This window comes from Caretta caretta, chromosome 3, assembly GCF_965140235.1.
Source record: "Caretta caretta isolate rCarCar2 chromosome 3, rCarCar1.hap1, whole genome shotgun sequence".
Lineage (NCBI taxonomy): Eukaryota > Metazoa > Chordata > Testudines > Cheloniidae > Caretta > Caretta caretta.
The window spans coordinates 210,397,628-210,636,490 of NC_134208.1; the positions used below are offsets into that span (position 1 = coordinate 210,397,628).

Here is a 238,863-nt window from a genome sequence, read left to right on the forward strand (position 1 = left end):
TGGGGAGCCTGGGCCCCTAACTCAGGGCTGACTCCGCTGGGCAGCAGGACACCTGGGAGTTAGGCATTGCACAGCATGCCAGTAGCAGAGCACGGAATGGAAATCAGATCTCCCTCGGCCCAGACCCTGAGCCATCCTCCCTCCTGGGTCTGGCAGCGAGGCTGCGCCGGTCCCTTGGTCAATGGTCGCCTGCTGCAGAAAGCCAGTGCGGATTCTTCTCCCTCAGATGCCACTGACCACGAGACATTGCCAGCCAGCGGGCAGCCCTAGCTTGGAGCTGCTCATGCAACTCTGCTCCTCCCTGCGCTGTCCCCATGCTCCCTACCACGATGCACTCCGAGCACCTCCCAGCTGGGCTGTCCGGGGATGGGACAGGGAGCAGCTTCAATGCCTGGCCAAGGCCCCATGGGACCCGCCTCCAGAGGCTGCTGATGGGCGCAATGCTGACTCCTGCATCCCTGCTGCTCCCCTGGCCAGCCTTCTCCCTGATCTGCAGACCTCCCAGCGAAGAGAAAGCGGAACTGCAGCCTCCGTCACTGCAACCTCCCCCGGGTGGCATTTCTGTTGCCAGGGGCCTCTGCAAAGGTCTGCACTAGACATTGCCAGCTTCAAAGCCAGGCTGCATTTGGCCTAGTGTCTTTTCCCAAATGCTAAATATTTAAATGGTGTTAGCCACTGGTCGTATATTTGTAGGGGGCTTGATCCTGCAGTCCTGACTCAGGCCATGCACAGTCAAAACTCACTCCTGAAGTCAAGGAGAGATTTGCCTAAGTAAGGATTGAGTAAGGAGAGCATGAGTAAGGCCAGAAACAACCTTAACTCTGCCCCTTTATGCATGCAATGATAGGTTAATTGCAGTATTCAGCTCAATGCAGGAGCTCCGCCCTCTTACCCCATTTTACTATAGTACATGTGTTATACTGTGCCTGGGTTTGCGTTACTCTGCACTTGTCCTATCAATGGATTTCCACTCACTCTTTGGTGTTACACACAAACACCTGCATGTGTGTCTCTCAGGTTGTAGGAAGAATTGTATTATATTGCTTGAGAAATGGGATGTGACCACCTACTTAAATACCCATGTACTGCCATGATATATGGAATCATCATCCTTTTTAAACAGGAGGCATCTGTTAAAGAAAACAGCTACCACCACACACAAACAAACATACATGTTTCCACACAGCTCGAGTTCCAGCTTTGTCTCTCTTGTTTACCAGACACAACATTCAGTAATGGAGCCAGATTTTGTGCAGTGGTAGGGCTAGAGGAGCGCGGGGACATGGGTCATAGGTATTGCCACTGTCAATTATCTCTATTGGCTTGAAAAGTCACCACCTCACCTCCAATTCCCCATTATCTCTGCCACTGACAACATCATGTCTGGAGTTCTCCACAGAGGATATTCCTGCCCCTGCACCCTCCCTTATCCACCAGCAGAAGGACAGCTGCCTGGACCTTTGGCCAGGGCTTTAAATCCTGTCTGAATTGTGGCTTGTGCATTTGGCCAATGAGTCAAACTGACCTAATCTTCCACCTATGCCTGTCATCCTGTGGACTTCTTGCCAAACATATTGCAAAGGAGACACTTTAGGCCAGACTCTGGAGCTCTTACTGATGCTGAGTAGCCCCTTACTCCTTGAGTGTTCCCACTGATTTCAATGGGAGCACCTAGGTAGTAATGCACTTCTCCCCAGGAGCATGGATGACCCCTTGCAGAACAAAGTACTGTTCAATGGGTGACACCCTGGCCCTGTGGGAGTCAATGGGAGTTTTGCCATGGACTTCAACAGAGCCAGGATTTCACCCAGTTTAAGGGTATCAGAATCTGGCCCTCTCTATAAAATGACATGTGTCTCCTGTGTGGACTATGGCTGTATTTACCTTCCCAGATCTGCACCAGCAGGCATTTCCCTACCTCCAGCATCATGCCTGCCAGCCAGACTCAAAACAGTTTCGCCGCTGATGGAAGCAATTTTTACTTCCCCAAGCCTCTTACATTCCACCCAGTGCAGTGGCCATGGAGACTCTTCTAGATTAAATCAGTTTCATGACTAGCACTCGCAGAAACACAGCCAGACACTTGGAAGCACCAGCTCGCCTGGGTTTTGACCACCTCCTGGCCTGGATTCCTAGCAAGGTGCAATTAATACAGTGCAGGAACTGGGACAACAAACAGGCACACAGGTGTGCTGTGGCGCAAGGAATGCCTCTCTCCGTTCCCCTCTGGGTTAGTCTCGCCATCATCGCAAACCGCAAAGATTTACAAAATTACACCGTTATTACTGGCATTATTGGGAGACTTTCTATTGGTTTAGCATGCGGAGCCGGTGTTAGCAACCCAGGGACATCATCTCCCAGAGAACGGCCTATTTCTCATTCCCTCACTGTTGGGATCCTGTCCCGTCCCTCCATTTCCCACGCAGGCAAAGGAATAATTCCTCACTTTTTAACCTCACCCTCTGAGAGCAATTTCCATTTGGAACCTGCGCTCACCTTTGGGCCCCAATTCAGCAAGGTGCTTAAGCACGTGCCTAATTGTAAAACACACGAGTAACACGGCAACATTTTCCACCAAAAATAGTTCGTTCACCAAAAAAAAAAATGCAATTTGGGGTCGACTGCAGCAATTTGTGAATTTGGGTCAAATTCTGCAAGTAGTTGTAGCCCCAAAAATGACTTTTTTTAAGTCAAAGCATTTTCAAAATGAAAGACTGAGTTTTGACTTAATTTAAAAAACAAAACAAAAATGGATATAAAACAATGAAAAAAGCCCTCCAAAAATTCCTTCTGGGTCAAATGATATTCTTTGGTTTTTCATTTTGATGAGAAAAAAATCAAAACAAAACATTTCCATTTCCGATTGGCTCAAATTTATTTTATTTTTTTCAGAATTTTTGGTTTGGCCACTGAACCAAAACATCACTTATTGGGTCACGTCTTCAGGGGAGTATCATCAGTGACTTCAAGGGAACTAGTTATGTGCGTAAAGTTAGGCCCATGCTTAAGTACCTTGCTGTACCGAGTCTTATTTCTCCTCAGCCTTACCTCCGTACCAGCCTCACTGGGAAAGCTGAGATGGCAGCAACAGGAAATTTTCAAGCTGTGATGAAGAAAGAGAAACATTAGTCGATATTTTTTAAAGTGTCTATTGTTGATACACAAAGGTACAGAATTGTTTAAACACATTATGCCATCCATAGTTTAGTCTTTATACTAAGACGGTCCTTGCTTCAAAAAAAAAAAAAATCTAGTCATACTGGAAGTCGTTTGTGCTCAGAGACGTCTCTCAATCAATGGAGAGCATTTCCCTAGATTAATTCATTCTTAAGGCCAGAAGGGACCATTGTCATCACCTAGTCTGACCTCCTGGATAACACAGGCCCATTACATTTCAACTCTATTGAGCCCAATAACTCAAGTTTGATTAAAGCAGGTCTTCCAGAAAGGCATCCAGTCATGATTTGAAGATTTCAAGATCTTTGGTAGTTTGTTTCAATGGCTGATCACCCTCACTGTTAAAAACGTGCGCCTAATTTGAATTTGTCTGGCTTTAACTTCCAGCCACTGGTTGTTGTTCCGCCTCTCTCTGCTAGATTAAGGAGCCCTTTAGTAACCAGTATTTTCTCCCAGTGATGATACTTATTCTCTGTAATCACATCGCCTCTTGATCTTCTTTTTGATGAGCTATATAGATGGAGCTCTTTAAGCCTCTGTCTCTCGGTGAGACATGATTTCCAACCCTCCTATCATTTTTGAGCTTCTACTCTGCACCCTCTCCACTTTGTCAACATCCTTTTAAAAATGCGCACACCAGAACTGGACTCCGTATTCCAGTGCCGCTTTCACTGAATAGTGTGCGACCTGCACAGACCTGTATCTGGGGAGGTCTTTGTCAACCATCACCCTTTCAGGGCTGTATGTGATGTCACAGCAACTCTGCCTCAGTTTCCCCCACCAACAAGTATTTGACCCTGTGCCAGAAAGATTCCTCTTAGGATTCCAGTGGGGTCATTTATAGGCTCTCCCCTTCCAAGGCAATAGAATCTAACAAATCAGGAGTCCAATGGCCCTAACCCTATCTGGGATGGGAACATTTCTTGATCTCAAAAATTTCCATGAGACAGGAAAACTACTTCCTGCCCAACTCTAGCTATGATCTATGGATTCCTTTCACCCAGAAAGTCTAGTGAGCCTAGAATGAAAGTTCAGTGAATAAAAACAGGAGACTTCTCTCCACGGTATTACTGCAGTTTTACACTGGTGTAACTCCACGGAGTTAGACCAGCACAAAACTGGACAAGCACAGGGGTGACTCAGGGCCAATATTTCCATTTCGATTGTGCACTACCAGACAAGAAAAAGACAGAGAAAAGTCTTAGCAGCAAATAAATGTCTGCCTTCCCACAGTCCCAAACCGATAGCTAACTGACATTTTAAGCAGCCTTATATAACTAGTGAGTAAAAATTACTTCTTTCAAGGCTATTATCATGAAAAATGTGAAGGTATTTTATTGACTGGTAATTAAAATCTCATCCCTTTTTGTAGCATATGGCAACAGAGGTAAAGCCATTTTGTTAAAGGTACAGCTTCCGAACTGCATGAGCAATCAAGATGTTTGATCTCCCTGGGAATGTACAATAAAAGATTCAGATCTTACATGTGAGCTGAAGATACCAACAATCAAAAGTCAACATGGCATCTTATCAAACATCAATTGTAAAGATGCCAGTATTTAAAGGTCTGGTTTGGTCTTTGTTTTTATTCTGCACTGTTTGCTTCTCTCATCTAAGATCCAACTGTGAGATGAGAATTACCCTGAATCTCTCTTGAAGTTTGCTCCCTGTGACTGTCAAAGGATGTTTTGTTTTGAATGGTTTTGTTGTTTCCCCTCCCCGCAACCAAAGTAGATAAGACGACTAAGAAGATTTCAAGAGGAATGGAAAAAAAAAATATCACTGATGTCCTTGTATACTGAAGGCAGGCAGCTGCAGTCTTGGTGCAATTCATTAAAGGTCTGATCCAAAACCCAGTGGGAAAGATTCCCATTGCTTCAGTTGGCGTTGGAATGGACCCTTAGAACTCACGATTTGTAAGAGCACCTGTTTAGTGACTAGATTGAAATAATTATGTTTGACCTGTCATGACCTAAGCGATCCTGTCCAGATCTGCCTGTGATTTTCAGTTAACTACGACCCTGATATATTATGTTCTCACAAAGGGAATTCAGAAATATGTCTGCTGGGTGTTACCACCTCGTTCCACTTGTCAGCAGATATCCCAGCCTGCTCTACCCTTTGATCCCTATCCTGGCCTTTCTGGAAAGTGAATTCTTTCATGTTTTGCACAGAGACAGGAGCAGTGAGAGAAGTCATCTGCAGCAGGCTTGTCCAGATTTCCATAACACATCTTTTATTAAGCAGACATTCCCAAGAGTATTGCAGATAAAATTTGGTTCTTGCATTTGTAAAGTTAATACATCAAGCCAATAAAGAAAAATAGACTCCAATTACTAGGGAATTACATTCTGTAAGAAAATGACTGAATTTATTACATTTCAAATGTGTGTGGCGTAAAACCATGTAATATACCGGTCAAGAGGGCTGAGGTAGAGAGAGAAACTTTTTAAAGTGATGGATGCAGGAACAAACCAAGAGCAAAAAATAAATGAAGTCTGGTAGCTACTGTGAATAGAGCTCCTAAATTCAATGCATGTATGCCAGTCAGTACAGTATTGTAAAACTGCCTCCAAGTATAGCAGACAATTCAAGCACGGTAGAACCTCAGAGTTACGAACACCTGAGTTATGAACTGACCAGTCAACCACACACTTCGTTTGGAACCGGAGTATGCGATCGGGCAGCAGCAGAGACCAAACACATAAGGCAAATACAGTACAGTGCTGTGTAAAATGTAAACTACTAAACAAATAAAGAGAAAGTTTAAAAAAAAAGAAGAAGAAGATCTGACCAGGTAAGGAAACGATCTCTGTGCTTGTTTCATTTCAATCAAGATGGTGAAAAGCAGCATTTTTCTTCTGCATAGTAAAGTTTCAAAGCTGTGTGAAGTCAATGTTCAGTTGTAAATGTTTGAAAGACCAACCTTAACCTTTTGTTCAGAGTTACAAACATTTCAGCTTGCCGAACAACCTCCATTCCCGAGGTGTTCATAACTCAGAGGTTCCACTGTAGGCTGACCAGAGAGCGAGTGTGAAAAATCGGGACGGGGGTGGGGGGGGTAATAGGAGCCTATATAAGAAAAAAAGACCCAAAAATCGGGACTGTCCCTATAAAATCAGGACATCTGGTCACCCTATTCTGCTGTATACCAAACACTGAAACACTGTATAGCATACACATACACCAGACAGTGAAATGCTGTATTACACACCAGACAATTCAAGTGTACCATCTCTTTACTGTGCACCAGGCAAGCTTCTTGGGGAAGGGCTCACTTCGTTAAGCACAATCGCTTATAAACTCTGATAGGGCTTTATCCAAATTCCATTGAAGTCAATGGGAGTTTTTCCATGAACTTTGGTTAATAAGCCTTGTCTCCATTAGCCAGTTTTGCTGCTTTAATTACATTAGTATATTTAGAGCAATACAACCTCCAGGGTGTGGACACAGTTGTACTGTATAAAGTGGTCTTATACCATTATATCTTATTCCGGTTCTGGAACTGAAAGAAGATATAGTGGTATAAGACACTTTTATACTGCTATAACTGCATCTATATTAGGGTTTTTCCCCAGTCTAACTATGTGGGCAAGAAGTCACACCTGTAAGCTAAAACTTTCACGCCTAGACCGGCCCAGGCTCACACTCGCCTGTCCCCAGGGGAGATAGCATTTGCTGGTAAATTCATACTGATCACTTTAAAACATTAGTACAATATTGTAGTGATAAAAAAAACCAGACGTGCCATGAGATTTTGAGTTAAGGCTCCACAAGCTATTATAGCTTTGAACTTGTGTCCCCGTCCCTAATCCCCATCTAACTAATAGGGAGCCGGGTATTTTACAAGCATTTGGATACGTATTGCAGTAAAATCGGAACTTTTTCAAATCACTGGCTGCATTGCTGACCAGAAATGGACATGCAATTCCTTATAAAAATACATTAAAAGAACATAAAGGTTGGAAACGGATGCACCAAAAGTCAAGAAATGCTAACGTGAAGGTTGCCTGGAGAACACCTTGTGCATATGCACTGATCTTTAATCGCATGCTGTGACTTCCAGGGCACATCTGCCCCATTCAGTGCCCAGGTTAAATGCTGAGGGCCTAGTCCAAAGACCACTGAAGTCAAGGGAAGTCTTTCATCGATTCGTAGAGCTTAAGGCCAGAAGGGACCACTGGATCATCTCGCCTGTAGAGCAGAGGCCATTACATTTCACCCAGTTACCCCTGCACTGAGCCCAACAGCACGTGTCTGGCTGAAGCGGATCTTCCAGCAGGCAGTCTCCATTTGAAGATATGAGGGGACGGACAATCCACCCCTTCCTACACTAGGGTGTTCCACTCCACTCTCACTGTCAAACATTTGTGAATTATTTCCCCTTTGAGTCTGTCTGGTGTCAGCTTCCAGGCAGTGGTTCTTGTCACGGCTCATTCTGCTGGGCTAAAGAGCTCTTCAGCGACCGGTATTTTCTCCCATGAAGGCACTTGCACACTGTAATCAAGTCATTTCGGTCTTCTTTCTGATAGGCTACACTCTCTTCCCATTGACTCCATTGAACTATGGGGTCAGGCCCGTGAATGAGATAGAGGAGCGGTCTGTATTTTTGTCCTTGTTCAATGAGTTACACAGTCTGTCCAGACGGTTTGAGGGCCCAAAGCCACCCCCAGGTAAACAGGTGCAACTTCTCAGTACGGCCACTGGCTTCAGTGGACTAACCTTGTGGGAACAGCAAGAAGAATCTGTCCCAGAATGAAAACAGAGATCCACAGGACTCCAGCTTCATTCACTATGCACCCTGCCTCATTCACCGCCTGCTGTCCATCCTGCACAGGGCGTGAGACGGGTTATAGATCTGAAGGCCAGAAAAGACGATTAGGAGCATCCTGTCTGACCTCCTGCATAACCCAAGCCATCCTGATCGTTAACAATCTGCATCCAGTTTGAACTTTTTTTTTTTTTTTTAAACTTTACCTGCCAGCCAGCGGCTCTTGTTACACCTTTGCCGGCTAGATAAAGAGCGCCTCTTCGCCCGGGCAGGTATCGATCAAGTCCCCTCTTCACCTTCTCTTTCACCCACAAGGGAGATCAAGGGCCCTGTGGCAGCAGTCTAGGGTTGGTCACTCTCGTTGTGGGAGGGCTGCAGGGGCTGTGTGAAGTCTGAATTCTCCACGCACACACTTCGTATGGATTCCAAAGCAAATATGACAACCCAGCAACCAATCAATTCATGGGGGGGGGCGGGGGGCATTGTGTGGTGTGAACTAGGTTCAGTCCAATCTAATGTACAATCCCCACCATTGCCATGGCAACCCCGCTAATGGTTCTTTTCCTCTGTGACATTTCTAAAGGGGTCGGTCCATACTCAAGCTAATGCACTGAGTGCTGCGGCTGGCAACTCTAGCTCCCGCTGCTTTCTTATTATCCCCTGGCAGGACCAGTTGCCATTAACGAAGGTGCGCTGAACTCCTCCAGCGAGCAAATCAGACACAAAAGCAGCAGTAAGGCTGTGACGCTGCAAACAACAGCAGAACTATTAACTGCGTGGCCCACCAGTCCTGTCACAGGAAGTGAATGGAGTGAGGAGGAGAGAGGGTGGACGGGAGCCTTTGCGAGGTATTGAACCGCCGGACATCACCTACAGCACAGAGTAGCATACAGCAAACACTGTGAAGGACAACATAGCCACAAAACTAATGGCTCTTCGTTGCCCGAGCACATGCGGGCTTCCAGATTCAGAGCGGAAAATGAGGCCCCATTGGAAACATGGCAACTCTCATGCCTGGAAGGCCACCTCTTTGACATGCCTTGCCTTGCAATAATCTCTGCATCCATTCACTAGGTACACAGGCCTGGGGGCAGGGAAAAGCAGGAAAGTCACGGGAGGATTGAGTTGGGTTAGTGGGCTGGCAATCCATTAAAAAGGCCTTGGTTCTCCACTGCAGAGGTGGCAACCCACAGGAGTCATATTCAGGTTCTAGGAAATCGTGCGGTCTCCCCGCTCCCGTTCTTCCCATACTGCTAAATGAGAGAGGGGCTCCATGGGAGGAGCCCCGGGGGGCTGCCGGTATGGAAAAGGGGTCCCGGTATGAAAGAAATCGAGAACCATAGTCTTAGTGCAATGGGTTCAAATCCCCACGGGACGGATTCATTCGGCCAAGGTGCACATCTCGAGTACCATGCAGCCGAGGCTGTGGCAAGCTTGGAACGAGCCTGTGGCAGAGTGCGACGTACAAAGGCCCGCGTCAGCACTCTTCACAGCAGCCCCAGTCAGGCAAAGCAGATTGGAGCTGACTATGCCAGGCTGTGCCTAGTTTGTGGGCGGGGCAGGGCAGAAAGGCCAGTTAAGCCATTAGCCAAGAGCCCACAAATAGGCACAGGTTTCAGAGTAACAGCCGTGTTAGTCTGTATTTGCAAAAAGAAAAGGAGGACTTGTGGCACCTTAGAGACTAACCAATTTATTTGAGCATAAGCTTTCGTGAGCTACAGCTCACTTCATCGGATGCATACTGTGGAAAGTGTAGAACATCTTTTTATACACACAAAGCATGAAAAAAAATGGGTGTTTACCACTACAAAAGGTTTTCTCTCCCCCCACCCCACTCTCCTGCTGGTAATAGCTTATCTAAAGTGATCACTCTCCTTACAACGTGTATGATAATCAAGGTGGGCCATTTCCAGCACAAATCCAGGGTTTAACAAGAACGTCTGAGGAAGGGGAGGAGGGGTAGGAAAAAATAAGGGGAAATAGGTTACCTTGCATAATGACTTAGCAACTCCCTAAGCCTAAGTTAATTGTATCCAATTTGCAAATGAATTCCACTTCAGCAGTCTCTGGCTGGAGTCTGGATTTGAAGTTTTTCTGTTGTAATATTGCAACTTTCATGTCTGTAATCACGTGACCAGAGAGACTGAAGTGTTCTCCGACTGGTTTATGAATGTTATAATTCTTGACATCTGATTTGTGTCCATTTATTCTTTTACGTAGAGACTGTCCAGTTTGGCCAATGTACATGGCAGAGGGGCATTGCTGGCACATGATGGCATATATCACATTGGTGGATGTGCAGGTGAACGAGCCTCTGATAATGTGGCTGATGTTATTAGGCCCTTTGATGGTGTCCCCTGAATAGATATGTGGGCACAGTTGGCAATGGGCTTTGTTGCAAGGATAGGTTCCTGGGTTAGCGGTTCTGTTGTGTGGTATGTGGTTGCTGGTGAGTATTTGCTTCAGGTTCAGGGGCTGTCTGTAGGCAAGGACTGGCCTGTCTCCACCATCCTGGCCACTATGGATGTAGAAGCCCTCTACACCAACATTCCACACAAAGATGGACTACAAGCCGTCAAGAATACTATCCCCGATAATATCACGGCTAACCTGGTGGCTGAACTTTGTGACATTGGTCAAACTGGACAGTCTCTACGTAAAAGAATAAATGGACACAAATCAGATGTCAAGAATTATAACATTCATAAACCAGTCGGAGAACACTTCAATCTCTCTGGTCACGTGATTACAGACATGAAAGTTGCGATATTACAACAAAAAAACTTCAAAACCAGACTCCAGCGAGAGACTGTTGAAGTGGAATTCATTTGCAAATTGGATACAATTAACTTAGGCTTGAATAGAGACTGGGAGTGGCTAATTCATTATGCAAGGTAACCTATTTCCCCTTGTTTTTTCCTACCCCCCCCCCCCAGACGTTCTTGTTAAACCCTGGATTTGTGCTGGAAATGGCCCAACTTGATTATCATACACATTGTAAGGAGAGTGATCACTTTAGATAAGCTATTACCAGCAGGAGAGTGGGGTAGGGGGAGAGAAAACCTTTTGTAGTGGTAAACACCCATTTTTTTCATGCTTTGTGTGTATAAAAGGATCTTCTATGCTTTCCACAGTATGCATCCGATGAAGTGAGCTGTAGCTCACGAAAGCTTATGCTCAAATAAATTGGTTAGTCTCTAAGGTGCCACAAGTCCTCCTTTTCTTTTTGCAAATAGGCACAGGAGGGAAGCGCACAGGGGGAAGCAGGCAGTAAGAGGGAGGGAGGGAGAGAGAGAGAGATTGATTGGTTGATTGATTGCTCGCTCTCCTCTGCATGGGAAAGGTCTCGGGGATGCTGTGAGGTGGTGGGATGGAACTGTAGACAAACTGCCCAGGGTGCTGGACCAGCAAAAGGGTCTCCATGCAATGTGTGGATGGAGACCCAGGCAGGACCCAGGCGGCCCTGTTACCGAGCCTTTCCAAGGTGAGCTCCAGGCTGCCCTGCATGGACACTCAGGTCCAGCCTTTCAGAAAGGAGGCACCCACAGGTGAGTGCAACTCAGTGCTCACATCTGCGTGTGCAGTTACTGATTGCAAGCATGAAGCAGGCATCCAGGTAGCCTGCTAGAGCCCCCTGGCTCCGGTGAAGAATCCCCATAATACATTAGTCCCTGGGGGCATATTCTAGATGACTAGAACATCCATTCACCTAGGCTGGATCCAACGTTCACAACCCTTGGTGGGAGGCATGGCCGCTGCTCCTGTCCAAGAGTTACTGCAGCCCCTACAACCTACCCCCAGTCCAAGGGAGGATGGACTTGCCTGCCAGTCTCACACCGAGCCCTTTAACTCAGGCCTTGTGCAGGGAGCCTTGGTTAATTAAACCACCTCCCTGCCCCAACCCTGGAAGAATGAAAAGTGAAGCCCCTGAGAGAGGTGTTAGAGGCTGAGTTCCCCAGGCAGAGAACACCTTAAACACTGAGTGACCACTGAACACCACGTGGGTGAGTCTGAACTACACCCCCCCCCCAAGGGACCCCCTAACAATTGCAAAACGTCAATGCCCTCCAACAATGTAACCTTCCCTGTTGCCTCATCAGAGACATAGCTGAAGCTGGGCACGCACAGAGAGACAAATGGCCAGATCTCCAGCTGGTCTAAATCCACATCGCTCCAGGAGTCAATGGGCCAGACGTTCTGCTGGCATAAATCAACACAAGTCCATTGAAGTCAGTGGGCCAGAACCTCAAACTCTGTAAATCTGCATAGGTGCACGGAGTCAACGAGCCAGATCCACAGCAGGTGGAAATCGCCACAGCTCTGTTGGAGCTTTGCTGATTTACATCAGCTGAAAAATCTAGTCCTAAACATATTCACTCCCTTTTCATCTTCATTAGTCCATCCAAAGGAGACAGAGCAAATCTTTCTTTTTACATAACAACAAAGATTAATAGTAAACAAACAGGGAACGGTCAATAAACACCATAATCTATAAGCACAGCCAGAGTGGAGCCTAGAAATTGGTGAGTGAGACCAAGAGTAAGAAAGATTGCCTGGAAATCCTCCTATTTCATTCTTAATGATGACAGAATTAGCCATGCTCTTGCACAAAGATCATGCCTTTGCGTAGAGCCCCAAAGAGAGGGGACACTGCGGCTTAGTCTGCACCAATGGTTCTCAAACGTTTTTTTCCACGGACCACTTGAAAATTGCTTAGGGTCTCAGCGGACCACTTAACGATCTTTCCAAATGTTGTTTGTGCCGTTAGCTAACTATGGTAGAGAATATATAAAAAATTAAAAAAACCTTAATAATAAACATTTTTTTGTTTTACAAATAAAAGCACACAACTCATATTTTAATATTGGTCGTCCTGCCTTTCTAATGCGATGAATGTGCCCGGTCTCCCCGGGCGTGGCAGACCCTGAGCTGGGGCTGGGAAGGAAGGGGGTCTCTCCCCGGCAGCCACAGCCCTGGAGCAGATGCAGCCCTCCTGACAGCAGAGGACTTTTGTTGGTTTAGCTAAAGTCAGGCGAGGAGGTGCAGCTATGCCAGCAGAACTCCTGTCTCCACTAGGGGGCTCCACCAGCAGAGCTATACCGGCCCAGGTTCCATAGCATAGACAAGGCCTCAAGGAAACCGAAGGTCAGCAAATTTCAAACTGATGAAAGAAAATGTTTTTCCACACAATGGACAATTAGCCTGTGGAACTCACTGCCACAAGATATTATTGAAGCCAAGCGTGTTGTTCTCCTTAAGGCACAGACAGCTTTATCTGGCACTTCCACTACTTTCATTTAAACATTACATGACTCTGACAACAGCCATTAGTGTCTGGTGCTGACTTACAGGTCCCTGCTGCTTACAGGTCCCTGCTGCTTCACCCACATCCTTACACAACAGCAGCTACTCCACATACAGAGCTTAGCAGGGTTCCAAAGAGGCTTGGACATTTATATGGGTAACTAAGAACATCTGGAGTTACAGCAGTAAGGATAAGTATAAAGCAAAGTTTGGAAGGGCAATAAACACACATGCTTCAGGGTTTGGGCCAATCTCTAGTGGGGGTCAGGAAGGAACTTTCCTTGTGGGCAAATTATCCCATCTTTGCATCCTGCAGGCTTTCTGCACCTTCTTCTGAAGCAGCTCATATTCACCACCATCACAGGCAGGATACTGGCCTGCTGCTCTGATCTGATCGGGGGGCGGAGGGGGTGTCTTATTTTTTTCCCCAAAACAAAACATCAGAACTGACACTTCCGTGAAACATCTCACTTTGACAAGCTGGCACTTCCCGATGGAACATTTTTCCAATCGGGAAATTTCTGACCAGCTCCACTCTTTACCGACTCAACGCTGTTTGGGAAGTGCTACAGAAGTGCAGCACTTCGCCATGGTTAGCCAGAGGTGAGATTAGAATTCAAGGTCTCCTCTCCCAAGCCACAAGGCTACATGACAATCAGACTCTTCCTCTTGCATTTTTTCCCCCAATTCTTAAGTGCAAATTTTACAACAAAAATGGCCTTTTATATCTTCCCATGACTTTTAATGCAGAATTCCCTAATCTCCCAAAAATTCAGGGTTATGAAATCCTGCAAAATGGACTAGCAAAATATCTGGCAAAAATTGCCATGAACGATTTTTCACTACTTTCACCCAGCTCTGTCTGTGACCAGTGCTGGCACAAAGCCATCTGTGCTCTGAGCTTCCTACTCTCCAGTTCTTACTCAGCTTAGTGCACTAGGTTGTGTGTGTAACCCACTGGTGAGTGTGCGACGGATCCCCTCTGTGCTGGTCCTCTGAGGACACAAGTTGTTGCAGCCCATCGCTAAAGAGCCTAGGCTCTTTCGTTCAAGCTGTAGCTGCTCGTGTTTTTAGCTCTGGAGGTCCCACAAACAATCCCGAGTGTGTTGGCCAAGAGGACAGCTCTTACCGGTGCTACTGACAGACACCCTGCTCACTTCAACCAGTGCTGGCCGCTTGGCTTTTGAAAGGCGGAGTCTGAAAAGCCCCTGGGATTGTACTGCCCATCTGCTCCCAAGACATCTACATTTCCTGACGGGTGGAAGACTGCCTCTGTTATCTAAGTGATCTGCTAACCCTGTGCAGCCACTGGCTACAACCTAGGAATAGTTACAGAAAGTAAAGTATCTTTCTCAGTCGGTCATCTTGATAGGAACTGACAGACTGGACCGGCCAGGGTCCATCTAGCTGAGTGCCTTGTCTCTGGCCGGCACCAGATACTTCAGAGGAAGGTGTAAGAACCCCGCAGAGATGGAGATGGGGATGGGTAATTTGCCCCCACATTAGGTTTCTTCCCGGTCTCTAATAGCTACAGACTGGCTTAAGCCTTGAAGCACGAGGTTGAACAACCCTTCCAAACCCTGTCATTAATAATATTCTTGATATCCATATAAACAAATATCCAGTCCCTTTTGGAATCTTGTTAAGCTCTTGGCCTAAGTTACACCCGGTTGTCTCCCTTAATGCCAGCATCACGCCTGGGCCCCACCAGCTTTAGGGGGCTGTCTGACAAGGCGTACGCATCTTTGCCAGACAGGCCGCGTGCTGACTAGTTTTCCAGTTCTGCACCAGGATCCAGCACTGGCCCCCGCGCCCCGGCCCATGGGTCTGCTGTTCGATGTATTCCTGCAGCCCCTGACGACGCCCCACGTGTGTCTCACAGCCCTTCTGCGAGCAGAACGCAGCCAACATTTTTGACCGAAATAAGTTTCCCACCGACAAATTGGGCTGAATCGAAAGTGACGTTTTTTGGTGGGACAATGTTGCTTCTGTTCACATTGTTTGATGGGGGATTTCAAATCAAACAGGAGATTCCATTTTGAACTGAACTTATTTCATTTTGGTTTTGACAATTGTTCAAAAGTTTCAGATTTGGGGGTTATTTTTCTTTATTTGCTTTCCTATTTCTCCCTCTTTTTTTGCCACTGACTGCAATCAAATGAGTGATGTTTGAGGGGGCTATTTTTCCTTTCCCCTCCCGCCATGTAACTTTTTCAAACTTCCCCTACTTTGGAGGAGTGACGGGTTGGCGACAGGCTCAATGAAGTTCTGTAACACTGCCATTCTGGTGCTTTTCTGAAGGTAAGGTTTGAAAAGTCAGAGAGTGGAAAAAAAAAGAAACAGGAACAGGGGGGAAAGACCCCAACACCTCTGGATTTTAATCACTTTACTGCACCCAGTGGCCAGGAAAGGGGGAAAATGAAATTTCAAAACCTCAACAATTCAAAATTGTTTGAAAAAAATTCTTTTTTTTTTTAAATTAAAAATTGTTCTTCTTCAAACCCCACAAAATGGAAAGCGTTTCCGTTTGTTTCGATGTAGCTCTTCCTGTGAGGTAGCTGAGTATTTCATCCCTGTTTTCCAGAGGAGGAAGCCAATATGCACCTGGCCCAAGGTCACACAGCAAGACTGTAGTAGACCTGAGAGTTGAACCCAGCTACCCTGAATCCCTGTCTAGTGCTTTAATGACAAGACCAGGAGCTGCTGCCTGGCTGGGGTGTCAGACGAATTACTGACCAGTGAGCCTAACGGAGGCCTGCTGGGTGAGGGGCTCGGTCAGCAAAAGCCCACATCGTTCTTACAAAGCAGTTTTCTGCTCACTGTTCTCCCCGTATCCCCACACCCTGTGTTCGGTGCGTTCTGCATCCCGATCATGCTGCACCAGTGGGGCTGAATGCCAATGAGATCAATGCTTGCCCCACCCTCAGGGACGTGCTCTTTGGAAAACCCTGCTATTGCCATTACCCAGCTGTGCACCGTCCTCTAGGATACCTATCACACAGCCACCTGCACAGGGCTAGACAGTTCAGTACCCCTCCTTCTACCCTCAAACTAACCCGCAGGGTGTTTTACAAGAGCTGGAGCCCTCCCTGGAATATTAAGCGCAGAAAGTACAAGCTACTCTACACTTATTCTTCCCACTGTTCAATCTTCTCTGCTCTAGAGATCTCAGATCTCTTGGCTGCTATAAATCATCGTTCAGGATGCTCAGTCATTATTATCATTTACTCCATCTGGTTCTGCAAGGCTCTTATTTTTTCCCCCCTACTGTGTGGTTTGATTGTGAGCAGTTCAGAGGTATTTAGTGTTCACCACCCGCTTTCCTTGCTGAGAAACCCCTGCCTGGGTGAGCGTAACACTGAGAACCAGGGAGGGCAGGGCTACAGGAAGCCAATGGGGCTTTGAATCACTCAGGGAGGGAGAGGGAATAAGGAAGATCAGAGATGCTACGAAATCGTTCATCCTTGTCTTCCCCTGGTCAAGGCGCTGTACCCAGACACCTGGGGCTCCTGGGAGATCTATTGGCTGGTGCAGAGCTCACATTAAATTTTCTCTTGTCAGATGCAGCACAAAGTCATCGCTTGCCTGGTCCTAGTTGCAAAGGATGCGACTGGATTCTTGCCTGGCTCATTCACCCACATGTGGCTGTCAGATGGGGGGGACCTAGCCTCCCCCTGCTTCACCCAGTAGCAAATACACCATGGCCAAGTTTGACATTCACTCCTCACAACAGCTCATGTGGGCAGTTTAATCTGCCCTTTCTGCCAGCACCTGCGCAGGCAAGTAAGCCAGAGTATGAAGACCCCCTCCACTCTTCATCCCTACACAGTCTGTTTGGGCCATGGGTGCAAGGCAGGGCAGTAAGCAAAGGGCTGCCCTCTCACTTACTACCTCCAGTCCATGAGGGCGGGGAATGGCTCACCCCTCACTCACTCCCAGCACAGCGGAGCTGCAGCATGGGGTGTGGCAATTTCCAGCCGGTGCAGGCCTGGAACAAATTCCTACCCCTCTACAAGGGAGAGGCGGGCAAGCAAGGGAGACAGTGTGACTCAGAGGGGTGTCTCTGGAGCACAATGCTTCCTGGGATGGTGTAACCTCCCTTTGCTGAGGGCTGGGTCTAAGGGCATCATCTCTCCCCAGATGCAAACGGGTACTAGTCAAAATGTTTATGCAACTTGGAACTAGTGAAACTGAGTAAATCCCTCAAGACAGGGCTTCCTGTGGGAAACACCACATTACTTTGATTGCCAGCTCTTAAACTCTGCCTTTCATTCACTGGCTCCCATCAGCATTATCTGAGCCTTCCCCAGAAATGTTCGCCATTCAAAGAACCCTTCACAAACCAGCCCTCCCGCACTCAGACTGCGCTCCATTTAAATTCACCAGAAGATGATAGAACAGAATGAAATCGACGTTGGTTTACATGTGCCAGAGAAAATCCTCCAGGTAACTGACGTCGGCTTCCCTGTGGGTCTCCAGTGTTGCAGTCCCACAGCATCCTTGCCACTCAGACACATGGCACTTCCGATGGGGATTTACGGTCTGGCGCTAATTTGCTATCATGGCAGCTTTGCAATAAAACCTGCAGTTATGTTAATAGGAGAGTCACAATTTGCTCAGAATCAAGTGGCTTAGGGGATAAGGCCATTCTCCTTCACTGCTGGGATTCCAAAGCAAGCTGCCATCCCCAGGAACAGGAGCCAGGGGCCCTCAGGTCAATTAGCGACAGATGGCAGCATGCTTCTATCACCAGACCTACCTCGGCACCATGAAATGGGATCTAGTGTTTCACGAGTATTTACCGTCTTCCAGTTCCGCAGAGAGACCCCCGCTTGTGGATCCATCCAAGCTACAATTTCAACCATTGGCACTAGAGATGGAAGGGCCAAATAGCCTCCCCCCATTTTTAAACAGGGGGGCCAGGCCCCCCTTTTGAGAACCTGAATTCAGAAGGGGCACAATGTATGGGGAAGGTGGGCCTTACAGCGACAGAAGAGGATACAGGGAAAAGAAAATATACTGAGGAGAATGGCAGGCAAAGGGAGGGTAGACAGAGTGCACATGGAAGAAATTAGTGAGGAGATGAATTTGGGACTCTCAGTGATAGATCGGCTGGAGCACACACGTGGACATGTGGTAAGAATGGGAGAAGGTGACTAGCAGAGAAAGCATGGGAGGAAAAGGACAGCAAGAAAGGAGATGGAAGACCAAGGACATAATGGAAAAACCATCAAGAGAAGTTTGAAGAAAACAGAACCGGAACGCCAAGACCTTTGAGCCTGTGCCATGGGCTGGAAGGGGTGGGGAAGAAATGTGGGCACCTCCAACCCCACGTAAATGGGAAAAGGAATTGAGAAGTGAAGTGAAGTTGAAATGAAATGTTCCATTTTGAATGGTTTTTAAACTTTTCACAGAATATAGTCAAAACCGTCACGTTCCTGTGAAACATTCGCTTTCAGTGGCCCCGCTGTTTGTGAGGGAAAGCTGTTACACTGAAAATTTTTGAACCAGCTCTACTGAGAATCAATCGGTGGAGGAAGCAAACCCAGTTCAGGGAAAGCTTTTTAATCTCCAGCAGTTTCTTCATTAACTCAATAGGATTAAGGGCTGCCTATATGGCTTCCCACTGCCTGGCACTTTCCATCTGGCTTGGGGAGGAAATTTTTGGACTCTGCAACATTATTTCACTTTCTTCTGAGCTCCCACAGTGCATCAGGGGAATCTGTGACTGCAATGTATCATGGGAAATGGGGTCCAGCCCATAGTGGGGAATGTCCGCATGAGGTACCTAACTTACAGTTCCCATTAGTCACCGTGGCAGCTCAGGGATGCAGAGATTAGGGTTGAATCTATTCTATCCTATATAGGTTTTTATACCACACTCATCACCACAGTATCTGAGAACAAAAAAGTTTTGTTTATTTTCCCAAAGGAAAACAGAATTTTTTTTTTGCAAAATCGGAGGATTCGGATCTTGCATAAATCACATTTTCCAACAAAAAAATATAAATCCAACAGTAAATTTCCAACTAACTCTAGAACACAGGAGCAGTCAGACTGGCTCAGACTCCTGGTACAGATAATCCAGGATTCTGTCTCAAGCAGTGTTCATCACCAGTTGCTTCAGAGGAAGGTGCAGAAATTCTGCAAGAAGCCATGATGGGGTAAGCTGCCCCGAGAGAAAATTCCTTCCTGACCTCAGTAGCTAGAGGTTAGTTTAGGCCCTGAAGCATGTGAGTTTATATAATAATACTTAGCTCTTATAAAGTGTTTTCTATCAGTACATCTCAAAGCACTCCCCAATCTATAATGTATTTATCCTCCCAACACCCTTTGAAGGCAGGGCATTATTCCCATTTTACTAATAGGAAGCAGAGGCACAGAGAGACTAAGTGACTTGCCCAAGGTCACTCAAGAAGTCTGTGGTTCAGCCGGAAATTGAATTCAAGTGCCCTAGCTCCTGGACCAGCCTTCTAGAACTTCTGAATTATTTTTTAATTCTTATTATTATAACTCTTGAGGATCCTCTTATCAATATAAATACCCAGTCCCTTCTGGAGGATTTTCCTCCTCTTGCTAAAATGTTTTATTTACCAGACAGACATTTTAAAAAGCAGGTTCCTTCTGCAGCTGACCTGATGTGAGGAGCTACATGTTTTGAGGGATGCTGTCTCTTGTTTCTAAAAGCTCTTCTTGAAAGGAACCTCCCTCATCCTCATCGTCGTCTCTTCCTTGGGTAGACACTGGATCTTAAAGGCTGGTTTCAGCAAGGTCGCAGCAGGGTTGTTTTCTGTTGGTTTGTTTTTTCCAGTGAAAAGCTGTTAATATCCCCGGCTAGCTGCAGAACAGAACAGCCCCAAGCACAGGGCTGGCAGCTTTGCTGTACACGTGGAATTGTTTTATTTAATCTCCATGCAGAATTGCCCCTATTATGGCTGTGCAAAGTTCTGAGGCAATATATTTATTCCTTGTTATGCGGCTCAATTGTTGCTGAAGGGAAAAGACCAAATGCAGTTAGAAGATTCATCCACTCCCTGCAAAGGGAGACGAGTATTGACGATCACATGGAAGATAATTAAGTACAAATTGATTCTTTAAACTCTTCTCTATGGAATGCATTTAATGAAATTTCTTCGGTGATGGATTTCAGCAGCTAGCGTTTTGCTTTAGGACTTGGGCTGGGCTGTGGCCACAGCCTGAATTGTTGGCAGTGCAGAGGGACTAGGCAGCCGCTGGTGCCCTGGGTTTGGGGTGCATATACTGGCGGGGCACCAGCAAAACCCTTTAAAGAAGAGCAGCCGGCCATTAGCACACCCACGGCCCCAGCTGCGGTTTTCTGACTGTACGCAACCCGTTTTCTGACTGTACGCAACTGGAAGGCATAAGCACGGGATCGAAAACGGTCGTGTTTAGGGTGTTTGGAGCCCTAATTTCCAGACCCTCTCTGTTTGTTAGATCCCAGTTACACCTAGGCCCTGCTCAGTTGTTTACTGCTCCTGCTCCGGGGAGTCCAAAGAAGGCAAAAGGAAAGGGGACCCGTGAGGTGACTGACTGTTTTATACAGCCTCTATTGCGATAGTATCCAAACAACTCACCATCTCTAATGTACAGCCCCTCACAACACCCTGGGAGGTGGGACATAGCTATGATCCCCATTGTACAGATTGAGAAACTGAGGCACAGAGCGGATAAGTGACTTGCCAACGGTCACATGGGAAATCTGTGGCAGAGCAGGGAGTTGAACCCCACTCTCTAGTGCCATGTTAGCACCCTAACCACTGGACCCTCCTGCCTCTCTCTAATATGAATATAAAACCCAAACATGACCCTGGCCTGGCAGAGCAGCGAGACGTGAGAATCACTGCTCCGATCCCAGGCCATCCGAAAGATGTTCCACCTGGTGCCCCACAACACTAATAAACGCGGGGGGAGGTGTGGCAGGCTGGCTCCTGGAACGCATGCATGCGGCATGAATTCCCTACAACCATCCTAGCTACGCAGTCTCCAGAGCTCCTGATGGGGTGGCCGGGGTACCCTGCCAGTGTAACCTAGCTCTAAGCCAGCCCGGGGAGGACAGCGTGAGGCTGGTCCTACGGGGAATAGAGCTGACGTAGCACTCTCTGCCACTGGCCTAGCAGGGGGACGAGGCAGTGGCCGGGGGAAAGGAGGCATGACAGGACACTGATCTCCACTTGCCCTTTTGGCTCCCTGTGGCGCTTGCAGCCCAATTGAAACTAGAGCAGCCCTTGGGCTACTCTAGCATAGCACAGGGCAATTGACCCCACCCCTCCTCCCCCCAGACAGGACGACAGGGGTGTGCAAAGATGCTGTGCTAAGTTTCCTTTGTGCAGCCCCCCCCCCCCCCCCCCCCGACCCCCATGTTCATCTTCCCCGAGCCCAAAACGGAAGGGTAGATGGAGGCTACTGAGGCGAGTTTTGACACCATGGCTGCCATCCTCCCCATCTCCTGGATCCCCGGACCTTCGCCGTACTAACCCTGAGGGAAGTCCTGACCAGAACGGGCCAAAGAGGAGACCCAGATGATATCGCTGCTCTGCCCAGCTCCTTCTAAATCCCAACCGCCACCTGAAATAAAACAGGATCCGACTTCAGCAGCAGCAGATCCAGCCCAACTCTACTCATGTCTGCTCTTGTCCCCCAGAGGACCGATAGGACCGTCTTTGATACCACCTCAGAGACTGTCAGACAAGGGTTTTTTCCCTCCTAAAAACGCTCTCCAGCTAAAGGGAAAGGGAGCCAGGGACACTGTTCAAACGACGCGCATGTCACATTTCAAAGGCTTGAACTGTTTCTGTTGAAGATGCAGGAAAGGAGGGAAAAGTCCAAAGGCGGCTGAATGGTGTTTGTGCCAAGCACTGAGCAAGCAGAGGTCTCCGGATACCAACATCCCGCCCCGAGCTTTATGCTGTTTAACACTGGACAGTGACTGGGTTATGTTAACCCCTTTGGCCTGCGTATCCTATCTCAATTAACAGGACAGGTCTCGGCTCAACTCTCGACACGGCCAACTCTCCACCAACAACGGGCCTCAGCCAGGCCTCTGGGGTAGATAATGGAGGCGCCGGAGGAGGAAGCTCCTGCAGAAGCTGCCGAGAGGCTTGAGGAGACAGCCCAGGAGAAAGGACCGAAGCCATGTCCTGGGGAGGGAGGCTGGGAGACGGCACTGCAGCAGAGACCTGGGAGCAAGGGCGATGGCAAGGAAGGTTTTGTTCACTTCTTGAAAGACTTGATTGCCAGCCTGAGTGGAACTGCCGGAGGGAAACGGAGGGGACCAGGGAGGGGACCAGTAGCAGCACCAGAGAAGCTAGGAGGGCTGTGGGATCCCTGATCCAAGAGGGAAGAGCCACTGGAATTGGTGCGTAAAGAAAAGACTCAGTACATTAGACCCAGACAGGGAGTCTTATTTTAAATACTTTGCACTGTGGGAAGTTACAGGGAGACCCAGGGAACCGAGGGTGGGATGGCCACGTCTGGAGATGGCATCCCAGTCACACCGACACAGACTGCTTCTGAAAATCCCACCTGCAGACGACCTTTACTTTCAGAGAGATGAAGGGACGGTCTCTGGAACTAGAACAGTTCTCTGACATCTGATCCCTTCCTCTCCAGAGCCACCTGCTTCTCCACACGCCATCTGATGTGTTCGGCTGTGTCTATCTTCTTTAAAGGAGTTGGTGTTTCCCAGCCATGTGCTGTACTGAAGGTACCAGTGCACTGACATCGCAACTCTCCAGACTCATGCTCCCTGCTTTACACTAAACCCTATTTCTGTGTCCCAGCCGGAAGATCCCTCCATCTCCACCCTGTCAACAACAGCTCCAAATAATCCCAACTGCCAGCTGGGCTCGACAGCCGGTCGTTTCAAGCAATACGCCCATCAGACCACAGCCCTGCCCTTCCCACTCACGTGGCTTTATCTTGGCCTCATCTCTCCAGCGCCGAGCGAGGTACGCGCCGTGAATGTGTGGAGCGGAAGGAAGGTGGCTGGGATGAACTCAGCAATATCTCGGTGTCAGCAATGGCAGCTGACAGCTAGGCCAGCCCGCGTGCTGACCACCCAGCTGAAGAGCATGTAACAATGGGGCTGCCCACCTCATCTATCTAAAGGCTGAGAGGTGAGACTTTCCAGGCAGGCTGTTCCCATGGGGGTGGCCATAGGCACGGAGAAGAGAGCACTAAGCAGCTGCCACGGGGTTAGTGCCATCCAGAGATGCCAGGGGACTGGGATGCCTAGAGAATGGTCTGCGGGGACTGGGACTTCATTCACCTAAGGCAATGCTTCCTAAATCACTCCACACCCCCTCCCCATGGAGCAGGTGCTGGTCCAAGCCACATCCGGCCCGACCTGTGGGGCCAGCCAGCCAGCGCAAGGCACAGCATGCTGACAAAGCCACATTGGGCTGATGATCCCCTTTATAACCGAGCAAGCAAATCACAAGACCTAGCATCTAATTCCCATGGACCTATTCAGTTTTCACTTCTGTCATTCCACCCTTTATGTGCTTCTGCCGCCTTGTAGGGACAGGCCTTACACCTTCCTCTGAAGGATGTGTGGCCGGTCTTGGTCAGAGATGGGATACTAGGTGTGGTGGACGTCAGGTCTGATCCAGTCTAACAAATCCTATGCTCTTGTGTCTTGTCCAGAAGCTGAACTGGGGGCCTATGAGATTTCAAAGGCACAAATGGAAGGCAGCTGTGCCTTTGAAAATCTCCCCATAGCTGTAACCATCCATCCATCTGCATCGGACCTGGGCTCACCTTCCAGACTGAGTTCCTCATTCCTCAGGACAAGCAGTGACCCTGGGTTTGGGAGTAGCGCAGAAGCACGGTGCTGCTCAAAAGTGACCCCCTGCTAGATGTCCCCCAGGCTCTAAAGTCAGCAGCACCTTTCAGTCTTCCAGCCAGAGGTCAAGGGGCTGGTGAGCGCGCAGGACCACCTGGGGGGAACAGCTGAAAGGAGCTGAAAACAGAAGGGGGCAAATCTTTGGTTCTGAAACCGTCTCTGTGCTTTCGCCTGTACTCGTCTGGAACTGGAACTTCCAGAGCACTGCTTGGCCACAGACGTGTGGCACTGGATGTCCGGTTATTGGTTAGACTCTTATTTTTACACGGTCACTTCTGAGATTGTAACTAAGGCACTAGGCTGGGACTTGGGAGGTCTGGCTTCTATTGCAGCTCTTCCTCAGAGTCCCGCGTCACCTTGGCCAAGTAATTTAATCCCTCTGTGCCACTATCGTTTCTATGTAGATTGTAACCTCTCTGGGGCAGGTACTGTCTCTTACATTTTCTCTGTGTGTGTGTGTGGCTGGTGCTCATTAGATGGAAACCCAGGGCTGTTGTGTGTCCCCCATGCCATTAAAATGTACAGCTATTAACTACTTGCACTCTATTAATTTGCATTCATGATAAGGGATTTCAATTGACTTGCTCATATTTACATTTTGTCTAATTAAATCCAGCACGGAGTCCTTCAATTGCAGTGCCCATGTTGGACATGTACTGGATTGGCTAATTGGATGGAATGTGAAGTCACTGAAGTGTGGGATGTTTATTCAAATGAACGGGAACTTGAGCTATGCCTCTTAATGGAAACCTCTTTGCAGACTCAGAGAAACCCCTTAAATGATGGAAGCCTGGTAAAAGTAACTAAACCCAGTAGCTAGAATTCACATACACAAGAACTGAACAGATAAGAATATACCTGATGTAGAAACACAGTCCCTCATTAGACCTGGGTGAACTATGGTTTTAAATTGCGTTGGTCTATGAGCATGAGCAACAGGCCCAAAGCACATGTCCAAAAAGAATGAGCTCATAGGAAAGAGGAGCTGTTGTGTTAAACTTGTAGTGATCCTTCAAAATACTGGTGCTTTCTTATCTCCAGTTTGGGCTGAAGTAGTGGAAACAAAACATGGTTAACTGGGCACCAGGCAGGGTAAATAACTGGTTAGGTCAGTTTGTTTTGTGTATTGTAAAAAGTTACTTCATCCGGCTTAGCTAAGGTCTGATAATTGACAGTGACATCACTTGCTTGCTAAAGGGTGTAAGAACTAAACTCTGAAAAGGGTCATTGCAAACATCTGCCTGACTGTGCTGGAGCTGGCCAGTTGGCCTAAGCACTCCTTGGGTTAGCCTGTTCGTAAGTATCTTGATCAAATGCTTATACATGTTTTATCAATATGTGGATGTAGCAAATTCTTTTTTATTTAAGCCCTTTCATCTTGGTTATAGCAATTGTATAAATATCACTGGGCCTTTGGATGTAATAAAAGAATTCATGGTTAAATTAGTGTCATGGCAATACACAAATACTGCTAAATCCAGCAATTGAATTACTTACAACTAAAAGCTGCGTCACACAACTCAGCGGCCGCTGAAGTCAATGGAAAGGCTCCTGCTGATTGCAATGGGAGTTTGACCGGACTGGTTGAGCACGCAGGGTGCCCATATGCTACAGCATTAATAACATACTGTACCGAGTCTTGCAGGAAAGCTAGTTTGGAAATGTAGTCACAGATTCCTAGCAATGTGGGGCTGGAAGGGACCTTGAGACATAGGTGCCGACTCCATGGGTGCTCTGGGGCTGGAGCACCCACAGGGAAAAATTGGTAGGTGCTCTGCACCCACCGGCAGCTCCCCACCCTCCCTGACTCACCCCCGACCCAGCTCACCTCTGCCTCCACTCCACCTCCTTCCCTGAGCACACTGCTGGGTCCTGCTTCTCCCCCCTCCCTGCCAGCGCTTACGCCGTGAAATAGCTGTTTCCCACGGCAAGCCTGGGAGGGAGCGGGGAGGAGGGAGAATGCGGCGCACTTGAGGGAGGAGGCAGGGCTGCGGCGAGGGTTTGGGGAGGGATCCAATAGGGGCAGGGAGGGACAGAGTTGGGGGGGGGGCGTGAGCACCCACCGGCGCCGACAAAAGTTGGCACTTGTGCCTTGATAGGTCACCAAGTCCAACCCCCTGTGCGGAGGCAGGACAAAGTAACCCTAGACCATCCCTGACAGGGGTTTGTCGAGCCGGTTCTTAAAAACTTCCACAGCCGCCCTTGGAAGCCTGTTCCAGCGATTCACTGCCCTGAAAAGTTAGAGAGTTTTTCCTAATAGCTAACTTAAATCTCCTTTGCTGCAATTTAAGCCCATTTCTTCTTGTCCTTCCTTCGGTGGCCATGGAGAACAACTGATCGCTGTTCTCTTTAGAACAGCCCTTCACGTATCTGAAGGCTGGAATCAGGTCCCCCCCTCACGCTTCTTTTCTCAAAACTAAACATGCCCAGTGTTTTTAACCTTCCCTCACGGCTCAGGTTTTCTAAACCTTTGATCATTTTTGTCACTCTCCTCTGGACTCTCTCTCTCTCTCCACTTGGACCTTTCCTGGAGTGTGGTGCCCAGAGCTGCACACAGTGTTCCCGCCAAGTAGAGCGGGACAGTTACCCCCCGGGTCCTACATACGACACCCCTGTTAATACAGCCCAAAATAGTCGCCTTTTTTCCAGCTGAATCGCATTGTCAACTCATTCGTTCACTAGACCCCTCGGATCCTGTTCGTCAGTACGACTGCCCAGCCAGCTGGCCCTCATTTTGAAGCTGTGCATTTGATTTTTTCTTCCCAAGTACTTTGCACTTGTCTTTATTGACTTTCATCTTGTTGATTTCAGACCAATTCTCCAATTTGTCAAAATTGTTTTGAGTTCTAATCCTGTCCTGCAACCCCTCCCAGCTGGGCGCCACCCAGAAATTTTATAAGCATACTCTCCAATCCATCATTCAAGCCATTCATGAAAATGTGGATAGTATTCATAGATATTAAGGTCAGAAGGGAACATTATGATCATCTAGTCTGACCTCCTGCACAACGCAGGCCACAGAATCTCACCCACCCACTCCTGTGATAAACCTCTCACCTATGTCTGCGCTATTGAAGTCCTCAACTCGTGGTTTAAAGACTTCAAGGAGCAGAGAATCCTCCAGCAAGTGACCCAGGCCCCATGCTACAGAGAAAGGTGAAAAACCTCCAGGGCCTCTTCCAATCACCCCTGGAGGAAAATTCCTTCCTGACCCCAAATACGGCGATCAGCTGAACCCTGAGCATATGGGCAAGATTCACCAGCCAGATACCCAGGAAAGAATTTTCTGTAGTAACTCAGATCCCACCCCATCTAACATGCCATCACAGGCCATTGGGCCTATTTACCATGAATATTTAAAGATCAATTAATTACCAAAATCATGTTATCCCGTCATACCATCTCCTCCATAAACTTATCGAGTTTAATCTTGAAGCCAGATAGGTCTCTTGCCCCCACTGCTTCCCTTGGAAGGCTATTCCAAAAGTTCACTCCTCTGATGGGTAGAAACCTTCGTCTATTGTATTGTATTGTTAGACCACGCACAGTATCTACCATTCCTTGGTATTTCACACTAACCCACAGATCCTGCAGACACTTGCCCTCATGTATAAAGTTACTTATGTGAATAAGCATTTGCAGGACCAGGACCTTAACGAATCTCACTCAGAGATCTATTCTGAATTCCCAGTAAAACTCCCAACCTTCACATTCTGAGCAGAGACACTGGGTGTGGCAGCAAACAGAGCACTGGACTAGGAGTCAGGAAACATTCTGTAGTCTGGTTTCTGCCCCACACTCGAGCTGTATCCTTGGGTTAATCACTTCACCTGTCTGTGTCCCCTCTAAAAGAGGTATAATGAAACTTACCCACATTGTGTGGAAATAGCACTGAAAGGCTCCAGGAGAGGTCAGGAATCCATGGTGCTAGGCATCGCACTGATGCATTGTAAAAACGGTCTCTGCCCCCAAAGAGTTTACAATCCAAACAGCCAAGAGAAAGGGTGGGAGTGGAAACAGAGGCTCAGAGAGAGGAAGTGACTTATCCAAGGCCGCCCAGCAAGTCAGTGGCAGAGTTGGGAATAAAAATCCAGGTCTCCTGACTGCACTATTCACTGTTCAGTGACCTCTGATCTAGTCTAATCCCCCTAATTAAAAAGGAATCCACAGATGGAATTCAATACAAATTGCTAATTTACATTTAAAATATCCTTCGGGAGGGAGCAGTTGGCTCTGAGGGTTATTAATGGGCTGAGAAGTTTCCTAAAAGTGGAACGCTTTTCATCTCACCGAGCTGCTAAAAGTGAACATCAGGATGAAATGAATAATAGGTGAATCCAGGTGCTACTGTAAAACCAAAAACAACACCTCAGTAAAATAAATGTTTCCTTTTTAATGCCACCACTGTGGTTGGAGACAAGCGGACGGTCACTGTAGTATCCCTTTAAAATGTCTGGGTGAGGGAGTGGAGGAGATGTGCAGTCATATAAAAAAAGAGAACAGGGGCAGGCCAGGGGTGAACAATCTGCGTATCCTACCGCCCCATAGAGAGGAAACAGCCACACAGTCGCAAACGGTGACGGGGCCATGCTTCCCGCTCTCCCCCACACACAGACACAGGGACTATGACTTCACTGCAGAAAAGTTGTGGGGGGTTACTTGAAGGCAGGTGCGGGGACAAGGCTGAGCTGGATGTAGTTACATCCGTGACCCGTGCCTGGGCTCCAGGAGGATTCACGGGTGCGTCTGCAGAGCCACTCGAGAGCAATTGCACCCACTCCCAGGGGACTCAGGCAGCTAGTCGGGGCTGCAGCTGGTGCCCCACGGCCACCCTGCTATCTCAAGCAGTCCCCACAACAGGACTCGCACTGCCCGGTGCTACGCAGACACACCCCGAGAGCGAGACCTGGAGGGCGAGAGCTCCAGGGCAGGCAGCAAAGACAGAGCCCGCATGTTCGCTCTTGCGGGGCACCATGCTGCTGCTGTGGGAGACCGGGAACAGTCTCCTGTGGGGCTGGCAGGGCTCCACTATAGTCGCTCCGGCTCCAGCTTCCGGGGCTGAGGGATGGAGCGAGGGCAGGAGGAAGCAGCTCTAAGCGGACAGGGCTAGTGGTAGGCGAGAGGGGCGGCTCCTGGCACAGGAAAGTGGGGACATCTCCTGACTCAGTTCCTTCTCCCAGCGGCCCTGGACTTCCTTCCTCCCCAACACAGAGCACGCAGGTGGCCCCACCAAACTGCTGAGTCTTAGCCAGTCCTACGGCGAAAGGCATCCACCAGGGAACACAGCAGCCGAGCTCGTTCTCCTCTAAAGCGGTGTCTACATTCTGCACCTGATGCAGCTGGCTCGCCGGAAGGGCTCCCGTGGAGCCGCGCTAGGCCGGCTGGAGAGAGCTCGCCCGTCAGCACAATTAAACCACCCCCAACAAGCGGCGGTAGCTACGTCAGCGGGAGAGTGTCTCCCGCCAACAGAGCGCTGTCCACACCGGTGCTATGGTCTGTGAAACCTTTGTCAGTCCGAGGTGTGTTTTTTCACACCCCTGCCCGACACAAGTTTTACCAACAAAAGGGCTAGTGTAGACAAAGCCTACGGGCCACAAAAATGCTGAGGGGTGTGGAACAGATTCCCTCTGAGGAGAGATTAACAAGACTGGGACTGTTCATCTTGGAAAAGAGACAGCTAAGGGGGGATAGGATTGAGGTCTATATAATCATGACTGTTGTGGAGAAAGGAGATAAGGAAGTGTTCTTTACTCCTTCTCGTAACACAAGAACTAGAGGTCACCAAATGAAATGAACAGGCAGCAGGTGTAATACAAACAAAAGGAAGTATTTCTTCACACAATGCACAGTCAACCTGTGGAACTCTTTGCCAGAGGATGTTGTGCAGGCCAAGACTATAACAGGGTTCAAAAAAGAACTAGATAAATTCATGGAGGATAGGTCCATCAATGGCTATTAGCCAGGAAGGGCAGGGATGGTGTTCCTAGCCTTTGTTTGCCAGAAGCTGGGAATGGGTGATGGGATGGATCACTTGATGATTACCTGTGCTGTTCATTCCCTCTGGGGTACCTGGCATTGGCCACTGTCGGCAGACAGGATACTGGGCTAGATGGACCTTTGGTCTGACCCAGCGTGGCCGCTCTTATGTTCTAAGGGTGTGTTTACACTGCACAATCAGAGGTGTGATTGCAGCAGGTGTAGACACACCCCAGCTAACTTTGACCTAGTTAGCGGATGTACCCTGAGCCCAGGGCGGGCGGGCCTAGCCCGTGCAACTGCAGCTTCACTGCCATTGTTACTTGAGCTACATGTCTACACCGGCTGCCATCAGCCCTCTGACTGCAGTGTAGACGTACCCTGGGTGCAAAGGGTGAGAACTTATCCCTTCCTAGCACTCTGCTGAAAAAATACATGCTTTTTAAGGAATAAGTCTGCCAAACACTGAAATTCAGTGACTTCTAAATTAAACCCGGTACCCTAATCCTCTGCACTGCCCAGATCCTTCATTAAAACAAACCCATCGAAAGTCGTCACCCTGGGGACCCTGGCGAAGGCTTGGTAACGTGAAAAAGATTAAAAACAAAAAAAAACTATTGACACTGGCAAATGTGTCTTAATTAAAACTTTTCTAAGAGCACAAGGGCATCCACTAGCTCCTTTCACTCTCCAAATGCATGCGAAAGTTAATGCAATGTATTATTCTTGCAGTCCCTATTGTTCCATTAATGCAGTCGGAACATCTAACACTACACATGAAAAATGAGTTAACTGTATATATGGGGCCAAACTCTGGTCTCATTCACACCAGTGTAAATGTGGAGTAACTCCACTGATGTCAACAGGCATCATTCTAGATTTACTTTGGCAGCTGAGAATCGGAGCTGGACTGATTTACATCAGCTGAAAATCTGATTCATTTCTTCAAAGTCAAATCCTACCTGGATGCAAAATGGCATGAAAAAATCAGATTTATGTACTGCACGCTTTGCTTCTTCAACAGAAAAACAAGATGAAGATAAGTGCATCGTTAGCTCAGTCCTGCATAGATAATAAGGAGAGTGGTTGTTTTCCTTAAATTATCAGATGCTACTGTGAATCCTCCTCCCATCTAACAATCCATATCAGTAGAGACAATCGCATAGGGCTTGCAATAAATAACAGTTGCTCAAAGGAAAGTAAACAAGACGATTCTGTAGTGCAAGTAATTCACCTCTATTTAATCTAGCCCAATGCAGAAGACTCACAAGTTAGATTTAGAGTAGGTCAGAGAGAACAGTTTGTTTATACCAGATACAATGTTTGTCTACGGATAATAGGTTCCCCTTTCTTTTTCAGTTAATATGCAGCCCTGAAAGAGCTGTCTCTCTCTCAGAGATGGATGGAAATCTTTTGAAAAACTATTTACTCCACTGAAAAATGCCCATTTGTGGAAACCAAAACTGCCCATAAAAAAAGGTCAGTTTTGACAAATCTCCTGACTTGAAATATTTCTGGGGGGAAAAACATTTTGAAATTGACAGAACATCCTCTTTTGACATTTTCAAAGTAAAAAAGCTTCGTTTTTCAAGTCAAAGTGACTTTTCCTTTTGAAATTTTAGCTAAGCTAGACAACAACAACAAAACCAGTTGTAAAAAGAAAGAAAAAAGGTCAAAATTGAAACAAAACATTTTGATTGACTCAACCCGAAAACTTTTCTGAAGCAACAACCACAACGCAGTTCAATTTTTTGTCCTGATTTGGGACAGGAAAAGTATTTGAACTCTTGAAAATTCTCACAGGGCAGGAAGATGATTTCCCACCCAGCCCCGGTCTCATGCAAGGGGTCCCTGCACCTAAAGAAACTCTTACCAAATGTGATATCATAGAGCAGAAAACACCCCTTGGGGCACCTTCTGCACTTCATAGAAACCACAGAACCATAGAAATATCAGGCTGGAAGGGACCTTGAGAGATTATCTAGTGCCTCCCTCTGCGATGAGACAGGACCAAGTAAACCTAGACCATCCCTGACAGGTGTTCATCCAACCTGTTCTTCAAAACCTCCAGTGATGGGAATCATGTTTATCTGCAGGAGACATTCTGCACTGGTTTCAACAGTTAATATTTCCAGATAAGGTGGGCCAGATCAATGTTAATCGTGCCAGGGGGTTGAAATAAGAAGACTCACTACCTGAAACTGGCCTGATCTGAGCGTACATGTCAGATAAGAACAATACTGTTGCACTTTGCATTGCAAAATGAGAATGCCACGTGGAAGCAGTTGGAGTATTTCCTTAGAATACTACAGGCCAATTCCACCCTTGGATACATGCTTGTTATTCCTGGTGGAACCAGTATGAGCTGCAAAATGCCTCAGAGAGGAAAATATGGGTCCAGTTGTGATCAAATACATGAATTGTTGTTGTTGTTATGCTGTGCATCAGTCAGTCACACTGCCTCATTGCGTCTGTTGAGCATGGTGGCTGTCATCCATTCAGGCTAAATGAAGGAACAATTAAACGTCTCTATGGTTAGTACTAGCGGATACAATGGGAAACCACTGTCCAGGGACCAGACCATATATACAAACCTGGACAGTGGCAGGGCCATGAAGGCCAAGGGATTTCCTGCGGTTCTGATAACAAGCACAGGGGCAGGAGATTCACTGGACTGCACCTGTGTGAGAAAAAGCCGGGGAAGAGAGTTTTGGGCAGAGTGCTAGCTGGAAAGGCTTGGAACTGTGAGCAAAAAAACTAGCTCCTGTTATTTGCTATAACCCTGGTCATTTACAAAGAACGAACAAAGTCCTTTTCCCTTAACACAGTAGGCACCAAGGAAATACCTGAGTCCTCATCCATTTTGCCTACTAACAATAAAAAAAACCCTAAGGCCTTGAATATGGCTAATGCTTAGGCCCAAACACTATGATTATGATGATTACTGTAACTCTTCTACCAGGTATAGTCAGCTGCAAAAACAGCCCCATTCAACTTTCTAGGCGCTCCTTCTCAAAAACCTTAAACAACACTACCTCACACCCCCATCTAGAAACCTGGGACACTACCCAGGCCTGCATGCCCTTGAGGGGCAAAACTTCCCCACTCACAATCACTGAGTTCAGGGGTTTAGGACGAACAATGTTATTTGGAGGAAAGGAAAAGGGGGGACAACAGACTAAATTTGGGAAAACCAGCAGCAATTAATAAATTAACACTATTAGGCAAGACTCTACCCTGCCCCAGGCTGTCTTAACACTAGCCCCAACCTCAGTTGTCTTCTGGCACTTGCGATTGGCTGGTGCATTACAGCCATGTCCCTCCTCCCCAGTCCCCCACTCACAGTATGTACTCTTGGGTTGGTGGAGTCCAAAGACACTGGAAGGTCAGGGCTGCTCTGGGGGCTCTACCCAGCCGGGGTGACTTCAGCTTTCATTGCTACTACTCCACAGCTCACCTGGAAGCTGCCTCGGACCTCCTGTTTGCTAGCAGTCTCAGCTCAGCGAAGACTGCTAGCGATATCTCAGACTCTGACTATAACTCCTACCATGAGGCAGGGACCCCCCAGTCAAAAAAACCCCACCTACTCTTTTCTCTTTCTTCTCCCCCTCCTTTTCTTAGCCTTACCCAGACCTTCCTGATGTTAGTCTCAGTCAGGGTGACCCTGGCACATGTGGTGTGCACCTCTTGTCCCTTCACTTCCCACTGGGGTCAGTAATGGTTTATAAGCCCCAAACTCAAAACTTCCCTGGATTTTTAACGAAAATGCCCCAAACTGTTCCATAACTGAAATGCAAATGTGGCCCGGCCCACTCAGTCACCTCCCCTTGCTCTCCAGCGGAGAGCTCCCCTTTGGAGTCCCAGCCCATCTGCAATTCTCACAGGGCTTTGGGCCACTCTTCTTCCTGTTCACCAGCAATGTCAACAGAGCTCCCTGTTCTCCAGGGCTTCAGGCCTATGGCTTACATGACAGCAGCACCTAGAGGCCCCATTGTGCTAAGCACTGTACCTACATAGCATACGAGACAGTGCCTGCTAGGAAGAGCTTGCAGTCTAAACAGCCAAGACAGACAGAGAGTGGGAGACACAAAGTATTCCCTCCCTTTCACAGGTGAGGAACTGACGCACAGAGAAATGAAGTGACTTGTTCAAGGGACACAGGGAGTGGATGGCAGATCCAGGAAAGGGAGGAACCCAGGAGTTCTGGGTCCAATGCCAGAGTCCCAACCACAGACCCATCCTTCTTGTTTCACTTGAGCAGAAGCTGCCCAATAAAAGAGAAAGAACACATGGCGGGAGTTTGGGGGTGAGATTAACACAATATTACCTGCAAAATTAATGCTAGCACTGGATGATTTGGCTGTTGCTTCCTGGGGGAAAGCACTGGAGAAACTTATTCAGCACAGTAATAAACAGGTCACTTGGATGAGATTATTATCGTCATAAACTGTAAATTAGCAATCTTTATGTAAAAAGAAGAAAAGAGATGTGTCAGGGGGCATAAATCAACTCTTCGTAAGCACACCAACTCTGCTTCTTTATATCCTATGCTAAGAGATTCCTTATAAGGAATGATGGATACCTCACTCCACAGTGTAAGGGTAGAGAGGAATTCCGGTGCCATACCACACCAAGAACGCAGACCAAGAATTTGGTTCATTTCACCAGCCCTTGGGTATGGCCAGCATGGACGGCAGGGTCTTCCATAGACAACCAGCCCAACCTGCCAGTAGAGTGAAACAGTTCAAAATCTCTGCTCCACTCAAAGTTTGCTCTTGATTCTACATGGAAGGTGAACGGAGGCTACGGTGATGGGCATCAGTGTAAAAATTCTAAAGAAAGGGACTCAAAGCCTGGAGCATGGCAGCTTTACCGCATCACAAGGCACCCTCTCTAAACACAAAATTAAATCCAGCTGACTGTAGTAAATTGCCCTCTAGCTCCCTCAAGTGGGTCAGTACTAGAGACAGTTTATTTCCAGCTCTATTACAAAGAGAAATCAAAAGGGAAAAGGTCTGGTTGCTTCAAACTTCCTGCTCCTCCTCCGGCCCCAAACCAGACCTGTTTCGGCTTCACTGTTCTGTAGTTACGTTCACACCCGGCAAAAGCCTGAGAAAAACGATGAGCTATAAACTGTGCCCTAGAAGAAACAGACTCAGGCTCTCCACTGAGAATGCCTGGCCCCCAGCTCCCTAATACTGATTTAAACCAAAGGTCTGTCCGGTCCTGTACAGCAGCTGATCTTAGCTCACGGCGTCTCACAGGGTACAGCTACACTGCAAGAGAATTAAAACCCGGCAGCATGTCTCAGAGCCCAGGTCCACTGTCTCAGGCTCACGAGACTGGTGCTATGGGGCTAAAAGCAGCAGGGTAGATGCCCCCACTTGGGCTGGAGTCTGGGCTCTGACACCCGGCCCGGGGGGTGGCTGTCACAGAGCCCAGGCTCAGACCTGGGCTCTGAGACTCTCTGTGTCAGGGGTCTATTGAAATGGAGACGTACTCAAAGGGGCACAGGCAGGCTGGGGATGGGCCGGGGGGGGGGGGGTCACACAACGGAAAGACAGGCCAAAAACACCTGTGATTTTTTTTTAATTTCATGATTTTGAGGCCAGTCTCCTGATGTTTGTTGTCTCACTCATAATTTTTGAACTTTTGGGGCTGGCGATACCAGTAAATTGGTATTTTTAAGTAATTTATATTGGGAGAGCTTCTATTAAATGTTGACCTGATCTGTTCCTGTCAGGAAACTCCATATGTCTCTTGCAGCTGCTCTTGTGTCACTAACACCCAGCCCAGGGCGCTGGCTTGCATTCAGTACTTTGCCTGAAGCATTGAAGAAGGCATCATTCTGAAAGGAAATGCAAAGCTTTGAACTGAAGCCCTAGCAAGTAAGTTATCATAACAATAATACATAGTTCTTATCTAGATCTCAAAGCACTTTGCCATGGAAGTCAATAATGTTATCCCCCTTTTACAGATGGGGAAACTGAGGCACAAAGCAGCGATATGACATGCCCAAAGCCACGCAGCAGGGCATAGGTGGGAACATGTCTCCTGAGCCCCAGTCCTGTGCATGGGCCACTAGGCTGCACTCCCTCACCTGGCCACTGATTTCCAGCAGCCAGTTTAAAATGAATGTATGCTCAGAAGCAGCGCTGCCAGTTCCAAGCACTCAGAAATAAGGCACCCAGCCCCAAAACATCATGAGATAAGCTTAAAAACCATTGAGTTTTTAAAAAATAATTTTGTGGGGCTTTTCATGTTTTTTCCACAGCCACAAGGACTAGAAACTTTAGATATATATAAACAGAAACTGGGATTCTCACGTCATCCTCAGAATCCAGCAGCTGGAGCTTTAAGGAAAACTGCAAGTATCATGAGATCTGTGCTAAAATTACAAAAGTTAGCAACACTCCATAGCCCCCCTGATCCTACAGCTTACCCTGCGTCAGCAGGCCTTGGCGTGGACTGACGCTCAGGACGGGAGCTATATTACACACTGACTTTGGAGACAACCCCCAGAACCTCTACTGGCTCTCTGCTGAGAAGTGCCCCGTTACCTCATTTCCCATCCCATCTCCCCCCCCCCCAGCTAACATGCTGCCTCCTTCCTTTGGGCCTCACACCCCTTCCAGCTCCCCAGGCACCCCCATGAATGTGGGGAACTCCATATCCCCCATCAGCTGCAAATCTCCTCTTCTGCTGCGGGCTAGGGACACCCTGTCAGTTCCTGCCCCGCCCGCTCTTCACATCCCGTGAGAGGCAGAGAGCTGTTTTCCTTTTTCCATATGCTCACATGGACGTAGGGTTTATACCCTGTGTGCATTTGTACCAGGTGAAGGTTCAAAGTAACTACCCCTCATCCCCTGGGTGCAGCCATGTTGTCCAGGAGTCACTGATACAGTTGCTATTCAAAGTGTCGAATCATCAACAGAAGATAAAGTTAATGATAGACCTGTGGTCAATTTGCGTGTGTGCATGTTCCTCCAGCAGCCAATGGGAGCTCTCAGACAGGCACATCTTCCTCCTTGTGGGGAGCAGCCTGTTCTCTGACTGAAATACTCTTCACTTGCATCTCTGCCGAGCTGGTAGCAATGAGTTTTGGCTGGGGCTTGGCTCTGTTTTGCTATTTAAGTCTATGGGACTTAGCCAGGACCTCTAATGGTAAGATCAGAAAATAACTTCAATCTTCTTTAAGCTTAAGGTTTGCTGACCTTGTGCATATACATATATGTGATGTATGTGTGACTAATATCTGAGAGTCCAGTCTTTCTCTTTCTGAACTCCAGTGTGTCGCAGCTGTTGTCTGAATGCAGGTGGGTTATGTTTCCATACGTAACTTCAACTGCTCCATAGCATTTCCCTACCTATATCAAACAGTGTGATCTGAGGAGACTTGTCTAATAATTCTAAAGTCAACTTGTGATTTTAATTTATATCAGAGTCTAACCTCTCCACAACCTTGATTATTAACTGTAAAGACAGGATGTAACAATTACAGGCTGGCAGTGGAGTGATTAGCAGACTCTAATGAAGCATTCCTTTGGCTCCTTGCGTACTCTGCTGATCCAGGAAACTCTCTTGATTACCGCTAGCCTTAAATCTTTAGAGTGGTAACTTCAAAGGTGCTTTGTTTTTTAGGACTTGTATTTTTATTTTGATACTGATGCAGAGAAAAGGTTAGTGGGGCTCCTATGGTTTCTGGAAACACGTTGCTAGATGAATTGATAGCTCTCTGCTTCAGCTGTGGTTTCCTTCTAGGTTTGAAGAGGGCTGCAGAGGTCTGCTTCTTTTTAAGCGTCTGAATAAAACATGGCCTTGTTCCTCAAAGTAAGAGAGGAACATTGAAAATTGGCCTCTTCTTACAAATCTACCACTGCCCAGATTTTCCCGAGCAAGGAACACATTTAATGTCTATCTGAGTTTGCGCCTCTGTTCTTATCACCAATGTACAAAGCTTAGTAAGGTTAGCTTCATATTCCAGCCTCACTCCTCCACATAAGAAATCACATCTGGGCCTCAGCTGCAGAATTTGGATCTGAATTTTAGAGGCCCAACATTTAGGGTGCAAGCATCTGATGGTCTGAGTCTCAGTCTGTGGAAACCGCCTCTGAGGATTACCTCTGTGCAGAGAGGCGCCCCTGCTGGTCCGAGGGCTGAGTGCTGGCTCTGCTCCTGGGATATGAGGAGTGGGGCTGCAGAGCACTGGACCCCTTTTCTATACTTCTCAGGACCTGTGGGGAGGAGAGCACAAGTCAGGGTAGCCCCAGGGCTGCTCTAACTTACTATGGAGGACAAGACCCACACCATCCCTGAATATGGAGAGTACTTAAGGCCATTTCAGTGCAGCCAGTCAGGCCCTGAGCACTTAGCCCATCTCTATATAAGAATGGACACCTGTGGCTTAGTACGGGGTGGTTGTGTTTAACTCCGGCAAAGGCAAGGTGGCGACCTTACAGCTGGTACCCTCTAGCTTTTGGGCCTCTAGTTGTCTTTGAACAACAGGTCCTTAAGGGGTAGGGACTGAGCAAGTCAAGATACAGTCACTCTCTTCCTGCTCTCCATCTGGGAAGTAAAAGCTGACATGGATAGAAGATGGGGAGATGGAAATACAAGCATTTGATTGCCTGGGTAGGGTGACCACCCGTCTGTTCTAGCCTACAGAGGTTGTTATACCATGCTTATCACTGCAGTATCTGAGTGCTTTCCGGTCGTGCATTAAGCACCCTGATTAACATCTGCCACGTGTCTGTTCTCTGTTCCTCTGCCCAGGGCGAGAAGTGGGACTAGAGCCTAGAACAGTTAACTAGCTCTGTCCAGAGTGTCGTGTGTCTCGCTAACACCTAGGAACAGAGGTGTCATTTGCTTTGGGGGAAGAGGGACAGTTGCCCCGCCCCAGACCTCGGTTTGCGTCCCCTCCCCACAACTCCTCATAGGTCTGTGTGTCTTCCACTTTCCCCCTGCCCCCACCCCAGCTGTGCAGGCTGTAACAGAATCACATCGCATGTTCTATTCGCAAAAAAGAAAAGGAGGACTTGTGGCACCTTAGAGACTAACCAATTTATTTGAGCATAAGCTTTCGTGAGCTACAGCCCACTTCATCCGATGAAAAGTCCTCCTTTTCTTTTTGCGAATACAGACTAACACGGCTGCTACTCTGAAACATGTTCTATACGCTAACTCCACTTAATCCCCCCCGAATCTTTCTGAAATGACGCCCCTGCCCAGGACAGGCTGGACTGGGATTGCCCTTTCCCCCTGCAGCCATCAGTGAGGCTATAACCTTTCCATTAAAACTGCCATGGGGCCTGGCACAGCTAGCCAGCAGCCACAGGGCTACGCAGGAAAGACGTGGTTACGTGTATAGAACCTATCAAGGTGTCTTTAGCCTATTGGCTAAAATCCAACTGGGCTGCAATCAGCTCCAGTACACGGCCCTGTTGTGTGTATGACCCTTGTTAGTATGTCAGCAGCACCTCACGATACTTCTGGGAGCTGGGGGAGCTGCTTATTTCCCTTTCACAGGTGGTAGACTGAGGCTCAGAGAGCCTGATCATGTGGGCTGAGCTCCAGGTCTCCCAGAGAGTCTGTGGTACAGCAGAGACTGGAAGTAGGGTCTCGTGAGCCCCACCCTAGTGCCCTAACCACTGACCCATCCTGCCTCTGACCTGTGGCTTGGTATTTTAGGGAATGCAGCTTCAGTCATGCATCGATGAACAATCCAGGCCATCAGGAGGACCTCCCCAGTCCCGCACACCCCCTCTGCACAAAGGAGAGGCAACTCAGGCCCTGTATGTCAGAGTTGGGACTGACCTTGCCAGGAAGGTTGTGGTGTGGGAGTCATAGCTATGGCTGCATCGCTTGACGTGAATTATGGGCTTTGGGCTGGGCAAACTGGTTCCGATGGAATAACTGGCCTGCTGGGAGACCTTGGGCAAGTCACCATCCTCTGCCTCAGCTTCCACATCTGTAAAGTGGGGATAATGATACTGACCTCCTTCATGACATGCTTTGAAATCTATGGATGAAAATTGCTATATCAGAGCTACGAATGACGACGACGACGATGATTATTAGTGCAATTAACTCTGCAGTTGCCCTGTGCCTGGGGTTGAGATATATGACACACACACCAGCCTGTAATATTTCTGTTGCAGCCTGCTCTAGTGAGACTCCCAAGAGATGAGATCAGACTCAGTCTGCTTGAGGTTTGCTCACCATCACTGGCAAACCATAAACTTTTTGTACAAATCACTTTTGAATCATACGAAGATACAATCTCTCTGTGTCCGTCCCCCCACGCTCCAAGGTTACTTATGTGTTTCTAATGTGCCCACTGCTTGGGGTGTCCGGGCAGCCTTCCTTCATCTGAAAGGAAACTTAATCTGTCCAATATGATCAGTTAGAAGCTGGAGTCATAGTCTAGAGACTTCTTTTGACACTGGCCTCCCCTTTTTTCAAGGCAGGACATTTAAAGCTCTTCAGGTGCCTTTTATGTGATTCCCTAGCCAGGCAGAGAGCTCTTTTACCACTCTTACAAGAGGCTGTGACTCAATAGGTGTCAGTGAGCGTTAAGCCACAATGGGGTCGCTAACTGTGAACAAGAGGAAGAGGTTATCAGGTTCCTCCTACAGACACAGGGCTAATATCTACACCAGCCCTGAACACCATCAGTTTTTCCATGCAGAACTTATCAAATAACTGTATCAACCATCCACGGCCAGTAAAGTTTTGCCAAAACAGATCAGATCTTCGCCCCGGCATCCTGCCTTGGGCAGTGGCCTAGAAATGATGCTGCCAGGGAGAGTTAATTCACATATCCCATTGGTGGCACTAGTTAACTCTGCAATGCTGAGTCAGGGAGGGGCATTGCTGCCTTAATATCCTGAAGGGGAGGAAGAGTGGCCCAGTGGTTAGGGTACAAGCCAAGTCTTGGCAGACCTGGGTTCAAGACCCTGCTCTGCCCTGGATTTCCTGTGTCACTTTGCCTCCCTGTGCCTCAGCTCCTCATCTGTAAAAATGGGGATAATGCACTGTCTGAGCTCACAGGGGTGACATGAGGTACAATCAAAAACGGAGGTGTTCAGATACCATTATAGTGGGGGGCTATTAAGTACCTTGGATAGATCCTTCTACTCCTTGAAGGTGAGATTACCCTTATTTTAACATGTATTATGGAGCTGCAGCAGCTTTATCGTTAAGAGCTTAATGCTGCAAATACTTATTATGTAATAATAAGTTTACTCATACAAATAAAAGTTAGTCACATAAGATGTTTCCAAGACTGGGGCCTCAGATTGTAAATCAGTTTCCATTTGAATCTGGATTTCTTCCCCTTCTACACCCTTTCCTTTTTCAGTTCTTCCCAAATTTGAAATACCTGCCTACAGACCGAGTACTTGTGGCTGGTGGCAAATGAGAAATATCCTCATGAGGGGGCACTGGCAGTTAATTGGACAAACCATCTAGAAGTTATGAGGTGTAGCAAAAAGGTGGAGCTTTTCATCCTTTTTAATAAAAGTTTGATCTGCTCATAACTCAGATGACTGCAAGCTTGTTTCACATCTTGATCCCCAGCAATTGGCATCCCTCTATTCTTTTGTTATGTCCCCATCAGCAGCATAAACTCATGCTTGATTGGAAGAAGGGAAGGTAAATTGTGCAAAGAATCTTAAGAGCTGGGTAGGCAGATAAAGGAGAATTTGGTATCCTCTTTCATATGCATTGTAACGAGTGCATGTTCACTTCACGTGCAGTGTCTCATGCTTCACAGCAATGTGATCTAACTGTGTTCTCAGTGTAAACTGTTTTAATAACACTTATTTTTCTCTGTGGCTTGGTGCTAATGAGAGCCTTAGGTGTGAAAGATAAGTTGGAGGAGACAGACTTAATATTTACAGTAAATCAGCACAAGCTGTGTGTGAGAGCAACTTACAGAGCCAGATCCTCAGCTGGGGTAAATCAGCATAATCAACAGAACTGTGGTGCTTTATACCAATTAAGGATCTGGCCCTTAATTTCTTTCTCTGGCCCTTGCTCATGCTACAAAACTCTCAGGAGCCTTGACAAACAACTGAAAATGTTGCATTTTCCCATATTTTAGAAATAAGTGTTAGTTTTGCAGATACATTATCATAAAGGACTCTTCTGCAGTGAATTGAGTTAGTTTATTTGTACAATAACCTCTCACTCACATGCACCCATCTGTCTGTTTTGAACAGCGGATGCTATCAAGTGGTAAATGCCTCTAAAATTGCTCCAAAAAGAGAACCCTCCCATTGAATCCACAATGAGACAACAGTCCTGGGATCTTAGATAAGTGTTTTGAACATGGAGCTAAGTAGGATATTTCATAAGCTTCTAGAAACCAATTATGATGAAACCGCACCTTTCAGCCAGCAGCTGCAAAATAGCAGCCCTGGTATAAGAAACACGCCCCCTCTGAGAAGGGAGTTTAAGGGGGCAGATGTCACACTGGAGTAGTGGCAGAGTGGTGTTAACCTGGAGACATACTGTGTTCTCTGACCCTGCACAGTGTTTGTAATGGAGCATGTTTCTGGCATTCTAGTTCTCTACCTGGAGAAGCCGAATTCAACCACCAGACCTGGATTTCCCAGACCCATGAACACCCATGACCCCGGAGTTCGCAGAGCCGCTCGCTTTGGGGTTTATCGCTATAACAACAGCTCAAACGACATTTTTCTATTCAAAGAGTCTCATATAACCAAAGCAATGGTGCAGGTAAGCACACAGCTTGGTCGCATAGAAAATGTTTCTGACTCAGCCCAAATAAGTTAAGAGTAGTGAGCTCTTCTTCTGCTCTTGCCAATACAAGCAGGAGCATTCATATTCCTCACTCAGCAGCTGTATCTCGGTGCTGTCCCTGTCACTCTGCTGCCTTCAGTCAGGCGTCTGGCCCCTCAGGCCTAGCAGTGAAATAGCTCATTCTAACATCAACAGTTAGAAGTATTTTGACTCTTTTTAAAAAAGGATTTCCCCCCGCCCCAGGGAAGATAACAAAGCAAGGTTTATTAGCCAGGATTGCTGCACTGAGTTTCCTCGATGGCAATCGGTAAAAGACGCCACAGGATTCAGGTGCTGGTCTGTAACTCAGCCTAGATCCCACAGGAGGATTGACAAATGAAATCTTGTTTTCCGCCTCGTTCCCAGCAGACACTTCCCCAGTTCCATTGCAGTGATCAGGTTGTCCTAAGCACCTGCTTTTCAATGCTGTATTTGGACAGTGTAAGCTCTTTGGGACAGGGCCTTAGACATATGTTTGTACAGCACCTAGCACCATGGGCTCTGATCCCAGGTTCTCCCTCAACCCCGAAGCCTCCGAGTATTAGCTTATTCTCCCAAGGGGCATTGTTTGACACACCTAGAACACACACTGTGTAGTTGGTTTAGACCAAGTACCCAGTTCTTGTTCCATAGCCCAATGCTCTGACTCCTTTTGGATACATCTGATCTCTTCTCCTCGCCCTGCCCCACCCCTTCTCCTCTCTATTAACTAACCTGGAAACTGCGTCCTCTAGGTTGTCAGAGGGCTGAAATACATGCTCAATGTGGAAATTGGCCGGACAGTGTGTGACAAGAGGGGACATTCCAACTTGGACAGCTGCGACTTTCAGAAGAAGAAAAATCTGCAACAAGTAGAACGAGTTTCATTTTCTCTTTCCCTTGGGATTGCTTTGTAGCTACATTTTTAAGTTCATGGGAGTACAGGGCCTAAAGTCAAGGGGAGTCTTTCGACTGGATTCAACAGGCATTGGATCACAGTCAATAAGGCCCCAATCCTGCAAACGTGCCTGTGTGTCACTCTTGATTTGCAGTGGGATGACTCTCACCAGTTCATATATACACACAATAGCAATTTCCATTTCATACCCTTCACAAAACTCAAGTGTACAGGGTTTCGACGCAGAGGGTTTTATCAGTTCTGAGTGGGATTTTTCATTGCCTTCAATGGGAGCAGAGCTGAGCCATTGTGGAGCACTCTGGAAAGTTCCACCCAAAATGTGTAGGGAGGAAGTTTCCTGGAGAACAGATGCAACTTTATTATGCACGCATCCTTCCCCAGCCCTCCTGGAGAGCCATTTATGGTGTAAACTTCACCAGCAGCTTCTGGGGGGGGGCAGGGATAGCTCAGTGGTTTGAGCATTGGCCTGCTAAACCTAGGGCTGTGAGTTCAATCCTTGAGGGCGCCATTTTGGGATCTGGGGCAAAAATTGGGGATTGGTCCTGCTTTGAGCAGGGGGTTGGACTAGATGACCTCCTGAGGTCGCTTCCAACCCTGATATTCTATGAGCAGCAGGGGAAAGAACTGCTACATGCTTAACCTACAAGCAAGGATTCTTTACCCCCTCATATACTCCTGCTAGGATACTGGTTAAATGGCCTGCTGAAAGGCTAATGACCATTTTGTAAGGCCAGGAACCTGGCTTAGCGGATGCTTTAACCATCACTTAGGGCGCAGATCCTCAACATGGGGCCTGGGGGTCATGTCCACCCTCCCTTTCCATCTGGCTAGATGGAAGGAAAGTCTCCAAACTTTTCTGCTGTAACATGGGGCCACAGTCTGGAAAAGGCTGAGAATTAGTGACACCTGGGTTGAATTTGGAAGCCTTACGTGTTCTTTTCTGCTTGCAGACGTTCAGATGCTATTTTGAGGTCTGGACTATCCCCTGGCTACAGCAAGTCCACGTGCTGATTGCTCTCTGTCACTGATCCAACTTCCCTGGCCACAGCTGCACCTGTCCTCAGTGCACTCGCAGCGAGGATTTTGGTACTGTTTTCTGTTCGCAGCAGAGACCCGTGAAGAATTGCTGCAAAGAGATCAGTCCAATGAATGGCTGATTTTCAAGTATGACTTTTTGGGAAGACAGTTGACAAGTCTACACCACAAAACCCACCAAGCGACATGATCTTAACGAATCAGGTTAATGTTCACTGCTGTCCAGCTAAGGCATTTTGACAAATTATCTGACCTGTAGATGGCCGCTTTATCTCTCCAATCGAGACTGGCCCACCAGTCAGATGGAAAGCAAACTAGATTCTTGCTGCATTAGCTGAAACAGTCACATACAGTCTAAATGGACCGCGGTGATCCGCTATCTGTAACTTCAGCTGCTTTGTGGCAGAAGTGACACAAACTAGGCACCACTTACACATTATCAACAATAACCTATCCACGCACATGCTGAGAGATCGTAGGGCAAATGCTGTTTCCAATTCTAAGAGGAATAAAATGTCAATCATTCTGTAGAGAGACAGGCACAGTTCTATTTTACTGAACTCAGTTACTTGATTGATTTTTTTTTTTAATTCCTCTGGGAATTAAGCTACAGTCTGTTCAATGTCCAGTTATTTACCTTTTCCACTTTAAATGTGGGTTGGCAAGAACTCAAGTCTAAGAGGATGAATCAGCTCCTAAGGGCACTTGATAGCCCTTCATCACTCACTCTTCTCACCAGAGCTTCACTATGAATGGCCAAACCCATTGGGCCATCAACCAGGGTCAGACCCCACACCACATACACTGAAACCATAAGTCTCTGATGCCTGAAGTAAGGGACTAAGGCAGAAACGGTCAAAGGTATTTAGGTGCCTAATTCCCCTTGAACTCAATACGAGATAAGTGCCTAAACACCTTTGGAGGAGCTCAGCCCTATGTCCTCTAGCTGTAGCAGCCTCCAATCTTACCTAGACCAGCCACAAGAGGGGGGAAAGACCCACCCTCCCATAGTCTGAAGTTCCTCCTCCTTTCAAACACCTCCCTGCATCCCTAGGGCACTTTCCCCTTTCACGCCGCAGCAGGAGCGCCCGTCTTGGCAAACAGCTTCACTTTGACATGGGCCTCTGCCTCCAGCCACTTCTACAGCCACCACTTAGCCCTGGCAGACCCCACAAAGCCAGTGGAGACTGAGTAGGGGCAGGATGGAACCCACATCATGGCAGCCTGCCCCTGGTGTAGTTCAAAGGCCTCTGTTCCCACTGAGCCCTCGTGAGCCCCGTGGCAGGATGCCCACCCTAAGCTGGTCACAAGCGACCACCAGACGTGTCTCAGTACATGCATGGTGCAGCCCCAGACACTAGCCAGTCAGAGCTGCAGGTCACCAGCTGCCTACATCCCTGGTGTCTTGTAGCTGAAAAGGACCTCATGCTTATTCCCCGTTAGCTGGTACTTTGCATGGAGGTAGGACTCAGGCTATGGTGTTCCATGCCTGGCTGCTATCCTGGGAGGAGGTAGCTAGAGTGGTCGGGCACTCACTCAGATGTCTAGCTTCCTCCTCCAGCTTACTAGCTGGGTGACTTAATAGATGGGTGTTTAAATTAATTGGGTGCAATCAGCACTGTGTGATATTGTTCCTAGAAGGAACATATGGAAACTGGCCATGGCTGTGACACAGATGCAAGTGTGCCGTTAAGCATGTCAATAGAACAAGATTTCGCAGTTGTCAGCTTTCCACAGCCTGTAATCTGAGTTTAAAGGCTTCGGTTCTCAGTCTTGTTAGTATGAGTTAGTACCTCATTTGTTAGAGAAATAGCTGTTTGAGTCTAGATACATGCAATTGCCAGAGACTTCTGATTCAAATCTAATACACGGTTTTGCTCTCTCTACATACAAGGAATACACGGCACAGTCAGGTTCCAAATAATTAGGGTGACTGACAATATACACACACTCCGCTTCTCTGGCAGGGGGCTGGTGGCTTCTGCAGCAGAAGACAGGGCCCACTACTAGAGGGCTCCTAAGCTATTTAAAGGGATATCACCCTATTCTGATACACCACAGCATTCCACCATGCCTGCAACTCCTGTCTGGGGTAGGTGTCAGTACAGACATGGAGACAAGTCTCCCACTCAGACAACAGGGAAATCCTCCCTCTCCTTTACAAAAAACATTAAGATCGGTTAAAAGAACAGGAGGACTTGTGGCACCTTAGAGACTAACAAATTTATTTGAGCATAAGCTTTCGTGAGCTACAAGCTCATGCTCAAATAAATGGGTTAGTCTCTAAGGTGCCACAAGTCCTCCTTTTCTTTGTGCGAATACAGACTAACACTAGCTACTCTGAAACCTGTCATTAAGATCGGTTGTAACCCTGGGGAACCAACTGTTTGCCATTATTCACTTACAGTGATGTAATGTGAAATAGGCAGCATGTGTCTTCTTTGTTCCCAGGAATAAAGCAGAAATGAGCAGCCCCTAAGGTAACTAACACCAAGTGGCACAGCAGAGGTCATCTTTCCAAGCAAGGGGAGGGGTGGGTTAGTGTAATTTAAAGCCTTGCAGGGAGAGGAGATGTACAGATGTTGGCCCTAATAAATGCTAAATGTAGTTTCCTTAACATTTGAGTCCTGAAGTGTCCCTAACACTGCTCCACCCACAGCTCTGCTTCAGGGATGGGTCAGACACCACCCACGGCAGAGGGGAGTATGTCTGCCCAAGAGGTGTTAGCTCAAGCTTAATGCTTGCTAGTTCAGTCTGGCTAGTTACTGTCTTCGTGCAGCTGGTCTGGACACTCCCCAGAAGTCTGTTCCACGCTACAATTGTGTGTAGTTTACCCTAGGGATCGAACAATTAACTTGAGGAAAACCTTTAACGACAAAGCACAGGACCAGAGGCAAATTGGCCTTGCAACAGCTCCAAGACACTAAGGCAGCCACGAAAGATCAAACACTCCACTGCACAGCAAAAGTTTCTGGGTCAATCGGAGCTGCTGTTTCCCTCACCTCACCTCCCCGGGGCCGGGAGCCAGTAGGTGGAGGAAGGTTCAGAGCAGCAGATATTTTTCTTTGCTGATTTTCAATGTCCCCTTTGTTTCCCAACTGGGATGTGTCGGGCACGCAGCCCCTGCGCACAGCCCACTCCCCACTCGGCCAGGGAACTTCTGAACCTGGCAGAGGCTGGGAGAACTGAAGCTGGGAGGTGGTGGAGCGCCTTGTGCTGGAGGTATCTGCAAAGGCAGAGGGGAGAGGCAGCCTCTGCCTGTTTCACAACAATAATGGTGTCCAAATATCCCTCAGCCTGGGCACCTACAAACCCAGCCCCCCACGGTACAAAGAGCAATTAGAAAGCCACACACGTGGTGCCCCTTGTCTCCCAGTACTGCCTCCCCCTGAACCAGCTCAGCTGATGTCCTCTCTAGGGCTTGGGACGCTCCGAAGAGGGCCTGTCCTATGATCTCAGGGATCTCTGGCGTCCTTGTCTCAGCTGGGGCCCGTTTCCCCCTCCAGATGTTCCAGGGCCATGACGCTGAATGCCTCTGTTCTGTTGAGCAGCATCATGGCTTGTACTGAAGTGCAGGGGCTGGGAATTGGGTCTGGTTCACCGCAGAATGGGCAGGTTCTCCTCCCTCTCCTGAGCTGGCTGCGAGCATTGTGGGCCTTGTTACATTACACCTTGAGACCTTTAACCTTTCCCCAGCGCTCACCGGGGGACCAGGTGATGCTCTGCAGACACCTGCCTGGAGCTCCTCAGCAGCCCAGATGCCAGTTCCAGCACATCTGCCCCTGGCCACTCCTAGGAAGCCTTCTTCCGAGATATGCACTCACTCAGCTATGCACCAATCAGCAGCCAGCAGGGAATAGGTAGGCCAGGCTGCAGCAAGGGCAGGAGAGGAGCAGCAGAACCCAGTGCAAGTGACTCAAGCTCTGAACAGGGTGAGACCACACAGTGGTAGAAACATCTGCACCCTGTGTACTTTAGCACTTCTACCACTGCTGGAATGTACCTTCCCTCTGCTGGGAGAGATCCTGGGGATGCTCCATGAGGATAAATGAGCCACACCTCTGCAGGGAGAAGTCAAGTGTGATAAGACTCAACAGCAAAGAGCTGCCCCAGGATCTACACCTGCATCCAAAGGCCATCGAAGATAATGGGATTTCAGTGGGCTTCGGATTATAGGCCCCCTAGCATACCGTGGGAGTGACAGTGTGTTTCAGCACAGAAAAGCCAGGAGGAAAATGAAGCATTTGTATGATACAAACTAGCCTTCAGTCACAGCTGAGAAAGAGACCTAGGAGGTCTGAAAAAAGCATGAATAGCAGCAGTGCAACTAGCAAAGGCTGCGCATACTCTGTGCTGGCCTCAGAAAGATTCATGAGGGAGCCCTCCCCTCATCAGATCAAGCCACCTGTTTTAACAGACATTATGTTTCTGTGCAACGTCCTGCCATGCAATCTCGATCCCAAACCCACCCACGATGAGCAAATGCACTGGGGGACACACAGGTCCTGACTCTCCACTGTGCAGTCATTTAACACAGTGCAAAATGGGTGCAGAAACCCCATCAACCCACTTTGCATGGCAGTAAATGACTGCACAATAAAGACTCAAGCCCACACAGCACCCGGCCAGTCAAGAACTAACAGATGCTTAGAAGCAGTCTTATTTTCTCATGATGATGTGCAAACTCTTACCTGTGTAGCATTAAGATCAGGATGTGTGTTTGCCCCCTGTAATGATTGTTTGTGGTGTGCTGTACATTTCTCGAATAGAAGCAGCTCATACTGTAGTAACTGAACCCCATCCAAAATGAATAATGACATAGTTATGACATCAGATAGCAGAGCTATTTCCTGACTGTGTATGCCCCGTGGTTCCCATTTGCACAGGAGTCAATCTAGATGCAATAAAAACAACTGTGCTCTTTTGCTCTACTTCATGACAGCATCACCACCTAGTGTTTAATGTCCTTACATGGCCATCCCAGCACTTACTTCCTTAACTGCAGTCTCACAAAGCTCCCTGGTGCTCACTGGCAACTTTTGAATAAGTTTTTGCGAAGCAGAATGCACTGTGTTTCCATTTTAAAGAATATCCAAGCTCCTGAGGCATTGACCTAGGCACTTCTCTTGCCAGAGGGGCCAGCTGGGTTAACGCTCTGCTAAGCAAAGAAGGGGACAGTGTCTGTAAGATGAGCACTTATTAAAGGCATTGTGCCTTTAATAAGTATCTTTTAGCTCACACCAATAAGATGCACATGCGGCATAAAATAAAAGATACTTATTAAAGGCACAAGGCCAAGAGTTTGAAATCCATGTAACAAATTGTCTCTTCACGATCCTGCCTACTGTCATTCCACTGGGTAACAAATGATGTAAACAACTGGACACCTTAGTACCCATTGGAGTATTAGGGTATGTCTACACGACAAAATTAGGTTGAATTTATAGAAGTCTGTTTTTTAGAAATCGTTTTTATATATTCAAGTGTGTGTGTCCCCACACAAAATGCTCTAAGTGCATTAAGTGCATTAACTCGGCGGAGTGCTTCCACAGTACCGAGGCAAGCTTCGACTTCCGGAGTGTTGCACTGTGGGTAGCTATCCCACAGTTCCCACAGTCTCTGCTGCCCATTGGAATTCTGGGTTGAGATCCCAACGCCTGATGCGACAAAAACATTGTTGCGGGTGGTTCTGGGTACATGTCATCAGGCCCTCCCTCCCTCCGTGAAAGCAAGGGCAGACAATCGTTTTGTGCCTTTTTTCTTGAGTTACCTGTACAGACGCCATACCACGGCAAGCATGGAGCCCGCTCAGCTCACTGTCACCCTATGTCTCCTGGGTGCTGGCAGACGTGGTACGGCATTGCTACACAGCAGCAGCAACCCATTGCCTTGTGGCAGCAGACGGTACAGTATGCCTGAAAATCATCCTCATCATGTCCGAGGTGCTCCTGGCCGCCTTGGTAAGGTTGGTCAGGAGCACCTGGGCAGACATGGGTGCAGGGACTAAAATAGGAGTGACTCGACCAGGTCACTCTCTTTAGTCCTGCCGGCAGTCCTATTGTACCATCTTCTGCAGGGCAAGCAGGAGATGAGGATGGCTTGCAGTCCTACTGCACCGTCTGCTGCCAGCCAAATATGTAATACATAGATGGAGTGGATCAAAACAAGAAATAGACCAGATTTGTTTTGTATTCATTTGCTTCCCCCCTCCCTCAGTGAAATCAATGGCCAACAATCGTTTTGGTGAGGTCTGTCAGGGGCACCTTGAGAACTTTAATGGAGATTCAGTCCTACCTGAAATACCAGAGGGAGGGGTAGCTCAGTGGGTTGAGCATTGGCCTGCTAAACCCAGGGTTTTGAGTTCAATCCTTGAGGGGGCCATTCTATGTGACAGTTGTTTTTGTTTCTCCTTGATGTAAAGCCAACCCCCTTTGTTGATTTTAATTCCCTATAAGCCATGTCGTCAGTCGCCCCTCCCTCCATCAGAGCAACGGCAGACAATCATTCCGCGCCTTTTTTCTGTGCAGACGCCATACCACAGCAAGCATGGAGCCTGCTCAGATCACTTTGGCAATTAGGAGCACATTAAACACCATGCGCATTATCCAGCAGTATATGCAGCACCAGAACCTGGCAAAGCGAAACCAGGCGACCTCAGCGCAGTGACGAGAGTGATGAAGACATGGACACACACTTCTCTCAAAGCACGGGCCCTGGCAATGCGGGCATCATGGTGCTAATGGGGCAGGTTCATGCCATAGAACGCCGATTCTGGGCCCGGGAAACAAGCACAGACTGGTGGGACCGCATAGTGTTGCGGGTCTGGGACGATTCCCAGTGGCTGCGAAACTTTCGCATGCGTAAGGGCACTTTCATGGAACTTTGTGACTTGCTTTCGCCTGCCCTGAAGCACAAGAATACCAAGATGAGAGCAGCCCTCACAGTTGAGAAGCGAGTGGCAATAGCCCTGTGGAAGCTTGCAACACCAGATAGCTACAGGTCAGTTGGGAATCAATTTGGAGTGGGCAAATCTACTGTGGGGGCTGCTGTGATTCAAGTAGCCAACGCAATCAAAGATCTGCTGATATCAAGGGTAGTGACCCTGGGAAACGTGTACGTCATAGTGGATGGCTTTGCTGCAATGGGATTCCCTAACTGTGGTGGGGCCGTAGACGGAACCCATATCCCTATCTTGGCACCGGAGCACGAAGCCGGCGAGTACATAAACCGCAAGGGGTACTTTTCAATAGTGCTGCAAGCACTGGTGGATCACAAGGGACTTTTCACCAACATCAACGTGGGATGGCCGGGAAAGGTACATGACGCTTGCATCTTCAGGAACTCTGGTCTGTTTCATAAGCTGCAGGAAGGGCTTTATTCCCAGACCAGAAAATAACCGTTGGGGATATTGAAATGCCTATAGATATCCTTGGGGACCCAGCCTACCCCTTAATGCCATGGCTCATGAAGTCGTACACAGGCAGCCTGGACAGTAGTCAGGAGCTGTTCAACTACAGGCTGAGCAAGTGCAGAATGGTGGTAGAATGTGCATTTGGACGTTTAAAGGCGCGCTGGCGCAGTTTACTGACTCAGACCTCAACAAAACCAGTATTCCCACTGTTATTTCTGCTTGCCCTGCGCTCCACAATATCTGTGAGAGTAAGGGGGAGACGTTTATGGCAGGGTGGGAGGTTGAGGCAAATAGCCTGGCCGCTGGTTATGCGCAGCCAGACACCAGGGCAGTTAGAAGAGCACAGGAGGGTGCGGTGTGCATCAGAGAAGCTTTGAAAACCAGTTTCATGACTGGCCAGGCTACGGTGTGAAAGTTCTGTTTGTTTCTCCTTGATGAGACCCCCCACCCCTTGGTTCACTCTACTTCCCTGTAAGCTAAGTACTCTCCCCTCCTCCCTTTGATCACCGATTGCAGAGGCAATAAAGTCACTGTTGCTTCACATTCATGCATTCTTTATTATTTCATCATACAAATAAGGGGATAACTGCCAAGGTAGCCCAGGAGGGGCGGTGGAGGATAGAAGTACTGGGAGGGGTGGTGGAGGAGGGAAGGACAAGGCCACACAGCACTTTAAAAGTTTAAAACTTATTGAATGCCAGCCTTCTGTTGCTTGGGCAATCCTCTGGGGTGGAGTGGCTGTGTGACAGAAGGCCCCCCCACTGCTTTCTTGGGCGTCTGGGTGAGGAGGCTATGGAACTTGGGGAGGAGGGCGGTTGGTTACACAGGGGCTGTAGCGACAGTCTGTGCTCCAGTTGCCTTTCCTGCAGCTCAACCATACGCTGGAGCATATTAGTTTGATCCTCCAGCAGCCTCAGCATTGAATCCTGCCTCCTCTCATCACGCTGCCGCCATCTTTCAGCTTCAGCCCTCTCCTCAGCCCACCACCTCTCCTCCCAGTCATTTTGTGCTTTCCTGCACTCTGAGATTGTCTGCCTCCACACATTTGTCTGTGCTCTGTCAGTGTGGGAGGACAGCATGATCTCAGATAACATTTCATCACGAGTGCATTTTTTTCACCTTCCGATCTTCCCTAGCTTCTGTGAAGGAGAAGATCCTGTGATGCTTGAAACACATACAGCTGGTGGAGAAAAAAAAGGGACAGTGGTATTTAAAAACACACATTTTCTAGAACAATGGCTACACTTTTTCACGGTAAACCTTGCTGTTAACATTACATACATAGCACATGTGCTTTCATTCCAAGGTTGCATTTTGCCTCCCCGCACCACGTGGCTAGCCCCTCAGCCCTCCCAGTGGCTAACAGCGGGGAACGTTTCTGTTCAGCCACAGGCAAACAGCCCAGCAGGAACGGGCACCTCTGAATGTCCCCTTAAGAAAAGCACCCTATTTCAACCAGGTGACCATGAATGATATCACTCTCCTGAGGATAACGCAAAGAGATAAACAACGGATGTTGTTTGAATGCCAGCAAACATACACTGCAATGCTTTGTTCTACAATGATTCCCGAGTACGTGCTACTGGCCTGGTGTGGTAAAGTGTCCTACCATGGTGGATGGAATAAGGCTGCCCTCCCCAGAAACCTTTTGCAAAGGCTTTGGGAGTACATCCAGGAGAGCCGCAAATGCCAGGGCAAATTAATCATTAAACATGCTTGCTTTTAAACCATGTATAGTATTTTAAAAGGTAAACTCACCAGAGGTCCCTTCTCCACCTGGTGGGTCCGGGACGCAGCCTTGGGTGGGTTCGGGAGGTACTGGCTCCAGGTCCAGGGTGAGAAACAGTTCCTGGCTGTCAGGAAAACCGGTTTCTCCGCTTGCTTGCTATGAGCTATCTTCCTCGTCCCCAAAACCTGCTTCCGTGTTGCCTCCATCTCCATTGGAGAAGTCAAACAACACGGCTGGGGTAGTGGTGGCTGAACCCCCTAAAATGGCATGCAGCTCATCATAGAAGCAGCATGTTTGGGGCTCTGACCCGGAGCAGCCGTTTGCCTCTCTGGTTTTCTAATAGGCTTACCTCAGCTCCTTCAGTTTCATGCGGCACTGCTTCGGGTCCCTGTTATGGCTTCTGTCCTTCATGCCCTGGGAGATTGACAAATGTTTTGGTATTTCGAAAACTGGAACATAGTTCTGATAGCACGGATTCCTCGCCCCATACAGCAATCAGATCCTGTACCTCCTGTTCGGTCCATGCTGGAGCTCTTTTGCGATTCTGGGACTCCATCATGGTCACCTCTGCTGATGAGCTCTGCACTCACCTGCAGCTTGCCACGCTGGCCAAACAGGAAACTGAAATTCAAAAGTTTGCAGGCCTTTTCCTGTCTACCTGGCCAGTGCATCTGAGTTGAGAGTGCTGTCCAGAGTGGTCACAATGGAGCACTCTGGGATAGCTCCCGGAGGCCAATACCATCTAATTGCGTCCACAGTACCCCAAATTCAACCCGGCAAGGCTGATTTCAGCGCTAATCCCCTTGTCGGGGGTGGAGTAAGGAAATCGATGTTAAGAGCCCTTTAAGTCGAAAAAAATGGCTTCATCGTTTGGACGGATGCAGGATTAAATCAATTTAACGCTGCTAAATTCGACCTCAACTCCTAGTGTAGACCAGGGCTTAGAGTATCTCCTTTGGTTAGTAGAACTTTAAACATGGCCTCCACAGCTGGTAACAGAAATAAGTTATTCTCTACTTCATTTCCTAAAAAACATGACTGCAGGGTTCTGCTGTAGGTGTCTGCCTTTCAGGGGTGGTCAACAGTAGCAGGAGAAGTGACATTACATAAAGAGAGGAAAGAGGCCTTATTGTTCAGGCCAGGGACAGCGACTCAGGAGATCCAAGTTCTATTCCTAGCTGTCAGACTCCCTGCCTGACCTTGGCCAATCTTCACATGGGGCTAATAACCCTTCCTTTGTCCATCTGGTCTATAGGGATTGTAGGATCTTCACGGCAAGGACTGCCCATTATTAGGTGTATGTATCCAATGGGGCCCTAATCTCCGCTCAATAAAAAACAGAATACTTGCTGAGATAGACTGCGGTCATCTGATGCATTGCTTATTACATTAATACCATACCATAATGTGTGCCATACTTTACACTTCAAATTTTGATGTGTTTGAGCAGTCTTTAAAAAATTAATCTGCATTATTCCTGCTCTCAGAACCTGGACAGGCAGTTTTTACACAATCTAAGTAAATTGTGCAAGATTATGCACTCATGATTTTAGTTTCCCTTGCCAAGCTAAAGCAGAAAGGCTTGATATCTATATCTGAAGAACTCTGTGTAGTTCAAAAACTTGTCCCCTCTGTCAACAGAAGTTGGTCCAATACAAGATATTACTTCACCTACCCTGTTTCTCTCAGTATAAAGAAGGATCTCCGTAGTCCATTAGCTCCATCGCATGAATAGCCATTTCTCTGGGATGGAGCCCAGACACACCACCTCCACAAGTCTGATCTGACATGGCAATTCTGTTTCTAGTCCTGCTATATTTAATCTCTCCTTCCCCTCTACACTTCTCTACATTCCAATCCCTTGCCCAAAAGACAGCAGAGAAGATGGGGTAAGTGTTAACTTTGAAACTACTGTGTTTCATACACAGCTCAGAGAGAACAAAGATGCTGCCAGGAAATGCAAATCACTTCCACTGGAACCAAGAACTCTAGGGAGATTTATGCAGATATCAATTCTGTCCCGTCCCTGCCCCTTCTGAACATATCAGGAGGCCTGGAGAGAACAAAGTAAAGAGTCAGAGCTTATAACTACAGAGCACAGCTCCTAGACCCATTCCCCTGGTACCAATCAGAATATGACCTACTCTTTGAGCTGGAGTGACTTTGTGACTCTGAGCTGAAGGAGACACAGCATGCTAGCTTGATCAGAGCTAGTATGGGTAAAAGTAATGGCAATGTGAGCCACTTGCCACCCCAACTACATATCCATGGTTTTCAATGGGTCTGTCCTTGGAGTGGCTAGCCCCTCCCACTGCTTCTCTATTGTTAGCATGCTAGCTTGACCAGAGCTAGCACAGGTATGTCTGCTTGAGCTGGGAGTTGCACGTCCAGCTCTAGGCGTAGACACACTCGGGTCTGCACCGCATGCTTGAGTGGCTAGGAGTCAAGCTCAGCACACACAACAATCCAGTGTTTTGCTCTATAAAGCCAAACGGAAACTTTCGTTTTTTGATTTTAGGCTTTGATCTTGGTGCCAGACACAACCACCCTGCAGGGATACCCCTGTGATCCACATTTCACATGGATCCTCCCTTCCACCACCAATCCCCCATCTGTACAAGCAATTGTTGAGAATTTTGGAGTTTCAAGAAACAGGTCTTTCTCTGGGGAGATACGTCTCAGGAAACCCTTGAGTAAACGACCTCACGAATTTGCACCAACCTGTACCCTGAGCCATGATCTGGAATACTAGTGTTCAAGCTAATCAGAACATACATGTGAATCTGTAGGATGGACTGAAAATTTGACTTTAAACAAAAACTCTGGGCTTGTCTACACTGTTCCATCATGTGGCCCACATGGTGTAAATTCCAAAGCGCACCAAAATGTTGCAATCCAACTGCCCCATGTGCATCTTATTGGCGTGAGCTAAAAGATACTTATTTTTTGTTAACTCAGCCCTGTCAAACCAGAGTGAAAGGCAAGCACAATGAAATAATTTGCAATATATGCCTGTAATTTTGTACCTGTCAGTATAACAATCAAGTAAATACACTATTTCATCCTCTGTTTGGGAAGTGCAGCAGAGCTAAGAAATGAACAGTAATTTAAATACACTATTTAAAACCTAGTTGAACCAATCTTCTGTTTAATAGTGTATCAAGTGACCAGTCATTGTCAAGTAACTACAATACTATAAGAAAGAGCATTCAGGGACAAATCATCACAGGTAAAATATTTTATGTCACTTAACAGCCAAGTAGAGTTTCATATTCTCATTCTATAGATTGAATTGAAGAAATCTAACTGATTGACTAGATTTCTAGGCATGTTCTGGCGAGTACTGCACCTACCACTGACGTATGGTATGACATGTGAACATGCACATTTTTTTTTAAACCATGCCTACAGAGTAGGATCTAAATTGGACGTAAACACATGCAAGACATCCTCTCTTCAATATGGTTAGTACTTCACTAAAACCATTTACCTATTTCCAGTGTAATATTTTTGAACTCAACACCTATTAAAGTTGACAGATTAAGACAGCTCAAAACGAAGAGAAGCAGCTCAGTAGATTGTAATGAGTGCAACAGGTTATGCTTAATGAAAGCGTTTGGTTGTATTTACTTGTCTCTTTACTCCTTACAGACATTAATTTTATGCATGCCATTTTAAAGACATGAAGTAGTTAAACCAAGAAAGGGGACAAATACAGCAAACCATACACATTTTCCTCTAGCAACACAGTACCATAGAATTTCCCTGCTGCACATAATGGATGCATTTCCATCTCTCTTCCTTGGTCAAACATTGCCACAAGTGTTCTTTTTACAATTCTACAATATTTCAGGATAACAACGGCATTTCATTTTGTATGGACAGTTAAACATGCTCAAGGTTAAGTCTGCAAATAAACGGAGACCGGAAGGAGCCCAGGTAAAGATATCCATTGTGTTCATGTGCCTCACTAATGTAAGTTACCACCATTCCATTGGGATCATGAAAGCTTCTTTTGTAGGATCCAGTTTCGCCAAGTTCTATGACAAGGCTATACTTGGGCACAAACTTCATCACAGTTTCTTGACTTAGCAACTAAAGAAAGAAAAACAGCAAGAGTAAGTTGTCACATACAGTTATTTAACCATGAATTACATAAACTAATCATATATTTAAAAGCAATCGAGGATCATGCCAAACCTTGGCAATAATTAGTGAACAAAATAAGTCTTCAGATTTCAGGTGAAAGTTAACTGCATAGATTTAACATTTTAAGAGCACTGAAAAGTCAACTTTAAAAGCATGATTGATAGAAAATTCACTCATATGTGGAGCTCTGGGATTTACTCAGCATGACACTGATGCACAAGGCAGGAGTGTTCTCACACAGTTTCACGATGTGGTTGATGCCAGTGGCCAAAAATCAAACAGATTTTGTATAGCTCTCAACAGTGCTGCTTATTTGTGACTTGGTCCCCAAGCCTGTCTTCCTCTGTTAATATTCTTTTACCACACCCAGAAAGTAAAAAAAGAAAGTTGTAATGCAGCATGGCAACAGAGAGCTTAACTGAGCTGGCATTTCCATCTTAAATGCCTATTGTTAGTCAAGATTGATTTTTTTTTGAGAGAGAGAAATTTTGGGCTAAAACTTTTTTTTTTTAAATCTGTTAAAATGTCTGAGGATAAAGAATTCAAAAAGTCACACTGACAAAATGTTTTGTTCTTCCTTTTAATTGGGTTTTAATAAAAGGCAATCAAATGCCAACACCTTATGTTGATGCACCAGTGAGGCTGAGAATTTGATAATACGAAAGAAAATACATGTACAGGTAAGAGAGACCGCTGATTGGAAAGACTGCCTTTCCATTTTATAATAGTGTACTCACTATTGGTAATAGCAAGCCTTAAGTTTGCTAACTATAAAATATGCAGATGATGCCTCCAACTAGTATCATGTGGCTTAACTGCAGCTTTAATCAGAGTACCATGATATCTTCTCATGAAAAAGAGCTAAAACAAAGTATTTTCTTCACTTTCAATAAAGTAGTAAACTGGTTTTCCCCTTATCTTAAATACATTTACCTTAAATATTATTCTTTTAATCCATGGTTTTTCAGATATGAAATCCACCATAGAAAATCCAGGATTGGGTCGAACAGCTGACATGGCTACCCAATATCCCCCAGAGCTGCTTAACCGGATATTATCTGGAAAGCCGGGCATGTTTTCTACAAATATATCTGCTCCACCTTTCATTAATCCAGAGACATAGTATCTGTAAAATCACAACAGGATAATCAGGACATCCTCTTAACCTAAACAAAGTTCATACAATAAACATAAGTTCAATGCATTTTCTACTAAACACAGCTTTTTCTTACTGCTAGCAGAGTGAAGTACAGTATGACCACATTCTTCTGTCTGATATGCGTCTAGCAAGGACTACAGCTTGTGCCACCATGCACAAGGATCCAGCTGATGAAAGGAAGAGATTGTAAGCCAGATGTCTCCAGTGAAGGAAAAAACTGGGTAGAACAGGAGTTTTTTGCCTTGTTACTGAAAACCGCAGAGAGGAAGATTTAGTCTCTCTGAAAGATGTTAGCTAACCTGTATGGTGTAGACTGAGATCAAAGTAAAGCCATAAGAGTATTATGAGTCTGGTTTGGGAAGCCAAATATGCAATGATTTAGCTGAAATACCAAGATTTCAGATTCTCACTATAGCACACCTGCAATATCACTGACATTGTAAGAGTTAGTGGGACATATTCTGATGGCTAACATAAAACCAGAGTAACTCCATTGCCTTCTATGGAGTTATTGCTGATCTCTGGTATAGAAACAGAATTTTCCCCACATCATTTATATAAATTGTGGGATTGAGCAATTCAACTCAGTTTACCCATAAAAAACAATATAAAGATATGGTGCTACAGTCTGTCACATCTACCCTATGAACTATGGTAGAGGAAAAGATGTGGTGAGAGCACCAAGTAGAGTGAAGAATTAATTGACTCATGTTTTACAGTCCCCCTTAACTTATATGAGCCTTGCCTCCCCAACTGGGGTCAACTAAATTATAATTTCTAAAGAAATAAAGATAGATCAGAAATAATGCCTATTTGAATTTCAGCTGCTTGTGTAATTAAAGCAGAGATGCTCAGTGGCTAACTGGAAGTCAGGTTAAATATTCTGAAGCCTGAAAAACCTCTACCAAGCACACTTTTTGAAACCTGCAATCCCTTTTTCCACCAGCCTCACAATAGTTTTGACTTTAGCTCACACTTTATTGTGACCAGAAGGCAAGAATATTAATCTTTTCTTCTTAATGCTGAAAAAAAAAAATCACCCAAAACAAGAGACCAGTCCCTGCTGACTGGAGGGCAAAGACACACAATGATATTGTTGTGTGTCCATTTTGCAGAGTGGCAGAGATGTTCTGCTGAATCACACTGTTAACAGATATTCAGACTCTGCAGAGAGCTACTGAAATCCTACCAGTCTCTACCCTATCCACACTAGGGAGATTTTAAAGGTCCCCACCCTTACTGTTTATCCCACCAGTATTAACAGCCTTAATGGAAATGGACCACCAGCTACAGGCACTGTTTTAAGCACCACACTGATTAGATTTGCTCTGAGCAGGCAAATTAATTCATATGGTGCATAATCAGTGTCAGCAGCTGTTGACCCATTTCCACTGACTTCCCTCCAGAACCCCAGTGGACCTGGACCAGAGAAAGCTGCACCAGGGTTAATAATTGCAGGAAATTTTTCAAAAATGTCTCTAATGTAGGCAGGGCCATTGTACCACACGAAGCTTGTTAACTCCAGCTGGATTAAAAGCTAAGTGGGATTGGCTGCCTAAAGAGAAGCAAGGACCAAGAACAGAAGAGGCTCTGGATGGAAACCCTAATGACAGCCAGACACAGGGAGAAGGGCTACGGCTAACATCTGCGTTGAGTTATTAATGCTTTGAGTTACGAATACAGCTAAACTGGGGTGAATATGGATACTAATGCAGTGTTTGTGCACTTTGAGGTCAGGGTAGGGATTCGGTCTACTCCCTTAATGACTGAGAGGCACCCTTATGCCACAGCGATGGGAATCAAATACCCAGATAGATCCATGCACAAGACTAAAATCTGCCTTGATTACACCCTGTGGATCCCTACTTGAAATCAATAGGATTGCATGAGTTATAAATCAGGGAAGTATTTGGCCCAAGATTTTCTTTTATGCTGTGTAGTCACATTGCTTAATGCACTACTGAAAAGGGCTCAGATAGTGATGAGGATGGTATAAAAACCTATATAAAATAGAACAGAAATCAATTTAAAGATAAAGTAATTTGATAAAGTAATGTATCCCCAAAGTAATCTCACTCACCTCCTTATTCTAGCTAAGGTCGTTTCTGCTACCAACACAAAATCTTCAGCAGGAGAGAGCTGGACTCCATTCGGAAACCTCAGTCCCACCATTAAGACTTTCACTTCTTTTGTTACAGTGTCATATTCAAGCAGGCTAAAGACAGAACATTATATGTGTACTTAAAGTGAAGTGGGATAAGACAGTTTGCTCAACTGCATTTTGCTTTGCCAGGCATTTCCCTTCCTCTTATTCCTTCAGGTTTTATATGCAAAGAATATGAGAAGCAGAGCACGTAGGGCATATATAAGTTTATTTATTTATGACCTGGAGAGTGGGGCAGAAATACACCAGCTTTTTAAGGTTGCTAGACAATTTTCCATGAGAGAATTTGGATAAAAAATGTTAATTCCTTTAATTTTAAAAGGCACATTCCACTAGAGAAGATTTACACAAATAGGCTTTCTGAAAGAGGAGGAAATCTCTTACATCTGTTTCATTTCTGCACATGCCAGCTTCTTCCACACATTCTCCCCTTGCCTTTTTCAGAGCAGTGTTATTTACATGGTCTATAAAGACTCAAAGGGTTTTTAAACACAACTGAGTTGTCCTGGCTATTCTGATTGGTTTGATCTGCTGTAGGGTAAATAGAATGCTGTACATAGATACTTGCCTTCCATCATCTGTGCCTTCCATAACCAAGAATGAATAATCCCTCCTATGCCATTTACTGCTGGAATCTGTGAAGAAGATTTTCCTCCCATCCCGAGTCAATGTGAGGTCATTCACAAAGGACATTTTGTGACCATCAACTGGTTCACTGGTTGATAACAGCATTTTCACGTCACCTGATTACAAAAAAATAAATAGATCTGCCCATCTTTTATGCTGCCATTCCAATACTCTAAATCCTAACACATTCGGTAGGTGTTAAATTGGCCCAATATCTTTTCTATCCTTAGAAGAGCAGCTGTCAATGTTATACACCATTTTGAGTGTGTAAAATTTTAAGGTATCAGCATCTGACACTATCAATCCACGTCCACGGCATGCATAGAAATGGTAATGATGAAAAGTGTTAATGATTGTGTTTGCCTTTTTAAAAATTAGCTTATGCATGAGATTTTGTTTCGCTCCAAATATATTTAAAACGAAGCCATTTTTACATTAAAGGGATCAGATACCACTGACCAAGTTTCACAAAGGAGTAGGTTTTCAAATCCATTGAACACCTAATCTACTCAATACATTTACTTGTAAATTTCCAAAATGAATAGGATAAATTTGGCTGTGATCAACATTTCTGGTGGAGTGTAACAAAGGGAATATAAATCTTACCTTGACTAAAAAGCTGAAAACACAACCTTAACTTTGATATCACTGCTGATGCACCTAAAATATGCTCTTATTTTGCAAGAGATCTACATCCACCTCTTCCCTGATGTAATGCTGTCCTCGGGAGCCAAAAAACCTTACCGCGTTATAGGTGAAACCGCCTTATATCGAACTTGCTTTGACCCGCTGGAGGGCTGCTTTACCGTGTTCTATCCGAATTCGTGTTCTATTGGGTTGCGCTATATCAGGGTAGAGGTGTATTTCATATATGTCAATCAACTTACAAAAAGTCTCAACTGAAGGAAGACTGAAATCTGTTTCTTCCAGAAATTCCCTCCCCCTCTCCACCAAAAATGTGGAGATGTGTTACTGCAGATCACATATTGGGTTTTGGAAGCTTTTCCTGTATAACATTCACAGCTCTTACTTTAAAAAAAGGTTTCAGGTTTTGGATAGGGTACATAAGGGAGTTTATTTTAGTACTTGTGCTATTTAGAGACCAGACAGTTTATTCAGAGTGGAATAACTGTACTTAGGCTGAGGCACCCTGTGCAGAATTTCAGCCCAGAACAAAAACTTAGTAACAGTTTTGTATCCCCAAGGGGAGAAGGAGGAGGGTTTTTGTTTTGTGTTTTTTTTTTTGCGGGGTGCAATATTGACTGAAATACAGCATAAAACTAGTATCACTACAAAACTTTTACACAAGAGAAGCTTCATATTGTAGAGAGCCATACACTGTAAAAGCTTTTAAAATGTATTTTCATTTAAAGTATAAACTCAGGCCCTGATCCTGCAATTGGAGCCATGCAAGCAGACCACTGTACCATCCTGCAGTTGGCTCTATGGGGGAGCAGGACTGTCTAATACTTAGGGCACTAGCCTGGGACTTGGGAGACCTAGGTTCAAGACCCTGCTTTGCCACAGACTCCCACTGTGACCTTGGGCAAGTTACTTAACCTCTCTGCTTCAGGCCCCCATCTGTAAAATGTGAATAATAGCACTTCCCTATCTCATGTTGGGGGTAAGGGAGATGCAAGGATAAATGCATTAAGGATTGTGAAATGCTCAGGTAATGGGGAGGTACAGAAGTACCTCAGCTAAATATGCTTTTGTTTAGATAAATCAAGCACCTAGATCTATGGATAAAAAGCACTGGGTAGAAGTTAAGTGCTTTCCAAAAGGTAAGCGTCGGTAGCCCTCTTTATGGTGACGGAAACACAGAGGCACGCAATGCAAAGTGATTGGGCCAAAGCCACAAAAGTCAAGCAGAGCCAGGAACAGAACCCAAGCTACCTAACTCATAACTCAGTGCCCAAAGCCAGGGAGGGAAAAAAAAACATACCTGTGACAGGATCAATTTCATATATTCCGTAATAGGCATCTGCCACAAACAGGGTATTATTTGGCCCAGCTCTGATGCCAAGGGGTCTCCCGCAGGTGAGCTCATCTTCCCTGGTTCCTTGTGAGATAATTTTACAGCTGTTTTATAGGCACAACAGTTTGTATATAAAGGTATTGAAACCGACAAGAAAGCCCAAAAATAACAAGACTATATTGCCAGTCCCCCCACCACCACACTTATAAATATATCATGCTTTCATTTTTCCAACAGGAAATGAATTTTAATGATCAATGAATCAGAGCTGCTCGGTTAGCATTAACACTGCCCTCTACTGACTGGCCTAGCAAAAAACATACCTACCCTAGTTAGGGGTGGTTGAATATTTTCCACATTTTTTCTTTTGACAGAAGTTTGAAATTTTGATTAAACAAATATTGACCAGAAAGTGGCTGTCCTCCTCAAAAAAGTGTGACTTTTTTTTGGTCAGAAAACCCCAAACCAAAAGTATTCTGGTTTTCTGATAAAAAGTCAAAAATTTCTGCTGAAAACAACAAAATACTATTCCTACCTACATGCCTCCAGCTTTCACCCTGACCACACCACACGATCCATCGTCTACAGCCAAGCTCTGCGATACAACCGCATTTACTACAACCCCTCAGACAGAGACAAACACCTACAAGATCTCTATCAAGCATTCTTACAACTACAATACCCACCTGCGGAAGTGAAGAAACAGATTGATAGAGCCAGAAGAGTTCCCAGAAGTCACCTACTACAGGACAGGCCTAACAAAGAAAATAACAGAACGCCACTAGCCGTCACCTTCAGCCCCCAACTAAAACCCCTCCAAAGCATTATTAAGGATCTACAACCTATCCTGAAGGATGACCCAACACTCTCACAAATCTTGGGAGACAGGCCAGTCCTTGCCTACAGACAGCCCCCCAACCTGAAGCAAATACTCACCAACAACCACTTACCACACAACAGAACCACTAACCCAAGAACCTATCCTTGCAACAAAGCCTGCTGCCAACTGTGCCCACATATCTATTCAGGGGATACCATCAAAGGGCCTAATAACATCAGCCACACTATCAGAGGCTCGTTCACCTGCACATCCACCAATGTGATCTATGCCATCATGTGCCAGCAATGCCCCTCTGCCATGTACATTGGTCAAACTGGACAGTCTCTACGTAAAAGAATAAATGGACACAAATCAGATGTCAAGAATTATAACATTCATAAACCAGTCGGAGAACACTTCAACCTCTCTGGTCACGCAATCACAGACATGAAGGTCGCTATCTTACAACAAAAAAACTTCAAATCCAGACTCCAGCGAGAAACTGCTGAATTGGAATTCATTTGCAAATTGGATACTATTAATTTAGGCTTAAATAGAGACTGGGAGTGGCTAAGTCATTATGCAAGGTAGCCTATTTCTCCTTGTTTTTTTCTACCCCCCCCCCCCCCCCGACGTTCTGGTTAAACTTGGATTTATGCTGGAAATGGCCCACCTTGATTATCATGCACATTGTAAGGAGAGTGGTCAGTTTGGATGAGCTATTGCCAGCAGGAGAGTGAGTGTGTGTGTGTGGGGGGGGTGGGGGTGAGAAAACCTAGATTTGTGCTGGAAATGGCCCACCTTGATTTTCATACACATTGTGAGGAGAGTGGTCACTTTGGATGGGCTATTACCAGCAGGAGAGCGAGTTTGTGTGTGTGGTTTTTGGAGGGGGGTGGGGAGGTGAGAAAACCTGGATTTGTGCTGGAAATGGCCCACCTTGATCATCATACACATTTTAAAGAGAGTGGTCACTTTGGATGGGCTATTACCAGCAGGAGAGTGAGTTTGTGTGTGTGGGGGGGGGGGGGGGCGGAGGGTGAGAAAACCTGGATTTGTGCTGGAAATGGCCCAACTTGATGATCACTTTAGATAAGCTATTACCAGCAGGAGAGTGGGGTGGGAGGAGGTATTGTTTCATGGTCTCTGTGTATATAATGTCTTCTGCAGTTTCCACAGTATGCATCCGATGAAGTGAGCTGTAGCTCACGAAAGCTCATGCTCAAATAAATTGGTTAGTCTCTAAGGTGCCACAAGTACTCCTTTTCTTTTTGCGAATACAGACTAACAGGGCTGTTACTCTGAAACAAAATACAAAAGACTTTCCCCCCAACCAGCCCTAACCTCAATACTTCTGACAGCTACCAGAAATTCTCCCTTAGAACAGGCAGTAAAGATCTATGTTTTCAAAGCAGATATTTAGCACTACTGCCTTTAATGTATATACATGGCTTAGCCATTGACCATAGTGATTTCATAGGCATATACAGTTGAAATCACTGCAGTTGCCATTGTAAATTCTACTACCTCGACTACTACACCAGCCGACAAACAACACACACAAGTGTGGTACTAGCACCATGTTAGTAATAACCGGTATTTACTCAGTCACCTTCAAACAACACTCTGTTTGCTAAAACTCCACAGATAACGGCAACTAGACAGCAGAGCAACAGTAGCAGTCCAGGATCTACGCAGAGATTCCATTAGGATTACCAGTGGGTACTGAGTTTTGGGAGAGTTTAAATGCACTTCAAAACATCCCCCAAACTTCCTCGCATAGGCTGGAAAACAGCTGCCTGACTATTCTTTGGGGTGTGTTTTTAGCCCTCAGTTTTATTAAAAAGGAAATTAGGTATTGGGCCAGATCCTTAGGTGGTATAAGCTGACAGCTCTATTGATGTATATCAACATAGCTCCATTGACAGCAATGGAGCGGTGCCATTTACACCAGCTGAGGATCTGGGCTGATGCATGACAAAGTGATGTAGAAAGGCTAAAACAAAGAAAGGCAAGGGTATGCAGCAAAAGGGCTGTATTGTCATCCTTCACCACATTGCGCCCAGGTATTGCGGAGAATTCCCACCTGTCTTTTGTAGGGGTATATCGACACTGCAGTCAGGATAGCACATATAGACATCAAGCAAATCCGTCTTTGATGGAGCTAGCTCACTAAAAGTAACAATGTAACCACGGCAGAACAGGCCAGCTGCCCAAATACAATCCCGCCTGGGATTCCAGCCTGTACCCTTGCTATTTTTTAGCAAGCTAGCTCAATCAAAGCTAGTCTGAAAATACATATGCATGCTGCTTTAAGATTGGGCATTTAACTCAGACTCTCAGAGCCCTGCTTACAAATTAAGCCCTTTAAAGTAGGCACTACAGTACCTTTAGGGAACATGCAACTAACCCAATTACAAAAACTTAATATATAGCAATTTTAATTTATGCAAATCTTTCCACATTCCTCCTTCAAACAATGTGTCTTATCCACCCAGAAGGGAAAATAAAAGATGAAAGCTTGTTTAACTGATGGAGACAAGATACCTTAGCTATACCTAAATATTTTAATGTCTCCAAATCTCAAACTCTTCAGAGATTACAAAAATAAAATTAAAAAATCACATCTATAAAACTCTGAAATAGTTAACATTATAAAGCTCCTTTAATCCTGCAGACTATCTAAGTTCTTCACAAACTGCATGCAGCATTACTGAGATGCAAACACATTTGGGGAGGATGACAGCAAGCAGGTGGATAACCAGCAAAGCATAGCCTTCATAACAGAGTAGAGAAGAAATTTTTGCCAAGGGAGCCAGGGCAAGTTGTTATTTGTTTTTACACAGTCTTTATAAAAGAATTAACCCATGTAATCTTTAATGGTAAAAAACGCTGAGCAGGACCTGTGTCTTTCACATAGCTTCTGAAATAGCCACAAATTAAGCTGTATGGAACTCCCACTTGTCTGCCTTGAATGACAGAAGAACTTAACCTTTTGCCTATAGGTCCAAGATATTTTCTCTCTTCTCAAGTTTCTACAAGTTGAGAGCTAGATCATGCCATTTTGGTATATTCCAGAGTAAGGGGAGGAGCTCCAATGCCCCAAGAGAGCACAGTGAGCCATCTCCCCCAGAAAATCACAGGTATACAGGTGATCATGGTCACTAATACCTTCAAGGGGCATGGCCCACTCTCCCAAATGGGGCAGAGGGTTTAAGAGCATGGCCCAACCTCCTCGCTGCCTCTTTTGCTGAAATACACCCCATAGAGATGGAACAGTGCAATCCTTCCGTTTCCCCAAACCACAAAGAATGCAGTACTGCCTGGGCTATATACAGGCTGCATGAAGTTGAGCAGATGAGCAGGGAAGAGGGATAATACACGCCCCTGGTACTCCCCCAGCCCACACCCCTACGTAAGAGCCACATACAATCTTGTCTTGTATTAAAGAAGGGCAAATCTAATTTGTCATCATCATCAAGGCTCTCTCACCAGGTATTATAGAAGCATTTGAATGCTCTTAAATAAGTCTTACTGTAACTATGCAAGCAGCACCATGTGGACATGAAATCTGACAGCCAAACCCATCAATGCATGTGAAAACAGGAAAGCACAGCCCCAAGCTTGCCTAGGAAAGCTGTGCTCTCTTTGGCTGTCTCTACAGGCAAACACCAGAAGCTAAATATACTACTGATGCCGGGCTACAGCAATACTTTACTAGTGCTTCCACTATGCTGCAGCTGCATTACTGCTGTAAGCAAGTATCCACAGGTGCAAGGGATGTTAGCCAAGACTTTCAGACCTAGAAACCTAAAGTCAGGCTTCCGAACTGACTCACTAACAAAGGTCATAAATATATGCAGCTTCCACCGACTTCGTGAAAGATCATGAGAGAGGCATATTGTCATGCACACATTGTTAATATTCTCATGAACATTAGTTTAACATGTTGGAGTACATGACATTCAATGAGAACTCATCAGCTTTGCATAGGTACAATGTAGCATACGTAATCAAGGAAATATTGAGAATACATGTCAACTAAGCATGGACATGTTACTGTCGTCTAAAATCCAGCTACTGCACACATGCATTATGCTGTGAAATATGTGAAGATGTGCACCTGCAAAAGAGAGCAAGATTGAACACTAACTTATTAATCATTACAAAATTATCCCATAGTCTTTCAACTGAATGATAAAAGTGTGTAATGGTCATTATTTACTTACTGCATGGACCCTGGCCAAGTCTGGCTAACGTTTTTATTTCCCCATCTTCAATTTTTAGAATCTTTCCATCAGCTGTGCCAGTAAACAGCACATCTGTATAAACAAATGGTATGATTAGCTTGGCTACAAAACTGCTGTAATATACAAAATCTCTTTATAATAATGTAGCACAAATGTCAGCATTGAGCCCACATTCCTCCCACACAAAACATATTCACTTCAAACACATTTAGTTAAAGATAAATTCTTCCCTATTTATTCTTGTACTTCAACTGAAGTGAGCGGAGAGTGTGTCCAGGCAACTAAATCACTCAACTAGCTAAATTGGATTCATTCAGATAAAAAGGAGGAGTTGAGTCTCAGAGTAGGTCGCTGGTTTGAATCTGACCATGGACATTAGTGATGGTTCTGTGGCCTCATGTCAGTGAACAGATTTCCACATCACCAAAAAAAGAATCAGACACCACCGTATAAGTCACCTTTGTTACTAGTTTCAACAGGGATGCCACCAACTGAATTATCCTCTCAAGCTAGAAATGGTTCCTTCAGGCCTGAAATACACAAGCCGGGATGTTTATACTGATACTGCTTAGGCTGTACCTGATCTGTGAAAAGATTACTTCAGCTCAAGGAATGAATCCAGCACTTCGTCATCCAAAACCAAAAATGTTGCTCAGTCAACATTTTGATGCTAAGTCACATGACAGCAATGGGACAAATTCGTTCTTAATATGCCATGATGAGCTCAAGCCCCTCTCTGAACTTTGCCATGGTTCTTTTACAAAAAAAAAAAAGGTACATAAATGATGGGTTAGAAGAATTGCTAAACTGTTGGGCCTTTAAACCTCCAATTTAGCTGCTTGGAAGTGCAATGGTTTACTCCAAAACTGTCAGAGGAAAAACTATTTTGATCTTCAAGAAAGGAACAGCGTCTACTTCCTCGAAAAGTTCTAAACTTCCAGCCAGGTCAGAGGTTACGGCCATCTGAAGGCCAGTAATTTGCCTGCAACCACCACCTAGAGAATAGAATCTGAAAGGCTGACTAATTGGGAAGCAGCAGACAGCATCCATATTTTGACTAAACACTTCAACACATGTTTGTGGAGCCAGGCAGTAATAGCAGAAATTAGAGAATGAAAGACTTTGGTAATGATTTACTGAGCACTTTCCCCATAAGGTTAAAGATAACTAGGGCTTTAATAGATCTTTCTAGTTAACTAGGAAACATGGCAGCAAGAAATGAGGTAAACATACTGTACTAATCAATTCCCACCTTTAAAGGAAACTGCAGAGAGACTGTCTCAGAGAGAAAACTGAAGCTCCAGCTCTTTGTTTACTGTTAGCATTGAAACACCCAAAAACCTGATTCTATGGCTAGGCCTGAATCTCACCACTTTCAGGGCACACTGCAAAATCCACCTGTCACAAAGGCACTTTCCTAAGAAATGGGCACAGAGCCCGTAACTCCATTTGAGTCTGGCCCTTCTGATAAGAAGCTGCTCAGTAGGACACAGTGTGGAGCTAGTAGGGGCTTTCCATGTAATGGGACAAATTTATTTAAAAGCACCTCCAACGCATGTATACAGCAGTAATAAAATTTAATGTTTAGGGATCTGATTTACCATTAAATACAATTTATTTACAGTACATTTTATCTTACTGAAATAAAGTTTAATACTCTGAGAAACTCAATTACATAATCATACAGGTGGATAGTTAAAAAAATCTCTATAACCACTGCGACCTAGTTAAAAAGTTACCCAAGTGAATATCGGAACAATAGTTTCTACAGTTAGGACCTTGATGTCATTAAAGGCCATGTTCCAGAAGGGTAAGGATTTCTTGTGATATCTAAATTACTTACTCTTGGGAAAGGAGGTTACATGGAGATATGTAGTTCTGAGCTGGTGGTTGCTGACCCAAAACAATGCTAAATTGCAGACACATGGAAGCCTGCACAATTTGGTATCCAAGAGATATGTGGCCGAATCAAACTCTTAGCAAAGAAACAACAGTGAAAAGCCACCCTAAATCCCTAAAGTTTTCCGGTGCTTACCACCAATACTGGCAATAGATTCTGGTCCAACAAGTTGGTTTTCAAATATCCTCTCTGCTTGTCGCAACTTAATATTTGGCTCTAATGCACCAGTCAGGAGGGGGGGTTCTTTGAAGCTGTAAAATCAAAATGCAGGTCTCATGATTTTATCACAGAACAGGTACAAAGTCAAATACACTTGAGCAAAAAGTTGAGCAATTTTTCCAGCTTGCCAACTACACTACAAACATGACCACCGTTTTTGAAACAGTATTTTTCATTTTCCTGGACATCAGCAGACTTTTCTGATGCAATATATCAGCTCTAGCTTGCATCAGGTCTTAGGAAATAAGAGAGTTTTACAACACTAGCGTCTTGATGTTCATTTAAATACAAAAAGAAAAGGAGGACTTATGGCACCTTAGAGACTAACCAATTTATTTGAGCATAAGCTTTCGTGAGCTACAGCTCACTGTAGCTCACGAAAGCTTATGCTCAAATAAATTGGTTAGTCTCTAAGGTGCCACAAGTCCTCCTTTTCTTTTTGCGGATACAGACTAACACGGCTGCTACTCTGAAACCTGTCATTTAAATACAAGTCAATTTCAAAGATGTGGTTCAGTAATCTTAAATAGTTGAAATAAAATTCAATTCAATGTTGCTACTTAGCTAGTTGATGTTATTATGGCCCCAATCCTTCAACTGGATCCATGCAGATGGACACTTGAGTCCACACACATCTGATTGTAGGTTTGATGCCAGTAGGAGACACAAATCATCCTAGAGAATTATATTCTATACTCCTGAAAGAGCCTTACTAATTGTGACAAACACCTCACTTCAACCCTGATTCTGTGCTTATTTACACATATGACTAGTCTCCCCACTGAACGTACATGCATAGTTATGTAACAGCTGCAATCTTGGCCAACATCAGGGTCTTAACCAGGATCTCCACAGCTAAAAGTCTCTGAACTAAAGAGCTATGCTTTCTGACTGGGACCATAACAGACTCTCAGCATCTGTGGATTGGGAATAGAGGGGGCCACACACTGACCAGTAGGTTACATTTACTTACATGAATAAGCTTTGAAGGATTGGAGACTGTAAGCCTGACTGATGTGCCTAGTAGCAACTGGGAAGGTAGAGAATTCCAATTTCTGTTACAAATAATCTAGATACATTTAAGTACAGCAGTAGCAGAGCAGTGATAATTAGTTTGGCTTTGAGGGTGCTTTTTTAAAAATCTAGTAAACAAATTAGTAATATTCTTAGGCTCATATTCTGCAATCTGATCCATAGGGGGTCTGTGTTCAATGTGGTTCCCCATTGACTTCAGTAAAACTTCATGCAGGCATAAGGGTTCTCTGCAGCAGATACGATTGCTGCACTACAGTCTTGGACTGTAGCACTTTGGGACAGACACTGTGGCCTTTGTATGTATTTGTATAGTGCTTATAACAATGGGACCCCCAACCCTACTTCTGCACACTACTGCTTGATATTAAACAAAAACCATAAAAACTCTGTGAAATTGAGTCCCACCCCGGGCTCACACCTTGGGCTGTCACCCTCAGGCTCGGGGTGGGGGGAGAACGGCTGCAGCTGTGAGCCCCGCATGGCTGTCAGTGCCCCCACTTCAGCTGGTGCAAGCACTCCTGGTGAGGACACACACCATCAACAGAAGGAGGATAGTGTGGACACCAATAGCTGATTGAATTACTGTGGTGGCTGTAGGTCAACCTAAATGTAGTCTACCTAATTTTGAAGTGTAAATAAGCCCTCAGTAACTTCATGAAAGTTGACTAAATCTTATCCACCAACATAGAACCAGTATTAAAAGTTACCTTGCAATAAAATTCAGTTAAAACACAGCTCACCTTAGAGGTTGAGGGTCTATTGGACATTCCAGAAGAACTATTGCTCCAAGCAAGGGAATAATTAGGCACACAGCCAAAATCATGAAGGTCATACGGAACACCTTGCTGCTGTAAGTACTGCCACACACAAACAAACAAGTTAGAATTAGAGCATAAACACAACGTTAAGATTTTAAGAATTCTCATCACAAAATTGTTTTTGAAAAGCCCACTTCTCTGCTTTCATCCCCACTACACACACACACACACCTCTTCATGCTCAACCACCTGCTAAATCATGTAGTCCGCATAAAATCAGGTCTGTCATCTGTTTGACTACAGTATTATATGTATACAATGCATGGATACTCTAGTTATGATACATCAGAAATACATATGGATAGACTACTACCTACCTTCTAAATTAACTTTGAGTCCAGTCTGGAAACTTCAATTCCAGTAGCTAATATTGCTGCCAAGAATAAGTTACCTCAACTAACTGGAACAAAAGAGCTATTGAAGTACTTTAAAGAAACACTTCCTTAATTTAGTGAGACTTATCTTGAAACTCATAATATAAGGTTGTGATGTTCCCATCTAGTGTTACCTGGACTGGTTATCTGCTAGATCACTCCAATCTTTGACTCTGGGAGCCAGCTTTACCCCGCTCTGCTGTGAGAACCCCCACTCCTGGGCTGTTCACGCACAGCCTCTGGCATGTACGCTGCTCCCAGCTACTTGAACCGAATGACACTAGCCAATATCTCTGGTCCCAGACACAACCCTAAGAACTTCCGTCTTGCAGTGTCCAGTTACGCCCGCTGGACGCTGCAAGCTTATATTAGTTCATCAATTTAACAAAGAAATTGATATGTACCAGGCTGGTTATCCCAAGGGGAGTCTCTGCCACACTTCAAACCAAACGCACTACTTCATGGAGAATAAACAAACAGATTTATTAACTATGAAAGATAGATTTTAAGTGATTATAAGTCAAAGCATAACAAGTTAGATTTGGTCAGATAAAATAAAAGCAAAATGCAGTCTAAGCTGATCTGAACACTTTCAATGCCCTTACAAACTTAGATGCTTCTCACCACAGGCTGGCTGGTTGCTCTTCAGCCAGGCTCTCCCCTTAGATCAGTGCTTCAGTCACTTGGTGAGGTGTCTGTAGATGTAGGTGGGAGAGAGAGCATGGCAAATGTCTCTCCCTTTTATCATGTCCTTTCTTCCCTCTTGACTTTGCCCACCCCCCCTTTCAGAGTCAGGTGAACATTGCCTCATTGTAGTTCCAAACTGACCAAAGGAAGGGGGGGTGATTCACTCGAGAGTCTAACAGATTCTTTTGTTGCTGCATAGGCCAGCGTCTTTTGTTTCTGTGAGGCTGGGCTAGGCTAGTCCCATATCTGCCCTGATGAGGTGTTTATTTTAAGCTATGAGGATACATTTTCAACCTCATAACTACATAAATGAAATTATAACCTATAACATTACTGTAACGATAACATTACTATAACAACCAAGCTCAGTGCATCACGAGCCTTCCGAAGACACCCAATATGACAAACTTTGCATTGGATACCACACAATCATTTTATAAAGATGAACATGGGAGTGTAGGATGTTTCCCCAAGGTACAGAACATCAAAAGAGTGAATATGAATAAACCCTTCAGTTCACCCATTCAGGACACAATATCCTTCAAAACATGAAACAAGACACTGAACTCTAAAGTAACAAGTCTAAAACTGAGAATGTGTGAACAGCAAGCTAATCATGCCGCTCAGAAAACAAAACAGATATACAAACAATACCTTCCCAAACCCGATGGCAGAATTTTGCCCTGGGAGTACAACAGACTTCCGGAAGATATAGTAAGGCAGCCCATCTGCTGACAGTAGCCTGTGTTCTCCATATTTACCATGAGAACCATGTTCCTCACTCTTGAAAAATATCATGATCGTGACAGTCTGTTGCTCTCTGAAGTTGGCCAGAACTCTTCCTTGGAGTTCAAAGGTGTAAAAGCCAAGAATTATCCCCAAGTGTCTACAGAGAAAATTCAAGACTGAATACAGTTCCTCTGACATGACCCTGACAGGTCCCTCAAGTCCTGAAATGGATTAGATTTTACACATTTACATGGCCCATGTTAAGGAAATGTTAGTATATGTGACTCCACTTTGGTTTGGGGCCCACCATTGTCTAAAAGCAAGCACATCATGCACCAGGAGGAGTGTTCCTTAGATACTGCATTCCTGTGAAAACCCTCCCCTTGTTTCCAGCCTTTCTCGACTCCCGGTTTCTGTTCTTTGTCTGTTCCTAACTCCCTGCCTCCTGGCCTTGTGATGTGGGCCTCCCATCCTGGTAAGAAAGGTTACTGATGCATTGCTTTAGGACCAAGTTGTGTAGCTGAAGTAATAATTTAGCACAGGGAATGTACCTAGCAGGGACAGGGGGTAGATAAGGAAAGGGTCTGTCTATTGGCTAAGGTTTCCGATGCACGAGGGCAACATGCTTTGCTAAAAGGTAGATAATCTTTGTATAACCTGCATTCGGGGTCCCCTTCTGACTAGCAGGGGGCACCACGCTCGAGCGTAATAAACTTAATATCTTTGGAAACTCTGCAGTTGTAGACTTTGTTCGTGTGCCTCAACCTAGACTCGAACTGCGCGTGACCTATCAGGTATAATTCGCAACACCCAGGTAGAAAGGAAAATATATACTGTTTTTCTGTGCAGGCACACCAGGGCTGCACAACCTTCCTCGATGCAAACACGGTCATCTTTTGGGAATGGTTCTTGCATAAATTTTTTTTTACTGTAACAAGCCCAAAGACACAGAGTAAGCTTCCAGAGAAGAAAAATGCATGGATTTTTGGAGCGGTTGTGGCTTGAATTGAAAAGGCAGCCACCGAGACTTTCAGCTGCTCTCTAAAACAGCCATTGGCATATACCCGATCTCCTTGCAGTATCAATTAAACCAACAGCAATAGTACCTTGTGATGGCATACATTAATCCTTGGAACCTTTCCAAGGTATTGTCCTTGATCAGCCAATCATCCAAATAGGGGAGAAATGTGTGTCGCCGCCCTGTGTACAAATATCGCTGTGACCACTAGGCAGTTAGCACGTACACAAGGTGCTGACACCAGCCCTAGAGTTAATCTTTGGGATTGTTAGTGCTGTTCCCTATCTGAAAAATCTAAGTAGAATTGGATTTGTTCCTATTTGTGTGTAAGTATCCACAAATTTGAGCATGTAGCTAGTCATGTTCCTTTTGCAGAGGCATGATTGTTGGCAACCCAGTTCTGACTGCAACTGACAGGATCTATTGTTGTAGAGCCTGGCCACTCTAGGCAGGCACTGCTTGGTAGCTGCTCAGTCAGAATGGGCACAGCACACAGCAGGCCTTTCCAGGAGGCGTTGCACATACTAAGCTGTTCTGAGGCGACAGCTAGGCAACAGACTACTTGTGGTAGCGCTGAGCCAGACTGAGGCCAGGATATTTGGCACAAGGCTGCCCCAAGGCAGCAGACAGGGATCAGGCCAAAAATGCCATTGTCACTGCTTTGTTTGTTGCCATGAAGATCAACCCTTTAGTGCTCTTCCACAGTTCAGATGCTTTCCAAGGGGACCACCTATGGGTGTTCCCCTCCCGCCAGTTATCTTTTGCATTTTAAAACCGTTCATCTGGAGCTGTGTGTTATTGGTAGCAATTGCTCCACTTCTCCCTCCTGTGCACCTGCACTAGCCCTCTCACGCTTCTGGGTAACTCAGGGAGTTACAGTAGCATTCCCCATATCAGGCTCCTCCATCTTCCTCAGCTGCATTACAGCAGCAAGCCCCATTTCCAATCATCACCACCTAAACTGAGCCATTCTGGGAGCTGCCTTAAACCAATTCCTTCATCTCCTCTAGGCCAAGCATCTGCTGTCCCTACAACAATCACCGTGTTTAGAACTTGCACCTCAAAAGCTTCAACACCAGCTTCCCGGGCACTCCTGGCCTCTGCACCAGCAGCCTTGGAATTGAAAGGTGGAAGCAGAGAATGAGAGGCAGGTAGAGGTCCTGATTAAAGTTGGCCTCAACTCTACATCTCTATACATTAGTTAACCAATAACCGAAACCTCTCAAAAGATATAGGCTCAATATCGTCAGAACTGTCAGAAATCACTCTGAGTAAGAGCTTCAACCAAAACCTCTTTATAACAGCTGAAAACTACTTAAAAAACAAGTGTGCATCAGAGAGAAAACTGAAACTTAGCTGCTGAAGCCCGCTTAAACTTCAGTAAAATCTTGCTTTCCAAGGTAAAGGTTACATTTCTGACCCCAACTAAACAACTGACAAAAGAAAGAAAGGGTACGAAAAAGATTTGAAACCTCACATTCCTATGATTCAGGAGCTGCTAAAAATCCCTTTAATAAAAAAAAAGACAAAATACAGACAACTCTCTATATTCCAAACTGTGGGCAATAAGGTGAATGACTGGAGTTAAAATTTACTAATTTTGATAAGCAAGATGTGAATCCTTAGATAAGATTAGACCTCAAGAACCCAACATATCTGGAATCCAGCTCTAGAATCCTAAAGGACAGACAAGGTCTCCAGCAAGCAGCACAGTAATGGCCCCTCTTTCTGACTGAAGAGGCAGAGAGATACTTCTGGAAGCAGGAAAAAAAAGATCAGGCAGAAACTAATGGGTTCAAGAGTCAGCTGTGTCCTGACCTCCAATGCAGCCTAGCTGGATAGGTGCTGAATGGGCATGGAAATGATTTTGCTAAAGGCAGTGCAGCTTCATTCCTTTTTCCAACAAAACTCTCAGTTGTCTACTAATTTAAAAAAACCTACTTGTTTTGGGAGGTGAACTAATTTACACTTGCCATCTAAGATAACAGGAAAATACAAAACACACCAGAAATGAATCACACCCCTCTTGTAATTGGTGGGCAGAGTACATATCCACAAACATCCCAGGCTATTCAAGCTAGATCAACAACTTAGATATTGGGAAAAAATACATGTAACTCTCTACAGTTGCTTTTTTGTTAGACACTGTTGGTTGAAATAAATCATTGTGTCTCTTTTTCTTTATATTAAGATCACTTGAGCTCAAGAACACTCCGTAAATGTATCCTATCACATTACTGAAAACAGTACATTTTCTTTTAAAATAAGGAAGGAAAGCCCTGGCAGATGGTTTCTTTGTACCAAGCCAGGAAGAGGGGGCTGCTGAAGCTGGCTTATCATCTTGGAGCAGGAAGTATCGAGACAGGTTACCAAAGCAACCATCCCTAATATTTCTTCCATTTCAGAACAGTGTCAAGACAGAAGGAGGGAGACTGGTGCAACAAGCGGTCCCAGCCACTGGACTAGTGCAGGACACATCAAGGCAGGAAAAAGAAGTTGTCAAAGTAACTGAGCCTGGCTGGCACCTCCTAATACCTGGAAAAACTGTTGAAACAACCAGTCCTTGTTGCCACATCCTCTTAGGCCAGGAAGTGTTGAAGCAGCAAGAGGCAGATTGCTGAGGCAGCAAATCTTGTTGAACCTCTCTGACAGAAGATATGTCAAGGGAGTTAAGATGTGCCATATGTACCTTATAGGTGTACACCCTCAGTCTGAAGGATGAGAGCTCCTAATTAGAGAGGCATGGCAACCAGGTATACTATAGGGCAATACACAAACAAAGCCACCAATGGCAGCTACTTTCTTCTGATGAACCTGGATGACAAAGGAAAGAGGAAAAATAATTTGCAAGACATCAGGATCAAAAGAAACAGAAAACCAATATAATCCAAGGCTGTGCAAATCACCAACTGCCAAATCCAAGACAAAAAACAATTAAAAAGGTAGAAAATAAAAATGGCCACAATCACATCAATCAGTTATAACTATTACCTTTAGAAATGTGTAGTTTATTCCCTGGTTATGCAGATTTACATGAAGCTTACTGAATAAAAAAATGACAGTTTAAAATGGAATCTTTTAATCTAGTTGTGTTGAAAAAACATTTTAAAGCTATTGCATTATATGGCCTAAACTTAAGTATGAACTGTAAATTTACACTGCTGCAAAACAGTCAATAGGACAACACAAGTACAACCAAAAGCAGAACTTGGCCCACTGAACGCATCCGATGAAGTGAGCTGTAGCTCACGAAAGCTTATGCGCAAATAAATTGGTTAGTCTCTAAGGTGCCACAAGGACTCCTTTTCTTTTTGCGGATACAGACTAACACGGCTGCTACTCTGAAAGAAATGCAGGAGTAACTCTGGCCTGGTTAATGTGTATTTGTGTTGTTTTAAAAATAGGTTTTGACATAAAAGTCTCAAAAGCACAAAATAGTATCGCTCAATTAAAAACCTCTTCTGCCAGAGAAATCTGTTAGAAGTATACAATGTGGGAAACGCCCACCACCTTTAGACTCTGATTATCCGCACCAAATATAGAGTGAAAGTCTGACATTCCCCGGTCCCTAAAGGAAGTACGATGTTGACCAAGAAAAACAGCAACAAGAGACGTTGCAAAATGGGGAATGGTTACAACATAAATACTATTTACTCCAGAAGAGATCTAGGGATGAGGGGAATGAAGTGCCATGAGAGGCCTATGAAACAAGAGATCTGAAATACTCCGCCAGGCCATTGCCACCTACACCCCCAAGAGATCTCTCTTCCATGTCTAGACACCCCTTTTCATGTAAAGACCCCAGACACCCAAGCATTAGCACCCCAGTGTACCCCAAGCCACCACAAGGTACAAAGCCAGGCTCTGGCCACTAGCACCTCCTCCTCCCCCTACTGCCCCCCCTCCCAGAGGGAGTGCCCCAACCCCCATTTCCAGTGCACTAAAACTAAACCATGCCCCACTCCCCCCCCCCCCTTTCCTCAGCAAGGTCAGCTCTTCCTCCCTCCCCCTCCTATTCCCCCCCCTTCCCTCAGCAAGATCAGCTCTTCCTCCCTCCCCCTCCTATTCCCCCCCTTCCCTCAGCAAGATCAGCTCTTCCTCCCTCCCCCTCCTATTCCCCCCCCTTCCCTCAGCAAGGTCAGCTCTTCCTCCCTCCCCCTCCTATTCCCCCCCTTCCCTCAGCAAGATCAGCTCTTCCTCCCTCCCCCTCCTATTCCCCCCCCTTCCCTCAGCAAGGTCAGCTCTTCCTCCCTCCCCCTCCTATTCCCCCCCCTTCCCTCAGCAAGGTCAGCTCTTCCTCCCTCCCCCTCCTATTCCCCCCCTTCCCTCAGCAAGGTCAGCTCTTCCTCCCTCCCCCTCCTATTCCCCCCCCTTCCCTCAGCAAGGTCAGCTCTTCCTCCCTCCCCCTCCTATTCCCCCCCTTCCCTCAGCAAGGTCAGCTCTTCCTCCCTCCCCCTCCTATTCCCCCCCCTTCCCTCAGCAAGGTCAGCTCTTCCTCCCTCCCCCTCCTATTCCCCCCCTTCCCTCAGCAAGGTCAGCTCTTCCTCCCTCCCCCTCCTATTCCCCCCCTTCCCTCAGCAAGGTCAGCTCTTCCTCCCTCCCCCTCCTATTCCCCCCCCTTCCCTCAGCAAGGTCAGCTCTTCCTCCCTCCCCCTCCTATTCCCCCCCTTCCCTCAGCAAGGTCAGCTCTTCCTCCCTCCCCCTCCTACTCCCCCCCCTTCCCTCAGCAAGGTCAGCTCTTCCTCCCTCCCCCTCCTATTCCCCCCCTTCCCTCAGCAAGGTCAGCTCTTCCTCCCTCCCCCTCCTACTCCCCCCAGCTCTTCCTCCCTCCTACTCACCTCCCGCCCCTCAGGCGGGGTCAGCTCTTCCTCCCCCATTTCTCCCCCCACCCAGCAGCAAGGTCAGCCCTTCCTCCCCAGCGAGGTCAGCTTTTCCTCCCTCTCCTCTCTATCCACCCCCACCCAGGGGTGCTGGGAGCGGCCCACACCTGCCATCCTTGGCCGCCTGAGCCGGGGTGTCCTCCGTGATGACCTGGGGCCGCACAGCGCGGCGCTGCCGCAGGCCCTCAGCCTCATTCATGCTGGCCAGCGCCTCAGCCCACCCCGGGCCCACACAGGCGCGCCCCGCCCCATAGCGTCCCGCCCCCCGCTCAGCCCCGCCCCACAGCGCCGCGCGCGAACCCGAGCCCCGCTCAGCCCCGCCCCATAGCGTCCCGCCCCCCGCTCAGCCCCGCCCCACAGCGCCGCGCGCGCCCGAGCCCCGCTCAGCCCCGCCCCATAGCGTCCCGCCCCCCGCTCAGCCCCGCCCCACAGCGCCGCGCGCGCCCGAGCCCCGCTCCACAGCGCCGCGCGCGCCCGAGCCCCGCTCCATAGCGTCCCGCCCCCCGCTCAGCCCCGCCCCACAGCGCCGCGCGCGCGCCCGAGCCCCGCTCAGCCCCGCCCCACAGCGCCGCGCGCGCCCGAGCCCCGCTCCATAGCGTCCCGCCCCCCGCTCAGCCCCGCCCCACAGCGCCGCGCGCTCCGCTCAACCCCGCCCCCTCACTCAACCCTGACACCTAAGCAGCCGTAGGCCCCGCCCCCTTGCCCGGCTCCTCCCCACAAACTGTCACAGGCCCCGCCCCTCCGCTGTGCGTTCTGTTCGGCCAACTGGCGGACACAAAGCCCCGCCCCCTTCTCCCACAGGCACCCGCGCGCCCCGCACTTTCAAATCCAAGCCCGCCGCCTCACGAGCCACGCCCACCGTTCTGGGCGTGGGAGCGGCCATGTCGCCGCCCGCGCAGAAAAATGACGTGTCGGGCAATTAGCCAATAGTCGCCGCCGGCTGTTGGCGCGAGAGGACGCGCGCCGCCGGTTGCGCGGGGCGGGTGGAGTGACTCCCATCGTCCTTTTCGTCCCCTCAGCGCTGAGCGGGACGGGGCTAGCCCTGGCCCCTCTCGCCCGCCGCTGCCGGCGCCGCCCTGCCCTGTTCGCGGCCAGGCCCCTCCCGCAGCCGCCACCCGCGCAGACCGGGCTCCCCCCGGCATCCCCCTCCCGCTCCATCCTCCCCAGGGCCCTCCACAGCCTCCCTTGGGGGGTGGTCCCTAGCCTCGCTCAGTGCCGCCCGCCTGCGGACAACGGTGACTAGCTCCGGGTAACGTCCCTAGAGTCACGTGTCCGCCCCCCCCGTCCCTCCGTCACAGCGGCTGGGGGCTGGGCCGCTGAGCGGCTTTCCACGGAGACCGCATCCTCCTTCCGGCCCCCCCGGCCCCCAAAGAACAGCTCCCCGGGGACCCGCACGGTAAGCCTCGTGGTGCTCCGGGCAGGCGTTTCCCGGTGCCTGTGTGACCTGCCGAGCGGCTGATCCCGAAGCCTGCCCCAGGCGGGAGTGCCCAAGCCAAACCCGCCTGGCGGTGGGGCTGCGTCCGCTTGCACCCAGCGCCTCTTGGGGCCAAAACCCCGCCAAACTCCAAGGGAAACGGGAGTTTGATCTGAGGAAAATGGGAGGAGTGAGGGCAAAGCCGAACGACAGTGGGTCCCTAGGCGCTCTCAGGTGCGGTGCCACCCCGTGGTCTCCATGGTTTTGCCCATGTTATCATAGGAAATAACTGTGTGAGAGCTGACCTCACTCTGTCTCTGGATTCATGACTATTTACATGTTTATCCACAGGCAATAGTCATTGAGCCCGAGAAAGAGCATGACTAGTCCAGTGACTGGGGCAGCCGCCTGGGAGGTGGGAGAGCTAGTGTTTAGGCCCCCTGCTCTAATCACTTTGTCATTTAGCCTCAGGAACAGCTTCAACAGGTGACACTAAAAGAGCCCCACATCAGAATATCCCACAGCTTGGTGGTTAGAGCACTCTCCTGAGAGATAGGATTTGAACAGGGGTCTCCCTTCTCCCCTGCTAGCAGAGAAAGGGGAATTAAACTTGGGTCTTCCACATTCCAGGTAAAAGATATAAGGTGGGTGCTGTTCCCTCCTCCTTCAGGTGGATTTTGGGTGAGACTTGAGCTAGCAGGTGTGCTCAGAGGCTCAAGCTCTAGGCTGCCTAAGTTGCATGCAGTGCCTATCTTCCCTGGGTTTGTGAATCTCTCTGGGGCTTAGGGAGGCAGTAGTGTGAAAGCCCCAGGAAATTTTTACAGCAGAAAGACGCTGAATGAGATTTAGGTGCCTACAGGCAGCAGCCAAGCAGGAGTTTTGTGGCTTGCAGTGATGTGTAAAACTGGGACTTAGGCACCTAAGTTACTTCAATCACACCCAATAATTGTCAGGGCAACTAAGGCCGTGATCCTACACCTTTACAGTCAATGAGAACGTTGCCATTGACCTCACTGAGCAGAGGCTCAAGCTGTTAGTGAGAGAAACCTGGTTAATGGAGGTTTCAGAGTAACAGCCGTGTTAGTCTGTATTCACAAAAAGAAAAAGGAGTACTTGTGGCACCTTAGAGACTAACCAATTTATTTGAGCATAAGCTTTTGTGAGCTACAGCATCCAATGAAGTGAGCTGTAGCTCACGAAAGCTTATGCTCAAATAAATTGGTTAGTCTCTAAGGTGCCACAAGTACTGCTTTTCTTTCTGATTAGTGGAGAACTTTTGTACACATATTCTGGTCAGGTGTCAACTGTAAACTGTGCAGCTGAATCTCAAAAAGCTGGCTGCCACAAAAAGACTTTATTCAAGAGATCTTTACTGTATTGTGAAAATTTTTGTATCCACTAGATGGCACTAATAAGCTGTACTGATAGGATAAGTTTCAGAGTAGCAGCCGTGTTAGTCTATATTTGCAAAAAGAAAAGGAGTACTTGTGGCACCTTAGAGACTAAAGGTGCCACAAGTACTCCTTTTCTTTTTGATAGGGTAAGATAGCCCTGTCAAGCCCTTGGCTAGTTTCTTGGCTACAAAGGAATACTCAGTATAAAGGATCACAGTCTATACAGCTGGGCTGAAATTCTGGCTGTGTTTAAGACAATGGCAAAAGTCCCCTTCACTTCAAGGAGGGGACAGAATTTCACCCCAGGTGCATTAGATGAATAAGACCTGGGCAAGAGGCTCCCTCACTTTTTCAGATAAAGGCAGACAACCTTTGTAAATTTCTGCACCAAAAATCTGTATTGGTCTTTGGTGGTGCCCTCATTTATAAAGGAACTGCTTATGGTCCTAGGCAAGTACCTGAACTTTCACCTGGGGCCTTTGTACACAGTGCTTGCTGCAAAAGGGTGGATTTATGAGCACTGGGCCTACTGATGACCTCCAATGCCTGTAGTTTCCCATTAGTGTGGCCAAGCTGTTGCAGATTGAGATCTGAGTTAAAGGCCTCTTCCCAGGTGTTTCAGCAAAAAGATGCAAACAATGCTCGCCAAAAGCCTGGCATAGCAGTTTGCAAGATAATAGAGGCACTACAAAACTCAAGGCTGGTAGGCAATGCTCTTTCACCTAATGTGGACAAGGCCTCAACTTAGCTTGTTAGTCTCCCAACACATAGTGCATGCTCAGAAAAGCTGACTGACAATATAGCACAACATCAGCTCCTTTCTACACTGTAACTTTATCTAATTTCTGGGGCCTGATTTCCCTCTGCCTAGCACAGGGGTTCTTAAACTGGGGGTTGGGACCCCTTAGGCGGTCACAAGGTTATTATGTGGGATGTTGTGACCTGTCAGCCTCCACCCCAAAACCTGCTTCACCTCCAGCATTTATAATAGTGTTAAATATTTAAAAAGTGTTTTTAATTTATAAGGGGGGTTGCACTCAGAGGCTTGCTGTGTAAAAGGGGTCACCAGTACAAAAGTTTGAGAACCACTGGCCTAGCACCATGAGTTGTCATTCGCACCAGTGCAAGCGCATGGGAAAAGCGGTTCTGAGGTGGTAGCATTTTACACCCATGCTATGCTTGCTTTGCACAAATGTAAATGAGGACCCAAAGTGCAAGGCAGCAGGAAGGCAGGCCTCTTGTGTCCTTTTTCTCTCTCCCTTTCCACTGCATTTTGTTTCCTTCCATTCTTCCCCAGTTCCTTCTGGCTACTTCGTTCACAAGCTGCCTTTGTTTCCTCACTACTTGTTTCTCATGTGTTGATTTCCTCTTGCACCTTCTTACACTATTGCAAGCACTGAGCTACAGTAGATTAAGAATGGAAAGCCCCTTTGCTCCCCCTGCCATGTGACAGAAAGGTCCTGCTTTTCAGCAGACATTCCTAGTAAGGTTGCTCTAAGGCTGTGCATTTCTAGTATTTCATTACCCTGCAGAGGGAGGACTGGAGATGTCTACGCTGCAGCTGGATGTGTAATTTACAGCTCAGGCACACATAACCGTGCTAGCTCTGATTGAGCTAGCATGCTAAAAATTAAAAAGTAGCCCTGGTGATGGGAGGAGCTAACTGATCTAAATACCTTCCTGTCTGAACAGGCTGAGTAGCCCAGCCAGCTGCTTATGCTGCTGCATTTTTATTTTAGGGTGCTAACTCTATCAGCACTAATGCAGGTATGTCTGCCTGAGCTGGCAGTTACACCTCCAGCTCCCAGGTAAATGCATCCTTAGTTCCCTGCTTTCTTTCAGCTTTCTTAGTTCCCTTAGAATGCCTCAATCTGTCCAAGAGGTTTTACAGCTGCTAAAGTGTTAAAACTACATTGGCTCCTCCTCCGTCCTTGGGAATGAGGTGGTGATTTCTATAAAAAAAGAGAGTGCAGAGGGTGTGGTGGTAGCCAAGGCATTGTTCATCATCCTGAAGCAAAGTTTAACTTTTAAATGTTTAGATCAATAGGAAAGCAAACGCAAGAAAGGTGAAAGGTCCACACTAACCAGGTTTTAGCATGTACTAAAAAAGAATAACAACATACTTCTGAACAGTATAATTTTGATAATGCTCAAGGAGAAGGGACTTTGCTCAGGAGAATGCAAATGGGATGTGGAGCCTTTCACCATTTTTGGTTTGAATTCAGTCAGCACTGGATAGGGACTGTAGGTTGACTAAAGTTATTGGATTTCAGCCTACTTCCTAGTAAACATCTGTCCACATAAACAAACACCACAGCAGGTGGCAGATCCTCTCTTTCTTGTACTAATCTGTCTCCCGTTACACCTCACAATCTTTAATATATTTATCCTCACGGCACCCCTGTGAGGCAGGGAAGTACTATAAGCCCCATTTTATAGATGGGAAACTGAGGCACAGAGAGACCAAGTGCCTGAGTCCCAGCCCAGCACCCTAACCCTTGGACCATGCTCCCTCCTGAGTCATGGTAGAAGGACAGAGACTGAGTAGAAAAGGAGGCTGAACTAAGTTCTTACCTATAGAGGTGGAATTTCTGGAACTAGATGAGGCATGGTAACCACGTAGAGGTATCATCATGAGTGGTAGTTACTTGGAAACTGTAATCTATACAAATCACTTATTCATAGCTCCAAAAGTAACCTATTATATATCCCTGATTAGTGCTTCTCAAAAGTAGTACTAAATTACAGGCTGCTTAGAGATTCCTTTTGCCTTGTGTGTTTAAACTGCATGATGATACCAAGGCTGTGCTCAGGACTGTGACTAACATCCTCACACTCAAGACAGGACTGGCAAGAAAAATAACTGACTTTTTGAACCTGAAAAGTTAAGTTACTTCTCAAGGTTACAGTTAAACAACAGAAATTCATTGCTGAAACCAGGATGTAACTTGCTATTACAACCGTAACTGCTACTATAATAACCCAGAATAGCAGGGGAGGTGTGAGCTGAAGACACAGCCACTCGCCCATTATGCTGAGAAATTGTGCCAGGCAATGTTAATCACCAGGTCAGCTAAAGCACAAAACACAGTAAGGAGGGGAAATACATTTTAACTCTTGAGAGCAGCTTGCATTTTCAAGGTGATGCTTGTCAGAATGGATGTAGCAGCATTCATGAGCTGCAAGTGTGTTTGGATGTTTGTCCAAGTGAAGTTGCTGGGAGGACAGTTGCATTCTTTGGGGGGCCAGTTAACAAATATGTGCTATATACTCATCTGTATTAGCTGAATGGTGTTATTCACGTGGTAGTCTAAGGGTTACATAAAATCTTCACTGGACTTTAGGAGACAAGGAAGGCCCTTTGCAGAGATGTGCTATCCGTACTCTTGACATTTGCAAATAGTACTCAGCACCTGGCAAAATACTACCTCACTTCTATCTGCTAAAGCATGACTTTTGGATAGATGCAAATTCTCTTGAGATTGCACATTCCCTCCCATTCTCCATAAAGTCAGTTTTCTTTTTAATTTGTGCATCTCACTTTGCAACTTGTAATACCATCTGGGCTCCCAGTGAGGCAGCTGTATGGCTGAACTGCCCAAAGAAATTAACACCGAAAACTGCCTAGAAATTTCACTGAGGCGACAAAGTGGGAAAAAAATCTCAGAAATAGGATTCAAACTAGATTGCTCTCTGTAATGTGTTGTACCTGCCCAGAAAGCCACTATCAAAATAATTCAGTTTGTTTCTTCATTAGGAAGAAACGCAGCGCAACCCAGAACTCCCCACCTTCTGTAGCTCTGTTTTGTGGTGGGAGTTGTACAATGCAAATGCAGTGCTCCTTAATGAGCTATTTTTCAGTGAGAAGATTCTTAAGTAAACCTGAACAATTTTGGCACTGTGTTTGAATCGAAGAGTGAGATTTAACTCATCTTGATCTAGGAAATTCCTTTGATTTTGAAAAGTAAACCATGTGTAAACAAATCGCAATAATCAGTAAAGGCAGATTTGCATCTCCAGAGCTGAATAAACCCATACCTCAAAAACTTTAAGGGATAGGTGGTGTACGTCAAGGCTAAGGTGCATAAGCTATGCCTGGCATTGAAAAGAAGACACATTATATACAGGGACAGGGATTTCTTTTAATGAAAATCTGAGTACATATATTATTCCAGAGTCTAGTTTTAAGGCACTTGTGCCCAGATCTTCACAGGCATATAGGCTCTGGTGCCTAAACACCTGTGAGGATCTGGATCCTGGTCAAAAAACAAATTTTTATTTAAACCATATGATTACAATAAAATAGAAGTTCAAGGTGCTTTGTTAATTTGTTCCATATTTATATCCCACATCTACAAAACAATGACTTAAATAAAATTAAGAGACTCATGGCCTATGTCCACAGTATTTAACAAACGTGCATATCCACAGAGGGGGAAAAAAGGCAATATGGCTAAAAGTCATAGGTGGAGAGTGGAGTAATGAAACAATGTGCAGGTTAGACATGTACACAAATCTGTACAGAAAGCATTTGGTTCACTACAAGATTGTGAAAAGAAAAGGAGTACTTGTGGCACCTTAGAGTCTAACCAATTGTGGCAACAGACAAAGAATTTGTAGTCAATGCAAAATCTTATTTCCCTGTTTAAAATTTCCTGGTAGCCCTTCAGTTTAAAAAGAGTGTAAAGGTAATTCAGGATGCTATATCAGCTGCAGCAAAGGCAAATGTGATCTGGAAAATACAATTTTACGAGCTAATGTTGGCCAATAAGATGTTTGGAAGATTCCATTACCTTTGCTTTTGTTCTTTGTTAATGAAGCCAACATCAGTAAATCTGTTCCGTTCCCCGTCTTTCAAATGTTTTGCATATCTCTAGCTCCTACGTGACCAGCTTGCGTGAGGAGCAATTTCAAGAGGAGGAAGGCATATGGCTATTTGGAAGCTTCATATCCTCCAACATTCCAAGGAAAGAGATAAGTACATTTTAAGGCCAATCCTGCAAGCTGATCCACAGGGACAGGACCCTATGAACCCCTAATGACTTCAGTGGGGCTTGTAAATGTGACTGCCTACCTGCACAGAACAGCTTTCAGAGCAGAGCCGCAAGAGTGTTCAGTGAGTGACTCTCTCCTTGAGAGGACTATGGTCCCTCATCCTTTAAAATGTTTCATTAATGTCTTACTACGTGATTGCCTACAAGCTAGAATGCACATTTTTAATTAGGCACCAAGATAGTGGTGAAGTACAGAGTATTAAGTGCAAAACTCAATTCAACCTTCCTTTAGGGCTGCAGCCAGCACCTCCATAATTTAATAGGAGATCAGAAAAAAATATTAGTACTTTACCTATTAGTTGGAAAGTTTCATCGTGGCAAAGTCGTCTATGAGCATATTTCATTTCTTGCAAGATGTAAAGTTAGTCCTGAGCCCTGCCAAACGGGGGTTACCTCAAAGCAGCAATACCTACTTCAGGACACATCTTCAACAGCTTGACTAATTTATGGAAATCATTGCAAGGAAGAAGAGGCGCTGAGGATTCACAGTTAATTGCAATACTCACTTGGCATGAAGTGTTCTGATCTTGCTTAATGGGTTACTTTTAAAATGATTTTAGTAGAGTTGTTTACATGACTTTAGAAATTCACAAGGTTTCTGGCTCCTTATGACTGAAATACAAGAATATGTGCATACTTTGTACATACCACTACATAAAGGTTATTGCTATGAATTTGGCCCCTTCTGGACTGAACAGTTACATCAATAAATTTGTAACCTTTGTATCAGCTAAGTTCCATTGGTACTTTTATGTTAAGACACACATTGTGTATGAACAGAAGATATGGCTTTGCCCCACTCACCAGAGCAGATGATGAATGAAGAGACTGTGGCCCCAAACCAGCAAACCCTTACCCACACACTTAACTTTACTCACCTGTGTCATCTCAGAGGGACTGTTCAGGTGAGCAAAGAAGCACGCGTGAAAGTGTTTACAGTATCAAGACTTATGTTGGAAACTTGAGGTTACTCCAGTACAAAAAAGTCCATTATTCCCACAATATAGTAAATAGTTTCGTTGCTTTTATGTGACTTGTGCAGTCCTCATAAAAGGTTGTTTTTCTTCCCCAACATTAATCTTCATTACTATGGAGGCCATTTTACAAGTGTTTGAACAAGTGAGTCTGTCGACTCTGTAAAAAGCATTTCTGAATGATTTCTGTTTGAAGAGCACTTTTTTAATGGTTTTCTTTAATGGTGCTGGAAGAAACATAGGATGGGCATCTTTTGGAGTTTTAATAGCCTTCTAACTGCACACTTGTAAGGGAGAGAGCGTCTGGATCTCTAGTCCTGGGACATCACAGGCCCTCCCCATGGATCAAAGGGGGTTACAAGGGCATGGGGGGGCCTCACTGCTTTTTTTGCACAGGAATGGGCAATGCCCTGGAGAGATGTGGAGGAAGCTCTGAGGATTTTCCATGGAAGAGGGGGATCCTGCTTATTGTATTTCATTAATACTGCAGTCCCTAGTGACAATAAAAATGACAGATTAATCTAATATGCATATGTACAAAGGTCACTCTCTGTAAAGTATGCAACACAGGCAAAGTGTGATCTAAGAATGCATATTTCTGAGGAGTCAGATTATACACAAGCAGTTTGAGATTTGCTTTCATGTTTAGTGACCTGGCATCAGAATCCTTTATATGGCTCAAGAGCTCATAGCTACCCTTGCTATAGGCTATTGCTCTAATATAGACAGATAAAATATGTTACTCTGATCCTGGGCCAAATCCTGCAGCTCCCTGAAGCCCACAAAGTTTAGCCTTACCCTAACCCTAAATTAGATTTGCAGTAGGATTGCAAGTTTTGGCTCAGTGACTCCAAATGGTGCACAATAGTGTAGAAATTACTGTGGCAATCACTTAACTATTTGATGTAGCTACTGCTTGTGAAGCACTGACCTATGCCCAATTACCGACAGAGTATATTCTAACCTCCTAATACCCAAAAGGGAGCAGGAAAATCTTCATGTACCAATCAGTCCACTTCCAGATTAGCACTCCCGAATGCCTGGTGCCAAGGTAACATACAAATTAAACAGTAATAATGTAAACTCTGAAACATTTAAACTGTTATAAAAGACCATGAATTTCTGTACCCCTTATTTTTTCCCTATCCTATTCTAATTATTTTCCTTAAGTAGTTTAAAAGTGATTTTCCTTCCCCTTGTTCCCGGTGGAACATGCAACAAAGCTCTAATCACACACCTTGCAGAGAATTCTTTCAATGGGAGTAGAATGGAAAGACAATTTAGCATCACTAGCACTAGAAAGGGAGGGATACTCCTAAAACATGATTTTAATCTATTACATTTATTAGCTACTGACCAGGAAAATAATTAAAGACGAGCTTTCATGCCACACAGAGCTCTGTATGTTTGACTCTGTCTCTTCCACCAACAGACATGTCCAATAAAAGATATTACTTCTTTCATATCCCAGGACCAACATAGCTACAACACCACAGCAGAAAAGAAAATTATCTATTCAGGAAGCCCATGCGTGGAGTCTGCATCCCCTGCCGGTAAAATTCAGCAGGGGCTGGCCCTGTGTCTACACGTGAAAGGGATATTTGGAAGTGGGGAAGCCATTCCCTGCCTAAAACAAAAGTGATGCTTAGCAATTCATGGTGGCTACTTCAGCACCAAGATAGCAGCAAGAGAATTACACCTCTCACATCACCCCTGTCGCTGCCATTCCTGAGCCCCTGTGAGGCAGGGAAGCACAAGTGTCCCCATTTTGCAGATGAGGCTCTGGGGCACAGGGAGGTGAAGTGCCTCACCCAAGGTCACACAAATTCATTACACTGTAACAAGTCCCAGATGTTGCTCACTTTTTCTGTTCTTCAAAATGTGAGAGACCCTCAGTGCTGACGAGCTGTTGTGGGATTGTTCACTCCACACCACTCTGAAGGGATTAAGGTGGCTTGGAAGGAGCTACTTAACCTGGTAAACTGCACCTGGGAGACCTGAGCTTGACTGATAAGCACTCACTGAATATGGAGTCCACCTAGGCAGGAGTAAGTGGGGGCTTGTATAAAGCCAGGAAATGAGAGCAGAAGGTGCTACAGTGTGGAGGTCTGCAGTCACTCTCTGGGAGCAGAGAGGTGGTGAGGAGGAAACCCAGGGGTGGAGCAGAAACCTTGGGATCCTGACCCTGAAGAAAGGGCTTACCCAGAGGATGAAGAAGAAAGCCCGTGGAAGATGGAGTAGGAAATGGCAGCAGGGGATGGGACTGTGCAGACCTTGGCTGCTGCTGATAGGGTTCCTAGTGGAACCTGGAGTAGCACCAGGGTTCTCCTACCAGCCACGGGGAAAGTGACATAGTCTGGAATGGGAGGACTGCCTGGAATGGCACCCAGACAGCTGGTCCAGTGAGACTTTGTTACCCCACAAGGAGACAACTATAGTGACCTGGCCAGGGCACCAAGCGACAAGGAGGAAGCACTGCTACAACAAGAGAGCAAGAGGGCCTGCAGCGCAAGCGAAGGAAAGGAAAGGGAAGTCAGACCAGGCAGAGCTACTCCACAGATGCAGCCACAAGGAGACACCCCAGCAGTGAGTGAACCTGGGTACTAGCCAGTTCCCTAAGAGTTTCAAAATATCCTAAGGCTAAATCCCCATGTAGATGGGTAGGACGGATGACCTTGTGGCTAAAACTCAAGAGTACTGGATTTCAAGTCCTGCCTCTGCCACAGACCCCTTGTGTGATCTTGCTTCTGTTCTTTCCTTTTCCCCAGTTGCCAGGAGGGCCTGAGTGGCACTGGTGGAAAGAGAGATGTAAATGCAGAGTAAGTGACAGCTGCATGCTCCATCCCTATGCAGCTGGGACATGAGGCAACGTGGGCTTACAGGAGGCTAATCAGCTCCAGGTTCAGATGGGTGCCGAGATCCATGTTACCGAGAAGGGAGTAGGTGCTGCTCTTCAGAGGTAATTAGGTGCTTCAATGCCATTGATTTCAATGAGAGTTAGGGACCTAAAGACCTTTGAGGATCTGGGCCTAGGTTCATTGAGTTGGGAGAAGACAAGGGAAAGTCTGGGACCCTTTGGACCCCCGATTGACTGTTTTGAGCCAAGTGTGGTGAGGTCTAAAACCATGATCAGGCACCAAACCAACTGTAATGAAAAGAATATGGCAACTTGATTGTGATCCATTTCACAAATAGTGCACATACAATATACACCGCAGTATATAGCATTGCTAAAAAGACACCACTGTTGCAGCTACCTGAACTGGGATAACCAAGTCAGATTTAAGTTGTGGCTTTCCCATCATTGGATGTGTTTAAGAACAGGTTGGACAAACCTCTATCAGGGATAGTCTAGCTTGGTCCTGCCTCAGGTAAGGGGCTGGACTTGATGACTCCTCAAGGTCCCTTCCAGCCCATATGATTCTAAGTGGAATGAAAAATTGAAGATATACATTCACTGACTATTCTCCAAAATGGCAAAATGTATTATAAAATCTCTCCCCATGAGTGTCTGGGAGCAGAGGGGGGGGAAGTATTGCTTCAAGCATTAAAAATATCACCTACCTCAACAGTCATAAACATTTTACTAGCTGTTTATTTTTAATGCAGCTAGTGGAAACCTAAAAAGGCTGCTATACATTTTCCCTAAAAATAGTGTGAAAACACTTAGTTTTGGCAAATTCAGTCAGGCACTTGTTCAGAAGGTTCTTAAAATATGATGCTTCACAGTGTGTATTCCATGGTTTCCAAGGAAAGAGAAGGCAGCTGTATACCATGGTCTAGGATAGATTATAGAGTATGTTGTGAGAGGAATCATCATTTTGTTCTCTTAGGAGTGAGCAGAATTTGATGATAGTCCATGAAAGAGCTGGATGGTTGGTTGTTTCTCTGAATTTCTTTTGGAAAGAGACTCAAGACCTTCCTATGAAGATGCAGACTGCTCGGTTTTGTATTTCTGGTAGGCATCTAGTATTTCTGCGATGACGTTTGGATCATCCAACGTGGTGGTATCTCCCAAATCACTGGATTGGTCAGCGACTATTTTCTTCAGTACCCTTCTCATAATTTTCCCAGATCGCGTTTTAGGAAGGCGTTTCACAACCTGAAGAGAAGAACAAATACACTTGCCTTAGAACTTTCATCCTGATGAGAATGTTTGAGTGAACCCAGCCTTGAAATGATCCCATTGCATATCCCCAGTGAGATTCCTGGGAACTGCTTAAGAGCTAGGCATGGTGGTCACTGTCCAGGAAGAAGGAATATAGTGATGTTTATTTTTTTATTAAATTTTATCTGATTTTTCTCCTTTCTTTTTCCAATTTTGGCCCAGTGGGAGATGCTGGGTGCTCAGCACTTTTGAAAATCAGGCTACTTATTCAGGTGCTAAACTACGGAGTTAGTAGCCTAACTATAGGCACCTGTGTCTAGAAATCTTGCACTCAGCACTCTCATAAATCTCAGCGTGGCTTACAAAAGCAGGTAGGTATTATCATCCCTATTTTATAGATGAGGAATCTAATGCCCGGAAGCCACCTTCTCAGGACCACACAATACTGTAAGTCAGTGGCAGAGCCAGAAATACATCTCAGGTCTCCTGATTCGCAGTCCCATGTCCTATCCACTGTAGTCTGCTACCTCCCGTGTACAGGCAAGGGTTAACCTTAACTGATAAGGTCATAGGGATGGACCTGAAGGGTTACTATTTGTCCATACTGGCAACTGAACGACTAAACTTTTGTCTTTCAGTGGTGTTAAAAAAAACAACTCTGAAAAACAAACGTCGTGCCAGCGACAAGCACCAGTGTGAACAGTGCTTTGTCGGCAGCACAGAAACGCCGCTCGTTGGGGGTGGAAATTTTTTGTCGCCAGGAAAGCCAACGAACAGTGGCTACACTGCACGACTTTTAGCAGCACAGCCATGTCGCAAAAAGCTGTGTAGTGTAGACATAGCCTTTGTCTGGCTTCTGTAGGATAGCTCCTTTGCACAGACAGGCCACACAACCTGCCATACGACTGCTCTGTTTTTGGATATATATGCTGAAAACAGGTCAAGGGGTCAGAAAACTGAAGAGCATTAACTGCTAATCTGTAGGGAAAGGGAGCAGTATGATCAGCCATGAACTTTACTCTGGGACTGTCTGGGAATCCTGGGAACACCTGATGGCTCTGGGAATAAGTCTTTAAATGCCTGGGTGAGATGAGCATCAGTTGTGGTGCAAAGTATGCGTTACTTCATCTTTGGCTGTACTACAACCATAGCTTTGCTCTTGTATGTTCCAACCTTTCCCTTAAATTTTGATTTTTTTTTAACCACAGGGATATTCCATATACTTCTGTATTCCCATCAGTGCACCCCTCATTCGGATTAACTGTACTGTGGGTCTAGCAGACACAGAGGCATATGAATGCAGCAGGGATGCTGTATTAAGATGGAGGCAGAAAATAGCATACATTTTAAGCAACTTGGCTGTTTGTACATGCTTTGAACAGGAGGAGTTGGATCCAAGCCACATTGAACAAAGCTCTGACACAGGGGGGGAAGCAGAAGTAGAAAAACTGGTTTGAAGCCCTCTTTGTGCACTCCAAATTCCTAGGGTTGGTTCAGTCCTTGGCATAAGTAGAACAGCCTCAGGGCTACTCTAAATTGTACACAGCTGCAGTGGCCCCCCAGGAGGCTGCTTTGCAACCAAGGATTCCCAGGTGCACTAGCACTCCGGCCATCCCCCTTTTCCTGCAGCCATGCCTCTGATGTACTCCAGACACCAGAGCCTGGAGCGGCGGCTTAGGGCTGCTATGCCAGTTCTGCACCACAGAGGGATTCCTCATCCATCTGGTTAACCTGGCTTTAAGGCTGCTCTGCCAGGGAGGAACAAAGCACCGTTACTGGGGGCAGAATCAGGCCTGTTAAGTGGGTTACAGATCTGATGTCTTGCAATGGTAGCCCCCAGACACTTACCAGAACATGATCAGGCACAGCATACTTTGCGATCTTGGAAGCAACAATAGATCTGAGTTCTTCTTTAACACGTTCTATATGAGCTGTGTCTTCTTTTAACACTATGAAAGCAAAGGCACCTGGAAGGGAAGTAAACAGAGGGCGTGTACTGTACATTAAATCGTTGTTGGAAAGGCATTCATTTCAGCAGGACTGCATGCATAAGTGCTGTTTCAAATGCCTGTAGCAACTGTCAGGTTTAGGGTCTGCTTTGGTCACTCTGAGTAGTACCTCACACAGCAGGTGCTTCCAAGAAAACCAGCAGCTTACTTACACAGTAGAGGTGACTAAGAATGGCAGAATCAGGTCCTTAATGATTAATGTGCTTTGTTTTGGAGTCCCTGGGTCAGATTCTGATCTCAGTTACAATGATGGTAAATCTGAAGTAACTCCACTGAAGTCACCAAGCATAAATGAGATTAGAATCTGACCCATGGAGGTCAGGGTTCTGGATTCTGTTTCAAATTATTTTCTTGAGAACAAACCTTTATTTTCATTTACTAAAATGGAGTCAAACACTACAGTAAAACACTATCGCCTTATAATGATAAGGGTTTAAGGGCGTGTCTACACAGGGACATCCAGGAAAATTAATCCAAATTAACTAAAGATGTGCATTTGATCTGGATTAGTTAAACCAAATTAAACCCCTGTGTGAACACCCTCATTTGGAATAAAAGTGGCCTGAATTTGGGTTAGCTTAATTCAATTCCAAAGTGAATTAAGCAAAACCAAATTAAAGTCACTTTAATTTTGAATAACAGCATCCACACAACAATTTAATGTAATTTAATTAACCCACTTCAAATTCACACCTCTAGTTGATTCAGATTAATTTTCCTAAATGTTCCTGTGTAGAAAAGCTCTTAGATAATTTCTCCCTCCCTGCAAACGAGGAAATTAATGCACAGTGAAGTTTCTTCACTTAATCCTTAACTCATCTTGTTGTGTCTCGGTATATGGAACATAAGACCAATGAGGGGAACCTGGTATCTAAGATCCCTGCACCCCGTAAGCATGAGTTATGGAAGCATTGCTATTTTACTGGCCCAGATTTGCTTTCACTTACAGGGGTGCAGCTCCCATTAACTTTAAGGAAGAACATGACTTAGGTCTGGTCCATGCTACAGACCTATATCGGTATAAGTACGTTTTCAGGGGGGTGAAAAATCCATACACCTGAGCGACAGTTATCCTGACCTAATCCCGGGTGTAGACAGCGCTATGTCAACAGGAGAGCTCTCTCCCATCAGCGTAGTGTGTCTTCATTGAGACGCTACATTAGTACAGCTGCGCTGATGCAGCATTTTAAGTGTTGACTTGCCCTTAGAACAAAAAGGGACCCAATGATGTTATGCCAATATTTTAACAAGGGGCTCCCACAAATATTTTCCGTTTCAGTCTGCGATAAGCTTCCTGGTGCAGAGATGCAGGATTTTGCAGAGATTACAGATGAGGAAAGGACGTGGTTTCCAATTCTTTTTTAAATTAAAAAAAAGGCTTTCTCTGAGTTAAATAAGCAATGGTGACTGAATTCCAGCAGGAATAAGACTGATCTGGTCCTTAGCTTCAATAATGGAGGTAGGGAAAACTGTGAAGAGAGAGATTTGAAGATGGCAAGATTCAGGGTCTGGTGCTTGTCAGTTGTAGAGCCCTCCACTAAGAATGCCTATCCCTTGGCTTCTGCAGGCTTCCCTCTGGAGACTTCAAACTTTAATGTCTCTGTTGACATGAGCTGTCACAGTGAGGTGCAGAGAGAAAGCTGGCCTTTGATTAGCTAGGTTCTTGCCCATTAAGGGCTTTAAGTATCAAGAGTGGATCCTTGAAATGGATCCAGAAGTGGATAGGGAGTGAGAGCAGAGAACAAAGTATCAGTGGCTAATTCAACACATCACAATCTCCGTTTCAAACTGCCTGCTACTCTGTGTACTAGCTTGGCAGAAAGTTGAGGGAAAGGTTATAAAGGAAATTAACCATCTGTATATTTCCATTAAGGACACTATTTTACACACTTACCTTCTCCTTTGATCTCATGGGGGTAACCAATCACAGCTGTTTCAGGCACAGCCGGATGTTCATCCTTTAAAAAAAAAAGTAGCAAAATATAACAGCCCCCTCTTTCAGGCCATGTTGGGTATGATTACACTGTAATTAGATATCTGCCGACTCAGGCTCGAGGGGCTGAGGCTAAGGGGTTGTTTAATTCTGGTGTGGATATTCATGCTCGGGTCCCCCCACATCACAGGGCCCAAGCCCAAAAGTCTACACCATAATTAAACAACCCCTTAGCCCGAGCCAGCTGGCACATGCCAGCTGTAGGTTTTTAATTCCAGTGTAGACGTACCCGTAGGGTACAAGAGCCTATGCTAGCTCTTCTAGGAATTGTAACAAGTTGCTAACTGTATGTGAAGTTCTTAATACCTTTCCTACTTTTCTGAGCCTTCTGTAAGCGCACAGTACCAAAAGGCCCATCTAGCCCAGTATCCTGTCTTCTGACAGTGGCCAATGCCAGGTGCCCCAGAGGGAATGAACAGAACATGTAATCACCAAGTGATCCATCCCGTTGCCCATTCCCAGCTTCTGGGAAACAGAGACTAGGGACACTGTTCCTGTCCATCCTGGCTAATAGCCATTGATGGTCCTGTCCTCCATGAATTTATCTAGTTCTAGTTATCCTGTTCTAGTTATCCTGTTCTAGTTTTGAACCCTGTTATAGTCTTGGCCTTCACAACATCCTCTGGCAAGGAGGATTATAGACTATTATAGACATGCATCGGACGAAGTGGGTATTTACCCATGAAAGCTTATGCTCCAATAAGTCTGTTAGTCTATAAGGTGCCACAGGACTCTTTGCCGCTTTTACAGATCCTGACTAACACGGCCACCCCTCTTATTCTATTACAGACTTGCCACATTAATGGTGTGTTTAATGAAATTAACAGGAATCATGTGTGCCTGTCTCAGAGCAGCATTTAACTCATTGGTTCGGATTCAAAAGGGCCCTGTTTTAAAACAACTGAATAGTATTTTCTGACATCCCTTTTGGCTAATAAGAATAAATCCAGAAAAAAATGGATTTTGTCTATATGTGGGATTGGCCCCTGTGCAGCCAACCATTGCCAGTGACCGGAGCAGCCACACTACTGCAAAGCCCAAGTACGGAAAAAGCTGTGGTTTGCACTAACTAGGCCTCTCCTTGCTTGAAATGAGCTTTTCTTGCCTACACATGGGTTTGCACTGACGCAGCCCCACTGACTGCTGATCCACAAGTACAGTCAAGGCCTTGAGCTTCATTCTCCACTGCTTTGCACTTTGGGTGGTAGTCTACACCAAACCAAGTGCTAAGCATCTTTCTTATATCCACTTGTCACTGGTGTAAATCTGTGCAGAAGGTACAGGACAAGGCAGTGGAGAAGTGGGCCTCAATCTTCCAACAGATGGAAGAGGCACTGCCATGCTGAATACAGATCTTTATTATATGGCTTCATAATACTGACTTAGTCTGCCCATGATTCATAGTTAACATTGACAATATTTCTACACTGATAGAGCATATATTCATCCTAAATCAAAAATGGGTTATGCTATTTTAAATTTGATTAAAATATGGAAGAAATCTTTGTCTTAGCTGGGCTTCTCTGAAAAGGAACCTGCATGAAAATATGTAGTGGTAATCATATTAGGTCTTCAAAAAGCTATCATCAGAAGTTTGCACTAAGAGATTTATTTGTAGATACGATATTACAATCATTCCTGCAATGTAAAGATGATTTTGGTTTATCAGATTTCACATCTGATTAATGTTTGCAAGTGAGGGACATAACATGCAAATAAATGCTCAGATCAAGCTGTGTATAGAACTGCTTTGAGAGATTGTCTGTTCAGTTCTGTGGCTACCATGGCCTCTCGTCTAAATGATGGGCCAGATCATCAGCTGGTGTAAATTGCCATTGCTCCGTATTTAATGTTGGAGAAGGTTACAAAACATGTTCAAATAGTATAGCTAGGCCTGAGACACAAAGGTGAGAACAAAATGTTAACTCCATCAAAGCTACTGGTGGGGGGAAGCTAGAGGAGAGTTTTGAAGCCCGCATCATCCAAAAGTAAAACAGCAATGGTATGAAGTCACTGATGTATCCTGAAGAGATGAAACATGATTCAGATCTTATCAGTTCAAACAAAGGAATTGCATGTAGCCCTTCACTTTGATATCCTCCATAAAAACTATCTTACCCCTGAATGAACTTCATCCATCCGCCCTTCCATGGTTTACATAACAAGATTGTTTTCTTCAGCATAACTGCCATGTGTATTTAGTATCAAGGGTGTGTGTAGGTGAAACATATACGAGAAAGATCAGGGGTAGCAATGTTAACCCTTACACATAAACCAATGGGCTAGATCCTCCCGAGATGTACATTGGCATAGCTCCTTTAAAGTATATGGAACACTTCTGATTTTTACCAAATGAGAATCTGGCCCCATGCATGAAAAGCTTTCCTTGGGTATTGAAAAATTACCATAGCATCTTCAATCTCTGCAGTTCCAAGCCTGTGACCGCTGATATTTATGACATCATCCATCCGCCCTGTTATTTGGTAATACCCCTCTGAGGATCTATAGGCACTATCCCCTGTGAAATAATAACCTGTAGCAACAAAGAACACCATTACCCGTGATCAACAGCAGCTAGTATAATTCACTATCAGTATTTGTGATTATTATTTTTATTATTACTTTATACTTTTATCCCCTTTCAATCACAGATCTTTACAGGCACCAGTTAACTGCGGAGGGCAAGGTTTTGTTACACCCACTTTACAGATGGTAATAGCCACCCACTTCTAATTAGGAATTTGTACCCTGGATGAGGCACTGGACTGGAATGCAGGAGATCTGGGCTCTATACCCAGCCCTGCCACAGCCTCCCTGCATAACCTGAGGCAAATAATTTATTCTCTCTGTGCCTCAGTTTCCTGATGTGAAATGAGGATAACAATCCTTCCTTTCTCCTAGTCAGTGTTCCGTCTGGTCTGCTTAGGCTGTGGGCCTCAGCACCATGGAAATACAAACAATAATGGTAAGCATTCTGACAAAATCCAATGACTCCTGCTGTCTCTCCGAAGGAGAAGTTAACAGCCCCCTCACCAGCACCCTCCTCCCAGGGCCCCATAAGGCATTGACACCCTTAGCACTCTGCACCAGTCACTACTGTGGGGCTTCCCTTCACACACACTCCTACAGGGATCACGGTTTAAGAGCCGGATGAATTAACTCCCTGCAAGACAGTGCAAGATGACCACAGAACAAAGATATTTTTGGTGGCACGATAATAAGAGGATATTTTTGGTCAGTCTTATTTTCGCAACAGAGAAAAACAACTTTCTAAGCAAAACAAGTTGGTTTGTAACAAATTCATCACTCCCAAAGACTTCACTATTATAATTGTGCTACAACCTATGATCTCTGGAACTTCATTGCACCGGCTGGAAAAAGAGCAGATCCTTTGGTCTAAGAGTACATCTACACTGCAGAGAAAAACCCGCGGCTGGCCCAAGCCAGCCGACTCAGGTGCATGGGGCTCAGGCTCTGGGGCTGATTCATTGCTGGGTAGATGTCTGGGCTAGGCCTGGAGCCCAGGCTCTAGGACTCTGTGGGGCGGGAGGGTCCCAGAGCTTGGGCTGCAGCCAGATCCCAGACAGCCACACAGCAATGAAACAGCCCCGCAGCCCGAGCTCCACAAGTGCCAGCCACAGGGCTTTCTTTGCTGTGTAGACATACCCTTAAAGCACAACTGCATTTAAGCAGTTTTGATTCCATCCAGTAGAGGATACACAGTAAAGATACACAGTAGCCAATTACTAGAACAATATCTCAGAAAAACCGTACAATATAGCACTGCTAAAAACCCGCTGGGTACTGACATTGTAGTCCAACATTCTTCCCTGACACCATCCTTACCTGGATACTTTTTGAAATAAGTATCTATAAATCTCTGATCATCTCCATAGATGGTTCTCGCCAGGCCAGGCCAGGGCTGTGCAATGCACAGAGCACCAGAGACATCATTTCCTTCTATAACTCTTCCCTGTTGATCCAAGCACAGGAAGGATCATCAGCCCAGATGTTGGGAAACATCTCAGATTAAAGGAAAGTAGCTGGTTAGTACTATCTAGCTATGTTGAGCCAGATTCTGATCTTACCCGAGTTTTACGTTGACTTCAAAGGTGTCACTCCTGTTTTACACCAGGGCAAGTGAGAGCCCTTCATATTCTGCAGATTCACAGACTCAGTGTCTATTATTGCAATGGTTTATTCTTAATGTTTCTCACTCACATTTTGGCAGCAGTTGAACATGGGGGGGGGGGAGGGGGAAATGTACCCACTAGAGGAATTACTGTGCATTGTCTATGTCATGCTTTCATCATTCATGTACACAAACAACAGAGCAAGTGATTCTATGAATAATACGCTATTCACACAAAAGGAAAGATAGGTGACCCCTTGGAGTGCAAAGAACAATACAAGATTCACAGAACCCCACTCTTCAGCATTATGAATCCAGGATATGGACCAAACTGGTGCCAGAGCAGAGCCCAGCTCAATGGCAGAAGGGCCGGCACCTTCTTCAGCCAGGAGCTGCCGTGGCTGACTCCTTTGCAGCAGCACCACATCACCACTCTCCATCCTCTCACCAACTCAGCCCTGGGCCACAGCCTCCGGTGGGAGAGCAGTGTTCTTCCTAAGCCACCTCAGCTAGGCTGAGGGGACTGCTAATAGCTCCAGAACAGCTGTTGGCTAGAGAGGCCAAGGTCCCTCGGAGCATCAGTAACTCCCATGACCCAAACCACAGTAGTGCACTTCATTCCCTTCCTCTCCCTCACTCAGGAAGTTACTGCAGCTGTCACATCACCCCTGTTATCTGCCTGTCTCAAACAGATGTTGTGAAGATGAGTTAAGTATTGATGAGTTGTGAAGATGAGTTAAGTGGACGAGAAGCTGGATATGAGTCAGCAGTGTGCCCTTGTTGCCAAGAAGGCCAATGGCATTTTGGGATGTATAAGTAGGGGCATAGCGAGCAGATCGAGGGACGTGATCGTCCCCCTCTATTCGACATTGGTGAGGCCTCATCTGGAGTACTGTGTCCAGTTTTGGGCCCCACACTACAAGACGGATGTGGATAAATTGGAAAGAGTCCAGTGAAGGGCAACAAAAATGATTAGGGGTCTGGAACACATGACTTATGAGGAGAGGCTGAGGGAGCTGGGATTGTTTAGTCTGCGGAAGAGAAGAATGAGGGGGGATTTGATAGCTGCTTTCAACTACCTGAGAGGTGGTTCCAGAGAGGATGGTTCTAGACTATTCTCAGTGGTGGAAGAGGACAGGACAAGGAGTAATGGTCTCAAGTTGCAGTGGGGGAGGTTTAGGTTGGATATTAGGAAAAACTTTTTCACTAGGAGGGTGGTGAAACACTGGAATGCATTGCCTAGGGAGGTGGTGGAATCTCCTTCCTTAGAAGTTTTTAAGGTCAGGCTTGACAAAGCCCTGGCTGGGATGATTTAATTGGGGATGGGTCCTGCTTTTGAGCAGGGGGTTGGACTAGATGACCTCCTGAGATCCCTTCCAACCCTGATATTCTATGATTCTATGATTATTCTTCCTGTTTTACAGCTGAGGAAACTGAGGCAGAGAGGCTAAGGGTCAGGTTGACAAAGGTATTTACATGCCCAAGATACATATAGGTGCCTAGCAGGATTTGTGAAAGCATCCGAGCAGGTTTAGTACCTAAGTCTTGTTGATTTTAGTGGGTGTTAGGTGCTTTGGAAAATCCCACTAGGCACCAAAATACCTTTGAAAACCCGGTCCTAAGTGACTTGCCTAAGGCTATACAGCAAGGCCCTAAGTTTTCAGTCAGGCCTGTGTGGGTAGGCCCCTCAGCCCATGCCAAAATCCACTGTGGCCTATGGGGCACTGCCCACACAGATCAGGCCCCAAATCAACGATACAGACTGGCCTGGAGCTCAGACATTTTGGGACTTCACCCTGTGCCCAAGGTATTAGACAACACTGCCTCACCACTGGGCAATGAAGATCTTCTCACTGTGGGAAAAGGGGCTGCTAAAAATGGAAACATTTTGTCTAAGGTCATGTCCCCAACTTTCAGAATCTATATTTCTCAGCAGTATCAACGGATGCCCACAGACACGCCGAGCCTGACTTCAACGGAGACTGCGGAGATCACAAGCGGGTTTCATTGGCTACAATGCACATTCAGCAAACATTTTTAAGGAGAACAATTCCCTACAAAGCTATAAGTTGGCTGTGTTCCCAGTGCACTTCACTCATGCCAGTCCCGTTGGCTCCAGTGAGACTATGCGTGAGAAAAGTTACACACATGTATGAGTGTCTGCAGCATTGGCACTTACATTATACAATCATCACTATCACATAGGAGCCAGTCCAAAAACATTACCTTGCTACTCACCATCGGCTTTCTAACTAGAACACTTAAATATGCATGAATATGGCTTGATTCCCTCCGGTATCATTGGAACAGATGAGGCACAAAACATTTTCCATCTCCTTTTCCTACATGCTTTTGGCATTAAATAGTGGAATTAGCCTGACAACCCCAGAAGCAGCATCTCCGGCAGCTCTTTCCCTGCCTTTGCACCATTGCCCCCAGTGGCAGAGCACAGTCCCAACTCACGTTCTCATCCATCAGTGCCGGGACAATCCCAAAGAACGGTCTCATTGCCATAGCAGGAATGATGTCAGCTCCTTCCTCCGAGGGCCGGGGAGCAATGCAGATGCCGCCTGTTTCTGGAAGAGCAAAGGGAAAGTAAATATGCCGGGCTGACACACTGGAATGGCAGGCGAGGCTGGATTAAAGCAAGTACCTACTTTGCTCGGCTACACAAGACCAGCAAATCACAGGCACCCTCCCAGCTAAGAACGCTTTGATTGTTGCAGTGAACATGATGGTCCCAGGAAACGAGCGAGACAAGGCAGGGGAAGGGATACCTTTTCTTGGACCAACTGCTGTCGGTGAGAGAGACGAGCTTTCGAGCTTACACGGAGCTGATCTGAAGCAGAGCTCAGGGTAGCTCGAAAGCTGGCCTCTCACCAACCGAAGTTGGTCCAATAAAAGAGTTTACCTCACCCACCTTGCCTCTAGAACTCTTTGAGGCAGAGATGAGACTTTACCGAACAGTACCCACAGTATACATATTTTAAGGGGAAAACACATTTCCTCTCCATCTGCTGGACAGATAGTGCAGAGTACAAAGTCGGGAAAGGTATGAGGTCAGAAATGATTTTGAGAATCCAAACAGCGGCTGCTACATCATCATATTCTCCTTCAAACCCACCGGTGCCATGATGCCTACAAAACACTTGGCAATGGTTAGCCACTGGTGAGCTGTGACTACTGCTTGTCGCACTCTTCATAACTCTATCGTTGTTGCCTTGTGCTCACCCCATCTGCCACACCCACCTGTTGTGGCTCAACAAACTTCGATTGTAAGCTCTTTCGGACAGCAGCCACCTTTTGCTCTGTTTATACAGTGCCTAGCAGGGTGGGGTTCTGGTCTCCAGGTGGTACCATAACAACTACATTGGGAGAATTATTAATATGTGCATTCCTTTCCTCCTCTTCTCTCTGACTTTCTTTCTGCATATTCTTTTCTAAACACTTCACCACTAAGTTTGCTCTCCTCTGAACATCTGTATCTTTTGAACACCAGGATGTCCCAAACCATTAACTGAAGGTTGACTGACCTATCCGTGCAAAACATCTGGATGTCTTGGACCTCGTAAGCCACACAAAAACAGACGTCCGCATTTATAAAGAGACGACAGAGAGAAATAACGCAGCCCAGGTAAGCAGCTGGCCTCAGGTGCAGAGCAGCATCACCGTGCACTGCATCGGGGTAACTGATTCCAAGGGCCTGGGCCCGCTGACATCAATGGCAAAGCTCCCATTAACTTTAAAGCTGCAGGAGCAGAGGAGCAGTGGCCAAAGCAGCATGCAGGAAGGGGAGCAGTGGCCAAAGCAGCATGCAGGAAGGGAAGCAGTGGCCAAAGCAGCATGCAGGAAGGGAAGCAGTGGCCCACATACTTTGTAGTAGCAGCTGCGGTCTGCATGCACACCAGCATTACAAATGGGGGTAAGGATTGCATGCCTTAGTCTTGCACCTAGCAAGTACATTTCTAAGAAGGAGCAGCCCATTGATTCAGCCCATGCACTCTCTTCCTAGAGTGTGACCCTAAATTAACACACACACACTCCTAGAGTTATCCAGGAAATAAATTAATTCCGTGGAAATCAACGAGAGCTGGATGTAGTGAGCACTAATGTGGCATTTACACATTTTCAGATTCCTTTCTTACACATGATGCTACCTGGAAAATGCTCTTCAGCCCCATTTCCTACCCCACTAGGGATTGTTTTGTAGCAGTGGGGATATAAGCACAAAATATTCAGGGATTTATTTTCTTGTGCTGTTTGTACAGCACTTTGAGGAATTTGTATGCAAAGCGCTTTGTGAGACTAAATTACTATTATTATGCAGTATTAGAATAGCCCACCCATTAGGGGCATCCTGAGATTATTTTCCATTCTGAACTGAGCCTCTTAATCATTCTTTCCTCATTTCTGCTGGGATAAATGTTAAATCAGATCAGAGATTTCAACCTTAATCAGATCTTTTATATCCTGACACTAATTCAGATGCACAAAACAGAAGCAAAGAGGCTGGAATGTTAGGCTTTAAAAATCTATGAGCTGTGTCCTTGACTGGTGTAAATCCACATTGCTCCACTGGCTTCAGTGACTACACAGACAGAACTTATGATTTGCCTCTAGTCCCTCCTCTATAACTAGGTGGAGAAGAAGGTATCTCTAAGTGGAACCATAGAGCTGAGGTATCACTCCACTGAAAACAGGCCTCAGAGCTGGCTTATGCTTATGTATCAAATGGAAAATGATTTTGGAAGTCTCTTCCTTCAGGGACAGTGTACACATCAGAAACTTCTGTGCAATGTGACATGATTGTCTTAAGGCTTTGCCAGCACTTTCCTGTTTTGGAAAACATACACCATCCTCTACTCGCACAGACAGAATCCGGGAAGAACTGCACCTAATATTTCACAGTAATGAAGGTGACAGAGTACGAAGCTCATGCTGCATGTACAATATGTCTGTTTAGCTCCGTTGTAACGGATGTTCAATATAATTGAACATTAATTAAAATCACAGTACTGTAAAACAACATTTAAAATATAGGCCAGGCCATCTGCTACACAGCACAATGACTGACTATGTAACAGCCAGTAGAGCAGTGCAGATCCAAGGGAGAGATGCAAGGTGGTAGGGGGTGAATGGGGCAAAATCCCTGAAGAAAGGAAAAAGAGAAAACAAAGGCAAGACAATGCAAAGAATGGGAGGAAATTACAACTTTCCACCCTTATTCACAGTGGGCAGTACCTTAGGCAGAGCCTATGCTCCAACTTGCACTGATGTAACTAAAGGGATTTTTTTTCCCACTGATCTAGTTAAATCAGTGCACATTTCTGTGTGGACACTATTAAACTGGTTTAAAAATAGCTTACAGCAATTTAGCTTATTGTGGTAAACAGTCAACTTCAGCTAAGTTGACACAAGCCAGATTGAAATCAGTGTCAGCAAGTCCATGCAGGGGTTTTACAGCAGTTTAACTAAATTGGTCTTTAATTAAGAGACGGCAAAGAACTCCAGAAAGAGGGAGAATCCACTCCAAAGCGGCACGTTGCAAAGCCAGGAAAGCCAGGTACTGCGGTGTGTGGGTACTCTGAATGTGCACACCTTGTATTTGCTTGTCACATAGTCCAAGCTGACAATGACCTTGACAGAATCTCTCAGCAATGGTCACGCAAGTCTTTGAATGCCTCTGCAATGCGTTAAGCACAAACAGGCTTTTGCTTAAATATCACCCAGGCGTGCTTGTGGTTTCACCTGTTTCCTTAACTATTTCCTGTTGACAGTCACCCAACCTTCTCTCCTCCCCCACCTATTTTGAGTGCTCCTACACTCCTCCGACAGAGTTTGTAGCACTCCAATGAAGCCAAAGCCACAGCTGTTCTATTCTGTACTGCCCAGTCAATTCACTACTGTGGAAACCAACACAGATTTTCTTGGTCTTAGAAACAAAGCGTGCTTCTTAGCTGACTCTGCAGGGGCACTAATGCTCTCTAAGGAGAAGAGCAGGATGCAGTCATGACTGGGGTACCCAATGTCAGCAAAACTCCTTGGTGAGCAATGCTGCCTAGGAGGAGGAGCTCCAACTTAGGATCTCCAGGATCTACTGGGTTTGGGTGCTCCTTGCCCCCTCCACTCAGAGGGGAACACCAGTTAGCAATTCCACCAGATGAACTCACAGAGTTTCCTAGACCATCTGTGCACTTCTTGTGGGCTTTATCACAGAAGGTATGATCTGGCTCTTAAGAAAGAGGCACACATGGAATTTCTATGTAGAAAGGCTCTTATTTAAAGCCTTATCGTCCTGCGCTCCTCATCTACTTTCTGCTTCTGTCTTTCCATTCAATAAATCTAGTACCTTGTGGAGCAACTCACAGTCCATTCTTGGGTCAAGCTTTATTTACAGATTAGTAGAAAAAAGTTAACTTTTCTTGGGTCACTACTTTTTGTTAACACATGATTCAATGTGAATATGTCTAGCTAGCTGGCAAACATTCATAATCTTACTCCAACTGAAGTTGATGAGAGTTTTGCTGGGGTTTTTTAATGGGAGCAGGAGCAAGTCCATTAGCAGAAGCCATATACCCTTTGTGTGACTGAGAAAGAAGAACCCAAGCATCGAAATGCCCTATTAAGGGACGTGTTTCTAAGAACAGCCCTTATTTATTCTATAATACAATTTAGTGCCTCGAGAATCATTTACAACAGTTTACCTTTGGTGTCGCTCTAATTCAAAAGCTAAACAGTCTAGTCTCTATTCTACATCATTTAAAACTAGACCTGAAAATCAGACCAGCTTTGAATCATATTATCACTCAGTCATATTAGCACAGACCCCACTGCCTAACATAGTAACACGAAGGCCACGCCTCCACTACCGCACATGTCAGTGAAACTTGGCACTCAGGGCTGTGAAAATAACACCCCCTCCAAGCGACATAAGTGGTGACGTGCACTCCGCTATGTTGGTGGGAGAGTTTCTCCTGCCGATGCAGCTAGCGCTGGGGCTGGTTTAGTTCCGTCGATGGGAAAGCTCTCTCCTGTCAGCATAGAGCAGCTACGTACAGCTGTGCCGCTAATATAGACATGGCCTAAGAGCCACCTTAATTTCTCTCTCTCTCTCACACACACACAAACAAATTCTCTCTCATAATCCCCCTCTCACCTTATCTACTCACCCAAATACTTTCAAATGGATTCTTAAAGTATGGTTTGCTAATCTTTATGCCCGTTCAGCTTTATTCTCTGGTGACATACCGCTGCTTCCAAAGACAATGGTCCATAAAGGACAAAGGCCAATTAATAAAGTAAATTACATTGATTGCAAAAGGTGAAATTGAGCTGACACTATGGTAATCAATTCACCTGCTGCATCGGCAGTGGATGGGAGGCTAGGGAAATGGGAGGGGTCTCCTTTGGCAGAGGAGAGGGAGAGGGCAGCGTGAGGATATGTGTACTATTTCTTTAAGTCTGTAGCAAAAAGTTAGGCAGGAGGGGAGCTGGGGAAGATTCAAGGCAGAAGCTGTAAAACTTTGTGAAGCACAAAAAGGGAGACAGAAAGCTGTTTCAGAACTAACACTGGCTTCCTTACTGCAACTAAGTTCCTTGTTCAGTGTGAGAAGAAAGAGATTCTTTCCCACCATCATATGACGGGGAAGAACAGGAACCTGTTGTTGGGGTATGAGCAGGGAAGGGTCTAGAGGAGGATTTACTTCAGTGAAGTCTTTCAATAAGAAGAGTAAAGATTACTGCATTTTTCTTTAGTGACCTCACGGTATGTCTATATTGCAATTAAATGCCCACGGCTGGCCCATGTCAGCTGACTCAGGCTCGCAAGACTTGGGCTTGCAGGGCTGCTTCATTGGGGTATAGATATTTCAGCTCGGGCTGGAGCCTGGGCTCTTGTACACCGCAAGAGGGAGGGTCCCAGAGCCTGGGCTCCATCCCAAATGCAAATGTCTACACCTCAGTTAAAAACCCCCTTAGCCTGAGCCCCACGAGCCCGAGTCAGCTGGCATGGGCCAGCCACGAGTATAGTTATACCCTCTGGGACTAGACATAGCCAATCCAGGCAACAGATTGACAGTATGGGCCTGATTGTCACTCACACAAACCCACCCTGACGCACTCTGGTCATGTAAAGACACCTAAGGAGCAGATTTTATTTACATCCAAGTTAAGGCCCCTTTCCATTACTAAAGCATTACAAACTGGCGTTCATGTAGCTGAGAGGCAAGCCGCACTTCATTAAGATGGGATGCACAAGAACCAGCCTAAGCAAATTGATGAATTACAGAAGTGCACTCCTGCTTTCTGTGAGATGGCTCAGTGCAAAAGTCCCCTTAAGTCGCAACATGGCCACCCTTCCTTCACTGTCAAATAAAGCTACTTCGTTCACACGGGGAGGGCTGCAGACAGCTAACTGCAAAATAGCATAACAACTTCTCCCCATGTCCCTCCTGAAACAAAACAAAACAAAGCAATTTTAACTGTATTTTCCGGTGCTCTAGTAATGAAACAAATACCCTTGGCTACACAGTTCTATTTTCCATAGGGAAACAGGACAAACAAATACCTAGGCAGAATCTGTGATTCAATGTTACAGTTTGCCGTACATTACATAGGTTTTCATGATAAAGAAAAGTTCAGTTGTCAGAATAACTACTGTGTGGTTTCCACTTCAGACAGCAGCCTTTCACTTTCAACTGAACAATAAAAATTGTTTTCTGCTTCTAGAACTGGTCCAAACTTCCAAATGTTCAAAATTTCAGTGAAAATGTTTCATGAAAAAACATTGCTGGGTTTCAGCCAGTTTAAAGAGCGGATCAAAGTCTGCTGAAAACTCGAAATGTTTCAGGGAAAAAAATCTCCAAAAGGTGGCAAAGTTGTCACCACTTTCTCATCACTCCATGAGAATTCCCCGTGAACATGTTTTCCCTCCCCATCAGTGCTTTTTACCTGTTTGCCACCAGGTGTCAACAAGGGTGCACCGGCTGTCTCCCACTACATTGTAGAACCATTGCCAAGCTTCATGGTTAATTGGTTCTCCCACTAAATCCAAAACAGTAAAGAAAGAAGAGTGAATTCTGGTGAAAGGATTTGTATGCAGTGTGCTTTCCCTTCCCCACATATAGGCTTGGAAGAATTAGATTTTATTGGTAAATGTCGGTATACGTCAATATCACCATAAACAGCAAACCATCCAAAAATATTTCCATTGATAATAATTGAAATTACAGATAGGCAAAGTAAGCAAAATGCTACTTGAGAACTTATTATAGTTTGATTTAAGAATATTTGCTTTGCATATTTTGACATGTGATTTTGACAATTTGTGTTTAACTTTCTAAATCTCAAAGTCTGTCATTGAATAATTATGGTCTTATTCCCTCCTTAATTTCCCTCGACTATGAAAAAGTAAATTGATAAAAATTAAAAAAAAAAAAGCTTAAAACCCGTAATTTTGTGCAACTTTGAAAATTTAAATAGATAAAAAATTTTAAATGCTTAAAAATAATCAATATTATCCATTGAAATTATTTTAAAAAAAAGGAAAATCGAGTTCTGCTGAGCCTAAATCCATCGCATGCCTGCAACGCCAGGCATTTCTGATCATAAATAATTTGTCTACACCTAGTAACTACTGATAGCATTTTGCTGAGGCATGAGAAGAAGCTCATGGTGCCTGTGTTATATGAGTAGGGCCCTACCAAATTCACCGTCCATTTTGGTCAATTTCATGATGCTAGGATTTTAAAAATTACAAATTACATGGTTTCAGCTATTTAAATCTGAAATGTCACAGTGTTGTCACTGTAGGGGTCCTGACCCAAAAGAGGGTTGTTGGGGGGGGTTGCAAGATTGTTGTAGGGGGCTCTCAGTATTGCCACCCTTACTTGTGCTGCTGCTGGTGGCAATGCTCCCTTCACCGCTGGGCGGCCGGAGAGCGGCGGCTGCTGGCCAGGATCCCAGCTCTGAAGGCAGAGCCCCCGCCAGCAGCAACGCAGAAGTAAGGATAGGATGGGCTGGTATTGCCACCCTTCCTTCTGCGCTGCCGTTGACGGGGAGCTGCCTTCAGAGCTGGGCACCTGGCCAGCAGCTGCTGCTCTCCGGCCGCCCAGCTCTGAAGGCCGCGCAGATGTGAGGGCGGTAATGCCACAGCCCCCCCTACAATAACCTTGTGACTCCTCTGCAGCCCCTTTTGGGTTGAGACCCCCAGTTTGAGAAACGCTGGGGTCTCCCCCAGGAAATCTGTAGAGTATAGGGTAAAGGCACACAAAAGATCAGATTTCATAGTCCGTGACATATTGTTCATAGCTGTGAATTTGGTAGGGCCCTAAATATGAACCTCACAATTTAAGACATTCCTTTCCTAGGACTGGTGAAAAGCAAAAAGGAATCTAAGAGAAGGTAAGTACTAACTGAAGGTAATTTGGGGGGTATTTAGAAAATTGAAACAATGCTCATGCAGGGGCTGTCTAAGCATCTCAAGCCTTAGAACTATTAATGCTCTATGAAGTCACAAGCACAACGGAATTTTTGGCGTCTTTTTCTGGAGAACGTTATTCTCATAAAGGAATCTAGGAAATGGGGGATAATTCAAAGATATTTATTCAATTGCCCTGGCATTGGGCTCTTTATTTTTTCAACATAAATAGTAACTAAACAACTGTATGTGAAACCTGTATTTGAAAGAACATCTATTCCTCTCACCTGATCCCAGGGTTTTTAAGGAAGATCTGTCATACTTCTTCACCCACTTATCTCCATACTTCAGCAGCAGGCGTACAGCAGTAGGTGCACCGTAAAACTGATTAATTTTTAACCTCTGTACAGTTTCCCAATAACGACCTGCAAAATCCCAAATATTCTTCTTTAGTCTGTCTGGTTACGGAACAAAGCTACTGTTACAAACGCTGAACACTGAAGTAAACACTAAGACAAAACTCTACAGCAACTATCTGCTGTAGCTAGAGCAGGAGTGGGCAAACTTTTTGGCCCGAGGGCCACATCGGGATTGCAAAATGGTATGGAGGGCTGGGTACGGAAGGCTGTGCCTCCCCAAACAGCCTGGCCCCCACCCCCTATCCGCCCCCTCCCACTTCCAGCCCCCTGACTGCCCCCCTCAGAACCCCCGACCCATCCAGCTTCCCCTGCTCCTTGTCCCCTGACTCCCCCGACCCCTATCCACACCCCTGACAGGCCCTCCGGGGACCCCGACCCATCCAACCCCCCACACCCACACCTTGTCCCCTGACTGCCCCATCCCGGGACCCCTGTCCCTAACTGCCCCCCCAGGACTCCACCCCCTATCCAACGCCCCCAGTCCCTGTCTCCCCCGCCCCTCCCGGCACCCTCTGCCACCCTGGGACCCCATCACCTATCCAACCCCCCCGCTCCCTGTCTCCTGATCGCCCGCCCCCCCGAACCTCTGCCCCATCCAACCACTCCCTGTCTCCTGACTTTCCCCCGGGACCTCCTGCCCCTTATCCAACCCCCCCTCCCCTTACCATGCCGGCGGCAGGACTGGCTTATTGGAAAGCCTGGGAGGTAGCGGGCACAAGCCATGCTGCCCATGCAGCGGCGTTGCTGCAGGGGAGGGGAGGGGCTGGGGGCTAGCCTCCCCAGCCGGGAGTTCAGGGGCCAAGCAGGATGGTCCCGCGGGCTGGATGTGGCCCATGGGCCATAGTTTGCCCACCTCTGATCTATAATATAATACTGATGGCACCTTTATTACCCTGGGTACATACACATTCCTGGTTTGTATGGTCACATCCTCAAAAGAAATGGGACCGATGATAATAGGAAAGAGAATACATCTACTAAGGTAGCCAGGTCACCCTTGATAGGCTCCTAAACCATATACATGTTTAATTAAAACTGCGACCATCACGCCCTCACCTGGGTCAGGATACAGTGGAGTGCTTTCAAACAGGACAGAGGTGCCTCCGTTACAGAGTGGTCCATATACAACATAGCTATGTCCTGTGATCCAGCCAGTATCAGCCACACAACCAAAAACATCACCTTGCTGGTAGTCAAACACATGCTGCAAAGATAAACAGTGACGCTGTTTTCGTAATGCTGAAAGAACTAACATATGCTGTACCAGATCAATTATTTCAACTCAGCCAGCAAGAAATCATTTAAAGCATATACACAAAGTAAGCATGAACAGACAGACGAGCTATAAATGCACAGAGGCAAGGCTGGCCTAAGGATGGGAGGCTATACCACCACTCATACAAGGAGCGGGCCAAATCCTGTGGTTCTTAGTCCTTAAATCAGACCCACTGGTTTCAGTGGGAGTCTGCTGAGTCAGAATGAAGGATGTCATCCCTCACTGTGTAGGCGGCCACCTGTGCCTGCACAGTGCCCCACCAATGCCAATGGACTCCTGAGCTCATGGCAGCTTGGTCCTCAGGATTTAGCCAACTTTACCGTTACAACGTGTTCTGTTTGTTTCCAGTTTAATACCCTGGGTATTAATGAAGGAAACAAGGTATCCATAGGAGACTTACTGTCGTTCAGCTTGCCCTAGGAACTCCTCACTCCATTCACTTTCAGTCACACACGTATAGCCTTTCACGTTATAGTTTAGATAACAAGCATCTGGGGCTGATTATACTTCCTCAGCTATCAGAAATGTTCTACCTAGGAAATCTACCTTCTTGCACCAGCTGATGCATGTTACCAGAGCTGGAAAGTTACAGCTAGATTTACCTTTTAAATCAAAAAAACTGAGAGTACAACAAAAATCTAACACTCTACTCTGAAATCAAAACCAAAGGATCATAGAAAGGAGTGACAGGAAAGATCTCATCAGTCAGCCAGTCAATATTCCTACCAGTGCTGGATTATTCCTACAGTACATTTTCTAGTGCTTGAAAGGCAGTACATTTAAGAGGAATGCATCTGTGTAGGAAGCAAGACCCTCTGAATGCCTAGAGCAAAGTTGGGAACCTTCTTCTTGGACTGAGAAGCAAACAGATTTGTATGCCCCACCTTGCTGCTGTTTGGAAAAAAAAGAAAAAAGAAAAAAGCTGACTGGTGTGACTCCACCCCACTGGAGAAAGGTTTAACAGCTCAGCCCATCGGCTTGAATGGATAATCCTCAAACGTTCTAAAATTCACCTTTGAGCTGAGATTAACCCAAAGACGAATATCTCAGAAAATTACAAGTGAGAGAGAGGCTGGGACTAGAATTGAAATCTCATCTAGAAACTTCAGTATAATCATATATGGATTTCAATTACACTTTTCAGGAGGGAATCTCAAAGCAGAAACTGTAAGAAGTTAAGCCTCACAACACCCCTTTGGGAGGGTCTCGTTAGCTCCATTTGGCTTAGGGGGAAATGAAGGTACAGGGAGGCTAATGGGCTTGCCCAGCACCACATCGCAAATCAGTGGCAGAGGCAGAAATACTGAGTGTTAATACAATTTGTTTGCTCTTCAACAGATGAGCATCACAAAAGGAGGGCCCTTGTTCGGAATCCAGCACAATCAGTGCAGTACTGGAGTGCAAAACTAAACCAGTAAATGATGAATTAATTCAAAATGCTCAGGTGGAGTCACTGCATCATTTGGATTCTTTACAACTCCCGGGATCTGATTTTCCTAGTAGTGTACTTCCTGAAAGCAAATCAATACTGTTTAATTATTCATATGCTCTTGTGTACTTTTCAACTCGATTGCACACAATTTGCCACATAATTTGCAAACACTAACAGAAGCAGCCTTATTAAACAAACAAATGTCCCACATCAATACTGATAAAGCACAAATGTTCCTTTTTTGCAAGGAACACTGCTGAGGTACCTTGTGTGTCACAGCAGCATAAAGCAGATACCCAGCTTGAGTGTGAACAATCCCTTTGGGTTTTCCTGTGCTCCCGGAGGTGTAAAGCATGAACAGCAGGTCTTCACTGTCCATGCTTTCAGGAGCACACACAGGAGCCTCCTTGGCCATCTCCTAAGACAAGAGAAGTAGCAAAGAAACACGTTAGCCTCACGCAACCAATCCTTTCATAACACTTCAGTGTTTCACCAGGCTCCTAGTTACGTATAGAAGAACTGTCATTTCTTCTGATGCCATCTTTTTCTGCAGAGAGACTGGCAAGAGCTGAGTATTTACTAAAAGAAAGGCAAAGTAGTAGATGAAGAATGACATAGCATGAAGACACAGCAGATGAAGAATGACCTGGCATGCATGCTCAAATGACAGGCACCACCTGTTCCCCTGACTCAGAAACAAACGAATGTGTGCAGCACACCCCACCTAAGCGTTCACGTGGAAGGTGTGCAGCACCCATTCTCTAGACCCACACTTCTGTGAGTCTCAGGCATTTCAGGGAATTGGATTAATAAAGCCATCTATAAAAACAGCAGGGACTCTCATAGGTTTCAAGACTTTGGGAGGATAAAAGTTGCAGGTAGAAAATAGAAGTGTGATGCCATAATGAGCCACACTTTGCAATAACAGAAAGGTCTTTAGGGGCCAAGTTCCATGGGGCGGGGGTCTTCTTTTTCTAATGTACACTTCTCAGTCTAATTTTAAGTCACATTTAGGATTTCCCAATGCCTGCCTCCATTTCCTGGCTAGAGAAGGAGCTGAGAGCCCCTGCTGATGATACATGGCATAGGCTTGACTTATTTTTTTAAAGAGAAAATCCGTGTTTTATTTTTCCCGCTCCAGACAGAGACCCAGCTAACTCCCTAGTAAGAATCCTTTGCTGCCTCCTGGGCAGTGTCACCCACCAGGCGCAGCTATCAGCAGAACTCCCAGCAGAGGGCATTCAGGATGCTATGGGCTCAATTCTGACACATTCTAGGTGCTGACAAAAGGGAGTGAGGGGGAGTAAGAGCTCCTTATATCCCTACTCAAGTTACCCTGACCGTGGACCTGGCACGCAGGAGTATGTGGGGTTTCTGGCCCGCTTATTCCCTCCCTAGAACAAGTGACTGGAGAGAGGGTGAAGGCTTAGCTTCTACCCTCACCCCTCAAGTGGGGGAGAGTAGCTGGCCCAATGGTGGAGAGGTAGCAATTTGCTGCAGGTCAGCAGTAAATCAATACCCCAGCTCACCTCCATATTCCAATTATGCCTCAGCAGGGGCATCTTAGTCACAGTGCCTCCTAGAGCTACTCCTGGGATGATGTGGTTTACACATCACTCCTTGCTCAGGCCTGGGCCTAGATTCAAAATAGAGCCCCATGAGGCTGACTTCCTATTGCCTTCCACCCAGTGGCGTCATTTACACCTGTGCAAAGTGGGTACAAAAACACTGCCATTCTGCTTTAACAGTCTTATATCCACTGGGCCCAAGTGCAAGGCAGAGGGGAGTGGGCTCACTGTGCACATATCAGCAGTTTATGCTCCACCCCCATTTGAAGAGGAGGGATGATTTAATTTTCTTCTGTATAAATTGCTGGCATTCTTCATTAGTTACTTGTGGTCCACTATCAAACACCATCTTCCCAGGGAGTATATATAATGCAAATAAACTCCTTAGTGGTTTTTGTTAAGGCTGTTGTGGATGCTGAAGTTACTTCTTACTGCTGCTGACCTATACAAGGAAAATGTATCTTTCTCAGGAAAATTAATAGGAAGGCACTGCCATACTCAAGTCAGCCATTTGCCCAGATGCACAGGTGCTAAGATTAGCATCTTCATTACTATCACATGCAAACGCCACAGCCTTTTGCTCAATCTTAATCAAATCCTGAACACAGAGCTAGCGTCCCACTTCAGCCACCATGTGACATGTCTCAGAGTGCTCTCTGTGCAGATCCTGTCGCATTCTTGCTCCATAGCATGGAGAGATGATCAAAAACAGTCCCCTGAAGTGAACCACCTTGTTCAGGTGGGAGACTATCCTTTCTCACTAGTGTTCCAAAGCCTCCTCTGCCACAAAATTGGACTGGCCATTTATTGTACACCTACTCATTTGGGAGAGAACAGGGTCTTTCCAAACCTCTTCAGCAGTATCTGCCAAGGACACAAAGCAGTTAATCAGTGTATGAACCAGAGAAAATGTCCTTTTTTCCTGTGGAACTCTCCCGAAAATTCACATGCAAAATTCACATGTAAACCATTGGCATTACTAAGTCCTGCTGATTTCTAGCCTTCAGTATTGTAATAATAAATATATAAGATCAATGCCCAACGTTGCATGTTCAGTCATCCAATGTTGGTACAGCTAACTCAAGGGGTTAGGTACTGTAACTAAACAAAATTTTCAAATACAGTGATATTAGTGGAATTGTATCATAATAAAAGGTTCATTGTTATAAACAGAGATTCTTTTCTTATTTACGTCTCCCATTGTTCCCTCTGGAACAGTGGTTCTCAACCATGGTTACGCGCGTACCCCTGGGGATATACAGAGGTCTTCCGGGGGTACATCAGCTCATCTAAATATTTGCCTAGTTTTACAACAGGCTACATAAAAAGCACTAGCGAAGTCAGTACAAACTAACATTTCACACAATGATTTGCTTATATTGCTCTGTGTACTATACACTGAAATGTAACGACAATATTTATATTCCAGTTGATTTATTTTATAATTAAATGGTAAAAATGAGAAAGTCAGCAAATTTTCAGTGACACATTTGTATTTTTATTTCTGATTTTGTAAGCATGTAGTTTTTAGGTGACGTGGAACTTGGGGATACACAAGACAAATCACACTCCTGAAAGGGGTACAGTAGCCTGGAAAGGTTGAGTGCCTTTGCTCTAGAACAGTGTGGTTCCACACTGCCTGCAGCATAGGGTTGTGCCTAATTGGGATAGTAAAGACCAGGCAGGGCGGGGACAAATCCTTTTTAATCTCTGTAAAGTGCCATGCAAGTTAGAGCACTGTATAGGCCACAAATAAAGGGGGGTGAGAGGTGGGAATGGGGACACTTTGCCAGGGTATGGTCCCAGGGAGGGACCCAGCCAGAGGGCCACAAGCCCATCACCATGAGAAAAAAATTCAGACTAAAAACTGTGGACATTTGAATTTGACTAAACGTTATTTATACAATCTCCATGAGTCTGTTTATCCCTATGCATCTATCTGTGTGGGATGGGACGGGGCCCAGGTTACAAATGTGCCCTGGGCCCACAGCCATGTTGCTTGGGGCCTGCTTTTATGTAAAAAATTATTTAAAATATAATACATTAATAATTAATAAAGACAACCCGTCTCTTCTTGCCATCTTCAGCCATGTGCAATATCACAACTCCTACTCTTTATGACTCTGGAGTGCTGTGTATCATAATACCCCAAGGCATTCCTTGTTCTTGCTTTTGTTTTCATTTTTTTGAAGTACCATCACACTCCTCTAACTATTTCCATGGCTTGTCACTCTGCAACAATTCACTTGAAGACCTTAACATGGCTGAAAGATCTCCCCAAAAGGGTTGTAGAAATGTAGTAGACTTGAAGGTGATCATTCTTCAGAAAACATTTTTGAGCCTGGCTGCCAGGACTGCAACTGCAACCCCTTCCTCAGGTGCATCAAGCCTGTGGCAATGAGTATATTCCAAATACTCCACATGTGGCTGGAAAAGCTGACAGACAGCCTGCTTCCTGCAGGCTCTGTACTGTTCTTGGGGAATAAGCGCGTCCCTCAAGATTCTTTAGGCATCTCTCTGCCGAGACCCATGTGACTAATTGCAAGTGCCCTTTAAACACTGTAAGGTGACCTGTATTTACAAGCAAATATGCCTGAGAGCCTGCATCTAGTTCACGTGCTCCACAGCAAGACGGACTTAAATTTTGCAGCACAACCAACTGGTACCTGTAGCACTCCAATGCAGCAGCATCAGTTCAGTTCAAATTTGGAGTATATTAGTGAATTAAATATGAAAATGAATAATTTCGTCTGTGTCAAGATCTTGGGCAAAGGTAGGTAGGACCTTGGGAGCTGGGAACCGAAGCCAAGGGTCAGAGCCAGAGTCAGGAGTCAAGCTGAGGGTCAATCCCAGGCATCACGGTCAGTGCTGAGGTTCCAGGGGTCGACTGGGAGTCAGAATCCACGTCATAGCCAACATCAATCCCAGGAGTTCAGAAGCAGCAGTCATAGCAACCTCTGTGGACTGTGGGTCAGAGGGAGCAGCCAGGCTACAATTGCCACCAAGTGACAGTGTGGGGATGTTGGTTGCCTGCAGGCTTGGGTTCAAGTCCTGCTGATCCGTACAGTATCCCTGTGTCATTTATTTTAATATGGAGTTCAATTTCTTTCACACTGTCCCTGTATTTTCAATGTGTCTCAGATATCTGTATTAAAAACACACAACTACACCGCAAAAAGGAGAAGCTGGAAGTTTTTGGCAACTACTAGAGAAAGGAATAGTTAGGGCTTTCGGTACCTTGGACTGCATGGAAGGCAGTTTGGGATTGTGGGATAAACATAGTAGCTGGATGTTTATCCTAAAATGATCAACAAGGAAAGACTTAACAACAATGATAATGATGTTGATATTAAGTTTCAGGATTAACTGATGCCTGGTCAGTTTACATCTCTCAGATCAATTGTTTCACGTTATTTGCAGACTCAGGGAGACATCACTGCTCCAGTTTATACGTGGTTCATGGACTAAGATAGTTTCTGACCAACAAGGCAGGTTTATTCTGGTTAGTGTTTATTATTAGCTGTACCTCCTATAACTGGAGCATACTTGGCCCAGTACATGTATTTTCACTCCTGTGTCATTTGTTTAGCTGCAAAGTAGTGATTTCCAGTGGCAAAAGTGCCAAGTACTTTGTTTATTGCTTCTGACAAACTGACACAGCTACTCTGCATCAAGCTGCATGTTCCCAGATGTACCATCTAAAACACATTTTAATGGTCACTCCTTTCTCCCCCAGGCCATGTAGACTGTAAATATTCCCAAACAATCATTCTCAGTAGAGATGGGACAATTACACTGTCCTTTCCGTATATTAATGCCTCTCCTGTGTCTTGGTTATTGCTGCAGCTCCACACAGTACGTCCAGTTTGGGGAGGTAAAAGACGTTCTACAGAGATTGACAGAACCGTCCTGGCATGTCCACACACAGCATGGTTACGGCTGGAGTAGCATCGATATATTCTGGAATTCCTGAAGCACTTTCTCCTTGATACTTAGTACTGTTGCAGGGAGAGAGGATTTGAGGTAATTTCCAACCACCAGGCATTGCAGTCCACTGTAAATGTAATTCAAAGGGCCATCTTCTGAACTAATGCAGCTGCAACATTTAAGGTTCCTGTCCCCACTGGGGAGAATCTGTTGTAATCTGCTCTGGTTCCCTCAATGAAAGACATTGTTCTGGTCATTGCAATTAACCAGTAAGTCAGTCAACAGTGTGCCCTTGTTGCCAAAAAGGCCAATGGCATTTTGGTATGTATATGTAGGGGCATTGCCAGCAGATCGAGGGACGAGATCGTTCCCCTCTATTCGACATTGGTGAGGCCTCATCTGGAGTACTGTGTCCAGTTTTGGGCCCCACACTACAAGAAGGATGTGGAAAAATTGGAGAGAGTCCAGCGGAGGGCAACAAAAATGATTAGGGGATTGGAACACATGACTTATGAGGAGAGGCTGAGGGAACTGGGATTGTTTAGTCTGCGGAAGAGAAGAATGAGGGGGGATTTGATAGCTGCTTTCAACTACCTGAAAGGGGGTTCCAAAGAGGATGGATCTAGACTGTTCTCAGTGGTAGCTGATGACAGAACAAGGAGTAATGGTCTCAAGTTGCAGTGGGGGAAGTTTAGGTTGGATATTAGGAAAAACTTTGTCACTAGGAGGGTGGTGAAACACTGGAATGCGTTACCTAGGGAGGTGGTGGAATCTCCTTCCTTAGATATTTTTAAGCTCAGGCTTGACAAAGCCCTGGCTGGGATGGTTTAGTTGGGGATTGGTCCTGCTTTGAGCAGGGGGTTGGACTAGATGACCTCCTGAGGTCCCTTCCAACCCTGATATTCTATGATTCTATGACACCGGTTGTGTGTAAATGCAAGGCATTCTACAGGCAGCAGAAGCTACAGAAACTGTAAGTAACACCATTTTGTTTAGAGTACTCCGGGTCTTAGCGCCCATATTAGGAGAAGGGTGCCATAACCATTCCTCTGATCTGGGGGAGGGGGTTAAGACTAGGGCAGTAGCAGGAGCCTTGGAGTAGGGATGTAAAATGTCAACCCGCCTTAACCATTAACCCCCCCAGGCCAACCGACTGGCCGGCCCCAGCAGCCCCGCCCCAAACAGTCCTGGCCCCAGCTGGAGCGGCTCCAGCCCCAGCCACACCAGCCAGCCCTTTAATCAGTTAACCGTTTAAACAAAATATTTCTTAATCTTTAAACTTTTTAAACAGTGTTTACATTCCTACCTTGGAGCAAGCAAAATTGCTGACTGAGGATTGAGGGTACACGTCTACAGCGGATAAAAGCCCAATGGCATAGCCGCGGCTGGCTTGGCTCGGCTCAGCTGACTTGGGCTCACAGGGCTCAGGCTGCAGGGCTAAAAACTGTTGTGTAGACATTCGGGTTCGGACTGCAGCCTGAGCTCTGGGACCCTCCAGCCATAGACCAAATTCTACACAGCAATTTTTCAGCCCCAGAGCCCAAGCCCCACGAGCCTGAGTCAGCTGATCCGGGCCAGCCATAGGTTTTTTTATCCCTTTGCTACATGTGTCAGAGAAGACAGACTGAAGCCAGCAGTCTGGATTTGTAGAAACCAGACCAAAGAAAAAAAAGTTGAGGTTTAAAATACTAAAAGGAGAGAAAAGAAAATACGTAACTGCTTCAAATTCTTTTAATCTACCACATTTATAAAATGAGACTACACAGACCACAGAGATATTCCTCGTCAGCATAATGCACAGAGACTACATAGCAACAAAGGCCAATATAAAATAGTCCGGGTCATTTACAAGTGTGTCCGTTCCAGATTAAGCTGATTTTGTACTTTCTCCTTAGCTCCGCTAGTAGTGCCCTTACATAAGAACACAGCTTCTAGCCCTGCCTCTGACTGTCCCTGAAAATGTGTTTGGTAATTGGCATGGGGACCTGCTGAGATATAAACCATCATACCCTGTAGGAAATACCTAGATAAAAGGGTGACATTTAACAAAGTCAACATACTTCTTCAAGAGGAATGTCACGATTACCCATGGGGACTGCGTTGTCTGTTCTCTGAGCCACAAAGACATGCTTGACACTTGGACAATTCTTTACAGCTTCATCCACAGTCTTCTTCAGCTCTACAACTCGTCCTCCCCTGACTCCCTGGTTGTAGGTAATGACAGCTTTGCAGCCAGCTAACAAGAGAGAGATTTTACAGACCTATCAGTTTGGTTTTCACTACCTTCACCCTGTGTCACACATGGGGATATTAAGTCACACATTACAATGGTGCGGCTACTCAGAAATTCTATCAGACAGTAACAGCCAACATCACTGACAAACGCTCCTTGTAATCCTGATAAACTGAAGGCAAGATGGCCTTTGCAATCCCAAGGTAGAGGAAGAGAATTACGGCCTGATCTGAAGCCTACTAAAATCAATGAGCCTTTTCGCTGATTTTAATGGGAATTGATCAGGTCCCTTAATGAGTAAACACCATCTTCTTCCAGACAATTCTCATACCTTTTCTATGGAGTAGATAATTTTTTCACTTCAAGGTCCAAGAGACACAGACAAGGTTTTCATCTCAAGGCCAAAAGACCAAAAACATCAAGACACTTGATCACGGCTTTGGACAGGCCAAGAGACTACTTACATTTGATCTTAGCTCATTTCAGCCCCTTCAAATCTTCCATTCAACCCCAATTCCAAGCAAATTCAGTGTCCTTTGGATTTTTTTTTTGGGGGGGGGGGGGGGTTGTTTTGTTTTTTTAAAAGATGGCAGTGGATTTCTAGCACCCAGTTAGCTCATGTGGGGTTTTCAGGATTTCTGGATTTTCCTGGGAGCCATAACACAACTGTACCACTTCAACATAGCACTTCAAATTGCAACACACATTTCATGTTATGTTATTTATGTAGCAGATATATAGCTGTATAATAAAGGAATGTTTACCCATAACCCCTACACTAGTTACCAGAGATAAGACAAAACCTTTACTTGCCCCGCCTAGATTACCTTCCATTCAAAATACTCCGAGACTTAATTCCTCGTGCTAGCCATAGAGAAAGATGATTTTTTAAAAGATGTACTTGTAATAATCATAGGACCTAATGTTTTGTATTAAACCTCTGCCTTTTGATACTTTGTTTCTGTGTGGTCTATCATTGGTTTATTGATTTATATTATAACCTCTTCGGGGTAGCAACTGTCGATATATGCTTATACCATGATTAACACAATGGGGCCCTGATCTTTAATTGGGGCCGTTAGGCACTTCAGAAATACAAATAAATAATTACACGCTGCAGAGTTAGCACTTCACAAGAATGCACTAGGATACTGTCACTTCACTATAAGAGAACATAACCAGCTCCCCTTCCCCTCAAGAGATCTCAGTTTTCCCTATGGTTTAAACATTATTTGACAGCCATTTAAAATTGATTGAATGTTACAGTGATTTTGAAAGCTTATTAAACCCCCAGCCGTTCATGACAATCAGGAACATAGAGAGTCAACGCAGTGATAGTACTCTGATGCTTCTGCTAAGGAGAGAACTGAACTGCCCAGCAAGAGGAGAATAAGCCAACCATATTCTGGGTGTGCCTTTCTTTGAAAGCTGAATGTTGAATCTGGATCAAAGGATCAATCCTCCAAGGAGCAAAGCACTTTCCTAATATGCTTGTTCATCATTTTAAAACTACTTACAATCAATGATCCTCCCAGCTAAAGATTCTGCACTGAATCCAGCAAAGACCACTGTATGAACAGCACCAATTCTGGCACAAGCCAACATGGCAGTCACAGCCAGTGGAGTCACAGGCATATAGATTGCAACCCTGTCCCCTTTTTGTACTCCATATTTCTTCAGTGTGTTGGCAAGACGGCAGGTCATGTCCAGAAGTTCCCTGCAGCACAGAAAGAGAGTTTCTTGTCATTTTCACCTGCAAGCTGCTTTACATTCATTTGCTCCTAATTAAAGGTTTATGTCTACAAACGTAGGAACCTGAACCCAGAGGGTCATGATGGGCAACTGCTCATCCATCCTCAAAGCTCTTATCTGTATAGTCCTACAAGGTTCAATCTTCTCCCCCATACTTTCCAGCTTCTCTGGGGATGGCTATACCACACGGGAAGACGTGACTGTATCATGGGTAGGCATACCCAAGCTAACTTTATATCTAGCTAGCCCAGGTAATAATAATCAGAAAGGTGGTGGCGTGGACTTCAGCAGAGGCTAACAACCCCACTGAGTAGGTACCCAGGGTCCCTGGCTGGCTTGTACTCAGGCAACTGAAGCCCATGCCACGCTGTCTTCACTGCTATTGTTACCTGTGCTATCTGAATTAACACCAGGAGAGGTATGCCTACCAGTGCTACAATCACCTTTACTTGCAGTGTAGACATACCCTATATGAGGCCGTTGGGGAGCTGATGACACAGCACTGGCTGAAGTGCCAGCAGTTCTCAGTCTATGCCCAGATCTGTATCTCCTTTATATCTGATGTAAACAGCGCAATCTCCCAGCTTTTTCAGCTCCTAGCCAAAATCAACACTTGCACGTAACCAATGCAGCACTCAGAAGAGAAGCTGAGGAGACAGCCACAAAATAACGAAGAGGAGGCTATACATAGATATGTGGAGGCAAGAAATGGATTGGTCTTGTGGTTACAGGGTTCATTCGGACACAGATTCTCTTTAATGATAGGGTACCATATTTAGACTTACAGATTTTAAGGCCAGAGGGGACCATCATGATCATCTAGTCTGATCTCCTGCACATCAGGCTACAAGATTTTTAATCAAGCTAATATGTTTTTATATGAATTTTGGTTTATGCCAGTTCACTGTTCCAAGCTGCCCACTCATTCCTCAATGCAATTCACCATCTGGATAAGATAATGATTTAAAAAAAAAAAAACAAAAAAACAGTGGTTTGCCGAGCAGCTAAATTTAGTCCCCACTAGCATCTGCTATTCTCACAAACACCTTCCGTTTTCCACAGAGGCAGAACACCTGGCCATGGGACTTAGGAGAGACACTCCCAGAATAAGCTGCCTTGGTCTTCAACATTTCAGGCTACCTCCATCTCTCTAGAAAGTGCACTGCAGCCCTTCAATGAAGTTTACAGGACATGCTTTCATCAGAGAAAGCATTATTGTACACTGTCTTTAATCCAGATGGGCATCTGTATTGGTGATAAAGTCAATGGGAGCTGCATATGCAGATCAAGTATATGGTCCTAAGCATCCAAACTGCATTAAGAGACAACAGAATGTGTTTACTTTTCAAAATCACCTCAGGGGAGCAGAGACTTAATTGTGACAAAAACAAAAGTTGAAACTCCTCTGTCCGTATAGGGTAGCATACTGAAAAAGCGGAGACACTTCAGAAAAGAGCCACGAGAATGATTAAAGGATTAGAGAACACACCTATAGTGACAGAATCAAAGAGCTCAATCTGTTTATTTTAACGAAGAGAAGATTAAGGGATGACTTGATTGCCATCTATATGGAGCTAAACGGGGAACAAATATTGAACAATGGGCTCTTCAATCTACCAGAGAAAGGTCTAACATGATTCACTGGCTGGAAGCTGAAGCTAGACAAATTCAGAGTGGAAATAAGGAGTTAATTTTTAATGGTGAGAGTAATTAACCATCACTGACAATTTTTAAAACAAGACTGGATGATTTTTTTCTAAAAGATCTGCTCTAGTGATTGTTTTGGTGCAGTTCTCTGGCCTATATTATACAAGAGGTGAGACTAGATGATCACAATGGTCCCTTCTGGCCTTTGAATATATGAATGAACCTTTGAATAATATCAGTGGAACAATGTAGGTGGCAGTAGAATGGACGGTAATGTGTCTTTGTGTTTTGCCAGGTTGCCTAAGCAATGCAGCAATTGCAGTAGCTGCAAGCCTATTACTATATTTGGCTCTTCACGTATGGCCCGATTTTCAGCGCTGCTGGGCGGCACAGCTCTCATTGACTTCAGTGGAAGCTCTGGCTGCTCAAAACCTCTGAAAATCAGGCCATAAATTCACTTCAACAAAAAACTTTGGCATCTTGGAGCAGAACTGCAGTAACTACTTGATATTTCAGAAATGTCTAAGCTGCAAGGATAAACACTGCATTTATTTTACATGTATGAGAGCAGAGGCAGAGTGAAATATACCCCTGAGAGACTAGTCTGAACAGTATATTTTACAAGAGTGTGATCAACAACTGGGTCATGCTCCTTACAATGTATAATTTCATTATGGTATGACATTATTTGGAATGGTGGTACAGGGGGTCATTGTCACAAGAACAAAACCACAATCCAGTTCCTTGTAGAAAGAAACCCAAAAGCACCGAATAAGAATAAATGCACTATTCACACTGCCTGTCCACGTGATGCATTGGGTTAATGGCAGAAATGGTCCTCTGTCAAACAAAAAAAAGACAGCATTGTGCGCTTCACAGATTGCAATTTCTCATACATTTCCTTCAGCATCTGTACTGTGGAGAACAGACCAGAACAGCCACACCTTGGGGCAAGGTGTTGTCATGGTTCACAAACAAAACAGGTCTCAGCATGGTTTAGTGCTTGGATTGAAGAACTCCAAGAGCAACCCAGATTATTCCAGGATGTGGTATTGGTAAAGGAGCTAGCATGAGCCAAGTAGCCAGAGGGCTAGGGAAAGCTCTGGGGCCCCCTGAAGGCAGCAGGAGCTTTGAGCTGCTGAAACCCAGGAAACAACAGCCCTGGGGCATGGCAGGGAGATCACATGTGATGAAAACTCTCTCCTAGGTTCTGAAATTCATTGGATCTTGGTGTCTGTGGGTGTAAAAGATCTTATCTCCCCTAGCACACACTGGTACGCTGGGGTTAGTGCTGACTCAGACAGGAAAGTACCCTCTAGTAACTCACCCACCCCCGTCTCTGCAACACAGCGCCCCCATCACCACATTAGGTCCAGGGATGGCTTCAATGTTTTTTTTGACAAGCTCAAGATATTTTGCATCCAACCATTAAAAAGAAAAACTGACTCTGTCCTACTCTCCCTTGCCACTCTTCCACTGGTCAGCAAAAACTAACTCACTCTTTTCTACACAGACCACACCTCATTATGAATTAATGTGGACAAGCCACACAACCTTGCTAAGGGTAGGTCTATACTACCCTGGAGACTATGGCAGCCCAGCCCAGGAGTGCAGATGCAGCCTACACCAACAGAAGGGGTGTTATCATCGATGTAGGAACACCACCTCCCCAAATGACATAGCTACATTGACAGAAGCAGTCTTCTGTGGACATAGCTGCATCTACACTGGGGGCTATATTAGCATGGCTATGCTGGCCAGTTTTTCACACCCCTGGCTGACACAGGTATGCCCATACAACTTTCAAGTGCAGACCAAGCCTCAGCCATGCACAGCACTCCTGGTAGCACAACATTTCTAGCACCATGTGGGATGTATACAGCTAATGGGAGCATTACAGGAGGAATCCTGTGAGGTTGGAATTAGCTTGGTCCCCTAATATTTTAAGATAGTACCTCCATCTGCATGGGAAGGAGGTGGATGGGATGCAGACACACAGAGGGAAAAGGGGAAGACAGAATAACGATCGGTGGTCATTAAAAATCCCATGAGATTTTTTTCAAGAAACAGGAAAATTAGCCTCAAATCCAAAATGGGCAATTGTGTTCTGTACTCCTAGATCGCCCTCCCCCCACCCAGCAAATGCATTCCCAGATAAATACATGAGCACTCTGATCAGTCATTCATTAACTATATACGGGGAGACACCTTCAAATTCTTGATCCCAGCCTTGTCCCCCAGAAATGTACATCTTGTTCAGCAGCGTGCTGGGCAGGGCACGCTCACAGCAAGTCCCTCATTTCATCAAAGGAAAATGTAACATGCACCACCCTTGTTATTCCAAATGGAGTTTCCCACACTAGTCCAAACATGCTGGTTAAGATAAAACAATAAGATAAGTTAATTAACTACAGAAAGATAGATTTTAAGTGATTACAAGTGATGGTGCATACAAGTCAGGACTGGTTACAAAAGAAAATAAAAGAGTAAAATGCAGCTAATACTTAACTTAACGAGCTATGTGAATTTAAAAGCAAAGATTTTATCTCACCATATGCTGCAATAAATTTCACAGGCTGGGTCTCCTTTCAGCCTGGGACCTCACCCCCTTAGTTCAGTTCTTTGAGTCGTTGATGTCATGAGCAGAGATGAAGGAGGAGAGAGGTCATTTGTGCTGTGTGTGTCCTCCATTTTTATACCCTTCCCCGCACCTTGAGAATTACCCCTCCCTGCACTGGGGTGCAAGCAACAAGTAGTCTCTTGTGGATATGAGGGTTGAACTGTCCCTGTGATTAAATGTAAATTTCTTATTCACACCTTCCTGTTCCTGGAGAATGGCAGCTTAAGCAAGTGATAGCTCTTTAACACCTGGCTGGGGTGTCAGTGTGTCTTTGTCTCTGAAAAACTGGTTTGGGCCTGCTTTTCTTAACACTGGAGTATGTTATAACAATGCTACACAGCAGAATCTCATAACTTTACATACAATGTTGATACACATATTTTACCAGGATAATAATGTTCAGCAGATCATGAATTTTCAAATGGTACCTCACAAGGCATGCTTTGTACAAAAGTATATCCTAGACTTGTAAAAGTGGTCAACATAATAGTATAGACCAGCAGATGTGGGGTAATCTGCCCCTTGCATTAGGTCTCATCCTGATCTCTAATAGCTAGAGACTGCTAATAGCAGCTGGCTTAAATCTGAAAGCACAACGTTTAATATCCCTTCCAAAATTTTTGTTAGCAATAAGTTTTCTAACTCATATTCTTGTTATCCATATAAATGCCCAACTTTTTCCCCTTAATCTTGCTATGTTCTTACTAAGCCTCATTGACTTCCTGTGCAATGACCGCCCATATTCTTTTTACTTCTTGTTCTAAAATGTCACATAATGGGAATAAATAACCCTATCTATAGTTCACTTTACGATGCTCTATGCCAGTGGTCCCCAACCGGTCGATCCCAATTGACTGGTCAATCCTGGGGACTCTCCTAGTCGATTGTGGTCTCCGGTGATGCTGCTGGGCTGCTGCTAAGGCAGGCTCCCTGCCTGCCACACCCCACGCCGCTCCTAGAAGCAGCCAGCATGGCCCCATGAGGAGGGGCAGGGGTCTTAGCACGCTGCTCCTGCCTGCAAGCACTGCCCTCGCAGCTCCCATTGGCCAGGAACGGGGAACCGTGAGGGGGCAGGATGGAGTGAGTGAGACGTGGCCTTGGGGAAGGAGAGGGGTAGATTCTGGGTTGTCCTTAAATTCGAAAAGCGATCTTGGGCGTAAAAAGGTTGGAGACCACTGCTCTATGCAGAAAGGCCCCATAGAAATCCGTGCTATATAGGTATACAGACAGAGCTGTGTGCAGGTGTGCCCATGTGGACACAGAATGCAACCAGTGTGCAGTTTGTTTATTCAGATCATTTGGTTTCAGAGTCCTTGTTTCAATGCAATTTTTAAATAAACACAACCATCAGGACTCATGGCACAAATTACTGTTACTCTAACACTAAGTCAAAATGTCACATCAGGCTTCTAGGTACAGTTCAAATCTTCTTTAACACTTGAGAGCTATGATAATAAATCAAACATAAAATGTAGCAAGACAAACAGAAACTGTTTTTGCTGATCAGCTGGGCTGTACAGGAGGAAATGACCCTCAAGCAGATGGTTGTGGGCAAGCAGGATGACAACCACTTAACCGCAATGGAAAATGAGAAAAAAAATATGTCTATGCTTATTAGTACACTACCTGCTTGTCCTGAATAGAAATGCCAAAAAAGCCCTAATTCAGAAGTTATATTCTAATTGTTTAAATGCTTGTTTATTTACTTAGCTCTCAGGAACAGCATCTGTAGAAACACACAGGAACTCTCATGACTGATCTAGAGTTATTTGCTTAATGACGGAGCTTCACTGAGTTAATAAGCATTAAGGAACAGTTACAGAACTTTAGGCTCTTTATTCCATTGACCTGTTAACTTTGCACCTTAAAAGCACAGACGAGGAGGACAAACCCACGGCTGCTAAGTCACTGTCACTCTGTCATGTTATCCCTTCTTGGACGTGAGGTCCATGATGGAAGAGACCTGGAGGGGAGGTGGCTATTAGAAGGTGGGGCAGCTGGAATCTACAAGGAAGAAACTTAAATAAAATCCCTGTCTGTCAGGAAGCTACCTCTGCAAGTCTTGTGTTTCTCACCTAGGCTACAAAGCACCTGCCTCTCCCACAAGCAGACATCCTCTGTGGGACTGAAAAATCATGGAAGGGGAATAACGTACACTGTTTTAAGCACTGTAAATCCCAAAGGACTTAAAGGCGGGGAGGAAAGCTGGATACAGTAGCTATTTCTTACTTTCTTGCTCTTCTTGCTGACGTCAACCTGCTCCCTCAGGCTGTGCAGACCAGAGTTCCATCACAACAGCCCTGGAGAGGAAAGAGGCATCTATGTGGGAGAGTGGCATTTACCCCAGACCTGCTTTTACCCGTCTGCACACAAAAGGAGCATGGGAACCAAACAAGAACCACTCAAAGCTAAACTAAATTATGAAGGTTATGAGCAAGTGGGCATAACGGAACCCCAGAGGGATGATTCTCGAAAGCAAAATATCCATACAGATGGGTACAATATTTATAGAGGAAGAAAGGATGTAGGGGGTGGAGTTTTGAAGATCAAAAACTTTTACACTGCAAGGGAGCTAACTGACAATGCAGGGTGTGGTGGGGACGCTTTAGGATCTACTATAAACCACCAGAGGAGAATCTTGGAGCAACTCGCAAGGTTCTCATCTGCAAGACAGTGTATTTGTAGAGGAATTTGACTCTCTATCGGCCAGTCAAAACATCTAAATTATTCCTATGCAGAGGGAAGGCAAGAGAAGCCATCTAGATCTACAGAGGAAGTGACAAAATAATAAGGACACTTGGGACCCGTGATCACAAGCTCCTTGAATTCAGGAAATCGAAGAAAGGGTGTTAGATTTTTGGGAAAGTCAAACATTTAGTGAGTATGGTGTAAAAAGAGGAAGTATTAATATTCACCAATCTAAGATACAGCTGGCGAAACCTTAAAGACACTCCAGTTTATGGCACAACAGACTGCAGTTCCTCTGAAAAAGCTGATTCCAAGAGTTAAGAGCTGGACAATGAGGCTTCATAATAGGGCTGCTCAAAGCGCTGTAGTTAATAAAACAAAACCTGTACTAGAAACGAGAAAGGGGGAGGCAACCAAATTCACAGAGTCAGTTGCAGTCTGCAGAGAGAAGATAAGGACAGCAAAGGCAAATGAACCCCTGCTAGCAAAAGGGGCCAAGGAGAATATGAAGGGCTTTTACAGATGTAAAAAAGAGAAGACCCGGGAGACAACAGGTCCATTCATAGACGAAGATGGGGATAAAATTAATGATGACCCCAAAAGGGATGAGATTCTGAACTCTCTCTTCAAAAATTCATCTTTAGCAAGAAAAATAAAGACAAGAAGTTTGACGAATTAGTTAAAATGAAGGATTGACACCAGCACAAAACTGAAATAAATGGTCTCACAAAACGTTATTTGAAAAATGAATTGCCACTAGCCTGGATAACAGCATGGCTAACTGGCCATAAACAAACGAACGGTTACATGTCCATCTGTGGGAGGGTATTTCTCGTGGCTTACCTCAGGGATCAGGGCTAGGTCTGGTCTTATCTAATATCTGCAGTAACGATCTGGGAGAGGAAGTAAGCAACTTGTTACCCAAACCAACTGTCTCTAGGCTCAGGCTCCTTCTAAACCACACATACTGTCAGTCTCTGGCAGAGGTGAAGGAATTGGGGGAAATCAATTAAATTTTTAAAAAATTAAAAACTGACCCTGTAGGAGTTGAATCTATAACTGAAGAGCCATGCTAGCAACACTCAGATGCCCTCCAACAGGGTGCCGCATGGCTAGCCTGTTCTTTCATTGAATTTGACATGGCGCGATTAGGAATATTAGCAGGAGGGAGCTAACATGCACATTCCTGCCTGCTAAGAAGCAACAGCACTGCTCTCGCAGCTGGCTCCATGGCCATGGGTATGGGCTTCCAAGTCTTTCCATTGATTTCAAAGGGCTTTGGTTCAGGCTTCGTGTGTGGAAGCACCATGCCAGAAGGAAGCAGGGCTGCTGGGATAATCATCACTTTCTTCCTTGAAAAATTATTGTTTGCTTTCCTTCTCTTCTGAATGCTTGACAAATGCTGTGCAAGCTCTCAAAGCTGGCCCTATTAATCATAGCAACATCTGCTGGCAAAAGCACAGAAAACTGTTGAACTCAGCCAGCAAGTCATTATCTGAGCCAATGCTCCTGCTAAAATCATAACCTAATGAATGCAAACGTTTTTCCTCTTGTCTCTATAGTACCTCTATTAAAAACTTCCTGAATCATATCCTTCCGTTCCTTCCCCGCCCAAGGTCCTCAAAACCCACCGCCCAATACCTGGAACAAACGGCTGACAGAGCCACCAGTGCTAAAGGGCCCCGGAAAAACTGGCTGTTATCAGCATGTGGCTGTGCTCTCACCATGCCTATGACTGTTCTCCTATCTTATTGAAACGTTCTCCAGTAACTCTGGTGTTATCTTTAACCACAGAAAGATCCTCTACAGTTCTCTAAAGGAAAGAGGCTAGTTATTTTCACATGAGACATCAAATACTCTTTCTAGATGTGGTATCTTGCAAAAGAAATGTAGTTAGATCGTTTTCCTAATAAATTTGATCCCATATATAGTTACACTACTGTAGTTTAGAATGTTATAACACTAACTTGTTAGTCTGACAGGTTTCAGAGTAGCAGCCATGTTAGTCTATATCCTCAAAAAGAAAAGGAGTACTTGTGGCACCTTAGAGACTAACAAATTTATTTGAGCGTAAGTTTTTGTGAGCTACAGCTCACTTCATCGGATGCATGCAGTGGAAAATACAGTAAGTATACACAGAGAACATGAAAAAATGGGTGTTATCATACACAGTGTAAGGAGAAAAAAGAAAAGGAGTACTTGTGGCACCTTAGAGACTAACCAATTTATTTGAGCATGAGCTTTCGTTAGTTAGCTTTGGTTAGTCTCTAAGGTGCCACAAGTACTCCTTTTCTTTTTGCGAATACAGACTAACACGGCTGTTCCTCTGAAACCTGTCATAGTGTAAGGAGAGTGATCACTTCAGATGAGCTATTACCAGCAGGAGAGGAAAAAAAACAAAAAAACCTTTTGTAGTGATAATCAGGGTGGGCCATTTCCAGCAGCTGACAAGAACATGTGAGGAACAGTTGGGAGGGGGGGAATAAACATGGTGAAATAGTTTTACTTTGTGTAATGACACAGCCACTCCCAGTCTTTATTCAAGCCTAATTTAATGGTGTCCAGTTTGCAAATTAATTCCAATTCAGCAGTCTCTCCTTGGAGTCTGTTTTTGAAGTTTTTTTGTTGTAATATTGCCACTTTTAGGTCTGTAATCGAGTGACCAGAGAGATTGAAGTGTTCTCCGACTGGTTTTTGAATGTTATAATTCTTGACGTCTGATTTGTGTCCATTTATTCTTTTACGTAGACACTGTCTGGTTTGGCCAATGTACATGGCAAAGGGGCATTGCTGGCACATATCACATTGGTAGATGTGAAGATGAATGAGCCTCTGATAGCGTGGCTGATGTGATTAGGCCCTATGATGATGTCCCCTGAATATATATGTGGACACAGTTGGTAATGGGCTTTGTTGCAAGGATAGGTTCCTCGGTTAGTGGTTTTGTTGTGTGGTGTGTGGTTGCCGGTGAGTATTTGCTTCAGGTTGGGGGGCTGTCTGTAAGCAAGGACTGGCCTGTCTCCCAAGATCTGTGAGAGTGATGGGTCGTCCTTCAGGATAGGTTGTAAATCCTTGATGATGCGCTGGAGAGGTTTTAGTTGGGGGCTGAAGGTGACGGCTAATGGCATTCTGTTATTTTCTTTGTTGGGCCTGTCCTGTAGTAGGTAACTTCTGTGTACTCTTCTGGCTCTGTCAATCTGTTTCTTCACTTCAGCAGGTGGGTACTGTAGTTGTAAGAACGCTTGATAGAGATCTTATAGGTGTTTGTCTCTGTCTGAGGGGTTGGAGCAAATGTGGTTGTATCGTAGAGCTTGGCTGAAGACAATGGATCGCGTGTTGTGGTCAGGGTGAAAGCTGGAGGCATGTAGGTAGGAACAGCAGTCAGTAGGTTTCCGGTATAGGGTGGTGTTTATGTGACCATCGCTTATTAGCACCATAGTGTCCAGGAAGTGGATCTCTTGTGTGGACTGGTCCAGGCTGAGGTTGATGGTGGGATGGAAATGGTTGAAATCATGGTGGAATTCCTCAAGGGCTTCTTTTCCATGGGTCCAGATGATGAAGATGTCATCAGTATAGCGCAAGTAGAGTAGGGACATTAGGGGACGAGAGCTGAGGAAGCGTTGTTCTAAGTCAGCCATAAAAATGTTGGCATACTGTGGGGCCATGCGGGTACCCATAGCAGTGTCGCTGATTTGAAGGTATACATTGTCCCCAAATGTGAAATAGTTATGGGTGAGGACAAAGTCACAAAGTTCAGCCACCAGGTTTGCCATAACATTTTCGGGGATACTGTTCCTGATGGCTTGTAGTCCATGTTTGTGTGGAATGTTGGCACAGAGGGCTTCTACATCCATAGTGGCCAGGATGGTGTTTTCAGGAAGATCACCGATGGATTGTAGTTTCCTCAGGAAGTCAGTGGTGTCTCGAAGATAGCTGGGAGTGCTGGTAGCGTAGGGCCTGAGGAGGGAGTCTACATAGCCAGACAATCCTGCTGTCAGGGTGCGAATGCCTGAGATGATGGGGCGTCCAGGATTTCCAGGTTTATGGATCTTGGGTAGCAAGTGCTGCTGAATTGGAATTAATTTGCAAACTGGACACCATTAAATTAGGCTTGAATAAAGACTGGAAGTGCATGTTTCATTACACAAAGTAAAACTATTTCCCCATGTTTATTTCCCCCCCCCCCAAACTGTTCCTCACACGTTCTTGTCAACTGCTGGAAATGGCCCACCTTGATTATCACTACAAAAGGTTTTTGTTTTGTTTTTTTTTCTCTCCTTCTGGTAATAGCTTACCTTACCTGATCACTCTCCTTACACTAAAAGAAAAGGAGTACTTGTGGCACCTTAGAGACTAACCAATTTATTTGAGCATGAGCTTTCGTGAGCTACAGCTCACTTCATCAGATGCATACCGTGGAAACTGCAGCAGACTTTATATATACACACAGAGAATATGAAACAATACCTCCTCCCACCCCACTGTCCTGCTGGTAATAGCTTATCTAAAGTGATCATCAGGTGGGCCATTTCCAGCACAAATCCAGGTTTTCTCACCCTCCACCCCCCCACACAAATTCACTCTCCTGCTGGTGCTAGCCCATCCAAAGTGACAACTCTTTACATAATCAAGTCGGGCTATTTCCTGCACAAATCCAGGTTTTCTCACATCCCCCCCACCCCCATACACACACAAACTCACTCTCCTGCTGGTAATAGCTCATCTAAACTGACCACTCTCCAAGTTTAAATCCAAGTTAAACCAGAACATCTGGGGGGGGGGGGGGTAGGAAAAAACAAGAGGAAACAGGCTACCTTGCATAATGACTTAGCCACTCCCAGTCTCTATTTAAGCCTAAATTAATAGTATCCAATTTGCAAATGAATTCCAATTCAGCAGTTTCTCACTGGAGTCTGGATTTGAAGTTTTTTTGTTTTAAGATAGCGACCTTCATGTCTGTGATTGCGTGACCAGAGAGATTGAAGTGTTCTCCGACTGGTTTATGAATGTTATAATTCTTGACATCTGATTTGTGTCCATTTATTCTTTTACGTAGAGACTGTCCAGTTTGACCAATGTACATGGCAGAGGGGCATTGCTGGTCACGCAATCACAGACATGAAGGTCGCTATCTTAAACCAAAAAAACTTCAAAGCCTTGGGTAAAACCCTTAGTGTGAAAGCAAGGGTGATTGAGGCAGTAGCCTGTGGGCTCCTTTTGTGTGTTGCACCGGGCATCGCCCTGACGAACCCGACTTTCCTTCTTGTGTGATTGGTGTGTAAAGTCCTCCTGTATGGGTAACCAGACGTCTAAGTCGGGACAGTTCCCTAAAGGAACGCCGGCTCAGTTTATGTATTTTAGGAAGAGTCCGAACTCCTGTAAATTTCTGGAAAAATGGTCTAGGCTAAGGGGGTCAGGTAGAGTGATTACTACCAGCACTACGCTTCTGTCCCCAGAAGCCTTTACAGCTATTCTGAGGGAAAATGGGCCCTTTTCCCACAGAAATGGTCTATAAGGGACTGCTGCAGGCAGCAGGCAGAGAGAGAATCAGATCAAAATTGTTTGACTATTGGGTAATGTAATCAAAATCAATAAAGGATGTAAGGGGTTTCTATTGGAACTTAACTTGGCTGCTCCTGGTTGTGTCTAGTTGTACAAGATGGAAGTGTAATCGGGGTACAGTTGTGTAAAAGAGTAATCACAGCGCAAGGGATGTTAGGCAAAAAAGAATTTTGTGTGTGTGAATAGTGCTAAAATCTGAAGCTGTGTCTCTGCTATTACCTGAGAATAAACCTATAGCTTGGTACAGCAGAGAAACTATTGCAAACATGGTCTGTTGCACAAGAAGGGAAACTGAGGTACACCACCTCATGAATTCATAAATGATCAGTGAGTGGGGTAATTCACTAGCCTGGCTATAGAACAGCCTGACTATAGAACAAAATAAGTACAGCCTGGAGGTAATTCTTCTGTTTTTCCTGCAATTAGCAAGGAAATTTGTAAAAGAAAGTGGTATTATTATGAAGCAATAATCTGTCCCCACCAGGGAGGTTGAAATTGTTTCTTTTGTTTTTAGACTCTACAAGCAAGCTGGCGCCAGCGGAAGAAAAACTCAGAATACCATGGATCTATGTTTTGTGTTGTTTGTCTGTGGTGTTTGTCTTGTTGCTAGCATTGTTGTGTTTTAATGAACAGAAAACCTCATGACATGGGTGGGGGATGGCTTCAAAAGGCTGACCTTAGGGGGGGTGGGGGGGGATGTGTATGGGAATGCAAAAGGCTAACTCAGGAGAATCCCAAAATTCAGTGGCCACTGTTAGGATCTTGGGACAAAGACCAAGTAGACGTCTTAAAAGAAACTCGGTCAACCTACAACTAAATTGGCAAAAGGAGAGGCTGATTGTTTCATGCAGTGGTGGGAAGAGGCAAATCATAGGTGGACAGAATCAAAACTTGCCTCTCTCAAAGATTCTGGCTTCTATCCCACCAGATGCAACTCATTTTACTGTTGTTGATTTGTGCTCTGCTTTCTTTTCTCTCCCGGTTCACCCTGACTCCCAGTTCCTGTTTGCCTTTTCTTACAAGGGGCAACAGTACACATGGACCATACTGCCCCAGGGGTATACTGAAAGCCCGTAATATTTTTCCAAGCATTAGCCCGAGACCTTGCTGACCTTGTTTTCCTGTGCAGGTACACACTAGTCCAATATGTAGATGATCTACTCCTCTGTTCCCCTTCATTGTCTGCCTCTGAAACTGACTCTTTAGTGCTCCTTACTGCCCTAGCAAATAAGGGTCACAAGGCTTCTCGCTCTAAACTACAACTCTGTCAAGCTTCTGTCACATACCTCGGCTTTCTCCTCTCCCAGGGTTCCCGTGCACTTTCTCCCACCCGCGTCCAAGCTATCCTTAGCTTTCCCCGACCCTGCTCCCCAAGCCAGGTCCAGAAGTTTTTCGGCATGGCTGGATTTTGCAGACAATGGATTCCCCAATATGCCTCCCTTGCAAAACCTCTCCAGGAACTCACTCGATTCTCTGTGCCTGACCCCATGCCGTGGCCCCTGAGGCCAATTCTGCCTTTGTTTCCCTCAAACAGGGTTTGGCTTCTGTCCCTGCCTTAGGGCTGCCTGACTATTCTAAGCCTTTTACCCTTTTCTGCCACGAACAACCTGGGTGTGCACTTGGGTTCTCACTCAGATGCACGGAGAAAAGAACCGCCCAGTGGCTTATTTCTCTGCCACTTTAGACCCTTTTGCCCAAGGCTTACCCCCCTGCCTGTGTGCTGTGGCTGCTGCAGCATGCCTAGCCGAAATGTCTGATTCCCTTGTTCTCCGCTCTCCTCTTACCCTCCTGGTCCCTCACTGACCTCGCCCTGCTCCAAGGCTCTGCCCCAGAAACCGAGAAAGAATCCTGGGTTGCCCAAGGTTGCTCTCTACATCCCGATTCTTTTTGGCACTCGCCTACTGGCGCCTTTGTAGCCCCCTTTTCACTTTACCCGTCTCTGGCCGCCCTGCTACACAGTGTTTCACATGTCGGAAAGGAGGGGATGTAACTAAGACAGGATGGTGGGACCCCCATTTTAGCTCTTTTGCAGCCCGCCACTGTGCAGCCTGTACCATTTGCCAAAGCCATAATATTGGTAAACCTGTAAAAGTGGCCCAGGGGTTCCGGGGCCTGCCTCAAGCACCATTCTTGCATTGGCAACTTGATTTTGTACAAATGTCTAAGTGTCAACAATATGAATTTATACTGGTTATGGTATATTTATTCTCTGGTTGGATTGAAGCCTTTCCTTGTCGCAAGGCTGACTCACTGTCTGTTGCCAAATGTTTGTTAACTCATATTATGCCTGCCAAGGGAATTCCTGCTACTCTGTCCACATATACGGTCGTCCGATATACATCCGTCCGATATACGTCCAGGTGTTGAACAAGTTGTCCAGTACACAACTTGTTCAACACCTGGACCGTATATCGCATATCAAACACCTGTTGCACTGTCCCTACCACCCACAGAGTGCAGGTGCAGTTGACAGACTAAATGAGAATAAGCTTGCTAAAATTTGTAACTCTACAGGATTAAGCTGGCCAGTAGCCTTACCATTAGCCCTTATGGACACGAGATCCACTCCATCCCAAAGGCATCAATTAAGTCCCTTTGAAATTGTTATGGGACACCCTATGCGAGCTATGACTACTATTACTCCCGTTCCAGATTTGAACTTGACTCACAGTGCGCTCCTTCAGTATTGCAAGGGACTAATACAAGCTGTAAGTCACTTCCATTCACAGGTTCGAGTCGCCTGGCCCACGAAACCCACCTCCGACACTTGCCACAACCTCGAGCCAGGTGATTGGGTCTACGTATGGCGCCATCATCGAAAGCACGCCTTGGAGCCCCAGTGGAAGGGTCCTCATCAGGTACTGCTTACTACACAGACGGCTCTTAAACTACCTGGCATCGCAGCGTGGATACATGCTTCACAGCGTAAGGCAGCACCATCCCCAGAGAACCAATCGTCACCTCAGGACAATGCAGAGTCGTTTTTGACTCCAGAAGACGACATAGAGGAACAGTCTGCAATACCTTACAATCTACGCTCTCGTAAGGGTTGCCAGAAGCAGACGACGAACAAAACAAAAACAAACAAAAAAAAAGCAGTAGCGAGCCTAGCGCCTACTGCCTGGTGAGCGTAAAACCGTGACTGCGATTCCCTCAGTTGAGGTTGTCAGAACCAGAAGAGCCTTGCCTCCAACATGCACCTCTGCCTGTTCCTCGGCTGCTGGTATCTTACGGTCTGGGGAGACCACGATGACAATTCTTTTATCCAGCAGCAGGTGTGGATAGCTCAGACCCTTAATATTTCTAATTGCTGGGTCTGCAGCCACATCCCAGCCCACTCTCAAACTGGCGTTCCTGTCCTGGCTATCCCACTCAAGTCCCCAGACCTCACTGGAGGGCCTCGTCCGTTTAACAAAATATGGAACAGCAGTGACACTTGGGAAGCGGTGGGAATAAATGCATCTCAATGGATAAGTGTGGTGGAGGGAAAAGGTCATTGGTGTTGGGTGTGTAATGGGACAGGGCTGGATCTGGGGAAAAGCCGTTGCCTTCAGCATATTGTGGCCAATGGTGTATGGGATTATTCAAACAAAACTAAAAAGTGGCGGGCCGGGTATGGAGATCTGAATTTTTTCTCAACCTGGGATCAAACAGAGAAATCAATCTCATGTTCCCCCTACAGTAACAGTGAAAACAATACAATTTTTCAATGTCATGCAAATAACACCACTCCTCGTAAGGAGAATTACCCTGTACCCTTTAGGGGATACTCCTCCTCCTTTGCAAATACCTATATGACAAATGGGTGCAACCAACCCTTCCCGGCCTTAATAGGCCATCACTGGGTGTGTGGGACCAGAGCATACACCGCACCTACCAGCTAATTGGTCAGGAATCTGTTATCCTGCCCGACTCCTCCCACAATTCCGAGTGCTAGGAACCTTCCCTCGAGAACGCCTCCGCAATTTCAGGCGAAAAAGAAGGGACTTAACAGATGCCCAATGGTATGTAAATAACATAAGCCCCCTTAACCTGGGAAGAGGCCATTGGCGGTTCCTTCATACCATTAGGGGGAGTAATACATCATGCAAAAAAGGCTCCTAAGGTTACAAGCAGTAGTTGAAATAATGGCAAATGAAACCGGAGAAAGTTTAAGAGCCCTAGCCAAAGAAACAGGGGCAATCCAACAGATGGCCCTCCAAAACCGTCAGGCATTGGACATAGTGCTGGTGGCAAAAGGAGGGACTTGTGCTCTCATTGGAAAAGACTGCTGTGTGTATATACCAGACAACACCAATGAGGTAACAGATCGTGCTAGCCACTTAGAACAAATCGCATATCTTCCCCACGAAGAGCCAAGTTCTTTATGGAAGTGGCTAAGTAACCTTTTCAATTTCTCTGGCATAGGAAACTGGTTGTTTCAGGGAGCCCTAACTCTCCTGTTTGGAATCCTAATAATTTTTGTATGTTTTCACAAAAAGAAAAGGAGTACTTGTGGCACCTTAGAGACTAACCAATTTATTTGAGCATGACCTTTCGTGAGCTACAGCTCACTTCATCAGATGTATACCGTGGAAACTTGCAGCAGACTTTATATACACACAGAGAATATGAAAGGTTTCAGAGGAACAGCCGTGTTAGTCTGTATTCGCAAAAAGAAAAGGAGTACTTGTGGCACCTTAGAGACTAACCAATTTATTTGAGCATGAATATGAAACAATACCTCCTCCCACCCCACTGTCCTGCTGGTAACAGCTTATCTAAAGTGATCAACAGGTGGGCCATTTCCAGCACAAATCCAGGTTTTCTCACCCTCCACCCCCCCACACAAATTCACTCTCCTGCTGGTGCTAGCCCATCCAAAGTGACAACTCTTTACATAATCAAGTCGGGCTATTTCCTGCACAGTTACTTTCCTGTTGTATCCAAAATTGTGTCAGGCATGCTACACAGATAGCTGCCCCAAACCAGAGTGCTAATTTGATGATTTTAAATATCACTGATGAACAAAGACATAAAGAACGCTTGATATGTGGAACCCAGTCATTGTTGGTCATTGCGTAGATTGACCAAAAGGAGGGATTGTGAAAGTAGAATGAATTATATTGAAATTATAATTCATTAAAGAAATGCTACTTGAAGGGTTTGTTGAAATATAGTTGTCAGGAAGAGAAACATTAAGGTGTGTGAGACAATGGGTCCTCAAACTAATTAACTTAGAGCTCCTACTGAGCTAGGAGATTGATAAACGTTAGTATGCAAATAAGATATGTATGTATATTTGTCAGTTTCTGCTTTCTTTTGTCTCTTATGTTAAATTGGCTTAGCTGTATAAATAAGTTATCTTGGGCCTCAGAGACGGGCTCACATCTGGGTGCATTAGCAAGGCGCTTTGCTAATAAACAGAGTGGTCTGACAAATTATGTGAGGCCTGAATCTGACTTTGACACCACTTTCTTGGGACCTGAACTTTTGAACCCAAGCTGGCTCAACATCTCACATGCTGATCCCATCTCTCCATGCAGTGGCAGGATTTGAGCTGAAGGAAATTCTCCACCCAGCCAGTTCCTCCACTTTGAAATAGGGCATGGATGGGAATGTAATACACAGCCCAATTTCCTCATTCAGGATCCAAAGGCTGCCACTACTTGCCTGAGGATCCACAGATTATAGTCTTCGTTTGACTTCCATGTACAAAGTTAATAAAAGGAAAAGCAACCTGTTAAATCTTTGTATTAGAAGGGTAACTCTAGCTCCTAACCAACTGCCCCCTGCCACTGTTTTTCTTTTACCTATAAAAGTTTGTAATTGGTTATAAATCCTTTTTTCTTACTAAAAATTTAATACTCCCAAACATCATGGCGTTGTGTCAAAGGCAGGTGTCATTATAAGCAAAGTGCTGCAGAATTATCCCACATCTGTTCTTAGGAACATTACAATAAGTTTTGGGCCCTACCAGGGCAAAATTCTGATTTCACATGTGAGTGAATTCAGCAGGAGCAATGTGTGCAGAGCTTTACCCTAAATGATCAAACTTTGCAAGTGCAACTGGTCAGGTGAATACATTTTTAGTACTACATCAACTGTTGGATATTTTCAAGTTAAATCACTTGAAATAATGCCCCCAAATTTGCCCTTACAGAATGGTATCCCAAATTAGCCTTCATTTGTTTTAGTCACTACAGTGAAGCGAAAATGCCTTAAATTTTTAATAATGCATAATAGCTCTGTGTTACTGACCTTTGTGATCAGCAAAGACAAATTGAAATGGAAATAAAACTCAGTACAAGACATACTACTGTTTTAAATCTGATTTTTTGGAATGACAGCCTCAATCTAAGAACCTAATTTTAAAAATAGGTATGTAGTGCATTTTCACATTAAATCTTTATGGATTTCACTTTAAAGATGAAAACTCTGCCCTAACACTCTCTAATGCCAACTCATAGAGAATGTAAAGAGTTCCATAATTTGTTCAGTGACAAGATTGGTACCAGGTCTCTAAAGGGACACTGTGAAGCTGAAATACTTATCTATTTAAAAAAAATCTCCTTTACTTGGGTTACTACTATGTTAGATTATTAAAACTGAATGTTTTGTAAAATGCAATTTACTTTTCTGCTATTAATTCTGTTAGTTTGTCTTACTCATCTTGGTCAATGAAGATAAACTAGATAGTTCCACTTTCATTTCTAATCAGTTTCAAGTCAATTCAGCCCAACAAGGAAGTGCTCAGTTGTAAACATCACAAGAAAATTAATGTAGAAATACAAAACAAAATGTTTTTAATGTTTATGTTAACATGAAAAAAATCTGGTAATATTAGAGTTTGTAAAACTTTTTTGTTTTAAGCATAAGTTCATTTTTGGCCCAAATTAGCTGAAAGTATCCCTTTAACCTCTGTAATAGGATATGTTTCTTTGTATCTGTGTAAAAAGAGAATCTTTTTTATACCATTTTTAAGCAAGACCTTTCCATGAGGACACTACAAAGCTTAATCTGATGTATTACAAATGTGTGTTTCTGTTTCCACCTTTCTATATTCTTGCATAAAACAGGCTACCCCTGACTATACATGCAAAAGGCAGTGCAGCAAGTCAACAGTCTACTCTTAGCTGCATCCAGCCACTACAATAGGGATCCTGCTCTGTTGCTGTACAGAATTCCATGTAGGCCAGGCCAGCATTCTGCAGAAATGCTTACTGCAGCTGCTCTCCGGAACAACTTGTTCACTACTATTGCTGGCTACTTCTCCTTGTTTTGAAAAGCTGAACCCGTGCTTGCAGAGTTCCTGGAAAAAAAATGTGATCAACGGAAAGCCACATCCCCTTCCAGTGAATTCATAGAATCATAGAATATCAGGGTTGGAAGAGACCCCAGAAGGTCATCTAGTCCAACCCCCTGCTCGAAGCAGGACCAATTCCCAGTTAAATCATCCCAGCCAGGGCTTTGTCAAGCCTGACCTTAAAAACCTCTAAGGAAGGAAAAACCTCTAAGGAAGAATTGGCTGGCCTGTGACTTTAGCCATACCCTTTTTCACTTGTGTTAAGATTTCATCATTACTTAAATACGATGTACACTGCAGGGCCAGATTATGAACCCCTGACTCCCCTGGGTGAGTGGTTACGCGAACAAGTAGTCCCATTCAAATCAATGGTACTACTCAGGTGAGCAACTTTGCACTTGTGAGTAAAGTCTCCACAATCTGATCCCAAATTTTTGAATTGTAAGTATTTTTATTTCTCCACCTTACAGACCTCCCTAGGTACATATTTTTATTTACTTAGAACTAACTAGGTTGTGACTCAGACTACATAACCACAGAAGTGAGCAGGAGGGAATGAGAACAAATGCTGATATCTGTTTTCAAACTTTCCATAAACATTTGAGCCAATACACTAGAGCAGTGGTTCTCAAAGCCGGTCCGCCGCTTGTTCAAGGAAAGCCCCTGGCACGCTGGACCGGTTTGTTTACCTGCCACGTCTGAAGGTTCGGCCGATCACCGCTCCCACTGGCCGCAGTTTGCCGCTCCAGGCCAATGGGGGCTGCGGGAAGTGGTGTGGGCCAAGGGACATGCTGGGCACCCTTTCCGCAGGCCCCATTGGTCTGGAGCGGCGAACCACGGCCAGTTGGAGCCGCGATCCGCCGAACCTGCAGATGCGCAGGTTCAGTGCACCAGGGGCTTTCCAAGCACAAGCGGCAGACTGGCTTTGAGAACCACTGCACTACAGTGTTCTAATGTTTGCACAAAGCAAACGCAAAAGGGATATAAACATGGCCTAAGAAGTGGATTCATTTAGACGTTCTAATGAGTATTTACAGATATTTTTTGGTCAGCTCCACTCCGTTACTCTGAAGAGCAAAACCAAAATCCCCAGTTTTACTAAAGTGTCACCAGTGGGCTTTGTTCTAAATTTACAAGTTAAGAGAAAAGCAGTTAAACTTATGACTCATCCCAATGGTCAACAAAAGGATTCAGCCAGTTAGCAAAGTAATGTTTATTATACATGCATCATCAGTGAGCTGGTCATTTTGACCTCATGTAGATAGGATTTAAAGATGTGAAGTTAATATATTTGAACTCACACATTTTAGAAGTCTAGTGTAAACAAGGACCCCTATGGGAAATTGTGGCCCCATTTCAGCCAATGGAAGTTTTGCCATTGACTTCAATGGGGCCAGGATTCCACCCTCTGCCATTAACCTATGCTGAGCTGGTCACCTTAACAAGACATTGACTCAACCTGCATGTGTTAAAGGCAGTGTGCCTTCTCTACACTAGACTTTTATAACCTGTTGGCTAACATGTGCTAACATCACATCTTTAAATCCTGATCTACACCATGCTTTTGAAAATGAACAGGCAAGGTGCTGAGCACTCTCTGTATCCAATGATCTCCACGGGAGTTGAGAGCAAAAAGCACCTGACAGGATTGAGTCCCTTACCCAAAACATGCAGTTTGACTGCTGACAGGTGGCTCTCACTACACTGGCTTCCCTCCCCAGGGATCATCAAGCTCTCTCTCTTTTGCTCCTGATGTCTTCTCTCACTCTAACAGCCGGCTTCTTCAGATGGGCTATTGCCTCTGACAACTAGCTTCTTACATGTCACAACAAGGCTGAGCTCCTTCAGGTACATGGATGGAAAGTGCTGTAAAAGTGCTTGAAAAAAGGCAAATCTCATTATCTCCATTTTACAGTTGGGGAAACTGAAGCACGGAGCAGCTCAGTGACAGTGCAAGGACCCCTAGCTTTCAGTCCAGTGCCCTGCCTACTGCACCACACTGAATCCCTCAGAGAAGCAATGCTCTCCAGTGGCCTATGAGACAGGACATGCTCACCAATGAGAGATAACTTATAATCCCCATCCTCTGTTTCAAATTCATCACTCTGTCTTTTGTCCCCAATCTCCTAAGTTATCTTGCTTGTCACCTGCTTTCTCCGTAGCTCAACAATGACAGCTTGTCCCTCCTAGCAACAGTTGGCGTGGGCTAAGGCCCCAGAGGAGTCAATTCATCTTTATGGCAGTTAGTTTTATTAGATGACATAGGACTATTTAAATCTAGCTGTAAGGGCAGAGATGAAAGTCTGCACAAAGCTGTTTGTTTTGGCCCATTCCTTCATCAATCTTTTTGGATAAAGAGACATTTGAACTAACTTCCAAGAAAAAAGTACTTACCTCCGTTGCTATAAATACAGTCAACTTTGCTGATAACAATCCCTTTTGCATGCCTGACTCGGTATGTCCTCATGCTATCTGGAATGCAGGCTGCAAGCAACGGCCACAGGAGAGCAACCAGTGTGCTGTGGTGCCTTAGTTCAAACTGGGATAAGGAACTGGTAACTTTAGGCTGGACTGGCACACTGCAATCCAGCCTGAGTAAAGGCCAGCGGTCCAAGAGCAGAGCCGGGAAAAAACTGATTCTGAGAACCCCAGTTCAGTCCCTCGCTCCACAGGGGAAGTAATCTGTGCCAGCCCTTTTCCTGGTGCAATTTACTTCCCTCTCTGTGCTGACCGCTCCCACTCAGGACCCCTCGACCCTAACCCCCCCGCTCCCTGTCCCCTGACTGTCCCGACCCCTATCCCCCACCCCCAGCCAAGCCCCTCAGGACTCCCACCCCTATCCAACCCCCCCTGTTCCCCATCCCCTGACCGCCCTGCCCAGAACCCCTGACCATCCAACCCCCCGTTCCTTGTCCCCTGACTGCCCCGATCCCTATCCACACCCACACCCCAACAGGCCCCCTGGGACTCCCACACCTATACAACCGCCCCCTGCTCTCTGTCCCCTGACCGTCCCACCCAGAACCTCTACCCCATCCAACCGCTCCCTGCTCCCTGTCCCGACTGCCCTCCGGGACCCCCTGCTCCTTATCCAACCCCCCCACTCCCCATACCATGCCACTCAGAGAAGCAGGAGCTTGCAGCCCCACCGCCTGGCTGGAGCCAGCCACGTCGCCGTGCTGCCCAGCAGGAGCGGTGGGCCAGAGAGCAGGCGCTGCAGTGAGCTGAGGCTGCAGGGGAGGGGGAACAGCCTCCCTGGCCGGGAGCTCAAGGGCCGGGCAGGACAGTCCCGCAGGCCAGATGTGGCCTGCAGGCCATAGTTTGCCCACTTCTGTTCTAGTAAATGCTCTGGCCCCAATCCTTAATTGCTTTAAGGGCAATCTGCACTCGTGCAGAGACAGAATGAATCTTAAAGTCAATATACCTGGCCCTGGGAGGGTCACCATACAGGGATCTTTGGGTGACACAGAGACAGTGTTGCAACAGCTTCTATGCCACCCCCTTTTCCAGCCCCTGTCACTGATTGCAGAGGAACTATTCCTGAATTACAATAGTGTACACAAGTGGAAAATCAGACCCAAAGAATGCACTCTGCCCTTAGAAAACAAGCATTTGCTTTTGCAGTTCCCAACCATTAGAAATTTGTGCTGTAGGATTTTACAATCCACCTAATCCCTGGACTTGATGGCACTCTGCACTTCCAGCAGCAGTTTAGCACTTTGCAGGATTGATCCCTATTGAACAATCAAATGAAAGAGAGTCCCATTCAGTTATACCACATAATGGCAGACAGCTAAAAAAAATGACAATTTTTAGTGCTTATATACAATTGCTAGAAGTTTAAACACGAAGATGGGTGAACTAGCGTGCCACATATTAAATGAGAATATTGATAAAATAGGCATCACAGAAACTTGATGGAATGAAAACAATCAATGGGACATAGTAATACCAGCGTACAAAATATATTGGAAGGACAAAGTAGGTCGTACTAGTGGGGGAGTGGCACTATAGATGAAAGAAAGCGTAGAGTCAAATGAAGTAAAAATCTTAAATGAACCAAACTGTACCACAGAATCTCTATGGATAGTAATTCCATGCTTGAATAATAAGAATATAGCAATAGGGATTAGGGCTGTCAATTAATTGCAGTTAACTCATGCGATTAGCTCAAAAAAATTAATCGCGATTAATCTCAGTTTTAATAGCACTGTTAAACAACAGAATACCAATTGAAATTTATTAAATATTTTGGATGTTTTTCTACAGTATCATATATATTGCATTCTGTGTTGTAACTGAAATCAAGGTGTATATTATTTTTATTACAAATAATTGCACTGTAAAAATGATAAACAAAAGAAATAGTGTTTTTCAATTCACCTCATACTGTAGTGCAATCTCTTTGTCGTGAAAGTGCAACTTACAAATGTAGATTTTTTTGGTTACATAATTGCACTCAAAAACAAAACAAAGTTCACTCAGTCCTACTTCTTGTTCAGCCAATTGCTAAGACAAACATGTTTGTTTACATTTACGGGAGATAATGCTGCCCTCTTCTTATTTACAATATCACCAGAAAGTGAGAACAGGCATTTGTATGACACTTTTGTAGCCAGCATTGCAAGGTGTTTATATGTCAGAAATGCTAAACGTATGCCCTACCATTCCAAAGGACATGCTTCCATGCTGATGATGCTCATTAAAAAAAAACAAAAAACGTTAATTAAATTTGTGACTGAACTCGTTGGGGGAGAACTGTATGTCCCCTACTCTGTTTTACCAGCTTCCTGCCATGTATTTCATGTTATAGCAGTCTCAGATGATGACCCAGTACATGTTCATTTTTAGAACACTTTCACTGCAGCTTTGACAAAACACAAAGAAGGAATCAATGTGAGATTTCTAAAGATAACTACAGCACTCGACCCAAGATTTAAGAATCTGAAGTACCTTCCAAAATCTGAGAGGGACAAGGTGTGGAGCATGCTTTCAGAGGTCTTAAAAGAGCAACACTCCAGTGCAGAAACTACAGAACCCAAACCACCAAAAGAAAATCAACCTTCTGCTGGTGGTATCCGACTCAGATAATGAAAATGAACATAGGTCAGTCCACACTGCTTTGGATTATAATCAAGCAGAACCCGTCATTAGCATGGACACATGTCCCCTGTAATGGTGGTTGAAGCATGAAGGGCCATACGAATCTTTAGCGCATCTGGTACGTAAATATCTTGCAACGCTGGCTACAGCAGTGCCATGAGAACGCCTGTTCTCATTTTCAGGTGACTTTCAGAAGCGAGCAGCATTATCTCCTGCAAATGTAAACAAACTTGTTTGTCTGAGTGACTGGCTGAACAAGAAGTAGGACTAAAATCTTACATTGTTTTATTTTTGAATGTAGGTTTTTTTGTACATGATTCTACATTTGTAAATTCAACTTTCATGATAAAGAGTTTGCACTACAGTACTTGTATTAGGTGAACTGAAAAATACTATTTCTTTTGTTTTTTCCAAGTGCAAATATTTGTAATAAAAATAAATATAAAGTGAGCACTGTATACTTTGTAGTCTATGTTGTAATTGAAATCAATATATTTGAAAATGTAGAAAACATCCAAAAATATTTAAATAAATGGGTATTCTATTATGGTTTAACAGTGCAATTACTCACGCAATTAATCGTGGTTAATTTTTTTAATCTCCTGACAGCCGTAGTAGGAATATAGTACCAACCACCTGACCAGGATGCTGATCATAGAATCATAGAATATCAGGGTTGGAAGGGACCTCAGGAGGTCATCTAGTCCAACCCCCTGCTCAAAGCAGGACCAATCCCCAATTAAATCATCCCAGCCAGGGCTTTGTCAAGCCTGACCTTAAAAACTTCTAAGGAAGGAGATTCCACCACCTCCCTAGGTAATGCATTCCAGTGTTTCACCACCCTCCTAGTGACAAAGTTTTTCCTAATATCCAACCTAAACCTCCCCCACTGCAACTTGAGACCATTACTCCTTGTCCTGTCCTCTTCTACCACTGAGAATAGTCTAGAACCCTCCTCTCTGGAACCACCTCTCAGGTAGTTGAAAGCAGCTATCAAATCCCTCCTCATTCTTCTCTTCTGCAGACTAAACAATCCCAGTTCCCTCAGCCTCTCCTCATAAGTCATGTGTTCCAGACCCCTAATCATTTTTGTTGCCCTTCGCTGGACTCTCTCCAATTTCTCCACATCCTTCTTGTAGTGTGGGGCCCAAAACTGGACACAGTACTCCAGATGAGGCCTCACCAATGTCGAATAGAGGGGAACGATCACGTCCCTCGATCTGCTCGCTATGCCCCTACTTATACAGCCCAAAATGCCATTGGCCTTCTTGGCAACAAGGGCACACTGTTGACTCATATCCAGCTTCTTGTCCACTGTCACCCCTAGGTCCTTTTCCGCAGAACTGGTGCCGAGCCATTCGGTCCCTACTCTGTAGCTGTGCATTGGGTTCTTCCGTCCTAAGTGCAGGACCCTGCACTTATCCTTATTGAACCTCATCAGATTTCTTTTGGCCCAATCCTCTAATTTGTCTAGGTCCCTCTGTATCCTATCCCTGCCCTCCAGTGTATCTACCACTCCTCCCAGTTTAGTATCATCCGCAAATTTGCTGAGAGTGTAATCCACACCATCCTCCAGATCATTTATGAAGATATTGAACAAAACCGGCCCCAGGACTGACCCCTGGGGCACTCCACTTGACACCGGCTGCCAACTAGACATGGAGCCGTTGATCACTACCCGTTGAGCCCGACAATCTAGCCAACTTTCTACCCACCTTATAGTGCATTCATCCAGCCCATACTTCTTTAACTTGCTGACAAGAATACTGTGGGAGACCGTGTCAAAAGCTTTGCTAAAGTCAAGAAACAATACATCCACTGCTTTCCCTTCATCCACAGAACCAGTAATCTCATCATAGAAGGCGATTAGATTAGTCAGGTATGACCTTCCCTTGGTGAATCCATGCTGACTGTTCCTGATCACCTTCCTCTCATGTAAGTGCTTCAGGATTGATTCTTTGAGGACCTGCTCCATGATTTTTCCGGGGACTGAGGTGAGGCTGACTGGCCTGTAGTTCCCAGGATCCTCCTTCTTCCCTTTTTTAAAGATTGGCACTACATTAGCCTTTTTCCAGTCATCCAGGACTTCCCCCGTTCGCCACAAGTTTTCAAAGATAATGGCCAATGGCTCTGCAATCACAACCGCCAATTCCTTTAGCACTCTCGGATGCAACTCGTCCGGCCCCATGGACTTGTGCACGTCCAGCTTTTCTAAATAGTCCCTAACCACCTCTTTCTCCACAGAGGGCTGGCCATCTATTCCCCATGTTGTGATGCCCAGCGCAGCAATCTGGGAGCTGACCTTGTTAGTGAAGACAGAGGCAAAAAAAGCACTGAGTACATTAGCTTTTTCCACATCCTCTGTCACTAGGTTGCGTCCCTCATTCATTAAGGGGCCCACACTTTCCTTGGCTTTCTTCTTGTTGCCAACATACCTGAAGAAACCCTTCTTCTTCCCTGTGTCAGGATCCTGAACTCAACCAACTCATAGTCACTGCCTCCCAGATTCCCATCCACTTTTGCTTCCCCTACTAATTCTTCCCGGTTTGTGAGCAGCAGGTCAAGAAAAGCTCCCCCCCAAGTTGGCTCCTCTAGCACTTGCACCAGGAAATTGTCCCCTACGCTTTCCAAAAACTTCCTGGATTGTCTATGCACCGCTTTATTGCTCTCCCAGCAGATATCAGGAAAATTAAAGTCACCCATGAGAACCAGGGCGTGCAATCTAGTAGCTTCTGCGAGCTGCCGGAAGAAAGCCTCATCCACCTCATCCCCCTGGTCCGGTGGTCTATAGCAGACTTCCGCCACTACATCACTCTTGTTGCTCACACTTCTAAACTTAATCCAGAGACACTCAGGTTTTTCTGCAGTTTCGTACCGGAGCTCTGAGCAGTCATACTGCTCCCTTACATACAGTGCTACTCCCCCACCTTTTCTGCCCTGCCTGTCCTTCCTGATAGTGACAGTGAAATTCTCAGGGAGATTAGAGAGACTATAAAAATAAAAAACTCAATAATAATAGGGGATTTCAACTATCCCCATATTGACTGGGTCCATGTCACCTCAGAACAGGATGCAGAGATAAAGTTACTTAACATCTTAAATGATGACTTCTTGGAGCAGCTAGTTCTGGAACCCACCAGAGGAGAGGCAATTCATGATTTTGTCCTAAGTGGAGCACAGGATCTGACCCAAGAGGTGAATATAGCTGAACCACTCAGTAATAGTGATCATAATATAATAAAATTTAACATCCCAGGGCAGGGGGGGAGAGCGGGATGACACCAAAGCAGCCCACCATGGTAGCATTTAATTTCAGAAAGGGGAACTACACAAAAATGAGGAAGTTAGTTAAACAGAAATTAAAAGGTACCCCGCCAAAAGTGAAATCCCTGCATGCTGCACGGAAACTTTTTAAAGACACCATAAGAGAGGCTCAATTTAAAGGTACACCCCAAATTAAAAAACACAGTAAGCGGCCCAAAAAAGTGTCACCTTGGCTAAACAACAAAGGCATCCTTTACAAAGTGGGAGTTAAATCCTATTGAAGAAAATAGAAAGGAGCATAAACTCTGGCAAATGTAGTGTAAAAATAAAATTAGGAAGGCCAAAAAAGAATTTGAAGAACAGCTAGCCAAAGACTCAAAAAGTAACAACAACAAAACTGTTAAGTACATCAGAAGCAGGAAGCCTGCTAAACAACCAGTAGGGCCACTGGACAATTGAGATGCGAAAGGATCACTCATGGAAGGCCATTGCAGAGAAACTAAATGAATTCTTTGCATCAGTCTTCACAGGTGAGGATGTGAGGGAAATTCCCAAACCTGAGCCATTCCTTTTAGGTGACAAATGTGAGGAACTGTCCCAGATTGAGGCATGATTAGAGGAGATTTTGGAACAAGATGATAAACTAAGCAGTAATAAATCACCAGGACCAGATGGTATTCACCCAAGAGTTCTGAAGGAACTCAGATGTGAAACTCCAAAAACTACTAACTGTGGTATGTAACCTATCATTTAAATCAGCTTCTGTACCAGATGATTGCAGGATAGCTAATGTGACACCAATTTTTTAAAAAGGTTCCAGAGGCAATCCCGGCAATTACAGGCTGGTAAGCCTAACTTCAATACCAAGCAAATTGGTTAAAACTATAGTAAAGAACAGAATTATCAGACACATAGAGGAATGCCATTTGTTGGGGGAAGAGTCAACATGGTTTTTGTAAAGGGAAATCATGCCTCACCAATCTACTAGAATTCTTTGATGGGGTCAACAAGCATTTGGACAAGGGTGATGCAGTGGATATTGTGTACTCGAACTTTCAGAAAGCCTTTGACAAGGTCCCTCACCAAAGGCTCTTCAGCAAAGTAAGCTGTCATGGGGTAAGAGGGAAGGTCCCCTCATGGATCAGTAACTGGTTAAAAGATAGGAAACAAAGGGTAGGAAGAAATGGTCAGCTTCAGAATGGAGAGAGGCAAATAGTGGTGTCCCCAGGAGTCTGTACTGGGACCAGTACTGTTCAACATATTCATAAATGGTCTGGAAAAAGGGGTAAACAGTGAGGTGGCAAAATTTGCAGATGATACAAAACTACTCAAGATAGTCAAGTCCAAAGCAAACTGTGAAGAGATAAAAAGGGATCTCACAAAACTGGATGACTGCGCAACAAAATGGCAGATGAAATTCAATACTGATAAATGCAAAGTAATGCACGTTGGAAAACATAATCCCAACTATACATATAAAATGATGGGGTCTAAGTTAGCTGTTACCACTCAAGAAAGAGATCTTGGAGTCATTGTGGATAGTTCTCTGAAGACATCCTCTCAATGTGCAGCAGCAGTCTAAAAAGCTAACAGAATGGTGGGAATCATTAGGAAAGGGACAGATAAGAAGACAGAAAATATCAAATTGCCTCTATATAAATCCATGGTACACCCACAGCTTGAATAATGAGTGCAGATCTGGTCGCCTCATCTCAAAAAAGATATATTGGAATTGGAACAGGTACAGAAAAGCGCAACAAAAATGATTGGGGATATGGAACAGCTTCCATATGAGGAGAGATTAATAAGACTGGGATTTTTCATCTTGGAAAAGAGATGACTAAGGGGGGATATTATAGAGGTCTATAAAATCATGACTAGTGTGGAGAAAGTAAATAAAGTGTTATTTACTCCTTCTCATAACACAAGAACTAGGGATCACCAAATTAAATCAATACGCAGCAGGTTTAAAACCAACAAAAGGAAGTATTTCTTCACACAATGCACAGTCAACCTGTGGAACTCTTTGCCAGAGGATGTTGTGAAGGCCAAGACTATAACAGGGCTCAAAAATAACTCAATAAGTTAATGGAGGATAGGTCTATCAATGGCTATAGCTAGGATGGGCAAGGATGCAAAACCATGCTCTACAAAGTGTCCCTCGCCTCTGTTTGCCAGAAGCTGGGAATGGGCGACAGGGGATGGATCACTTGATGATTACCTGTTCTGTTCATTCCCTCTGAAGCACCTGGCATTGGTCACTGTCAGAAAACAGAATACTGGGCTATCCTATGCCACCCAAGGAACCTCCCCACTCTGGGAGATTACCTGTCACAAGGCAGGGTGAGGTCTCCCTGGGTTCTGACATTAGAATGGCATAAAGGGGTGGAACATGGCCCAGAATCAAGGCCGATGTGTCTAGCAAAGATCAGTCAAGGTTTCCTTAACATATCGTCCTTGTGCTACAGTTAATCACTACTCATATCAGAAAGATGATAATGCACCTGTGCAACTGATTGTTTAGTAATTCCATGATCCAAACTAATCTACTTCTTCAGCAATTATATAGATGCTATAACTGCCTCATTATGATTACTCTTGAACAGCACTATAATTCTCCATTGCCATAAAATGTATTCAGTTGCAAGTCTTGTTTTTTCTACTAACCAGGTCACACACTTGAACCAGCCCTCTTTTAAAGCAACACTAACAAATCCTGAAGTTAAGAAAGACTATAGGAACCTACAGGTGTTCAAATAAATTCAAGGAATCTCAATCATCCATACCTTGTAAAGAATATTCTGTAGACATACAGGTGAGATTTCAGCTCACACCATGTGCCCTACACACTACTCAAGTGGACAAGCAAACTTAAAGCTGCCTTGAGTGGGTTGCTGAGGATTGCCCAAAGGTGGGGGAATCCTTAGCTGTCATAGAGACAGTGTAGCCCCCACCCCTCCCCACATATAGGGTCATGCCAGCCATGAGAAGGGTTGGTGTAGACAGGGAGCTGCACCCAACTGGGTGTGCCTTGAGTACAGCTGACGATTCAGCCCACGGCTCCATTTTGAATACACAAACAGCTCAATATTGTTTTGCATATTTAGATAACCAACACATTTGCTACTGTTCTGAAAAATTACATGTAAAATTCAAAGTTTGCCATCAGTGAATAAGATTGGATAATAATGACAGGGAAGAAAAGCACAGTACAACTGTGCTGGAAAAACTGGAAAATAAAAACTCTCTCTAACAGTGGGTTAGCATCATTAGTCAGATTCTAAAATGGGGAAAGTGAAGCACAGCAAGGCTTAGGGAATAAAACCAATTTTCCCAGCTCCCAACCTGGTGTGGTCGATATCATCTCAGTTTCCCATGACAGAAGTGGGTAATCTCACAGCATCTCCACATTTTAATTGACTGAAAGCCTCCACTTCTAGTACTGTTCATGTTAAAAGGGTACTTAGAGTGCTCAAGTTTTGCATTCTTCCTACAAGTCCCAGCTTTTTCTAAAGGGCAAAAAGGAAAATTGACAGATTTGAAAATAAGCCGGATAAAACAGAAAAGCTGGGCCTTTCAGTCCTGAAAGTTTCCACTCAGACTATGGGCAGTTCTAACTAAAAATGTAACAGAAACTTAGAGCCAGATTCTCATCTGGTGTAAACTGGCAGAGTTCCTCTGATAGCAACGAGGCTATGCTTGTTTATACCAGCCGAGGAGCTTGCCCTTAATATTCATGTTAAAATATGTTCATTCGTGGGTGTGTGAAAGCAGAGAACCTCGCCCATCCCCATGCAAAAGAGAGAAATAATCGCCTGCCAGGACCCAGAGTGCAAAGGAAAGGGGGCATATAGTTCTGTCCAGAGCTTTGACAAGCCCCAGACAGGGCCTCATTTCTGGACAGGGCCCTGGCTCCACTTCCCATGCAACAGAATGACTGAAGAAAACATATGCCACACCTGTTAAATGTACGATAATACATCCAGATACCAGTACTCCTGCAGTGTGTCCATTCCCATCCCTAACACTGCTCTGCCTCTAGAGGAGGCAGAAGATTTAACATAGATATAATAATATTTCAGTGCAACAGCTCTTTAACTAGCTAGTAAAACTGCCATATTGGTATGCAAGACCCATTTTACAGCAATCTGAGAGAATGTGCCATACCTGTATGTGATTCTCACTTCAGTGCCAGGCTCATCTTTCTCCCAGATCAAAGCCACTCTGTCTGGAGACCGATGGACATGTTGGTCTAAGCAGTTTACTGTATGAAAAGAAACATTTAAGAACGCATTTTATTTGTTTTGTATTAAAGTCAAAGATGTTTGCAATTTGGCTAACTTAGCTCCCTGGTCATACATGCATGCAAATAAATATGAGGTGAAATGTCAGAAGTTAGATAAATAGACATGCAATCATCTACGTTATTTGGAAAGTTTTTATTTAAGCCATTCACAGTGATGCACTGGATGCAATACTTCCATTTGATCAGTAAACAGCCTTACAGAAGGGCACCCACATGAGAATCCTTGAGCCAGATCCTTGGCTGGTTTAGATCAGTATAGCTGCACTGATTTCAAAGGAGCTACGCCAACATACACCTGCTGAGGTTCAGGCCTGCTGTGTATGCAAACAGAAGAACCAAAATTGCCTGGTGCCACTGATGCCACTATTGTCTTTTTTGCCCCAGAGAAGAGGGTTTTATTGGACAGCATCTTCACGCTCTAACTGATCAAGAGATCCCACTTCTGGTATAAGGCTCCTGATTACATTGAATGTGAAAGGAAAGTCCCTGTTTCGTGGTGATGTGGTTCTTTAGCCAACCTTGCTACTGATTTTCTACTAATTTTACCATATGGCTCACAAGGATTTACAATTCTCAGTGGCAGGGCTGTTAGTTGTACCTTAAAAACCATCTGCACTTTTGGCGTATCTAAAAATTATGCAAGTGATTATTCAACTCCACTGCTTTTGGTGTCTCACATGACATAGCCCTTTAATACACCCAGCCTGCCTTTGAAAAACAATCCAAATGTTTGTATGCCCTCTAATTCAGCAACATAGGCTTAAAGAGTTGGATATTTTTCATATTTTCTGCTGCTATGCCCCAGCCACACTCAGAGAGCTGATTTTGTTTGTATAAAGACCAACGCTTAAAATTACTTTCAAACTTTTATAAACATTATCTAATAAGTTATATGGCCTTGGGAAATGGCTGGGTCCCTTCACTGTGCATTTCCTGACTTTTCAACATTTGAGAGTTTTTTAGATGTGTACAATTTTTTCTAGAGAAATTATAATATGGGGGGGAAGAGGGTGAATGAGCTAGAGACTATTAAAACACTGTCAACCTTAACTCTTTTTTAAACTAAATTATTTCTATAGCAATGTATTTAGATCAGTACCTATTAGGAGGTATGAGAGTACAACATTATTTCTATTTTGTGTACTTTCATTATTTATTACTTCATCATTTCAAATCTCTAGCTATATAGCAGGCAAAATGGGTTAGGTTTTTCCAAGACATTAAAGGACACCCTGTAATGAAGCAGTTGCTACCCATATTAACCATCATATGATGCGTTAGATATTAACCAGAAATCTAAACTAAAAGTTAATGATCTAATTAAATGGTTTTAAATGCATTTACTTTACTCCAACGGGTCATTAGTAAAGCAATCATATATAAATAGTTTTTTGAAAACAATAACTTATAAAACCAGCTGATGAAGAATATCTAGTAATGTTAATATCTGTGGGGTAAACAAATGGTTTTCTAAAGTTACAACTCCAATGTAAATTAAGCATTCTGGTATCCCCATTTGTTTGGGGGGGAGGGGCAAGGGATTTTTTTGCTATTGTTTTAAAGAGATGAGCTGCAGTTCCTGTGCCTGATTCTGCTCTCCCATCAGCTTTACGTTCCAATATTCTTCTGTATTTGCACTGCTGTAACAGAACTGGCCTCTATACATTTTACATACAGTAAGTGCAATTCCCAGTGAAGTCAGGAAATTTGTACCACTGTATCCAAATTTCAAGAAAACAATTTAACTCTTAATATAGCCTTCCAACTCAGAAGTATCCACTGGGAAGATTTGGTTGTAAAAATGCATTAACACAAAAGTAAAAGAAAGTAACATATGTCATCATAATACTGTACACTGTCTACGGTGGTCAGTACTAAGGCTATAAGAATTGCAGCCTGTGATTTTGGAAATCACAACTTTCAACACTCACCACAACTTTCAGTACTTGCCAAAACTTTTTATAATTGCCACAGATTTGAGTGGCATTGCAACCCCATGTGCCAGGTTGCAATACCATTGCACTCACAGGGTCACAATACCACTCATTCAAATTTAGCAAAGGGGCAGCAGGGCCGAATTTGAGTGAGTGGTATTGCGACCTGGAGATGGAGTAACAAAGTCACCTCTCATCCTTCCAGCATGAGCAGTGGGGGCAGTGGCAGAAGCTGATGAGGAGGACCTGCACTGGCCAGGGACTCACCCCACTTGCTGCCCCGTCTCCACGTACTGCCAACAGCACTCGTCCCTGCTGGTGCTGGCCTCACACTTTGTCCAGGTGCAGTTCTGAGCAGGAGCAGCTCCTGCGTGACCTCAAGAACTTTGTGTTCCATGGCTGCCTGGCCACACCTGGGGAGGGGCTCAGGGAGGCCCCAGTGAGTGTGGCTGGGCAAGGACTGGGGCTTGTGCATTCCACAGGGCTGGGACAAGGGAGCCCTGGTGATGCTTGTCCCGCACAAGGCCTCCATGGGTCTCGGGGCTGGCTCAAGGGCTTGCCCTGCCCTGCATATTGGAGGAATGGGGGGTGGGTTCCAGCCCCTGTTGAAGGGTAAAGGACTCTACTGCCAACTCCACATCTAGTCAATTACAAAACAAGGGTTTAGGTCTGTACCCGCCATATCTCTGCCCGGAGGGAAGCTATATCTCTGTCCTGAAGGCCCTCTTGCCCTGCAACACCTTCACACCTCCATTTTGAGGGCACCTCTACACTAGGGTGACCAGATGTCCCGGTTTTATTGTGGAAAGTCCCGATTTTGGGGTCTTTTTCTTATATAGGCTCCTATTACCGCCCACTCCCTGTCCCGATTTTTCACACTTGTTGTTTGGTCACCCTGCTCTACACACACCTGCACCTGCCTGTCATGAGAGAGGAGCAGCTTTGCCAAATTTGAGTGGCACCAGTTCACAGCACCACTCACTCAAATTAGTGTGTTTTGGTTTTTTTATGGTATTTAACCGACTGCACCAAAGCCGCAAATGTAACAAACAGTGGCCAAAACTTTTGAACCAAAGAAATCTCAACTTATCTTCTTATGCGCTCACTTTCTTATGGCCTTACTCGCTATACACCAGGGATGCTGTAGACAAGTGGTTCTCAGCCAGGGGTCCAAGGCCTCCTGGGGGGCCACAAGCAGGTTTCAGGGGGGCCGCCAAGCATGGCTGGCATCAGACTTGCTAGGGCCCAGGGCAGAAAGCCAAAGCCCCAGCGCATGGCTTTCTGACACTAAACTGGGAGGACAGGTAGATACGCTGGAGGGTAGAGATAGGATACAGAGGGCCCTAGACAAATTAGAGGATTGGGCCAAAAGAAATCTGATGAGGTTCAACAAGGACAAGTGCAGAGACCTGCACTTAGGACAGAAGAATCCCATGCACCGCTACAGACTAGGGACCGAATGGCTCGGCACCAGTTCTGCAGAAAAGGACCTAGGGATTACAGTGGACGAGAAGCTGGATATGAGTCAACAGTGTGCCCTTGTTGCCAAGAAGGCCAATGGCATTTTGGGATGTATAAGTAGGGGCATGGCGAGCAGATTGAGGGATGTGATCGTCCCCCTCTATTCGACATTGGTGAGGCCTCATCTGGAGTACTGTGTCCAGTTTTGGGCCCCACACTACAAGAAGGATGTGGAGAAATTGGAGAGAGTCCAGCGAAGGGCAACAAAAATGATTAGGGGTCTGGAACACATGACTTATGAGGAGAGGCTGAGGGAACTGGGATTGTTTAGTCTGCAGAAGAGAAGAATGAGGGGGGATTTGATAGCTGCTTTCAACTACCTGAGAGGTGGTTCCAGAGAGGAGGGTTCTAGACTATTCTCAGTGGTAGAAGAGGACAGGACAAGGAGTAATGGTCCCAAGTTGCAGTGGAGGAGGTTTGGGTTGGATATTAGGAAAACTTTGTCACTAGGAGGGTGGTGAAACACTGGAATGCTTTACCTAGGGAGGTGGTGGAATCTCCATCCTCAGAGGTTTTAAGGCCCAGCTTGACAAAGCCCTGGCTGGGATGATTTAGTCGGGGATTGGTCCTGCTTTGAGCAGGGGGTTGGACTAGATGACCTCCTGAGGTCCCTTCCAACCCTGATATTCTATGATTCTATGGGACTGCAGGCAGGGCCCACGAGCCCTACCACCAGGGGCTGAAGCTGAAACCTGAGCAACTTAGCTTTGTGGTGCCCCCTGTGGCGTGGGGCCTCGGGGAACTGCCCCCCTTGCTACCCCCTAGCGGCAGCCCTGGCTTTTATATGCAGAAAAGAGTTGCTGTGGCACAGCTGGGCTGTGGAGTTTTTATAGCACGTTGAGGGGGCCTCAGAACCCCTGCTGTAAACATTCAATTCCCAAGTTCATTCCCTGCTCCACCACAGACTTCCTATATGACCTTGGGCAAGTCACTTCGCTTCACTGTGCCTCAGCTCCCCGTCTGAAAGGTGGGGATGATAGTACTTCCCTCCCTCAAAGGCAGGTTGTGAGAATACATACATCAAAAGATTCTGAGGTGCTTTGAGATCTACTGAAGAAAAGCACTATACAAGAGCTAGGTATGATAATTATTAATTATTATTTACACACAGTTAAGCCTGCTGTGAAAAAGCACTGTGAATCTAAACTTGGCTCAGAGATCATTCACCATTTATTAGAGTACAGAGAATTCTTTTTATAAACTCTTCTAGAAGTGAGCCAAAAATCTGCAAGCATGCAGAAGGGGAGGGGACAGGACTAGAAGGGACGTGGAGGGACAGGGACCTGTGGGAATCACTGCCCTCAAGTCTATGCATTGTGCTCAGGTACCTTGCAGCTCCCATTCACGTGCAGCTATGGTGCACGGCAACACCAGAAGGTCATGCTGACATTGACTCACTGCCCCAGCAACATTTTGCCTCACAGATGGAGGTAATGGATTACTCAGTGGGAGTTACTGATGCCTCAGGGTATATCTACACTGCAATTAGACACCAGCCGCTGGCCTGTGCCAGCTGACTCACGCTCCAGGGTTAAGGCTACAGGGCTGTTTAACTGCAATGTAGACTTCCAAGCTTGGGCTGGAGCCCAGGCTCTAAGACACTGCAGGGTGGGAGGGTCCCAGAGCTTGGACTGCAGCCGGAGCCTGAAAGTTGACACTACAACTGAACAGCCCCACAGCCTGAGCCGGAGGGGACTTTAATTGCAGTGTAGACATACCCTCAGACTCCAGCTGACCAAAGCATGCTCTGAAGTGCTTTGCTGAATAGGAATGGACTGATGAACTGGGGTCTACTGGCATTAATTCCTGACTGGTTTTACATGCGGATCACGCACTGTTATTGGGGAGACAACATCCCACATGTGATTTTCCCCCTGGCCAGCGTCTCATTGCAGTTTTCTCTGTCAAATTTGCTCCCCTTTGCACTATGAAACAGGACTGGGGAGGGAGCATATGGACAGCTACTTTTATGCTGAAAGTATCCGTTGGAGCTCGGCCACCTCAGATATACAATGTTTTGTCAGAAGTTATATTGAATTTCAAGAAAAATATGTAGCTTATGCTACACACCTAAATCACATACTTCTAATCAATCCCATTACAAGGTCTCACCTGGAAGAAAGGCAAGGATCTATCCATTTCTCAGTAGACCAAATGCATTTGAACGCAGAGGTAAAGGACTATGTGCTTAGTTGACTATTTAACTTGTCTTTTAGGAGCATTCTGGAATAGTCAGTGCAGGAAGTATCACAACACCATTATCTGAATAGCTATAATAGTGTGCAAAAAGAAAAGGAGTACTTGTGGCACCTTAGAGACTAACCAATTTATTTGAGCATAAGCTTTCGTGAGCTACAGCTCACGTCATCGGATGCAAGTAGCTTATGCTCAAATAAATTGGTTAGTCTCTAAGGTGCCACAAGTACTCCTTTTCTTTTTGCGAGTACAGACTAACACGGCTGCTACTCTGAAACCTATAATACTGTGTTTGGTGATGTCATTCTAGACAGCTTGCCCAAGTGTCTATGCTGTACCTGGGAGGTATGATTCCCAGCAGAGGTAAACAGACTCACGCTAGCTCAGCTCAAGCTAGTGCAGTAAAAACAGCAGTGCGGACGTTGCAGGCTGGGCTAGCTGCCAGAGTCCAAGCCTGCCTGACCCCTGGGGTCCGCACTCGGGATGCTAGCATGAGCTGTCCCCAGTGAATGCTGCCACGTCCACGCTTCCATTTTTTAGCACGCTAGCTCGAGCTGAGCTAGTGCAAGTCTGTCTGCCTGAACTGGGAATCTCACTTCCCAGCTGCAGTAGAGACATATCCTAAAGGACCCTTGAGTAGGTCAGCCATTTCTGGGGCCCGGGGGGCCATAAGCAGGTTTCAGGGGGGCCATCAAGCATGGCAGGCATTAGACTCTCTAGGGCCCAGGGCAGAAAGCCAAAGCCCCACTGCAAGGGACTGCACGACCCTGAGCCCCACCACTCCAGGCTGAAGCTGAAGCCTGAGCAACTGAGCTTTGCAGTGCCCCCTGTGATGTGGGGCCCGAGCACCTGCCCTACTTCCTACCCCCTAACATCGGCCCTGGCTTTTCTATGCAGAAAAGCAGTTGTTATGACACAGGTGGGCTGTGGAGTTTTTATTGCATATTTCGAGGGCCTCAGAAGGAAAAAGGTTGAGAACCCCTGCCTTATCCCATCCCTGCCAGCACGGGGCTGTACCTTATGGCGCAGTCTTCTAGTGCTTTCTCCAGCTCTGTTTTAAACCTCTCCAGTGATGGGGTTCTACTAATTCCACTGCAAAACCATTCAGTGATATTCAGCCTACATTTTCCTATTATTTCATACACTGATTCTAGCATATATCCCAATGTACCACCCTGCACAAACCTCTTCATTCTTGACTACAGGGAGAGGAAGAGAAAGAGAAAAAATGCTAACAACAAATAGGCAAGGAATAGTTTAGTGTTTTTCTTAGATTACTATTATCACTTGTATTTGCTTTTAACACAGAAACCCAGATTGTTCAGAAAAGCAATACCTGCAGAATCCTGAATGGTTTGCATCCATGATTTTCTAACTTTTCCTGGTGTACAAAAATCCTTTCTGATTTTATATATCTGAGGGCATTTGAATGCCATCTTTTGTAAAAATCTGCGGAATAAAGCTATATGTCAAGGTTTTAAAGACTACCTTTCTCTAAGGCCAGCATCACTCTGAAACACAATGTCAGATTGTTCTACAACAGAAGCTGTGAATGGTTCCCTCCAAATGACTACTGCTATTTCTGCTAGGTCATCTGCCTATCACCTGACAGTTGGAACCACACCATAGTACGTATCTGAGAATAAATAAAAAGCCTAAAGAGTAGAGTGAATGAACATGCTCTATGACCTTGCAGCAAAACATACAGAGCATGAAGTACAGACATCTAAAGAAATCATCTCTTTCCTACGGTTAGATTGTGAAACTCTTATGCCATGGGTGCTGCCACTACAGTCAACGGGACTACTTGTGGAGTAAGGTGCTTCTGGCTGGTCATGCATAAGGGGGTCGCTAGTTATTAAAATGTCAGGGTCTGCAGGACGATGCCAGGATAGCATACTTGTCCCTTACATGGGCAGTTTTTTGCTTTTCACTCACTGGTGCACAGAACAGTCATGACGAAGTATTTTCTTTTAAAAATGTTAACAAAGATGGGTGAAGAGACCAGCAATCAGCATCTCATTGGAAACAGAAAACAGAGTGATGATGCTTACATTCTTTATCACTTTTTCATTTTTCTCAAGAAATTAATAATATTTTACTTGAGTAATAGGATGTCCTTGTGTGGATATTGCAGAGCCCTTTACATCACCAAAGTGCAGCCATCTCTGGGATGGACAGCAATGAACTAGCATGAGCACGCTGCACGACAATCGTCAGAAGAGCAATTATAGTCAAGAAGATCACGGCAAACTGTACAATTACGACAAGTGATATAGTATCCCTTAATGTCAGTGTACCTGTAAAATATACAGTGAATCTGTATGTACCCATGCAACAACAACTCTCTTATAACGGTCTCAAAAGGACTCCAGTATCTTTTTAAGAACAGTTTTCCTTAATTAGAAAACAACATAGATATGACCTCTAAGGTTTTATTTCTAAAGGTGTGCGACCAGATAGTAAAACATCACCTCAATAATGCCTATACAAGAGATGGCAGAGGTAAAGTCGCTCAGACAGCCTTAACTTCGCCACTTCTTGATTCTGAGTATTAACCTTAATAGTCTTATAGTGTTTTCTTAATTGAATTTCATAGTCGTTAGAGGAATAAAGTTAAAAAACAACAAAATTCCAAGATGTGCAACTATTTGCTCAGCAGCATTAGAATGCTCTGCTCAATAAATGCAAGCATGATCCCTGCACATCTATGTTAAGGACCTCTGTAAGACTGTAAGTGCCCTTCAGAGACCCTGCACAGAAGGCTGTGACAGGTCAGACCATGGCAGCGCTAGAAGCGAAGAAAAGAAATCTGTGTTTTCATGGTTCCAGTGGCCCAGTTCTACATGCTACTGGTATAGAGTGGCTGCAAAAGAACTCAGCTAACATAAATAAAACATCTGTGATAATACCTTTAAATGAAAATGGACAAACATTTTCATCTGTAAGTCTCAAAAGCAATTTGCATAGATGTAACCTTATATTATAGATGGAGCTGGAGCAAAGATTTTTTTACAAGTTCACAAAGCAAATTCGTGTCAGATCAGGATTTGACACAGGTATTTTGGCTAGAGACGCCCAGGGCTATCCCAATACTACACAAATTTTCTGCCTCAATTTTTTTTAATTTGTCAAATATGCCTAATAATAAGCACTTTTTCCTGAAAACCCCCAATGCATTTTGCAAAGCTAAGCATATATGAGAAGCTCTGGTTGGCAGATGGACTGACCAAGGCACCAAAAAATTAAGTGATTTACCCAAGTTCATACATACTTTTTATAAAGTGAAACTTACTTTATTCACTGTGCACTTTAAAAGAGACCTACATTAACTATGCAGCTAAATTTGACACCCACACATGTGCTGCAGAGCCAGCCTGCACTATGAAAATTGGTCCGATGTGCCAATAACAAAACAAAAGATGCATCTGCAGCAGCAGTAGGAAGAGTGCCACCTACTTAATGACCATTACCTATTCCTGCAGCACCTGCTTTTTGCGCAGGTCTCTCAACCAAATACTAGCAACGTCACACCTGCTTAGCTCAAATTACACCCCAGCTGAGAGAACATCCCAAATAGCAAGGCCATTATAAACTATATCATTTCTAAGACATATAAAAGTAGATTAAAAACAGACACTTGAAGCGTCCCAGCCTGTCTCCCTCCTCACTAAGAGCAGGCGAAGTTTCCAGCATTTGTTTATGTGGCATGGGCTGGGCTTTGTGGTGAGACGACGCCTCCTTCTCCACCAATCAGCCCACCAGCATGAGCCCATCCCACGTGCTGCTTGTGAATGGATGAGTTGAAGAAACAGAAGCAGGAGACACAGGCAAACTAATTAAGAACAAGCCCTAGAGGGTTGGCGGGAGACTTCTCAATGGGCCAGAGGTCATGCCAACTGGGAGTCAGAAAAAGGATATGTGGGTTCAGGGAAGCTAGAAGACTGGAGGGTATAGGACTTGGGTGGATGGACAGGAGGTTACGGGGACTTGGGAGGATAAGGGATTTGGAGAAGACTTTAAGGGTTTGGATTTCAAGGGATAATACAGAGGGACTAGGGGACTGAAAGTGCCTGGAGATGATATAGGGGGATTGATGCAGGGTTAAGGCGATGGGAGACTGATGAGAGAAAGTGGATGGGGGACTGATACGATGGGAGTCTAGGGAAGAGTGGGGTGATGGGAGTTTGGAATTATATAGTGGATGGATGACATGGAGTTGGGAGGGTTGGGACAGCAATGATGAAAATGGGAGATAATATTGGTCTGCAGGTGATGGAAGGATTATGAAGGGGTATGACCAAGAATTATAGGATGTTTGGGAGATAAGGGATGCAGGGAAGTTGGGGTAGTCTCTGGGGAGTGACAAGGAGTTGGAGGTGAAAAGGGATTGGGGAGAAGATGATTGGGGATAATGGGGGACTGGGGGAGAGAGTAGGGGACACCCGGGGGGGGATATGGAATGATGGGGCATTAGGGATGCTAAGGAGGTTGGAGATGCCCAGGAGTGGGGGGAGGGGTGATGATTGGGGTTGAAAGAGGAGGAGGCTGGGGGGATTAGGAGACGATGTGGCTGGGGATGCCCAGAGGGAGTGAGGGTGCCCAGGGCAACTGCCTGTGAGCAGGGAACCTAGGGAAGGATGATGGGGAGCCTAGAAAGAGTCTCAGGGATGCTCTAGGGTCCAACAGAAGGTGGGGGGGGTCCTGGGACTCCAGTCGGGAATGCCTGAGGGTGGTTGGGGGTCTGAGGATGTTGGGGGCAGAGGCTGGTGGGGGACAGATGAGAGTCTGGAGGGAGTCTGGGGGCCCGGGGAGAGGCTGGGGGGCAGGGTCCCAAGCCGGGGGCAGGTGGGGGGTCCTGGGGGGAAGCTAGGGGGGCCCGGGGGAGTCGGGGGTCCTGGGGCAGGTGGGGGGCCCGAGCAGAGGCTGGAGGGGCAGGGTCCCAAGCCCGGGAGGCACAAGAGGAGGCTGGGGGGTGAGGTCCCGGGAGGAGGCGGGGGCGGCCCAGGGGGAGTCAGGGGTCCTGGGGGAGGTGGGGGGCCCCAAGAGGAGACTGGGGGGCAGGGTCCCGGGCCCGGGGGGAGGCGGGGCCCGAGAGGAGGCTGCGGGGACGGGGTCTCTGTCGGAGGTGGGGGATGGCCGGAGAGGAGTCGGGGGGCCCGGGGGGAGGCTGGGGGGCGGGGCCCCAGGCCCGGGGGGAGTCGGGGGGCCCGATAGGAGGCTGGGGGCAGGGTCCCGGTCCCGAGGGGAGGCGGAGGGAGGCGGGGGGGGGTTGGGGTCCCGGTCCCGGGGGGAGGCGGAGGGAGGCGGGGGGGGGGTTGGGGTCCCGGTCCCGGGGGGAGGCGGGGGCAGGGTCCCGGTCCCGGTCCCGGTCCCGGTCCCGGGGGCAGGCGGGGGGGGGCCGCTCACCGGACACGTTGAGGCGGCCGCCGAGGAACCAGCGGCCCCGGCCGAGCGGGCCGTCGCAGGCCGTGTGGTACGGGAGGTCCCAGCGCAGCCCCTCCCGGGCCAGCGCCCCCCAGAAGGCGGCGGGCTCCCGGGCCGCCCGCTCCCGCAGCTCCCGGTAGTCCGCGGCCGGCAGGGCGGCGCCCGCCCGCTCCTGGGACCCGCCGCCGGCCCGGCGCGCGGGGGGCTGCCGCGGGGGGGCGCCGCCCCGGCCCCAGGGGCTCCGCCGGCTGAGGGCGACCCGCGCCCGGCCCCACGTCGCGGCCGCTGCCATGGTCCTGAGCGCCGCGAGCCGCGAGCCTCGAGCCCCGGGCCCCGAGCCCCGCCCCCGCCCCCAGCGCCCGCCCCGCCCCGCCCAACGGCACCGCCTGCTGCCGCCGCGCGGCCGGGGGGGGTCACTGTGAGCGCCGCCCGTGGGGCCCCCCCCCGGCCGGACAGAGCCCCGCCCTGCTCCGCGCCCCCCTCAGCCCCTCCGGGCCCCCCGCCCTCAGCCTCTCCTGCCCCCCGCCCCCCGAATCCCTGCCCGCGCCCCCCGCCCTCAGCCGCTCCCCGCGCCCCCCGAATCCCTGCCCGCGCCCCCCGCCCTCAGCCGCTCCCCGCGCCCCCCGAATCCCTGCCCGCGCCCCCCGCCCTCAGCCGCTCCTGCCCCCCGCCCCCCGAATCCCTGCCCGCGCCCCCCGCCCTCAGCCTCTCCTGCCCCCCGCCCCCCGAATCCCTGCCCGCGCCCCCCGCCCCCCGAATCCCTGCCCGCGCCCCCCGCCCTCAGCCCCTCCCCGCGCCCCCCGCCCTGCTCCGGGCCCCCCGCCCCCCGAATCCCTCCCCGCGCCCCCCGCCCTCAGCCCCTCCGGGCCCCCCGCCCTCAGCCTCTCCTGCCCCCCGCCCCCCGAATCCCTGCCCGCGCCCCCCGCCCTCAGCCGCTCCCCGCGCCCCCCGAATCCCTGCCCGCGCCCCCCGCCCTCAGCCCCTCCCCGCGCCCCCCGCCCTGCTCCGGGCCCCCCGCCCCCCGAATCCCTCCCCGCGCCCCCCGCCCTCAGCCTCTCCTGCCCCCCGCCCCCCGAATCCCTGCCCGCGCCCCCCGCCCTCAGCCCCTCCCCGCGCCCCCCGCCCCCCGAATCCCTGCCCGCGCCCCCCGCCCTCAGCCGCTCCCCGCGCCCCCCGAATCCCTGCCCGCGCCCCCCGCCCTCAGCCCCTCCTGCCCCCCGCCTTGCTCCGGGCCCCCCGCCCCCTAATCCCTGCCCGCGACCCCCGCCCTCAGCCCCTCCGGGCCCCCCGCCCCCCTAATCCCTGCCCGCGACCCCGCCCTCAGCCCCTCCCCGCCCCCTAATCCCTGCTCGTGCCCCCCGCCCCTCCTGCCCCCCGCCCTCAGCCCCTCCCTGAGCCACACACAACTAACCCCCTAGATGCTCCCTGGCAGCCCCTGCGCCCCCTACCTTCCTCTGTAATCCCCCAGCCCCCCATACAGCCCCTAAAGCCCTCGACACCCCCATATACATCCCCTAAACTCCTCTACATGCCCTGTACACTCCCCTATACACCCCCTAAACCCATATACACCCTGTGCACTCCCCTGTACACACCCTGAACCTCTACGCCCTGTGCACTCTCCCATATACCCCCAAGACCTATGCACCATATACTTCCCCCTACCCTCCCTGTACACCCCCTAAACCCTCTCTTCCCTGATACACTCCAGATATACTTCCTAAACTGCTGTGGGCCCCATACACTCCTCCATATGCCTTCTAATCCCCTGTACGCCCCATGCACCCTCTAACCTCCCATGCCCTCCCCTATACACCCGATACACTCCCCCATAACCCTCTAAACCGCACACCCTCCCTTAGGATCCCCTAAATCCCTATACAACCCATAAATGCCTCCATATGCCACCTAAATCTCTATACACCCTGTATTCCCCCAAACCCCTATACAGCCCCTAAACCCCTGAACATCCTATAAACTCCTGCACATTCCCCTATACATTTGCTAACCCCCCCCCCGTACACTCCCCCATCACTTTCACAGCCCTCCAGGTATACTCTCCGTAGCCCCTATGTACACCCCTTACACTATCCCCATACATTCACTTGAACCCCCATCCTCCTTACAGCCTTCCCAATCGTCCCCTGCACATCACCCTCCCCAACTCCCACACACTTCTCCCTCCCCTGACCCTATCCCTGGTACCCCATAGAAACATCCCTCCTGTCAGCCGCCAAGCACTGGCGTTGCCCAGGGTGAAACTTATTCTCTGTCCCACCGTTTCTTTTCCAGAGGGGCCTCAGATGATTTTTTTTTTTAGTGAGCTGTGGCTCACGAAAGCTCATGCTCAAATAAATTGGTTAGTCTCTAAGGTGCCACAAGTCCTCCTTTTCTTTTTTTAAGCTGACTTTTTCCCCCTAACATCCAAGGGGAGGTTGAAAAGACAGAGTCAAACCAGACAGGTAGCAGATTCTGCACTCAATTACACCAGTGTTCACTCCTGCCAGTGAGGTTACACTGCTACATTACCAGCGTGAGAAGAGAATCAGGCCCGAGGAGTCATTTCACGCCTAGAGAAGACATCACTCTGCGGCAGATTAGCGCAGGGAATATTTACTCTGCAGGATCCTTAGTGTGACGGTATACCACGGGCGCTAGTTCTGACACACATCTTGCCTCTGGGTCCTCCTTTTTCTTGTCTGCGCCCTCACCCTGGTATCTGGGCACATCTCAGACGTGCAGACAAACGAAAGGAAGGTACATGTATCGTAGTGGAGGAGAGCGCTGTGGCTGACAAAATTCTCAGATCACTTCTGTCTAATAAGCATAGTTACTGTTTGTCCTCAGTGAAGAACATCTTGATGAACATAAAGAACGGATAACTACAGCTTTGCTATCTAGAGAGGTACAAAACATCTGTATGTGGCTGTGTGGTCCATACCCATGCCCACTCTCCTGCCCCTCAGCAAACCCACGTACAGGAATGGCTGCATTACGGGTTTCTGATTTCTCAACAGCACCACTCACAAACAAAAACGAGCTGTTTATAGGGGCAGTTTACCTGGGATGTCATCATCCCACCACTCAACACTGAGCGGTGCCTGGGGCAGGGTGCAGAAGGGGAGTACACGTACACTTTGGAAGCAATGGCTGATGAGGAACCGTTCGTTTTAAGCACACATTTGGCCTGACAGGGCTGTACTGTCTGCGGGGTTCATGTGCCTCAAGAAGCAATGCAAAAGCATGGGAGTGATACTCAAATTCTGCTCACTCATAGAACATTTACTATTAAAAGGGCTCATTTCTCTTCTCAGAGTAACAGGCTCTAGTCCTCGCCTCCAGGATTAAAATCGAGAAACTTTCTTGGGTAGCAGTAACAACAAATATAATTTTATTTAAATTTTCCCATTCCAGAAATGTTCCCAAACACATAAATTTTAGTTTGATGATTAACCTGGATTTTCTCAGGGACCTGCAAAGTAGCTACAATATCAACACCTTTGAATTCCTGACACAGTAGGAGTCTTCACCTGTATGACAGGGCTGATATCTGAGAACAGATACACTTTTACTTATTTGTATATCTATATCTATACAACAAAGTCTGTTTCTGCAGTGCTAAGGTAATTCTCTATCCCCTTTCTGAACACTAGAAATATTAATACTTCTTTTGGGTTAGTTACTAAGTTATTCGCTTTCACAGCAGCCTGAGGGATCTTTCCACCTGTGTGGTGTTAGAGGAAGGCTATGTGCTAGCTATATGTATTTGTACATGTAGATCGTTAATGGAACGAGTGCCACCTACTGGCATATAAGAATATGGGTCATTCTTCATAAATTAGGAGGTTCAGCTAGGATTGGTCAGAACTTCCCCATCAAAATTATTTTCAATGAAAAATTGGGTTTCCAACTAAGCAACATTTTCTGTGAAGTGTCTGCTTTCCCTGGAAAAATTCTGCTTTTGTAGAAAAAACAAACAAACATCAAAAATGAAATATTGTGGCTGAGAAGGAAAGATGTTGATTGGGCTGTGCTGTCGCCATACCTCATGGGAGTTGTAGTTTGGTTGCCTCGAGTCCCATTCTGCTTTATGAGCTGGGTTCCCTGGCAAGACTATATTTCCCATGATGCACCATGGGTAGGGACTTCCGTGATGTACCACCTCCCTTCTTCAAGAGCAAAGACCTTGGTGCATCAAGGGAGCTATAGGAAACCCAGCCTATAGAAAAGAATGGAATCACAGAACACCCAAACTACAACTCCCATGAGGCACCGTGACAGCATTTCCGAGTCAAAATATTTTGGTTTTAATCTGAAATATTTTTGTATTTGAAGTTTCAACAAAAAAAATGTCCATGGAAAAAGACCCCACTTTCAGACCAACTCTAGGTTCAAAAATTGTATTCTTTATGCACTGGTCATGGTTTCCTGCTTGAGCAGATGGTTTGTTTCATCAATTATCTTCAAATTCAGAGCTCTGGAGATCCAGAGTTCAGTGAGGGAAGCTGGGTCAGATGCTTTGATGTCCTTCTGTACAATAATTTTAATCTTTTCATTTAGCTCTGGTTTCCCATATTTTCCAAGACAAACTGAGTTTTGTTTTCCTTTATCCAGAAAGGCTTGAGACTTCTATTCCAGTCAGATCTTGTGCTTGCTGCTTTACCTCCGCACCCATGGCCAAAGCTAACCTGTCTGATTTACTCCATTTTTTATTAAAGGTTCATACATTTTCATAAAGTCACAGATTTCAAGGCCACATGGGACTATTATGACCATCTAATCTGACCTCCTTCTTAACACAGGTTAGAGAACTTGGTTCCTGATTCAAGATCATAACTTCTGGTTGAGCTACAGCATATCATTTAGAAAGCATCCAGTCATGATTTAAAGACCTCAGGTGATAGGGCCAGCCTCCAGATCTCTAGAAAATTTGTTCCAGTGGTTAATTATCCCCATTGTAAATAAATTGTGCCTTATTTTCAGTCTGAATTTGTCTCACTTCAGCTTCCAGCCATTGGATCTTTTTATGTCTTTGTCTGCTAAATTTAACAGCTCTCTAGTGTCAGAAATCTTCACCCCATGTAGGTAGTTATAGATCATAATTAAGTCATCTCTTAACTTAAATAGACTGAGCTTCTTTAGCCTCTCACTGTAAGGCAGGTTTTCCAAACTTGGAATCAGTCTTATAGCTTTTTTTCTGAATCCTTTTGAATTGTTAACCTCCTTTTCAAAGTGTGGCCATCAGAGCTGGACACGGTATTCTAGTAATGGTCTCACTAAGGCAATATACAGGGGTAATAATACTTCCCTACTTCTACTCTGTATTCCCCTACCTATGCATCCAAGGGTTGCACTGGATGTCTTAGCACCAACATCGCACAGTGAGATCATGTTCAGCTGGTTTCTACCATGACCCCTAAATCAGCAGTTGGGGTCGTGACAATTCCTAGTCTGTGGAGGCTGCCATTTTTCTCCAAATGGCGTGACCGCGCAGGGGTGCTGGAACAATGTCTATATTGGGGGTGCTGAGAGCCATTGAACCAAACGGAAAACCCTGCGTATGATAGAAACCACTGCAAGCCAGGGGATGTGGCAGCTCCCCCAGCATCCCTGGTTCCAGCACCTATGTGACCTCGCATGTATGATGCATCTGAGGTCACAACGCATGGAGGAAGTGGCACAGGGGAAGGTGAGCAAGTGGGCCAGCCAAACATAGGCTAGCACATGCTGCTTCACTTTCGGGGCCCAAACAGACCATCTGCTACAAGATACCTTTGAGGAGCTGGGCCTTTGTGAAAAGTAACAGGAAAAGGGGTGGGGAAGGGGTATAAAACAGAAACACGTGTGAAGTGGGATAAACTTGCACTACAGTGTCTGTAATTGTGCTGTGGTCTCCCAAGGGGAGCTGTGTGAAACAGCTGCACTGAAACCACAACCCTGCTTTCATGTTTTGGTGCACGCAGACTTACAGAAAGGTCATAGAAAGATCCCCCTCTGGCCAGGTTCTGCTGCCCTTCTCATGCTGCATGGTGCCTAGCTCCATGCACAGTGCCGCTGAAGTCAGTGGGAGTCTTTGTTGAGCGAGGATCTATTGGGGGTGAGTGGGGCTGTCTGAATCTGGCCCAGCAAGTATTGGGAAGCTTGCAATTAATCTGGGCCCAGTTTAGTGCAAATGTGGTGTGATGCGGCTTATGCCCCATCCTGGCTCGAGAAGAGTTAAAGAGAGCGGGAGAGGCCAGTCAACCCACCTTGTTGCACCTGGAGGGTGGGTGAGGCCCAATTAAGGATGAGAGCTGATGGGGAGGAGCTGGGTGGTGCTGTAAAGACAGGACATCTGGAGCAGAAAGGGGCTTTACTGAGGGGAACAGGCGCTCTGCAGTGCCTCTCTGGGCAGAACTGACCACAGCTGGGAACCCCACCAGCAGAAAGCTTGCGTGGAGGCTCCTAGGCCAGGGGAAAGAACTGGCTCAACAGGGGGGACTGAACCCAGAAGCAGCAGGTGATTTTGGAAGAGTTCTGCAGGGCAGCACTTGCAGGCGGAGGGCCCACAGAATGAAACTCTGCAGGGAACCCGCTCACAGGAGTCCTGAGCGGAGGGGTGTGCTTTGGAGGAAGAATCTAGAGAAGCAGCAGGCTTTGGCTGCTGGTTCTAGGGTCCCTGAACTGAAACCCAGTGTAATGGGAGGATCTGCCTAGGAAGCTGGTGCAAAGCCCCTGAGGAGATAAGCTTAAAAAACCGCAAGAGCAGGGGTGCAAGGACCACAGGGCCCAGAGTCCAAAGGCAGGATGTAAACACTGGGGCTATGACTGTGCTGGATGTGATGATACCCCAGAAAGGATGGAGCTAAAACGTAACCTGGCCAGAGGGCTGAGTCACACGAAGAGGTGAGGGGCGCTAGTCAGGGAAGAGCTGCTCTGCCCTGCCCAGCCATGCTGGGACACACCCGCAGTGTGTACGCTCTTCCCGCCTTTGACTGATTGTGTTGTTTTGTCTTGAGACTTCAGCCAGTGGTGGATTAGCCACTGGGCCAACAGGTCCTGTGCCCAGGGGCCCTGGCCAATTGGGGGCCCCTAGAAATATGGGCACCCCATGCCCTGACCCACTCCATCTGGTGCTCCTGCCTGGGAGTGGGAACGGGGGCTTGCCCCAGTCCACCTATCAGCCCAGTGCTTCTGCCAGCAGCGGAGAAAGACCCTGTGCCCCAACCCCGCTCCCCGGCAGGAGCACCGGGTGGAGGAAGCCCCCATGCCCCCACCTCATTTCCCTGGCAGGAGCACTGAGGGAGGCAGGGGGGCTGCAGGCAAAAGGGGTGAGGAAGGGACCCCACTTGCTCTGGCCCAGAGCACCACAAACCCCTAATCCGCCTCTGTCTTCTGCACTTGTGATGTCACGTAAGTCTAACCTGAAAGTGGCCATTATTCTGTTACCACTGCACCCATGTCCCCCCCGGACCATCCCCAGCCTTCTGAGGGGGCCCAGCCACTGGCTCTCACACGCTCCCAGCCAGCTGGGTCCAGGCAGAGTCTAGTCTCTGGGTCTACAGGGAACACGTCTAGGTTCAGACCTTTCTTCTGACGCCTTCCTTGGAACACAGGGTGCTACCACCCAGTCACCCTAGACCCTGAAACCAGGGCTTCTGACCCTCCTAGGTGTTCACACCTGCCAACCCCTGTACCGCAGCGCTCTGCTGAGGTTGTGGGCACTCGGCTTCTAGCGTAGGGACAACGCGGTGGAAGGCAAGTACTCGAGAGTTACAGAAAACAACAGCAGTCCTGAGACGCGTCCTCCCCTGGTCCGATCTCTCCCCTTCCACGAGTCTGCTTTTGTCGGCCTTTCCAGCGGGGCAGAGTCCCTGCTGTGCTCCCTCCTACTAGTCCTGACAGGTGGTCAGGCCAGCCCGTTGCACGCTGCAGCAAAGTAGGGTCTCTGTCTCTCTGCCACCGGGAACCTCCAACCCCCACCCAGCCACACAGTCCTCCCCCTTGTGGGCCCCATGTGGAGAGACCCTTGTTCCAGGAGGGTAGGGGCCAGCCGCTGGGAGACGATCAAAACTGTGGGCCCCAGATTGCAGTCTTGATGGCTCCTCAGTGATGGCTGCTCAGTGAGGTGACAAGACCCTTTCCTGGCCAAGGCAGCTGCCTGTGGGTACATCTACGCTGCAGCAGGGAGGCGTGATTCCCAGGTAGATGTACCCGTGCTCAAGCTAGCACCTGAAAACAGCAGTGCGCCCATGGTGCATGGGCTGTCAGCCCAGGGACATACTCAGGGGAGTGGGGGACATTGCACTCTGGCAGCTAGCCTGTGCCACCCAGCCAGCCCACCCCTGGCCTGCAGCTGGAGAAGTGCCCGTCCATCTACCCGTGCTGGGAATTACAGCTCCTCACTGCGTGTTGACTACTCTGGAATGCAATCCAATGGGCTGCTCTCAAGCAAGTTAAGACATATTACAAATACAGTTTGCTACAGGCTTATCCTATTTTGCCATATATTCAGCCTCTGTTTATTTCTGATGAACACAGCTGTTCTCAAAGCAAAACACCAAGTGGGGAAGGAGTTTTGCAAATGGATGCAGTCTGCACCCAAATACTCTCGCAGTCCCTAGCGAAATAAAACCACCGAGCTTCACTCAGCTTTAACTGCAGGCTCTGTAGCAAGTTCTGTTGGCACCTTGCCTCCCTGTTAACAACTGCTCTCCGCAGACTGACTGAAGCATCACAAGCAGCTACAGAAAGAACTAGCTAATGTGCTGACCATGGTTCTTAGTAACCACAAGCAAAATTGGCAGGTGTTCAGTGCTATCGGTACACTTTCCAACTGCCCTCACTTCATCATTACAAATTAGCTCTGTCCCTTGTTTAACTAGTAGGGCCAAATTCTGCTTTCAGTTAACTCTGGTGCAGTCCCACTGAAGTCACCTAGCCAGACTCACCTCTCACTGCTCCCAGGATCAACCAGGAATAAGTGCACTGAACTCAATGGCCCTTCATCAGCATGAGTGAGATGAACCCATCAGAGGTCAGACTTGGTTTGTAGCCCATCCTCCCTAGCAGCCACCCTGGCCCATATTCACTGTGGCCCAGCACATGTCGCCATCAGCCCCAGTGACAAGTGGAGGTAAAACATATACCACCAAATGACTACACCCATTTGTCCCCCAGAGCAAGGGGCTAAGCAGGAAGGTAACTGTAGGGCCCAGAATCTGTTCTGTGCTTCTCCTGGGCGATCACAACTATGCACTGCCGAGGCTTGTGGTAAAGCTGCAGGCTGTCCCCTCGGTGTTTGTCTCCTGGAGCTGGAATGTTCTTGCTGGCTTCTTTGACCATCGGCAGCCTTTGTGCCTTTCCTTTGTTCTAACATCAGGCAGGTCCCTTCTGTGGTTTGGCAGGAACAACAAGAGGGAACAAATAGTCCTGTGAATCAGCTGTCTTTGTGTGCTTTGTTCGCACTCCTTCCTGCTTCCCCAAAGGGGATTTTTCTTTGAAAGAAAATAAGTTCTCATGTGCTGTCCCAGATCTTTTCCATGTAACCCTTCAAAATGCACAGCCAGCTGGAGCTGTGTTTTAGAACAAATGGGCCAGATCCTCTGCTGGCCTAAATCGGCACAGCTCTGTTGAAGCCAATAAAGCTACATCACTTTGCCTGGTCCAGGAGAATACACTCTTTCATTCCTAGAAACCTTGCCCCAGAGTTACCTCTAGAGTTCAACTTGGCTCCGAAGTATTAAGGTGAGGAAAACATTCTCACTCTAGAGGCTTCAGTTCTTTGCTTCATCTTATTTTCTGTTCAGTTTTATATAACTTCCCTTCTGTTCATTTCCTTTTCTCCTGCACGTGGTGCTTCTCTTCTGCAAATTAGCTTGAATGATAACATCACTTCTCTGGAGCTGTACGGCTACGTCTTCAAAGCACTTCTCAAGCAGGAAGTCATAGCATGCACAGAAGGCACCAGAAACTTTCCTTGAGCAGAGCTAGCTCACCCTGATTGCTAAAGGGCTGTGGTGTTCCATTACTTCACTCTCTGGGTATATCTACTCTGCGATCAGAAGTCTGCAGCACTGGGTATCGGCTCAGCTGATGGCCTCACGGGCCTGGGGGGCAGGGCTATAACATTGCAGTGTAGGTGTTTGGGCTCAGGCTGGATCCCGGACTCAGGGACCCTCCCCCTTGTGGGGTCTCAGTGCCCAGGCTGTACACTGCAATTGTATAGCCCCGCAAGACCAGGTCAGCTGCCCTGAGCCCGCTGCGGCCATGCTGCAGGTCTTTTTTCACAGTGTAGACGTACCTTCCGAGGCTCAGATTGGCACCTCGCTCCCTAGCCTGGCTTTGGCTCTATGTAGATTACTAGGCCTGCAGTTTTAGCAGCCTGACTCTAGAGTGTCTCTTCTGCCTGCAGCAGGAAGACCTCCCTCCTGCTGGTGCCACCATCTCTGATCCTTTTACTGCTGGGGACCTGGTGCTGAACATAAAGAAGTTGTGTGGATAAGCTCCCAAAGGAATCGTTCCAATCTTCCAGGTACAGAACAATGGTGGTCACAAAGTTATCCCTTAGGCTAGGGGGATTGTGGTGGGGCGGTGCCCCACCCCCTGGCAAGATTGGGCTACAACAGGCCAGAGTGACTGCGCAGAATGGCAGCCAATCAAAGAGGGTCTGTGGGGGAGCCAATCAGTGCAGAGTCGAGGGCAGCCAATCAGGGCCAGGCTAGGCCCTATAAAAAGGCTGCCCAGGAGCAAAGCAGTGAGTCTCTCTCAGAGGTGAAGGGCTGTTTCCTGAGCTAAGGAAATGGGCTCGGCTCGGCTCGGCTCGGCTCGGCTCCGCTCCGTTCCGTTCCGTTCCGTTACCTGTCAGACTGCAGGCCCTGACCAGAGAGGCCTAGAGGGTGCAAGGGGTCAGAGGGGAAGTGACCCAGGAAGGATGGACAGACAAGGGGAGAGAAGGAGGGTGGAGAGGCTGCTACTAGAGGGTCCCTGGGTTGGGACCCAGAGCAGTGGGTGGGTCTGGGTCCCCCCCCCCCGTACTGCACCTGGCATGGAGGAGTGGGCATGACAGACTGCAACTGGCCCTTGAGCAGAGGAGCTAGACTTTGGGAGTTGTGGTTGGGCACTGCGGGAGGGGTGAGTTGGAAGACTGCTGTTAACCCACCCCACCCTGGAAGGGGGTAAGGATGGACTAGGGGGCAGTGTCCTGAAGTGGATGTCACCGAGCGGGGAGCAATGCGAGTCCGGATACCGGCACAGCAGACGACGGACGGGACACCACCGGCAGAGGGTGCTCCACAATGGACAACGCTAATTCCCACACGTGCCAGCAGGAGGTGCTGCATTGGTGAGTCCTGACCCTGTCACAGGGATAAAGAAGAGGAAAAAGGGGAGCTCCACCAGTGACCTGGAGGATTCTCCCTGGGATTAGGGGAGGGGATTCTGTTCTGCCTTTTGTCTTTTGGTAGAAGGTGAGGATGGGTGGGGATTGACACCATCCAACTCGGCAGCATAGACTCGGTGCCCTGTTAAATCCCCTTTCTGCTGGTCCCATCCTTGCATGCTCTCCTTCTCAGCCCACCCTCACAGAGGGATGGGTGGGGAGCCTGGCCAGCATGCACTGCGAGCTGGCAATCCATGACTGGGGTTGCGGCCCCTTTAGCCTGCTCTGAACAACACCAGGGGCTAGGTGGGTCTCCAGTCACAGCTAGGAGTAGGGTGAGCAGGAAAGTGGCATATGTTAGTAATCATGGGGTTACGGTAATGCCCCCTGACCAACCAAGAGCAGGATCCCTTGTGCTAGATGCTGGACAAACATAGAATGAGAGACCGTCCCTGCTCCAAAGAGCTTAGAGCCTAAATAGACAGGAGAGATCCTGGCTGGGGTAAGGGCTAGAAGGTACGTGCAGAGGGAGCCGGGTGATGGCACTAACCGGGGACACAAGAGCAGGGAGAGGGGGTGCTGAGGGGACGGGGAGGAGACAGGTCAGGGAGAAGGAGGTGGCAGGTATGAAGGGCAGGTGTGAGTGACCGTCAGGGACAGGGTTGACATCACTGTCTGGGGTCCCTGCTTTCGCTGCTCTGACAGCTGCTCTGCTTCAGCCTCTGCCTGGCTCCTCACTGCAAGTTCTTTGTCCAAAGCCACTTGGCTGGGGAGGTGTGGGGAGGGGACACAGCATGGGTCCTAGTGACTCCATGGGGGGAGACTCCCCTGCATAGTTTGACTCTGGAGGGTGCTGGGGGGCAGGAGTGGCCCTAACTGGGCCCCACTTTTTATAGACAGCAAGTTTAAAACAAACAAAAGGAAGTATTTTTTTTTCGTACAATGCACAGTCAACCTGTGGAACTCCTTGCCAGAGGATGTTGTGAAGGCCAAGACTATAACAGGGTTCAAAACAGAACTAGATATTGATGGACCTGTCCTCCATGAACTTGACTATTAGCCAGGAGGGGCAGGGATGGTGTCCCTAGCCTCTGTTTGCCAGATGCTGGGAATGAGTGACAGGGGATGGATCAAAGAAGAAAAGGAGTACTTGTGGCACCTTCTGTTCATTCCCTCTGGGGCGCCTGGCATTGGCCACTGTTAGAAGACAGGATCCTGAGCCAGATGGACCTTTGGGCCATTCTTATGTTCTTACACCCTATCCCATTCCAGTGCAACAGTCCCAGTTTCAGCTGCTCCTGGCAGCTTCAGTCTCTGGTTGGCTGGCTGCTCCCTGCACTTACCGCTCTCTTCCTGCCCCTCAGAGGAGCCACAAGTAGCTCCCACACATCTGAGGATAAAGGGGGGGCAGATTTTCAGAAGCATCTAAGTGACTTAGGAGCACACGTCCCATTGGATGTCAATGGGATACAGTATTATATAGTCCTGCTGAAAGTCCAGGGAATGTGTGCTCCTAAGTCACAATGGGCTAGACCCACAAAGACTTAGACACTTAACTCCCATTGATCTGGGCCTTCGGCTTTTATGAAAAGCTTGTCCTCAGCCCACTAATTCGCACTTTACAGAAATAAAAAGTTTGATAACCAAAAAAAGACTCTTTAATTTTTCTGCACAAGGTCTGTGCTCCAACGCATCAGCCCCCTGAGCCCTAACCCTGCCAAGGGTTAACCCCTGACGGGTTAACACCAAGGCTGAAAGGTGTTGAACTGCACCAGCCACAGCACTTAGCTGTGCGCACATGGGGGCGTGGGGAACTAGATATCATTTCTTCAGCAACTCTGTCTGTCCTGGGGCTGTGGTAATAAAAATAAAGGAACATTGCCACCTTGTGTTCTGTAGTCGTGCCTAGCACTGCTGTTTAGGCAACAGTGTTGAAGTCCTTGTGAGCTGCCGTATTCACCATAGTCCGTGCCCCATCCGCTCCTTGGTGAGAAAATGGGGAGATCATGGCCAAGATTTTCTGGGGGAGGGGGCGGCTAGTGATTTGAGAGGCCTCCATGCCCAACTTGAATTGTGTTTGAGGGGCTGGACTTTCTGAAATGGCTGGGCAGCTTCTCTCTGAAAATTCGGCCCCTTTAAGGTGTCTCAAATGGGCCACCCACAATCACTAGTCACGTCTGAAACTCTTGGCCCATGATCCAGACTGTACCCTGAGGTGAGAAATGAATGGAAGAGGAGCCGTGTGTGCTGCTGCGGACAGTGTGAAGCCCTGTGCATCCACGCTAGGGGCTGGAATAAAGCCATGGGAACTCAGGCCCAGATCCTCAAAGGTATTTAGGTGCCTAACTCCCATTGACTTTAATTGGAATTAGGGGCCTAAAAACCTCTGAAGATCTGGACTGGAGAGCTCAGTTCTGCAACACCTGTGCACTGAGCCCCTCCAGTAATGTGTATTGAGTGGGGTGAGGGCGCCGGCTCAACCCACTGAGCAAAGGAAGAGACAAAAAGAAGCAAGCGTAAGTGGGAGACTAATAGAACGATGAATCCCCCTCTATCCCTGCGTGTGCTGGGCACATAGTCTGGTAAACGGGCGCTGGGGGCCTGCTTACTCTGTGTGCCCCCAGAGCAGGTGGGAGTGGGCAGGGAGAGATGAGGAACGGGCAGGGGCTTGGTTCTGCCCCAGTGCACAGCCCACTGGCATGGCTGGTGTTATACTATACTGCAGGTAATGACCAGTGGCAAATTATGAACACCCCCTCCCTGAGCAAGGGGCAAACTGGGGTGGGGGGGGGACGACTGTGCCTCAGAGGTGTGTCTAAGATACTGATGACCGCCTCTCCCAGGGCTTACCCGGTCTAGCCCTGGCTGTTTGGCTTTCTCTGTATTCAAGGGTGTGCTGTTCTGTGGGACCTTTGGTGGCAGGAAAACTGAAGAATCTGCATGTGCAAGGATTCCTGGTGTCCTACATAAAGCCAGGACATGGGGCTGCTCAATAAACAGTAATTTTCTGTGCTGTCTAATCAACAGCTAGGTGATGATATGGATTCAGGGGGGCTGGAACAATGCGGATAGTGGGGGTGCTGAGAACCATTGAGCCAAACTGTAAACCCTGGATACGATGGAATCCACTTCAAGCCAGGGAGCGTGACAGCCCCCCAGCTCCAACATCTACGTATGGATTGTGGACTAAGAGGAGGATGGGAACATGGGGCCCATGAAAGCGATGGAAAGACTTGCTCACTTCCATGGACTCTGGAGCAGGCTAGATCAGCACTTCTGGAACCTCACAGAAAATCACAGGACCATTGCTGCCTTATGAATGACACATTTTCTCCACTGCCCAATCACCTCCGTTTTACAGTGGGGGGCGCTCTGTTAAAATCTTCACATTTGCTTAATCTTCCAATCTAAAAGTCCATCAAGCAGCTTGACAGGATAAGCCTAGATAAAATGCCAGTTAAAAATGAATGTTACTAAGCCATCCAGTGATGGCAGAATGCAGATGTTGCTACAAACAAAACCCCACTGCCTTCATTTTACAAAGTCTGGTGTAGGTCCATTCTAAGAAGACCCCTCGGTCTCTGTATAAACACTCAAAATGCATTCTCCACAGTCAGTCTCAGGGACCCACATTGAAATAAGCTCATTTTGTTCACTTTTTTTTTTTCTTCTTTGTGCCTCCCCCTCTTTGATGATTAGTTCAGCAGATTGTTTTAAATCCTAGGATAGAGCTGAACATCTGGCACAGAGAAGAGATGTAAACGTGGCAGGAAATGTTGCAACCTAGATCTATTGAAAGAGATGTTGTGGAATTTGTGACATTCTATACCTTGGGGGAGCACCCTGTCACCCCCATACTCCTCATTTATAGATCATTGTGATATGGCATATAAAGCAGGCCGTATGAGGTATCAGGGGAAAGGTTATGATCTGCTGAAAGTCACTGTTCTGTCTAAATATATATATCATTAATGCATATGAAGTTATGAGAATTGTGTTTTATGGTTGTCACTAAAATATGCTGTGGGTTTGGGAAGTGCCCAGAGACAAAGCCAAGGAAAGTAACCAGCATCCAGGCAGGTGTCAAACAATTGTCAACAGCCATTGTCCAGCAAGGGAACTGCAATTCAATGACTCACTTGCATAAGGCCACACCAGGGGAATTGCTGAACCTTGTCTGGGGACTCGGCAATGCCCACCAGACATGTCTGGACTTGTGTTCTGCAAGCACCTGGACTAAGGGTATAAAACAGAACACGGGCCCATGCCTGGCCTTTCTCCTTCCCCTACCTATGCTGCAAGCGAAAAAGACACTCAGAAGACTGAAGACTCCAACAGAGGAGATTGGCCCAGGTTTCAAGGGTGAAACCTGTGTACTATGAACTGCAATATCCAGTGGGGTGAGAAACTGCTTAATCTACATACAAAATGGGAAATGACTGCCTATGAAGGAGTACTGCAGAAAGGGATCTAGGGATCATAGTGAACCACTAGCTAAATATGCGTCAACAGTTGTTGGGTTTTTTTGTGTTTTTTTTGGGGGGGGGGGTTCTTAAAAAACACAAAGCAAAACATAATTCTGGGATGTATTAGCAGGAGTGTTGTAAGCAAGACAGGAGGAGTAATTCTTCCATTCTACTCTGCGCTAATTAGGCCTCAACTGGAGTACTGTGTCCAGTTCTGGGTGCTACATTTCAGGAAAGATGTGGACAAATTGGAGAAAATCCAGAGAAGAGCAACAAAAATGATTAACGGTATAGAAATCATGATCTACGAAGAAATATTGAAAAAATTGGGTTTGTTTAGTCTGGAAAAGAGAAGACTGAGAGGGGACATACCAGTTTTCAAGTACATAAAAGGTTGTTACAAGGAGGAGGGAGAAACATTGTTTCCTTAACCTCTGAGGACAGGACAAGAAGCAATGGGCTTAAATTGCAGCAAGGGAGGTTTAGGTTGGACATTAGGAAAAACTTCCTAGCTGTCAGCTGGAATAAATTCCCCAGGGAGGTGGTGGAATCTCCGTCATTGGAGATAAAGAGCAGGTTGGACAAACACCTGTCAGGGATGGTCTAGATAATACTTAGTCCTGCCTTGAGTGCAGGGGACTGGACTAGATGACCTCTGGAGGTCCCTTCCAGTCCTACAATTCTATGATCTAGATGTTGCCCAGTCTAATAGGGTTGAGAGTTTAGACTGCGTGCTTATATTTTCTTTTCTTTTGGAAACCACTCTGACTTTTTGCCTGTCCCTTATAATCACTTGAAACAGCCCCGCTGTTGCTATATGAGACAGTGGTCTCACGGTCCCAGGCTGCTCTCCAGGGATCCCATCACAGAATTATTTACCACATTTTACATGTTTCCATTCTGGACCACCCAGGGTGGAGGTGGCTGTCTCTGGAATAGTGTTATACTCTTGTTGTACCAAGAATGTCATTCACTAAATCAGGGGTGAAAAATCAAATTATTATCAGACAGTAGCACCTCTGGGCCCTATTGTATTCAGTACCGTACAAGCACTGTCCCTGCCCCCAAAGAGTTTAGTCTTATTATAACATCAGCATCATTCGTTACAGTAGCATCTATAAGTCCTAGCTGATTTGGGGGGCTTACTGGGCTAAGGGCTGTACAAAGATATTTAGTAAGAGACCGTTTCTGGCCCGAAGAGTTTATAATCTAAATAGACTCTCTAGCCCTTTGCTGGTTCATCCCTGTCATCAATGAGTTAGGACCTGATCCTACCCCACTGAAGTCACTTATCTAGGATCTGGATCAGACCCTTGTTCCTGAGAGTCAGACAAATACTCCTGGTTGCTGTGACTGGATGGTTATGATTTGTGTTCACATTCAGGTGACCAGATGTCCCAATATTAGGGGCTTTGTCTTATTTAAGCAACTATACCGGCCCTCCTGGGGGAAAAACATGTCCCGATCTTTCACACTTGCTGTCTGGTCACACTAGTCACATCTAGTCTGCTAAAACAGCCTGCCTTCATCACTGCTTTCTGTCTATCAGGGGCCAGCCCAGAGACCCTCTCTGTGGCATGGAGGCATTGTACAGGGACCTCTCCCTGCTGCTGTACAGACTTGCCCCAACGTGAGCCTTAAGTGGCATATGGAGGCCTTTCTGCCTGGTCCCCACTCCGAAGGGAATCTTACCCTGAGAGTATCCACGTCCCTGAGACACGCTGTGTACTGTGGCTAAGGCAGAAGCCCCTTGGTGACGTATTGGCAGCTCCTCACTGCCTTACAGTATGAAATACCTGCGGTCTATAGGAAGAGAGCCCTTCTATGACCAGACACCCACGGGCAGTTTCTCAGCCAGTGTACAGCTCAGGCTCAGACAGGCTGTTCTCCTGCAGGATTGTCAGTGAGCCAGATGCAGCCCGCATGTCCCCTACCCTCCATTTCAAGTCATTGAGGACAATCTCTGAGCTCGCTCAGTGAAGACACTCTTGCCCATGCCATCACTAATAGCCCCACTGTTGCTATATGTGTCAGTAACCAAGATCCACCATCCTCATCTGTTCCAAACGCGGGGACATAAATATGGGGAAATACCCGTCCCAGCACTGCACAGCCCCGATCAACCATCGGCAAATGCTGCTGAATCAGGATTAGACACTGAATGTGCCAAGGCTCCGCTCGTGGATGGAATGACCTCTTCCCTCATCATGGGGGGGGGTCACTTTTTCAGCTGTACAGTCTTGTACAAAGTCCATATCTGCCACTACTCCCCCGACCCCTATTGCCTTTTCTCCCTCCTCCCAGGTTGGCCTGGCCATCCTGACAGTGTTCAAAAACAATTAGTCTAGAAACCCTGGAGAGAGGTTGCTGCCAGTTTCCCATTGCTCCTATAGCCAGGGACAGGTGAACCATAATTACAGGGCCATTTATATACTGATCTGTATTGGGACTGTTTCCAGACTGGAATTACCCAGATTTTAATAAAGCCTTTTGATCATTTTCTGTTACATTTTGGCCAGCAGATAAAACTGGAAATGTTTCAATACTGCTGTTACAACATACATGTGGGCCAATTCTGCCTTATGCACAAGCAGGAGCGTGCTAAGTGGAGTATGTACAAATTCCAGACAAAAGTCAATTTGAGTGACATGGTTTTAATATCTGGCTTCCTCCCATATTTCAGAAGAGCACATTTCACCATCAGTTGAGGGCCTTTGGCCCTCCACTAATTAAAGGGGAGTTTTGAGTAATGATGCCATTCTGACCCCTTAGTACTTTACGACTGCCATCCTGGATACTCTGGCGGTTAGAACTATGAAATGGGTCTGGGTCTGTTTTCACCCTAAAGAAGTATGAGATGAGAGCATTCCTGTGCCAAGGAGACAGGGCAGTACATCCATTGCTATGGCACTATTATTGGGGGGCATGGGGGGATTTGAAATACATTTGGCTTTGTACATTACCATTTGTTTCTCATGTTCTATCTACAGAGGCACTCAGACAAAGGGCCCAAAGCTGCCCCCCTGAAAACACCAAGAATGGGTGCAGGCCTAAATGAGGCCATTACATCAATACCACAGCAAGGTATTGGCCCCCTACTTGCCTTTGATATGCTCACAAAATCCCCTACAAGTTCAGTGGAGTTTCTGTACAAAATAATTAACAGCAGGATAACTTAATCAATACCTATCCCTTATAAAGTAGGCCCTTATCTCCCTGTGACTTTCCGTGGGAATTGGGTGCCTTTCTCCTAAGGCACTTCTGAAAGCCCCATCTACAATGATTTTCATCTTCAAAATGACTTGATATTAATTAACCTGGATGCACCCTGCCGAGTCTATTTAGGGCCCAACCTCTCAAAGACCTAGGCATGTGTTTAACTTTATGCCCTAGAATAGTGCCATGGATTTCAGTAAAACTGCTCACAAACCAGACATATACACTATTCTAGGCAGGATCAGAGCCATAACGCTTTCTGAAGACGTATCCAAGCAGAGCTACTATGAAAAATACATATGGAAAAGCAAAGATACCCAAAACTTTTATTTAATAATGCATAATAAATAAATGACAGAAAAGGAAGAGCAACATTCAGAAAATTCAGATAACTAAAGTGCTTTTAGACAAAAATATAAAAAGACCAAGAAACAGATCTGACATTAACACTGTTTTATGGACATTTAAGAATTACAAAATAGTCTCCTATGACAATTCACAAAATAGCATAAAATTTCTTAGGGGTGCTATGGCTTGATTTTCATAAAGGTGTGAGTTCTTTTATGCATAGTATATCAAATAACATTCAAAAGCATAGAAAATTATTGCATAAAATATCCCCCCCCATATCCCCCCGCACGCACAATACAAGTTCTAAGTAAAATACACAGTATAATTCATTTATAAGGCTGTATTGACTGATACACAGCTCCTCAGCTGGTGTAAACTGGCCTGGCTCTCTTGAAGTCAATGGCACTATGTCAACTTACAAGAGCTGAAAAACTGATCCACAGTTTTTAAGAATACCTTCTGCTTCTTCTCGAGGCCGAACAGTTGCATATTTTAAACACCGAGAATTGCCACGTTGGTGCTTACCCAGTACATCACAGTAAACGTTGGAATGTAACTTTGGAAATAAGGGTTCTGTTAAGTCCTGCACCGTCTTTTCGCCAAACAGGGTCCAGAAGGAATAACTCCACTCTCAGTCATGGTCCTGTTTAGCTGGCAGAAGTGTCTTTCAGTTGCTTGTGTTACAGAATGAAAGGGAGGTTTTCCTGATTTATCACTAGAGCTGCCCAAAAACCAGTTTTTTCATGCAGTTGATAGATTTCCACTCCATACGGCTAAATGCAGTGCCTTGCATAATGACAGGTTTCAGAGGAACAGCGCTCATGCTCAAATAAATTGGTTAGTCTCTAAGGTGCCACAAGTACTCCTTTTCTTTTTGCGAATACAGACTAACACGGCTGTTCCTCTGAAACCAAAAACCAGTGACGTTTTCACACCAACATTTTAAAACCTTCCCCTCAGCCCTGTTTATTACAAACAAACAGCTTTAAAGTTGTGGGGGAGGGAATCTTGGCTGGATCCAGTTTTAAAATGTCTCATATTCATGTAAAATTGTGTATTAATTGTTTGAAAAAATAATGAATAAATAGTCCTATCTTTCCAAAGTGTTAAGGAGGCTCATTTTCCTAACACCCCGCCCTTCCCCTGCTCCCTGAGTTTAGTGGTCATTGTCCTTCCCATCTGTCTGGAGGTCTCCTTTGAGACATTGCCTCAAAGCGCTCCTGTTCTCTTGCTTTGCTGTGCTAGAGAGGTCAATCGCTGTATCTTCTGAATTGTCCATAGAGCTGAGTTTGTCACCAGAGCTTCTCTGGTGATCTGCTGGCTTCATTTTTAATTCCTCCTCAGGACCTTCCAATCGCCAGCTGCCTGTCATCTTCTCCTCACTCTCTGGCTTTCTTGTAACATCCATGGATTTTTTATGCATCCCTTCAAGAATGAAGAAGAGTAAGTAAATATAACACACTGCTTAAATCCACCTGGGACAACTGAGAGCATTGTGCCTACTAACTAATTCAAACACACCCGGCTCAGCTGTTACCTTATCCTCCTCTTCTCCCCTCATTTGTCTATGTCTTCCCTTAGGGACAGATCCAAAGCCCAGTGAAGTCAGCAGAAAGATTCCATCTGACGGCAATGAGTTTGGGTGCCTCGGTTGCCTATTGTCTAAATCCTAGATTGCGAGTTCTCTGGGGTCTAGGGTCTATTATTGGCATGTAAGTAGGCAGTGAGATAGGGCTCTATTCCTTACCTGTGTCTCTACAGCACGACAGCAACATGATAAATTAAGCACCTATTCAAACATTCACTTAAGCATGGGCTTAAGTTTAAGTTACACTTAAGTTAACTTTAAATTAAATATGTGCATAAGTATTTCCCTGACTCCGGGCTAAAATCATAACAATGAACAATAACAGTATATTATTACTGTATAGCAATAAAAGGGTCACCCACTCTAATCCGTTCGTTAACACATCCTTTTCAAAACACTTTAACACAGACTCTGAAAATTACCACCTAAGGATTTGTGGTTTACTTTAAATCCCCCTCACCCAAAAAAAAAAAAAAAAGACTGGCATTTTTGTAAGGAAGGGAAAGGCTGAGATTTGTAACAGTTTTCAATATAAAGCATGTCAGGCTCTCCCTAGCTACCTGGCTGTTCCCTCTTAGCAGGGCGTACCCCACCCTGGACTAGGTGCTGTCTTACCAAGCAGCCAAGGAGCGCAGGAGCCCACCAGCCCACTTTTGGCTGAGTTGATGATTGACTCGGGGAGAGGGATGGAGTGTCTCACCATGGCCCCATAGAGACCGTACTCGGCCATGACACTGCTCCTGCCCCAGCACTTCTCACGCTTCCTCCACTTGGCTCTTCGGTTCTGAAACCAGACCTGGGGGCCCGGGGGAGATCGGTGGGGGGGGGGAGATCCGGGGAGGGGGCATGTGTGTGGGTTGGGGTTTGTACACGGGCATGTGTGATTATATCCAGAAGGTGTTCGGGGAGGGGGGCGGGGTCCAGGTGTGCATATGTGTGAATGTGTGTGTTGGAGAGCGTGTTGGGGTGGGGAGGGATTGAGAGAGAGAGAGAGAGAGACCATTACATGAGGTTTACCGTGACTGGACAGGATCTTTAGATCTAGGCCTGTGCTGGGGATCCCTACTCAGATGTTTCCCCAGCAGCTGTCCAGAGGGAGTCAGTGAACACGAACCCCCCCCCCCCCCCCCGGAGCAGCTGCCTGCATGGCCACCTCCTCTGTGCTGGGCGCACAGGAAATCTTTTACACCCCCCAAAAAAGGCGGCCTCCCCTCAGCCATTGTACACAGACAAGGGCTCTCAGGCAGTGAGTCCCTGTTCCACCCCCCCCCCTCACCTTGTGTCTGCAGCCCCAAAGGGTGGCCATGGAAAAGGGCTGCTTATAACTAGTCCTGGCTCCTGTCCAACTGTCCTGCTCTTAAGGGCATCAGTAGCAAAAACTCAGGGCCCACTCTAGCTATGTTGGTCATTGAAGTAACCGGGCCACTTGAGGATAGGCGGGAAGATTTGGCCCTGGCGCTGTTGAACTAGGGTCCGAAGCAGTGGGCTCCGGCACAGAGCCCAGCCAGGTGTCTAGGGCAGGGGGGGCAGAGAGCTGTGGGTGCTGGGCGCGGAGTGTATTCGCCTTGTGCACGTTCGCTCTCGGGGTGGGCAGGGGACCGCAGAGACAGCCAAGACAGCCCGGCGCTGGGACTGGCTCCCTACCTGGATCCTGTCCTCCGGCAGCTCTGTTTTCATAGCTAGCATTTCCCGGGCGTACACATCTGGGTAATGAGCGTCATTGAAAGCCTTTTCCAACTCCTCCAGCTGGTGAGCAGTAAACACCGTCCTGGGGAAGGAACAAACAGTTACTGGCCACCCGGGGAGCCCCAGTAGCTCCTTCAGGGGCCCCCAGGCACTCCCCCAGGGCGAGGTCTACAATGACTCTGGCCTGCAATCAGGTCTGAGTCTGGTTCTGTTTACACAGGATTTGCCACTGAGCCGCAGGAGAGTTTTATTCCTAGGCAGGGCAGCTTTGCTCCTGTCTCTCAGCCCTGCTAATTCTTGTGAAAAGCCCTTTGGCTGCCCATTACTAACACTAGTTAGAATAAACACGGCTTCAGTCCCACCCCTGCGGCCACATCAGTCACGTTGCCATAAGCCGTAGTGTAGACATGGTCGAGCCCTGAACCAGTACCAGGCCCGCGGTGCTGGAGGACAGGCAAGCCCAGGCAATGCCATGATCCCAGGGGATCCGTGCTGTGAAGAGCAGGGCCAGGGCTCCCCCAAGGCCCAGCCCGCTGCCCCTAGCTGAGCGGGTACCTATGCCGGCGCTTCTTCCTCTTGATCTGGGAAGTCGACGTCTTCAGCTCGCCCTTGTCCCCGGACAGGCTGTCCTCGTCTGTGCGCAGCGGGAGGGAAAGGACATTCAGCGGGCGCCGTGGGGAGGGGAGGCAGGCCCGAGGCTCAGAGGGAAGCACCCAGGGGTGACGGGCTGAGAAGCTGGCTGGGACCAGGCTGAGTTCGCTCCTCCCACCCCGAGCACAGCCCCGGGGAGTGGGGCGCGTCTCGCCCAGCGGTCGGCGGGCCCAGGCCGGGCGGTTCAGCACCACGAGGGCGGACAGCGCCGGGCCCGGTTACATCGGGTGCGTCGTGGCTGCGGAGCTCGGCCCGCGGCGGCTCTGGCCGGTCCGGGGTCAGGCGCTGGGGCTGGCTGGGGGGCGCCCCGGGCTCTGGGGGGGGGACCCCGGGGCAGGGCCCGGCTGGGGAAGGGGGAGAGCCCGGGGCAGGGCCCGGCTGGGGAAGGGGGAGAGCCCGGGGCAGGGCCCGGCAGGGGAGGGGGATCCTGGGCAGGGCCCGCTGGGGACGGGGATCCTGGGCAGGGCGCGCCCCGGGGGCAGCGGGGCAGGGCAGGGCCCTTACCCGAGACGCTGTCCTGGCGCCCGCCGGCGGGCGGCCCGGGGTGCCGGTGCAGCTCCGGCCGGGGCTGCAGGAAGGGGACGTGCGCCGGCAGCAGGCAGGGGGCTCCGGCCGGGGGCGGCGCCGCGAAGCCGCAGAGGAAGCCCAAGCCCAGGGGCAGGGAGCCGCCGCTCAGAGACACCCCCCCAAGTCCGGCCCCGGCGCCCTCGCATCCCGCGCCGGCCACGGGGGCGGCCGGCGGCTGCAGCTCGGCCTCCAGCCCCAGCAGGTCGGTGATGGCGAAGCCCTTGGAGCGCAGGGCCGGGGCGCCCAGTCGGGCCGCCTTCTCGCTGGCAGCGCTGGGCACCAGCGCCTTCCCCTTGGCTCTGCCCTCGGCGGGCTCCTCCCGGCCTGTCATGCTGGCCGCTGCCTCCCCAGGATGGACGGGGGCAGAGCCTCCCCGGAGCCTTTTATCCCGCTGCCCGGCTCCAATCAGCTCCGGGCAGGGCCCCGCCGCCGCAGGGGGGCCGGGGAGGGGGCGGGCCTGGCTCCCAATCCCAGGGGATTAATTGCCACCGAGGCCCCCAGAAGCCCACCCCGCTCCCCCGCGGGCGCTGCTGCTCCAGCGGACACGGTTCACGGCGCCCAGCCGCTGCCCCGTGGGCTCGCTCCGCGCAGCGCAGCCTGGCCCGTGCGCCCGGGGCGCGCAGGGCACTGGCCAGGTTCGGCTGGCGGAGCGCCCGGCCCTGGCCGGGGAGTTGGTGCCCCCCGGGGCCTCGCCCCGCCGGGTGCCCGTCTGTGTCCGACAGCCACAAGCTACCTGGCGAGCGACACAGACCTGCAAAGCTCGGTCCGGCCCGCCTCGCTTTCCGGGCCCCGTCGGACAAGGCGGATCCAGAGCCCGTGAGTTTCACACCCTCTGCCGAAGCGCCACAGCCTGGGGGATTCTGGGAAGCGGGGGGCGGGGGGGAAATCGGTTTAGCAAGGAAAGTTTTGTTCCGTCCTTTCCCGTGGAAAACTGAGCTCGGGCACTCGCTGCGCCGCGGGCCCTTCCAAGGAGCAAGTTGCAGCTCAGGGAGGCGGAGATGGGTTCGCGTCCTGCCCTTGGCACTGGCAGGGTCTCTGGGGCACTACAGGAGAAACGGTGGCTCCTTCTGCAGCCTCGTGGCTGGGTACAAGAAAGAAGGCGCATACAGTGGCCATACATGAGCCCAATTCGCCCCCCGCCCCAGTGCAACTTTATGGTTTCGCAGCATTGAACCTGGCCCTGCTAAAACCGTGTGAGGCGGTTGCTCGCCCTAAAGGAACTGGGAATTCTCGTGTCTAGCCCTAGCCACGTTCTGAAAGGGGGATTCAGTCATTTGTTCGTCTGAGTCCAGATCTTGCACCTGGATTGCAATTCCTTGCTTCAGCTGTTTATGCAAACCATTTCCAAACAGCTTACAGCAAGTGCTTTAAAGCAGATCTCTTTTTGATTTGGTCCTTTTCTGCTAAACATGCAGATTAAACAAGGGTCTTCTGATAAAGATAATTACAAGGGGACTACGTATTAACTTTACATTATTAAAGAAAGACCCAAATCTCCCGTTGCAAGCTGTTCCTGGGATTAGCAAAACAATAACTTTCATTTGGGATAATTGTAATTTGAATTGCTGGGGCTTTCTGGGTTTGCTTTGGACGATTAGGAGGTTTTCTCCTTGGACCGAAAGCAATCCCGACATTTCTTTTAGACACCAAGTTAGACAGGTGTGAAGAAAGGACAGGAAGGGGTTTCCTCACCCGGGCTTCTGACCAACAAATAGAGCCGTCTACAATTTTATTATCAGCTTTTCCACACATACAGCCCCATCCCCACCTCAATCAGGCAGAAATTAAATGCAGTACAATTGTTTCTTGTGTTTAAACAGTCGGGGACCATGGTCACGGGCGACTTTATAAAACCCTGGCCAGACAAAGCAGGGAGGCGGGTCGGCAGATGCCCGGTGGGTAGGGAGATGCCCATACACCATTATTCCCATTAAACGAAATCTCAGTGAAAGGCTTCCACGAACACAGAATTTGCCCCAAACGTGTTTGTTCTCAGTTGCGTTTCGCACGTCAGTTATCTCCGGCTGTTCGGGGCATCTCTAACCCGTGTCCCAGTCCGGAGTGGCGCCCACCCCGAGTACAGCAGGGCTGTCACGCTTTAATTCGGATCGATCGCGGCTCCAGCCAAGAGCCGCACCAATAGATCACATATAGGTCAGAACCCAGGGGACTTACATTCCTCACGTTCACTTTCCCAGTTTTGCTGCAGTTTTGCTGGACGAAGAGACTTTCACTGCGAGCCAGGGAGCAAATCTGCCGGAGTAATTAGAAGCAGTAATCCGGCCTCCGCCCACAGCAAATTTCCTGTCCCACCAGATATTAGTGGATAAAACCCTAATTTTTGACGTCGCACCCGAATCAGTTTAATTTCAGCAGTTTACGGGGAGGCTGAGCGGCTCCTGGGGATGATGAAGCCTTAAATATGCATATGGCCAAGTCATTTGGAAAGTTGGGGGATAACACGTAGATAATTGCTCCTAATCAGTTTATGAACCATAAAAGCTCCAGCCCGAGAGAAAGCCGCTAGATGGAGGAGTCGAAATAGAGTTTAAATCTCCGGCCCTCTGGAGAGCGGCGATTAACCCCCCCACACACACACACACAGGGGTCCTGCCTCCTGGCCACACGGCACTGGGAGCGAGGAAAAGCAACGCTGCACGCACACTCCCTGGCTCTGTGACTCTAGAGACCTGCCCCGCTAGGCACGGTGCACACCTAACACCCGCGCGCTGTGCACACCTATTACCGGCATGCCTTGCACACCTAGCACCTGCATGTCTTGCACCCGTGCACTGTGCACCCCATTACCTGGGCACCTTGCACACCTAACAGCCCTGCGCTTTGCACACCTAATACCTGCACGATTCGCACACCTAACAGCCGTGCGCTTTGCACACCCATTGGATTATGCGCACCCACGCCCTCTATGCAGAGCAGAAATCAAGGGTTCCCGACTGAGCCCTTTGACAATAAATCAGGTAAAGGCTATCTTGATATATGCTCATCAGAGAGGATGATCCAGGATTAAACTAATCAGTAAATGTTTCTCTGCTCATTATTTTCCAGAGAAGATTTCCAGGCGATTCTCCGACGCCAAAAGATTATTAATCCCGTAAAGAGCAGAACATCAAACATCGCTCCTTGCTCTGATCCCCCCCCCCCCCGCGCCCCGCGAGCAAAGGCGGGGACCCCGGGCAGCTCCCGTGTCTGCGGCATCGGCTTAACCCCGGCCTGGGGGACAGAGCCTTCGATCCCCACCAGAGGAAGGGACCCTGCCTTGGCTGGGACCCCAGGCTCCCTGGGGCTGCAGCGCGGCTCTGGCCACCCCCCGGCCCCGGCCCGTCTCTGTCCTGCCCCCCGGCTCAGAGAGAGGTTTCCCTCGCTGCCCTTTGGAGGAGCAGGGGCTGGTGTGATTCTCTGTCGCCTTCCCATGCCAGTCCCTGGGGCCAGCGGGAGGTGCCTCTCTGAGCCTCTCCTCGGCGCACTGGCTCCTCCCCAGCTTGGGACCAGGCTCCTTGTTATCCAGATCAACTCCAGCCCCTCTTCGGGGCTCGCTGGGCGCGCAGGCTGGGGGACGTCTCCGGCAATGCGCTCCGGAGCCTAGTCAGGCGCTGGGCGAAAAGGCATTGCGGGAAGAACTGCGGCGGCCGGCTTGCGAACCAGGACATTCCTCGTCCGGACCGCCACCACAGCCGGGGCCAGTCGGTCTGTTAGCCGGACCCCTGGCTCCATTTGGGACTAGCCCGTGCGGTCAGGTTGACAGTCTGACTACGCTGCCAGGGCATCTGTTGGTCATGATGTGGCTGGCTGACTTTCAATGGGAATTTAAATCAGCACCTTTGATTCTAGTTCCTACTTTCTTTGGCTTGCAAATAGCCTGGTAACATCAAGGACTGACTTCCAGCTGCTCTTATTTTTAAATCTCTTGATTCCTTGTTTTCAGTCTCAGTTAAATACCACTTGCCCTCCCACAAATATAAAAAATTATAACTTTGGAAATATCTTCACTGGCCTGGAAATTACCTTATGCATGAATCTGGGAGGCTGGATGAAAGAATAGATAGATGTTGGACGGGATGATTTAGGGGATTAGTAACAGGACAAGGAAGCTTTCACCTCCAAGACAGTCTAGATCAGAACCAGGTTAGTACCCACTGATAGCTCCTTGTTGGCCCGTGCGAAATGAGCTGGTGTTACTAGCCAAAGTCCTTGCGAAGAGACAGGCAGCTAAATAGCCACCATTCTCAGCAGAGAAGGCAAAGCCCGGATCCATATGGAGTCTAACGGTAACGCCAGGCATGAGCCGTGGCTCTTTTCTGCACCGTTGCTGCAAACAGGACTGCCATGGAGAAGTTTGAGATTAAGCCAGAGGCAGGAAAGGATGTGCACTATGGTCTAACAAAGCCACGCCTTGGTGGCTGCTAGGTACCAGATGATGGACGGCTGACTGTCATGAGTGGCCATGGCCCATCACCCCCAGACCATGATCTGAACCCTAGAGCATCTTGCTGAAATCATATAATGATCCTTGCTGCAGAAAACAGTGTCAGAGGAGAGCGGAGAATCCCTGACCTGTAATTCTGCTTCCCCGAGGACACCATGCTGTCTGGGTCCCTGCTCTTGGATCTCAGCTCCCCTGCCATGAGACCCACCCGCCCCTCACCATCCATGCTCTTTGGATCTTTAGGGCACCCGCATTTCAGCCCCATTCTGAAATCAGCTGCCATTGCCTTCTAGCCCTCTTCTGAAACTCCTCGGTGAGTGGGAAACACAGAGCTTCCCGCGTTCTCCCTGGAGGAGCCGGACCAGCACCCTGGGAGAGGGAGCTGGGCCACACAGGGATCTCTGCCTTACCAACAAGTCGACAGTGTAAGAGCCACCACAGTTCAGTGACGTGAGCCGAGGGGCACCCACGCTGCAGACTGGCAAACCATCGAGAACTCTGGGCCCCGCAGGCCCTGCAAAGCTTTGAGCGGCTGCCTGCGGGAAGCTTTGAGAGGTGATGAGGCCTAGTGGAGAGCTACTAGCCTGAGACTCAGGTTACCTTGTTCTTCTTCCAGCTCTGCCACTGACTTGCTGTGTGACCTTGGGCAAATCACGTCATCGCTCCATGCCTCAGTTTCCCCATCTGTAAAAGAGGGATGTTACGAAGGTTCCTTTTCTCCCACCCTCTGTCTGTTTAGCATGTAAGATCTTTGGGGCAGGGACTGTCTCTTGCTATGTGCACGTACAGCATCGAGCGCCATGGACTCAGATCTTGGATGGGACTTTTAGGTCACAATGCTACTACGGTTTCACTGAGAGCAGCAAAGAGTCCTGTGGCACCTTATAGACTAACAGACGTATTGGAGCCTAAGCTTTCGTGGGTGAATCCCCACTTCGTCGGATGCATGCTCATTTCGTTGTCCCTCTCGGAAGCATTTCTTCACTCTCCTATCAGTGCTCTTCGTTTATCGTATCTATCAGCTGTTCCATTCCAGTTGGTTTATTTCTGATACGTGATGGCCGAGCCCACACTCGGGGCCCAGCCCAGGCAATTTGATTAAAATAGTGAAGCACACGCAATACAATTCCTCGTGCACTCTTGTAGCACAGACCGTCCTCAGCTCACTCACACCAGTAGGAGGGAAGAGGAAATTCTTCCATTGCCAACCTGCTCACACCCACCTCTGACCTCAACCCAGTCTCCTAACTCCAGGGACAGTAGCTGAGCCATGCCCTGAAAGCCAACGCACCCAAACGCTGTCACACCGGCCAAGGGGCGGGAGGAGGGAATTCCCGGGGCAAGGATTCTTTACTGCACAGGCCCTTGAGATGCACAGGTGGGGGAAATTTGCCACCTGTGCATCTGGCCACCATCTCTCCGGACCGTTCTAAGCACCTGCAAAGCACCCAGCCCACCAGCAGCGGTGGGTGAGCCCCGTCAGCAGAGGAAGTGCCTAGAGTAAGGGAGAGGGGGAGATTAACTTATTGTCCCAAAGCCATTGTTCTTTAGGTTTTATCGTCACGACTTCTCTGCACTGCACTCGGGGGACCCAGAACTGAGCGATCACAATAATAATAATAAAATACTGCAACTAAGTAGCAGCCCATCAAAGAGCTTATTACTAATGTTAACGCTCAAAAGCACAGCGCTGCTGTGTTAATAAATGCTAGCGTAGTAGGGCCAGCCGACCAGTGCTAAGGCCAGCTGCGGACGGCTGTGCCAAGGGGATTTTAAGTGAATCCAGAACCATTTGGACACAACTCTGGTTTCCACCCACACCATCCAGTACAAGTATTTGACAAACCTGTCCGGGATGGTTCAGGTACACTCAGCCCTGCCCCTGCACCAAGGGATGGACTAGATGCCTTGCATGGTCCCTTCCAGCCCTACATTTCTAGGATTCTTTGACTCTAAGTTAGAGCAACCTTCTGGCTGCTCTAATGTGTGACATTGTCAGCAGCTCCAAAGAGCTGTGGTAGGATCCAGGGATCGGCCATGCTGCTGTTCCCGAGCCACACTCCCTGTGCAAGGAGTAAGCTGTCTCCAGGGCAACTTTCACTGGTGAAACAGCATATGACAGCCGTGACTTAGCCCAGGCTGTGGCCTGTACCTTCTGGTTAAGGTAAAAGGTTATAGGACAGCTGTGTGTGTGCAAGGGTGCATGTGAGTGAGAGTATGTAAAACATGCAGGGTTGGCAGCCATAGAGAGACCGTTAACAATCCTGTGTCCGCTAGTTCTACGATAAAATTCTTTCAAATGTCCTACCAAGCGGGCAATTCTTGGCCACGTTGTTACTGCTTCTGTAGCATTCAGTGTTGGAGATCACAGCTTGTAACTGGCTGGAGATGAGCTGCGCACTACGCCGTGAACTAGCCACAAATAGCAACAGGGAAAGCTCAGTTCTAGTCTTTTTGTGACAGCAAAACTCCCTCCCTGATTGCAGCCTAGTGCCTGTTCCACAGCTACTGGCTTTGTTCCTTAAAGCAGACAATTGGCTCTTGAAGACAGACAGACAAGCAGACACGGAAAAGCAAGTGTGGAATTTTCAGAGGTGCTCAGCATTGGCCTAGGTCTGCTCCCACTGTAGACAATGGGAGGGCAATTGAATTTCAGCTATTATAGAAGATGAAACATGGGTGATACTTAAATACATGGCAAAAAGGCTTCACTCCAAACACCACTCTGCAAGCGTTGCAGAGGGGTCCACTTAAAGTTCATTCCCATGATGCAAAAACACATCTGTCTCATATTAAATGTTAGCTGGAGACATATTAAATTGGTCTTGATAAAAATCTAGTGGGAGTTCTAATTCTGCATCAGTGAGTTATTTCCCCCCTTATCTTCAGCATGCCCACTAGACATCCCTGCTAATTCCTGCTAATAGATTTCTTTCTTAAGGCGTTTGATTAAAAACAGAAGAGCAGTCATGATTTAAATGGACTTTAAGAGCAAACCATGTGTTGATACACAGGACTTTTACATCTGGAGTGTCACAGATTAATCAAACTGCTGGAAAGTGCAGTAATAAGACAGCTGTCACAGCAGTCCTGAGTAGATCTCCTAATTAACTCCTAGCAGAAAACAGGACAAACAAATGAACATCCAGCCATCACACCTAACCTGGAAAAGAAAAAAAGAACCCAAAGAATGGTATTTATTTATTTAGATGTATAAAGGGAAGAAATAGGTGTCTATTTCACACTCTGGATGTTGCTAACAATTATTTGTAATCACAAGAGAAACTGGATGCAATCCAGCTGGGTGATAGTGTGGTCCAGTGCTATTAAATCAACAGGGCTGCTCCCAGTGCATAAAGGTAAGTACGTGCACAAGCTTTTGCAGTAAAACGCAGCAATGGCTGAAGTGTTAAATGCCTTTTTTGTTTCAATTTTCACAAAAAGATTAGCAGAGATCAGATGACTAAGATAGTGACCATCAATGTAAATGGGGTAGGATCTGAAGCTGAACTAGGAAAAGAACATGTTAAGAATTACTTAGACAAGTCAGCAGGGCCAGATGAAATACCTTCTGGAATATTTAAGGAACCGGCTGAACAGATCCCTGAGCCATTAGAGATTATCTTTGAGAACTCGTGGAGGACAGGAGAGATCCCAGAGGACTGGAAAAGGGCAAATATAGTACCTATCTAAGGACAACCCAGGGAATTATAGACCAGTCATCTTAACTTTGGTGCCCAGAAAGATAATGGAGCAAATCAAACAATTAATTTTTCAGCACCTAGAAGAAAATAAGGTAATAAGTAACAATCAACATGGACAAATCATGTCAAATCAACCTAATATCCTTCTTTGACAGGCTAACAAGCCTTGTGGTTGGGGGGAAGGTGTAGATGCACTATAGCTCAACTTTAGTAAGGCTTTTGATATTGTCTCACATGGCCTTCTCATAAACAAACTAGGGAAATGCAGCCTAGACCTAGATGGACCTTCAATAAGGTAGGTGCACAACTGGCTAAAAAAAACATACTCAGAGAGTAGTTATCAATGGTTCACAATCAGATTGGAAGGGCACGTTTACTAGGGTCCTGCTGGGATCTGCCTTGGGTCCAGTTCGTTCCATATCTTCATCAGTGATCTAGATAATGGCATAGAGAGCACACTTTATAACATTTGCAGATAACACCAAGCTGGGAAGGGTTGCAAGTGCTTTGGAGGATAGGGTTAAAATTCAAAATGAAGCTGAAAACTGGAGAAATTGTCTGAATTAAATAGGATGAAATTCAGTGAGGACAAATGCAAAGTACTACACTTAAGAAAGACTAATCAGTTGCACAAATACAAAATGGGAAATGACTGCCTAGGAAGGAGTACTGTGGAAAGGGATCTGGAGGTCAAAGTGGATCACAAGCTAAATATGAATCAACGGTGTAACACTGTTGCAAAAAAATCGAACATCATTCTGGGATGTATTAGCAGGAGTGTTGTAAACAGGACACAAGAAGTAATTCTTCCACTTTACTCTGTGCTGATAAGGCCTCAATTGGAGTATGGTGTCCAGTTCTGAGTGCCACACTTCAGGAAAGATGTGGACAAATTGGAGAAAGTCCAGAGGAGAGCAACAAAAATGAAGAAAGGTCTAGAAAACATGATCTACAAGGAAAGACTGAAAAAGTTGGGTTTGTGTAGTCTGGAGAAGAAAAGAGAGATGGCGGGGGGAATGATAATAGTCTTCAAGTACGTAAAAGTTTGTTGTAAAGAGGAGCGTGATAAATTGTTCTCCTTAACGACTGGGGGTAGGATAAGATGCCGTGGGCTTAAATTGCAGCAAGGGCGGTTTAGGTTGGACATTAGGAAAAGCTTCCTAACTGTCAGGGTAGTTAAGCACTGAAACAAATTACCTAGGGAGGTTGTGAAATCTCCATCACGAGAAGCTTTTAAGTGCAGGCTAGACAAACACCTGTGCGGGCTGGTGTAGAGAATACTCAGGGAACGTCTACACATAACCCGATACAGTGGCACAGCCGACAGGGGGGCTTCTCCACCTCCCCGAGAGGTGGGAGTCAGGTTGACGGGAGGATTCTCTCTAGCGCTGTCTGCACCTGGGGTTAGGCTGGTTTCAGTGTGTCGCTCGGGGTGTGGATTTCACACCCCGGAGTGACAAGATTAGATGACATATCGAGGTCCCTTCCAGTTCTACATTTCTCTGATTCTGTGATCTGGGCCTTAAGGCTACATCCACAAAGGGACTTAGGTGCTTAACTGCAACATTAATCCAACTAGAAAAGGAGTACTTGTGGCACCTTAGAGACTAACCAATTTATTTGAGCATGAGCTTTCGTGAGCTACAGCTCACTTCATCGGATGCATACCGTGGAAACTGCAGCAGACTTTATATACACACAGAGATCATGAAACAATACCTCCTCCCACCCCACTGTCCTGCTGGTAATAGCTTATCTAAAGTGATCGTCAAGTTGGGCCATTTCCAGCACAAATCCAGGTTTTCTCACCCTCCATCCCCCCACACACAAACTCACTCTCCTGCTGATAATAGCCCATCCAAAGTGACCACTCTCTTCACAATGTGTATGATAATCAAGGTGGGCCATTTCCTGCATAAATCCAGGTTCTCTCACTCCCTCACCCCCCTCCAAAAACCACACACACAAACTCACTCTCCTGCTGGTAATAGCTTATCCAAAGTGACCACTCTCCCTACAATTAATCCAACTGCCACTTAAGTCCAATATTTAGGCACCAATGAGACCTTCAAAACCCCCGCTCAGCTGCCACCTGGCATTGTAGGTGCCAAAGTTCCCTCGGTGCCTGAGTTTCTGCCGGCATAGTCTGATAGGCACCTGCGGTTCTGTCGGTGGGCATGCACACACCTGTATGGCTTCTCAAATTTGGCACCCCCTACCTAGCTCACCTGCAGGGCCTGACCGGGCAGGTGTTCTCAGAACACACCTGTGTGGCTGCAGCCCTTAGTTCTTTTGCTCAAGCAGCAAAGGCCTTGTGCTTTTGATGCTGTAGATCCCAGCTTCAAATCCCACATCCCTAAGTTTACACTTGTGTTTTAGGCTGCTTGGGTATTTCACCAGCATCCATGCTTCAAACCTAAGGCAGAGCTGCTCAGAGTCGGTGTTACAGCGAGCTGTGGTGCTCAGCCAGGCTTACGGGGGAGTAGGATTCACATTCAGCAGTACATTTTCCATCACAGAGTCTGTGCTAGCCGGTAAGTTACAGATGTGACATGGCACAGACCACCATAACAGACTGCACTCTTCCCTGCCTTCTAAAAAACACACGCATTTCCCTCCTAATGTAACTGACAGTTACTGCAGACCTGATCCCGAGCTCTCTGAAGTCAGTGCACAGACTCCACTGACTTCCGGGGGCTTTGGATCAGGCCCTAAAGCTCTTGTAAATATAGTTAGTGGAAAAACTAGCTCGCTTCAGGTTTAGTTATCATTTGTGCTAGCTTACAGCTCATTAGAGCTAATTGCAATGACTGTAAGAGCTGTGTCTATGGGAGTGCTTGGAAAGTCTGGGGCACAAGGCAGAACTGGGCTGAGGATATCCAACTGTGAGCAGCCGCAAACTAGCTGAAAGACTGTCCACTTCAATTACCTCCACAACAGAGCTATTCTTTTACTGCAGTATGCTTGTCCGATTACCTTATTTTATTATTTTTGATCACTCCTCCAAAATGTGCTAATTAAACAGAAATCATCAAGTCAATTAGAGAAACTCTCATTAAAGCAAAAAAAATACAAGCAGGAGAGATATGGCTGGGAGGCTCCCAGCCACATACAATAGCTGCCAAATTCATTAAATCCACATCCTCAGAAGAAGCAATGTACATCTTCCCTTTCCGGCCCAGATTCCTAAAATACAACTTTCTAAGCACCAGAGTCACATTTCTTCCATCTAAAGATAAAATAAAAACTAACCTCTTCCTCTCGAGAAGAGGGGGAACCCTCAGTAGCCAGGCCCGAGTATCAGAGCACCTTTTCCACTTGTGAGAGCAGAGATTTTCTTGATTGTCCCAAAAAGGGCCTGATCCAAAGTATATTTTAGTCAATAAAAAGATTCCCATTGATTTCAGTGGGCTTTGAATCAGGCCCGAGACACCACAGTCCCATTCCAGTTGGGGACCTATAAGTTGGATAATGGATGGGCTTCAAAACCATTAGACACTTTCAGAGCATGAACCCAAGTCCATTGAAGTCTCTAGGAATTTCTTTGAATGGACTTAGGTTTTCCTTACACTTACATATGTTATTATTTGTAATATAACAACTTAGAGATGGATGGCTGAGAAGTTTAACTGGTTACAGACCCTGTCGGCCTGAGGTCCCTGCTCTGAACTGGTCTCCATTCCTAGTGACTGAACAGCTGTGCGGTGGCCCAGGTGAAATGAGTGGCTGGGACAGAGAACAAAGATGTGAAGTGACTTTCCCAAGCTCACATCCCAAGTCAATGGCAGATCCAGAGTCCAATGCCAGGGTCCAATCCCCTGGACCCTGAGATGGCACTGTGACAGACCGACAATGTCCTGCAACATCTTGGACACACCTGATGGACTAAGATAAACTTTACTGAACTAAGTTAAACCTGATGGAAGGAGGTTTACTACCTTTGGGGTCCAAGGTATTTACAATACAGTGGTCTACCTGTTGTTGGGGGATTGTATATATTTCTCTAGAAAGGTCAACAGGAGAACAGCAGGGCCTGATTAAGCGAATTCACAGGTTGCGAAACCCCTGGAGAAAAACTCCACCCGGAGAGATCCACATATCCTGGTTCAGACGAGATTCTCCAGGGACCAGCTGACAAAGAAAGGATTTTTGGATAAACAGCCTGGTTTTTAAAGTGCCTTGGGGATTCTTCCTGATGCAGCCCACAGACCAGATACCAGGTCCCCGGGAGGCCCCATCCTTAAGGGAGAGTTGGAAGGACGGGGCCTACTGAGGCCCCATACGACTGGGAGCTTGTTCTGAGCTGAAGATGTGATAAACTTGAAACCACAAGGAAACCCCGTGGGTGGGGACTGAAGGACTGCTCCTGCCAGAGCCCATGGGAGTGATCTCTGGCAAGCTTGTTAGCAGGTGTGTCGGTTCTTTGCTTGGGTGTCATGTGGGTTCTCTGTAATGCTTTTCCCCCTAAAACTGAAGCAGGCTGGCGTAGAAAGAGCCGAGTGTCCGATATGTGATGTATGTACAGGGAACGCTGGAGTTCGGTGCCGGGGCACTGCTGTTTGCACCCGGGAGCTGTTGTCTGAGCAGGGCAGGGTTTGCTGGGGGTCCGTTCAGTGTCCTCCTCGCTGGCAGGCCGTTTGTCTGTAGCTTTCCTGTTCCTGACAAACAAAACAAGAGAGTTCATTGTTGCTGTGAGTGGTCACACGCCTTCCTCCCCACACCAGAACAGCATCTTCCCTCCGTGGGCAGCCAGACTGCGAGCCATCTCTGAAGAGAAAGCGAGCAGGCGTGGGGCAGCCTGCAGTCACCGTCAGAGGGGAGAGAGAGAGAGGCGTCTCTCTGCCTAGGAAAGGCCACCACTGGGCTCCTGGAAGTCTGAGGGGGAATACAGGTGCAGCTGCCCTGAGCTGTGACAGGTACAAGTAACTTCTGAGTTACCTTCTCTAAGGTGCCACAAGTACTCCTTTTCTCATTGCAGACACTTCGAGTGCAGTTAAACAGACATCGGGTAGAGCTGGGTTAATAATTTACAAGGAATAATGTAGTCAGCAAATGTCACCCCCTGCGCTGCCTGTGGGGGTCAGCCAGCCTGGTTATTCACACTTCCTTCCCAGCCTCGTCGCTGGGCTGTGCAGCGTCCAGCCGCAGCTCCCAGCGGACATTTCAGATCGTCGTTTTGATTGGGCTCAGAAGCTCACGTGGCTTGTTCATGCTCCCTGACTGGAATCGATTCCTGGTGGACATACTCGTTCAGAATTCAGTCCTGGTGCGAAGCGTGCGGCGGCGGTGGGAGTCTCTGCCATTGCATTCGTTGCCCGGTCTGTTTGCAGGAAGGAGACATGGGAAAAGACACCAGAAGAATCCAGGTGAATTGGTTAAAAGATCCAGGCCGACAGTCGTGGCAGGTTTTACCAATATTCGCCCATCTCAGGGGCTGAGTGTCACTGAGCTGGTGTGCTCCCGCATGCTGTGGTCTGACAGTCTAGGGCACGCTCGCCCCTAGCCTTGTGCTGCCGGGAGCGGCCGGGCAGCTGCCGGGGAGCTTGCAGGCCTCACCACTGCCATTCAAACTGAGCCAGCGGCTGTGAAGACGGTGGCTCAGTCACAAAGCCAGCCAAGGCCGCTGCTCAGGTGAGGGACCCCGCAGCCGTTCCAAAATGCCCCAGCGTTGGTGAATTCAGCAGAAATGTCCCCGGGATACAGATTTCCAGGCTGGTAGAAGAAGGGTTGCATTTGGGACGTGTGGCTAGTTTCCTGGTAGCCGAGTTGCTGATGAGAAGGCAGTTGGATGTTTTCTTTTTGAGCAAAGAGTGTTTGGGGGAGTGTTTGTTCCTGGTGGCTCAGTGTCGCTGCGTGTTCAGCACTGGGAATCACGGGCTTGCGATCACTCTTTGTCTCCTTCATCCTGGCAAGCCTCTGCCAAACGGCAGCAGGCTGTAAAGGGTGAAGGCCTTCCCTATTGCCCTGTACCATGACCTGTTTTCTGACCACATGTCTGAACAGTTCACTGCCCCTTCCTGATACATACATGACATAACCTGCATGCACATTGGAAGTGTTCATCTCATGACATTCAACAAAGTCAAGCAACCAGCTAATGGAAAATTAGGGGAAAACACAGGGTTGTGTTTTGCAATAACATTATCCTCCCCGTATGAATCATACTGAACCTAAAACAAATGAGCAACATGTAAGCTGCACCAGTGTAAGTGATGGAGAACTTCTGGTGGTTTGGATGTTCACTCCGCATAAACCCTGAAACAACTGGACATTTCTCTGATGCTTATGAGGTCTCTTTTCTGTTGCCTTCTCCTCTTCTCTGGCTCCTCCTTCTCTTTTCCCACTCCCAACCCAGGCATCCAACTGCCCGTCTCTCGAGGTACTTACATTGCTTCATCACTGGAACATCTGAGCATCTTTCCTGAAGCACCCCGCTCTCCATCCCTCTGACCCCTACGACTTCCTTTCCCAGCCCCCCACCTGGATGCGGGCGGGTCTCAGGTCCGACCCTTTCTCCAATGGACTCTGGCTGCCTGCTTCACTTCTATTCATATGCCTGCTTCTCTAGGGGAAAGGTGGCCCAGAATGTATTGCCCCCTCAAGCAAGCTTGCAAAGTTTGAAGCAAGCAGCTGGCCCTGTAGATAGTGTAAAACACGGTGAGAGCCCAAGACTGATTTCAGCCTCCATAACAGCGCTGGTGAAGATTAGAGGGAGGCAGTGCTCTCCTTATTCAGACCTAAAAATGGTAGAGAATTCAGTGAGGTATGGCCGAGTTCTTACATTTCCAAACCAGGCCATCCATCTCTAATCAGCAGGCAGAGCATTCTGAGACCGAACAGAATTCTTTCTCCTTTAATTAGTCTCTCGGTTTGATATCTGTGTAACACACCATCTGGTATTGATTTTTCAGAGGGATGACCCTACAAGACTACACTTGAAGTGAAAAAAGCTAACCTAATTAAGAGCTGAAATAGACCCCTAAGCATATAGGCTGTCCTAGCTCCCTCTCGAATTCACCCATACAGATGCGTGTCCCATACAGATCATGGGACTGGAATGAGAACAACACTTAGGGTTTAATTGTCTTTAAAGGACTAAATGCCTCCAAGTAGGGGCAGCTTTGATATGTTTCCTTTTTGAATGTGAATGAAAAATGGCTTTGCTCTTTGTAGGAGATTGAGGACAACGACTCCTGGGTTTATCCTCATCTCTGCCACGGACTTACTGTCTGGCCTTGGGGAAGTCTCTTAACCTGGCTGTGCCTCAGCTGACCCATCTATTGCATCACATCCCTTTCCCTGCGGAATTCAGCGGGGGCTGGGGAGTTTCTGAGCTCCGCCCTTTGCTAGCCATCAAACACGGTGGAGACCGGGGCTGGTGTGAGACACTCCATGGCGGCGGGAGGGGAGTTCACAATCTCTGCAGAGCTACGCCTGGGGACTCCGAGCTCCAGGCTCACGCCTGGAAGGCACTTGCGTTCGATGCAGGGAGGGGAGAGTGGTTGACACTCCCAGGCGCTGTGCAGGAAGGAGGAAGCGGGGGACACCACCAGAAGTGGGGTTCAGGGGAAAGCTGAGGGGGCTGGCAGGACACACCTGCAGGGGCTGCTTGGCAAGCTCCTAAGCTCCCTCAACTCTTCTGAGCTCCATCCCAGTCCCTGCAGAGTTTATAGCTTCTGCGGTGACCAGGACCTGGAGTACAAGCCCCACAGACACCGGGGCAGGGTCCAGTGACCAGCAGCTGCCTCCATGCCAGTTCCTGTACAACATACAGCCTCTGCTGTGATCCACCGGGGAAGTGCAAATTTTGCCTGGGCAGAGCGTGCATTCTCTGTAGGTGAGCAGGGGGCCGCCTTTGCAGGGGCTCTGCTGGGGAACTTGCAGGACATGACAGCAAAGGCTGCTTTGGAGGTGCGGTAAGTACTGCAGGGACTGGAGCGGCTGGGGAGCTTCTGGGGGCTCTGGGAAATTACTGAATGGCATTTACAAGCTGCTCCCCCCAGGGTGTCTCTCGCTCCAGCTCCCAGGCGAGCAGCCTGGAGAGATGCCCCTGGAGAGTTGATTCAAGGCCCTTTGAAGCCAACAGAAAAACGCTCATTGACGCCAAATGGCTTTGGATCAGGCCCTTAATCTGTTTACTAGAGACAAGAAGCCGTCTGCCAAGATGTCATTATGCAGCTTATGCTCTGCTAATATTTTTGCTCTGCGGCAAGTAGCTCTCTGCTCATCACTGAATTTCCATCTACAGAAACCCAGAAAGTGAGATGAATTGGGCTGTCCTGTAACACTTCGCATTCACGCAGTGCCTGGCATCCAGTGAGCTACCAAAAACTTACCAACATTTTTATGGAGCCACACTGGACTCTTCACAGTGCAGGTGGAATAGAGACTTCTGCTGCAAGCCTGATTCTGATGCCTTCTGCTTCCACTCCCAGTTCCATCAAAACTACGCCAATCTGGCTGAAGTTCCAGAGACATGAGCTTATGGCAGGGTACAGTTCTTCTGCCTATTTTGAGGCAAATCAGATAAGCCAGTAGAGAGATTCTCAAATAAAAAAAGTAGGGCTCAATCCACCAGGATTGTAAATCGAAATCTGGCCCTCACTGGAAAAGCCTGAAGATTGAAAATGTGTTTCACTGGAGTCCAACTAACGCCACAAGAATAACCATTACACCCGTTAGAGAAACCAACCCTCAGAATGCCTCGAAAGAAAACCTGAAGGGGCCCATTGCGATAACGGGGCCTGACCCTTTACCTTCACGGTGAGCTCAACTGTAAAAAGTGGGTGAAAGTTCATCAGATATCACAATAACCTATAGTAGCAAATGTTGCTGGGAAAAGGTACGAAAAGGAGACAGACTAAACTAGTCCAAACAAAAGGCCTACTGATATAACTCGAGGACCGTGTTAAGATCTTGCTTGGCAAACAAGAAAATGTGGGTATGGAAATTAATGAACCAAAATCAGTGGGTCAGATATTAGGATAAAATAATGAAGGAATGGGCTATCCCACCCTTTTGAATGTTAAGATCAATACAGCAAACCCGGCCTGTTCCTTATTGCTGTATCATCCTTCACCATTCACTCCCAGGCCAGCTGCTTTATCCTGCTCACCCACCTTTCACTTAGCCCCCTGATTTCTATTATGTACATATGCTGTTGGATGTATACTGTTCATTTTATATATTGCTCACTAATGCCCCAAACTTGCAAAGACTTGTGCACATGCCTAACTATGAGTGGTCACAAGAGACCAAGTACACTACTCAAAGCATGTGAAGTTAAGCATGTGTGTCTTTGCAGGATCGGGGCCTAAATCCAAAGTAAAGATTTTGAAAGGAATATATTCTCAGGGTACAACCGTTTATGTCAGAGTCCTCTAACATCTGGTAATGTAACATGTTGGTAGAGCAAGAGACTATTTTTATGAATCATTATGAATATTTTGTGGCGGGACGGAGTGACTTAGTTATCCGCTGTACATAGAACGGGTTGGAAAAAAGAGCTATCCCTTAATGAAAAAATGTTGATTTTCTTTTTAAAAAATACAAAATTCCCAGATTTTCACATTTTCAAAATCCAAAGCATTTCAACCGGAACTGTAGATGGTCAAAAAAAAATGGGGAAATAAGGGGGAAATGTGTCAAAATGTCATTGATTCTTTTTTTAAATCACCCAACTAGAATGTATTTCTAGGTGTGCCTATATGTTGTGCTTGCAATTTTGTATCTTTAACTGTACAAATTGTGTGGTATTGCAAGTAACATATGTTGAGATTTTCTGTAGTGAGTAATAGTTTCATATATGTGAGTATTATCGTGTATTGGAAATGGAACCCTTGAACAGGACATCAGTTTCTAGCATCTCCTAGTAATTCGTTGCGTCAGCTCAGTAACAGAAAGGCTCTGTAACTCCTCTGAATCATTTCTTGATTTTGTCCTTGTGTGATTCCAGTTCTCAATGGCTAATTTGATCAAGCCAGTTAGCCAGTAGGGTCATCAGCATGTAATCTTCCAAAGCTTCCTTCAATTGCTTCCAGAAAGCTAGTGCCTCTCTATACAATCTGCTGTGGTGCAAAATATGCATGCTGTGTTTTGATCAATGTACTCCTTATACGCTGGGCAAAATCTGCTTATGTTGTTGGATGCAAATGTCAAGAAGCAATCTTCTTGACTGTTCCATTGAATGGCATGGGGAAGCCAAGGTATTAATCCTCCTTTTTCAATCAACCAGCCCTGGGGCTAATGGCAACTGAGGGAGAATGTTTGAACTTGCACAATACGCTTCAGGGCTGTTTTAGGTTCTACTCTTTTCCCAGTGAGGTTTAAGCAGAAGGCTGCCTACCTGAACTGTCTCTCAACTTAGGATGACTTCACCTGAGAAGTTCTCCCATTTTTTCCATTGTATTTTCACTATCTGAGCAAATGACAAAGACCTCCATGTTCAATGTTCTCTGCATTCCTGGATTGCATCCTCAACCACCGGACATGATATTCTGCAGCCTTTCTTTTCAGATGCAGAAATTATAGCATTACTTGTGCACGTTCTTTTCCCTTTGTGGATATTGGTAGCCATTATCAGGGCATTTCTCATGTTCAACCGACCCTCTTGCATTAATGTCAATCCTGATTCATTTAGTTCTTCCTTTAATATTTCCTCTGTTTCTTCATTTGCAGTATCTAATGTGGGACCTGTGACTTCAAATTTGTCTGGAGGAGCATATCCAGGGCAAAGGGTTTCTCAATTATTTCTTCAGACTGTTCATTTTTTCCTACATTGAAGTCCATATATTTAGCATAAAAGAAGGTTTTAACTTTCCTATCAAGCTCAAGTCTTTGCTTTGGCTGTTATTTTTATGGGATAATCGCCAGTTGATCTTTGCCATTTTTGGTTGCTGAAAATAAACAGAGTTGGATGGCGCTGGTGTGGCAGAGCAGCTAGAAGACCTGGAATGGGAACTTAAATTATTAGCGCAATGATGCTGCTCTTGCGGCCACTGCTGATGGTGAGGATGACATACAAAATGTTTCACTTTTCGGATCATCAGATTCATCAGTGTTCTGCTCTTTCACTTCAGCAAAGATCCATTCAGTGACACGTGATTCTGAAGAATCTGAAGAAACAGATTTTCTCTACATTTGGAGATGAGCACAGATCCTTTCTATCTTTTTATTTATCAATGACATCTCCATTTTACTTTAGAAGATTTATCTGTTTTCTTTATTTCAGTCCACTCGGTTGCTTGTTTCTTACCTCTTCCTTTAACGTTAGGCACGTTGAGTCAGAGAAATTCCACCCCAGGTATTCGGTAATCATTAAACACCAATCACCCATTCGTAGTATTGGTCAGCAGCTTTCACATTCATCACAGTCAATATGGTAAACATACATCTAGAGAATCCAGTGCTTTGAAAACGAGAAATAAATGAGCTAGCCAGCTGTACAACCATCCGTGTTATCAGATGCTCTGGCCAACTTCCTAAAGCTTCTAGAGTCTAGCAAACGAAGCCCTCCTACCAGTTTACTCCTCTACCTGCTCTTCTCTCTTCAGTATCCCATGACAATTGACATCCCCTCTCTCCAAGCACCAGTGATTTCACCCCTTCCCCTTCTCCTCTCAGCTCCCTGGTATTTCTGTAACTTTCTAATTATTACCTCCCAGGCATGACAAGACACTTGATAGTTAATCTGAGCAGAGAAATTCAAAGAGCCAAAGAAAACCACTGAAACTCCATGGGTTGGGGGCGGAGTTTCTGATAAACAGGCTGGGGAGGCCTGGGCAGAAGTGGGAGAGATGAGAACAGTGATCACAGAAAAATATCAGGGACTTGCAAATCCTCATTCTTGGCGATTTCACTCTGGCAAAGTGCCCACCTGCTGCCTGGAAGCTACGTGTAAACAGGGACTCCATAGCTACTGAGGTAAAAGAGAGTAAGGAAGCATTTGTTCTTAGCAGCCGCATCACACTGGACTGCTTTGGACTGCTCTGTGGTGTCATTGTCTAAGGCCTCTCATGTCAGATCGTACAAAAGGTCCTGACTGCACAGTCTGGGTGACCAAGGTTACCCCTGTTCCTCTGGTGTGTGACAGACAGTGCAGTCACACGGGGCCTGGGTTACCTCCACTAGACTGGTGACACTCACACCTGAGTGGTCCAGGAGCCAAATTAACAATCTGCATTACCCACAGCAGCATGGATTCCTTGTTCCAGTTCCTACAGTGCTATCTGTTCATATTTAAACACTGTGACAGGGGAAATCTTTAGTTTTTATGTATTTATTATCCTCACAACAAAATGACTGACCCAGTAGTATTCTTTTGTCAACTACAATTGGTTAATAACCTAGTAAAAGCCTTCTGATTGGTTAATAGATGGGTTAATAATTAAATCACACAGTGTTTTAATATCATGCGCTACAAAGAGCAACACTAAAGAGCCACTTGCGGGTCATGAGCCTCAGTCTGGGTATCCCTGCACGGGACGGTCGATAGCTCCACCTTACTCTAGCTGTCATGACCCACAGATCTTGGACCCAGGTCCACAGGGACGCTGGGAGCAACCACGCTCCAACCCTCTGCATGGCAGCCCACAGCTATGACTTACCCGGAATCCATGAGGCCCAGCCCTGTGATATAGCTCTGCCCCGAGGTAGGATTGGCAGAGTCCCAGAGCAGGTGATTGGCGCACAGGTCCTACTTAAGCCAGCAGCAGGAACAGGACAACAGGGCCCCACCCTGCTCTGGTCTGTGTGCCTTGTGCCTCCTGCCCCTGCTGCCTGATTTCCTGGCCTCCTGACCCTCCTTGACTCCTGGCATCTCACTTGTGGTTCCAAGGCTCCGGTTTATTTCCTGCCTCTGACCCCCTGCTATCCTGGCTCTGGTTCCTGACTCATGGTTCTGATCTCCCATTTGTCTCCTGCTTCTGATCTTCCTATACCTGACTCCTGTCTCAGGATTGTGGGCTCTGACTCTGACTACTAGGCCTGGCTGCCCATTATCTGGCTGTGACATAGTGTTGTGGAGAGTAACCACACTTGGATCATTTCAGAGAGTGTCCAGTAAAGTGCCTAATAACTCCATGGCCCTTCTCTCAATGGCAATGAATAATCCAATGAAGAATGTTTTCACATTGCCCAGAGCTGGGTATCAGTACACGGTGTGCATTCCCTTTCACAGTGTTTTATACAAAACCCCTGCAACACGAGTATAGATCCACAGCTTGTAAGTCCACAGGGACCATTATAACCATCTAGCCTGACCTCCTGCATAACACAGGCCAGAGAACTTCCCCAGTGAATCCGGCATCAAGCTTCTGGGTGAGCTACAGTATCTTTTTTAGAAAGACGTCCAGTTTTGGTCTAAAAACTCCAAGTGATGAACCCACCACTTCCCTGTGTAAATTGTCCCACAGGATCACCACCCTCTCTTAGGAATTTGTTGCTTGTATCTACACACAGGTATTGCTGCCTTTCACATATGAGCAGCAGAGTCTCAAGAACGGGCTGGGGCCTCAGAGGGTTACTTAGGTTTCTCCCTTCTAGGTGGCCGCCCAGACCCTATTATTTCCTCCCTTTTTAAACGATCCCTTCTCTGTTTCTTTACCCGCAAAGGAAGGCATAATGAGGAACCCTGTGTTACCCATGCAGTCATGGAGTGCTCATTTGTGCAGCAAAGAAAATGTTTCTGTTGGGGGCAGGGGAAACACAAGAAAAGCACAAAGCATGTGCAGCATGCAGTGTGTCGCAGGCCGGCGTAATGCTGGGGAGGCGCCCTCCAGAAAGAACCTGAGAAAGAAGGCAATTATCCAACCCTTCCCCAACACACCAGGAGCCGTTCCAGGGGAAAGAATGACTGAGCTCTGGTGGTAATGAGGTTTTTCCACACGGGAAGATGCATTGATCAATAACAAACAATATCAGGCATCGCTTCTGAGCAGAGTGGGTTGTTTTTTTTTCCCCTGCAAAACAACAATTTCCCCCAAACTCTCTCATGCTAAGTAAGTGTCTGGGTGGTTGCAGAGTGCCAGATCTTGAATTAATATCAGCCTTTCTGTGACTACCGAACTTGCGAAATGTGTATTGCAGCAGACCTAGGAGCAACTGAAGTTGTGGTCTCCTCTGTCCCTAGTCAAAAAACAGCCCAGTCTATTTCAGTTGTCCACCAGGGACTGAGAACGCTCGTGCCTTTTATGTTTGCAGTGTTGTAGCCCTGCTGATCCCAGGATATTGGAGACACAAGGTGGGTGGGGTAATATCTCTTACTAGACCAATTCCTGCTGGTGAGAGAGACAAGCTTTCCAGCTGCACAGAGCTCTTCTTCAGGGCTGGGAAAGGTACACTAAGTGTCACAGCTAAATAATACAGGGGGGGACAGATTGTTTAGCACAAGTAGTTAACACATATCTGCAGTCATAGAACAAAAGAGAGGGATTAGCAGGTCATTGATTGTTGTAATAAACCATAAATCCAGTGTCTTTATTAAGACCATAATTTTTAGTGTCTAGCAAAATTATGAATTTAAGCTCCCAGGCTTGTCTTTCAAAAGTGTTGTGCTGGTTTCCTTTGAGGACGAGGCCTGAGAGGTCAGGTAGGGAATGATCCTTTTGTAAAAATGGTTTGCCCATGGGTGGTAGGGTGTTTTTTGTCTGTGTGAGTTCATGTGAGAGCGCAGTGATTGTCTGGTTGCACCCACATAGTTGTTATTGGGGCATTTAGAGTTGTTATTGGAAGAGGTACATTAAAAGTTGTGATTGGCATGTGTAGGATCCACTGACCTTGAAAGGTGTGTTGAGGGTGTGTAATTGTTCAATGATACCCCATATGGGCTCCAGTGTGGGGTGGTAGGTGACAAGCAGGGGTGTGTGGTCAGAGGGTTATTTTTTTCCTGTATTGAAGTAGGTTCTCTCAGGGTTTTTGGATGGTCCATTCCACGATCTGCTTCTCTGGTGTAATGTCCTTGTCTGGTGAAGGTGCTTTGAAGTGTGTTAAGATACGTATCCTTGACTTTCTCCTTGGAGCATGTTCTGTGGTTCTTAAAGACCGGGCAGTAGATAACAGACTTCTTACTGTGTTTGGGGTAGTTACTGTATCTGTGTAAATACGTGTGGTGATCTGTGGGTTTCTTGTATATAGCTGTCTGTAGGATTCCATTGTTGAAGCTAATCAGAGTATCCAGAAAGTTGATGCTGGTGCCGGAATGATCTGGAAAGAGTTTGATGGATGGGAGGTGGTTGTTGAAGTTCTGGTGGAAATCTATGAGGGGGTGTAGGTCGTCTGTCCAGAGGATGAAAATATCATAGAAGTATCTCAGGTTTATCATTAGTTTTATGGTGCGTTTGTCCAGAAATTCGTCCTCAGAGTGGCCCAGGAAGAGGTTGGCGTATTGGGGAACCATCCTAGGACGCGGGGCTGTTTGCGTGGTTTGGACAAAGTGTTTGTTGTGGAATGTAAAGTTGTTCTGGGTGAGGATGAAACGGACGAGTTTGGTGATGTGTTTAGGGTGGAGATCTGAGGGTTGTCCGTTGCCTTGTACATGCTTGAGACAGGCAGTGATGCCGTCATTGTGAGGATGTTGGCGTGTAGGGAGGTGACATCCAGGGTGGTGTTCTGAGGGAGGTTGTTGATGTTGTGGGGTTTCTGGAGGAAGCCAGTTGTGTCCTGGAGGCAGCTGGCCCTTTGTGTGGTGAGTAGTTTGAGGTGGGTTTCTTGGAGTCCTGACATTCCTTCAGTCAGTGCCATGGCCAGATCCGATGGGTCTGCCTGGGTTCCCTCGCTGGTGTATCTTGGGAAGTACGTAGAAGATCCCTGGGATGGGTTCATGGGGGATGAGCTTGTAATGTTTCTCCTGGAGTTTGGGGAAGGATTTGGTGATATCCCTAAATTCCTGGGTGAATTGTGGTGTGGGGTCTTCTTTGAGTTCTTCATAGAAGGTGGTATCAGGGAGCTGTCAGTTGCCTTCGCTGACATAGTCATCATGGTTGAGAGCTACTCTGGCACCCCTTTTGTCTGCTGGTTTGATCGCCCTCTCGTGGTTTGATTTTAGCGACTGTCTGGCTGTCCTTTTGTCAGTGGAGAGATTGCAGTGGGTGAGATGTGCGTTAAGGATTTCACCGTCCGTTTTTTTCCTGAAGCAATCGATGTACGAATCAAGTGTGTGGTTTTTCCCACTGTGGGGCACCGACTGTTGGTGGGGATGTGGTAATTATGGGAGTGTCATCATTGTTGTGAAACAATTCTTTGAAGTGGAGTCATAGAAAGAATTCTTCACATGTTAGTGCGGTATCAGGTTCTGTGGTGGGGCAGAAGCTCAATCCCTTGGGGAGTACAGATAACTCTACTCCAGTTAGGGGTACTCTTGGTAAACTGATGGTGTCGGGGTGTAGTGCATTGTCCATTGAGGGTCCTAGCACCAGGGTTTCTCCCGGAAGTGGTGTTCTGTGGGTTGTGGAGTTGTTGAAGTTGATTCTATCTTTTGTTTTTGAGTTGGATGGCTGTCATCAGGGTTTTTCGATAGTTCTTTGGGGTTTCTTTTATGGTCTCCAGGTATGTTGCCAGATTTTTTTTCTCCTTCCAATGTCCTTCTACAGAGCTGTTCAGCATATTTGGAATGGAATGTAGTGGTCAGAGGGTCATAGATGGTGCGTCTTCTGGAGATGATGGTTTGTTTCTTGCATTTGATCAGGAAGTAGACATCGCTGTTAAGTTTTGCTTGCTTTTTCTTCGTGTTGTGAAGTTTCCATTTCAGACAGCACAATTCCGTATCTTCCATTGTTGTTTGCAGTGTTATTGTAGCCATGTTGGTCCCAGGATATTAGAGACACAAGGTGGGTGAGGTCATGTGTTTATTGGACCAGCTTCTGATGGTGAGAGAGAGAAAGACAAGCTTTGGGATACACTGAACTCTTCTTCAGGTTTTGGAAAGAACTCAGAGTGTCACAGATAAGTGCAGTGTTGGATTGTAAGCTCTTTGTAGCAGGGACCATCTCTTTGTTCTGTATTTGTACAGCACCTAGCAAAATGGGGCCTGATTTCTGGGTGCTACAGATACAAGCTGGGGCCCAAGGTATGTTTAAAGATTTCTTTAAAGAACATTTCTTTCAGATTTCCTTTTGGACAAACCAAGGCCTCATGTGGTATTCCAACAAGGCCAGAGAGCTAGCTGTCTCCTGTTTCAGAAAGCTGCCTTTCCATTTTCACCCCTCCAAAACAAAATAAACATCAAGACAAACTTCCAAAGTGTTCTGCAGTTTCATGAAAAGAGATTTTTTACCATCAGTGAGAATTGGTCTCTCCGTCTCTCTAGATGTACGATTTGTATCATGTGCTCCTCACCTTGGCATCTGAACCATTTTAAAAGAAACCTATTATTTATATCATGCCATCAAATGTACAAGTTGTTTTAAGAGAACCTAGAGGGAGGCACCTTTCCTGCCCCAAAGACGTTATAATCTAAACTTTAATTTAATCAGAACAAATAATCCAGGTGGCTATGCCCATTTCCTGAGCAGTATCCTAATGTGTTCTTGTTTTATGAGGTTCCTGCTTTCAGTTCTATGGACAATACATTAAAGGCTTGATCCAAAGACCACAGAAATTGATGGGAGCCTTTTCATTGACTTCAATGGGCTTGGGATCAGATCTAATTTTTATCTTATGCATTCCAACAGGCTGCTGATTCAAAGTCTCAAGTGGACGGTCTACCCATGCTGACGGGTTTCTTGATGCCAAAGATGAAACTGTCACAGTTGTCTTCTGCTTCTGGAGGCTTTGCGGTCACTGAATGAAGAGAGACACTCCAATAGAATATGTACCTGTAAACCTGTGTGAATTTTAAAGATCATGGCTAGACTAGGGATTTTGTCTGCTCTGTTGGGCAGACCCATCTTGCCTATCATTCTCAAAGAGGGTGCTGCTAAGAATTACCCAAAACTAACTGGTCAATGCTGTGATGCTATTCTCAGGAAAACATGCCTTAAAAAATACTATCCCCCACAAATCCTTAAAGCTGAGTTAAGTATTTAGGACCCAATCCTGCAAACAGCCATGCGAATCACTTTTATCACTGTGGTTCTTGACTTCATGGGAGATATTAACCAGAGCAAAGGTATCTGTGTGTGGGGGGAGGGGGCAGCACTGGGCTCTAATGCAGGAATTATTTATGGGCACTTCCGGTCATAAGGTAGTCCCAGATCAACCCATTTTTTGTGAATATGAGGGGGAAAAGAGACCTCTGTGCAACTGTTCCCATTGGGGAAAAAGGACTCAAAAACCCAGGTTTTCTTTGCTTTGACCTTGAACATACTTTCCCAAAGAAGCTGAAAAGAGGAAAAGAAAAATCCTCAATACGGAACAATTATAGAGAGCCTACCAAAGGATGCCAACCGTTCATACAAAATAGGGTCTGTTCTCAGATGAGTTACAGCAGCTGAAGATCTGGCCCATCATTTCTAGTAACCTTGCCAAAGGGTGTGACAGAGGTTTGGAATTGAGCCATATAAGTCTCTGTCACATCAATTAAACATGCTCAAGGTGTCCTTAAAAACACTGGGTCCATGAGTATGTCCTCCCAGCTCTTTTCCAGGGTCCCTGCATTTCCACTTTCTGTAACACCGTGGAAGTGGGGTATTTGGAATGAAGTTCTTTCTATGTTAATTACACAAAAGCAGCCTGGCCATTTATGGATACTCGCTCTGACAGCAGAGATTTTTCTTCATGTGTCACGAAGAATTGGCTATTTTAAATGGAATGCTAATATTCCTCCTGCATGATCCAAAAGCCACTGAAGACAGTGGAAAGAGATTCATTAATTTCAGTTGGTTCAAGATCTGGTTTCTAACCAGGTGAGGTGTTATGTTCATGGCATACACACAGAGAACTTGTTAGAAACACAAAATACTCTTGTTGGAAGCTGCAGGGTAACATAACTATATTTCTTAGAATTCGGACCGATAACACACAAGAACCCAAAACAGAGAGAGACAAAACAGGCTGCTCCCTAAAACAGCGACCCACAACTCAATGCACATTACTTTAGGCTGGCTCATTGCAGACTGACTCCTGCTAGACATCATATTTTCCCCTTAAATAGCTGCACACTCCACCCTTCAACACGTAGTACTGTGAATACAGCTTGTCTAATTTTTCTTTCAAAATGTGGTTTAGGTTTTTTCAGGCTTTTTTGTCAAAACAGACATTTCTGATTTCTATTAAATGTGGGGGTTTTCAAATTTTGCATTTTTGGGCTTTCAACAAAAACCCCAAAAATTTGTAAGAAAAGTGTTAATAAAAACTTTTGTTTTCATTGAAATTTTTCACAAGAACAAACCCGACAAGCTCTAATTTGGAACCCATATCCATCTACCCATATTATTTATTATTTGTGATACGGTAGCACCTGGAGTCCTAGTCACGGACCAAAACCTCACTGTGCGAGATGCTGTACAAACAGAGCAAAAAGACCATCCCTGCTCCAGAGAGCGTGCAAGCCTTTAGCCCAATGCCAATCTTCTGCCCCCACTGCAGACTATTCCCTTCAGTAGATATGGGAGGTAATTGCACTAAAAATGCACTGACGGTGACCCCTCTCATCATGGTTTCATTCCTGCCTGCCTCTTTCCCAACTCAAACATGGGCAGAAAAGGTAGCCTGAATTTAGCTCCTTTTATCTTACTGCTGAAAATATAATTGAGCCATTGCAAAAAAAAACCCCAACACCCCACCCCCACAGCCATATTTTTAAATATTAATAAAAAGCTTTAAGTATTTACTTTGACTGCTTGTTCTTACTGTTCGGGATCAGCCTGATTATTCGGGGATTCATTTTTATTTGTGAGTTTTATTTTTTTTTCATTTAACAGCTGCACATTAATAAAAACTCCATTTATTGCAGGATTTGGTCAGGATTGCTATAATAAAATATAAGGATTTGTGCCAGCCATTAAAAGAACTCTCTGCAAAAGTCGTGTTTTGGAAGTGATTAGGAGCTCCCGAACATATTGTTTTGCAGTGCAGCCCCATCACTGCTGAGTATGGTGACAGATGCCTTGTGTTAATGTTGAATGATTAAATGTCATCTCTGAAGCCACTCCCCATCTATGTCGCACTACACTCCTTCATCCACACAATCTGTCTTCAATCTGTTCTTTTTGCTGAAAGCCTCTAGTGTCACTGATTGTCAAGAAACCCACATCACAGCACAATCTGCGTGCTGTGTCCTAACGCCAGCCTGTGTCTAAACAATACTTCCAATTAAGGGAAAGGCACCATCACTTTCACATGAAAAAAACATCTGACAGCATGTTTAAATGGCTTTTAAAGCAGGGATCCTGTTATACCTCTGTGACTAAGTGAAGTTGCAATGTCTGCAACTGATTGTATTAACCATTGTTTAGAAGCAGGATTTCAGTAGAACCTCAGCTCCCGAACGGAGCTCAGGCCCCATGGCACTAAACACTGCAAGGGCATTCACACCAGTCATGTCTACACTGCAATCTGAGGTGTGACTGCAGCATGTGCAGACAGCCCGGAGTGAGCTCTGATCTCGCTAGCTGCAGCAGCAGGAGCTGTACAAGCCCACCTGGGTCCCTGGGATGTACTCAAGTGGTTAGCTTGTCCTACCATGGCTTCACTGCTATTCTTATTGGCTTGAGCTGGATCACAGCTCGCTGGGGGTGTCTATGTCTGCTGCACTCACACCTCTGACTGCAGTGTTGACACACCCACAGTAGCAGAGAGTCCCTGCCCCAACTAGTTTAGTGTCCAAACAGACAAAGTGACTTGCCTGAGGTCACCCAGCAGGTTGCTGGCAGAGCTGGGAATAAAATCCGGGTCTCCGGACTCACTGGACCATACCGATGGTTCTCGTCGATTCATTGGGTGAGAGACTCAGACCAGACGAATGTAAGAGCGTGGTCCTTTTGAGCGCTGGGTATTTAAGCCTTCAGAACGAGCAGGTCCCTGTTCCCTGGATAGCAAAACACAGGCTACTCCAGGCCAATTAAGATACCTGACGCCAATTAAGCAGTTAAGGCCCTTAGGCTAATGGACACAGCTGGAACCAATCAAGGTCCCTCTTATTCTGTTTAAAAGCTCTCCTTTCCAGTTCTCTCAGGGAAGCCCTGGTGAAAGGAGCTAGAGGAGAGGAAGTGTTGCTGAAGCCTGAGGTAAGGGGGAAGCTAGCAAAAGGGGACCATGGGGAAGTGACCCAAGGAATTGAAGCAGCTCCAGGGATGAAGGGGAAGCCGCCAACAGCTGCTACCGTGAGGGTCCCTGGGCTGGAACCCAGAGTAGAGGGTGGGCCCGGGTTCCCCCCTGCTCTACAGAGACCCCCTTGAGAGGGGAAGCAGGCCTTGGTCCAGGCGGGAGGCTGAACTGCGCCTCCTGAGCTCAAAGGAGCAGCAGAGACTGTGGGGTATTCCACCTCCCAGACTGGCCGTGAGGAAAGTAGCTCGGTAGGCTGTGACCCTTGAGAAAGGGAGGTCACACTGGGGGCCTGAGCGAGTTTCTGAGGCCATTGAATCTGCCTGGAAGCACGGGACCCACCAATACAGGCTGGGAACTTTGTCACAATTGTTATTAGTGACACTCATTATGTCATTATTTCTCAGTCAGCTTTTAATCATGGCTTTTTGTGTAGCTGACAGTTACTCAAACTGTGGCAATTTATGTAAGACTTTCACATGATCATCCACACCCCGCCTTGCAACAAGGAGCAACCTTGTTGTAGCCACTTTTCTTTCATCTCTGCAAGTTTCAAGAAGGGCTCTTGCTTTGTACCTCAGGCTTCTTCATTTCCTGACATTCCCTGTCCTGACATCCTCTTTCGCCAGGTACAGACACTGGGGTTACGCCACGGTAAGTCTGAAGTAACTCCACTCAGGCCAGTGGAATTGCTCTGGATTTGCGCTGCTGTAGCGAGATCAGAACCTGGCCCTCCGCTGCAGCTGGAATGCGTTCGCCACAGCGAGGTCAGCTGTTTACACCAGCCTCGTGCTGTAAGTCACTGCCATGCATGGTTTGTCCTTATTTCTGTCAGAAGCTTTAGAAAATAGCAATGTTCCTTTTACGCCCACCCGCCCCCTCCTCTGCAGGCACACGCATCCTTTCCCAGCCCTCCCCTGCCCAGAACATCTGTACTGTCCATACGTATATGGTTCTCAGACCCATTATCTGCTTGGCATCTGTTACAATGACCTGTTCCAACGACAAGTCACACACACAAGTACTCCTAACGTGCACACACACACACTCACACACACACACACACAACACAAACAAGACCATATGCAGCGCAGAAGTCACCTGAGTTGGCTTCCCCAGCGAGGGCTGCCGTGGCCAGGGGAGGGGAAGGTGGTTGGTGAAGATGTGACAGTTCACATGCTTTTGCGCATGTCCATTCAATGCCTATAAATGAAGGAGGAGCCATAATAGAGGGCACTTAAGTGAGTAGGACACAGGCCACCTTGTAGCAAGGAGCATTCCACCTCCTGCCTGATGCTTGCCAGTTAACATACCCTTCTCCGCTCCTCAACCTGACACAGCACGACTCTTCCCCCCGGGGGCCCAGTGCCTTTGCCAGAATGCTTTTGCCTTTCCCAGCCATACGCGGACCGGGGAGGAATGTCATCTTCCCACAGCCTTCATAAAGAAGCCTCTCCCTGTGTTATAGAAACAGGTCCACACAAGGCCTGGCCCTTACACAAAGCCTTGGGAAGTCATTGTCAACGCAGAAGTTAAAACCATGGGACAGAGCCTAATGGTGTCAAGAGGACATACACTAGGCTGAAATTGACTTTGTTACACAGCCACTTTAAAAAAAAATAGAACTCTCTTGTCACCGGTTAATCCATTGGCCCAACGGGTCAAGTAAAAGCAGGTGCCACCCTTGCTTTCACTTTTCCGGTGTGCTAAATTACAAGCTGATAACAGGTTCCCATTAATTATTGATTTTTCAGATAATACTTGTTAAAGTAGAATTAACGCTATTGTTTCTGAACAAATACTGCCCAAACACTGTGTTTAGTGGGCTTGTAATCAGCTTTACCCACTTCTCTTCTAATCTGATTGAAACAGATTTCCTACCAAATCTTTTTTATTATTTTGTTGATATTAAAAGGTCACATATTTGTGCCTGCCTGAAACTTTAATTTAAGTTGCTGAGATCGATTTATCGTGTTGCGTTTGTAGATGAACAGCGAAGTCCCAGTCACTGCACTTTTAATTAAAAACTGAAAATGAAGAAGGGAGGGGGGAAAAGAAATGCATCTCTAATGGAATTCATGGAGTGATATTAGGTACTGTATTGCTGAATACATTTAGCCTATTTTCCCAAGCCCTATATTATGAGTCTGTTCATCATAATGCCTTTTGACCCTCTGCATTTACTCCATCATAATTATCCTTTAATACTCTTATAAATGAACTTTTAGCTTATCTTCCATTAATTCTCAGAACAAGCAAAGCACTAACATAACGAACAAAGCCATATAAATAAAGTGTTTAACCCTTTTGGGGACTTTCTCTGATTCTTCAAAAGAGGGACATATTTCAAAAAGGTAGGATGCTTACAAAGTTAGATGGCTTAACTATGCTCACTATTCAGGAGGCTTATAAAGTGTGATGGAATTTCAGCCAGCTCCAACCATGAATTCCTATGTTGAGAATTTTGTGCAGAAAAACCCAGGCAAATAAAAAATAAATATATAACAAAATAAAATGGGTTCCAAAATGCAATGTGAAGCGAAGCTGGTATTTATGTGCTGTTTTGTGAGCAGCAGCAGATCTGTACAAAGATCAGATAAGGCGCCTAGCTAGGTAGAAAGAGAGGAAAGGATAGTTCTGCGGCGAAGTTAGAAGAACTGGGTTTGATTCCCCAATCAGCCAGAGGCTCTTGCTGAGAGCTTGGATGTCACTTAGCCTCTCCAGTCCTCAGTACCCATCTGTAAAATGGAGCTAGCACTTCCTTTGCCTGTTTAGCGTGCAGGCTTTTTGGGACAAGGACCGTCTCTTAGCACGTGTCCATCTAGCACCCAGCACAATGGGACCCTGCTCTTGGCTGAGGCCGTTAGGCAGACTGTTAATAACTGGAAAGATTTATCCAGACAGGTGGGCGGGCTTACCCAGGAATTTGTAAGGGTAGTTTCTGGTGGTAGACAAGGGTGCTCGCGGGCTGGGGTGGGGGATGATCAGTATTTTTATAAGCAAGGACTCTTGGGGAAGGGGAGTCTCACCCGCCATAGCTGTTTGCCACCTCTCCAAGGGAAATAAGTGACGCCATCCAAGCAGCATCCATCGTCCTAGGTTTTGTACGCGAGCATGCCACAGGCTGCTGAGAGATCCAGTCACGTGAGCCCGGATGCTAGCCCCCCGCGCACACCCACCAGTACCACCATGGCTGGCTCTGTGCCACTGGCTGGCCACTCCCACTCTGGGTATTTAGTTATTGTTTTCGTTTTGATTTATAACCTACGCCAAACAGCACCACCTCATCGGGGCTGCAGGCACCTTTGCCAAGTGGTAAAATCAGAATGGAGCCAAAACTCAAATTTGCAGAATCATTCGTGATTTTTTTTTTAGACGAAACGATTCTCCAGACTCGGTCCAAATTCACAAATAATTTCAGTGCCAGAAAAACGCATTTTGCTGCAAGTTTAGTATTCACCGAAACAAACCCAACCAGCTCTATTCCGAGCCAATGAAACCATCTCAGTTTGAGTCAGGCTTTTCAATGAAGTGGAATGCAAGTTCCTTACACTGAGGGGTGCTTCATTCTGGTGGCTGTAGAAAGCAACCCAGATCCACTAGCCACTCCATTCCTCGAAGGGGTCACACTGCCCAAGATTTTGTGGATGCTACAGCAAAGGAAAAAGTTCTTTAGGCTTCCTACAGAGCAATGGGCTGTCTCGGAAGGTCTGAATACCTTGGGGTGCTGATGACTGGATTCAAAGAAGCTTTATTGCCACCATTATTCTAGTTTTCTTATTATTATTAATGTTCTGTATTGTTTGTATGACAGGCTATGCACATGCAGCCAGCAGGAGACAGTCCCTGTCCCAGAGAGCTTGCAATCTAAATAGACAGGACAGGTGAAGGGAGCATGATTTAACTCATTTATAGCTATGGAACTGAGGCACAGAGAGATTAAGACTTGTCTAAGGTGAATCTATGTTAGAGTAGGGACTTGAACCCAGAGCTCCTAGGGCCCAGCCCAGGGCCTTAACCACAGGATCTTCCTCACTATGTGAAAGTTCAGATGTGGGCAAGAGGAACAGAAAGCCCAATGAGATATGCAAATGCCCGTTTTGCCTGTGCAATCTAGACACTTGTGGAAAATGTAAGATTTCAGTCAGCCCTGGAGTCCAAGTATCACATGGGTAAATTTCCACATACGGAGCCAATAATTAATCAGACTGAGCAACTTAATTAATCTTTCCAATCTTTGCACTGAAAGTGTAGCGCAAATGTCTGTTCTGAAGGTGAACATATTTCAGGTGAATGATTCCTATTTTATATCGAATAATTACTTCATAAGCCTGAGTCGTATGCAACAAAAGGACTGCTCATTCAAGACAGTTTTGATCTTTCATTTTAATAGCCATTCCAATGAAGAGCACTAGGTAACCAGTCAATGAGAGTCAATCAGATTTTCATGGAAATTTGGTGACATTCAGTGAAAAGATATTCGTGCTCATAATGAGAAAATACCTAATTCTCCTAAAGAAGGTTTTATGTCCATAAGTGCGTCTACAATAACCTGGAAGAGTTAGATTATACCTAGTAACGCCCTACAGAGCTCTAAAGAAGATTAAATCAGGAGGTTTGTTATTAAAGGTGTACTGGTCATGATTCCAGCCCATCTCTAGTAAAAATGCTGAATAAATAAATAAACATAATAGCCTAGAGTTGGGCTGTGACTCAACTTGCCCAAACTGGAGCACTTTCCAATCTAAAACAATTTTAACGAATGGCAAATGTAACAGGCTCTCGCTCTTGTCCCTAACCCACCTTATTTTCTCTCTAATATTATTTGCCCCTACAAAATCCTGTTATGCTCTTTTCCATGATTTTGCTAGCAAGCTGATGACGCTTTCAAAGCAATAGGGCCAGATCCTTAGCTGTTGCAAATAGCTCTGTTAAATTAACGGTGCTACCCTGACTTACACCAACAGCAGAGCTAGCCCCTGGTGTGTTTCACGTGGAACAGCCGCATAAAGACTGTTATTATTTAGCTTTAAGACTATGATATTTTTATTGAAAAGAAATCATCCTAAAAGCATTTTTCTCTATCCCATTTTTAAGAATTCAATCCTCTCTTTTAGGTTAAGGACAAACAATTTCCTGATTACCAGCAACACAGACAATGCCAAATTGAGAAATTTGTATTTATTTCCTGATAGCATAATCCTAATTCCAGAGAATTTGCAGTGTGAAGTATACTCCTGTATAATACCAAAGTGTTAATGGCACAGAATAAAACCACAAACTGGATTGAAATGTAGAGATTTTGGTGAAAAAAATGCAAAATTGCATAATGCAGCTACATAATCATCTGACAATAAGCGAGCTGTTCAGCCGATTATTATTTTTGTTGCATGTCAGTAACAAAGTAGGTATAAGTCTTCTGAACACATTGGTGCCACAACCAGGACTGAAGGGAGCTGGCCTTCATTAGGGAGGGTAGGGAATAGAAACCTGTCTACATGCCCTAGCACTTCCTTTGCTCTGTCTGTTTCCTTTGCCCAAACCCTCGAAACGTTTAGATTACAGGCAGGATGAGAAACACGAGATACTCAGTGAGTGTTTATTGGATTAGCTCCATTCAAGTCAATAGAGCAATGGTTACAAACTGGCAGTTAGGAAATGTCGAGCGCTGACAAGGGAAGATGAAGATACCAACAAAAAACCTGCGGCCAACAGGGTTTAGGACAATAGAAGGAATTCTGTAAATATTTTAGCAATGGCATAGGTCTGATATTAGATAAGGTTGGTAAAACTGTCATTCACAATGCAGAAAAGGCAGAAGTATTCAATAAATAGTTCTGTTCTGTAATTGGAAAGATGTAGTAGTTGTATCTTATAATGATAAGGAAATACTTTTTATTCCATCAGCAACTAGGGAGGATAAGCATTTAAATCAGCAGGATCAGATAACCTGCACCCAAGAGTAGTAAAAGAATTGGCTGAGGAGCTCTATGAACTATCTTTGTTGATTTTTAATAGATCCTGGAACACTGGGAAAGCTCCAGAGAACTGGATGGGGGGTAGGGGGGGAAGCTCATGTGCCAATGCTTCAAAAGGGGGAACAGGATGAGCCAGTAAGATATAGGTGGCTTCCCCCAACATTGATCCCAGGGAAAATGATGGCAAGGCTGATATGGGATGTAATCCGTAAAGAATTAAAGAATGGTAGCATAATTAATGCCAACCAATATGGTTTTATGGAAAATTAGGTCTCGTCAAACAAACTTGATAGGGTTTGTTGATGCGATTACAAGTTTGGGTGACAAAGGTAATTGTGTTGACATTATATACTTAGAATTCTGTAAGGAATTTGATGTTTTCCTGCATAACATTCTGATAAATAAAATGAGCGCTATACAAAATCAGTGTAGCCCATATTAAATGAATTAAAATGTGGATAAAGGACAGATGTGAAAAAAGAAAAGGAGGACTTGTGGCACCTTAGAGACTAACCCATTTATTTGAGCATGAGCTTTCGTGAGCTACAGCTCACTTCATCGGATGCAAAGTGAGCTGTAGCTCACGAAAGCTTATGCTCAAATAAATGGGTTAGTCTCTAAGGTGCCACAAGTCTTCCTTTTCTTTTTGCAAATACAGACTAACACGGCTGTTACTCTGAAACCTGTCATTATGCAAGGCACTGCATTTAGCCAGATGTGAAAAAGCAACTGTAAATGGAAGCTCATTGGCACATATTGCGTTTCCAGGGAGTTCCTCAGGAACTGGTTCTTGGCCCAGTACCAGTCAATATTTTTAGCAGTGCTCTGGAAGAAAACATAAATTCGTGGCTGGTAAAATTTTCAGACAACACAAAAACTGGTGGAGCAGTAAAGAATGATGGGGACAGGTCAGCTCTACAGAACGACCCAGATTGCTTGGTAAGGTGGACTCATTTAAGCATACGTTTTAATACAGCCAAATGCAAGGTCCTGCATCTAGGTACAAACAAGGTAGGCCACCCAAGAAGGAAGATTGTCTCCTGGAATGTGTTGATGCTGAAAAGAAACTCACTACATGAGTTCCTAGCACAATGCTGTAGCGAAGAAGAGGAACGTGATCTTTGGATGTATAAACAAAGGAAGATCAAGTAGGCATAGGGATGTGGTATTACCTCTATATACAGCATTACTGAGACGATTAGTGGAACATGATCAGTTTTGGGGTCCCCACCGAATCGAGAAGGGTTCAGAAGAGAGCGACGGGAATGATTTGAGGTATGGAAAACCTGCCTTATGGTGAGAGTTGAAAGCTCAGTCTGGTTAGTCTATCCAAGAGAAAGTTAAGAGGTGACTTGTTCCTGGTCTAGAAGCACCTATGGGGTGAAAAGCTGTAAGAACCTGCAGGTCTAGAACCTGGGGCTGTAGGGGTTCTGGTACCTCCATAGTGCTCTGAGAGCTACAGGCTAGGCAGCTATGGAAAGAGACTGTGAAGCTAAGCTCAGTGGTAAGTACCGCCCTACAGGGCCTGAATGGTGGCCCCTCACAGTCCAGTGATTTGGCCAATACCAGTATATAAACCAGGAAGCCATGATGGGGCGCTGTCTGAGCCACACCACAGACTGCCTGCCTGTCTCTGCTCCAGACCCCACTGGCTCCAGCTTCTGATGCTGGCTTCTCCTTAACTTCACTATTAGATAGCTGTGTGCAACCTGGCACCTGACCCCAATATCCTTGTAACCTGACCCAGCTCGACTCCAACTCTGCTATCTGCTTGCCACCTGCAACGTGGTGCCTGACCCTGACTTCCTGGCATTTTGACCCAGCTCGCGCCTGACCCCGTCCTTGTCTCCCGATCACAACTTAGCAGCTGACCAGGGCATGCTGGCCACCCATGGCCCAGCCCTGACAAACGTTTCTGATCATAGCCAGCTCTTTAATTTTGCAGGAAAAGGGCACAGCGAGAGCCCAAACTGGACAAATTCAGACTAGAAATAAGATGCTGTTTTTAACAGCGAGGGTAACTAACCGTTGGAACAACTTATGTAGAGATGCAGTGAATTCAGATGGAGACTGTACGTGTGTCTTTCTAAACGATGTGCTAGATCTCAAACCGGAATTATGGGCTTAATGCAGAAATTCCCAGGTAAAGTGCTATGGCCTGGACGGCGTGTTATCCTGGCTAGTTTTGCAGCAAGTGCTGGCATACATGTTTGCTGCAGAATTGTGATTTTGGCCAAGAGTTAACTCTATCCCAAACCATCACCCGCATAGCCAGTTGTCCCATCCCACCTCTACATGTCAGCATTGTTCCCTACTTATTGGCTGGTCAAACCATGTCAGAAAGGAGAGGAGGAGCAGATCGTGATGCTCTGTGCAATCTGTTCTGAGTGACCGCTCCAGTGGGCATTGGGGCTGAGTACCACCACTTATGAGACGCAGCCTAGCAGAGCCCAGCAAGACATCTGAACCCCAACAAGAGAGAGTTACGCCCAAGGAGCCTTCCAGGATATTGGTAGTGCTAGTCTGAGCATCGGCACAATCTCTGGTGAGTGTTTTCTCATTTGGGCATGGCAAGTGGGGAGAGGTTGGTTGTGGGTGGAGTTTGGAGGAGGAGTACTATGACTTTGGGTTTCCTACTTCTGTCCTGGGCTGTATCCCACTGAGTCCTGAAATCTGCCTGTGTAAAAGATGATGGTGCGTCACTTGATTCTCTATTTCTGAGTTTCTTCATACGAGGCTCTTTGGTCACTTTGGAGGGCAGATGTAAAGCACCTGGATGCACTTTGTGTTTCCGGAAAGAAGCAGGGGAGAGCTGGAACGGAGTCAGTGAAGAAATGTTTGTGAACAAGAAGAAGAAAGTTGTTTTAACACACACCCCAGCCCCATGCCTGAGCACTCTTTACTGCAGTCCGCAATGGAATGGCCAAAAGGTTTCCTGTTTCCCTGTGAGCCTCTTTACATTCTTAGCCTCCTTGAATGAAGCTCACAAAGCACGACATGTAAATTAAGGCCCTGGTCCTGAAAAAACGTATGCACACGGTTAACTTGACTCACAACCAGCAGTGTCCAGTGTGTCTTTAGACTGGATGAGCATGCTCAGTTCAGACAAGTGAAGCCCATGCATAAGTCTTTGCAGGATTGGCCCTGACCAATGTAAGCTCTTCAGGGCAGAGCCTGTTTGTTACAATACGGCTGTGCAGTGCCTATCACCAAGGGGCACCAAATGGTTGAGGCATCTAGTTGCTATTGTGATAAATAAGGGATGATAATAGATGGCAAAGATCTTCCAGATTTTACAATTATGATAAAATTTTGAACATTGGGAATGGAAATCAGAAAAAAATCAACATTTTTTTTCCAAAATCACCCCCCCCCCGCCATTTCACAACCAGATGTTATAACAATAATTAATAATCTCCTATGGATTAGCCACAGCCACCTGGGAGCAGTATTACCTCATTCATAACCAGCCAGCCTCACCTGCTGAGATCTTGGGAACCAGGCTCTTCAGGAATCTGTACAAAAACTTGATATGCTTGATTGCTACTATGGCCTGTAAATCAGCAGGTGTCTGATTTTCAGAAGGGGCTAGCAGCCGTAACTCCATCTGAACTGCAAGTCCTCAGTACCTCTGAAAATCTGGCTCTAGGTGTCCATCCAACTAATCTAGTTTTTCTGTATCTCTTCTGGTCACAAAGATGAGATAATATCAAAGATTCAGGTGTCAAAGGAAGAGGGGCTGGAGCAAGCTAACACATTTCCAAGCAAAAAGTCCCAGGCCCAGATGGTGGACACCTAAGAGTTCTGAAAGAACTTATGAGGGAGGGGCTGAGTGCTCATTAAAATCAGTAGATCATTGAAGGGGTAGCTAATTGTATCTCTATTTTAAAAAAGCATTAGGGATGAGCTGGAGAATTACAGACCAGGACCTTTTACGTCTGTGCCTGGTAAATTAGTTGAAATTCTCATTGAGAATCGAGTTATAAAACATCTAGAATAGGATGATATGCTAGGGACTGACGAGCATGGTCATGCAAAATCAGCAACAGGGAGAAATCTTGCCAGCTAGGGCCTTTTCCTTCTGAGTTCTCGGACTGTAGCAACAAAAGCCAACGCGTTCAGAGTTGGATGCCGGACATTATGCACCTAAATCCTCATTTAGACACTAACTATGCGGCAAGATCTTCAAAGGCTTGGAGAACTCTGGCCACTTATTTACATGTTTTACGATCAATTTAGATGCCTCACGCCAAGGTTGAACTTTCTGGGCAGAGCCTTTCTCTATTTACATTCCTTGTTGGTATTGCATCGTTACCAGTCAGCTGCATGCTCTGTTTTCAATGAGACGAGCTCCATGCAGTGTGAAAGACGGGCCCTATTCCCTGCCTGGGGGGCATGTTTACGCTGCGATCCGAGGCGTGATTGGAGCAGCGTGGGGAGACAGACCCGCACTGGATTTGCCCACGCTGGCAGGGGTAAGTGTAGCGGTGTAGAGGCGGCAGCACAAGCTTCAGCAGCACGAGTAGGTGCTGGGTGCCTGGCCGCCTGCACTGATGCCCACACCGCTGTGCCCAGGCTTCCCTTTTCAGTCGGGCCCGTGCAAACGCCTGCGTGAGCTGCAAGTGCACCTGCATCTGGAGAAGTGGGGTTTTTACCCACGAAAGCTGATGCCCAGATAAATCTGTTCGTCTTCACGGTGCTCCGGACTCCTTGTCGTTTACATGCACCTTCAGTTGCCCTGTAGACACTTCCCGTTACACTAGTTTTACTCTGGTGTAACACCATGGGCTTCGGTGGACCTACAGAAGCATAAAAGTGGTGTAAGCAAGTGAAGAATCAGGCCAAAGAGGTTCTGCCTGGCAATTGGATGGCACAGATTGGGAAGCATGACTCTATTGGCTCCATCAGTTGCTCCAGACATGGAAAGTCCTGTTGAAATGAATGAGCGTTTTCAAGTGCAGTTCAGTTACAGGATGGGGGCCACGTTACAAAGCGTGCAGTAGATAGATACCACTAATGTAGAATTAACCAGAGCCTGTGAGACCGTCTTTCTCTCCAGAAAAATAATGTTACAAACTGAGCAAAAGCTCTCGAGCAACGTGTGTCACCATTATTCCAGCCTCCACTGGGAGACTTAGAAACCCAGACATCATTGAGGAGCGTTCTTCTACCCAGTCTCTGTATATTTCTATTTCCTCTTCTGCTAGGAGGTAACGACACATTTGGGAGAATGAGCCCAGGCATGTTACCCTATTTATTCATGGGGCTTCCTTAAAAATAATAATAATTAAAAATAAAGCCACTTGGGGAGTAATGTCACTAATTCATGCATAGATTTGCAAACTGGCAATTTGCAAATTAATTGTCCCCAAACAATATGCTCTGCAGACAGGTTGTCCATCCATGGAGGTGGCATCTCTTGTGCAGCGGCTGCCTGATAATGGGCAGTTGAAATGCTTTCTGGCCAGACAATAGGCTTGCTCAAGTGTGCAGCTATTTAGGAGGGAAGCTGTCACGCCCACCCCGGGTGGCAAAGGTTTGTTCTGCCTGTGTCCAGCTGCTGTGGGCTGTCATGAGAATACATCAGCCATGTGTGTGGAACAAAGCAGTTTTGCCTTATTGCCCCTCACAGCCTGGAAGGACGCAGAACTATCAACAACACATGGGCCTTGGGGATTCCACTCATTTAACAAACATTATATGCCCCATAACAAAACAACAATATTTTGGTGCTTAGATCAACCAAGAAACTAAATTAAATTCCCTAGACAGTGAGGGCCAGGATGCTAATTGGCTTGGCTCATGGATTTTCTATGCAGCGCCCCAAGAAACAGATTGGCCCATTTTTCAGGAGACTGATCGTTAATTGGAGTAATGAATAGAAGGCTGGAGGGGGCTGATCACTCCAGCTTGGTAAATTCAGACTCACGTTATTCATGAGCGCAATCTAGGGATGAAGTGGTGTTTCGGGAGCGGGGCAGCCTAGTCAGTGCCAGTTGCACACCAAACCCCCATTTTCATTTGCAAGGGAAGGCTGGCTGTTTTCCCTGTCCCGCTGGGTTGTGATCTTCTTTGAAAGAAGAACTAAACTCCTACAAAGGGTGCTGAATGCATTGTGCTCACAAAGGCAGTAAATGTACTTTCACCACCAAGGCAGCTGGAGATTTGAAGTTCAGGCCTATGGGTCCCCAATATGGATAGCCCCCCCCCCCCCCCCCCCCGTGGCCTTGGGAAAGTCATGTAAGCCCAGATCCTCAAAGACATGTAGGATCCTGAAGGATAGGTCCATCAATGGCTATTAGCCAGCATGGCCAGGGATGGTGTCCCTAGCCTCTGTTTGCCAGAAGCTGGGAATGGGCGACAGGGGATGGATCACTGGATGATTCCCTGTTCTATTCATTCCCTCTGGGGCACCTGGCATTGGCCGCTGTGGGAAGACAGGACACTGGGCTAGATGGAGCTTTGGTCTGACCCAGTATGGCCATTCTTATCTTCTCCTAACTCCCACTGATTTTGATGGAAGTCAGAAACCTAAATACCTTTGAAGATCTGGGACTTAGGGTCCAATTCTGCCACCTTTACTCACCCTAAGTTGTGCTTTATTCTTTGAGTAGCCTCACTGATTTCAGCAGAGCTACTTGAAGAGGAAACTACCACTTGGCGTGAGTGAGGTTGGCCTTTAGCCTTTCTCAATTTCCTCCCACCTATTCTCATAACATAGCTCCCATGTAGGGGGGCCATGGGGTTTAATTGGTTACAGCCAGATTCTGGTAGACTGGCACATGCTGGTTGGTACCTGTCACAGGGTAGCTGGTGCCTATGAGTAGACCAGGCCCAGCACCCCTGTGTCAGAGCAGGGGGCCCAGCTGAGCTTATTAAAGGGGGCAGGCCTGCACCTGGGCCTATAAAGATCTGCCAGAGTACAGGATGGGGAGGAGTGATTGGAGGCAGGCCGTTCCTGGGGAGAGCAGCCAACCGCTGTGTAGATCCCGGGAGCAAGGGGCCAGAGGCCCCTGGGCCAGCGTTCCAGAAAGGGATCAGATCTGGCTGGGATAGGGAAGCTGCAGAAGCAGGCTCACCGGAGACCCCTGGGACTCTGGAGTGGCGGCTGTGGAACCCTCGGACAAAGGGTGAGTGAAGGGACTGTTTGGTTTTGGATTAGTCACGAATGTCTGGCCAAGAAACCTTCTTAAAGGAGTGTGGGTGCGGCAGCGTATGCTGGGCAGACAAGCCCTGCCACGTCCAGGACCTTTCCCTGGGGGTGTCCCCGCTGATTTCTCTGAGTAAGTCAGTACTTGGCATGAGCAAGGGTGGCCCAATTTGGCCGGTAATGCTTGCACGGTGCGATGAACACAGAAGAGTGCTGGGTGAGGTCCCTTCTCTGGGGCTGTCTTGCAGCCTAGTGAAGTCCCTGGCTGTGACCGGCACCATATGTTCCCCGCTCCCTCCTTGCTTGGGGTAATTGGTGGTTCCTCCCCTCCTGTCCCAGTGCCCCTCAGACACCGGGGGCTCATCCCACATGCTGCCCTCTTGTTTTGACTTTGGGGACAATGGGCCTGACTCTCAGAGCTTTCCTTGAGGTCAACTGGAACTTTGAGCACTTGGTGTTACTGCAAATCAAGGCCGATATATTTAAATAAAATGCCATAGCTGGTTATTCTTTAATCACGTTGAATTGTTTCATGGAGATATCAAAGAACAGATATTCAAAATGGCATGTGTGCAGTCAGGCACACTCTATGATCATGCAGCTGTGTGCCTAACTTGCACATGCTAATTATCACGCACTTACTTCAATTGTGTGGGCAAATTGGGTAATTGCATGCACATGTGGCTGATTAAGCATCTAACTGGACAGTTGCATGCTCAATTGCTGCATGTGGAAATCAGGAAATTGGGCATGTAAATGTCCAGTTAGCTGGCCAGTTAACTAGGCTGCAATTGCCTGATTTGCATGAAAGAGCACATGCAAATTAGGCACACTGCTCTGAAAACCAGACCTAAGATGTATGGATGTAACAGGGCCTTGTGAATCCTAGCAATAGTCATGGCTGAGCTGTTTGAAATAGTTTCTGTATTATTTAATTTCTGCTTTGTACGTATTTACCCTTTTGTTACATTATTTATGGGAACAGTTCTTCTTTTATGCTATGGCTCCAGCCCTGTCTTACAACTCAATAGTTAAATGCAGCCTCCACGTCAGAGTTACTCAGGGCAAGATGGGCCCAATTTCTAAAAATGCAGCTTGCCCTGCGCTGTTGGTATGTGCAGTTCAGTGACAGGCCCAAGTCTCGGTCTGTGCACTTCCAGCGATGGGGGATGCAAAGCAGGTAGGGGAGAGATGCCCAAAGTGCTCTGATTTGTACCCACAGTTCATTTGGTGGGTGCAGATTATGCCTGCAGAAAAGGTGAATGGGGAACCGGTAAAAGTACTGATCCACACCACCAAGTGCAGATTTAAAACAAACCCTGACCCCCTCTACATCTCTCAGAGGAAATGCACCTGGAGCCTGCAAAGGGGGGACTCCACAACCCCCAGGTCACTATAGGGCAGTGCACCGCACCAGCTCTCTGCACAGGACCCCAGAAGGGTGTTGATGGTGGGCCAGGTGTAGAGCTCCTGGATTTGCTGAAATTGCTGATCCACCGGCCCGGAAACTGACATTAACGGGTCACAGCAGACACTAGTCCACCTTGTGTGGGTGGCAGGCAATAGGAGCCTATGACACTGGGAATGCAGACATGGAATTATTGCACACTCCTCCTCAGCCTTTGGAATCCCCTCTGCAGGGTGAGCACATGACCTGTCGAGGGTCCATAACCGCAGCAGGTGCTGACTGGGCCCGAGGCCAGGGAGCTGCTGCTCTCTTTTGCATTTCCCATCTCAAGCCAGTGGAAACACTGGTAACCAAAGCAGCATTAACTCACTGCATAGAGGATCAGAGTGCAGGCAAAGGGGTTCAAGTGGGCAGAGAACCGTGCTGTGTCTCAAGGAGGGGGTCCAGCTGGGTACCACAGCGGGGTAACTCTTATGGGGTTGGAGCTCTTTCCCTATGGACCACTGGTTTCCATGTGGCTAGGCAGCCTTGTTTCCTCTGCCACCCCCAAGCCCCTCTTTTCTGCAAGTAGCATTTGGTACATTCACCTCCCAGAGCTTCCTAGGGCCCCTCTACTCCCTAAACCTGAGACTTGGATATGGCCCAATAGAGTTTATTACAACCACATTAGCTAACAGATAGTAAATGATCCATACAGACTGTGCCCTGTTAGAATTCTCAGCTAGATCTTACCTAAGATTCTGGTTTGCCTCTCTTCAGTTATCACTGGTGTTGTAAATCTGCAGTTTATTACAGATCCATCCCGTAAACACGTATCCTATGTTTGCTCACCCAAGTGCTACGCTACAATCAGAGATGTAGACTGTATCGTGTTTGCATTGTATCCTAGACTCAGGTCTTAACTCGGTACTCTTATGCCTCCAACCCTGCAAACATGAATATTCCTGTAATGCTAAGCATGGGAGTAATGCCACTGACTTGTCTTTAGGGACATGCACAGTCAATGGGATTACTCACATGCTTAAAGTAAAGCACGTGCACAAATGTTTACAGGATAAATGCCTTGTAAAAGCAAGCACACGGCACTGTAGAATTACTTGCATATGACTACCACAAAAAACACTTTTTAGATGCTAGTAAAGACATGTGAATGTGAGTAATAAAAGGTTAAGTTAAAGGCAGAAATTAGGATTATAAAATCTATTTAAAGTTGCAGTGTATCACTTAGTTAAGAGCAGGGTTTCAGAATAGCTAGTAAATTCCTTCCTAAACCATGAAAACCATTGTGAACTACGACCCAGTTCATTTTTAAGAATGTATTTATAATTCCCCTTTATATTTGACAATCTTTATTTTCTGCAAGTTCTTCCATGTGTGACCTTTTTAAACTGGATGATTCAAGCAGCCCATCAACCTGCCGTGACTATAAAATATTTGACCCTCCTGCTAACATTCAGTATGCTGGAGGCCCTAATTCAGCAAAGCCCTTGAGCAGGTACTTAAGTCTCATGGAAGTCAATGGGTCTATCCACATACTCATACGCTTTGCTGATACGGAGGTAGTCGGTGGTCCAACTTTTTAAAGGCCATAGGCCGGATGTTAGTTTGTGGGCATCTCCACAGGTCACGTACAGATATACATGCTCTACAAAATGGCGCCCTCCACGCATGTGGCCTTGCACGTAGGCATGGAGGAGGCCATTTTGTAGAGCAGGCCTCAGAAAAGTGCAGCATGTCACTGCAGTGCTCGACAGCTGCCACACGTTCTGGGCAGCTGCTGCTCTGGGGCAGACGCATTTGGGGGCTGGATGGAATCTGGCCTGCAGGCCATCAGCTGAACCACACATCTGCATGCGCACATTGGAGAAGCCGCTTAATCGGGACAACACAGAGAATGGCCTCTTGTCCCAGACAGGTGGCTTTTCTTCGTGCCTACTTCCATGCAGACCCCCTGTGTTGTGGGTGTTGGTGCCAAATGAGGAGCACCTTTAACTCCAAAAGGCACATTATGGTTCTTTGCCAATTTAGCCATCACTGGAGAGACTGTAAACTTGACAGGGACTGGGATAGACTTCAGGAAATTTGCAGCAGCATCAGTTCTAATCAGGATGTTCATCCAATGTTATGGACCATTCCAATTAGGAGGCCCTACTGTCCCAATTAAATAGCTGTGCTTTCCACTGGATAACATTGGAGTGAGTGGGTCAGTTTCCATGGAAACCATCCCAACTAACCAGATTTCCCAGTAAACTGTGTTCTCATTAACTGAGGTACACTGTACATTATGCATCAGTCTATGGATTCAGATGTGGAGCTCTATGTCACCATCTGACCTGCAGAATCACTTACCAAGGTGGCAGGTGTCATACCCAAAATGTGTTAGCCCGCACTGCACAAGGTAGAGAAGGCAAAGCTTGTTCTAGGCAGCATCACTGTGGAATTCAAGGGTTTGTGTGATATTCAGCGTGCCTGCGTCTTAGAAGCAAGTTTATGATCTTTTTACAAAATGTCAGTACACTTTCACTGGGCCTGGATGATGCACGAGTGTATCTCCGAGAACAGAATCAGGATCTAGTTTGCCTGTATGTAATTAACAGTTTACATAGAAAAGGAAATCAACACCAGAAGGTGATATTGGAGTCCATAATACACAGTGCAGCCCAATT

The 238,863-nt window shown here is 46.5% G+C and overlaps 4 protein-coding genes and 3 long non-coding RNA genes across 9 annotated transcripts; 4 read left to right on the forward strand and 3 right to left on the reverse strand.

Annotated features, from left to right (window-relative positions):
* Window positions 1-37,172: 37,172 nt before the first annotated feature.
* Window positions 37,173-45,363, forward strand: CST7 (cystatin F). Its single transcript, XM_048842298.2, has 4 exons — window positions 37,173-37,256; window positions 42,661-42,833; window positions 43,631-43,747; window positions 44,745-45,363. The coding sequence occupies exons 1-4, from the start codon at window positions 37,187-37,189 to the stop codon at window positions 44,820-44,822; spliced, it is 438 nt and encodes a 145-aa protein (XP_048698255.1). The 5' UTR covers window positions 37,173-37,186; the 3' UTR covers window positions 44,823-45,363.
* An 11,725-nt stretch (window positions 45,364-57,088) lies between these two features.
* APMAP (adipocyte plasma membrane associated protein) lies at window positions 57,089-81,034 on the reverse strand. Of its 3 annotated transcripts, XM_048842275.2 has the most exons (10): window positions 80,884-81,021; window positions 78,586-78,710; window positions 73,011-73,127; window positions 71,152-71,267; window positions 69,096-69,188; window positions 64,014-64,130; window positions 62,010-62,184; window positions 61,358-61,492; window positions 59,052-59,244; window positions 57,089-58,064 (listed from the first exon to the last, which is right to left on the reverse strand). In XM_048842275.2, the coding sequence occupies exons 3-10, from the start codon at window positions 73,100-73,102 to the stop codon at window positions 57,855-57,857; spliced, it is 1,131 nt and encodes a 376-aa protein (XP_048698232.1). In that variant the 5' UTR covers window positions 73,103-73,127; window positions 78,586-78,710; window positions 80,884-81,021; the 3' UTR covers window positions 57,089-57,854. The 3 variants fall into 3 exon arrangements, with proteins under 3 accessions (XP_048698232.1, XP_048698231.1, XP_048698233.1); XM_048842274.2 differs by lacking the exon at window positions 78,586-78,710 and having other exon boundaries at window positions 80,884-81,034; XM_048842276.2 differs by lacking the exons at window positions 78,586-78,710; window positions 80,884-81,021 and adding an exon at window positions 78,432-78,562.
* Window positions 81,035-81,741: 707 nt separating this feature from the next.
* Window positions 81,742-122,955, forward strand: LOC125633246 (uncharacterized). The gene is made up of 3 exons (XR_007355545.2): window positions 81,742-82,172; window positions 105,354-105,488; window positions 120,813-122,955. It is a non-coding gene; the product is annotated as an uncharacterized LOC125633246 (long non-coding RNA).
* On the reverse strand, window positions 87,702-168,754 carry ACSS1 (acyl-CoA synthetase short chain family member 1). The gene is made up of 14 exons (XM_048842264.2): window positions 168,414-168,754; window positions 157,215-157,311; window positions 124,644-124,843; window positions 122,954-123,129; window positions 115,664-115,816; window positions 113,747-113,894; window positions 112,559-112,696; window positions 110,804-110,896; window positions 104,318-104,430; window positions 101,569-101,695; window positions 100,128-100,255; window positions 97,624-97,687; window positions 95,569-95,687; window positions 87,702-93,714 (listed from the first exon to the last, which is right to left on the reverse strand). The coding sequence occupies exons 1-14, from the start codon at window positions 168,721-168,723 to the stop codon at window positions 93,535-93,537; spliced, it is 2,046 nt and encodes a 681-aa protein (XP_048698221.1). The 5' UTR covers window positions 168,724-168,754; the 3' UTR covers window positions 87,702-93,534.
* LOC142071670 (uncharacterized) lies at window positions 138,105-143,688 on the forward strand. Its single transcript, XR_012667900.1, has 2 exons — window positions 138,105-138,524; window positions 140,125-143,688. It is a non-coding gene; the product is annotated as an uncharacterized LOC142071670 (long non-coding RNA).
* Window positions 168,755-179,288: 10,534 nt separating the features above from the next.
* On the forward strand, window positions 179,289-218,798 carry LOC142071471 (uncharacterized). The gene is made up of 2 exons (XR_012667505.1): window positions 179,289-179,754; window positions 218,130-218,798. It is a non-coding gene; the product is annotated as an uncharacterized LOC142071471 (long non-coding RNA).
* On the reverse strand, window positions 187,798-192,662 carry VSX1 (visual system homeobox 1). Its single transcript, XM_048846263.2, has 5 exons — window positions 192,247-192,662; window positions 191,653-191,731; window positions 191,056-191,179; window positions 190,027-190,207; window positions 187,798-189,248 (listed from the first exon to the last, which is right to left on the reverse strand). Exons 1-5 carry the CDS (start codon window positions 192,644-192,646, stop codon window positions 188,980-188,982), a joined length of 1,053 nt encoding a protein of 350 aa, XP_048702220.1. The 5' UTR covers window positions 192,647-192,662; the 3' UTR covers window positions 187,798-188,979.
* Window positions 218,799-238,863: the final 20,065 nt, after the last annotated feature.

Bases quoted from the DNA above. Each gene is read 5' to 3' on its own strand.
- CST7 (XM_048842298.2), top strand. From the start codon at position 37,187: ATGAGTTTTGGCTGGGGCTTGGCTCTGTTTTGCTATTTAAGTCTATGG. The intron at 42,834-43,630 runs GTAAGCACACAG...TGCGTCCTCTAG, and splicing joins TAACCAAAGCAATGGTGCAG to GTTGTCAGAGGGCTGAAATA. The intron at 43,748-44,744 runs GTAGAACGAGTT...TTCTGCTTGCAG, and splicing joins AGAAGAAAAATCTGCAACAA to ACGTTCAGATGCTATTTTGA.
- APMAP (XM_048842274.2), bottom strand. From the start codon at position 80,975: ATGAATGAGGCTGAGGGCCTGCGGCAGCGCCGCGCTGTGCGGCCCCAG. The intron at 69,189-71,151 runs GTAAGCACCGGA...TTGTTTATACAG, and splicing joins ATCTATTGCCAGTATTGGTG to ATGTGCTGTTTACTGGCACA. The intron at 58,065-59,051 runs GTAAATGTATTT...TTCTTTCTTTAG, and splicing joins TTAAAAGAATAATATTTAAG to TTGCTAAGTCAAGAAACTGT.
- ACSS1 (XM_048842264.2), bottom strand. From the start codon at position 168,723: ATGGCAGCGGCCGCGACGTGGGGCCGGGCGCGGGTCGCCCTCAGCCGG. The intron at 110,897-112,558 runs GTGAGAGGAATA...TTTTGGATTTAG, and splicing joins CTTAAAAACCCTGGGATCAG to TGGGAGAACCAATTAACCAT. The intron at 93,715-95,568 runs GTAAGTGTCTGG...TCTTCTCTTCAG, and splicing joins CTGTGCCTGATCATGTTCTG to GTTGTGAAACGCCTTCCTAA.
- VSX1 (XM_048846263.2), bottom strand. From the start codon at position 192,646: ATGACAGGCCGGGAGGAGCCCGCCGAGGGCAGAGCCAAGGGGAAGGCG. The intron at 190,208-191,055 runs GTAGGGAGCCAG...CCGGGCCCCCAG, and splicing joins TGCCGGAGGACAGGATCCAG to GTCTGGTTTCAGAACCGAAG. The intron at 189,249-190,026 runs GTAAGACAGCAC...TCATTCTTGAAG, and splicing joins CTGCGCTCCTTGGCTGCTTG to GGATGCATAAAAAATCCATG.